The sequence below is a fragment of the Anomaloglossus baeobatrachus genome, chromosome 5, assembly GCF_048569485.1.
Source record: "Anomaloglossus baeobatrachus isolate aAnoBae1 chromosome 5, aAnoBae1.hap1, whole genome shotgun sequence".
Taxonomy (NCBI): Eukaryota; Metazoa; Chordata; class Amphibia; order Anura; family Aromobatidae; genus Anomaloglossus; species Anomaloglossus baeobatrachus.
Genome location: NC_134357.1, coordinates 532,934,238 through 533,203,356, shown reverse-complemented (window position 1 = coordinate 533,203,356; position 269,119 = coordinate 532,934,238). Strand labels below are relative to the sequence as shown.

The 269,119-nt window shown below is 45.6% G+C and overlaps 4 protein-coding genes across 4 annotated transcripts in view; 3 read left to right on the top strand and 1 right to left on the bottom strand.

Annotated features, from left to right (window-relative positions):
• The first annotated feature begins 7,698 nt into the window (after positions 1 to 7,698).
• LOC142312919 (uncharacterized) lies at positions 7,699 to 15,234 on the top strand. The gene is made up of 6 exons (XM_075351908.1): positions 7,699 to 7,720; positions 9,192 to 9,317; positions 9,432 to 9,644; positions 10,559 to 11,070; positions 11,112 to 11,310; positions 15,218 to 15,234. Exons 1-6 carry the CDS (start codon positions 7,699 to 7,701, stop codon positions 15,232 to 15,234), a joined length of 1,089 nt encoding a protein of 362 aa, XP_075208023.1.
• A 51,923-nt stretch (positions 15,235 to 67,157) lies between these two features.
• Positions 67,158 to 68,774, top strand: LOC142312155 (oocyte zinc finger protein XlCOF29-like). The gene is made up of 3 exons (XM_075351057.1): positions 67,158 to 67,393; positions 68,228 to 68,377; positions 68,507 to 68,774. Exons 2-3 carry the CDS (start codon positions 68,300 to 68,302, stop codon positions 68,720 to 68,722), a joined length of 294 nt encoding a protein of 97 aa, XP_075207172.1. The 5' UTR covers positions 67,158 to 67,393; positions 68,228 to 68,299; the 3' UTR covers positions 68,723 to 68,774.
• On the top strand, positions 68,674 to 231,841 carry LOC142312173 (uncharacterized). Its single transcript, XM_075351076.1, is given in 9 exon segments — positions 68,674 to 68,883; positions 68,967 to 69,064; positions 69,262 to 69,352; positions 106,134 to 106,279; positions 106,749 to 106,898; positions 107,028 to 107,207; positions 107,290 to 107,413; positions 123,975 to 125,894; positions 228,487 to 231,841. Coding segments are annotated over 9 exon segments (4,041 nt in total). The 5' UTR covers positions 68,674 to 68,750; the 3' UTR covers positions 229,686 to 231,841.
• Positions 231,842 to 246,437: 14,596 nt separating this feature from the next.
• The window catches only part of LOC142312918 (uncharacterized), a 268,596-nt gene continuing 245,914 nt past the window's right edge, over positions 246,438 to 269,119 (bottom strand). The window contains 7 exon segments of the mRNA XM_075351907.1: positions 246,438 to 248,608; positions 258,630 to 258,720; positions 258,918 to 259,015; positions 259,099 to 259,222; positions 259,306 to 259,485; positions 259,615 to 259,764; positions 259,848 to 259,866. Coding sequence (XP_075208022.1) covers positions 247,338 to 248,608; positions 258,630 to 258,720; positions 258,918 to 259,015; positions 259,099 to 259,222; positions 259,306 to 259,485; positions 259,615 to 259,764; positions 259,848 to 259,866 — 1,933 coding nt within the window. The 3' untranslated portion in view covers positions 246,438 to 247,337.

Below are 269,119 nucleotides of genomic sequence, written 5' to 3'. Positions count from 1 at the left end.
CCACAAAGTAAGTCCTGATCACGTTAGCACTGGCCAGCGGGAGAACCAATCGGAGCGCACAAGCAGCGCATGTGGGGATTTTAAGGGCCGGCGACCTGCAAGACCACGGTGACTGCACGAGCACTGCTGCCCCCGGGAATCTTCCCGAGGGTCGCAGAAAAGGTGATGGCAGGCCACATGTGACCCGCAGGTTGGAGGTTCCCCACTCCTGTCCTAGTTGGTGAAGTACATGCCAGTGTTTGGTCAGAGATGAGTTATACATTCAGACGGAGACATAACAATTCCTAGATCCGTGCAGCATTTCAGTTATTCCTACCATGGATTAAAATAAGCCAATTCTGAATCTAAGCAAATCCCTGGATGCCAGACCAGAGTCGTCTATCCACGGGGCCCAGATCTTTTCGAATTTGACCATGCAGTTCCTTTTCAAATAAATTTTCTTTTCCAGATTTACCAGCTAGTTAATCTAGTGGACAAACTCTGAGATAGTTGGAACTTGGTCTGAGATCCAGTATTGTGCTAATAATTTTCTGGCCATGAATAGCATACGGGCAACTGCCAGCTTTCCCTCCTCTTCCACCTTCAGATCTTCAATATATCTCAGTATGCATGCAAAGGGGATGAGATTCAAATCTATGTTATACACTCTATTAATGATTGCGGCTAGACCTTTTCAAAACACCTCCAGGTTGGGGCAAGACCACAACATGTGAAGCATGGATGCGAAGTCTGCCCCACATTATGGACAGGTAGAGTCCGGTCTGGCACCTATAGTACAGACCAAAAGTTTGGACACATCTCATTAAAAGAGTTTTCTTTATTTTAAGGACTCTGAAAATTGTAGATTCACATTGAAGGCATCAAAACTATGCATTAAAACATGTGGAATGAAATACTTAAAAAAGTGTGAAACAACTGAAAATATGTCTTATATTCTAGGTTCTTCAAAGTAGCCAACTTTTGCTTTCATTACTACTTTGCACACTCTTGGCATTCTCTTGATGAGCTTCAAGAGGTAGTCACCATAAATGGTTTTCCAAAAGTCTTGAAGGAGTTCCCAGAGATGCTTAGCACTTGTTGGCCCTTTTGTTTTCACTCTGTCGTCCAGCTCACACCAAACCACCTCGATCGGGTTCAGGTCTGGTGACTGTGGAGACCAGGTCATCTGGCGTAGCACCCCATCACTCTCCTTCTTAGTCAAATAGCCCTTACACAGCCTGGAGGTGTGTTTGGGGTCATTGTCCTGTTGAAAAATAAATGATGGTCCAACTAAACGCAAACCGGATGGAATAGCACACCGCTGCAAGATGCTGTGGTAGGCATACTGGTTCTGTATGCCTTCAATATTGAATAAATCCCCAACAGTGTCACCAGCAAAGCACCCCCACACCATCACACCTCCTCCTCCATGCTTCACGGTGGGAACCAGGCATGTAGAGTCCATCAGTTCACATTTTCTACAAAGACACGGTGGTTGGATCCAAAGATCTCAAATTTGGACTCATCAGACCAAAGCACAGATTTCCACTAGTCTAATGTCCATTCCTTGTGTTCTTTAGCCCAAACAAGTCTCTTCTGCTTGTTGCCTGTCCTTAGCAGTGGTTTCTTAGCAGCTATTTTACCATGAAGGCCTGCTGCACAAAGTCTCTCCTTAACAGTTGTTCTAGAGATGAGAAGGTGTGTCCAAACTTTTGGTCTGTACTGTATGTCAAAAACTTGAGGAATCACATACAGCTGAGAAAATCTGTGGGCTTCCCCAAGAGACAGGTCAGTTACTCTTTTCAAAATTTCCACCCACTGATTATCCTCAATAGGACCGAGCTCCTGTTCCCATCTCCCTTTAGAGTTCGGCAAATGGTGTACTAATAATCCATCTAATATTTCATTATACAGTTAGGTCCACAAATATTTGGACAGTGACACAATTTTCGCGAGTTGGGCTCTGCATGCCACCACATTTGGATTTGAAATGAAACCGCTACAACAGAATTCAAGTGCAGATTGTAACGTTTAATTTGAAGGTTTGAACAAAAATATCTGATAGAAATTGTAGGAATTGTACACATTTCTTTACAAACACTCCACATTTTAGGAGGTCAAAAGTAATTGGACAAATAAACCAAACCCAAACAAAATATTTTTATTTTCAATATTTTGTTGCGAATCCTTTGGAGGCAATCACTGCCTTAAGTCTGGAACCCATGGACATCACCAAACGCTGGGTTTCCTCCTTCTTAATGCTTTGCCAGGCCTTTACAGCCGCAGCCTTCAGGTCTTGCTTGTTTGTGGGTCTTTCCGTCTTAAGTCTGGATTTGAGCAAGTGAAATGCATGCTCAATTGGGTTAAGATCTGGTGATTGACTTGGCCATTGCAGAATGTTCCACTTTTTTGCACTCATGAACTCCTGGGTAGCTTTGGCTGTATGCTTGGGGTCATTGTCCATCTGTACTATGAAGCGCCGTCCGATCAACTTTGCGGCATTTGGCTGAATCTGGGCTGAAAGTATATCCCTGTACACTTCAGAATTCATCCGGCTAGTCTTGTCTGCTGTTATGTCATCAATAAACACAAGTGACCCAGTGCCATTGAAAGCCATGCATGCCCATGCCATCACGTTGCCTCCACCATGTTTTACAGAGGATGTGGTGTGCCTTGGATCATGTGCCGTTCCCTTTCTTCTCCAATTATTTTTCTTCCCATCATTCTGGTACAGGTTGATCTTGGTCTCATCTGTCCATAGAATACTTTTCCAGAACTGAGCTGGCTTCATGAGGTGTTTTTCAGCAAATTTAACTCTGGCCTGTCTATTTTTGGAATTGATGAATGGTTTGCATCTAGATGTGAACCCTTCTCTTTACTGTTGACTTAGAGACAGATACACCTACTTCACTGAGAGTGTTCTGGACTTTAGTTGATGTTGTGAACGGGTTCTTCTTCACCAAAGAAAGTATGCGGCGATCATCCACCACTGTTGTCATCCGTGGACGCCCAGGCCTTTTTGAGTTCCCAAGCTCACCAGTCAATTCCTTTTTTCTCAGAATGTAACCGACTGTTGATTTTGCTACTCCAAGCATGTCTGCTATCTCTCTGATGGATTTTTTCTTTTTTTTCAGCCTCAGGATGTTCTGCTTCACCTCAATTGAGAGTTGCTTAGACCGCATGTTGTCTGGTCACAGCAACAGCTTCCAAATGCAAAACCACACACCTGTAATCAACCCCAGACCTTTTAACTACTTCATTGATTACAGGTTAACGAGGGAGACGCCTTCAGAGTTAATTGCAGCCCTTAGAGTCCCTTGTCCAATTACTTTTGGTCCCTTGAAAAAGAGGAGGCTATGCATTACAGAGCTATGATTCCTAAACCCTTTCTCCGATTTGGATGTGAAAACTCTCATATTGCAGCTGGGAGTGTGCACTTTCAGCCCATATTATATATATAATTGTATTTCTGAACATGTTTTTGTAAACAGCTAAAATAACAAAATTTGTGTCACTGTCCAAATATTTCTGGACCTAACTGTACGTTACAGATATTAAACCAGAGAAACCACTCGAAAAAGCTATTCTCTGTATTATTCTGTGGTGTTAAATTGCCTGACCGGCAATATTGCCTTCCGCTAAATATGCATGCCTTAACTGAAGTTATTTGTAGAATTCGCTATTCAAAACCTCAGACTCTTCTACTTCTAATAAAAAATTAGTTTTATTGAAGATCAAAATTTGCATACATACATATAACCAACACTAAAAGCAATAGTAGGAAAGGAAAGGGATAGAGGGGCCACAGCCCTAACCTTTCCCTTCCTCGAGTACGGGGGTCGGCGTCCTGATTTGTAGTGACGCCCCCGTTCCGCGGTGACTGGACCCTAGGCAATCCCTTCCTAGTTCTAGGATAAGTGCACTGACTCAAAGGAGTGTATTAATCCAAAGCAGTAAAACCACAGAGAGAAAAGAGTGCACAGTCCAGGGTAACTAATTTGTATCATCATCCGGGGCTGACAGCGATAGGGGGCCTAAGGTTGGTCGCGTATATCAAACAGTCTGTGTGTTCAGTAGCAGGTAATAACGGAATAGAAGGTAAATACAAGATTATACTATCCAAGAATCGACCAACGCGTTTCGCCCTGATAATAGTAGTCTCACCGCCAACTGCAGTTCCTCCAGTTGCAGCCTCTGAGAGCCTGGGGAGGGATATATCTGCAAGATAAGAGTCAATCTGGTCCTCATTGAAACTTAATTTGGATCTATATAAATGTTGATAAAAGTCAGCAAAAACCTGTAAGATCCGCTCTGATTCATGGACCACCGAGCCCGTACTCTCTCTTTTGGCTCCCACAAAGGAATTTCCCTACTGCGCCCTGGCTATTATAAATGCCCCGCTTTCTCACCCTCCTCAAAAAAATTGTGTTTTGAAAACATCCGCCTATTCTTAGCCTTTTCCCTAAGATGTGTATCATATGACTTCTGAGCCTCTTTCCATTCCAGCAGGTTCTGAGTAGTTGCAGATTCTATGTACATGCATTCCGTTGTCTGAACCCTATCCCGAAGAAATATCCCAAATTGATGCGACTTAGGGGTACTTTACACGTTGCGACATCGCTACCGTTATATCGTCGGGGTCACATCGTTAGTGACGCACATCCGGCGCTGGTAGCGACATCGCAACGTATAAATCCTATGTGCGACGATGAACGAGCACAGAAGCGTCAAAAATCGCTGGTCTGTGTCACGTCGTTCAGTTCCATAATGTCGCACCAATAGGAGATACAATGTTGTTTGTCGCTCCTGCGGCGTCACACATCACTGTGTGTGAAGCCTCAGGAACGACAAACATCTCCTTACCTGCTGCCGGCGGCAATGAGGAAGCAAGAAGGTGGGTGGGATGTTATGTCCCGCTCATCTCCACCCCTCCGCTTCTATTGGCCGGCCGCTTAGTGACGTCGCTGTGACACCGAATGGACCTCCCCCTTGAAGGAGGGATTGTTCTGCAGACAGAGCGACGTCGCCATCCAGGTATGTGCGTGTGAAGCTGCCGTAGCGATTATGTTCGGCAATCACAAGATATCGCATGTGCGACAGTGGTGGGTACTAGCACGCTGGACATCGCTAGCCGATGCTAGCGATGTCGCAACGTGTAAAGTACCCCTTAGTCTTAGACCTACTAACTCCTTGTGTTAGTGCCCCTCGTAAGCAGGCTTTCATGGCATCCCATATAGTATTTTGAGATACACACTCTCTGTTGTTTACTCTAAAGTAGTGATTTAGGGTGGAAATAATGGATTCAGCCTCAATAATTTGCAGCCAGAAAGGTCAGGCCCAGGAAGGAACCGGAGGCAGGTCAACATGGAGGAATGATCTGAGATGGCTCTAGGCAGGTATGCCATCGATTCCACCAGCTGCAGTGTGCCCACAGACCCCAGTGTCGTGTAAGTTCTAGATAGGGTTTCATTTGACGTTGAGTAACAGGAAAACTGGCGAACTCCCGGGTATCTAACCTTTGAAACGTCTGTCAGTGCCAGATCCTTTATTATCTCGCCAAACTTTGAAATAAGCAGTTTCGCCGTGGACCGGTCATTGTTAAATTTGTCCCAATATGGTTGGATAGTGTTATTGAAATTTCCCATACATATCACCTGTACATCTGGATTATCCTGGATAGCTTCCGCCACCAAATTCATGACACTATTGTTATAAGGTGGAGGAATATACACCCCTATTAGTAACAATTCTTTACTCAGAATTTTGCACCGGATATGCACTGTTATGGGGCGAGGTTCTGCTGCTGTCACTGTTATGGGGGTAATGTCCCAAAATTCTCTACTAAGGTACCCCATCCTGGTAATGATTCTCCCGCCTTGTATATTATCCCCATCCTTGTATATATGTCCCCATCACATAAAAACATAAACGTTTAGGCTATATGCGCACGCTGCGTTTTTTTACGCTTTTTTGCATGCTTTTTGGGTGCAGTTTTGGTCTCAAAACTGCATGAATTTCCGTCCCCAGCAAAGTCTGAGTTTTCTTTTTTGCTGTCCGCACATTAGTCTCATAACATATTCACTCTTTCCCTGATCACCGGTGGCAGTGATTGGTTGCAGGCAGACCCGACCACACGCTAAGTGACAGCTGTCTGACTACAGCCAATTACAGACCTCGATGGGAGGGTCTATATTGTACAGTAAATTAAATAATTTAAAAAAGAAACGACGTGCGGTCCCTCCCAATTTTGATAACCAGTCAAGATAATGTCTCACAGCTGGAGGCTGTTTTATTATATTAAAAATATCAGCCAGCAGCCAACCGGAATTGCTGCATCCATTAGATGCGACAGTCCCGGGAAGTTTCCCAGCTCATCCCGATTGCCCTGATGCGGTGGCAATCGGGGTAATAATGAGTTAATGTCAGCAGCCCATAGTTGCCACTAAGTCCTAGCTTAGTGATGGCAGGCGTCTATGGGACACCCCCTCATCACTAAACTGTAAGTGAAAGTAAATAAACACAATCACCCAAAAAATCCTTTATTTGAAATAAAACACAAAAAAACCCCGTCTTTCACCACTTCATTAATCCCTAAAACACCCCTCCAGGTTCGACGTAATCCACACGAGGTCCCACGACGCATCCAGCTTTGCTACATCTGATAATTACAGAGAGCGGCCATAGAGAACAACCGCTCTCTGTGTGGGTCAGGCCGCAAGTGAAGTGAGCCGCGCGGGATCAGCAGTGACTTCAGCTGTCACCACATCACCTGACTGAAGTCACCGCTGATCCCGCATTCACATCAGCCGCGGACTGATATGCGGTTACAAGCAGGGCTGTGGAGTCGGTAAGCCAAACCTTCGACTCCGACTCCGACTCCGACTCCTCAAATTCTCTTGCACCGACTCCGACTCCGACTCCGGCTCCGACTCCGACTCCGGCTCCTACATATATTGCTTATAGTTAGGTGAAAAATTTATTGTAGTACATGAATATGTGTGTGTGAACATCAGACATTTAATAATTTTTATGATACAATAATCAAGATATTTGGATAGAACATAAAATATATTTATTGGATACAACTTTAGAACACAAAAAACTGTAATAAATTGTAAATATGTAATACACTATGTAATATACAGTAGATTACATATATATCTTGTGTGTGTATATACACTGTGTATATATATATAATATTACATATTTACAATTTATTAGTTTTTTGTGTTCTAAAGTTGTATCCAATAAATATTTTATGTTCTATCCAAATATCTTGATTATTGTATCATAAAAACAATTAAATGTCTGATGTTCACATTATACTACAATAAATTTTTCACTTAAATATAAGCATTATACTAAATGTTATTATTTAGTAAAATATTCAGCACATTCTGCATTGCACTCCTGTCCCCAATTTATTATATATTTTAGGAGTCGGAGTCGGTGCATTTTATACCGACTCCAACTCCGACTCCGACTCCACCAAAATGAGCTCCGACTCCGACTCCGACTCCACGACTCCGACTCCGACTCCACAGCCCTGGTTACAAGTGGAGGACTCCCGCTGTATACTCACCTTTCCTCACTCCACGCAGCCTCGCTCGTCTTCCTGTCTGTGCCAGCAGCAGCGCCGCTGACCTGTGAGGAGACGTAATCGCTGTGCGCACCGCTCTCCACACACATCAGCGGGCCGGCAGACAGGAGGACAACACGATGCTACAGGGAACAGGGACCGGTGAGTATACTTATTCACTGCCCCCTGTGTTGATAATGATACGCGGGGGGCAGTGAATATAGCCACACATGATCACTCAAGGCTGTAGGAGCCAGGAATGATCACGCTGGCTGGCTGTTTAGCATGCGCGCACCCTCCGCCCATCATCCCGGCCACCTTTCAGTAGCTTCAGGGCTGAGAGATGATATGAGTTGGGATGCAGTGCATATGAAATAAGGCTAATGAGCGGGCCCACATGGTCACGGTAGGTGCTGCTACAGTTTGCTCCTGCCTCTGATGACCCGCTCCACCACCACCGCACCCCCCTTCACCCGCTCCACCACCACCGCACTGCAGCTATCGGACTATAAGACGCACCCCCCACTTTCCCTCAAAATTTTGTGGAAAAAAGTGCGTCTTATAGTTAGAAAAAATACGGTATATCAGTCTTGTACACATACTGGCTGGTGGCGGGTTCATGCAGCATTATTTGAATCCACTATTTATTATATTGATGGCCGGACCATACAATACCAACACTTTCTACAATTCACCCTTTGTGCCTCCCCTATTTCCTCATAGATTGGAGCTTATGAGCAGGGCCCTCACTCCTCTTCGTATGAGTTGAATTGTGTTATTCTGTAATGTCTGATATTGTCTGTACATGTCCCCTCTAAATTGTAAAGTGCTGCGGAATACATTGGCGCTGTATAAATATAAATAATTGTTTTTTATTGAAATTAGCACGCAGTGGATGTTGCAGAGAGAAATTACAAATATGCCATTTTAGTGCCCAGCTTGTGCTATTGGATTCATGCACACATCTGCTGGATACGTATTTTTAACATGGGAGTCTATAGAGAATGGATCCATTAACAGATGGCTATTTAGCCATCCTTATTTCTTACATTTGTTACAGATCCGTTCGCCGTAGACTCTAAGGTTAAAAAAACGGATCCAGCAGAACTAATTTTGCCAGTGGGTTTTTTCATGATCCAGTATAATGGATGATTACAGGACATTGGAACTCAGTCTTACAATGTTTGAGCACACTGCAAGGCTCAGAAGCGAGGAGAACAGCTAAATAGCTGTGGGAGCACAGATTTTGGTGGTTTATGGAAGCCATATTGCTTTTCTACAGCCTTTCAGCCACTAGTAATGTGATATTCTTTGTTTTTCCATTGATAATTGACAGACTCCATTTGGATCTTGGTTATTTTTGCAGGCGGACTTGAAGTATTTATTGGTATCATTTTGGTCTCCACATTTTTGGGTGGCTTATTATTTCAATGTTTTAAGGGAGTATGAACAAAGAGGGTTGAACATCATGCTCTATTAGTTCCAATGTTAAGATTGTGGAATATTTTTTTCTTGGTAAATAACTGAATTTTGCTACATAACTTACAATTTCTATGTATAGTTTAAAAATGTTATAAGAACATAATTTTTAAGGATATTTTAGTGAAAAATAATACATTTTTATTTTTGGCAGATGACTGTACTAGGAAATCAGAGGCTCTACTGATGTCTGCCATTTTTAACTCTGATGACCTTGAGATCACACAAGATATAACTGAAGTAAATGCTATTGTTCCAGATATCCCATCATCCCTTCACAGTAAAAATCTATCAGCTGATCCTGTTAAAAAGGTTCTATCTTCTGATTCATCACAGACTGTTAAGAAAAATAAAAGTAAAAAGAAAAGCATTAATAATCAAACCTCTCTTACAGCAAAGAAGCCATTTTCAAGTGCAGAATATGGAAAACGTTTTTCCTTCAAAATGTCTTTTGTTACACGTAAAAAAATTCACACAGAGGAGAAAACATTTTCTTGTGCAGAGTGTGGGAAATATTTTAACCAGAAAGCCTCGCTTGTTAGACATGAGAGAGTCGACTCCGGGGAGAAGCCATATTCATGTTCAGAATGTAGAAAATGTGTTGTAAGTAAATCAAATCTGGTTATCCATCAGAGAATACACACAGGAAATAAGCCCTTTTCATGTTCATAATGTGGAAAATGTTTTACACATAAATCAAATTTTAATAGGCATCAAAGAATTCACACAGGGGATAAGCCCTTTTCATGTTCAGAATGTAGAAAATGTTTTGCAAGTAAATCAAATCTGGTTATCCATCAGAGAATACACACAGGAGAGAAGCCCTTTTCATGTTCAGAATGTGGGAAATGTTATCCTGATAAATCAAGTCTTCTTAGACATCGGAGCATACATACAGGGGAGAAGCCATAATCATGTTCAGAATGTGGTAAATTTCTTACAGATAAATCACAATTTGGTAGGCAGCAAAGAATTCACACAGGGGATAAGCCCTTTTCTTGTTCAGAATGTGGGACATGTTTTGCAACTAAATCAAATTTTAGTAGACACCAGAGAACTCACACTGGAGAGAAGCCCTTTTCATGTTCAGAATGTGGGAAATCTTATGCTGATAAATCAAGTCTTTTTCCACATCAAAGGATACACACAGGGGAAAAGCCATATTCATGTTCAGAAAGTGATAAAATAGAAGAAAAAAAACAGAAGTTGTTCCCTGCACTGCTTACCACTCTGTGGAAAATGCTGCAATAAAGTCCTTTGGCTCAATTCGATGTAGAGCCCGCCTTGTGGGTGCTTGAAGTGCAGATCAGCTGCTGTATCCTCACATTGGACTTGGCTGAAAAATCCCGTGACCCATGAAAGCACCCCTAGAGGTGCGAAACGGTACCGTCGTCCTTATGCTCCGCTCCCCCTGCTCCCTCATGTCTGTATCACCTGTCTGCAAAAAAGAAAAATAAAATAGATTTCTTGACACCGCAGAGTGCTGCCAAAACTTCTCTTTTTTATGATATTCATGTTCAGAATGTGGTAAATGTTTTGCAAGTAAATCAAATTTCATTAACCATCAGAATATGCACTTAGGGAAGAGGCCTTTTTCATGTTCAGAATGTGGAAAATGTTTTAGAGGTAAATCACATTTTGATAGGCACCAAAGAATTCACACAGGGGACAAGCCCTTTTCTTGTTCAGAATGTGGGAAATGTTTTATAACTAAATCACAGTTTGAATGGCACCAAAGAATTCACACAGGGGACAAGCCCTTTTCTTGTTCAGAATGTGGGAAATGTTTTGCAGATAAATCACATTTAGTTACGCACCTGAGAATTCACACAAGCGAGAAGCCATATTTATGTTCAGAATGTGGGAAATGTTTTCATCAAAGTTCACAATTAGACTACCACCTGAGAACTCACACAGGAGAGAAGCCCTTTTCATGTTCAGAATGTGGGAAATCTTATGCTGATAAATCAGGTCTTTATACACATCAGAGGATACACACACAGGGGAGAAGCCATATTCATGTTCAGAATGTGGTAAATGTTTTGCAAGTAAATCAAATTTGATTAACCATCAGAATATGCACTCAGGGAAGAGGCCTTTTTCATGTTCAGAATGTGGAAAATGTTTTACAAATAAATCATATTTAAGTAGGCACCAGAGAATTCACACAAGCGAGAAGCAATATTTATGTCCAGAATGTGGGAAATGTTTTCATCAAAGTTCACAATTAGACTGCCACCTGAGAACTCACACAGTGGAGAAGCCACATTCATGTACAGAATGTGGAAAATGTTTTGTAGAAAAATCAAGTCTTGTTAAACATCAGAGAGTTCATTTGGGGAAGAAGTCTTTTTAATGTTCAGAATACAAAAAATATTTTACCAGCAAATAAACATATTTTTGAACATCAAAAATCTCACATGGGGAGATTTCATATCTAGAAGTTGAGAAATGTTTTACTTGTAAATCACATTTTATTGACCACTAAGAAAATTTCACACGGAAAAACCATAATTTCACAAACTGTACAAAAAATACACAAGACAGTTAAATAAAAGACTGATAAGAGTAAGCAATTTAGTATTACCATTAGAATTTAAAATGTATGGAGTTACTATTAGATTCCTGTTATATATATACAGTTAGGTCCGGAAATATTTCGACAATGACACAAGTTTTGTTATTTTAGCTGTTTACAAAAACATGTTCAGAAATACAATTATATATATAATATGGGCTAAAAGTGCACACTCCCAGCTGCAATATGAGAGTTTTCACATCCAAATCGGAGAAAGGGTTTAGGAATCATAGCTCTGTAATGCATAGCCTCCTCTTTTTAAAGGGACCAAAAGTAATTGGACAAGGGACTCTAAGGGCTGCAATTAACTCTGAAGGCGTCTCCCTCATTAACCTGTAATCAATGAAGTAGTTAAAAGGTCTGGGGTTGATTACAGGTGTGTGGTTTTGCATTTGGAAGCTGTTGCTGTGACCAGACAACATGCGGTCTAAGGAACTCTCAATTGAGGTGAAGCAGAACATCCTGAGGCTGAAAAAAAAGAAAAAATCCATCAGAGAGATAGCAGACATGCTTGGAGTAGAAAAATAAACAGTTGGGTACATTCTGAGAAAAAAGGAATTGACTGGTGAGCTTGGAAACTCAAAAAGGCCTGGGCGTCCACGGATGACAACAGTGGTGGATGATTGCCGCATACTTTCTTTGGTTAAGAAGAACCCATTCACAATATCAACTGAAGTCCAGAACACTCTCAGTGAAGTAGGTGTATCTGTCTCTAAGTCACCAGTAAAGAGAAGACTCCATGAAAGTAAATACAAAGGGTTCACATCTAGATGCAAACCATTCATCAATTTCAAAAATAGATAGGCCAGAGTTAAATTTGCTGAAAAACACCTCATGAAGCCAGCTCAGTTCTGGAAAAGTATTCTATGGACAGATGAGACAAAGATCAACCTGTACCAGAATGATGGGAAGAAAAAAGTTTGGAGAAGAAAGGGAACGGCACATGATCTAAGGCACACCACATCCTCTGTAAAACATGGTGGAGGCAACGTGATGGCATGGGCATGCATGGCTTTCAATGGCACTGGGTCACTTGTGTTTATTGATGACTTAACAGCAGACAAGAGTAGCCGGATAAATTCTGAAGTGTACCGAGATATACTTTCAGCCCAGATTCAGCCAAATGCCGCAAAGTTGATCGGACGGCGCTTCATAGTACAGATGGACAATGACCCCAAGCATACAGCCAAAGCTACCCAGGAGTTCATGAGTGCAAAAAAGTGGAACATTCTGCAATGGCCAAGTCAATCACCAGATCCTAACCCAATTGAGCATGCATTTCACTTGCTCAAATCCAGACTTAAGACGGAAAGACCCACAAACAAGCAAGACCTGAAGGCTGCGGCTGTAAAGGCCTGACAAAGCATTAAGAAGGAGGAAACCCAGCGTTTGGTGATGTCCATGGGTTCCAGACTTAAGGCAGTGATTGCCTCCAAAGGATTCGCAACAAAATATTGAAAATAAAAATATTTTGTTTGGGTTTGGTTTATTTGTCCAATTACTTTTGACCTCCTAAAATGTGGAGTGTTTGTAAAGAAATGTGTACAATTCCTACAATTTCTATCAGATAATTTTGTGCAAACCTTCAAATTAAACGTTACAATCTGCACTTGAATTCTGTTGTAGAGGTTTCATTTCAAATCCAATGTGGTGGCATGCAGAGCCCAACTCGCGAAAATTGTGTCACTGTCCAAATATTTCTGGACCTAACTGTATATATATATATATATATATATATATATATATATAAATATATATATATATATATATACAGTGCCTACAAGTAGTATTCAACCCCCTGCAGATTTAGCAGGTTTGATAAGATGCAAATAAGTTAGAGCCTGCAAACTTCAAACAAGAGCAGGATTTATTAACAGATGCATAAATCTTACAAACCAACAAGTTATGTTGCTCAATTAAATTTTAATAAATGTTCAACATAAAAGTGTGGGTCAATTATTATTCAACCCCTAGGTTTAATATTTTGTGGAATAACCCTTGTTTGCAATTACAGCTAATAATCGTCTTTTATAAGACCTGATCAGGCCGGCACAGGTCTCTGGAGTTATCTTGGCCCACTCCTCCATGCAGATCTTCTCCAAGTTATCTAGGTTCTTTGGGTGTCTCATGTGGACTTTAATCTTGAGCTCCTTCCACAAGTTTTCAATTGGGTTAAGGTCAGGAGACTGACTAGGTCACTGCAACACCTTGATTTTTTCCCTCTTGAACCAGGCCTTGGTGTTCTTGGCTGTGTGCATAGGGTCGTTGTCTTGTTGGAAGATGAAACGACGACCCATCTTAACATCCTTGATGGAGGAGCGGAGGTTCTTGGCCAAAATCTCCAGGTAGGCCGTGCTATCCATCTTCCCATGGATGCGGACCAGATGGCTAGGCCCCTTGGCTGAGAAACAGCCCCACAGCATGATGCTGCCACCACCATGCTTGACTGTAGGGATGGTATTCTTGGGGTCGTATGCAGTGCCATCCAGTCTCCAAACGTCACGTGTGTGGTTGGCACCAAAGATCTCGATCTTGGTCTCATCAGACCAGAGAACCTTGAACCAGTCTGTCTCAGAGTCCTCCAAGTGATCATGACCAAACTGTAGACGAGCCTTGCCATGACGCTTTGAAAGTAAAGGTACCCTACGGGCTCGTCTGAAACGGAGACCATTGCGGTTGAGTACGTTACTTATGGTATTGACTGAAACCAATGTCCCCACTGCCATGAGATCTTCCTGGAGCTCCTTGTTTGTTGTCCTTGGGTTAGCCTTGACTCTTCGGACAAGCCTGGCCTCGGCACGGGTGGAAACTTTCAAAGGCTTTCCAGGCCGTGGAAGGCTAACAGTAGTTCCATAAGCCTTCCACTTCCGGATGATGCTCCCAACAGTGGAGACAGGTAGGCCCAACTCCTTGGAAAGGGTTTTGTACCCCTTGCCAGCCTTGTGACCCTCCACGATCTTGTCTCTGATGGCCTTGGAATGCTCCTTTGTCTTTCCCATGTTGACCAAGTATGAGTGCTGTTCACAAGTTTGGGGAGGGTCTTAATTAGTCAGAAAAGGCTGGAAAAAGAGATAAGTAATCCAAACATGTGAAGCTCGTTGTTATTTGTGCCTGAAATACTTCTTAATACTTTAGGGGAACCAAACAGAATTCTGGTGGTTTGAGGGGTTGAATAATAAATGACCCTCTGAATAAACTTTTCACAATTTAAAAAAAAAAAAAAAAAAGAAATAACATTTTTTTTGCTGCAGTGCATTTCACACTTCCAGGCTGATCTACAGTCTAAATGTCACAATGCCAAGTTAATTCCGAATGTGTAAACCTGCTAAATCTGCAGGGGGTTGAATACTACTTGTAGGCACTGTATATAAAAGTAAAATAAAAAGCAATATTCCATGTACACTGAATACTTCACATTGCTAAATATATATTCACTATCTGGACAAATGTATTAGAAATCCTCCCATACCCCTAAAAAAAATATCCAACATTTCCTCCTCCCTCCTTCTCCCAGCTCTCAATCTCAGCAATCTGCCATTTATTACAGTTTTTTTTCAATCCATATTTTCCATTTTTGAACAAACTACTTTCTTTTTTCCTAGATTACAATATTAAATAAGTTCATATTGCAAATTACTACTTGCATAAACGATCCATTCCTACTTTGTCGGAACATCTGGTATGATCTTTTTTTTAAAAACCCACTTTTCACACTAAGTATTGCAGTTTTTTTCTACACCAATGGAAACTGATTTCTTTTTCTATACCCCAATATTAGGCTATTGAGATAATTGAGTGAAAGTTTAAAATAAATCCTCTAAACTTTTGCATTTTAAGCCATAACATAAAATAGGTGCTTCCCATTGTAATTTGTCACTTCTGATACTCAGGTTTCCTGTTATTATCCATTTTTGACAATATCTCTGGTGTTAAATTAAATTCTATGTAGAAAGAACAAGTAAGAAATGTCATACCCTGGATTTCTAGAAAGAAAAGTCTTAGTATTCTAGACAATTATGTCTCTCATCTTCCTCTTGACAATAACCCATAGATTCTCTATGGGGTTTAGATCAGGCGAGTTTGCTGGCCAATCAAGCACAGTGATACTGTGGTTATTAAGCCAGGTATTGGTACTTTTGACAGTGTGAACAGGAGCCAAGTCCTGCTGTAAAATGAAATTTCCATCTCTAAAAAGCTTATCGGCAGAGGGAAGCATGAAGTGCTCTAAAATTTCCTGGTAGACGGTTGCGCTAAAGTTGGTCTTGATAAAACAGTGGTTCTACACCAGCAGATAACATGGCTCCCCAAACCATTACTGATTGTGGAAACTTCACACTAGACCTCAAGCAGCTTGGCTTTTGTGCCTCTACACTCTTCCTCCAGACTCTGGGACCTTGACTTCCAAATGAAATGCAAAATTTACTTTCATCTGTAAACAACACCTTGAATTACTGAGTAACAGTTCAGTTCTTTTTCTCTTTGGCCCAGGTAAGACATTTCTGGCGTTGTCTATTGGTCATGGTGGCTTGACACAAGGAGTGCTACACTCACCTGGTCTTATAGGCCCAGCACTGCTGCAACAGGAAATGACCTGAGGCTGTGCTGGGTATATAAGACTGGCCTTTCCATGTGGGCGGGGCCTGATCATCGCTTGTGTTTCTATGCCTTGTCTTGTGAGCTAGGTGCTCAGGTCTTTGTTCCTGTTTCCTATTACTGCCTTAAAGCACGCTGTGACCTTAGTGACCTGGTCCTGTCTTTGCTTCCTGATACCTGCACCCGTTCCTGCCACGTTAGTGCTCCAGCTACCGTGTACCCTGCCCTCCAGGTAGGGTGCTCGGTCCAGTGGATCCACCTCCTGGGCCTACCAGTCCTCCCCGGCCCTCACAGTATGATCAGGCCATGGATCCCGCTGAGACACAGAAATCAGAGCTGGTTGAGCTGCGCCAGGAGCTGGCACAACAGCGTGAAACCCTGAACCGGATGCTGAAATTCCTGGCGTCCGTGGACCACTGGTTATATACGCTGCAGACCGCCGCCTCGTCTGAGTCCACGCAGCAACCAGTCTCCAGGTCTGAACCAGGTTCCTCCACAGCCTCGCAACTTCGCCTTGCTGCTCCGCCTCGCTACGCAGGGGATCCCAAGTCCTGCCGAGGCTTCCTAAACCAGTGCTCCTTGCACTTCCAGTTGCTCCCGCACTTGTTCACCTCAGACCAGGCTAAAGTGGCGTTCCTTATGTCACATCTGGAAGGCGAAGCCCTGGCCTGGATTAACCCCCTGTGGGAAAATGAGGACCCGATGATCACCGACATCCAGGAGTTCCGTCAAGCTTTCTGAAGTACCTTCGATGAGCCCGGACGAACTACCGCAGTGACCTCTTCGCTTCTCCGGCTACGCCAAGGGACCCTGACCGTCGGCCGATACGCTATCCAGTTCCGCACGCTCGCCTCTGAGCTGGGCTGGAACAATGAGGCCTTGACAGCGGCCTTTTGGGAAGGTCTCTCTGGCCACATCAAAGACGAACTAGCCGGCCGTGACGTTCCACGAACCTTGGACGCTTTGATTTCCCTGGCCACCCGGATTGACCTCCGTTTTCAGGAGCGTACCAAAGAGATAGTCCGGGAGAAGCGACCACCTTGCCACGCCTTGCCCCCGCAGAGACCTACCGCACCCTCGTCCCTGCCTTTCCGCGAATCGTCACCAGAACCCATGCAAGTGGACCGTCTGACCCAAGCCAAGCAACGCCGTGCAGAACGGCTCGCCTGGGGCCTGTGCTTCTATTGTGGAGACGGTTCACATATGCTTCGAACATGCCCTAAGAAACCTGGTAGACTCCAGGTCCAAGGGATGGTGGGAATCGCCACCCTTGCCATCGAAATCCCTTGGTTACAGTTAAACAGACTGTCCGGGTGACGACAGAGGGGACCCGGTTTTCAGCTGAGGCCCACATCGATTCCGGGGCAGCAGGCAACTTTATTCATCAGGCCACGGTAGACAAATGCCAGGTCCCTGTCACCCCGCTGAAAAAGCCTCTCTGGTTCACCTCAGTGGACGGCAAACCGCTCTATGAACCTGTCCGGTATACCACCAAGCCCGTGAACCTCCAGGTTGGCACTTCGCATACAGAGACCATCGCCTTCTATGTGATCCCGAGGATGGCTCCTGAGCTCCTGTTGGGCCTCCCCTGGCTGAAACTCCATGACCCTGTTATTGGTTGGCACTCTGGCACGATTACCTGCTGGAGTCCCTTGTGCCACGAAACCTGCTTGCAGCCTGTTCCTCAGCCCCTGGCACTTGACTCAGTCAAGCTGCAGGATCCTGAAGAAGAGACTGCGCTATCCAGTGATGTTCCACCGCCCTAGGCATCCGAGATCTTGATTCCACCATCTTCTGGAGATGAGACTTTGATTTCACCGCCTTCTAGAGATGAGACTTTGGGTCCAGCGGCTACTGAGGATGAGACTATGACCGATACCCGGTCCGAGACGCCCGATCCGGTCGTCCAGGATTCCAGTCCTGCTTCTGACTGTCCTTCCCTTTCCGTTGCTTCCATTGCCACTGCTCGAAAATCTTCGGTTAAGCGTGTTGCGGTCCGGAAGGGTGCATGGGGTCAGCCGTCCCTCCTTTCCTTTGCGCTGGGTTACGGTCTGGGGGCTCTGTCCCAGGTGCCCCGGGGGTCCTTTGCTCGGAGAGGGGGGCTTCAAGGGGGGGTACTGTCACGCTCCCGGTGTCCCAGCAGCGCTCCTTACCTACTGAGCCGGTCTCACCATCCAGGCACCGCTCCATAACCACTGAGCCAGTCACACCTGCGTCACGCCACTGCTCTGTACCCACTGATCCAGCCTCGCCAGCGTACCACCGCTCCTTCCTCACTGGTCCAGTCCATGCATCCACCGGTCACACCTGCTGCTCCCGCTCTTGCTTCCCCTGAGTCCTGTTCCAGGTCTCAGGAGTCTGACTCTGACTGATGCCTCTGTATAGGACCGGGCTGCTCCCACTCACCTGGTCTTATAGGCTGCACTGCTGCAACAGGAAATGACCTGAGGCTGTGCTGGGTATATAAGACTGGCCTTTCCATGTTGGCGGGGCCTGATCATCGCTTGTGTTTCTATGCCTTGTCTTGTGAGCTAGGTGCTCAGGTCTTTGTTCCTGTTTCCTATTACTGCCTTAAAGTACGCTGTGACCTTAGTGACCTGGTCCTGTCTTTGCTTCCTGATACCTGCACCCGTTCCTGCCATGTTAGTGCTCCAGCTACCGTGTACCCTGCCCTCCAGGTAGGGTGCTCGGTCCAGTGGATCCACCTCCTGGGCCTACCAGTCCTCCCCGGCCCTCACACCATCCCTGTGGAGTTTGTCAATGACTACCTTCTGGACATCTGTCAAGTCAGCAGTCTTCCCTATGATTGTGTAACCTACTGAACCAGACTAAGGGACCATTACATACATTGACAATGTATGTAAAGCGCTGTGGAATTAATAGCGCTATATAAAATAATACAATTATTATTTTATTTTAAATGCTTAAGAAGTTTTTGCAGGTGTTTTGTGGTAATTAGTCTAATATTCTGAGATAATGACTTGGGTTTTCATTGGCTGTAAGCCATATTCATCAACATAAACAGAAATAGGACTTCCGGGTTCTGCGCTGGCATGGAAGGCAGCGTGAAGAGAGCTCCTGCTTCTTTATCAATACCCCTGCAGTCCTAGCACACAAACCAGCTGATCAGAGGTTTGGAAAGAGGAGATAAGATAGTGTGCATGCCCCTCAGACATAATGGAGAGGTATGTGCACAAGAACGGGACTGCAGGACAGAGCCCCCTAACCCAGAGGAATAGACTGCTAAAATGGCTCGGAGGTGACCAAGCCCAGGAAAAGCAATAAACCTGGTAATCAGCTTACCCAGCAGGAGGGAGGGGGTGAGCAGGAGATAACCACTGCAGGTCTCAGCATTTCTTATAAGTCCCTAGCAGATGAGGTGGTAAAGATGTTAACCCCCAAGCTTCAGGAAATGCTGGAGCAGACAGTGTCTGACGCCCTGAAGCAAATGCAGGAAGCCATCTCACAGCAATCAGACTGGCTACAGTGGAGAACAGACTCAGCACTGCGGAGGATGAGTTGGGAGAGGTGCAGGCCAAGCTGCAAAAAGTCACCAGGCTGAACCAGCAACTTGCAGATAAAACTGATGATCTCGAGAATCGCTCCAGACGAAATAACTTAAGAATCATTGGGCTCCCAGAAACTATCACCCCTCACCAGCTAATGGGGATATGCATGGAGGACATACCTCACGCTCCGGGGATTGCTGATACACTCAAGGCTGAAAGGGCACACAGAGTGGGACCCCCAGCCCAGCACACAAGTGCAAACACACCTCCAAGACCCAGGCCAGTGATTGTCAGATATTTGAACTTTGTGGATAAAACTAACATCTTACAAGCATTTTGGAAGAAGACATCCCCCACGGTGGTAAGGGGACATAAGATTCTGATATTCAGTGACTATTCGGCAGAGGTCACAAAGAAAAGAAGAGCCTTCAGTGATGTCTGCACAGAGCTTTTCAGAAAGAAGATAAAATTTGCTTTGCAATTCCCGGCCATCCTTAAAATCTTTGCCCCAGGAGGAGGTACAGAGACATTCACAGCCACTGATCAGGCAAGACGCTATGTGGACAAGACTTTTGCAAAATCGTTACCCCTGGCAAAGAGTGGGGATGCTACTCCCCAGAGGGGGTGAGGACATAAAATACCCATACAGGGGCAAAATTGCTAATGTTCAATGTGGAGTATTGATGCTGTTTGTAAAGGAGCAATGGGGGAGGGGGATTTGTATGGGGGTCTGGAGTTCATGATGTGGGCCTGAAAGCATTAACTCTACCATAACCCAGACACCCCCAGTCCCTGTCCATACCCCCGCTTCTCCCTTTTCTTTTTTCTTTTTTCTTCTTCTTCTTTCTTCCTCTTTCCTTCTTCTTTCCCTGTGTTGCCCAACCCCTTTATTGTCCCATCACCCAAACACACCCCCCTCCCACACATAACTGCCTCCCTCTACCCCATACCCACACTCACCTCCCACTCCCTCCAACACTACACTCCCCCACCCACAAACTACTTTCCACCCCCTCCCACCCACACCCCTTTTGCCACCCACAAACAAACCCTCTCCTGCCCCCCCCCGACTACACACTTTCTCCCACCCACAAACTACCTCCCACCCAATCCGTCCCAATCAACTCCCCCATCCCATTCACACCTCCCCCATTCACAACCCTTCTCCTTCCCATAACCATCCTCTGGACCCCTCCTCCATTCTTCCCTCCTTTCTTTCTCTTGTTTCCTTTTTCTTTCTTTTCTTTTCCTTCATCTCTCCTGGGAATGAGCCTCTATATACTGGGTCGAGGTTCAACCTACTTTCAGTCCTCAGGGCTTGGGGATACTTGTATATATTTCTGAAGCTATGTTTAGCACGCCTTTAAGTGAAGTGTGGAAGCTCAAGAAAGCGAAAATATTTTGAGGCGCGAAAGAGGGATCAGTAGGAGTCCCTACATACATGCGGGAAAAAAGTGAAGTCCGCAACTGTATTTTCCTACAAAGGATATAGGATAGCGGTGTTATTTTCTTGGTTTAATTGACTTTTTTTTTTTTTGCACCACCAGAGAGAGACGCGGTGGACAGGTTTTCAGAAGATTTTAGTTAAGATAGGATAAGAAGTAAGATTTCAAGTAATATATAAGGATGCGAATTGTGTCATGGAACGTTAAAGGCCTGCAGTCGCCACACAAAAGACGAATGATATTGAGGCACTTAAAGAAGCTTAAAGTAGACATTGCCCTACTTCAGGAGACCCATTTGAAAAATCAGGATTTCACTAGAATGTGCAAAATGTGGGTGGGAGAAGTGATAGGATCCTCAGCCCAAAATAATAAAGCAGGTGTGTTAATACTACTCCATAACAGGCAAATTGTAAGGTAATAACACAGGAAAATGATGGAGATGGGAGAATACAAAAAGCTTTACTTGATACCCCATGTGGACGACTCAAAATCTATAATGTATATGCACCAAATGAGAGTAATAAGATTTTCTTCCAGGAGTTGGAGAGGCAGGTTTTGGAGGACCCTGAGAGGAACATAATAATAGGAGGGGATCTTAATACGGTAATGAACGTCAGAGAAGATAGGTCGGGCACAGGAGACAAACGCATGGTAGCCAGGACACATGACAGGGTGCTGAATCTATTCACAGAACATACTAGCGTAATAGATGCTTGGCAAAACTGACACCCGGCAGACCGAGAGTACACTCATTTCTCCTACGTCCATAGCACATGGTCCAGAATAGACTATTTTCTACTAACACAGGGTCTACTCAACAAAATGAGGATCGAGATCTGGTGATATCAGATCACGCCCCATTACTCCTAGACCTAGAAGAAACCTACCCCAAGGGAACAGACATACTGTGGAGATTCCCTTCACACTTAGCCCAGGACGAGAACTTCCAAAAACTGGTGAAAATGTGGTGGCAGGAATATACATGGGATAATAAGGCGCATGAGGAGAACTCCCATTTATACTGGGACGCAGCTAAGGCAGTACTAAGGGGAAGAATAATGGGATATGTGAAAGCATTGCGAAACAAAACAACTAAAGCATACACTGAAGCCAGCAGAAGGACCAGAGAAGCATACACAAACTACATTAATAATCCATCTATTGGTAATAGGAACAAGTGGATAAAAGAGAAAGCAGAATTTGACTTGTGGGTGGACAGGGCAGAGAGGATGAGGGGCCAGAGAATTGCATCACATTATTTTAGATTCGGGAACAAGGCAGGTTCGCTTCTGGCACGAATGGCAAAGGGAATAACTCCTTTAACATCCATAACTCATTTGAGGGACCCATCTGGGGCTAGCCACAATGACCCAAAGAAAGTCAATGACATATTTGGAGAATTCTACAAAAAAATTGTATGAACAAGGGCCAGCAAATGACACAGAAGGAGGCATCTTCCTAAACACTCTGTCATTACCCACAATTACGGAATCGGACATGGAAATGTTAAATGCCCCAATAAAAGAGGAGGAAGTGAGAACAGTTGTGAAAAACCTTAAAAATAACAAGGCCCCAGGCCCCGATGGAATGATGGTGGAATTTTATAAAATACTACAGGAAGATGTTATGCCCACTTTAGTAAAAGTTTTCAACTACACTCTCCAAAATAAAATTCTACTATAGTCTGGCCATATGGCGTATATAAAGGTAATACACAAACAAGGAAAAGACCCCTCGGACCCTTCATCATACAGGCCCATATCGCTGATAAATCAAGACATTAAAATAATCTCTAAAATCCTGGCAGACCAGCTAGCATTGATCCTCCCATCGATAGTAGGACCACATCAAGTGGGATTCGTTAGAAATAGGTCAGCAGTATTCAACATTCGCACAGTGTTGGCGGTACTAGATGGAACAAAAAGACCGGGCCTGATAAAGGGGAACCCTGCGTTATTGGCCTTAGACGCAGAAAAGGCCTTTGACAATTTAAATTGGCATTGGTTAGGGCTAGTATTAGATAAATTTGGCATAATGGGTACTTTTCGGAACTATATGGAGGCACTTTACGCTACGCCTGAAACTAGAATTTCCACAATGGGCTTTCTGTCAAAATCTTTTCAGCTACAGAAGGGGACTAGGCAGGGGTGCCCCCTGTCCCCTCTTCTGTTTGACTTGGCCCTTGAACCACTAGCCGAATACTTAATAAAATCAGAAGATTTCTCAGGAATCAAGGTGGGGAATAGAGAGATAAAACTAACCTACTTTGCAGACAATATGCTTTTATTTATGTCAGACCCAGACAACCATCTGAAGAAGGTAATAGACAAACTGGCGTACTTTGGCTCCTTTTCAGGCTACAGGATAAATATCAGTAAAAGTCAGATTCTATATTTGACACCCCTGGAAAATAGGCAAGGTGAGGGAATAGAAGTAGCCATAGCCCCGCACTACATCACTTATTTAGGAATTAAAATAGGCAGAGACTCAATGTCATTATATAGACTTAACTATCCACACCTAATTGAAAAAATAACTAAAGAGCTAGACAGGTGGAAAAATCTTTCCCTGTCCCTGTTTGGCAGAGCACATCTGATAAAGATGATCAGCTTCTCCCGTTTGCTCTATCCTCTACAAACTATTCCCTTACTGCTGAAACACACCGATATCAACAAGTTGCAAAAAGCGTTTGTAAAATTTTTATGGCAGGGAAAGAGACCAAGAGTATCCTACTCAAAGCTGTGTCTACAGAAAAAAGATGGAGGGGTACAAATGCCCATGGTTAGATTGTACAACTTAGCGGCGCTTGCCAGACATATAAAAGACTGGATCAATGGGACAACCTTCTTTTGTAACGTTCAGCTGGAGAGGGAGCTAACAAGCCCTTTTAACTTGGTAGCGGTATTACATATGAAGCTAGATAAAATACCAACGTACGTGAAACAGAGCTGTTTAATAAAGGACACGGTGGGGGCCTGGAGAGCACTGAGAAAACTGTATAGACTCCCTTATTGTCTTTCAAAATTTACCCCGTTGTGGGAGGATCCAAATTTTATTCAAGGGTCTCAAAACAAATTATTTCAAGGATGGAAGCAGAGGGGGATACGGAGGTTGGGTGATTTACTGAAAACTGAGGAGGGGAGAGTTCTGAGCTGGGCGGAGGTATCGGAAAAAATTAACATGGAAAATCACCATTACCTACAATATTTACAAATAACAACACATTACACATCAATGGTAAAAGAGGTCGGGAAGGCTGAAAAGAAGGGGAGTTTTGATGTATTGATTGGTCAGGGAGCGGAATATGAATCCCTTTCGATCATATACCAACGATTGAGAGATCAAGTACAGGGCCCCTGGAAAGAGCAAATATTTAAAACCTGGGAGACTGCTCTGGGCGATCCGGACATCTATGATAAAATTCTAAGGGGGTTGGAATCTGTTAAGAAAGTAATGATAAATGAACAATGGAGGGAGATGCAATTTAAGCTAGTACACAACGCAACATATGCCTTTAATATATCACATAGCAGCTCACCAGTACATTTCTTGGACCATTGCCCTAAATGTGGACTCCATAAAGCACAACTGTTTCACTGCATATGGGAATGCCCACGAGTGAGGGGGGTATGGGAGGAAGCGGTGGCGTACATATTGAGGATTTGGAAAGTAGTTATACCCGTCACCCCTCAGGCCTGTTTGTTTCACTGTATAGAAGCCCCTACAGAAACTGACAGCAAGTGCTCACATTCCAGGTGTAATACACGTAGTATTGCTTGTAGTCAAGAAATGCCTACTTAGGAATTGGCTGATAAGACAGACTCCGAGAAATACAGAAATAGTTGATACCCTAAAACCAATAATGATGTACGACAAACTGGACTCGGAGAAACATAAGGAGAAGTCCACTAAAAGATTCTTCAAAAAGTGGAGAACATTTATTGAGCAAAGCTTCACACAAACGGAAATCACCCGGTTAATTAAAGCATTTGAACACACGTCTTGGTATTGTGTGGAAGACACTGCAGGGACACTAGGGACACTGAAGATGGGGAGCATCCAAAGGACCAACTGAATTGAACAAATAGGTTAGGTTGTTAAGTTAAACGAAATTATTGTTAAGATAATTCTATGGAGATGAAATTGTTGTGACAATGAAAAAGAAAATGATGTAACAGAAGCATTTTACGATCCGGAGAAATTTTATGGAATGTAACAACATGTTCTCTTGTTGATGATATGTGCTTGCTGACATCACATAAAATATGTTTAAAAAAAAATAAAAATAATAAACACTTGAATTAGATCATTCTGTGTGTAATGACTCTAATGTATTTCCCTTTTTGTATTGAATTACGAAATTAATTAACTTTTTTATTATATTGTAATTTATTGATATAAATTTGTAGATTAAGGCTACTTTACACACTGCGATATCGGTCCCGATATCGCTAGTGTGGGTACCCGCCCCCATCTGTTGCGCGACACGGGCATATCGCTGCCCGTGCCGCACAACATCGCCCACAGCCGTCACACATACTTACCTGTCCGGCGACGTCGCTGTGACCGGCGAACCGCCTCCTTTCTAAGGGGGCGGTCCGTGCGGCGTCACAGCGACGTCACTGAAACGTCACTGAACCGCCGCCCAATAGCAGCGGAGGGGCGGAGATGAGCGGGACGTAACATCCCGCCCACCTCCTTTCTTCCGCATAGCAGCCGGGAGGCAGGTAAGGGGAGCTTCCTCGTTCCTGCGGCGTCACACGCAGCGATGTGTGCTGCCGCAGGAACGAGGAACAACCTCGTTACTGCTGATGTAACGAGATTTGAGAATGGACCCCCGTGTCGCCGATTAGCGATTTTGCACGTTTTTGCAACGATGCAAAATCGCTTATCGATGTCACACGCAACGGCATCGCTAATGCGGCCGGATGTGCGTCACGAATTCCGTGACCCCAACGACTCCGCATTAGCGATGTCGTAGCGTGTAAAGCCCGCTTTAGACGAGCACCTCATATTTAGACAGTTTCAATTTTACTCCATTGCTCTTTTTATGAACAAGATCAGTGAGTCTCATTATACTGAGTAGAGAACCTCCAGGACAAAGATCCTGTCTCTTACTAACATACTGGAGGACTGAAGTCTCCAGCTATGGAGTCCAGATTCTCTTATTTATGGCTCTAGCATTTCTTTTAGAATAAGTCTCTTTCTCATACAGTCCTGTAGTAATAACTTTGTTAATCACATTTTGAAGGACTGTTCATGTGAATCCATATAAATGTTATCAATTTATGTGCAAGAAACTGTAGAAGTTCTACCGCAGTTTTATCACTTGTCCAGTGTCACGTCTTCTATATTCTTTGATAAAAAGAAAACTTGGTGTCTTCAACCAAACTTATGATTATACAATTGTAATAACTTAACTCTAAAAAAGTATGTATAATCCTGCAGCATATGTATAGGGTCAACACATTCAGATAGAGGGCATACGTGTGACTGCTACCAGGCCCAGTCTCCACTAAGCACTTAGCAGATAGTGTAATCACAATCAGGCTCATGGAGGAAGAGAGCCCAACATCGTCAGCGCCATTTTCAGTTGATTGGGTGTCCTTGGTATAGGACAGTAGCTACAAGCACAGCAAAAGCTATGCAGACCAACAGCCATTCACAAGCCTGCAGATGACGTTGGTGTGCGTGTTGGATATGACATAACTACCATGTGCCATCCTGCTATGCTGCACCAAGTATAGAGGAGGACAGTTGAGAAGACTCTCTTATTTTTTAGATATGTGTTGTGGAAGAGTGCCAGGTTGGGTGACATTATAACAGGATCGTGACCAGGACCAAGGACATTATAACAGGATGGGGTTCAGGATATTGACATTATTAAAGAAAGGGATATTTTTACAGGATAGAGGCCGTAATGAGGAACATACATAATCCATTTATGGTAGTGTGATGCCCCTGCGGTAACCAGGTGTCCCAAAACAAAGTAACACCACAGCAACAGCTCGAGTCCTGCATAACTGTGTAAGTCAATACACACACTAGCTCACCAGGAAACATACACTCCAAAAACCGGACGGGAGACTCCCATAGAACCAGGTGACAGGGTTGGGCACTGTGAGCTAACAGGCAGCCAACTGGGGAGGGAGAGATCAGACCTGGAGGAGGAGCGGGTGGCCTGGGAGATGTGGGTAGACAGCGGAACAGTGAGTTTAGAAAAAGTCAGTGAAGTTGGAGGATGAGAGTGAGGAGGAAGTGAAGTAGGTGAAAGTGAGCAGTCGTAACAAAGGTGTCAAGACAGACAAAGGACTCTTGAAACACAGGGAAAGAGGAGTAGAAAGACACCACAAGGACCTGAGGAGAAACAACAGCCACTCAGGGAATAAAGTAGCTGGAGAGCGATAGAGCAAGCTCCAAGGACAGAGGGATCCTGTGGGGTGGACATCCACGGCTCCCAGTACTTTGCACGCAAGGGGTGCAGATCCCAGAACAAACCGGGACTTCAAGCCATCTGTTAACTCTGCCAGGCGGGTGTGTTTCCAGGACTCATCTGCCACCACTAACGTCCGAGGCATGAGCAGCAAAGGGAGGACCAGGACATATTCCCTTAAATAGTCCAAGCTACCTGCGGCAGGCCCAGACACCAGACGGACCTCCAAGAGCTCCACGCCAGGGAGGACTGACAACACACCAGAGTGCATCGGTGGGAGAGTGGCACCAGGTTGGCTGGCACAGCTATAGTGGACTTGGGCGCATCTGGGATCCAGGACGTCTCCAGGGTGCGAACCCAGCTGTAAGTAAAAGCAACCAAACTGCACTCCCCTGTCTGCACTGATTTATTGCCCTACGCCTCCACGTTAACTCTTACCTACTCCTGGGGAAAAAGCCCTGCTTGTGGAGGGCTACACCATCCACGCTGCCCCATCCATCACCCCCAGGGAAGACTGGCAGCGGCGGCCCTACTATCCCTGGCCGCTCACCGTGAGTGGCGTAATCAGACTATTTTTTATTATTTTTTCCTTTTCATTTAAAAACTGTTCGACGGTGCCCCCGAGTCCGGGACCCTTCAAGCCACGTACCGCCCAAATCCGAGCAGCTCGGGTGCCCCGGGGAGCGACAGCTTTTAAAAACTGGCGTAGTTCGCAGGATTCAGACTAGACCTGCCAAAATTGGTGACAAGCGCGCCTTTTTGGACTTTATTGCCAAATTTGAACTTGCCGCCATTTTCTGGACTGTAAAACTGCTGCACCATCAGTAAAGGGCGAAGCCTGAACTCGCCACCACTAAGGTGTGTCCAAGATGTAAGAGGACGGCCCAAGGCAGAGACACCGTAACTCTGCAAAAACAGGTTTCTGGATGCTGGGGAGAAAGGATTGTCTGCCCCAGGGGAGCAGGAGTCCAGGGACTTGGAGCCAGGCACTGGGAGCTCACCCAGTCCTGCGTCCGGGCGTGGGCGCAGTCACTCCAGCAAATGATGGAGTGGCGTGCGGAGCTGCAGGACTTAGCTGTGGCGGTGCGGGCCCATGAGAGCCAGGCCACACGACCAGTGCTGGGCCAGGAGGTGGCCACCCACACCCCCTTGCTGATGCCGCTTGGGGTGGAGGTGGAACGAGAGTACTGTACCACTGGAGAGCACCAGTTGGAGCCGACCACCAGCAGTGTCCTGATACCGACCCCAGCTGTGGAGCAGGCTGCAACCCCAGTCCCAATGACCAGACCAGGCCGCACCGCTGCCGTCACCAGCCGAAGACACAGCAGCGACACCTGACACCCCGCTAGTGATGACCTCGCCTACCACCATGGAGGAGAGGAGCACCGCCGATCCAGCCCTGGAATCCCTGCCAGCTGCCGTTGCCGGAGCCCTGGCAATGGAACTTCTGGAGGTGAGCCAACCTGCCCTGCCCAGGATCCCAACTCGCGCCGCCGACTTGGGTGATGCCCTGTCACAGGAGGTTGAGGAGGCGTGCCAGGCCATGGCCTTAAAGCTGTCCCGGGAGCGAGAGGAAAGGGAGACCTGGAAGGCCCAAGCGGAGGCTCGTGACCTGCAAGAAAAGCAGACCCTCCGGTTAGCCACTTGGGGAGCCCGTGGGGCCCGCTACATGGGAGTGGTGGACCGGTTCCACCAGAAAAAGTGATGGAGGTTTATCTCCGAACCGGGCCTGAGTGTGGGCGTGTTTGTATCCCGGTGGGACGTGAGGACCCACCTCCCCAGGGGCCACCCTGGTCAAGACCTGAAAGTGGGCGACGTGGTGTCCTATGCCAGGCACCAGGGGGAGCAAGGCCGGTACGCTCTAGATGTAGAGCCACAACCAGCTAGGGTTGTTGAAGAAACACCCAGCCCCGCACACCCTTCAGCAACACCACAATAAGGTAACTGTGCCCAGTTATTTCAGTGACTGCCAACCTGTTCCAGTTATCCAGTTAAAGTTTTCAGTAAAATGTTTTAATGCCTTGAACGTTTTGACAGTTTCAAAAGTTAACCAGTAACCATGGACCTGAGTCACAGGACTGGAAGTGACATAAACTTTCAATGTACTGTATAGACAAAAAGGATCTACTTCAAAGCTGTAGCCAGACACCAGAGCTGCAGGCAACAGGACCCCAGCAGCTACAAAACGCTACCTTCAGTTCAGAATGAATCTCTATAACTGGCATCATGTGATGGAACATGAGACTATTTAAGGTGTAGGGGAGTGGTCACAAACAAACAAAATGTTTTGGTGCCTCAGGAATTAAGGTTAACTTTAGGTATAATCAGTCCTATGAATCAGAATGTCATTCAATTTTTTGTAGCAGCTCTACTTGTTGAGATAATTTGGAATTTTTAATTTGACAGCGGTATTAATTACACAGGGGATTAGTAAAATAAATAAAAAATGTAAAAAAAAAGTCTTCAAAAATATGAAAAAATAAAACAAATCTAAAAGTTCAAATCACCCCCCTTTTGCCTCATTGAAAAGAAAACAATTAAAAAATACACATATTTGGTTCCTCTGAGTTGAGAAATGCCCAATCTATTAAAATATAAAATCAATTAATTTGATCAGTACACGCTGTAGCGAGGAGAAAAAAAAACACCAAATTATATTTTTTTGGTTGCTGCAACATTGCATTAAAATGCAATAACAAGTGATCAAAATATCACATCTACCTATAAAACTATATAATTAAAAGCTTAAGCTCAAGACGTAAAAAATAAGCCATCACTGAGCCTCAGATACCGAAAAGTGACAACGTTACAGGTCTTGGAAAATGACGACAAAAGCGCAATTCTGTTTTTGGACAAAGTTCTGAATTTTTTTCACCACTTAGATAACAGTAATGCGCGCGTCACACGATACGATCTATCGTGCGATCGCACGAGCGATCGTACCCGCCCCCGTCGTTTGTGCGTCACGGGCAATTAGTTGCCCATGGTGCACAAAGTCGTCAAACCGCCGTCACACGTACTTACCTGCTGAGCGACGTTGCTGTGGGCGGCGAACATCCACTTCCTGAAGGGGGTGGGATGTTCGGCGTCACAGCGACGTCACACAGCGGCCGGCCAATAGAAGCGGAGGGGCGGAGATGTGCGGGACGTAAACATCCCGCCCACCTCCTTCCTTCCGCATAACCGGCGGGAGCCGCGGGACGCAGGTAAGGTGTGTTCATCGTTCCCAGGGTGTCACACGGAGCCATGTGTGCTGCCCCGGGTACGATGAACAACCAGCGCAAAGAAAAATAAACGACTTTTTAAAAATGAGCGACGTGTCAACGATACACGATTTGCGAATGTTCTGCGTCGCTCGTAGGTGTTACACAGGACGTCGTTAACGATGCCGGATGTGCATCACGAAACCGTGACCCCAACGACATATCGCACGATAGATCGTCTCGTGTGACGCCCGCATAAAAATATACATGTTTAGTATCTATAAACTCATACCGAAGAGAGGCATCACATCGACACATCAGTTTTACCATATAGTGAACATGGTGAATAAAAAAACCCAAAACCATTGTGGAATTTAACTTTTTTCACAATTTCTCCACATTTGGATTTTTTTTTCCTATTTTCCAGTATACTATATGGTAAAATGAATGGTGTCATTCAAAGGTAGAAATAGTCCCACAAAAAATAAGCTCTCGTATGGAAATATTGACGGAAAATGAAAAAGTTATGGCTATCGGAAGAAAAGGAGGGAAAAGCAAAAATGAAAAACGAAAATTCGTGAATACCATGAACAGCTGCCATTCCCTTGATCGATATAGGATCAAAGATGGTCTGTAAGGTAAGTGACAAAAGCTTGGATATTTATTAAATGCAATGCACATTTTTTGTACAAACGTCTCCATCTGTCATGTCGGCATTGGGCTCTGTTCAGATTCTGACACTCTGCTCGATGGTTTCTCTGGTGTCTGGGATCAACACAGGCAGACTTGGGCGTTGACTGCTGTGCACTGATTCATAAGTTTAATCTTTGCTAGAGTGCTTGCTCCTTTAATCACATGTTGTGGGGAGACCTATCACATCTGCTCTCCTCCTATTTATCCTGGTTGAATCCTTCTACCCATGCCAGCTATAGTTTACACTATGTTGGTCTGTGAGGTGTGGTGTCCCAGACTCTGGTGAAAGTTGTGCTTATTGCTTGGAGTGGTTGTGGAGTTTACCCCTGTAGTTTTGTAGCTTCCTTCCTGCTCGTTTTTCCTCCTGAATCTCTTATTGTCTTTACCTTTTGTATGTGAGTGCTGTGTGACAATTTTGGTTTCCCCTTGTCTGTCTTAATCTGTGGGTTTCAACACTCTCCTGTCCCTCTCTGGTCTGGTCTAGTCAGGAGCAGGGCCAGAAAGGAGACTCAGGCCTCTCCACCATCAGGAGTATCTCTGAAGTTAGGGCTAGCATAGAGCCGCCTAGCTTGAGGGTCACTTTAGGATTTCCGGTTTCCTGCTATCCCATATTCTTCTTGATAAGTGACTGAAGAGTAAAACACTATTCCTCTGGCCCTATAGAAAATATCATACCACAATTACCAGTGGTCATTTGGACTGTGAATATTCTCTTGGGACAGCAGAGTGGATACAGTAAAGCGGGCTTTACACGCTACGACATCGCTAATGCGGAGTCGTTGGGGTCACGGAATTCGTGACGCACATCCGGCCGCATTAGCGATGCCGTTGCGTGTGACATCGATAAGCGATTTTGCATCGTTGCAAAAACGTGCAAAATCGCTAATCGGCGACACGGGGGTCCATTCTCAAATCTCGTTACTGCAGCAGTAACGAGATTGTTCCTCGTTCCTGCGGCAGCACACATCGCGCCGTGTGACGCCGCAGGAACGAGGAAGCTCCCCTTACCTGCCTCCCGGCCGCTATGCGGAAGGAAGGAGGTGGGCGGGATGTTACGTCCCGCTCATCTCCGCCCCTCCGCTGCTATTGGGCGGCGGTTCAGTGACGTTTCAGTGACGTCGCTGTGACGCCGCACGGACCGCCCCCTTAGAAAGGAGGCGGTTCGCCGGTCACAGCGACGTCGCCGGACAGGTAAGTATGTGTGACGGTGTGGCGCCCCTGACCTGGTCAGGCACCACTGAGTACTGCACCCATGCTGGGGACAGTACAATACAGGTAATCCAGAAGGCTGACCGAGGTGTGACTACACAGGCGCATAGTGATCAGGTCTCACACATGTACCTTTGGGAGGACCCCTGGGGATCCCAGGAGGGGGCAAAGCCTTCACCTCCACTGGAATAGTGGAGGGGGTAAAAAGCCTCCATCTCCACTCAAGGGGTGTGGTGGAGAGCCTGGTTGCTAGGTGGCGTAGGCAAGAACAGGAGAGGAGGAGCAGTGAGCCGGTTCAGTGTGCAGTTCAGGGGGAGCAGACGTCAGGAGCAGACCCCTGGGGCTGTTGCAGTCTGACAGCGCCCGCGCAGTGGCTACCGACGGGGGAGAACGGTCACCTAGTAGTGCTACCCGAAATCCATCTTCAGCTAAAGAGAGAGCAACGGAGTGGGAAGTAAGGAGACTGCTAGGGAGTTACCAGGCCCAAACGGGTAGTAGGTCCCAGTGCAGGGATAGATCCACCTTTCCTTGCCAAACCTGCTTGAGGGGGCACTTCACACCCCCAAGATCACACTACAACGTCCGCAGCCACGTCGCCACAGTTAGGGCCCATAGTTCACAGGAGGCAAGCAGCCGGAGTGTCCTGGTCCAGGCTACAAGCAAACGGACAAAACGAAGGGGAGAGAGGCTTCAGCAACTTCCCTGGGTGACCCCCATAGGGACTAAAAGTCGGGGTTACCCCAAAACGCAAAGGGCTAAGGAAGGCGAGTCGGTAGTCACCCTCATCAGTCAGCCCGAAGGACACCTGGTTCCAGCCTGGTTCATCCCAGCTACGCCCGGGTTACTCACTCTGCCACCTTCTGTGAGTAAAACCCCTGAAAGACATTTAGCTTGTGTGGAGTTATTCTGCGCCTTGTGGTTCTACACACCTACACAGGGCCCTGGGGCTTGCCTCACTCTCAGGAGGCTATTACAACTGACTGCACCCACCATCAGCCCCAGGCATCCCTTAACCTGCAGTGGCGGTCCCCACTGACCGCAATTCTGAGAGTGGCGTCACGACAATCCTAAAAGAAGATCTCCTACCTGTGACCAGACTGTTCCATCCAAGTGGAGTCCCTGAAGGTAATGCACCGACACTGCACATGCGGGGCTTCACATCTGGCGTCACGAACAGGATAAGGACTAGACCTGTCCAGACAGGTGACCATGTGCCTGGGCGGTCCGCTTGAAAAATTGGAAGCGCCGCCATATTGCCACCATGAAAAGCGCGCTGAAAAACAACAGCAGCCCGCGCTGGGAGAAGTTACCGCCCACGAAGAGGTGTGGCTACCCAGAGATCCCCTGCAGAGTCCTGACCTCGCAAGTGAAGAGAGCGGAGGCGTTCAGAGACGTCGGGACAGAAAGGGAGCCAGAAGCCTGCTGTTAGAGGAAATGGCGTCTGGATGCAGAGATCCCGAGCCAGGCTCCGCTGCCTGGTGGGCCCGAGAGCTTGCTCAGTGCTGCAACCAACTAGAAACCAGGGTTCTACGGCAGCTCAGCGAGGGACGCAAGGAGCTCCTGGGGATGGCTACGGCGGTACAGGCCTACGAGGAGAGGGCCACGCGACGAGTGCCAGACCGAGCGGCGACGACTCAGACCCCGATGCTGCTGCCGATGGGTGAGTCCAGTGTTGCCCCTGCCAGCACGAGTGCCCCGACCCCTGCTGCCACGCCCGTAGTCCCCGAAGAGGCGCCCGCTGCGGCGACGCTGAACCAGGCCGCAGCCACGCCAGGTGCGGCCCGCCAAGCCCAGGCCGCCGCAGAGATGCCCTGCCCGGCCCGCAAAGATCCGGCTGCCACCGCGACCCTCATCCACGCCGCAGGTGTGACGCTGACCCAGGCCGCCGCCTTGCTAGGCCCGGCCCGCCAAGACCCCACCGCAGCAGCGACGCTCATCCACGCCGCAGGCGAGGTGCTGAACCAGGCCGCAGCCACGCCAGGTGCGGCCCGCCAAGCTCCGATCGCTGCAGCGACGCCCAGCCCAGCCTGCACAGATCCCATCGCAGCTGCGACGCCAATCCAGGCCGCCGCAGCGATGCCCTGCCTGGCCCGCCAAGAACCGGCCACAGTAGCGATGCCCGCTAAGGCTCCAGCCGCGACGGCGACGCTGATCCAGGCCGCCGCCATGTCAGGCGCGGCCCGCCAAGACCAGGCCGCCGCCATGTCAGGCGCGGCCCGCCAAGACCAGGCCGCCGCCATGTCAGGCGCGGCCCGCCAAGACCAGGCCGCCGCCATGTCAGGCGCGGCCCGCCAAGACAAGAATGTACCTTTGTTTACCCCGGCCTGCAAGGCCAGAGCAGACACCACTCCCCAGTCCAAGGAGGTCCCTGCTAGGAAGTCTACGCTGGGGGAGGACCCCGAATACCAGAAGCTGAAGGCTGACCTAGAGGCCCAGTTCCCAAAGGAGATGGTGGACCGGTATCTGCTCCCTCCACATACCCCTCAGAAGACTCTAGAGATGTCCACGCCAAAAAGTCCACCGCCCGGGCCAGCTGATGAACACTCATCCCCAGCGCTGCCACCAAAAGGGTGCTCAGAAGAACTAAGGGGGAGAGGAGGCCAGGAAGCTGAGGAGCTGACCCCGGAGCCATCAGCAGTGGATCCATGCCCAGAGCCAGAGATGTTGCCATATTCTCGCTGGGATGAAGAGGAAGATTGGTCCAGCAACCTCACCTGGGAGCCTGCCAGCAGTGAAGCAGCCACCCAGCAGAATCAAGCCCGCAAAACACGGCGCCGCAGTAGAACCAAGTTTTCCCCTGCACCGCAGTCTCCAGAGAATAAAGATGAAGTCACGGCCAGAGACCTGGAGGAGAAACGGTTTCTGAGGAGAGCCAAATCCCAGGTTAGAGGTCCACTTTGTCGTGGGGTAGTCGAAGACTTCAGTTTGAAGGCGCGGATCCACCAGGCCAGGTATACCCTGAAAACCACCAGACCCTGGAAGCCGCCTCTACATCCTGCCAGAAGTGGCTGAAGGCGCGGCCAACGGGAGAGGCAGATTGGAGGAAAGGTCTGGGGAAGTAGATGGCCCAGATCTGGTTACCAAAAGGACCGGTGACCTGCCTCCTGAAAGGGTTTGGGTGGGTTAACGGACTTGTGGGTGGAGGGTGGTGATGTATGGTACCTGGTGGTTTTAAAAGTTTTACCATGTTTTAATGTTTTATGCATTTTAAAATGTTGTCTTGCAGCCCGAGGACGTGCTGGTGATAACTAAGGGGGAATGTGGCGCCCCTGACCTGGTCAGGCACCACTGAGTACTGCACCCATGCTGGGGACAGTACAATACAGGTAATCCAGAAGGCTGACCGAGGTGTGACTACACAGGCGCATAGTGATCAGGTCTCACACATGTACCTTTGGGAGGACCCCTGGGGATCCCAGGAGGGGGCAAAGCCTTCACCTCCACTGGAATAGTGGAGGGGGTAAAAAGCCTCCATCTCCACTCAAGGGGTGTGGTGGAGAGCCTGGTTGCTAGGTGGCGTAGGCAAGAACAGGAGAGGAGGAGCAGTGAGCCGGTTCAGTGTGCAGTTCAGGGGGAGCAGACGTCAGGAGCAGACCCCTGGGGCTGTTGCAGTCTGACAGCGCCCGCGCAGTGGCTACCGACGGGGGAGAACGGTCACCTAGTAGTGCTACCCGAAATCCATCTTCAGCTAAAGAGAGAGCAACGGAGTGGGAAGTAAGGAGACTGCTAGGGAGTTACCAGGCCCAAACGGGTAGTAGGTCCCAGTGCAGGGATAGATCCACCTTTCCTTGCCAAACCTGCTTGAGGGGGCACTTCACACCCCCAAGATCACACTACAACGTCCGCAGCCACGTCGCCACAGTTAGGGCCCATAGTTCACAGGAGGCAAGCAGCCGGAGTGTCCTGGTCCAGGCTACAAGCAAACGGACAAAACGAAGGGGAGAGAGGCTTCAGCAACTTCCCTGGGTGACCCCCATAGGGACTAAAAGTCGGGGTTACCCCAAAACGCAAAGGGCTAAGGAAGGCGAGTCGGTAGTCACCCTCATCAGTCAGCCCGAAGGACACCTGGTTCCAGCCTGGTTCATCCCAGCTACGCCCGGGTTACTCACTCTGCCACCTTCTGTGAGTAAAACCCCTGAAAGACATTTAGCTTGTGTGGAGTTATTCTGCGCCTTGTGGTTCTACACACCTACACAGGGCCCTGGGGCTTGCCTCACTCTCAGGAGGCTATTACAACTGACTGCACCCACCATCAGCCCCAGGCATCCCTTAACCTGCAGTGGCGGTCCCCACTGACCGCAATTCTGAGAGTGGCGTCACGACAATCCTAAAAGAAGATCTCCTACCTGTGACCAGACTGTTCCATCCAAGTGGAGTCCCTGAAGGTAATGCACCGACACTGCACATGCGGGGCTTCACAACGGCTGTGGGCGATGTTGTGCGGCACGGGCAGCGATATGCCCGTGTCGCGCAACAGATGGGGGCGGGTACCCACACTAGCGATATCGGGACCGATATCGCAGTGTGTAAAGTAGCCTTTAGTGTCCCTGTTTTATCTGTCTCTGGGATAGTAGAATGAGAGAACCGAGGCCTCTGCGAGAACACATGGTGGTAGGGAAAATGGAATTGCAGAACTTATTGCAGCACCATTTTTTGTGTAAGTGACCCGATTCTATCACATGAGAATATCTACGGTTAAAGTAAGAGAACGGGAGAAACGTCTGTGAAGACCCAAAATTTATGGCCACAACAGTTTGCCCCCCTGCCATAGAGATGGTTCTGTTTTATATAACTTGTTTTTTTTTTTTTTTTTACTGCACTATTCTAAGTCCTGTTGTGTATAAATATGTGACTCTTCAGATTTTGTGTTATACCATGCCTGATGAAGAGACCTGAGTAGTCTCGAAAGCTTGCAATTATTACCATCTTTTCAGTTAGCCATTAAAAGGTATCAACCACTGAGGACTCTCAGTTCTTTTAAACAATTTTTTTATCTCTACTGGCTAAGGCCTCTGCCACACTCACGTGAATTTCACGCACGTGCCGAGAGACACGTATTTTCCCTGCGTGTTGTGTGCAGGTAAGTACGTGTCTCTGGTACGTGCGTGACACGTGTGTTCTACGTGTGCTATCCGCGATAGCACACGTAGAATCAGTAATTATTATACTCACCTGGTCCTTCCTGATGTCCGCGCTGCTGTCCGTGGTGCTGATCCTCGGTCTCCAGCCCTCCCGTCTCCCCGCTGCTGCTGCTGCCAGGCTGTGAAGTGAATATTCAATGAGAATAATGAGCGGCGGTCGGCAGCAAGAGGCAGCAGCGGCAGAGACAGGAGGGCTGGAGAAGGTGAGTTAATGTTTTTTTTTTTTTTTAACTGACATGTGTGTTTTCTCCGGCGCGTGTCACACGGGACCGCATCCACACTACACCCGTGTGGTGCGGGTGCGGGCCGTGTGACACCCGTGCTGCCGGCGAAAAACCGGACATGTCAGCGCTTTGAAAATCGCACACACGTACAAACGCACACGGACACACGTTCCGTGTGGTTTTACGTGTGTGTGCCTGCTACAATAGGGTAGCATTGGTTAAAGTGTCTCCGTGCCGCCGGTACGTGTAAAAAATGACAAACACGTGCCGGAGGCACGGATGTGTGGCACAGGCCTAACACGGTACAAAGATATATTTTACTTGTGAAGACCCAGGAACTCTATAACACAGGGAGACCCCGGGACTGAGCTCAGGGCAGAGAAATGGGGGAGGGAGGGGAAAACTGGGAGGGACAAGGGGGAAACACACAATAAAAAATACACAGCTCCGCTACATAAACGTACTACACACACATGCCCCTCACTTACACACAGCACCACACACGGCTGCGCTCCATACAGCTCGTACACACACACACACGACTCCACTCCATACACCTCGTACGCACGCGGCTCCACTCCATACATCTCGTACACACGCGCCTCCGCTCCGTACACGTCGTACGCACACGGCTCCGCTCCGTACACCTCGTACACACGCGGCTCCGCTCCGTACACCTCGTACACACGCGGCTCCGCTCCATACACCTTGTACACACGCGGTGCCACTCCGTACCTCGTACACACGCGGCTCCGCTCCATACAGCTTGTACACACACACGACTCCACTCCATACACCTCGTACACACGCGGCTCCACTCCGTACACGTCGTACGCACATGGCTCTGCTCCGTACACCTCGTACACACGCGGCTCCGCTCCGTACACCTCGTACACACGCGGCTCCGCTCCGTACACCTCGTACACACACGGCTCCGCTCCGTACACCTCGTACACACGCGGCTCCGCTCCGTACACCTCTTACACACGCGGCACCACTCCGTACACCTCTTACACACGCGGCGCCACTCCGTACCTCGAACACACGCAGCTTCGCTCCGTACCTGTACACACGCGGCTCCGCTCCGTACCTCGTACACACACGGCTCCGCTCCGTACACCTCGTACACACGCGGCTTCGCTCCGTACACCTCGTACACACGCGGCTCCGCTCACCTCGTACACACGCGGCTCCGCTCCGTTCACCTCGTACACACACGGCTCCCCTCCGTACACCTCGTACACACACGGGTCCGCTCCGTACACCTCTTACACACGCGGCACCACTCCGTACACCTCTTACACACGCGGCTCCGCTCCATTCACCTCGTACACACGCGGCTCCGCTCCGTTCACCTCGTACACACGCGGCTCCGCTCCGTTCACCTCGTACACACGCGGCTCCGCTCCGTACACCTCGTACACACGCGGCTCCACTCCGTACCTCGTACACACGCGGCCCCGCTCCGTACCTGTACACACGCAGCTCCGCTTCGTACCTCGTACACACGCGGCTCCGCTCCGTACACCTCGTACACACGCGGCTCCGCTCCGTACACCTCGTACACATGCGGCTCCGCTCTGTTCACCTCGTACACACGCGGCTCCGCTCCGTTCACCTCGTACACACGCGGCTCCGCTCCGTTCACCTCGTACACACGCGGCTCCGCTCCGTTCACCTCGTACACACACGGCCCCGCTCTATGCAGGGCACTGCGGCCGATGCCGCTGCCCCTGACTGCTGAGCCCCTCGCTACGTCCCCCCCTTGGTCACCTCTCCCTCCTCCCCACTGTGCAATGCCCCCCCGCAGCCCCACTCTCCTGCTGGGACCTCCTCCAGGGCATATAAGCAGCTTCAGAAAGCCACGGACCCACTTGGGGGGAGGGGCGACATGACAAAGGGGGAGGTAGGGAGTGATGGGGTTAATAGGGACAGTTGGAGGTATGCCTAATATGGCATTTGGGGATGGTCTTAGCCTGGGAGGAAGAGGAGGAGTAGGGAAAGGGTTAGTCCGGGAGAGGGAAGAGTTACCTCCTCTTCTGTTTCCGGACGCCGAACGATCTGCACGTGGACCTCCATGGCGGACCTTCAGGAACTCCAGCGTCTGATCCGGGCAGCGGTCGCAGCGCACGGGCCCCTGGCAGTGCAGACCCACATCAGGGCTGCCGGGATTAACCCGTCGGCGCTTGCCCCTCGACCCCCCAGCAGCGGCGGGCGCCAGTCGCGGCCCCCCTGCAGGTATTCCCCAGGCGCGGGGGGGGCGAGGAGGAGATGCAAGAGCCCCTCCAGGGACCCTCCGCAGAGTGCAGAGCAGCAGCGGCGTCTGACTGCTGCAGAAGCCGGCGGGAGGAATCTTCGTTCCAGCCGCGGCGGTCGGGAGGTGGGAGTGGCCAGCACAGGGCCTACTTCCAGTCCCGGCCTCCGGGCTGGATTTCCTGTGAATGCAGCGGCTCCAGTTCGAGAGCGCGCTCGGCGCAGGAGAGAGGCCAGCAGATCCCCTTGCAGTCGGCGGGGGGACCACGGGGCTGCAGGTGGCGGAAGGTCCTGCGCCGGGGGGAGGTCTGCGGTGCCTGACCCCGGTGCGGCTGAGGGAAGGAGTGACGGCGTGAGCCCTGCGGCGACCGCCGGGTCACTCAGTACCGCTGTGCAGCCCCCGGATGTGGCAGTCTCCCGTGGGAGCGAGAGGACTCGGCGGACGGAGGCCTGCAATAGCCCAGGAGGGCCAAAGGCGACGACGGGTGGGATCCGGAGCCGGGCGTCTGTCCGTCCGCGTCCAGAGGCCCCTTGCAGTCGGCGAGGGGGCGGGTGCAAGAGATCGAGGCCCGGGTTGCCGGCGCGGGGGACAGGACGGTCTCCTGGGTTGTCACCCCGGGGCAAGAGACGGAGCGGGGATGACTCTGCCCACGCGGCGGCCCGGTCTGGCGGCCGTGGTGGGGGGGGTGCTGCGGCGGCGCCCCCCGGATGTCGGATGGAAGATGAGGCCAGCGGCGAGGAGGAGGAAGAGGCTTTCGTTTCGGAGGAGTCGGATGGACGACAGACGGAGGACAGCGAGGCGGCGGTCTCGGGGGACGCCGAGCTGCGGTCGGGTGAGATGGCCGCGGAGGTGGCAGGGGCTGCGCTGGCGGGGGGCTTCGGGATACGGGGGGCGGCTACGGCAGCGCCCGTTGGTTTAGCTGTGTGGAGCCAATTGTTGGGGCTGTTGCAGGGGCTGGCGGCGGCTTCGGGGGCAGCGGGGGAGGGGGCTCAGGCGCCGGTGGCGGCGTGGGTGGGAACGGCCGGTTTGGGGGCCACGTCGGTGACGGAGGGTGATGGAGCGGGCGCGAGTAAGGGGGGGGGCGAGGGGGGGAGTGAGACGGGGGGAGAAAAGGAGAAGGAAAGGAGAAGGAGGACGAGGTAGTGCGCTTGGATGATAGGGCTAGAAGCGAGGTTTATGTTTGCTTTGAGGGCCCGCTGGGGGCCCATTTAAAGAAGGAGGTGCGGGAAAAAATTTGGAAAGGGGAATATGAAGAGATATTTTCTCTGCTTTCCCTGGAGAAATTTAATCTGGATAGGGTTAAGCCGAGCGACTCCAAAAAGGAGAAGGACGAGGAGGAAAAGCGCCGTTATAGGCTTATTCCTCGGACTTTTGCCAACTGGTTACAGGCATTTGCGATTTTGGCGAGCGTGGTCGGGGAGAAGGAGCCGGAGTATTGTTCGGCTTTGTTCGGTTACATGGATGCGACAGGGGAGGCTTATCGGGTTTACGGCGGGCTGGCGTTGTTGCATTACGACGAGCAATTCAGGCAGCGGAAGGCGCTGCGGCCAGGTATGCGATGGGACCATAAGGATATTTCCTTATGGATGCGACTGATGTCGGCACCGACTCAGCCCTTTCGGGGGGGCGTCGGGGGTCCGGGGGCCGGGTCCCCGGCAAGTTTCAAGAAAGGTTTCTGTTGGCAGTACAATGAAGGGCAGTGCAGGTTTGGAGCGGCGTGCCGTTTTAAACATGAATGCTCCTGATGTGGGGGAGGACATAGCCTGTCCAAATGTTTTAAAAAAGGAAAAGGAAAGGCTGGTGACGGGGCTGGTAAGAGGGACGACGCCGGTGAAGGTAGAAGTGATGGTTCCGTTTTTCAATAGGTATCCGGACGGGGAGGCTGCGGCATTGTTATGTTCTGGTTTTTCTGATGGTTTTCGTATCCCGTCGGTTGTTAGTGCATCGGTTCCGCCGTATCGTAATTTGCGTTCCGCTCGGGATCATCCGGAAGTGGTGGATGAGAAGCTGAAAAAGGAGGTGGCTTTGGGCAGGATGGGCGGTCCTTATGTCCCCCCGCCGTGTTGGAATTTGGTGGTTTCGCCGTTGGGGGTGGTACCGAAGAAAGAGCGGAATAAATTTTGGCTGATTCATCATTTGTCTTACCCGGAAGGGTTATCGGTGAATGATGGCATTGCACCGGAGTTATCGGTGGTATATTATGTGTCGTTCGATAAGGCGTTGGACCTGGTCAGGGCGGCGGGGCGGGGTGCATTGATGGCAAAGGCGGATGTAGAAGCGGCGTTTCGGTTGTTACCGGTTCATCCAGATAGTCAGCATTTGTTGGGTTGCTGGTGGGATAGCAGTTATTATGTTGATCGTTGTTTGCCAATGGGCTGTTCCATTTCGTGTTCGTACTTCGAGGCATTTAGTTCGTTTGTTGAGTGGGTGGTTCGGGATGTGTCCGGGCTTACGTCCATCATTCATTACTTGGACGATTTCCTTTGTGCCGGCGGGTTCGATGGTTTGTGCGGGTTTGCTATTTGCGTTGCAAAAAGTTGCGGCCAGCTTCGGGATTCCTTTGGCGCCGGATAAGACGGAAGGCCCGGCGCCGGTGATGTGTTTTCTGGGAATTGAGATTGACTCCATTGCTATGGAATGCAGGTTGCCGGCGGAGAAGGTCCGTGATTTGAGGACCGCAGTGACGGGGGTGAAAGCGGCGAAGAAGGTGCGGCTTAAGGCGGTGCAGTCCTTGCTTGGAAAATTGAATTTTGCTTGCAGAATTGTGCCAATGGGGAGAGGATTTGCGAGGCATTTGGCGACGGCGACGGCCGGTGTAAGGTCTCCGGCGCATTTTGTGCGGATCACGAAGGCGATCAGGGACGATCTGGAAGTATGGGATCAATTTTTGCAGCATTTTAACGGCCGGGCGCTGGTGATGGAGAGGGTGGCGTCTAACGGGGCGTTGCAGCTGTTCAAGGATGCGGCTGGGTCGGCCGGGTTTGGGGCCGTCTTCCGAGGTCATTGGTGTGTCGGGCAGTGGCCACAGGCGTGGCGGGAGAGCGGATTGGTTAGGAATTTGGCTCTGTTAGAGCTATTCCCCATTGTAGTGGCAGTGGAGCTATGGGGGTCGCACTTTGCCGGAAGGAAAGTGTGTTTTCATTGTGATAACCAGGCGGTGGTGCACGCGATTAACAACTTGTCTTCTAAGTCAGAGCCGGTGGTGGTGTATTTGCGGCATTTAGTGTTGAGATGTCTGCAGTTGAATGTGCAGGTAGTGGCAAAGCACGTTCCGGGTGTTGACAACGAGGTGGCTGATGCTTTGTCTCGTTTTCAGTTCGGCAGGTTTCGGGCGCTGTTGCCGTGGGCGGACGAAGTCGGAGTGGAGAGTCCCGAGGATTTGTGGCATCTGGTGAGGCGGTGATCTCAGACTTGATTCGGAACTCGGTGACCGAGGTGACTTGGTGCCGGTATGCTAAGGTGTGGGCTGAATGGGAGGAGTTGTTGTGTCTGATGTTTGGTGGGGAGAGCGTGGATTACTTGGTGGCTTTGTTGTCGTTGGTGAGTACGGATTTCTCAGCCGGGCGATCGGCATCGGCTGTGGCACACCGGGTGTCGGCGGTGGCGTTTTGGTTGAAAATGAGAGGGGGTGTGATGTTTCGCAGGATTTTCGGGTTCGTCAGGCTTTGCGGGGTTTTCGCCGCGGCGTACGGGAGAGGAACAAGAGGCGTCCTGTATCGTTCGATTTGTTGAGACGGATGGTGGGTGGCCTGAGTGGCATTTGTGAGTCGGCGTACGAGACGGTTCTGTTTACAACAGCTTTCGGTCTGGCTTTTTATGGGGCTTTCCGGATCGGCGAGCTGGTAAGCCCGTCCAGGGTGACGGGTGGTGGTTTGATGCTTGTGGATGTGCGAATGAGCGGTAGTCAGGTGGAGTGCCGGATTCGCCGGTCAAAGATGGATTGGTGCAGCGACGGAGGCAGCTCGTTGGGGGCTTGGAGATAAGGTGGTAAAGCATATTGGTAGATGGGAATCTTCTTGTTTTCGGCGGTATGTGAGACCGCAGTTGTTGTAGCATCATGGTAATTTGGTTACGTGCGGGAGGTTTGTGAAAAGGGGTGTTTCTAGACGCCATTGCAGGTCCATTAGAGGACATAATCGCAGAAGATCACCTTCCACTTCCCGCAGCAGGAGCCGGGATAGCCACGAGCGTCACTCCCGGCGCTCACGGCACAATCACCATTCCCGCTCGTCCAACCGCAGCAAGAGGTCATCCCGCAGGAGACACCACACACCATCCAGCACTGCGTCATCTGACTCTCGCCGCAGCCGCTCACTAAGCGGCCCTCCAGGTGAAAGGTTTGCTAACCAGCGCAACCACGGCGAACCACTACCCGAAGAACTACCCCAGATGGCGGCGCAAGAGGACCAACCTACCACATCGGCCGGTGAGTACAGCTTTACCAGCGCTTGGGCAGGGATGACCCATCCAGGGGTAGCAAAGAAAACAGTTCGTTCACCACCGCGTTTGTAAAACGCCAAGAAGTAGTGCAGCAGCGCCCCGACCTACACAGAGACATGTTCTATTGCGGAGTATCACCGCTAGGAACACACCTAACCCCAGAAACAGTACAAAAAATTTGGGCTAATGAATATGTGGATATCTGGTCCCTAATTTCTGTTGACCAAAACACCGTTGACAAAGAAAGGCGTGGAAATGAACGCCAATTCGCAAAGAAACCAACTGTAGCTAAAACCATAAAACCATAAATAATTGGTTGCAGGCTTTCTGCGTTCTAGGTTGCGTGATGGGTCAGAAGCACCCCGAACGCTGCACAGAACTCTTCACGTACTGTGACACCATTTACAACTCCTATAAAACCCATGGGGGTTCTGCTTGGTGGAAGTACGATGAAGAATTCAGGAGACGCCTAGCACTCCAACCCCAACTGGGTTGGGGCGTTAAGGCGACCGATTCATGGCTCAGGCTTATGATGGCGCAAAAGTCCTATCAGTCCTTTCCAGGCCCCCAATACTTTACATCCCACCACCCTACACCGGGAGCTGCAAACGTCCGCAGACCAGGTTGCTGCTGGCTCTTCAACGAAGGTCATTGCAGGTATCAAGGACTCTGCAAATACAAGCACGAGTGCTCATCGTGCGGAGGCAATCACACCTCCTCCAAATGCGACAAGCAATCAGCCAGGCATCACACAAAAAATGCACCACCAGGTCCCAAGGACTCCAGTCAACGTGCACGAGATGGAGCCATGGCTAGAACGTTACCCCAATAAGGCTGCAGCAAACACCATCAGAGACGGATTCTCCCACGGTTTCTTTATCCCCTTTATTTTCTCCTCAAAACCAACCTTTGCCCCCAACCTTAAATCTGCCCGGGACCTCCCACAGGTCCTGGAAAACAAACTACTCAAGGAAGTGGCACTAGGCCGCATTGCAGGACCATTCACTGATTCACCATTCCAAAACCTTCGCGTTTCACCCCTAGGGGTAGTGCCTAAGAAAGAAAAGGGCGAATTTCGCCTCATACACCACTTGTCCTTCCCGGCTGGAAGGTCAGTGAATGACGGCATCCCCACAGAGGACTTAGCAGTGTCCTATGTGTCTTTTGACAAAGCAGTCGCACTAGTGAGAAAAGCGGGGCAAGGAGCATTAATGGCAAAATCGGACATAGTGTCCGCCTTTCGCCTGCTCCCGGTGCACCCTGATTGTCACCACCTCCTGGAGTGCTTTTTCAACAACGAATTCTTCTATGACATGTGTCTTCCCATGGGTTGCTCCATATCCTGCTCACACTTCGAGCTCTTCAGCACCTTCTTGGAATGGGTGGTTAAGGACGTAGCAAAAATTAAATCCATTACCCATTACCTGGATGATTTCCTGTTCGTTGGCCCCGCCAACTCTGAGGCATGCTGAACAGCATTAACCTCCTTTCAGGTCATAGCGGACAAGTTTGGTGTACCGCTGTCGGCCGAAAAAACTGTCGGACCTGTGACCTGCCTTTCCTTTTTGGGAATCGAAATAGACTCAACAAACATGATGTTTCGGTTACCACTGGAAAAGGTCCAAAAAACCACATCGCTTATTGACAGGTTCTGCGCTGTTCGCAAGGTAACCCTTGCTCAAATGCAATCTCTATTAGGCCTGCTTGCCTTCGCCTGTAGAGTTATGCCCATGGGAAGGGTCTTTTCTAGGAGGCTTTGCCTGGCCACTAGGGGCATAGCTGCCCCCCATCACAGGATTCGCATCACCAGCGCTCTACGTGAGGACCTGGGTGTATGGAGGTCTTTTCTAGCTACTTACAATGGTCGCACGTGTTTCCAGGAAACGGAGGTTTCCAGCTCAGACATATCTCTATTTTCGGATGCTGCTGGGTCCACAGGATTTGGAGTCTTCCTCGGTCCCAATTGGTGCGCTAGTCGCTTGCCCAACACATGGCACTTGTCAGGCTGGACAAAAAATCTCACTTTACTTGAGCTGTTCCCTATAATAGTAGCTACGACTCTTTGGGCAGAACAGCTGGCGAACAAACGAGTCTGCTTCTGGACGGACAACATAAGTGTCGTCCATGACATTAACCACCTGGCATCTTCCTCCCCGCCAGTGATCAGGTTACTGCGTTATTTAGTTCTCAAGTGCCTCGAGCATAACATCTGGTTCAGGGCTCGTCACGTGCCAGGGATCGATAACACTATTGCTGATGCATTGTCACGTTTTGAATTTCAGAAATTTCGGTTATTACACCCAGAAGCGGACAGCATTGGCCAGAAGTGTTCACACTTCCTCTTGACGGTCCCCGAGAACAGCTGATGCCTTTGGTCCAGGCATCCCTAGCCCCATCTACGTGGCGTTCGTACGGTAAGGCTTGGAATGAATGGTTAAATATAGCACAACCGCTGCCTAGCCAGGTGTCTGCTTATTTTCTCAACAATTCCGTTGCTCAGTATATAGCGCATTTGCATACTATTGGCGTTTCGGGTACGGTAGCGCAGCAGCGGCTCGCAGGCATAGCATTTCACTTCCGGGTTCGCGGTTGGCCAGATGTTACCAAGACCTTCCTGTTCACGCAGGCCGTTAAAGGCTGGAAGCGGAAGCGTCAGTGCACTGAGAGCAAGAGGCCCATTTCATTTGCCATCCTGTCAGGTATAATAAACCAGCTCGGCGACGTATGCGACAATAACAGCGAGGTCCTCTTCTTCTCGGCCGCCTTCTCGCTTGCATTTTTCGGGGCTTTGCGAATCAGCGAATTAGTCTGCAGATCGTTAGTTCGTCCAGGTGGTCTGCTACGCGACGACGTTATAATTTACAATGGTGGAGTACGGGTCCGCATAAGGCGCTCCAAAACAGATCAGCTCGGACGAGGAGTTTGGTTCCCCATTTTCCCGTTTCCTGGCCCCCTCTGTCCCATCCTTATCTTGCAGCGTTACTTGGAGTCTCGGGTTCCCAACAAATTCTTTTTAGAGCACGCGGATGGATCCCCGCTCACGGCAACGCAGTTTTCAGCATTGCTAAAAATGTCTCTCTCCAGCCTAGGCTTACAGCCTAGGGATTATAGCACACACTCCTTCCGCATAGGTGCAGCAACCGAGGCAGCAAGGGCCGGCTTCTCGAATGAGGAGATACAGCGGATAGGGCGGTGGAAATCAGACTGTTTCTTCTGCTATATCAGGCCAGACCTAATTTAACCCCTGACCCCTTCTGCCGCAAAGCTTCACCACAAACTTTAACCTCAAACCAGCCTCTATAGTGATACACCTTTTCCATCCCTCAGATAACTAATCATCTGTAACCAATTGAGCCCGTAAGTCCCCGCCACCAGGTGGGCACTGTTTGTAACGTCATAATACAAAAAAAAAACAAAAAAAAAACCCACACTCATTCCAGTTATCCAAGATCAACAAAGGGAGAAAATCACGAATACAATGATGGTCGCTGACACTATGATAACTATGCTGTGTACAGTTGCTAACAGCTTTTCTTCCTAGATCCTGCGAGACCTAGCATTTGGATCCTAGGTCACTCACACGTATTCTGGGTAGCACGGCGGGCCGAGTCAAGACCGGGTGGAAGCGTCCTGGGATTTCGTCATCTCAAATTCCATTGGAGAGGAGTTCGGAGCATGGCCTGGACACAGGTCCTGCCCGAGGTAGTCAACTTAGCAAGAATAGCCACGGGCCCAGTAGTACTAGTCATCCACGCGGGTGGAAACGACCTTGTAAATGTGAGGATCCAAGATCTGCTTGCGGTAATGCAAGCAGACCTGGATAGGTTCAGCAGCTTCTTTAGCAATGTGGTGGTGGTATGGTCCTGCATATTACCTAGATTGAGCTGGACCGGGGCAAGGAACATAGCGGCCGTGGAGAGGTCTAGGCGGCACGTCAATATGCGGATCGCCAAATTTTTAGCGGCAGGAAGAGGGATAGTGTTGGGACACGAGTTGCTTGAATCAGAGATCAGCCATCTGGTGCTAGAGGATGGTTTTAGCCTTAATGACATAGGTCTGGATATTTTCCTGTCGGACATCCAGGACGGGGTTGAGCGGGCCATGAGGGCCCTGTGTGGGGGTCGCAGCTCAGGCATGGGCCTTCGCCACTCCATGGCCGGTGGAAGAGGGATTTGGTGAGAGCCAACCTGCCACGGACGGCCGTAGGCATCGGGCCTCCTCCCTCAGCTTTAAGGCGGATTTGTGCCTGTGGTTAAAGCTGTGGCCAAAACATCAAGCAACCCCCTTTTTATATCAAAATTGAATGGTGTTACGTGGATACCTTCAATAAAGTACAAAAGAAAGATATTCCATGTGTGGTCTCATTCATTGCGCGGTGGGGAGGGGGAACCGGTGGGTGGGTCTCGGCAGTCTACACCTCGTACACTTTCGGCTCAGCTCCGTACACCTCGTACACACACGGCTCCGCTCCGTACACCTCGTACACACACACGACTCTGCTTCGTACACCTCGTACACACACGACTCTGCTCCGTACACCTCGTACACACACGGCTCTGCTCCGTACACCTCGTACACACACGGCTCTGCTCCGTACACCTCGTACACACACGGCTCTGCTCCGTACACCTCGTACACACACAGCTCTGCTCTGTACACCTCGTACACATACGGCTCGGCTCTGTACATCTCGTACACACACACGGCTCTGCTACATCCACAGTGTGACAACACAGTGTGTGGATTCCACACTGTAAACCCCTGACTCCTCCCCTCCATGTGACATCACACATGTCCTGGAAGTACAGAGCAGACAAAAATAATGTTTATTAGAATGACTAGCGGCTAAATAATCATGGTGATCAGGGGTCGCAAATGAGCATCGCTTACTGCGCTACCGCCTCCTCCTCTCCTGTTGATCTGCCCGCCTGCTCCTGGCCGCGTTCCCGAGCTACGTGCACCCGCCGCCTGTCATGCACCCGCCGGGAAACCCGCCAATTTTCAAGACTGCAGTGGAGTGTTACAGAGATTAACCCTTACACCGCCAGATTAACCCTTTCATGGATGAGGAGAGCTATATACTGTTGGGGGTGAGGAGAGCTATATACTGTTGGGGGTGAGGAGAGCTATATACTGTTGGGGGTGAGGAGAGCTCTATACTGTTGGGGGTGAGGAGAGCTATATACTGTTGGGGGTGAGGAGAGCTATATACTGTTGGGGGTGAGGAGCGCTATATACTATTGTAGAGGAGGAGAGCTACAGTGCCTACAAGTAGTATTCAGCCCCCTGCAGATTTAGCAGGTTTACACATTCGGAATTAACTTGGCATTGTGACATTTGGACTGTAGATCAGCCTGGAAGTGTGAAATGCATTGCAGCAAAAAAAAAATGTTATTTCTTTTTTTTTTTTTTTTAAATTGTGAAAAGAAAATTTATTCAGAGGGTCATTTATTATTCAACCCCTCAAACCACCAGAATTCTGTTTGGTTCCCCTAAAGTATTAGGGTATGTGCGCATGTTGCTTTTTACCTGCTTTTTACCTGCTTTTTTGCTGCTTTTTCTTCTGCGCTGTTTAATGCCAAAATGGATGTGTTCTTCTATTCAAGCAAAGTCTATGGGAATTTGGGTTTCTTGTTCACACTATGTTGTTCAAAATGCTGCCTTTTTGAGGCAGAACTTTGGTCAAAAACTCAGCTTTTCAAAGAAGCAACATGTCAATTGTTTTTGCCATTTGGGTTTTGCACTGCAAAGCTGAGTTTTTGACCAAAGTTCTGCCACAAAAAGGCAGCATTTTGAACAACATAGTGTGAACAAGAAACCCAAATTCCCATAGACTTTGCTTGAATAGAAGAACACATCCATTTTGGCATTAAACAGCGCAGAAGAAAAAGCAGCAAAAAAGCAGGTAAAAAGCAACGTGCGCACATACCCTCAAGAAGTATTTCAGGCACAAAGAACAATGAGCTTCACATGTTTGGATTAATTATCTCTTTTTCCAGCCTTTTCTGACTAATTAAGACTCTCCCCAAACTTGTGAACAGCACTCATACTTGGTCAACATGGGAAAGACAAAGGAGCATTCCAAGGCCATCAGAGACAAGATCGTGGAGGGTCACAAGGCTGGCAAGGGGTACAAAACCCTTTCCAAGGAGTTGGGCCTACCTGTCTCCACTGTTGGGAGCATCATCCGGAAGTGGAAGGCTTATGGAACTACTGTTAGCCTTCCACGGCCTGGACAGCCTTTGAAAGTTTCCACCCGTGCCGAGGCCAGGCTTGTCCGAAGAGTCAAGGCTAACCCAAGGACAACAAGGAAGGAGCTCCGGGAAGATCTCATGGCAGTGGGGACATTGGTTTCAGTCAATACCATAAGTAACGTACTCCACCGCAATGGTCTCCGTTCCAGACGAGCCCGTAAGGTACCTTTACTTTCAAAGCGTCATGTCAAGGCTCGTCTACAGTTTGCTCATGATCACTTGGAGGACTCTGAGACAGACTGGTTCAAGGTTCTCTGGTCTGATGAGACCAAGATTGAGATCTTTGGTGCCAACCACACACGTGACGTTTGGAGACTGGATGGCACTGCATACGACCCCAAGAATACCATCCCTACAGTCAAGCATGGTGGTGGCAGCATCATGCTGTGGGGCTGTTTCTCAGCCAAGGGGCCTGGACATCTGGTCCGCATCCATGGGAAGATGGATAGCACGGCCTACCTGGAGATTTTGGCCAAGAACCTCCGCTCCTCCATCAAGGATCTTAAGATGGGTCGTCATTTCATCTTCCAACAAGACAACGACCCAAAGCACACAGCCAAGAAAACCAAGGCCTGGTTCAAGAGGGAAAAAATCGAGGTGTTGCAGTGGCCTAGTCAGTCTCCTGACCTTAACCCAATTGAAAACTTGTGGAAGGAGCTCAAGATTAAAGTCCACATGAGACACCCAAAGAACCTAGATAACTTGGAGAAGATCTGCATGGAGGAGTGGGCCAAGATAATTCCAGAGACCTGTGCCGGCCTGATCAGGTCTTATAAAAGACGATTATTAGCTGTAATTGCAAACAAGGGTTATTCCACAAAATATTAAACCTAGGGGTTGAATAATAATTGACCCACACTTTTATGTTGAAAATTTATTAAAATTTAACTGAGCAACATAACTTGTTGGTTTGTAAGATTTATGCATCTGTTAATAAATCCTGCTCTTGTTTGAAGTTTGCAGGCTCTAACTTATTTGCATCTTATCAAACATGCTAAATCTGCAGGGGGTTGAATACTACTTGTAGGCACTGTATGCAGCCACACCACGTATTCAACCACACCACGTATGCAACCCCCCCCACGTATGCAGCCACACCACGTATGCAACCCCCCATGTATGCAGCCACACCACGTATGCAACCCCCGCCATGTATGCAGCCACACCACGTATGCAACCCCCCCATGTATGCAGCCACACCACGTATGCAACCCCCCCATGTATGCAGCCACACCACGTATGCAACCCCCCATGTATGCAGCCACACCACGTATGCAACCCCCCCATGTATGCAGCCACACCACGTATGCAACCCCCCATGTATGCAGCCATACCACGTATGCAACCCCCCATGTATGCAGCCACACCACGTATGCAACCCCCCGCTGTATGCAGCCACACCACGTATGCAACCCCCCCATGTATGCAGCCACACCACGTATGCAACCCCCCCATGTATGCAGCCGCACCACGTATGCAACCCCCCATGTATGCAGCCACACCACGTATGCAACCCCCCCATGTATGCAGCCACACTATGTATGCAACCCCCCCCATGTATGCAGCCACACCACGTATGTAACCCCCCATGTATGCAGCCCTTATGTGTCGGTATATAGGTCCTCCCATTTCTCCATATGAAGCTCCCCCAATACACACAGTTCCCCTTCCCCCCACGGGAAGAGAACCTTGAACCAGTCTGTCTCAGAGTCCTCCAAGTGATCATGAGCAAACTGTAGACGAGCCTTGACATGACGCTTTGAAAGTAAAGGTACCTTACGGGCTCGTCTGGAACGGAGACCATTGCGGTGGAGTACGTTACTTATGGTATTGACTGAAACCAATGTCCCCACTGCCATGAGATCTTCCCGGAGCTCCTTCCTTGTTGTCCTTGGGTTAGCCTTGACTCTTCGGACAAGCCTGGCCTCGGCACGGGTGGAAACTTTCAAAGGCTGTCCAGGCCGTGGAAGGCTAACAGTAGTTCCATAAGCCTTCCACTTCCGGATGATGCTCCCAACAGTGGAGACAGGTAGGCCCAACTCCTTGGAAAGGGTTTTGTACCCCTTGCCAGCCTTGTGACCCTCCACGATCTTGTCTCTGATGGCCTTGGAATGCTCTTTTGTCTTTCCCATGTTGACCAAGTATGAGTGCTGTTCACAAGTTTGGAGAGGGTCTTAATTAGTCAGAAAAGGCTGGAAAAAGAGATAATTAATCCAAACATGTGAAGCTCATTGTTCTTTGTGCCTGAAATACTTCTTAATACTTTAGGGGAACCAAACAGAATTCTTGTGGTTTGAGGGGTTGAATAATAAATGACCCTCTGAATAAACTTTTCACAATTTAAAAAAAAAATAAAAAAAGAAATAACATTCTTTTTTGCTGCAGTGCATTTCACACTTCCAGGCTGATCTACAATCCAAATGTCACAATGCCAAGTTAATTCCGAATGTGTAAATCTGCTAAATCTGCAGGGGGTTGAATACTATTTGCTGCATACATGAGGGGCTTGTGACGTTGTTTGTTCATGAGTGGTATAACACAGGAAATGCGACACTTGTAGCCCATGTCTGGAAAAGCGCTATGAAAAGCGTCCATGTTGCACCTTGCAAAGCGCTTGCAAAAAGTGTTCAAAAAAGTGCCGGTGAGCTTAAAGAACATGGACTTTTTTCCAGCACTTGGCAGTAGAATAGTGTCATGGCACAAAGATATTTAAGTGCTAGGGCTTAAAAAGCCATAGGAAGCAATATTAAAAAAAAAAACCATTCACCAAGCGCTTTTGCATAAAATCGCAGCAATTAGTGCTCTCAAAAGTGCTGATGTGAAAGAGGCCTTAGGCTAATGTCACATGAGCGCTTTTCCCATCGCTAATTGCTGCACTTTGTCTGGAAAATAGAACCCAGGAAAAGATTTTAAATTGCCGCCATGAAAAGCGGGCATTTTTACCAGCATTGAACAGTGCGGGGGCGCTCCGTGTGGAGAAGTGCGGCGCTCGTAGAAAAGCGCTAGTGTGGAAGCCCTCTAAGGTGGCATTCACAGTACCGCTTCTTCATGGCGCTTAGTGCTCGGGAGAAGCACTTCTTTTGCCCGCTGGAGCTGTACCGCCATGGGGGCTCAGCTACTCTTCGCCGAGCTGCTTGGGTCCGGGCTCGGTTTGTGTCGGTGGCTCGAGCGCCTCTGGACCGGGGGCCACGTCGCTCTGGAAAGGGTAAGCTCTTGCTGGTGCTGTGGTGAGGTGTTCACGGCTTAGGGCTGCGTTGGGGTGGTGAAGATACGTGACGCCACCCACGGGTTGTGGTGAAGGTAGTCACCACCACTGCGGTATAGGTGCGGGACTCCCGGGAGCGGTGTGGGGGCGCAGCTGTAGATGTTAACCCCCCCCGTGGGTTCGGGCAGTTGGTCCCGGGGCCCGGTCGGGTGTTTGGGGTAATGGTGAGGTGCAGGATGCTGTGCCGCGGTGCAGTGTCGTGCCCGGATGGCACTGGTGTACTCAGGAATTACACACGGAGTCACTGGTAAACCAAAGTTCAAGGATGGTCGGGTCCCGCAGCCGGCTGCTTTGTCCCTGATGAGGTTGGTGGTGGTCTCTTTTCCCTTGCGTCTGTGTTCTGTGGCTCCCCTGCCTAAGCAGGATGAGCCCGCTCCTCCGCGTTTGAATGCCGGAGGAGCCCTCAGTTGCCCGCAGGCGCTGGCCCGTCGGGTGTTTGGCCCTTGGCTGTGGCGCTCACCCGGAATCGTTGGGCTTTTGTTTTCTTTCGGGACTTGGTTGGGAATGAACCCGTGAGGTCCAGACCGCAATCAGCTAATTCGCCTATACTCGGTAGTTTCCCATCTAGGACGGGGTCTGAGTACCCGGTTTCTGGTGCTCCAATCGATGTTTGGCTCCCCGATTCAGGGCCGGTGGGCTCCAACCCTGACCCGGTCCCTACGGTTCCTGACCGGTACTCCTGCAGCGGCCCCCACCGTCTGCCTGCCTGACGTAACGGGGTCCCAGGCTCCAACCCGGTCCCCAGCAGAACTTTACTCCTCTCGCTTTGACCTCTACTACTGAACTCCCTAACTGATCTGCCTTGAACTTCCTGCCTCAGGGCAGTAGACTCCTCGGTGGGCGTGTCTAACTTCCTGACTCCGCCCACCTGGTGTGCCTGACTGACCCTGATTGAGGCATCAGGTCTCCATTTCGGGTGACTGTGTGTGTCCTCACCGGGATGGAGGGTGTTGTGTGTGGTGTTTTTGTGACCCCTGGGGTCCAGGGCGTCACAGAGCGTGCTTGCTTAAGGCTACTTTCACATTTGCGTTATGAGGCATCCGTCACAGTGCGTTATGTGATGCATGTGACGGATGCGTTGTAAATAGTGTGATAATAAAGGCAACGGATTCCTTCAGTGACCCCGCTGCCCCACCACCATGCGGAGCTGCCGCCCGACCCCCACCCCCACCCCACCTACTGTCTCCTCCCCAAAATCCTATAGAATGTAAGCCCGCAAGGGCAGGGCCCTCTTCCCTCTGTACTAGTCTGTCTACTGTAACTTGTATATGTATTCTGTATGTACCCCCTTCTCATGTACAGCACCATGGAATCAATGGTGCTCTATAAATAAATAATAATAATAATAATTCCTGTGAAATAACACGTTGCGTTAGTTTTCTTTAGCCGAGAGAGACCATCATCACCGCACACACCGGCACTACCGCCCCCATCATCACCGTACACATATTTATTGTCTTTTATTCCAAATAAAGTATTTTTTTGGGTGTATGTGTTTATTTACTTTCACTTACAGGTTAATCTTGGGGGGTGTCTCATAGACTCTCATAGACGCCTGCCATGATTAACCTAGGACTTAGGGGTGCTTCACACATAGCGAGATCGCTACCGAAATCGCTGCTGCGGCACGGTTTTGGTGACGCAACAGTGACCTCATTAGCGATCTCGCTGTGTGTGACACTGAGCAGCGATCTGGCCCCTGCTGCGAGATCACTGCTCGTTACACACAGCCCTGGTTTGTTTTCTTCAAAGGCGCTCTCCCGCTGTGACACACAGATCGCTGTGTGTGACAGCGAGAGAGCGACGAATTGAAGCGAGCAGGGAGCAGGAGCCGGCATCTGGCAGCTGTGGTAAGCTGTAACCAGGGTAAACATCGGGTAACCAAGGTGGTTACCCGATATTTACCTTAGTTACCAGCCTCCGCAGCTCTCACGCTGCCTGTGCTGCCAGCTCCGGCTCTCCGGTTAATTAACCCGATGTGTACTGTAGCTAGGAGAGCAAGGAGCCAGCGCTAAGCAGTGTGCGCGGCTCCCTGCTCTCGCGGTTATGATCGCTGCTTCGGCTGCTGTGTTTGACAGCTAAGCAGCGATCATAACCGCGACTTACAAGGTCGCTGTTACGTCACAGAAAATGGTGACGTAACAGCGACCTCGTTGTCGCTTAGTGTGAACCAGCCCTTAGAATCCAATTCAGACAAAGGTCGTCACTCACCGGAATCCAGCATAAATCTTTATTGACTATAGGTGCAGTAAAACAGCAGTAGAGCTGACAGCAGGTCTCCCTCACAAACGACGGCCGTTTCGCGTATGAATGCGCTTCTTCGGGTCCATGTGGACAGGCATAGATCATCGCCTTATGAGAGGGCTGTGTCAGGTCTACGTCACTGCCAAATTAAAAACATGTGAGGAGTGCAAAAAAAAACAACAAAATAGTGCACAATGTCATACAAGATAACACTACAATCAATATGGTACAAAACAATAAACAAACATATATTAAAATATGCGGACACAATGAGGTGTACAAAACATCATCACAAGAAAGCAGAGAGGTCATTTTTGTCATTTAATCCTAAATTCCCTTGGGCTCTATATTTAATAATAAGCCTCGCCTCCGTTTGTAGGAGCAATTTGTGTAAATCACCTCCTTGAGGAGGCAGAGAACCTCTCTCTAGACCTGCAAACCACAGGACATTCGGATCCCCATTGTGTGAATTACACACATGCTCAATTAATCGAGGAGAGCCTTTTCCAGACCTCACAGAATTGAAGTGTTCTCCAAACCTGACATACATCGGTCTGATGGTCTTGCCGTTGTATGAAGTGAAGTGGCGGGGTGGCTCAAGAAATTGCAATTTTTTGCCAAAAATCTCATTTATAATATGTACAGTTGGAATTTTTGTGCTGAAGTGCACATTTAGTGCTGGCTTTTTGTTTTTTCTTCATTGAATTGGTTGGTGGCTGACCCCCACCATGCTATGCACCCCAATTTGGGATGTATTCCACCTGTCTAGATTTTGGCGGTTGGTGACTGTTCACAGTCATCAGGCCCTGTCCACAGGCTATTTACTTCATGCAGCATTTGCTTGGACCTGTCCCGCCCACAGCCATGACTCAGTCATGGGTACGAGATTGAAATAGACCAGGTGAGTGCTGCTAAGAGCAGTTCTACTATTTCATATGTGAGGCCGCATGGCACATTTTATAAAAATATTTTACTGTAGGACTGCCCCAAAGAGATTTGCCGTGACGTGGCGGGGTGGCTCAAGAAATTGCAATTTTTTGCCAAAAATTTCATATTTATAATAAGTATAGTTGGAATTTTTAGTGCTGTAGTGCACATTTAGTGCTGGCTTTTTTTGTTTTTTCTTCGATGTAAAAATGACCACAACTGCAGAATACAATGTAAACCACAAATTTTGTTTTGCATGATATAAACCGTCTGACATGATGTCCAAAAGTCCCAATTTTTATAGGATTGCCTGTTAGATGTAGTTGGGATAATCTGCAATAACCACACCTGTAATTTACGACTGGACTGCCGCTCTCAAGCCAAGTGGGTGACTGCGTTAATCTATTTTTAACCAGGACATCTTTTAAATTACTACCCCTCCGATATGTAATCAAAGGTTTAGCAGCAGTCATTTCGCTGAGGTCACTGTCCTGCTCCAAAATGTGCCAGTTTCTGTACAGGGAGTTTTTAATAGCAGATTCTAACGGGCCAAATTTAAAATTAAAAATAAACCTACGGGGCTGTACCCTCTTAGAGGACCGATCAAAGGAGCCAGAATACCTTTTCCTAGTATGATTTAATATGCATTTATCAAAAGAAGCCTCTATTACCTGTTCTGGATATCCTCTCTCCCTTAATCTTAATTTCAAGTCGGCCGATTGTTGCAAAAAAACCGCATCATCACTATTGATGCGTCTCAGGCGATCCGAATGTCCTGCGGTTTGCAGGTCTAGAGAGAGGTTCTCTGCCTCCTCAAGGAGGTGACTTACACAAACTGCTCCTACAAACGGAGGCGAGGCTTATTATTAAATATAGAGCCCAAGGGAATTTAGGATTAAATGACAAAAATTACTTCTCTGTTTTCTTGTGATGATGTTTTGTACACCTCATTGTGTCCGCATATTTTAATACCGTATTTTTCGGACTATAAGACGCACCGGACTATAAGACGCACCCTGGTTTTAGAGGAGGAAAATAAAATTTTAAGCAAAAAAATGTGGTCATGACACACTGTTATGGGACAACGATCTGCTGCTGATACTGTTATGGGGTAATGTCCCCAAATTCTCTACTAAGGTACTCCATCCTGGTAATGATCCTCCTGCCTTGTATATGATCCTGCTCATATACCCCCATCCTGCTCATGATATACCCCCATCCATCCTGCTCATATACTCCCATCCTGCTATATGCCCCCATCGTGCTCATATACCATCCTGGTATATGGCCTGTATTCTATGGCACAGAGAAAAAAAATAAACGTTTATACTCACCTTTTCCTCACTCCCTGCAGCACCGATCTTCCTCTCTGCGCCGCTGACCTGTGTGTGTGGAGCCATTCCCCTGCAGCTTCGCGATGTCTTCCTGCCTGTGCCGATCAGCTGATTCTTGTGGACACTAGCGGCGCGCACAGCGATGACGTCATCGCTGTGCTCGCCGACTCCACAAATCAGCTGACCGGCACAGACAGGAGCACATCGCGAAGCTGCAGGGGAACGGTGACGGGTGAGTACAGTGATTCACTGCACCCCGCGCTGATGATGATGCACGGAGGGCAGTGAATACAGCCGCATATGATCACTCCAGGCTGTAATTGCCAGGGGTGATCACGGCCGGCTGTTTACTATGCGCGCGTCCCTGCTCGTCACCCCGCCCACCTGTCAGCACCGAGTTCTGCGCTGAGAGATGGGCGGGAGGATAGGCGTGCATATGTAATGAGCGGGTCCTTGTGGTCACAGCAGGCGCTGCTACAGCCTGCTCGTGCCCCCGATGACCCGCTCCACCGCAGCATACACCCTCCACCCTCATTCCCGGCCGCAGCCCTATAGTCAGACCATAAGATGCACCCCCCACTTTCCCCCAAAATTTGGCGGAAAAAAAGTGCGTCTTATGGTCCGAAAAATACGGTATATATTGGTTTGTTATTGTTTTGTACTATATTGATTGTAGTGTCATCTTGTATGACATTGTGAACGTTATGCACTATTTTGTTGTTTTTTGTTGCACTCCTCACATGTTTTTAATTTGGCAGTGACGTAGACCTGACACAGCCCTCTCATAAGGCGATGATCTATGCCTGTCCACATGGACCCGAAGAAGCGTATTGATACGCGAAACGGCCGTCGTTTGTGAGGGAGACGTGCTGTCAGCTCTGCTCCTGCTGTTTTACTGCATCTATATTCAATAAAGATTTATGCTGGATTCCGGTGAGTGATGACCTTTGTCTGAATTGGATTCTGCTCAGGAACATTTACCTTACGGGAAGTGCACCTCATTACCAGCCCACGTGGAGGATCCCTATCCACTTTCCGTTGAGAGCTTCTAAGGATCATGCCTGTGGGTGGGTAGTTGCGGCAATTTTTTTAGTTTTGGGGTGCAATGTTAGTCCGCCTCCACGTGGTGCACCCTGGGTAACGCTAAAGGACTAACAATCTTGATGACCAAACAATCAAATTATATCTAGATTTCCTGGTCAGTATATCTTACCTCATACCTGATAATCAACAGAGGAACAAAGGAACAACTTTGACAATGCCTAAAAAATATAATGGTATTGTCACAAATGTCACTCCTCAAATGAAAGATCTTGGACCCATGGTGAATATCTGCCAAATTAATATTGAAGGTATCAGCCGCCTAAAATGTGTTTTCCTCCACAAGTTCCTCACTGATAACAAAATAGATGTACTTGTTCTTCAGGAAATGCATGTTGAAAATGAAGATCAACTCCTAGTTCGTGGCTCCATCTATGGCTTTGGTGCTACATATGACTCTCATTACGGTGTAGCCACATATGTGAAAAGTAACATTGAAAACGCAATGCTTGTATCTACATCTGTTGAAAATGACATCCATGAAGTTGTGAGCAAAGTTGGCGATATCACAATTGTTAATATTTACAAGCCTCCTGCAGTACAATGGCCCACAGAAGTCATTCATGTTCACCCACACCCTACTGTATACATAGGAGATTTTAATAGCCACCACGAGCTTTTGCAATATGGTAGCAACGATGACAATGGCGAGTATCTGGTAAACTGGTCTGAAGCGCATAATATATTCCTCGTTTTTGATGCAAAGGACTTTCCAACTTTCCAGTCAGCAGCCTGGCAGAGAGGATACAATCCTGACTTATGTTTTGTCTCACGCAATAGAAACAATCAACCTTTGTCTACATCTCGATGTGTTGTCAAACATTTCCCTCGTAGCCAGCATCGCCCTGTCATCATCACCATTGGAGTATCTATTCCTCTTGTAACGTCGTATCCGCGTCCTCGATGGAACCTTGCCAAAGCCAACTGGAAGAAGTTTGCAGATCACCTTGATAAGTGTATCGGCTGGATACCACCAATCAGTAAAAACTATGAACGGTTTTGTAAAGCAGTTATTACAGCTGCAAAGAAATCAATACCACGTGGCTTTCGCAAAGAATATATCCCAGGATGGTCTGATGAATGTGAACAACTGTACAGACAATTTCTTGAGAGTGAAGATGGGGAAATTGGTGAGGAATTGTTGAACAAACTGAATGCAGCACGTTGTATTAAATGGATGGAAACAGTTGAGAATTTGGACTTTAAAAGATCCAGCAGAAAAGCATGGTCTCTTTTAAGAAAACTAGAAGGAAATCGTAAAGTAAAGCAGAAAACGAATGCTATAACTCCAAATCAAATTGCAGCACACATTGTGAACATCTCAAGAAGCCCAAAAGACCGAGCTCACACCATAGAAGTTAAAAGTAAGTTTAAGCTACTAAAATCATCAGTGGCACCATCTGAAGAATACTCACGTGCTTTTACAACCTGTGACATTAAAATTGCCCTTGCTGAAACTAAAATTAACAAAGCTCCCGGCTCTGATGGGATCCATCCTGAATTTCTCAAAAACTGTGGACCTTATGCGAAAAAATGGATGGCAAAGTTCTTCTCAGATATTATGGAGAATGCTCAAGTCCCTACCTAGTAAATTAAAACATGCCAAAATAATTGCATTGTTAAAACCTGGGAAGCCTGAAGATAATCCATCAAGCTATAGACCCATTGCCTTGTTGAGTTGCTTATATAAGCTCTTAGAACGCTTAATATATAACAAGATCAGTCTAAAGATTTTCGACTCAATACCTATAGAGCAAGCCGGCTTCAGACCTGCTCGAAACTGTAGTGACCAAGTCTTAGCTTTGACAACTCTCATTGAAGCTGAATTCCAGAAGAACAAGAAAGTTTCAGTGGCGTTTATCGATCTCTCTGCTGCATATGATACTGTGTGGAGGGAAGGACTTTTATATAAATTTCTGAAGGTGATTCCATGTAAGAAAATGATGTACCTCTTGAACAATATGATTGCAAATCGAACTTTTCATCTTATTATGGGCGATTCAACCAGTTGTAAGAAATCTTTAAACAACGGACTGGCCCAGGGATCAGTGCTGGCACCTCTCCTGTTTGCCCTGTACCTAGCTGATATTCCTAAAACAGTGTCACGGAAATTTGGATATGCCGATGACTGGGCACTTGCTATGGTAAGCAAAACAATGGAGGAAGCAGAGGACGTTCTTACAAAAGATCTTAGTGTAATGGGAAAGTACTTCCGACAATGGAGATTAAAACCTAACCCATCAAAAACGGAAGTTTGTTGCTTTCATTTACACAATGCAAGTGCCAAGACTGAACTTAAAGTACAATTTGAAGGCCAATCTGTTAAACACAATTTCAATCCTAAGTATTTAGGTGAAACCCTTGATAGAAGTCTAACTTTTAAATCCCATCTGGATAAATTGGCACAGAAACTGAAAGCACGTAATAATATTATTCAGAAACTTTGTGGATCCTCATGGGGCTCGGCAACATCTGTTTTGAGAACATCTACTCTTGCCCTGGTGTACTCTGCTGCAGAATACTGTGCTCCAGCATGGTTAAATAGCTGTCATGTAAACTTAATTGACACTCAGCTGAACAACTCTTTGCGTATAATATCTGGTGCTATTAGACCTACACCTATTCACTGGTTACCTGTGATGGGTCATATCGCACCCGCAAATCTAAGAAGACAAAAGCTCCTACTTAAAGAGTACACTAAAGTAGTGAATAATGAAAAACTTCCAATACACCAAAATATCAGAGATGTTACAATACAACGATTGAAATCAAGACATCCACCCATCCGAACTGCAATCACCTTGCATAAACAAGACTTCAATTTAGAGGAGAAATGGCGAGAACTTTGGGTCAATGTAGTAGAAGGTGATCCCCAAATGTTCCCTAATTTACAAAACCCTCCACCAGGCTTCAATCTACCAAGGAAAACATGGGTTACTCTAAATCGTATCAGAACAAACTTTGGCGTCTGTGCAGATTTTATGTATAAGTGGGGAAAATATGACTCTCCGACCTGTGACTGTGGAGCAGATCGTCAAACTATCCAGCACATTGTTGAGGAGTGCCCCCTGAGATCCTAACATGGTGACAAGAAGGATTTCTATATTGTAAATGATAACGCTATTGCATATATAGAAAATCTTGATATTCAAATTTGATTTTTATCCTGTTGATATTTTTCAATCACTGTCTATTGTCTGGTGTTTATTTTTATATGATGGTAAGATATACGTTCATACGATTAAATAAAATGCGGCAATTTTCCTGTTCCAGTTTTGTCTGAATTAACCTAGGACTTAGTGGCAGCTTTGGGCTGCCATTAACTCCTTATTTCCACGATTGCCACATCACCAGGGCAATTCGGGATGAGCCGGGTAGAGTCTCGGGACTGTCGCATCTAATGGATGCGACAATTCCGGGTGGCTGCTGGCTGATATTGTTAGGCTGGGGGGCTCCCCATAACGTGGAGCTTCCCAACCTGAGAATACCAGCCTTCAACCGTGTGGCTTTACCTTGGCTGGTATCAAAATTGGGAGGGGGAACGCGCGTTGTTATTTTTATATATTTTACTACACGATATAGACCCGCCCAATGGCGGCTGTGATTGGTTGCAGTGAGACAGCTGTCACTCAGCGTGGGGTAATGTCTGACTGCAACCAATCATAGGCGCCGTTGGGCGGGAAAAGCAGTGAATACGGGATGGAATAATGAGCGGCCGGCTTTATCAAAAGAGGAAAAGCCGCCAGAGCAGTGTGACAGCTGTGCAGCGCCGCGCCCGTGATCGGTGAGTGGGGGTGAGAGGGAGAGACCGAGAGAGAGGCAGAGAGATAGAGAGAGACCGATCAATAGACTGACCGACAGAGAGACAGAGATAGACCAGGAGTAATTGTAAACGATTTAGAACGTTCTGCTGGACATACTGAGCATGCTCAGTAGAACTTGACGGAATCCTGCACTGGAATCCGTCGCCAAATGCATGGAAACGGAATCCAGCACCGTAGACATTCATTATGCCTCTTAATGGATCCTTACGGAATCCTGCGGAGTGCGTTTTTTTTTACAGCAACAAAAAACGCTACATTCAGCGTTCCCTCCGCCCGAAGGTCACTGACAATCCCTGACCAAACAACTGATGCAGGGCGGATGCAACGCAAGACCATCTGTTGCAATTCGCCCTTAATAGATGCCTATGATGAATAAACGGCTTCCTGCAACAGTATATAGCTCTCCTCACCCCCAACAGTATATAGCTCTCCTCCTCTCCAACAGTATATAGCTCTCCTCACCCCCAACAGTATATAGCTCTCCTCACCCCCAACAGTATATAGCTCTCCTCACCCCCAACAGTATATAGCTCTCCTCACCCCCAACAGTATATAGCTCTCCTCACCCCCAACAGTATATAGCTCTCCTCACCCCCAACAGTATATAGCTCTCCTCACCCCCAACAGTATATAGCTCTCCTCACCCCCAACAGTATATAGCTCTCCTCCTCCCCAACAGTATATAGCTCTCCTCACCCCCAACAGTATATAGCTCTCCTCACCCCCAACAGTATATAGCTCTCCTCCTCCCCAACAGTATATAGCTCTCCTCACCCCCAACAGTATATAGCTCTCCTCACCCCCAACAGTATATAGCTCTCCTCACCCCCCAACAGTATATAGCTCTCCTCACCCCCAACAGTATATAGCTCTCCTCATCCCCAACAGTATATAGCTCTCCTCACCCCCAACAGTATATAGCTCTCCTCACCCCTAACGGTATAGAGCCCCCCCGATCTGTATACAGCTGTGGGTGTAAGGGTTAATCACCGTGGAACTACACTGCAAAGTTGAATTTGGCGGCTTTTCCGGCAGGCTGGCGGTGTAAGGGTTAATCACTGTGGCACTTCACTGCAGCCTTGAATATTGGGCTTCCCGGCGATCTGGCGGTGTAAGGGTTAATCTCTGTAAGGCTATGTGCACACTGGGAAATGGAATTTTCTTGAGAAAATTCCGCATGCTCTCAAAGATTACCGCACCCGCGGTAAAAAACCGCGGGAAACCGCACCCGAAAACCGCATGCGTTTTGCCGCGGTTTGCTGCGGTTTTACCGCGGTATTGTTCGTGGTATTGCTGCGGTTTTGCCGCGTGCGGGTTGGGATGTGCTTTATTGCATTCAATGCAATAAAGCACATTGAAAAAAAAAAAAAAAATACATTTAATTCTGATAGTAGATAGACAGAAGAATAGATAGAGGGATAGATAGATAGATAGACAGATAGAGGGATAGATAGATAGAGGACAGATCGCTGCATTTCCCACGGTCGGCAGTGAGTTCACATTACCGGCCGTGGGAAATGACCGGTAATTACCTCTGCTGTCTGCTGCATTCATTCAGCGCTGTGTCTGTGACACATCGCGGCTGGATGTCAGCAGTGCAGGACCCTGTGGATTATGCCGGAGCTGTGTAGATTACGCCGGAGCTTTGGTGCGGGAGGGGTTAATAAAATGGTGAACGAGGCTTGTTTGTTTTATTTAAAATAAAGGATTTTTCGGTGTGTGTTTTTTCACTTTACTTACGGGTTGATCATGTCAGCTGTCACATAGACGCTGCCATGATCAAGCCTGGAGTTAATGGCGGTGATCCACCACCATTAACCCCTTGTATTACCTTGCTGCCACAGCTACACGGCGGCAAGAAGAGCCGAGGACACGCCGGTGCTGCCGCATAATGCATGCGACAGTGCCGGGGCAGCTGCGGCTGATATTCTTGGCTGCGGGAGGGGGAGTGAGACGGGGGACATTAACCCTGCCCCTCTCCCTCCCCAGCCTGAGAATACCGGGCCGCCGCTGTGTGCTTACCTCGGCTGGACGGTAAATATACAGCGGAGCCCACGTTCTTTGTTTTCTATATTTCCGTTTTCTTTCTATGTGTCTGTGATGTGTTCTATGTCTGTGATGTGTCTGTGTGTCTCTGATGTGTTTGTGTTTACTCTGCACGGCTTCCTCTTCCTGTAATGACATCACTTCCCTGCAAAACCGCAGACAGGCGATGCACATTACCGGAGGTAAACCGCGAAATACCGCAGGGAATAACGCAGGAAAACGCAGTGAACCGCACAGAATTTGCTGCCTGCGTTATTCCCTGCGGGATTTCATGATTAACATTGGAGTCAATGGAGTGAAATCCCGCAGCGACGTGCGGAAAAGAAGTGACATGCAATTGTTTTTGCTGCGGGAATCCCGCAGCAAAACATGCAGCTGTCAAATTCCGCCCAGTGCGTCTATGTGACAGCTGACATGATCAACCCGTAAGTAAAGTGAAAAAAACACAGACACCGAAAAATCCTTTATTTTAAATAAAACCAACAAGCCTCGTTCACCATTTTATTAACCCCCCCCCCCAAACAAAGCTCCGGCGTAATCCACAGGTCCGACGTCCTGCGCTGCTTACATCCAGCCGCGACTGTCACAGACACAGCGCTGAATGAAAGCAGCAGACAGCAGAGGTAATTACCGGTCATTTCCCACGGCCGGTAATGTGAACTCACTGCCGACCGTGGGAAATGCAGCGATCTGTCATCTATCTATCTATCCCTCTATCTATCTATCTATCCCTCTATCTATTCTTCTGTCTATCTACTATCAGAATTAAATGTATTTTTTTTTTTCTTCAATGTGCTTTATTGCATTGAATGCAATAAAGCACATCCCAACCCGCACGCGGCAAAACCGCGGCAATACCGCGGTAAAACCGCAGCAAACCGCGGCAAACCGCATGCGGTTTTCGGGTGCGGTTTCCCGCGGTTTTTTACCGCGGGTGCGGTAATCTTTGAGAGCATGCGGAATTTTCTCAAGGAAATTTCATTTCCCAGTGCGCACATAGCCTAACACTCCACTGCAGTCTTGAAAATTGGCGGGTTTCCCGGCGGGTGCATGACAGGCGGCGGGTGCGCGTAGCTCGGGAACGCGGCCAGGGGCAGGCGGGCGGATCAACAGGAGAGGAAGGGTGGCAGGAGAGGAGGCGGCGGTAGCGGCGCATGCGCAGTAAGCGATGCTCATTTGCGACCCCTGATCACCATGATTATTTAGCCGCTAGTATTAGAATGTACGGGCTCCTGACAGGTTAGTGGGCGTGGCCGGTTTGGTTGGTGGGCGTGGCAATGTTTCCATCCGTCCACTATAATCATGCAGGCTCCGTCCCCTGTCCCCGTCCCCACCCCCCCCCTCTGGAGCTCTCACCCCCAGACCCCGCTTTTATTATAATCACCTCTGTGCCCAGTGGACTTAGAACAAGAATATATATTCTGTCTGGAAACCTCTCTCTGCACACGCTCCCTCACATGACAAGTTACGTCATACCTGTCAGGAGCCTGTACATTTTAGCATCTACCATACTGTCTGGAAACATCCGGCTGCATTTTGAACACGCCCCTATCACGTGACAGAAATGACGTTCTACCTGGAAGGAGCCCATACAGTCTAGCATCTCCCATATCTCTAGTGTGCGGCTCTGCAGGAGGAGGTATGTGGAGATTCCCCATTACTGGGGGTAATAATAATAATAATAATAATAATAAATCCTCGCTTCCTATTCCACTTTATGTAGACCCCGGGACATGAGATAATCCCCGCACAGCAGATGTAGAGGATAATAGAGGATAATGAGGCCGTTATGGGGGGATTTCACCAACATTGTGCAGGGAGTTTGTCCTCCCTATAATGAGGGCTATTTCTCATTCCTAAACCTGATATTTGCCTTTAGGCTATGTGTGCACGTTGCGTACAGTCACTGCAGAATTTTCTGCAGCGATCTGAAGAGCACATGTGCGCTTCAAATCGCTGCAGAAAATGTCCGTAGAGAAAAAAAAAAAAGCCGGTTCCATGCGCTCTGCCTGCAGCTCCTGCCATAGACAGAGCAGGAGCTGCCGGCAAAGCGCAGGAAAGAAGTGACATGTCACTTCTTAGAACGCAGCGCTTCGGGCAGCAGCCGAAGCGCTGCGCTCTAAGACGCCACGTGCGCACGGCCCCTGCACAATCTCCATAGACTGTGCAGGGGACGCAGGACGCATGCAGTTACGCTGCGCTACAAAGCGCAGCGTAACTGCATGAATTACGCACACGTGCGCACTTAGCCGCGCTCATTAGTGCGATCATACAACATGGCGGTATTATTATATCTCTGTACAATGACAACACTCGATGCCAGATAGCGAGATACCTGCTCTGTGTAACCGGCTACATGTGAGAATCACTAATGATTGCAGCATATAAGGAGTTAAAAATCCAGATTTTGAATCTTTCAATCATCATGTAATAATAGATCATGGAGAACATCGGTTTATATCTTCTCATTCAGGTCCCTACAATATCGGATCCGGTCAGTGGAGATCTTCTATATCAGAGAATTGTCCTGATTGCCCCATCAAGAATGGATAGGGACAGGGACAAGATGGTGGAGAGGATATTACACCTCACCCTAGAGATACTCTTCCGGCTTACTGGAGAGGTGAGAGATTCTGATGACGTCACATTACATCATTCTTATCTATGGGAATAACAGATGGACAGAACTGGAGAGGTGAGGACTCTGGAAATGTCTGGAGTGAGATTTATTACTGTGTCTCTCCATAACCAGGATTACACAGTAGTGAAGAAGACCTCTAGTGAGCGCTGTCAGGACCCTGTGTCTGAGGGATGGGGAAGACCCCTGAGCCCAATCACAGGCCCTCCACCTCACCCCCTGATACATGAGGACATCAATGACCAGAAGATCCTAGAACTCACCTACAAGATGATTGAGCTGCTGACTGGAGAGGTGACACTGCTGGGACATTATACAGTAACGCTCTGAAGGGTTCGGGGGATGACGGTATTATTGTATGTGTCAGGTTTCTATAAGGTGTCAGGATGTCGCCGTCTATTTCTCCATGGAGGAGTGGGAGTATTTAGAAGGACACAAAGATCTGTACAAGGACGTCATGATGGATGTTCCCCAGCCCCTCACATCACCAGGTAATACACAGGACTAAATACACACGGACTATAATTATCTGTATGTAAAGAATTAATTCAGTCCCTGTATGTGTTTCCTCCAGTTCTATCCAGTGAGAGGACAACACCAGAGAGATGTCCCCGTCCTCTTCTCCCACAGGATTGTAAACAAGAAGATCCCGATGTTCCTCAGGATCATCAGGTAGATGGAGAGAAGGTGCCATGAAATCGTCCTATGATGTGTAGACGGCTGTGAAGGTCTTGTGCTCAGTCTTGTTTTATCCTCCAGTATTATATGTGTTATACTTGTGTAATGAGAACGGTGGAGATGGCAGGATTAGAGCTGATCATAGATGGGACTTCTCCATTTGTCTGTCACTTTTACAATATTTGTTTCAGGGTGAAGATCTGACCCATATTAATACTACAGAGACATATGTGAGGGGTGATGAGCGGAGTAAAGAGGAGATTCCTACAGATAACCTCCCAGGTGAGTAGAAACCACTAAATGTAGAGAAGTCACAGATTCTTAAGTTTTAAGTTAAGTTTTGGTGTTTTTTTTTAAATCATAATTGTTATTGATTTTCAAAAGCAAACAAATCATTACATAGAAACAAATAATATTAATGTTAATAATATCAACAATATTGTCAGCAAAAGGACAAGAACATATTATATCACTCCTTTTACAATTCAGTACTACAAAATCTAATCAATGTTCACAGTATTCACAGTAAGGGGCCCTTTGCACACTACGATATCGCAGGTGCGATGTCGGTGGGGTCAAATCGAAAGTGACGCACATCCGGCATCGCTGTCGACATCGGAGTGTGTAAATCGTTTTTGATACGATTAACGAGCGCAAAAGCGTCGGTATCGTATGATCGGTATAGTGTCGGTCATTTCCATTATTTCACTGCAGCGACAGGTGCGATGTTGTTCCCCGTTCCTGCGGTAGCACACATCGCTGTGTATGAAGCCGCAGGAGCGAGGAACATCTGCTTACCTGCATCCAGCAGCTATGCGGAAGGAAGGAGGTGGGCGGGATGTTTACGTCCCGCTCATCTCCGCTCCCCCGCTTCTATTGGCCGCCTGCCATGTGACGTCGCTGTGACGCCGCACGACCCGCCCCCTTAGGAAGGAGGCGGGTCGCCGGCCAGAGCGACGTCGCAGGGCAGGTAGCGTATTTTTCGGACTATAAGACGCACCGGACCATAAGACACACCCTGGTTTTAGAGGAGGAAAATAGGAAAATAAAATTTTAAGCAAAAAATGTGGTCATGACACACTTATGGGGCGTGGATCTGCTGCTGACACTGTTATGGGGTAATGTCCTGCTCATATACTCCCCATCCTGCTCATATACTCCCCAGCCTGCTCATATACTCCCCAGCCTGCTCATATACCCCCATCCTGCTATATACCCTCATCCTGCTCATATACTCCCCATGCTGCTTATAATATACCCTAATCCTGCTATATACCCTCATGCTGCTCATATACTCCCCCTGCTGCTCATATACTCCCCCTGCTGCTCATATACTCCCTCTGCTGCTCATATACTCCCCCTGCTGCTCATATACTCCCCCTGCTGCTCATATACTCCCCCTGCTGCTCATATACTCCCCCTGCTGCTCATATACTCCCCCTGCTGCTCGTATACTCCCCCTGCTGCTCATATACTCCCCCTGCTGCTCGTATACTCCCCCTGCTGCTCATATACTCCCCCTGCTGCTCATATACTCCCCCTGCTGCTCATATACTCCCCCTGCTGCTCATATACTCCCCCTGCTGCTCATATACTCCCCCTGCTGCTCATATACTCCCCCTGCTGCTCATATACTCCCCCTGCTGCTCATATACTCCCCCTGCTGCTCATATACTCCCCCTGCTGCTCATATACTCCCCCTGCTGCTCATATACTCCCCCTGCTGCTCATATACTCCCCCTGCTGCTCATATACTCCCCCTGCTGCTCATATACTCCCCCTGCTGCTCATATACTCCCCCTGCTGCTCATATACTCCCCCTGCTGCTCATATACTCCCCCTGCTGCTCATATACTCCCCCTGCTGCTCATATACTCCCCCTGCTGCTCATATACTCCCCCTGCTGCTCATATACTCCCCCTGCTGCTCATATACTCCCCCTGCTGCTCATATACTTCCCATGCTGCTCATATACTTCCCATGCTGCTCATATACTCCCCATGCTGCTCATATACTCCCCATGCTGCTCATAATATACCCTAATCCTGCTATATACCCCCATGCTGCTCATATACTCCCCATGCTGCTCATAATATACCCTAGTCCTGCTATATACCCTCATACTGCTCATATACTCCCCAGCTTGCTCATATACTCACCATACTGCTCATAATATACCCCTATCCTGCTATATGCCCTCTTCCTGGTGTATGGCCGCATCCTGATGCACATAAAAATAAACGTTCATACTCACCTCACTCCCTGCAGCACTGCTCCTCTTACCGTCTGTGTCAGCGGCAGCGCCGTTGAGTGGAGCCGTCCCCGTTCCCCTGCAGCATCGCGATGTCCTCCGGTGGTCTGTGCCGGCAGCGTGGACACGTGCGCACAGCGATGACGTCATCGCTGTGCGCGCCGCTAGTCTCCACGCAAGTCAGCTGACCGGCACAGACAGGAGATCGTGATGCTGCAGGGGAACGGTGAGTAATGTGTACTGATTCACTGCCCCCCACACTGATGATGATGCGCGGGAGGCAGTGAATACAGCCGCACATGATCACTCCAGGCTGCAGTTGCCAGGGGTGATCATGCGGGCCGACTGTTTATCCCTGCCCATCACCCCGCCCACCTGTCAGCGCCGGGTTCAACGCTGAGAGATGGGCGGGAGGATGGGCGTGCATATTAAATGAGTGGGCCCACGTGGTCACGGCAGGCTGCTACAGCCTGCTCGTGCACCCGATGACGCTCATTCCCCGCAGCCACAGTCAGACCATAAGACGCAACCCCCACTTTTCCCCAACATTTGGAGGAAAAAAAGTGCGTCTTATGGTCCGAAAAATACGGTAAGTGCATGTGAAGCTGCCGTAGCGTTAATGTTCGCTACGGCAACTATCACAAGATATCGCAGCTGCGATGGGGGCGGGGCATATTGCGCTCGGAATTGCTACATCGGCATGCGATGTCGAAGTGTGCAAAGGGCCCCTAAGACTCAGAATCTTTAATATCTCACGGAAACCCTTATAACTTGCTATATGAATGAATGAATTTGCAACCATCCTGTTAAACTCTCCTACTCCCCCCCCACCCGAACCTCCCTCTGCTCAAACCCACTTCCACCTAGTCACCTTCAACCCCCACCTCCAATCCTCCAAGTGTACCACCAAATTTCTCAGAGTGATACCACGCCGTCTCCTTAAAGGATGACATTAAGCGTTCTATTTCCTCCGAATTGTAGTAGGTTATAATAAACTCCCTCCACGTTTTGAAGTGACTACCCAATCGTCCCGACTTCCTTCCAGCATCAAGGCCCTCTAACTCCATCAGCCGTTTTATGTGGATTATTATATCTTCGAACGAGGGTACTTTTGACTCCAACCAATATTTCAGTATCATCCTTTTTGATGCAAGTATGATTACATGTAATAGTGAAGGGGGATGTTTACTCCTCCTCCCCTCGACGTTCACCTTTTTCCATGCATGGAACAGAACCAGAGTAGGGGAGAGAAGGAGTTTGATGTCCCAGAGTTTAGCAACACACTTTGATACTTGGGCCCACAGTGGCTCAAGGTGGGGACATAGCCACAATCCATGATAGAGATCCGTAAGTTTTTATTTTTTAAGTTGATCTTTACTAGGACAATCCATTTTCACTCCTATAGAATAAATAAATTAACAAGAATGAAATTACAAAGCAATATACTATTCAGTCTGGTGACCTGTTGTTGCATGGTCGGTTCCTCTGTCTGTTGGGCTATAGCCTTTTCTCCCTTGTCCTCATGCTGATGGTTCTTATTGTCTTTGTTGTTCCTTTTTGATTCTCTGTTGTCCAGGTGTTTCTCATTTTCCCATTTTGGTCTGTCCTATCACATTCTGGGTTGGGTTATATATGTTCACCTTTCTCTGAAATTCCTTGCTGGCTATATCTCTAGATGGACTTGTTTCTAGGAATTAAAGCCCTTCAGCTCAGGGGGTTCACCTTTGGGTAAACACTAGTTTTTGCTGTGTGTTTCTTTGTTTTACTTTCCAGCTGTTATGCTTGTCGTGTGAGCAGGGATTTAGTAAACTCACTGGGACACAACACACAAAAACCCGGACGGGCTTGTCTATGAATTTTAGCTTAGTTTTCTCCAGAGCCCCTAATGCTGGAGGTGTTACGCTGCAGGGATAGGTCCGGGTGCTACTCGGGAGACTGGTATTGCATCGGCTGGCTCGAGGGGTACGAGTGCAACAGTCATTGGCAGTGGATGAAAACGCCAGCAGGTATAGAGGCTCTGTCCGGGATGGATGGACAAACGGATGGATGGCAGCAACTAGTGACGATACATTTTTTTTAACCAGAATATGTTTATTAAAGATTTTCCGTAAAACATACAGCAAACAAAATCGGGGTTAACATAACCCTTGAACCCAGTTTCCTCCCTCCCCCCCAAAAAGCTGGTTAGCTTGTTCATCACCCATAGTGATTAGATGTCGCAGCTCTCTTTAAAATTTGCAATATCTGGGAATAGTCGAGGGTGCAGTAATCAGTGAGAGTCTTGTCCTAGTTCAGGGGTGGGGAACCTTTTTTCTGCCGGGGGCCATTTGGAAATTTCTACCACCCTTCGGGGGCCACACAAAATCATCAATCTTTAAATTACATTGCTATATTTAGTGAAACAATTAACTCACCCCACTGTGGCGGCCGGAGCTGCTTCTCTTTGGTGCGGCTGTGATGTTTGGTGATACTAATCATGTTTCTTCTCACAACTGCTTTTTCAGGTTTGTCTCGGTCTGGAGCACAGTCAACTCTTTGTGATAATATGATTGGTAAATCACATACATCACATAACATGCTGTATATTATTCACAGGAGATGCTGCAGGCACATATATCACATAGGAGACACTAGGACTGCTGTATATACATCACAGGAGACACTGGAGGCACATACATCACTGGAGGGGTTGGGGGCACATACATCACATGTAAATGTCTCCAGCTCCTACTGTGATGTGTATGTCCTAGCCCCGCCTGTGAGGTATATGCTCCCAGCATCTCCAATGTAATGTATAAGAGACACCACAAGAGGGGCTGGGTGCAGAGACACCACAAGAGGGGCTGGGGGCAGAGACACCACAAGAGGGGCTGGGGGCAGAGACACCACAAGAGGGGCTGGGGGCAGAGACACCACAAGAGGGGCTGGGGGCAGAGACACCACAAGAGGGGCTGGGGGCAGAGACACCACAAGAGGGGCTGGGGGCAGAGACACCACAAGAGGGGCTGGGGGCAGAGACACCACAAGAGGGGCTGGGGGCAGAGACACCACAAGAGGGGCTGGGGGCAGAGACACCACAAGAGGGGCTGGGGGCAGAGACACCACAAGAGGGGCTGGGGGCAGAGACACCACAAGAGGGGCTGGGGGCAGAGACACCACAAGAGGGGCTGGGGGCAGAGACACCACAAGAGGGGCTGGGGGCAGAGACACCACAAGAGGGGCTGGGGGCAGAGACACCACAAGAGGGGCTGGGGGCAGAGACACCACAAGAGGGGCTGGGGGCAGAGACACCACAAGAGGGGCTGGGGGCAGAGACACCACAAGAGGGGCTGGGGGCAGAGACACCACAAGAGGGGCTGGGGGCAGAGACCCCACAAGAGGGGCTGGGGGCAGAGACACCACAAGAGGGGCTGGGGGCAGAGACACCACAAGAGGGGCTGGGGGCAGAGACACCACAAGAGGGGCTGGGGGCAGAGACACCACAAGAGGGGCTGGGGGCAGAGACACCACAAGAGGGGCTGGGGGCAGAGACACCACAAGAGGGGCTGGGGGCAGAGACACCACAAGAGGGGCTGGGGGCAGAGACACCACAAGAGGGGCTGGGGGCAGAGACACCACAAGAGGGGCTGGGGGCAGAGACACCACAAGAGGGGCTGGGGGCAGAGACCCCACAAGAGGGGCTGGGTTCAGAGACCCCACAAGAGGGGCTGGGTTCAGAGACCCCACAAGAGGGGCTGGGTTCAGAGACCCCACAAGAGGGGCTGGGGGCAGAGACCCCACAAGAGGGGCTGGGGGCAGAGACCCCACAAGAGGGGCTGGGGGCACAAATATCACTGGGGGGAGGCACAGATATCACTGGGGGGGGCTGCACACAGGACGGGGGGGCTGCACACAGCACTAGGGGAGTCCTGACATTACTCGGGGAGGGGGGCGCAAACCTAGAGTGATACACAGCATTCAGGGGCACACAACGCTTAGGGTTGCATGCAGAGCGCTAAACCCACCCACAAAATAAGTCCTGATCACGTTGGTACTGGCCAGTGGGAGGAGCCATCAGTGCGCACAAGCAGCAGATGTAGGGATTTAAAGGGCCGGCGACCTGCAAGACCGTGGTGATGGCCGTCACCGGGAATCTGCCCGGGGGTCGCAGAAAATGTCATGGCGGGCCGTATGCAGCCCACAGGCCGGAGATTCTCCATCCCTGTCCTAGTTGGTGAAGTACATGCCAGTGTTTGGTCAGAGATGATTTATACATTCAGAGGGAGACATGACAGTTCATAGATCCGTGCAGCATTTCAATTATTCCTACCATGGATTAAAACAAGACAATTCTGAACCTAAATAAATCCTTAGATGCCAGATCAGAGTCGTCTATCCACGGGGCCCAGATCCTTTCGAATTTGACCGTACAGTTCCTTTTCAAATAAATTTCCTTTTTCAGATTTACCAGCCAGTTAATCTTGTTGACAAAGTCTGAGATAGTTGGAACTTGGTCTGAGATCTAGAATTGTGCTATTAATTTTTTGGCCATGAATAGCAGACGGGCAACTGCCAGCTTTCCCTCCTCTTCCACTTTCAGATGTTCAATATATCCTAGTATGAATTCAAAGGGGGTGAGGTTCAGATATATGTTATACACTCTAATAATGATTGCAGCTAGACCTTTCCAAAACACCTTCAGGTTGGGGCAGGACCACAACATGTGAACCATGGACGTGAAGTCTGCTCCACATCGTGGGCAGGCGGAGTCCGGTCTGGCACCTATGTCAAATAGAATTTTAGGAGTACGGTAAACTCGATGATTCACATACAGCTGAGACAATCTGTGGGTTTCCCCCAGAGACAGGTCAGGTACTCTTTCCAAAATTTACGCCCATTGATTATCCTCAATAGGACCAAGCTCCTGTTCCCATCTCCCTTTAGAGTTCGGCAAATGGTGTACTAATCCATCTAATATTTTATTATACATTACAGATATTAAACCAGAGGAACCACTCAAAAAAGCTATTCTCTGTATTATTCTGTTGTGTTGAATCGCCTGACCAGTATAATTGCCTTCCGCTAAATATGCATGCCTTAACTGAAGGTATTTGTAGAATTCGCCATTCAAAAGACCAAACTCAGATTGCAATTTAGAGAATTCCTTAACATTGTCTCCGTCTAGCAGTTGTACAAGTCTGGTTAATCCTCTCCTTCTCCAGTCTCCAAACCCCTCCAATTTATTTAGGGTGGACAACCATGGGGTCTCACAGATAGAGGTAAACTGTGAGGGCCCATGAATATCTTGCATGCCTTTTAATATTTTCCAGCTTATGTATCAATAGAAGGATGGGTGCAGTTTCCGGTGACAAATGGAATCTGCCTGATTCTAGGACGTCAGAGAGACTAGATGATTTAAAATATTGCTGCAATAAGACTCTTTATGGGCCTCCTCCCCCATCGGGTCATCCCATCCTCGGATATGTTGCATTTGAGTGGCTGAAAAATACGCCCATGAATTCAGCACTGAGAGTCCCCCAGTCCGTTTATTTCTTTGTAATGTTTAAATTGTCTCTCCAGGAAAGGAAACAAACTCTGACGCAGCGCCACCTATTGGAAGTAGCGATCCTAAAAGTCAGAAGTATTTATAACAATCCTTTGCATATGACTTAGGGGCACTTTGCACACTACGACATCGCAGGTGAGGGTCATGTCGAAAGTGACACACTTCCGGCGTCGCTCTCGACATCGTAGTGTGTAAATCCTAGATGATACGATTAACGAGCGCAAAATTATCGTAATCGTATCATCAGTGTAGTGTCGGGGAATTCCATAATTACGCTGCTGCGATGGTACGATGTTGTTCCTCGTTCCTGCGGCAGCACACATCGCTGTGTGTGAAGCCGCAGGAGCGAGGAACATCTCCTACCTGCGTCCTGCGGCTCACATTGGCTATGCGGAAGGACAGAGGTGGGCGGGATGTTTACGTCCCGCTCATCTCCGCCCCTCCGCTTCTATTGGCCGCCTGCCGTGTGACGTCGCTATGACGCCGCATGACCCGCCCCCTTAATAAGGAGGCGGGTCGCCGGCCAGATCGACGTCGCAGGGCAGGCGAGTGCATGTGAAGCTGCCGTAGCGATAATGTTCGCTACGGCAGCTATCACAAGATATCGCAGCTGCGACGGGGGCGGGGACTATCGTGCTCGGCATCGCAAGCATCTGCTTGCGATGTCGTAGTGTGCAAAGTGCCCTTTAGGATTTATGCCAGATCAGAATCCCAATTTGAAGACACGGTGTTTCAGGGTGCTTGCCCCTCGTCAGTGCAAAGTATGGGGTGTCTGATCTGGCTCATGAGAAGCTATGTGGGGACCACGGGGCAACACTATTCTCCTTAAGGACACTTTGCAAGCCAGTCTGGCTGCCAGTAAGGGGACTTATAGCTACATAGGAGTTGTAGAGAAAAATCATCAGGCACTCACCAGAGTTTGCTTGTGCAGGTTTCCGATTTATTCAATCGTATAGGTTACATATGCATGAGGGTCGGTGGGGAGGGAGAGGACGCTAGACACGACGGCCGTTTCGCACCTGTCTGGTGCTTCAGCTGGTCTCAGCAGCACCAGACAGGTGCGAAACGGCCTTCGTCGTTGGACGTGTCTAGCGTCCTCTCCCTCCCCACCGACCCTCGTGCATATGTAACCTATACGATTGAATAAATCGGAAACCTGCACAAGCCAACTCTGGTGAGTGCCTGATGATTTTTCTCTACCACTCCTATGTTTTCAAAAGTCTGCTACATCAGTGGCACCGCAGAGTATGAGTTTTTTTAGCCTGTTTGTATGCATGTATGCTGATATATGGTGTGGAACAGTGCCCTGATCATCCTCTTTACACACAAGGACTTATAGCTACAATACCCCTCTGGGAAATATTCAAATTGTCTCTCCTGGAAAGAGAGAAACTCCGGCGCAGCGCCACCTATTGGAAGTAGCGATCCTAAAAGTCAAAAGTAAATTTATAACAATCCTTTGCATATGACTTAGGATTTATGCCAGATCAGAATCCCAATTTGTAGACACGGTGTTTCGGGGTGCTTGTTCCTCATCAATGTAATGTTTCTAATTTAACTTTTTGACTGCGCCGTGCCCAGATCAATTCTCTGAAAAGTGAGTTGACCTTATAGAAGTATCGTTGGGGTATCCAATGTGGAGAGTTATGAAGGACAAAAAGAAGCTGGGCCATCTAGATCATCTTGACCAGGTTCATCCATCACACCACCGACAGAGGTAGCCGGGTCCATATATCAATTTTATCTTTACATTTTTTAAGGATCGGGGTGAGGTTAAGATTTTCATAATCGTTCACTCTAGCGGTGACATTGATTCCCAAGTATAGTGGAACCTTTGTTAATGAGAACAATCCGTTCTGGGAGTGTGCTTGTTAACCAAGTTACTCGTTCAGCAAAGCAAGATTTCCCATAGGAAATCATTGCAATGCAGACAGTTCGTTCCACAACTTGTTAAATGTCCCATCCTGGTCCCCTGTTGTGCCATTCCACACATGCACAAACACACACAAACTCACACAAACGCACACGCACGCACACATATTATGCTCACCTTACCTTCCGTTCCATCACCGGTCTCCTGGGACTTGCTGTTTGCTAGCACGGGCTGTGTATCGGGTAACCATGACGGCGAGGGAGGAACTTCCGCACCCTAGCCCTGACGTCAAAGGCAGGAGCCGATTGCCTCTGATTGGTCAGCGTGCTGCCTTTGAATAGCGTCTGACAGCGGAAGTTCCTGCCTCGTCGCCGATGGTTACCGATACACAGCCTGGAGCGGCGAACTACAGGACCAGGAGGCCGGCGATGGAACGGAAGGTACACATATTATGTTCAACTTACCTTCCGTTCCATCGCCGGCCTCCTGGGTCTTGTAGTTCGTCGCGAGGATTCGTCCCTCGTCGCGATGCACCGGCGGACTACAAGAACCATGAGGCCGGCGATGGAACGGAAGGTAAGGTGAGCATAATACTGTATGTGCGTGCGTGTTTGTTTGTGTGTGTTTTGTACGTGCTTGTGTGTGTTTGTGTGGACTGCAAGTTCGGGTTAGAGCGCGGTGGATGTACGGAACCGGAAGTGTGTGCGGTGAGTATTTTGCTCGTACAGCAAAGCCTTCTTGTAAACCGAGCTACAAGTTTACAGAAAGCTTTGCTTGTTAAGCGAAATTCTCGTTAACTGGGTTACTCGTTAAGCGAGGTTTCACTGTATTTAAATTGCGAGGAAATTTGTAATCCTGAGAAGGCATATCTAGGGATATTATCCATGTGATCTACAGGGAGTAAGACAGACTTCCCCCAATTTATCAGCAATCCGGAGTATCTCCCAAAATCTTGAATTGTTTCCATAGTGAAGGGTATTGAGACGGACGTATCCGCCATAAAAAGTAGAGCATCATCTGCGTTTAGAGCCACCTTTTCCTCCCGGTCCCCTCTTTTGAAACCTATAATGTTTGGGTGTCGACGCAAGACCTCTGCCATGGGTTTTATAGCCATTGCGAATAGTGGAGGTAAAAGAGGGCACCCCTGTAGAATACCCCTAGCTAAACTGAATGTTGGAGTAAGACGCCCGTTAATCCTAATCCTGGCTGTGGGCCTGCCGTATAGTAATTTTACCCACAAGATAAAGTTCGTGCCCAACCCAAATTTGCTAAGAACTGCCCATAGAAAGTTCCATTCGATAGAGTCGAACGCTTTAGCTGTGACTATGGAACAGATAACCCTATCTCCTGGATTATCCACTGGAAGATGCAAATTGAGGTGAAGGTGTCTAATATTAATCTAGAGGGCATAAAGCCGGACTGGTCGGAATGAATCAGAGAGGAGATCACCTTGTTCAATCTAGTTGCCAATACCTTGGCTATGATTTTGATGTCTGTGGTGAGGAGAGAAATTGGTCTATATGAATCGGGGAGTAGGGGATCTTTACCTGGTTTAGGTATTACCACAACAATTGCCTCCTGCATTGATGGAGGGAGGCAACCCGCCTCAGCCACCCCTCGGAATGTGTCCAGAAGCGGCGGCAGTAGGATGTCCCCAAATTTTTTGTTTATCTCTATGGGGAGACCATCTGATCCCGGGGACTTGCCATTAGACATGAAAGTCACCGCCAACTGCATTTCCTCCAGTTGCAGTTGGCCGTTAAGATTGACCCGATCAGTCTCTGAGAGCCTGGGGAGCTGTACAGTCATGGCCAAAAGTTTTGAGAATGCTACAAATATTAATTTTTACAAAGTCTACTGCTTATGTTTTTCTAATGGCAATTTGCATATACTACAGAATGTCATAAAGAGTGATCAGCTTAACAGCAATTACTTGCAATATTGGCTAAGAAAATGAACTTTAACCCCCAAAACACATTTCAACATCATTGCATTCCTGCCTTAAAAGGAGCAGCTAACATTGTTTTAGTGATTGTTCCATTAACACAGGTGTGGGTGTTGATGAGGACAGGGCTGGCGATCAATCAGTCATGATTAAGTAAGAATGACACCACTGGACACTTTAAAAGGAGGATGGTGCTTGGTCTCATTGTTTCTCTTCAGTTAACCATGGTTATCTCTTAAGAAACACGTGCAGCCATCATTGCTCTGCACAAAAATGGCCTAACAGGGAAGAGTATCGCAGCTACAAAGATTGCACCTCAGTCAACAATCTATCGCATCATCAAGAACTTCAAAGAGCGAGCTTCCATTGTTGCCAAAAAGGCTCCAAGGCTCCCAAGAAGGACCAGCAAACGCCAGGACCGTATCTTAAAACTGTTTCAGCTGCGGGATCAGACTACCAGCAGTGCCGAGCTAGCTCAGCAATGGCAGCAGGCTGGTGTGAGTGCTTCTGCACGCACTGTGAGGCGGAGACTGCTTGAGCAAGGCCTAGTTTCAAGGAGGGCAGCAAAGAAGCCACTTCTCTCCAGAAAAAACATCAGGGACCGACTGATATTCTGCAAAAGGTACAGGGAGTGGACTGCTGAGGACTGGGGTAAAGTAATTTTCTCAGATGAATCCCCTTTTCAATTGTTTGGGACATCTGGAAAACAGCTTATTAGGAGAAGAAGAGGTGAGCGCTACCACCAGTCTTGTCTCATGCCAACTGTTAAGCATCCTGAAACGATTCATGTGTGGGGTTGCTTCTCAGCCAAGGGAATCGGCTCACTCACAGTCTTGCCTAAAAACACAGCCATGAATAAAGAATGGTACCAGAATGTCCTCCAAGAGCAACTTCTCCCAACTGTCCAAGAGCAGTTTGGCGCCCAACAATGCCTTTTCCAGCATGATGGAGCACCTTGCCATAAAGCAAAGGTGATCACTAAATGGCTCATGGAACAAAACTTAGAAATTTTGGGTCCATGACCAGGAAACTCCCCAGATCTTAATCCCATTGAGAACTTGTGGGCAATCATCAAGAGACGGGTGGACAAACAAAAAACAACAAATTCTGGCAAAATGCAAGCATTGCTTATGCAAGAATGGACAGCTATCAGTCAGGATTTGATCCAGAAGTTGATTGAGAGCATGCCAGGGAGAAGTGCAGAGGTCCTGAAGAAGAAGGGTCAACACTGCAAATATTGACTTGCTGCATTAACTCATTCTGTCAATATAACCTTTTGGTACTCATAATATGATTGCAATTATATTTCTGTATGGGATGTAAACATCAGACAAACACAATTAAAAACCAGAGGGCAACAGATCATGTGAAAATATAATTTTGGTGTCATTCTCAAAACTTTTGGCCATGACTGTATATCTTCAATATAAGAGTCAATTTGGTCCTCATTGAAACTTAATTTGGATCTATATAAATGTTGATAAAAGTCAGCAAAAACCTGTAAGATCCGTTCCGATTCATTGACCACTGAGCCCGTACTATCTCTTTTGGCTCCCACAAAGGAATTTCCCTGCTGCGCCCTGGCTATGACAGCTAATAAATGCCACGCTTTCTCACCCGCCTCAAAAAAATTCTGTTGTGAAAACATCTGTATATTCTTACCCTTTTCCCTAAGGTGTGTATCGTACGACTTCTGAGCCTCTTTCCATTCCAGCAAGTTCTGAGTAGTTACAGATTCTATGTACATGCGTTCCGTGGTCTGAACCCTATCCCGGGGAAATATCCCAAATTGAGGAGACTAAGGGGTACTGTGCACACTACGACATCGCAAGCCGATGGTAGCGATGCCGAGCGCGATAGTCTCGCCCCCGTCGCATCTGCGATAGCTTGTGATAGCTGCCGTAGCGAACATTATCGCTATGGCAGCTTCACATGCACTTACCTGTCCTGCAACGTCGCTCTGGCCGGCGAACCGCCTCCTTCCTAAGGGGGCGGGTCATGCGGCATCACAGCGACGTCACACGGCAGGCGGCCAATAGATGCAGAGGGGCGGAGATGAGCAGGACGTAAACATCCTGCCCACCTCCGTCCTTCCGCATAGCTGGCGTGAGCCGCGGGACGCAGGTAAACAGATGTTCCTCGCTCCTGCGGCTTCTCACACAGCGATGTGTGCTGCCGCAGGAACGAGGAACAACATTGTACCTGTCGCTGCCGCGACATTATGGAAATGACCGACACTACACCGATGATATGATTTCGACGCTTTTGCGCTCGTTAATCGTATCAAAAACGATTTACACACTCCGATGTCGACAGCGACGCCGGATGTGCGGCACTTTTGATTTGACCCCACCGACATCGCAGCTGCGATGTCGTAGTGTGCAAAGTACCCCTTAGGGTGACACCTCAGGAAGTGGACAATCGTCGCCCACACCGAGGTCGTCTGGAAGGTAAGTGCGTGTGACGGGGGTTAAACGAGTTTGTGCGACACGGGCAGCGATTTGCCCGTGACGCAAAAACGACGGGGGCGGGTACGATCGCTTGTGCTATCGCACGATAGATCGACTCGTGTAAACCAGGCTTTAGTCTTGGACCTACTAACCCCTTGTGTTAATGCCCCTCGTAAGCAGGCTTTCATGGCATCCCATATAGTATTTTGAGAAACACTCTCTCTGTTATTTTCTCTAAAGTGATTTAGGGTGGAAATAATGGGTTCAGCCTCAATAATTTGCAGCCAGAAAAGATTGAGGGACCATGTAACAAGAGCAGGGTAAGGCATAAGAAGGAATTGGAGGAAGGTCAACATGGGGGAATGATGGCTCTAGGCAGGTATGCCACCGATTTCACTAGCGGCAGTGTGCCCGCAGACCCCAGTGTCATGTCAATTCTAGATGGTGTTTCATTTGACTTTGAGTAAGAGGAAAATTGGCGAACTCCCAGGTATCTAACCCTCCATTGTCTGTCAGTGCCAGATCCTTTATTATCTCGCCAAACCCTGATATAGGCAGTGGCGCCATGGACTGGCCATTGTTAAATTTGTCCCGGTATGGGTGGATAGTGTTATTGAAATCCCCCATATAATCTCACCTGTACATCTGGATTATCCTGGATAGCTTCCGCCACCATTTTCATGACACTATTGTTATAAGGTGGAGGAATATACATCCCTATTAGTAGCAATTCGTTATTCAGAATTTTAACCGAATACATAGGAACCTCCCCTCTTTATCTACTTTGGAAGAAAGATTCAAACGGGATGACTTTATGTACTAATAGGCTGACCCCCCCTGTGGTGTAAGATTAAAAAGTAGAGTGATAGCTATGGCTGACCCATGAACGGTTCAAATATGTCATTTTCTCCCCATCCAAGTGTGTTTCCTGTAGACATATTATGGCAGGGAAATAATCCTTGACATAATCCATAACCGCTGCCCTCTTTGTGGGATCACCCAGGCCACAGACATTCCAAGTTAGGATGTTAATTTTTCCCTGCCATAACAGTAGAGTAGTTATAATGTGCATGTAATAATATAAGACCTGCTCTTACCCTCCTGGCAACCCCTGAGTGGTATTACACGTCTCCGCACCCAGACCTGTAAGACCTCAAAAGGCAAAAACATATATAGAGTTACAACATCTTTAGTATCATACATTCTTAAGTTCTTAAAACAACGATGAAAAAAACACTTAAAAAAAACAAATAAGCCGAACAGAGGACACCAGTTTATCCTGTAACCTAGCATAAAATGAAGAGAGTGATGAGAAGGGATTTTCCCCGAGGATGCTGCCTTCTCAGGATAGTCACAGCAGGATTATTTTACCTCTGGGTCTAAGTGGTTCTTGAAAAGAATAGAGAGTAATCATGCAAGTAGAACAGTCTACCGATTATACATCGGTGGCACTTGACTTTCAGAAAAGGGAAAAAGAACAAAAAAAAATCATTGATACAGGGATTGTGTGATTCGTTGCTCATTCATATCCAGCCACCGGAGGGCATCCTCTGGGTTTTTGAAGCAGACGGTCTCTTTTAAAAGGGTTGTTCACCCATATTTATTATTTGGTAGATCGATATTTTGTTGAGAAACAATGTTTCTCTCAAATACCTTAAGTTGGCAATAGTGCCTGTGAGAGGCGCTATTGCGGACCGCTGTTCCCCATGCCTGACCCCCGGGCCCTGTGACCTTGGGGATCCGATGATGTTATGTCAAGTTCTGGTTTACCCGACCTCACCGCGGCCGGCCGCAGTGTCCGTGAGTGATTGGCTGTGGGCGGTGTTTCACTGCTCAGCACAGCCCATTATCTCCTTCCTCCCTCCTCCCTCACAGCAGAGTGCTGCAAGCAGGAGACATGCTGAGCTGTGACAAGCAGTGAATCACCGCCCACAGCTCAGTAAGTCAGGAAGACTGCGGCCTTCCGCAGTGATGTCAGGTCAAAAGGAACTTGACGTGACATCTAAGGATTCCCGAGGTCATGGACCCCGGGGGTCAGGTGATGGGGAACAGCGGTGCACAATAGCGCCTCTCACAGGCAGTATTGCTAACATAAGGTATTTGAGAGAAACATGGTCTCTCAACATATCGAATCACCAAATAATAAATATGGGTGAACCACCCCTTTATTGCTGCCTCTCTAAGCTTTGCCGGGTATAGCATGGCATAAGGGACTTGCAGAGTCCTTAAGCCTCGTTTTACATCAATGAAATACGCCCTCCATTTCGATATTTTGATGAAGAAGTCTGGAAAGAATGAGACTCTGTGACCACTGACAGTGACCTCCCCTTTGTTGCGGGCTGCCCGGAGGATGGCGTCCCTGTCTCTGTAGTGAAGCAGTTTAATCAGCACTGGTCTTGGAGGGGCACCTGGGGGACCCTGTGTCAACTGCATAAAATTGTGAAAGGACCTCATCTCCGAACATTTTGTGCAGCCATTTTTCAAAAAAATTCAGATGGATTTGTTTACTCTTTTTTTCCGGCATTCCAATCACTCTCACATTGTTCCTCCTCAGTCTATTCTCAAAGTCCTCTGTTTTGTTCATCAAGGCAGCTAGTTTTTGTTCATGGCTGCCAACCTTTCTGTACACTTGCGGCAGCTTATCTTCTAAGTCACTTCTCCCTTCTGAGGCACCCATGCGCTCAGATTCTCTTTCCAGGCCTTGGCTTATGTGGTAAATTTCGTCCCTGATATGCCCCATCTGTGTACTTAATGAATTCATAGTAGTGCCAAATTGCTTGATAGCAGAGATATCTTTTAATGTTGACTCCTTCACCCTTGTGGCCTACTTCACCTGGTGCTGGCTGAGCCTCCTCTGCAACAAGGGCCTGGCCATTTTGCTCTGTGGGGACATCTCTCCCTCCATAGCTAACATTGTTTTTCTCCCCCTCCTCCTGCATAAGTGGAGCGTACCTGCCAGAAGTTATTGGGCTCTTCGATGCCCCACCAGCTGAAGGGGGGCTTCCCTTGCCAGGAGCTCTCAAAAACCCCACCAGCTTTATTGCCGCATGTGCAGCCGCTGTCTTTCCTGCCTTTGTACCTGCCTGCTGCCGGCCGGCGCCAATCTAGGACTTCCCGCGCTCCATGACTGCTGCTTCCCGCTGCCGCCTGCTGACTCCTCCGGTCATGGTTCTGAGGCGCAGGGTGTGCGAAGGGTGCAGGGAGGTTTCCGGTGATGGAATGTGGGGTGAGTGCTGTCTCGGCGGCCCAGTAGAGCAGTTTGTTGGCAGCCTTCCCCGGAGCTCTCCCACTACACGTCCTTTCTCATGCCAGGTCAGGCCCCGCCCCCTGGTGACGATACTTAGTGGCAGCAGGTATGGAAGGTGGCCGAGGTGGCAGCTCACAGCAGCAGCAGGTAGATATAATAGCAGCAGCACACTAATACAGACAGGAATAAGCAACATAACTAGCACAACTTAAACAGCAGCAGTACAGTGCTAGTGAACCTAATAACAGCAATGAGTCTAGGTGTAACTCATTGCCCAGGCAATTTCACAAACACCAGAGTTGCCTTAAATACCTATGGTCTTCCTGCTGACCTGGGAGGTACTTCTGGGTTAGGAGGACGCTGACCCTTTAAGAAAGAATGCATGGCCGCGGGCCTGCCGTACGGTAGCCTGTTACCTGTGTGTAAGAGTGTTTACGTTCATAACACTCAGCAACAAAATCAAAAGAAATCTGAATCCTTCTTGTATGACGAGTCCCTCTTTAATATCTGGGACAGTAATAATTTTTTTTGTTTTGTAACAAATGTTTTAGTGGTATTTCTTATACAGAGAAAAGTACATGTTCTATCATCTCTTATTACCAAACAGTTATTGACACATTTTTAAAGAATGTAGAAATCAAAATCATTAGCAAACACTAGCATGTGATTATAGCAATGAATAAAAATAGACACACTTTAAAGTAAACTTGGATAGTTGGATGGACGTGTGTACTCAGAACCCACGAACCCCATCAACAAGGGCCATTCATACTCATGATCGTAATAATTGTGGGTATTTCCTCCACACTCCTGGGTGTTACCATTCCCCCTTATAGCTAGGCCTCTTCCCTCCTGCAGCCTTTCTTCCGAACCTTCTTACATTCTACAAAACGTTAATCCATTTATTATTTTACACCAGGGCTGTGGAGTCGGTAAGCCAAACCTTCGACTCCGACTCCTCAATTTCCCTTGCACTGACTCCGACTCCCACATATATTGCTTATAGTTAAGTGAAAAATGAATTGTAGTACAATATGAACATCAGACATTTAATCATTTTTATGATGCAATAATCAAGATATTTAGATAGAACATAAAATATATTTATTGGAATACAACTTTAGAACACAAAAAACTGTAGAATTGTAAATATGTTATACAATATGTAATATACAGTAGATTACATATATATCTTGTGTGTGCATGTATATTATATAAAATTACATATTGTATTACATATTTACAATTTATTACAGTTTTTTGTGTTCTAAAGTTGTATTCCAATAAATATATTTTATGTTCTATCTAAATATCTTGATTATTGTATCATAAAAATGATTAAATGTCTGATGTTTACATTGTACTATAATACATTTTTCACTTAAATATAAGCTATATACTAAATGTTATTATTTAGTATGTTTTTGTTGAAAACTGTTTTTTTGCCAGTTACATAGTGTATTACATAGTGTTATATATATAACACTATGTAATATACTATGTAAGTGGCAGAAAACAGTTTTCAACAAAAACATACTAAATAACATTTGTGCAGTCTATGAATTTGTTGTAAGAAATAGAATTGCTTCCACCAGATCCTCCTTCATAGATGACCTCAAATCTGACCTAATAATTTTAAGGCTAGAGAACAACCTCTCTACACTAACTTGGGTTGGAGGCAAAGCCGTAGCCACATGAGCAACATCTCTAACAATTTCCAGGTATAAAGGAATTGCCTCATGCACAGTCAGTTTTGATGAACGGTTGAATTTTTCTATTTCTTTGAGAGCAAGTGAAAAATTTTACTGAAATCTGGTCAATCTGCTGCTATAGGAGACGGAGTGAAATCTTTTTCCTTGCGGCAACACTTTGCTGCTCCATGTCATCCAAATACTTGTCAAAGTTAAACTCCTTATCTGATGAGGATGAAGATATGGCAGCAGTAGCACTGTCAGGCCCCAAGTCCCCTTGCGCCTGGCAGTCCTGTAGCTGCTCATCCTAACTGCTACCTCACTCAAAGCTTCTTTTCCTTTAGTAAGCTGTTGATCATCAAGCAGTATATGATGACTTGGGTCCACATAAACAGCTGCCAGAAGAATTTTATTTTCCAATAGCTGTATCTCTCTCCGTTTCATTGAAGCAGAAATGCCATCTGCGATTAAACCTTTTTGGGACAGGCAAAATAGCAAGTTTTTCCACTCCCTTATGAATATGCCAGGAGTTAAATCCTCAGCTTGTAATTTTTTAGTCACGGTAAATGGGTAATTAAGCAATTCCTTCAATTTAGCCACCTGTGTCCATTGACCTTCATTTAAGGTTACTTGAGGGTTCACCATATCTATAAGAAACGATTTTAGTTCAAGCAATCGCTCAGTCATTAAATAAGTGCTGCCTCACTGAGTGGCTTGATCAACAATTGCCCCTTTCCCAGCATGTCTCTTCAAGATGGAATCAATTTTAGGGGTTCTGGCGGCAATATCCAACTTCCTCACTTTTCCAATCAGATTTCCAGCCTGTCCGCCCAGATTCACACATCCGGCTTTTCGCCGGTTGGGCGGATATGGCGTTCGCCAGTACAGTACGATACAGTACTGTGGCAGCGCCACAACTTCTGGGTCACATGCTCCGGTCACATGACAGCATGTGACCGTCGTTTGTCGCGCTGCCACTGTACTGTATATACTGTACTGGAGTGCGCCGCATCCGCCAAACCGGCGAAAAGACGGATCTGTGAAACCGGGGTCCCTCTTGCAGACTATCTCTTATTGCCAGCTGCAGCTTGTGCACAACACAGCGCATGTGATGAATATGAAAGTGTTTTGAAGCAGCTTCAACAACATCATCTAATCCTAAAGTATCATTTTTCTGTTCTTCTGTTTTAATATCCGTTTGTTCCTCAGTTACATGAACAGCGCTGTGGCTCCATCTCACACATACTGAATCCTACATTTTCTTCTAGCTGTTGTTCATTACTCTCATTCATCAGTTTAATTGTACTTATGTTTGAAGCATTGTTCATTACAATGGCAAGAACCTGTTCTTTTTTGCGTTCCTAATCTTGCAGAATTTTTTCCACTAAGGCCTGGAGAAACTGGTGATGAATTTATTATATATTTTAGGAGTCGGAGTCGGTGCATTTTATACCGACTCCGACTCCACCAAAATGAGCTCCGACTCCACAGCCCTGTTTTATAGGATGTCTATATCGTCGATCACTCATTAACATGAAAGAGTGCAAAAGGCCAGCCACTTCCCCCAATTAATTTCATACTGAAAGCCTTTATTCATTCTACTTGCGACCATGTGTTCCATAGTACAATTATGTTCCATTTTCATAATGATTTCTTGGATGGTCGGTACTAGTGTTTGTTTCCACTTATTTGCAATGATTGGTCTCACGACCATCAGCAAATGAGCTGTGATGATTGCATCATCATGAGTCATTGTTTCTAGCCCTAAAGACAATATAGCTACTCCCGATCCCAAGACCCACTCATACCCCAGAATTTTGCTCAACAATTGTTGCACCTCTTTCCAAACCATTTCCAGCCTGGAAATCTATTGCACCTCCAGTACATGATTGAGGAGTGTGGAAAAACTTTATTGAGTCTTACTGGCGTATAGTACCACCTGTAAAGGATTTTCCTAGAAATCTCTAAATGGTTAATGCAATACGACATTTTCTTATGTAGTTGGAAAGCATGTACCCTTTGCTCCTCCGTGTAACGGATATCTAAGTATTTTTCCCAATTTTTCACATATGTTAGGAAATGCGGACTCTGCACTGTATTAACCCCTTAGTGACGGAGCTAATTTTCACCTTAATGACCAGACCAAATTTTGCAATTCTGACCAGTGTCACTTCATGAGGTTATAACTCTGGAACGTTTCAACGGATCCTGGTAATTTTGAGATTGTTTTTTCGTCACATATTGGACTTCATGTTAGTACCAAATTTAGGACAATATATTTTGCGTTTATTTATGAAAAAAATTGAATTTTGGCAAAAATGTTGAAAATTTAGCAATTTTCAACTTTTGAATTTTTATACCGTTAAACCAGAGATTTCTGTGACACAAAATAGTTAATAAATAACATTTCCCACATGTCTACTTTACATCAGCACAATTTTGGAAACAAATTTTTTTTTTGTTAGGAAGTTAGAGGGGTTCAAAGTTTATCAGCGATTTCTCATTTTTACATCAAAATTTACAAAACCATTTTTTTAGGGACCACATCACATTTGAAGTGACTTTGAGAGGCCTAGATGACAGAAAATACCCAAAAGTGACACCATTATAAAAACTGCACCCCCCAAAGTACTCAAAACCACATTCAAGAAGTTTATTAACCCTTCAGGTGCTTCACATGAACAAAAGCAGTGTGGAATGAAAAAAAGCAAAAATTAAATTTTACCTAAAAATGTTGCTCTAACCCAAATTTATTCACTTTTAGAGGAAATAACATAACAAAATGGACCCCAAAACTTGTTCCCCACTTTCTTATGAGCGCGCCGGTACCCCACATGTGGTCAGAAACCTCTGTTTGGATAAATGGGAGGGCTCGGAACAGAAGGAGCAATATTTGAATTTTGGAAAGCAAATTTGGCTGAAATAGATTGCGGGCACCATGTTGCATTTACAGGTCCGCTAAGGTACCTAAACAGAAGAAACCCCTCACAAGTGACACCATTTTGGAAACTAGACCCCTCAAGGCTTCTATCTAGGGGTATAGTGAGCATTTTAGATCCACAGGTACTTCACAGATTTTGTTAACGTTACGTTGTCATATTGAAAATTTTAATAAATTTTGTCAAAAATGTTGCTTTAGCATCAATTTTCTCACTTTTTCAAGAGGTAATTCCAAAAATTTGACCTCAAGGTTTGTTAACCACTTTTTTATGAGCGCGGTGATACCTCACATGTGGTCTGAAACCTTTGTTTGGACAAATGGGAGGGCTTGGAACGAAAGGAGCAATATTTGAATTTTGGAAAGGAAATTTGGCTGAAAAAGATTGCGGGCACCATGTCACATTTGGAGGTCCCCTAAGGTACCTAAACAGCAGAAACCCCGCACAAGTGACCCCATTTTGGAAACTAGGCCCCTCAAGGAATTTATCTAGATGTTTGGTGAGTAGCCTGAACCCCCAGGTGCTTCACAGAATTTTATAACGTTGAGCCATGAAAATAAAAAAATAAAATTTTACCACAAAATTGTTATTTCAACCAGGTAGCTTTTTTTTCACAAGGGTAACAGGAAAAAAATCACCATGAAATTTATTGTGCAATTTCACCTGAGTTTGGCGATACCTTATATGTGGTGGAAATCAACTGTTTGCGCGCATGACAGGGCTCGGAAGGGAAGGAGTGCCATTTGACTGCAAAATTGTCTGGAATCAATAGCGTACGCTATGTTGCATTAGGAGAGCCCCTGAGGTGCCTAAACAGTGGAGGTCCCCCACAAGTGGCCCCATTTTGGAAAATAGACCCCTGAAGGAATTTATCTAGATGTTTGGTGAGTACCCTGAACCCTCAGGTGCTTCACAGAAGTTTATAATGTTGAGCTGTGAAAATAAAATAATACATTTTTACCACAAAATTGTTACTTCAACCAGGTAGCTTTTTTTTTTCACAAGTGTAAAAGGAAAAAATTCAGCATAAAAGTTATTGTGCCATTTCTCCTGAGTATGCTGATACCTTATGTGTGATGAAAATCAACTGTTTGGGTGCACAGCAGGGCTCGGGAGGGAAGGAGCGCCATTTGACTGCACAATTGGCTGGAATCATTGGCGGACGCTATGTTGCATTTGGAAAGCCCCTAAGGTGCCTAAACAGTGGCGGTCCCCCACATGTGACTCCATTCTGGAAACAAGACACCTCAAGGCTTTTATCTAGGTGTATAGTGAGCAGTTTGAATCCAAGAGTACCTCACAGAATTTGATAAGCTTAGGTTGCCATATTGAAACTTTTCATTTTTTTCACAAAAATGTTGCTTTAGCATCATATTTGTTACCTTTTCAAGAGGCAACAACAAACCGTGGACCCCACAGCTTGTTATCCAATGTCGTATGAGCACAGGGATACCCCACATGTGGCCAAAAACCTCTGTTTGGATAAATGGGAGGGCTTGGAATGGAAGGAGCACCATTTGAATTCTGGAAAAGTTGAAATAAATTGCGGGCACCATGTCACATTAGCAGGGCCCCTTGGGTACCTATACAGCAGAAACCCCCCACAAGTGACCCCATTTTGGAAACTGGATTTTATTGAGGAGTATAGTAAGCATTTTGAATCCACAGGTACTTCACAAAAATGTTGCTGTAGCAACAAATTTCTCACTTTTAGGCTATGTGGCCATGATCCAGCGACACGGCGTCTAGTACAGAGTGTCAGCCTTCCTGCAGAGATGTGAGTGTTGTCCACGGGAGAACGCAGCTGCCCATGCCCACGATTTGGTTTCAGGCCGCTGTGGAGCTCTATGCTACCTGCAGAGAACACTCTTGTCTCCGCAGCATAAATTGACATGCTGAGGCTCAGGAAGCTGCGCCACAGGTCGGTTTATGCTGCGGAGAAAAGAAGCCCAGTGGGCATGAGATTTCTAAAAATCCTTCCACTGTGCTTCTACTGCACAATGCAGCGCTATGGATGCAGGGAAAACACTCTGCGCCCAAAACGTTGCAAACCCTGATTGTGGGCACATAGCCTAAAATGCTACAATGGATGAATGGATAGATGTCAAACATATATAACGTCCCACCCCCCTGCATATTCTAAGCTGGCGCCCTTTAGTGCCTTTCATGTGGCACTAAAGGGTGCCTAGCCTTGCATTTAGCCCCCCAAAAAATTAATAATTAAAATAAACGACGTGGGGTCCCCCCTATTTTTGATAGCCAGCTAGGGTAAAGCAGACAGCTGTAGCCTGCAAACTACAGCTGACAGCTTCACCTTAGCTGGTGATCAATTTGGAGGGCTCCCCAGGCGTTTTTTAAAAAAAACAAAACAAAAAAACAAAAACGTGGGGTCCCCCCCAAATTAGATCACCAGCCAAGGTGAAGCGGACAGCTGTGGTCTGGTATTCTCAGGGTGGGAAGAGCCATGGTTATTGGACTCTTCCCAGCCTAAAAATAGCAGGCCGCAGCCGCCCCAGAAGTGGCGCATCCATTAGATGCGCCAATCCTGGCGCTTCGCTCCAGCTCATCCCGCGCCCTGGTGCGGTGGCAAACGGGGTAATATATGGGGTTGATACCAGCTGTAATGTCACCTGGCATCAAGCCCTGGGGTTAGTGATGTCACGGCATCTAAACAGATACCCGACATCACTAACCCAGTTAAGTAATAGAAAAAAATAAAGACGAAAAAAAAAATTTATTTGAAAAAAAAAAACTCCCCGAAACATTCCTCTTTAGCCAATTTATTGAAAATAAATAAATTTCAGTCGCTGTAATCCATTTTGGAGGTCCCTCGGCGACTCTGGACCTTCTAGAATATGGGGGGCACGTTCAGGGAACGTATCCCCCATTTTCTGGAAGCGCAAGCTCACAGAACGTACCCCCCATTTTCTGGAACAGCAGTCTCTCCATGTGAGGAGTGTGGCTGCAGATCACTGCACTCACTCTCCCCCGGTCCACAGTGGAGCAGCCTGTGCAGCAGCAACGTCAGCGTCCCTCGGCGACTCTGGACCTTCTAGAATATGGGGGGCACGTTCAGGGAACGTATCCCCCATTTTCTGGAAGCGCAAGCTCTCCATGAGCAGTGTGAGTGCAGTAATCCGAGAATACTGCACTCACACTGCCCCGGTCCAACTTAGGGCAGAGTGACCTGCAGTAACCTCATTCCAGAATATGAGGGGCACGCTCACAGAACGTACCCCCCATTTTCTGGAACAGCAGCCTCTCCATGTGAGGAGTGTGGCTGCAGATCACTATACTCACCCTCCCCAAGTCCACAGTGCAGCAGCCTGTGCAGCAGCGACGTCAGCGTCCCTGCTTGCAGGGATCCAGCTGACAGCCGCTGTCTGCGCATGCGCCGCCAGCTTTCAAGAAGGAGGCGGCGTGATCGCGGGGACGGAGCACCAGCAGCCAGGTAACGTAAAACCGGGGGCTGGGCGGGGTGACGGCGGGACCTGGGGACAACTTTCTGCCGCATGTGACGTGTCACATGCGGCAGAAAGAGCAGGATGAATGCGGCCGCGCGCTGTGCGCCGCAATCTTGCATGCTCCGGATGGGGGGGGAGGGGGAGCGCTCTAGAGAACCGGAGGGTGCTCCGGTAAACCAGAGGGCTCCGGTGGACCGGAGGAGGGGTCAGGGGTAGGACATTTCCCTCCAATCTGAAATGTTTCATCATTTCAGATCAGAGGGAAATGAATGCACTGGCAGCGGCAGCAGCAGTTTTCAGCGCGCGTCGGCGCCATCTTGCAAGCTCTGGAGAACCGGAGGGTGCTCCGGGGGACCAGAGATCTCCGGTGTACCGGAGGAGGGATCAGGGGGAGGACATTTCCCTCCGATCTGAAATGTTTGATCATTTCAGATCGGAGGGAAATGAATGCAGAGTCGGCGGCGGCGGCAGTTTTCGCCGCGCGTCGGCGCCATTTTGGATGTCCTGTGGGGGTGGGGGTTGATTTCTCCGGTACCGGGGGCTTTGGGGGCACTAGGGGCTTATATTTCTTTATCATCTGACATGTTTGATCATGTCAGATGAAAAAGAAATCAGTATTATTTGCCATTTTTTTTTTTTAATGTGACCGGCGGTATACGGTGTATACCGGCGATCACATTATCGGGGTCCAAAAAAAACACCCCGATTCATAATCTTGGGGGTCTCAGCTACCTACCTCCTTATCAAGTATATCCGAAAAGCTCATTAGCTCTAAACCCCTCATAACGCAACCCGTGAAGAGTATGCCTTTTGCCATCCATTCATCTAAATTAACAAAGGGAATTACTCTATTAATTACCGACAATGGTTTATTCTCGTAGGGATCAACCTATGGCCCGTCTTTCTCGATAACCACATACCTGTGGCTGCCCGGATTGTTGCATAGTCTGGAATTTTCATTTTTTTCGAGAGGCAGAGGTGCCACATAAACGAGGCCAAGCCTTGGATGAATCCTCCATCCACCAGTATCAAAGCTGGTCCATCAGTTTGGCTAGGTAATATGACCATACATTCGGGCACCCCAAACCTCCCGCATCTATTGGCATGTACAAAAGCTTTGTTGAAACTCTTGCTTTTTGACGGCTCCATATAAAGCTTGTTAGGGTCGACTGGATTTTATTTAGGGTCTTTATTGATACTTTAATAGGTAAATATTCGAAAGTAATATAAGACCCGGGGCAAGATCATCATTTTAACTATAAAAACACGACCTATCCAGTATGCTAGTGCTTTGGTATATGCTTGCATCTCTTTTGTTATAGTTTGCAGTAAATTAGAGTAGTTAACTTTGCCCAAGTTGTTGATTAGAAATATTAAGTGAATGCCCAGGTAAGGAATTGTGTCTGTTGCCCAAATCAGTGGGAATTCCGATTCTATACTTTTTTTGACACCCTTTGAAATACCCATATTTAATATCAGAGATTTACACACATTGACTTTATAATAACTAACTTGGCTTAACTGGGCAATAGAATGAAAAATATGACGTAGAGATACCTTTAGCGTTTGTAACACACAAAATGACATCGTCCGCAAAGAGACCTATCTTGTTCTCCACCTTACCTACCATAATTCCTCAGATTCATCTCCCCTCCCTAATTGTTTGGGCAAATGGTTCCATCAGTAAAACAAAAATAAGTGGAGGGAGAGGGCATCCCTGCCTTGTTCCATTGGTTATACACAATTTCTGAGACAATAACCCAGATGAATACACCTGGGCTGAGGGACAGGAATAAGGTGCTAAAATAGATGAAAGAATTGCCCCCCCCCAAATCCAAAGCACTTAAATACCTTCTCCATATAGCCCCAATGTACCCTGTCGAACGCCTTCTCCGCATTCAAAGATAGAAGCAGAGAAGGCGTCCGACCGGCCTCCACTCCCGCGATAAGATCAATAAGGCGAAGAGTTCTATCACTAGTTTGTCAGTTTTTTACAAATCCGACCTGATCGTTATGAATAAGTTCTGGGAGGATATTTAGAAGCCATAGGAATATTACTTTAGCATACAGCTTGATATCTGTGTTAAGTAAAAAAATTGGCCGGAAGTTTGCACGAGTGTCCGGGCTTTTCCCCAGCTTGGGCACAGTGATTATATGGGCGTTTAGCATCTCCGTCGGGAACGAGCTTTTCTGTGATGCCTCATTAAAAACTCTTACAAGGTAAGGGGATACCAAATTTTTGTACTTTTTAGAAAAGTCATTTGAAATGCCGTCCGGACCCGGGGCTTTATGAAGCTTCAAAATGTCTATAGCTTTGCTTATTTCCGTCACTGTAAACCTTTGGGAAAGGCTCGTGCTAAGCGTCTCGGACAATCTTGGAAGCTTCACTGCTGTTAGGAAGGCTAGTATCTCGTCCTGAACTGGTTGAGGGGTTTGGTTGTCCTCTTAAGTTATACAGAGTGGCATAATATTTAGCGAATTCGATCTTTGACAATTTGCTGAGGGTCCATTATTTTCTCATTATTTGAGGTTGTCAGGTATGGTATGCGAAATTTTGCTGCTTCTACCTTGACTTTTCTTGCAAATAAGGCCCCAGGCCTATTATCTTGCCAGTAGTATGACATTTTGAGCTTTTTAAGGGCATGGTCGTATTTTTGTAAATTCAGCTCATGTAGCTGATTATGCAGGGCAGATATCTCCGATGCTGCTGAGTATGACTTTTTATTTAGTCTGTGTAAGCTCGCCAATTTGCATTGAAGGTTAGTAGTCATCGTTTGGGTTATTTTTTTTTATAATGCGAGGCCTGATTTATAAAATGGCCTCTCATAGTGGCTTTATGTTCACACCTCAATGTCGTGTCTGAGACTTCCCCATTATCATTGATTGCAAAGTTGTCTTGAATGGCTTGTTTTTGAGAAATATATGATGGATGATTTAGAATACATGTGTTTAGGCGCCATATCGGGGATGGAGTCGTCGTGTATCTTTCCTCTATGCCTAATGTGATAGGGGCATGGTTGCTCCAAGTTATGTTTGCTATTTTTGTATTAAGCACTTTCGGTATTACTGCTTTTTCTACCAAAAAGTAATCTATTCTTGTGTATATGTTATGGATGTGAGATAGGAACGTGTAATCTCTTGCTGACAGATTCCGCAGCCTCCATATGTCATAAATCTCATTTAGGTGAAGAAATTTTGTTAGTGGGCTGGGATTGAGATTTTTTGACTTGGATGTGGTGTCCATATTCGGCCATAACGCTAAATTGAAATCTCCCATGATGATAAAGGAACCTATTTTAACCTTACATGCCTTGGTAATAATGTTCTTAATATACTTGTCCTGTCGCTTATTTGGAGCATATATATTCACCACTCTATATGGGATATTATTGACCTGGCATTTTAAAATTATGAATCTGCCTTATGGATCTACAATTTGTTCAACCTGGTTAAAAGCCACCGTATCCTTTACCGCTATTGCCACCCCCCCTCTTTCCGCTTGTGGGTGCCCCAATAATATGTGGGAATTTCTTATATCTGAGCCTGAAACTGTTAGCACTGTTTAAGTGGGTCTCCTGGATGCATAACACATTTGTGTTCATTTGGAGGGCCTCCTTCCACAGTTCTGATCTCTTGAATGGTGAAGTTAACTCTTTAGCATTAACCCCTTCACCCCCAAGCCTATTTGGACCTTAAAGACAAGGACATTTTTTGCAATTTTGACCAGTGTCACTTTATGAGGTTATAACTCTGGAACGCTTCAACGGATCCCGGTGATTCTGAGACTTTTTTTTCGTGACATATTGGGCTTCAAGTTAGTGGTAAATTTAGGCCGATATTTTTTGCGTTTCTTTGTGAAAAAAACTGAAATTTCGCGAAAATTTTGTAATTTTCCAACTTTTAATTTTTATGCTCTATAACCAACGAGACATATGACACAAAATAATTAATAAATAACATTTCCCACTTGTCTACTTTACATCAGAACAATTTTGGGGAAAAAAAAAATTTAAGGAAGTTATAGGGGTTCAAAGTTTGAGCAATTTCTCATTTTTACAACAAAATTTACAAAGCCACTTTTTTAGGGACCACAACACATTTGAAGCGATTTTGAAAGGTCTACATGACACAAAACACCCAAAAGTGACACCATTCCAAAAACTGCACCCCTCAGGCTACTCAAAACCACATTCAAGAAGGTTATTAGCCCTTCAGGTGCTTTACAGTAACTAAAGCCATGTGGAAGAAAAAAAATGAACATTTTACTTTTTTCAACAAAAATGTTAATTTAGCCTCAAATATTGCATATTCACAAGGGTAGCAGGATGAAATGAACCCCCAAAATTTGTTGGGCAATTTCTTCTGAGCACGCAAATACCTCATATGTGGCGAAAAACCACTGTTTGGGCGCACGGCAGGACTCGCAAGGGAAGGAGCGTCATTTGACTTTTTGAACAGAAAATTAGCTGGAATCGTTAGCCGCACCATGTTTGGAGAGCCCCTGAGGTGCCGAAACAGTGGAGCTCCCCCACATGTGACCCCATTTTGGAAACTAGACCCCTCATGGAATTTATCTAGATGTTTATTGAGCACTTTGAATCTCTGGGGGCTTCACAAAAGTTAATAGAGTTGAGCCGTGAAAATAAAAAAAATATTTTTTCCACAAAATTGTTACTTCAACAAGGTAGCTTTTTTTCACAAGGGTATCAGGAAAAATTGCACCATAAAATGTTTTGTGCAATTTCTCCTGAGTACACAGACACCTCATATGTGGTGGAAATCAAATGTTTGGGTGCACAGCAGGGCTCAGAATGCAAGGAGCGTCATTTGACGTTTCAAACGCAAAATTGTCTGGGATAATTAGCGTATTCTATGTTGTGTTTGGAGACCCCCTGAGGTGCCGAAACAGTGGAGCTCTCCCACATGTGACCCCATTTTGGAAACTAGACCCCCCATGGCATAGAAAAAAGAAAACAGAGCGCACGCACGAATGTTCTGCAAAAAAGGGGGGAGACTAGGTGGGATGGAAAAAAGAAGTCCTGTCCAAAGTCGAGTACGACTGCAGGACAATTGCTGATCAGGTACCTAATTGTTCATGTTTTGTTTTGGTTTTTTTTTTTTTTTATTTGGGGTGCACAAAAAAAGCAAAAACTAGACCAACAATTACGTACCTGATCAGCCAATCACGTAGCTGATCAGCACTTGGCGGCAAGCAGGTGGGGGAGGAGGGGGGAGAGGGAGTGGGAGATGCGATTGGGGATAGTTAGAAAAGAGCCACGATCAATACTTACAGGATGGATCAGAACAGCGGCAGATGGGGGGGCAGCGGCATATAAAGGTAGCATCTGTGAATGTGAGACGGCGGCGGCTGGGATAGGGTGGGGGCAGATGGGAGAGGGCACAGTGGATGCAGGAGCGGCAGAGGATGGGGGGGAAGGGGGGAAAGGGAGATGGGGGGGTATAGGAGGGAAGGGGAGTGGGAGGTGAGATTAGGGATAGTTACCCTACAGGATGGATCTAGGCAGCAGGATCACAGGAGATGGAGGCAGCAGATCGGGGAGGGTGAGAGATGGGAGAGGGAGCGCAGCGCAGATCACGGGGGAGACAGGTGAGCAGAGCACAGATTACGGGGGTGACAGGTGAGAGAGCACAGATCACGGGGGTGACAGGTGAGAGAGCACAGATCACGGGGGTGACAGGTGAGAGAGCACAGATCACGGGGGTGACAGGTGAGGGAGCACAGATCACGGGGGTGACAGGTGAGGGAGCACAGATCACGGGGGTGACAGGTGAGGGAGCGCACATCACGGGGGTGACGGGAGGGAGCGCACATCACGGGGGTGACGGGAGGGAGCGCACATCACGGGGGTGACAGGGGAGGGAGCACACATCACGGGGGTGGGGGGGTGACAGGGCAGGGAGTGCACATCACGGGGGGGACAGGGGAGGGAGCGCACATCACAGGGGTGACAGGGGAGGGAGCGCACATCACGGAGGTGACGGGAGGGGGCGGGTAGCCGATCACGGGGGAGAGAGGTGGGGGTAAGCGGGCAGCACATAACGGAGGGGAGGGGGCGAGCAGCACATAATGGAGGGGAGGGGGCGGGCAGCACATAACAGAGGAGAGGGGGCGCGCAGCACATGACGGAGGAGAGGGGGCAGGGCCGGGCAGCACATAACGGAGGAGAGGGGGCGCGCAGCACATAACGGAGGAGAGGGGGCGGGGCCGGGCAGCACATAACGGAGGAGAGGGGGCGGGCCGGGCAGCACAAAACGGAGGAGGGGGCGCGCAGCACATAACGGAGAAGAGGGGGCGGGGCCGGGCGGAACATAACGGAGGAGAGGGGGCGGGGCCGGGCAGCATATAAGGGAGGAGAGGGGGCGGGCAGCCGATCATGAGTGGAGGGGGCTGGCAGCACATCACGGAGGTGAGGGGCTGGGCAGCAGATCGTGGGGAGCCGTGGCACTGTGGCAGATGGAGGGCGGCAGCGGAGGATCAGGAGGCTTTTCGCCGGTTTCATACAGTGCAATGGCGGCGCGGCAAGTTCCGGGTCCCATGCTCCGGTCACATAACAGCATGGGACCGGAGCTTGTCGCCCTGCCATTGCACTGTATACACTCACTGTGCTGCCGTGCTGCAGGGACCGACAAGTGAAGCTGATGGGGGCGGTTCACTGTGATTGGAGAGATCGGTCACAAGGCCGATCTCTCAAATCGGAGCTACTGGAGCTGGGGGAGGGTGATCCAGTGAGGTCACCCAGCTCCAGCCAATGCCCAGTGCTATAGCTGCACTGGTCAGGACTGGATTTCAATGTTTCAGTCACTTTAAATGGCTGGAACATTACAGTGGCTGTGATTGGTTGAGCGGCGTTCGTCAGCCAATCACAGCCTCCGTAGGTCCGGGGAGGAGGCACCACCCCTCCTGAGGTCAGGTACAGGTCCCCTCCTCCCCGAATCTGCGGTTTGTGTTAACCGAACGCAGTCACCGGAGGCTCCGGTGCTGCGATTACGTCATGACGGAAAGATCCGTCCTTGGTCGTTAAGGCCCAGGGCACCATGACGGATCTGTCCGTCCATGGTCGTGAAGGGGTTAATGGACATGAATCTAACCACCATCGAGGAAATTTACAGAGTTGGGCTGCATTGAGTACCTTATCCCAACCTTTGGGAAGGGAAGCCAAAAAGAGATTAATTACAGAAAAAAATCTTAGTTTACATACTCTACATACATACGTCCATCCTCTGAGAATATTGCTGCTTGCTACATAGATCATGCTGCGTCAACCAGACTTAGTTTCTCAATCTGAAAAAAAAAGAATCAAGTAAACCTAGAACAAACAACATAGCTCAATTGAGCTACAATACAGGGCACTAACTGGGGCTGCCTGAGCCCTTCACCAAATTTAACTATGATGCTAAGAAAAAAAAACCTGACAAAAGTGTGACGCCCTGGACTAGCCAGGTAGTCATAGACAGGCCCTTGCACAAACACCCGTCCCCCTAAAAAGGTAACAGCAGCCAACCTTTTAAAACCTAGTCACCTCCCTCAGGGCTTGATGGACACACCAGGGGGCGGAGCCAGGTGGTTGGCCACGCCCACCGAGGAGTCCAGAGGGCCTGAGGCAGGAGAACAGTGGTCAGTTCCCTGTGGGGAGCACAGTGTTTAGTAGTCAGTCTGAGGAGAGAGAAGTAAAAGTGAGAGGAGGACAGGCCTGAGGCACAGGCCGGTGACAGTCTGACAGGTGTGAGGGTCGCAGCCCGCACACCTTGGCTAGGAGGCAGGTGGTGGCCTGGCCTGCAGGAGCCAGGAAGATGGCCAGGTGGAACCGTAAGGGACCGGGACAGGGTAGTGGAAGGTCGGTACCGAACCGGGGAACCGACTGTAAACCGGAGCACCAGGGGGGTATTCAGACCCAGAACGAGGCCCAGAAGACACTGGACCACGACGAATTCGCTGATTGAGGTCTGGACCTTAGGTTCTTTCCCATCCCAAGTCCCGACTGACGGCAACAGCCCACTGAGGGGGATAGAAAGCCACCGCACAGGCAGCGAGATCTCACGGGCCAGCGCCTGCGGGCAAACGGACTCCGACACATATATAGCCGGGGAGCGGACTCCCGTTGCTGAGGCATAGGCAGTCAACACGAACATAAAGAGGTGCAGGAGAAAGACCAGGACCACCAACCCGGGTGGGGGACAAGACGCAGCCGGCTGCGGGCACCGACCACCATCAACTTGGTTTACCAGAGACTTGCGTGTATCAATAATCGTGAGTACAACTGTGCCATCCGGCCGCGCACCACCCTGCACCGCCCAGCCACTACACACTTCCCAAACAAGTCCCGGGGCCACCAACCCTGCCCACGGAGGGGTTAACATCTTGCTGCACGACCATCTCCCCGGGTGCCCCGTAATTGCAGCGGTGGTGTCTACACCTTCACCACGTCCCGTGGGTGGCGTCACATACTCAAAACACGGCTCCTGCTGTACACCTACCTAACCACCCCCATCAAGATCGCCAGCAACCCCTTGCAGAGCGACGTGACCGTGAAAAAAGAAAATAAAAGTTCAAGGGGGTTCTGAGGGGCAAGATGAAGAGGTCTATATTCAGTCCCTGGAGGGATTGGGATCCGTGCCAGGGTCAGCTCCTAGCTCCAAATGTCCAAAAATGAAGACTGATTTAGATAGGGCATGCAGGGGCAGATGCCGAGGTTAACCAAAGACAGTCACTGCATCTTATCTGGAATCTTGAGCAGTCTTTTTACTTAATGAGCCACACAATAGCCCTATTGTGACTAGTTCTCATCAGACTTAGGGTCCCGTTACACGTAGCAACGGTCCAGCGATCCCGACAATGGTACCAACTGGTCAGGTTTGCTGGTATATCGCTAAATGGTCACTAGTGAGCTGTCAAACAGGCAGAACTAATTAGCGACGCAGCAACGATACGGCGATCCGTATAACAACCTCGGCAGTCGTTGGGACCCTGCCACCAAGGCATGCCAATGAGGTCATTCGTCGTTGTTATGGCTTCAAACACAGCGATGCATGCTACCCAGCGGGACACCAGCGAACAAAAAATGAACCAGGACATTCAGGTACGATCGACGATATTGCAGCAGGGGGCCGGTCTCTATGTGTCACACGTAGCGAGATCGCTAGCGAGGTCGCTGTTGCGTCACAAAACCTGTGACGTGTCAGTGATCTCGCTAACGACATCGCTATGTGTGATGGGGCCTTTAGCCTTTAGACCATTCTTCTGGAATATGATATGGTGGTGAGGATCCATCTTGGTGTTCCTTGGTGGAGGTGAGTAGGTTCCATTCCTTCCATAATTGAAGGGCTTGTTCCGGGTTGCCTGCCACGTGCTTATGCCCTGCTTTGGATATGATTAATTTCACTGGAAAGCCCCACTTGTATGGGATATTTTTCTCTCTGAGAATTTTTGTGCTCAGTTGTTAGTTCTGTCATCTTGTCCTCTATATGGGATGTGCAGTCCCCTATTGCTGTGATATCTCTTTGCATAGACTTGAGTACACTTTGCATGTCCCTCTTAAAGGAAGCCATTAGTTCTGTCATGAGTTTCCTCATAGTATTGTTAGGGTGAACTCTTAACCAGAGATCACTAGTTGCCTACTGCCTGGCCGAATTGGTATATACCAAGTGCATGCATAAAAGAATTCACACCAGACACAGTCGGATATGAAGTCTCTTCTTGGTCACAGTAAAGATGGCACCAAACAGACAGAGAAGGAACATGCGTCCTCTTGATATAGGCTAGGGGCGTACACAAGTTCAGATATGCCCATTTAGTGGGACAGTTCATGGGCTAGCCAATGGGGAGTTGCTGTTGATGGGTGCGTCTGACTTCAGTGGATGAAACCATGATGATGGGAGGGACGTCATCTGGTGCATCCATGCTGATGGTTTGGTCTGTGATGTCTTCTAGCTTGACCAGGGGTCTTCCCTTATATGGTATCTTCTTTCATTCCCTGCATTCCAAGCAAGGTGTGGTGAACAGGAAATGGCAGCCATCTTTATATCTGTGTCATGTGTATGATCTGAGAGCTGAATTATGTAAGGCAAATCGACATATTTCCCACAATGCTCTATGTCCAGAGGTTAATTAAGTATTTCATTTTATGGCTCTCCTCAACAGTATATTCTGTCAGTGGCTCTGAGAAATGTTCACCAGGATCCTGGTTATCTCAACCTATGCTGCAGCCTAAGGCCTGTAAGCCTGCTGGTTGGGGGGATAAAGCCTGGGGCTGGATTTCAAAAGTCACAGCCGGCTCCCCCTCCCCCTGTCCTGGCTGCTCCTGATCTGATTCATCCTTAACTCGCACTGACAGGCCGGCGGCTCCGTACCTCCTTCATACCCCTGCTTTCCTGGGGTTTATAGCCTCCAAATAGGACTGGAGCTAGCTCAAATAAATGCTTTGTGCCGCTGTATAGAGCCGGTAAGCACAGGAGCAGAGTTATTGTGCTTCTGCCTCCATGTGCTGCTGGCCACACCCCTCAATAATTCCCTATTTAATCCAACGTTCGGCACAGGGTAATTGTAAGAAATGCGGGAGATTAGTATTATCCACAGTGAGTACATGGGGGCCGGGCAGCCCACCCACAGGAGCTTTTCTAAATGCCTCTCAAAATGTGGTTATCAAAAAAAAGAACAGTAATTATTCCATAAAGGTCGGATATTTTACCTTCAAGAGCCGGAAAGATATTTTCTCTAAGAATTCTACAAATGTCCATTATATAAGAACTTGCACCACTCATATCTACCGCACTTTCACACACTCTTTACACTCCATCTATATCAGTCTTGTACACATACTGGCTGGTGACTGCATCATGCAGCTTTATTTGAATCCCCTATCTATTATATTGATGGCCGGACCATACAATACCAGCACTTTTTACCATTCACCCTTTGTGCCTCCCCTATTTCCTCATAGGTTGGAGCTTATGAGCAGGGCCCTCACTCCTCTTGGTATGAGTTGAATTGTGTTATTCTGTAATGTCTGATATTGTCTGTACATGTCCTCTCTAAATTGTAAAGTGCTGTGAAATACATTGGCGCTATATAAATAAAAATAATAATTATTATTTATTGAAATTAGCATGCAGTCGATGTTTCACAGAGAAACTACAAATATGCCATTTTAGTGCCCAGCTTGTGCTATTGAAGTCATACACACATCTGCTGGATACGTATTTTTAACATGGGAGTCTATAGAGAACGGATTCATTAATGGATAGCTATTTAGCCATCCTTTTTTCTTGCATTTGTTACAGATCCGTTCGCCGTAGACTCAAGGTTAAAAAAACGGATCCAGCAGAAATAATTTTGCCAGTGGGTCTCTTCAGGATCCAGTCTAATGGATGATTACAGGACATTGGAAGTCAGTCTTACAATGTTTGAGCACACTGCAAGGCTCAGAAGCAGGGGGAACATTTAGCTGTGGGAGGACAGATTTTGCTGGATTGGTTTATGGAAGACATATTGCTTTTCTACAGCCTTTCAGCCCCTAGGAATATGGTAACCTTTGTTTTTTGCTACATAACTTACAAATTCTATGTATATTTTAAAAATGTTATAAGAACATAATTTTTAAGGATATTTTAGTGAAAAATAATAATTTTTATTTTTCGCAGATGACTGTACTAGGAGATCAGAGGCTCCAGTGATGTCTGCCATTTTTAACTCTGATGACCTTGATATCACACAAGATATAACTGAAGTGAATGCTATTATTCCAGATATCCCATCATCCCTTCACAGCAAAAATCTGCAGTTGGAGGTATGTGGAGATTCCCCATTACTGGGGATGATGATAATAATAATAATAATAATAATAATAATAATAAATCCTTGCTTCCTATTACACTTTATGTAGACCCCTGGACATGAGATAATCACCGCACAGCAGATGTATAGGATAATAGAGCATAATGAGGCTGTTATGGAGGGGATTTCACCAACATTGTGCAAGGCTGTTTGTTCTCCCTATAATATTTCTCATTCCTAAAACTGATATTTGTCTTTAGCAACACTTATTAGTGCGATCATACAACATGGAAGTAATATTATTTTTTCTGTGTACAATGACAACACTCAATGTCAGATAGCGAGATACCTGCTCTGTGTAACCGCTACATGTGAGAATCCCTATTATTCGCAGCATATAAGGAATTAAAAATCCAGATTTTGAATCTTTCAATCATCATGTATAGATCATGGTGAACATCGGTTTATATCTTTTCATTCAGGTCCCTACAATATTGGATCCTGTCGGTGGAGATCTTATATATCAGAGAATTTTTCTGATTGACCCGTCAAGGATGGATGTGGACAGGGACAAGATGGTGGAGAGGATATTACACCTCACCCTAGAGATCCTCTTCCGGCTTACTGGAGAGGTGAGAGATTCTGATGACGTCACATTACATCATTCTTATCTATGGGAATAACAGGTGGACAGAACTGGAGAGGTGAAGACTCTGGAAATGTCTGTAGTGAGATTTATTACTGTGTCTCTCCATAACCAGGATTACACAGTAGTGAAGAAGACCTCTAGTGAGCACTGTCTGGACCCTGTGTCTGAGGGATGGGGAAGACCCCTGAGCCCAATCACAGGGCCTCCATCTCACCCCCCGATATATGAGGACATCAATGACCAGAAGATCCTAGAACTCACCTACAAGATGATTGAGCTGCTGACTGGAGAGGTGACACTGCTGGGAATGCTGGGACATTATACAGTAACGCTATGAAGGGATCGGGGGATGACGGTATCATTGTATGTGTTAGGTTCATATGAGGTGTGAGGATGTCACAGTCTATTTTTCCATGGAGGAGTGGGAGTATTTAGAAGAACACAAAGATCTGTACAAGGACGTCGTGATGGATGTTTCCCAGCCCCTCACATCATCAGGTAATAGACAGGACTAAATACACGCGGCCTATAATTATCTGTATGTAACGAATTAATTCAGTCCCTGTATGTGTTTCCTCCAGTTCTGAGTTGGGTTATATATGTTCATCTTTTTCTGAACTTCCTTGCTGGCTATATGTCTAGGTGGACTTGTTTCTAGGAGTTCCAGCCCTTCAGCTTAGGGGTTCACCTTTGGGTAAACACTAGTTTTTGCTGTGTGCATCTTTGTTTTACCTTCCAGCTGTTGTGCTTGCCGGGTGAGCAGGGATTTTAGTAAACCCACTGGGACACATCACACAAAAATTCGGAGGGGCTTGAGCCTACTTTTCTCCAGAGCCCCTAATGCTGGAGGTGTTACGCTGCAGGGATTGGTTCAGGTGCTACTCTGTAGACTGATTTGCGTCGGCTGGCCTGAGGGGGTACAAGAGCAACAGTCACTGACAGTAGATGAAAACAGCAGCAGGTTTAGAGCCTCTGTCCTGGATGGATGAACGGATGTATGGCAGCAGCTGGTGACGATACTTTTTTTTTTTTCTTTCAAAAATCTTTTATTGAAGTGTATCAACGAGACAGAATTCATACAAAGTAAGTGCAATTGCACCATTACAATATAGACAGTAAATCACTCAAAATAGACCGCCCAAGCTCGACAACACGTGTCTTTAAGTATCCTGCAGAACTAAACTCAAGGGCTAACATAGAATCATAATTGTCTCATATAATGTGAACCTAACAATCCCAGTATTTGCTACCGCATGCAGAAACTGTTTTTTATTGTAAATCTAAAATCACAGAATAGTGTAGTAAGAATTATAGAGAAAAGAGAGAGAAGAGAGATGGAAGGACGAAGAAAAGAGAAGAAAAACGACGATACTTTTTTTTTTTTTTAAGAGCTTATTAGCAGTCTGCCTTTATATTTAGGATTTTTTTTTAACATCTTTTTATTGAATTTTAACCGAATTTCTTTTACAATCTGCTCTTATACAAAGAGCATTCCATTGATGACATTATAATCAAAACAGTCCCGCCCACCCCTCCCCCCGCTCTGCGTGCGACCATAAGCAACTTAAAATGGTAACTTATGAAATTGGTATGTGTCCATTGAGCAGTTCAAGAAGGTACCAAGAGGTCTGTCCAAACTGAGATTTAAGTCTATCCTTAAGCACTGTAGCCAAGTTAGGTATAAATAAAGACCATGTTTCAAAGAAACGCTTAGTCAACTTCTCCTTATTCGACAGTGCATCCAGCCAGTCCATTTTGAATATGAACATTAGTTTTGTTTGGATAAACGCTAGAGAGGGTACTTCAGGATTTACCCAGAGATGTAGGATACTTTTCCTAGTGTCCGAGGCCCAAATAGTTAACATTGCCCTGGTACCTCTCGGAAGACTTTGTTGAGCCTCCTCCAACATGTTAAAAATCGCCCACTGTGGTGTCAGAGCAAACTGAATATTGTATGTGTTTGGTAAGACTGAGTGAACGCTTCTCCATACTCCCTGTATCTGAACACAGTCCCATAAGTGGTGAAACATGTCAGTGTCTCTTATGCCACATTTAGAACAAGAGTATAAGGCATTTGTGTCCATTTTTGATTGAATTTTTGGAGTAATGTATGCTCTATGTAGAATCATCAAGGCCATATCTGTGTAGCTACTGGACGAGAGAAATTTACGTTGCAACAGCGTGGCTTGTAAAAAATCCTTTACCTCGAACTCTGGCATGTCTACCTTCCATTTTGCTGGACCTGTTGTTTTCCCCTCCCATGTCCAAACTGTACGCAACATTGAATAAACCTGACTAGTCGAGGACGCCTGGCTTCTTGTCCTCCTAAGAAAGTTATCCACACTTCCTCCAAGATCTCCCTTTGGCTTGTCAACAAGATATTTTTGTGCCAAGCTACGCGCCTGAAGAAAAAGAAAAGGCTGACCCACAAATGCTGGAAATCGGTGTGCCGCCTTCTCGTAAGAAAGCAACGACCAATCAGGCTCCATTAGATCTGCAGCATAAGCACAGCCCTGCATTGACAATGTTTCATAAATCCTCGGAGGGCGACCCTGGAGGAATCTCAGATTTCCAATAAAGGGTTGAAATGGGGAACTTGAAGTGTTAATTTTACCAAGTTTCCTCACCTTCCTCCACGTTTGTATAGTATGCCATAGTGTTGGATAATCCCTAACCTCACTCGGTATTTCCTCGTTCCCTAAATGCAGCAATGCTGTTAACGAGACTTGTGAAAATAGCTGTTGTTCCAATTGTACATTGGCAAAGTGAGATACTCCTCGCACCCAGTCCACCACATATCTCAAATTTGCTGCTAGATTATATCTGCCCAGATCTGGAAGATTTATGCCCCTGCCCCTTTTGGTAATTGAAGCTTGATTAAGCTGATCCTAGTATGCCCCTTGTGCCCCCAAATGAATTTTCCAAAGGATGAATTTAGTAGCTTAATATCTGATTTGCATAGAAGCAGCGGGAGAGTCTGAAATAAGAACATTATTTTGGGGAATGCTACCATTTTAATTAAGTGACATCGGCCCGAAAAGGATATTTTCAGATGTTTCCAAGATTGGAGTAGATGTATTAATGAATTTATAAGAGGCTTATAATTAATTTGATATAGTAACAAGGGGTTTGCTGGGAGCTGAATCCCCAAATATTTAATGGACCTGGTACACCACTGGAAGGGAAATAAGTTGTTATCAATTTTACCCGATTTGTACATTGCCAATGCCTCAGTTTTTTTGTAATTTACCCTGAAGCCTGAGGCCTTTCCAAAATTATTCAATGTGTTCATTATCTCTGGAATCGCTTGAGAGGGATTGGCAATAAACAATAACATATCATCGGCAAAAGCCAAAAGTTTAATTGTTGTCCCACCGACTCTCATGCCCTGAAATATTGCAAAATTATGTAGGGTCCTCAACATTGGGTCCAGAGTCAAATTAAACAATAAAGGTGACAAGGGACACCCCTGCCTCGTTCCCCTCTGTACCTCAAATGGCTCAGAGAATGTATTATTTATAGATAGTCTGGATTTGGGTTCTGTGTATATCATCTTGACTGCCAGGATCCCACCTGGCGACATGCCAAAAGATTATGTAAATAGGCCCAAGAGACCCTGCCAAAGGCCTTGTCCGCATCAAGGCTAACTACTATATGTTTGGTACATCTATGCTTCCTACTATAAGAGATAGCCCCAATAGCCGTCCTGATGTTATAGGTGATGGATTTCCCGTGCACGAATCCCGTTTGGAAGGGCAGAATAAGATCTGGAATCACTTGTTGTAATCTAGTATTTTAGTAAAGATTTTAAAATCAGAGTTGAGTAATGAGATGGGTCTGTATCCCTCCACCTGTAGTGGGTCTTTTCCTGGCTTAGGTAATACTATAATGTTTGCCTCATTGAACCTGTCGGGAATTATTCTATCTGTGACTATCTTATTATACACTGCACATAGATGAGGACCGATAGAGGCTCCCAAGATCTTATAATATTCGTTACTAAATCCGTCAGGCCCTGGGCTTTTGGCTAGTTTAAGAGTGCCAATAGTTTTTACTATTTCTGAAATATTTATAGGGGCGTTTAGTACTACTCTTTGTTCCTCTGTCAAGATGGGCGCTACGGTACCATGGATAAAATCAGCTTCCCCGTCAACCTCCCTCGGTTCCGCCTCATACAGCGAGCCAAAGAATGCCCTGAACTCCTCCACTATTTCCTCATCTTTTGTTACCATGGTACCATCTTTCTTTTTAATTTTGTGGATTCTAGTGGTGGTTCTAAAGGGTTTGGTTAAAGAAGCTAGTAATTTCCCAGGTTTGTTGCCCCATTTAAGTATTTATGTTTCTGGTAGTCCAGGTTACTAAGTGCCATCTCATGGGCCAAGGTGTTCGCCGCCTCCTTGGCCTCCAAGAAATGTTGTTTTGTCGTATCCGTGTTGTTATTTTTAAAATCTTTATATGCCTGCGTGAGAAGTTTTTGTGCTGATATAGTTTGTTCCAGGAGCTTTTTTCTCTTATGGCTGACATATGATATTATCTGACCTCTTACTACTGCCTTGGAGGCAGCCCAATACAAACCAGCGTCCCCACTATGCTCGTGATTATCATTCTCATAAAAGCTCCAGTAGTTTTGTAAAGAAGCTTTGAAATCCTCAGATTGATATAAATATGAAGGAAACCTCCACCTTCTTTCCCGTAGTATTGGGGTAGATAATAACAAATTAAAAGTAACCGGGGCATGATCCGAAATACAGATGTCTAGGATGTTGGAGGAAAGTAAATGTGGCATCAGTGCTGGGCTTAGTAGCCAATAGTCAATCCGTGTATGTAAGTCATGGACATGTGAATAAAATGTATAATCTTTATCTATTGGGTGCTGCATGCGCCATGTGTCTATTAGTCCCAATTGATTGACGAGATATTGCAAACCACTATGGAGCGCCAATAGAGGTGATGGCTGGGGACTTGACCTGTCTAAAATTCCATCATGAGCCTCATTGAAATCTCCGCCTACAATTAAATTAGTCATATCCCAACCTGTGATACTTTCGATCAATCTGGCTCTGAACTGTGGATCAGGAATATTTGGTGCATATATGTTTGCTAAGTTGTAGATAGTGCCCTCTATCTTCACTTTCACCAATAATAATCTCCCCATAGGGTCCTCTGAAACCTCCAGAAATTCATGACTATTATGCTTATTGATCAATATAGCTACCCCTCTTTGTTTTCTCGTAAATGACGCTTCTGCGCATACGGCATATTTTCTGCTGTGAAGAAATGGGTTATTGCCCTTCATCCAGTGTGTTTCCTGTAAGAAGACAATATGGCAATTTAAACGATGTAGATAATTTCAAACTTTTTTCCTCTTAATAGGAGAGTTTAACCCGTTAACATTCCAGGAGCACCAATACAGCGATTTAATCGTGGACACATTTGTGCTCTCTGTGTTAGTCATTTATCCTATTCCAGAAGGAGGAATTAATTGTAAAATTATAAACAACCTATTTGGGTTCCCACGTCCATCCCAGCGAGTAAACGCGACAACCCATATGAGAGCTAAACTAAAGGTACGCACGCAGAGCCCCCTAACCCCTTCCCATCTAAACAAAAACCTTAATCTAATAACAATGTCACCTGCCTCTCTGGCAGTCCTGACACTGAAAAAAAAAAAGGAAAAACAGAATGAACATCAGAACTGTAGCACAGTGACGTCTCCGATTTAAGTGTCTGTGTTGACTGCTGGCGAAGCTCCATTTTCCTGAAGAAGGTAATTTAAAGCCAACTTAGGATCTTCAAAAGTCCAATTCTTTTCCCCTGTAGTGAAGCGTAGAACAGCAGGATACAGTAGACTGAAGCGAATATTTTTTTCCGCCAATAGTTTGCATACTGGATTGAAGGCTTTGCGTCTTGTTGTCAACATGATATTCACCATCGAGGTCCTCCATCTTGTGGGGGTTCGCTGTGTAGTAGGAATCTACAAACTTGGGTGCAGGTGGCATTGATGGTGTTAGGTGGACAGAATTACCTTCATGCTTAACGTGGGATGTTTGTTGAATGAAGGTTGATGGCTGAATGGCAGGATTCAGTCTCTCTCTTGGAGCTAAATGTTGATTGTCGTCTGATGCGGTATGCTGTAGCACATAGTCCGAAGTGCGTTGTGAGATATCCCGATGACTAAGTTCGGGTCCGAGCCTTAACCTGAAACTTTTACTGACGCTACGTGCTGCTTCTTCTAAAGCATGTACTTCTGCTGCTGCTGCTTCCGTGTGTACGGCAAGTTTTGCAAGGTCGGCTTCTAGACGTGCTTTTTCCGTCTTTAATTTCAACTCCTGTTCAGCGAAGACAGCTCTCACTTTGGCGGCTTTGGCCTTCGCCCTGGTGGTGACAATTGCAGCGCTGCTCACAGACTTCTTTGAAGCTGATGAGCTTACATGGGAACGTGTCACATAAATTTCAGATCCTCTATCTGACATGGTGTCTGTATACGGCAGACTGCTCTCTGATAGAAGTCGGCGTCTATGCTTCAACCCTGTTTATAGTAGTAGTTTTACTGTTCTGGCACCCTCACTCTGTGTGCTTTGGAAGAACGAGTTGACAGACAGCTAAACTCTTTCCCATCGATGCATTGACTCGGACGCTGGGGGTCCTTTACAACTTTTATTGATAGGATCAGTGTAAAACTACAAGAAATAAATGAAAATACTAAGTACAACATACAACATATCTGAGTTACATAGCATTCCTGGGTAAATGCACTACATGACGAATACATATTAGCTATAATGACAGGATTAACGTGCAGAACGGAGCAACTACATTATTCAATTTGATGAGCCCTAGCCAGGAGATCATAACTCACCAACTGTGCTATGTAGAGGCAAACAAAAGAAGCAGAGATCTGGAGAGATGATCAGCATGCACAATGTCTGTGTCCATGTAACTAAATGGCTGCAGAAGAAGAAGGGGGCAGAGCTAGACTAGTGCAAAGTGTGATGGGAACTACATAAGCCTTGGTGGGACAATTTTTATTGCACAGTAACCAATGAAACATTAGATAAACAAGCTGCAGTAAGAAAACATTGTCAACAGATGGCGCTGTTGGATAAGTTATCACTGGACAGTATCAATGTCAATTACTAAACTTTATCAGAAGGCAACTTTATCACATATGCATTTCTATGGAGGAGGCATGACAGCATCTCCAATGTGACGTATAAGTCACAGGAGACGCTGGGGACATGCACATCACAAGAGGGCCTGGGGGCACAGACACTACAAGAGGGGCTGGAGGCACAGACACCACAAGAGGGGCTGGAGGCACAGACACCACAAGAGGGGCTGGAGGCACAGACACCACAAGAGGGGCTGGGGGCACAGACACCACAAGAGGGGCTGGGGGCACAGACACCACAAGAGGGGCTGGGGGCACAGACACCACAAGAGGGGCTGGGGGCACAGACACCACAAGAGGGGCTGGGGGCACAGACACCACAAGAGGGGCTGGGGGCACAGACACCACAAGAGGGGCTGGGGGCACAGACACCACAAGAGGGGCTGGGGGCACAGACACCACAAGAGGGGCTGGGGGCACAGACACCACAAGGGGGGCTGGGGGCACAGACACCACAAGGTGGGTTGGGGGCACAGACACCACAAGAGGGACTGGGGGCACAGACACCACAAGAGGGGCTGGGGGCACAGACACGACAAGGGGGTCTGGGGGCACAGACACCACAAGGGGGTCTGGGGGCACAGACACCACAAGATGGATTGGGGGCACAGACACCACAAGATGGGTTGGGGGCACAGACACCACAAGATGGGTTGGGGGCACAGACACCACAAGATGGGTTGGGGGCACAGACACCACAAGATGGGTTGGGGGCACAGACACCACAAGATGGGTTGGGGGCACAGACACCACAAGATGGGTTGGGGGCACAGACACCACAAGACGGGCTGGGGGCACAGACACCACAAGAGGGGCTGGGGGCACAGACATCACTATGGGGCTGCACACAAGACTGGGAGCGCTGGACGCAGTACTTGCGGAGCCCTGACATCACTGGGGGGGCGCAAACCTGGAGTGATACACAGCATTCGGGGGCACTCAGTGCTGAGGGTTGAACGCAACTACGGGAGGTTAGACAGAACATGGGTGTGGGGCACAAATCACTGGGCACACAGCAGCAGAGGGCGGGCTCTGGACTCAAAGCAATGAAATGCAGCACCGGACTCAAAGCAATGAAATGCAGGCGCCGGACATACAGCATCGAAGGGAGAGAGCGGGCACTCAGCTCCGAAGGGCAGAGGGCGGCCACATACCGCTGGAAGCTGTGAAGCTGCTGTGGGATGGAAGGGCAGAGCACTAATCTCGCCCACAAAGTAAGTCCTGATCACGTTGGCACTGTCCAGTGGGAGAACCCATCGGTGCGCACAAGCAGCTCATTTTGGGGATTTAAAGGGTCGCCGACCTGCAAGACCGCAGTGGCGCACAAGCACTGCTGCCCCCGAGAATCTGCCAGGGGTCGCAGAAAAAGTCATAGCGGGCCACATGTGGCCCGCAGGCCAGAGGTACCCGACCCCTGTCCTAGTTGGTGAAGTACATACCAGTGTTTGGTCAGAGATGAGTTATACATTCAGACGGAGACATAACAATTCCTAGATCCGTGCAGCATTTCAGTTATTCCTACCATGGATTAAAACAAGCCAATTCTGAACCTAAACAAATCCCTAGATGCCAGACCAGAGTCGTCTATCCACAGGGCCCAGATCTTTTCGAATTTGACCAGGCAGTTCCTTTTCAAATAAATTTTCTTTTCCAGATTTACCAGCCAGTTAATTTTGTTGACAAACTCTGAGATAGTTGGAACTTGGTCTGAGATCCAGTATTGTGCTATTAATTTTCTGGCCATGAATAGCATACGGGCAACTGACAGCTTTCCCTCCTCTTCCACCTTCATATCTTCAATATATCCCAGTATGCATACAAAGGGGGTGAGACTAAACGGGGCTTTATACGCTGCGATATCGCTAACGATTTATCGTCGGGGTCACGGTGTTTGTGATGCATATCCGGCGTCATTAGCGACATCGCAGCGTGTAACACATTTGAGCGACCTACAACGATCCCAAAAGTGGTTAAAATCGTTGGTTTTGGAGAGGTCGTTCAAACACCAAATATTGTTGTCTGGTGAGTAACGATGTCGTTTGTCGTTCCTGCGGCAGCACACATCGCTGTGTGTGACACCACAGGAGCAACAAACCTCTCCTTACCTGCCTCAACCAGCAATGCGGAAGGAAGGAGGTGGGCGGTAGGTTACGTCCCGCTCATCTTCTCCCCTCCGCTTCTATTAGACGACTGCCGTGTGACGTCGCTGTGACGCCGCATGACCCGCCCCCTTAGAAAGGAGGCGGATCGATGGCCAGAGCGACGCCGCAGGGCAGGTAAGTCCGTGTGATGGGTGTTAGCGATGTTGTGTGCCACGGGCAGCGATTTGCCCGTGACGCACAACCGACGGGGGCGGGTACGCAGCGTGTAAAGCCCCCTTAAGATCTATGTTGTATACTCTAATAATGATTGCGGCTAGACTTTTCCAAAACACCTTCAGGTTGGGGCAGGACCACAACATGTGGAGCATAGACGCGAAGTCTGCCCCACATCATGGACAGGTGGAGTCCGGTCTGGCACCTGTGTCAAATAGAAATTTAGGAGTATGGTAAACTCGATGAATCACACAGCTGAGACAATCTGTGGGCTTCCCCCAGAGATGGGTCAGGTACGCTTTCCAAAATTTCCGCCCATTGATTATCCTCAATAGGACCGAGCTTGTGTTCCTATCTCCCTTTAGAGTTTGGCAAATGGTGTACTAATAATCGATCTAATACTTTATTATACATTACAGACATTAAACCAGAGGAACCACTTGAAGAAGCTATTCTCTGTATTATTCTGTGGTGTTGAATCGCCTAACCAGCAATATTGCCTTCCGCTAAATATGCATGCCTTAATTGAAGGTATTTGTAGAATTTTCATTCAAAAGACCAAACTCAGATTGTAATTTAGAGAATTCCTGAAAACTGTGTCTGTCTAGCAGTTGTACAAGTCTGGTTAGTCCTCTCCTTCTCCAGTCTCTAAACCCCTCCAATTTATTTAGATTGGACAACCATGGGGTCTCACAGATAGAGGTAAACTGCGAGGGCCCATGAATATCTTGCATGCCTTTAATATTTTCCCATAGCTTATGTACCAGTAAATTGGTGGGTGCGGTTTCCCGTAACAAATGGAATCTGCCTGATTCTAGGACCTCATAGAGACTGGATGATTTAAAATGTTGCTGCAATAAAACTCTTTGTGCCCCCCCCCTCCTTGGATCATCCCATCCTCGGATATATTGCATTTGGGGCGGCTGCAAAATACGCCCATGGATTCGGCACTTAGAGTCCCCCATTCCCATTTATTTCTTTGTAATGTTTCTAATTTAATTCTTGGACTGCGCCGTCCACAGATCAATTCTCTGAAAAGTGAGTTGACCTTATAGAAGTATCGTTGGTGTATCCAATGTGGAAAGTTATGTAGGACATAAAGAAGCTGAGGCATCCAGATCATCTTGACCAGGTTCGTCCGTCCCACCACCGACAGAGGTAGCCGGGTCCATATATCAGTTTTATCATTACATTTTTTAAGGATTGGGGTCAGGTTAAGTTTTTCATAATCGTTCACTCTAGCGGTGACATTGATTCCCAAATATTTAAATTGCGAAGAAATTTGTAATCCTGAGGAGGCATATCTAGGGATATTATCCATGTGATCTACAGGGAGTAAGACAGAGTTCCCCCAATTTATCATCAATCCAGAGTATCTCCCAAAATCCTGAATCGTTTCCATAGCCAAGGGTAGTGAGACGGACACATCTGCCAGAAAAAGTAGAGTATCATCTGCGTATAGAGCCACTTTTTCCTCCCGGTCCCCTCTTTTGAAATCTATAATGTTTGGGTGTCGACGGAAGGTCTCTGGTATGGGCTCTATAGCCATTGTGAATAGTAGAGGTGAAAGAGGGCACCCCTGTTGAGTACCCCTAGCTAAACTGAATGTTGGAGTAAGCTGCCCGTTAATCCTAATCCTGGCTGTCGGCCTGCCATATAGTAATTTTACCCACAAGATAAAGTTCGTGCCCAACCCAAATTTGCGAAGAACTGCCCATAGAAAGTTCTATTCGATAGAGTCGAAAGCTTTAGCTGTGTCTAGGAAACATAACCATATCTCCCGGATTATCCACTGGAAGCTGCAAATTGAGATGAAGGCGTCTAATATTAACCGCCGTAGATCTAGAGGGCATAAAGCCAGACTGGTCGGAATGAATCAGAGAGGAGAACACCTTGTTCAATCTAGTTGCCAATACCTTGGCTATGATTTTGATGTCTGTGGTGAGGAGAGAAATTGGTCTATATGAATCGGGGAGTAGGGGATCTTTACCTGGTTTAAGTATGACCACAACAATTGCCTCCTGCATTGATGGAGGGAGGCAACCCGCCTCAGCCACTCCTCGGAACGTATCCAGAAGCTGCGGCAGTAGGATGACCCCAAATTTTTTATATATCTCTATGGGGTGACCATCTGATCCCGGGGACTTGCCATTAGACATGGAAGTCACCGCCAACTGCAGTTCTTCCATTTGCAGTGGGCCGTTCAGATAGACCCGATCAGTCTCTGAGGGCCTGGGGAGGGATATATCTGCAAGATAAGAGTCAATCTGGTCCTCATTGAAACTTAATTTGGATCTAGAAATGTTGATAAAAGTCAGCAAAAACCTGTAATATCCGCTCCGATTCATTGACCACCGAGCCCGTACTCTCTCTTTTGACTCCCACAAAGGAATTTCCCTACTGCGCCCTGGCTATGACAGCTAATAAATGCCCCGCTTTCTCACCCTCCTCAAAAAATTTGTGTTGTGAAAACATCCGCCTATTCTTAGCCTTTTCCCTAAGGCTAAGGTGAGTATCGTATGACTTCTGAGCCTCTTTCCATTCCAGCAGGTTCTGAGTAGTTGCACATTCTCTGTACATGCGTTCCATGGTCTGAGCCCTATCCTGGAGAAATATCCCAAATTGACGCGACTTAAGTGGGCTTTACACGCTGCGACATCGCTAGCGATGTCGAGTGCGATAACACCCGCCCCCGTCGTATGTGCGATATGTTGTGATCGCTGCCGTAGCGAACATTATCGCTACGGAAGCGTCACACGGACTTACCTGCTGTGCGACGTAGCTCTTGCCGGTGAACCGCCTCCTTTCTAAGGGGGCGGTTCGTGCGGCGTCACAGCGACATCACACGGCAGCCATCCAATAGAAGCGGAGGGGCGGAGATGAGCGGGACATAACATCCCGCCCACCTTCTTCCTTCCGCATTGCCGGTGGGGGCAGGTAAGGAGATATTCCTCGCTCCTGTGGTGTCACACATAGCAATGTGTGCTGCCGCAGGAACGAAGAACAACATCGCTAATAAAACGAAAACGATTTTTTGTTTCAGGACGACCTCTCCGCGGCAAACAATTTTGGCCGCTTTTGCGATCGTTTAAGGTCGCACATAAGTTCCACACACTGCGATATCGTTAATGACGCCGGATGTGCGTCACAAACAACGTGACCCCGACGATAATTCATTAACGATATTGTAGCGTGTAAAACCCCCTTCAGTCTTTGACCTACTAACTCCTTGTGTTAGTGCCCCTCGTAAGCAGGCTTTCATGGCATCCCATATAGTATTTTGAGAAACACACACTCTGTTGTTTACTCTAAAGTAGTGATTTAGGGTGGAAATAATGGGTTCAGCCTCAATAATTTGCAGCCAGAAAGGATTGAGGGACCATGTAACAAGAGCAGGGTCAGGCCCAGGAAGGAACCGGAGGCAGGTCAACATGGGGGGAATGGTCTGAGATGGCTCTAGGCAGGTATGCCATCAATTCCACCAGCTGCAGTGTGCCCGCAGACCCCAGTGTCATGTCAATTCTAGATAGGGTTTCATTTGACTTTGAGTAACAGGAAAACTGGCGAACTCCCTGGTATCTAACCCCCCTAAAGTCAGTGCCAGATCCTTTATTATGTCGCCAAACCCTGAAATAGGCAGTGTCGCCGTGGACGGGTCATTGTTAAATTTGTCCCAATATGGGTGGATAATGTTATTGAAATTTCCCATACATATCACCTGTACATCTGGATTATTCTGGATAGCTTCCGCTTCCGCCACCATATTCATGACACTATTGTTATAAGGTGGAGGAATTTACACCCCTATTAGTAGCAATTCATTATTCAGAATTTTGCACCGGATACCGTATTTTTTGGACTATAAGACACACCCTAGTTTTAGAGGAGGAAAATAAAATATTAAGCAAAAACTGTGGTCATGACACACTGTTATGGGACGAGGATCTGCTGCTGACACTGTTATGGGGGTAATGTCCCCAAAGTCTCTACTAAGGTACCCCATCCTGGTAATGATTCTCCTGCCTTGTATAATATCCCCATCCTTGTATACAGTATATGTCCCCATCACATAAAAACATAAACGTTTAGGCTATATGCGCACGCTGCGTTTTTTTTGCCGCGTTTTTGCTCGTTTTTTGGGTGCAGTTTTGGTCTCAAAACTGCATGAATTTCCTTCCCCAGCAAAGTCTATGAGTTTTCTTTTTTGCTGTCCACACATTAGTCTCATAACATATTCACTGTTTTCCTGCTCACCGGTGGCTGTGATTGGTTGCAGGCAGACCCGCCCCCACGCTGATTGACAGCTGTCTGACTACAGCCAATCACAGACACTAGTGGGCGTGTCTATATTGTACAGTAAATTAAATCATTTAAAAAAGAAACGACGTGCGGTCCCCCCCCCAATTTTGATAACCAGCCAAGATAATGTCTCACAGCTGGGGGCTGGTATTCTCAGGCTGGGGAGACCCACGTTATTGGGAGTCCCCCAAGCATAAAAATATCAGCCAGCAGCCAACCAGAATTGCCGCATCCATTAGATGCGACAGTCCCGGGACTTTTCCCGGCTCATCCGGATTGCCATGATGCGGTGGCAATCGGGATAATAAGGAGTTAATGTAAGCAGCCCATAGTTGCCACTAAGTCCTAGCTTAGTGATAACAGGCGTCTATGAGACACCACTTCATCACTAAGCTGTAAGTGAAAGTAAATAAACACAATCACCCAAAAAATCCTTTATTTGAAATAAAACACAAAAAAAGCCCCGTCTTTCACGACTTCATTAATCTCTAAAACACCCCTCCAGGTCCGACGTAATCCACACGAGGTCCCACGACGCATCCAGCTTTGCTACATCTGACAATCACAGAGTCCAGCCATGGAGCACAACCGCTCTCTGTGTGGGTCAGGCCGCAAGTGAAGTGAGCCGCACGGGACTTCAGCTGTCACCACATCACCTGACTGAAGTCACCGCTGATCCCGCATTCATGTCAGCAGCGGACTGATATGCGGTTACAAGTGGAGGACTCCCGCTGTATACTCACCTTTCCTTACTCCACGCAGCCTTGCTCGTCTTCATGTCTGTGCCAGCAGCAGCGCCGCTGACCTGTGTGGAGCCGTCATCGCTGTGCGCACCGCTCTCCACACACATCAGCGGGCCGGCAGACAAGAGGACAACACGATGGTGCAGGGAACGGTGACCGGTGAGTATACTTATTCACTGCCCCCTGTGCTGATGATGATACGTGGGGTGTAGTGAATATAGCCACACATGGTTCATGCAGCGTTATTTGAATCCCTTATTTATTATATTGATGGCCAGACCATACAATACCAGCACTTTTTACCATTCACCCTTTGTGCCTCCACTATTTCCTCATAGATTGGAGCTTATGAGCAGGGCCCTCAGTCCTCTTGGTAGGAGTTGAATTGTTACACGCAACGACATCGCTAACGAGATATCGCGGCAATCACGGATTCCGTGACGCACATCTGGCCTGGTTAGCGACGTCGTTGCGTGTGACAGCAACGAACGAGCGTTAACGATGGAAAATACTCACCTTATCGTCCATCGTTAACACGTCGTTCATTTTCAAAAAATCGTTGATTGTGGAGGTCTCAGGTTGTTCGTCGTTCCCGAGGCAGCACACATCGCTACGTGTGACACCCCGGGAACGACAAACAACAGCTTACCTGCAGCTGCCGGCAATGCATAAGGAAGGAGGTGGGCGGGATGTTACGTTCCGCTCCGCTCATCTCCGCCCCTTCGCTTCTATTGGGCGGCCGCTTAGTGACGCCGCACGAACCGCCCCCTTAGAAAGGAGGCGGTTCGTCGGACACAGCGACATCCCTATGCAGGTAAGTCCCGTGTGACGGCTCCTAGCGATATTGTGCGCCACGGGTAGCGATTTGCCCGTGACGCACTACCGACGGGGGCGGGTACTTTTACCAGCGATATTGCTGCGTGTAAAGCCCCCTTTATTCTGTAATGTCTGATATTGTCTGTACATGTCCCCTCTAAATTGTAAAGTGTTGTGGAATACATTGGCGCTGTATAAATAAAAATAATTGTTTTTTAGTGAAATTAGCACACAGTGGATGTTGCAGAGAGAAACTACAAATATGCCATTTTCGTGCCCAGCTTGTGCTATTTGAGTCATGCACACATCTGCTGGAAACGTTTTTTTAACTTGAGAGTCTATGGAGAACAGATCCATTAACGGATGGCTATTTAGCCATCCTTTTGTCTTGCGTTTGTAACGGAACCATTTGCCATAGAGTCCAAGATTAAAAAAACGGATCCAGAAGAAATAATTTTGCCAGTGGTTCTTTTCAGGATCCATTCTAATGGATGATTACAGGACATTGGAACTCAGTCTTACAATGTTTGAGCACACTGCAAGGCTCAGAAGCGAGGGGAACATTTAGCTGTGGGAGGACAGATTTTGCTGGATTGGTTTATGGAAGCCATATTGCTTTTCTACAGCCTTTCAGCCACTAGTAATGTGGTAACCTTTGTTTTCCCATTGACAGACTCCATTGGGATCTTGTTTTTTTTGCAGGCGGAGTTGAAGTATTTATTGGTATCATTTTGGTCTCCACATTTTTGGGTGGCTTATTATTTCAATGTTTTAAGGGAGTATGAATAAAGAGAGTTGAACATCATGCTCTATTAGTTCCAATGTTAAGAGTGTGGAATATTTTTTTCTTCGTAAATAACAAAATTTTGCTACATAAGTAACATTTTTAAAATACACATAGAAATTGTAGCTAATATATAAAGCTGTGTGTGTGTGTGTGTGTGCGTGTGTGTGTGTCCGTGTCCGTCCGGGATTGGCATCTGCACCGTCGCAGCTAGAGCCACAAAATTTTGCACACTCACACTTCTGGACCCCGAGAGCGTCATAGGCTATGTTTTGAGGGGAAATTTTAACCCTGCGCTTTACAGTTTTTCACCAAAAAACCTGCCTCCATTAAAGCAAATTGAGCTCGGAGCCACAGTGCAGCCAGAACTTAAGAAGAATGCGCAGCCACGCCCTTAAATGGAATGTTGGCGTGTCACAATGCAGCCAGGGAAAGAGGCAGACACAGACAGGGTAAGAGACAGACACAGACAAAGAGACACTGACAGGGAAAGAGACAGACAGGGAAAGAGAGAGACAGGTTAAGAGACAGACACAGACAGGTAAAGAGACAGAGACAGACACAGGGAAACAGACAGACAGGGAAAGAGAGGGTAAGAGATGGACAGAGAAAGAGACAGACATAGGGAAAGAGAGGTAAAGAGACTGACAGGGAAAGTGACAGATATAGATAGACAGACAGACAGGGAAAGAGACAGACAGACAAAGAGATAGAGAGAGACAGAGAGATATATACAGAGGGGGAGACAGACATTATAATTACATTTATATCTACTTGTTTTGTGGTTTTTGTGTGCAGAATACATTTTTGTTAATACATTCTATTTTGTTAACAGCAGTTATTAACCCGGGCGAAGCCGGGTAGTACAGCTAGTAAGAACATAATTTTTAAGGATATTTTATTGAAAAATAATAATTTTTATTTTTGGCAGATGACTGTACTAGGAGATCAGAGGCTCAAGTGATGTCTGCCATTTTTAACTCTGATGACCTTGATATCACACAAGATATAACTGACGTGAATACTATTGTTCCAGATATCCCATCAACCCTTCACAGTAAAAATCTATCAGCTGATCCTGTTAAACAGGTCCTATCTTCTGATTCATCACAGACTGTTAAGAAAAATAAAAGTAAAAAGAAAAGCATTAATAATCAAACCTCTCTTACAGCAAAGAAGCCATTTTCAAGTGCAGAATATGGAAAAAGATTTTCCTTCAAAATGTCTTTTGTTACACGTAAAAAAAATCACACAGAGGAGAAAAGATTTTCTTGTGCAGAGTGTGGGAAATATTTTAACCAGAAAGCCTGGCTTGTTACACATGAGAGAGTTCACTCAGGGGAGAAGCCATATTCATGTTCAGAATGTAGAAAATGTTTTGCAAGTAAATCAAATCTGGTTATCCATCAGAGAATACACACAGGAGAGAAGCCCTTTTCATGTTCAGAATGTGGGAAATGTTATGCTGATAAATCAAGTCTTTTTAGACATCAGAGCATACACACAGGGGAGACGCCATATTCATGTTCAGAATGTAGAAAATGTTTTGCAAGTAAATCAAATCTGGTTATCCATCAGAGAATACACACAGGAGAGAAGCCCTTTTCGTGTTCAGAATGTGGGAAATGTTATGCTGATAAATCAAGTCTTTTTAGACATCAGAGCATACACACAGGGGAGAAGCCATATTCATGTTCAGAATGTAGAAAATGTTTTGCAAGTAAATCAAATCTGGTTATCCATCAGAGAATACACACAGGAGAGAAGCCCTTTTCATGTTCAGAATGTGGGAAATGTTATGCTAATAAATCAAGTCTTCTTAGACATCAGAGCATACACACAGGGGAAACGCCATATTCATGTTCAGAATGTGGTAAATATTTTACAGATAAATCACATTTTGATAGGCACCAAAGATTTCACACAGGGGATAAGCCCTTTTCTTGTTCAGAGTGTGGGACATGTTTTGCAAGTAAATCAAATTTTATTAGACACCAGAGAATTCACACAGGCGAGAAGCCATATTTTTGTTCAGAATGTGGGAAATGTTTTACAGATAAATCACGTTTTGATAGGCACCAAAGATTTCACACAGGGGATAAGCCCTTTTCTTGTTCAGAATGTGGGAAATGTTTTGCAGATAAATCATGTTTTGGTAGGCACCAGAGAACTCACACAGGAGAGAAGCCCTTTTCATGTTCAGAATGTGAGAAATGTTATGCTGATAAATCAAGTCTTCTTAGACATCAGAGGATACACACAGGGGAGAAGCCCTTTACATGTTCAGAATGTGGGAAAGGTTTTGCTGATGAATCAAGTTTTCTTAGACATCAGAACATACACACAGGGGAGAAGCCATATTCATGTTCAGAATGTGGTAAATGTTTTGCAAGTAAATCAAATTTGAGTACCCATCAGAATATGCACTCAGGGAAGAGGCCTTTTTCATGTTCAGAATGTGGAAAATGTTTTACAGGTAAATCACATTTTGATAGGCACCAAAGAATTCACACAGGGGACAAGCCCTTTTCTTGTTCAGAATGTGGGAAATGTTTTATAAATAAATCACATTTTGAAAGGCACCAAAGAATTCACACAGGGGACAAGCCCTTTTCTTGTTCAGAATGTGGGAAATGTTTTGCAGATAAATCACATTTAGTTACGCACCTGAGAATTCACACAGGCGAGAAGCCATATTTATGTTCAGAATGTGGGAAATGTTTTAATCAGAGTTCACAATTAGACTGCCATCTGAGAACTCACACAGGGGAGAAGCGTTATTCATGTACAGAATGTGGGAAATGTTTTGTAGAAAAATCAAGTATTGTTTACCATCAGAGAATTCACTCAGGTGAGGAGCCTTTTTCATGTTGAGAATGTGGAAAATGTTTTGCTGAAAAATCAAGTCTTGTTAAACATCAGAGAGTTCACTCTGGGAAGAAGCCTTTTTCATGTTCAGAATACAAAAATATTTTACCAGCAAATGACATCTTTTTGAACATCAAAAATCTCACATGGGGAGATTTCATATCTAGAAGTTGAGAAATGTTTTACTTGTAAATCACATTTTATTGACCACTTAGAAAATTTCACACAGGGAAAAACAACATTTCACAAACTGTACAAAAAATACACAAGACAGTTAAATAAAAGACCTATAAGAGAAAGCAATTTAGTATTACCATTATAATTTAAAATGTATGGAGTTACTATTCGATTCCTGTTATATAAACATAAAATAAAAAGCAATATTCCATGTGCACTGAATACTTCACATTGCTAAATACATATTCACTATGTGGACAAATGTATTAGAATTCCTCCCATGCTCCTAAAAAAATATCCAACATTTCCTTCTCCCTCCTTCTCCCAGCTCTCAATCTCAGCAATCTGCCATTTATTACCGTTTTTTTCAATCCATATTTTCCTTTTTTGAACAAACTACAGTAGAACATTGGTTAACGAGAACAATCCGTTCTGGGTGTGTGCTTGTTAACCAAGTTATTCGTTCAGCAAAGCAAAATTTCTCATAGGAAATCATTGCAATGCAGACAATTCGTTTCACAACATGTTAAATGTCCCATCCTGGTCCCCTATTGTTTCATTTCACACATGCACAAACACGTACAAACACACACCAACTCACACAAACACACATAAACACACAAGCACGCACGCACATGCACATATTATGCTCACCTTACCTTCCGTTCCATCGCTGGTCTCCTTGGACTTGCTGTTCTCTGTTACGGGCTGTGTATCAGGTTACCATAACGACGAGGGAGAAATTTCTGCTGCCAGAGCGCTGATGTCAAAAGCAGAGCCGCTTGCCTCTGATTGGCCAGCCTTTGAGTAGCGGTGACAGTGCGTGTGTGTGTGTGTGTGTGTGTGTGTGTGTGTGTGTGCGTGTGTGTGTGCATGTGTGTGTTTGTGCGTGCTTGTGTGTGTGTGGACTGCAAGTGTGGGTCAGAGCGCGGTGGATATACGAAACCGGAAGTGTGTGCGGTAAGAATTTTGTTCGTACAGCAAAGCTTTCTCGTAAATCAAGTTACAAATTTACAGAAAGCTTTGCTTGTTAAGCGAAATTCTTGTTAAGTGGGTTACTCGTTAAGCGAGGTTCCACTGTACTTTCACTTTCCTATATTACAATGATAAATAAGTTCATATTGCAAATTACTACTTGCGTATAGGATCCATTCCTACTTTGTCAGAACATCTGGTGTGATCTTTTTTTTTTAAAAACAACCTCACTTTTCACACCAAGTATTGCAGTTTTTTCTACACCAATGGAAACTGATTTTTTTTCTATACCCTAATATTAGGCTATTTAGATAATTGAGTGAAAGTTTAAAATAAAATCTCTAAACTTTTGCATTTTAAACCATAACATAAAATAGGTGTTTCTCATTGTAATCTGTCACTTCTGATACTCAGATTTCCTATTATTATCCATTTTTTACAATATCTCTGGTGTTAAATTAAATTCTATGTAGAATGAACAAGTAAGAAATTTTATACCCTGGATTTTTAGAAAGGGAAGTCTTAAAGGAGTTGTCCGACATTAGCTTACCAAATATTTTTGAGTTCATCTGTGCTGTATTGTCATATAAAGCACCCCTTGTTATTTTTGGTTTTCTAACTTTTGTTCCTCTTGAATTATCCCTTTATTCTCTGCAGCTCCTTGTTTACATTCAGCTCCAGCAAACATGATAATTTCCTGTGCTAAACCTCCCAGTCAGAGCTGGCACCGCCCGGCCTCAGTGTCCAGGCTTGCCCCCTGCCCGCCCCCTGCACACACATTCCCTGTCAGTATTCTGCCCCAGCACCTGACCTGTTATCACTCTAGCATTGGAAATAGCAGCCCCACACTGGGATCTGCGCCCGACAGACACATCAGGCTCTGCGCCCCCCACACACATCGGGCTCTGCAACCCCCTCACACACACACAAACTGCGCTCTGTACCGACCCCCCCCCCACCACCACCATCGTTCTGTACCGACCCCTACCCCCATAGGGAACACATGTAGGCTACATTCACATGACCGTTCCGTTTTTGCGGTCTGCAAAAAAAGGTCCGTTTTTTTCACGGATGCATCCGTGTCATCTGTGTGCCTTCCATTTTTTTGCGGACCGCAAAAAACGTAAGCAGCAAGAAAGATAAATAGATGAGTAGATATAGAGATGGATAGATAGATATAGAGACAGAGAGATAGATGGATGGATGAATGAATGGGATAGATAGATGAGAAAGACCTATATAATGTCCCACTTCCCTGCATATTCTAAGCTGGCCTTTTGTGACTTTCATGTGGCACTAAAGGGTGCTTAGCCTTGTATTTAGCCAAAAAATAAATTATATTAAAAAAAAAAAACAACGTGGGGTCCCTCCTATCTTTTGTAGCCAGCTAGGGTAAATAAGACGGCTGCAGCATACAACCCACAGCTGGCAGCTTTACCTTGAATGGTAATCCAAAACAGAGGGCACCTCACGCTGTTATTTTAAATTATATAAATAATTTAAAACAAAAAACGTGGGGTCCCCCCAAATTGGATCACCAGCCAAGGTAAAGCGGACAGCTGTGGTCTGGTATTCTTAGACTTGGGAGGTCCACTGTTATTGGACACTCCCCAGCCTAAAAATAGCAGGCTACAGCCGCCCCAGAAGTGGCGCATCCATTAGATGTGCCAATCCTGGCGCTTCGCCCCAACTCATCCCATTGCCCTGGTGCGGTGGCAAACGGGGTAATGTACAGGGTTGATGCCAGATGTGTAATGTCACCTGGCATCAAGCCCAGCAGTTGGTGATGTCACGCGTCTATCAGATACCCGACATCACCAACCCAGTCAGTAATTAAAAAAAAAAAAAAATAGACAACAAAAAAAGTTTTATTTGAAAAAACACTCCCCAAAACAATTCTCTCTTTCACCAATTTATTGGAAAGAACAATAAAATCAGGGTCCGGCGTAATCCAATAAGGGGGTCCCACGATAATCCATACCATAGTCAATGTCCCAGTCAATGAAGAACAGAATGTTCCCCATTGTCTGGGAGACCAGTGCAGTGACCTGAGCTAACATGAATAGCCCAGGTCACTTTAGGGGATGACGAGTGCTGCTGTCAGGAGGTTAGATGAGATCATTACCTGCAGTGACAATCTCTTGCTCTACTGACGTCAGCGCTGTCACTGACTTCTATGTCCGCCGCGTTCTCAGCAGTATCGCGAGAGCCTGTGACATCACCGCTAGTGACAATCTCGGGCCGCCCGCGAGACGTGACGTGAGAACGCAGCGGGCATAGAAGGCAGTGACAGCGCTGACGTCAGGAGAGCAGGAAATCGTCACAGCAGGTAATGATCTCATCTAACCTCCTGACAGCAGCACTCGTCATCCTCGCGGCTGCACGCACTGTGAGAAGCTGCTGATACACTGCAGTGCGAGCAGCCGCGGGGCTGGCAGGGAGTGGGACACAGACTGCACCGGCACTCCTGCTATCCTAAGCACTGTAAGCAGGGGGCCCGGTGCTGGCGGTGACACCGTGGGCGGGGAGAGTACGGGGTGCGAGAGAATGTGTGGGAGGGTGCAGGGAAGAGGGCAGAGACTCACGCACTACCCACCCAGCAGGGCGGCAACAAGCTGTTCCCAGATTTGCATTCTGCCCATGTTGACATGAAATGACTGGAAGCAGCAAAATCGCGGCAGGAGCGGTCACGTGATCACTCTGTGCCGGGGGAGAGGGGCTGACAGCAGGGCAGGTAAGTGGTCACTATCTACTTACCTGCCCCAATGTAGCCCAAGAGGGTAATAATAAAAAAAAGTCAAAATAAGCCGGATAACCCCTTTAAGCGGGCTTTACACGCAACGACATCACTAAGGAGATGTCGTTGGGGTCACGGAATTCGTGACACACATCCAGCGACGCCGTTGCGTGTGACACCGCAGGAACGACCGGTAACAATCAAAAATACTCTCCATATCATTGATCGTTGTCCAGTCGTTCCTATCCCGATTATCATTGCTGTTGCAGGTATGATGTTGTTCATCGTTCCTGCGGTAGCACACATCGCTACGTGTGACACTGCAGGAACGAGGAACAACATCGTACCTGCGGCCGTACGCAATGAGGAAGGAAGGAGGTGGGCGGGATGTTCGTCCCGCTCATCTGCGCCCCTCCGCTTCTATTGGGCGGCCACTTAGTGACACCGCACGACCCGCCCCCTTAGAAAGGAGGCGGTTCGCCGGCCACAGCGACGTCGCTAGGCAGGTAAGTATGTGTGACGGGTGTAAGCGATGTTGTGCGCCACGGGCAGCGATTTGCCCATGACGCGCAACCGACGGGGGCGGGTATGCTCGCTAGCGATGTCACAGCGTGTAAAGCACGCTTTAGTATTCTAGACAATCTGTGTCTTGTCTTCCTCTTGACAATACCCCACAGATTCTCTATGGGATTTAGATCAGGCTAGTTTTCTGGCCAATGAAGCACAGTTATACTGTGGTTATTAAGCCAGGTATTGGTACTTTTGGTAGTGTGAACAGGTACCAAGTCCTGCTGGAAAATGAAATTTCCATCTCCAAAAAGCTTGTCGGCAGAGGGAAGTATGAAGTGCTCTAAAATTTCCTGGTAGACAGCTGCGCTAACGTTGCTCTTGATAAAGCACAGTGGATCTACCCCAGCAGATGACATGGCTCCAAAACCATTACAGATTGTGGAAACTTCACACTAGCGCTCAAGCATCTTCGATTGTGGCCTCTCAACTCTTCCTCCAGACTCTGAGACCTTGACTTCCAAATGAAATGCAAAATTTACTTTCATCTAAAAACAACACCTTGGACCACTGAGCAACAGTCCAGTTCTTTTTCTCTTTGGCCCAGGTAAGACGCTTCTGGTGTTGTCTATTGGTCATGAGTGGCTTGACACAAGGAGTGCTAGCTACACTTGTAACTCATTTCCTGGATACGTCTGTGTGTGGTGGCTTTTCAAGCACTGACTTCATCACCAGTCCACTCCTTGTGAATCTCCCCCACATTTTTGAATGGCCTTTTCTTAACAATCCTATCAAGGTTGCGGTTATCCCGGTTGCTTGTGCACCTTTTTCTACCACACTTTTTCCTTCCACTCTATTAATATGCTTGGATACTCTGTGAACAGCCAGCTTTTCTTTAGCAATGACCTTTTTGGGCTTACCCTCCTTGTGGAGTGTGTCAATGACTGCCTTCTGGACATCTGTCATGTCAGCAGTCTTCCCCATGATTGTGTAACCTACTGAACCAGACTAAGGGACCATTTTAAATGCTTAGGAAGTCTTTGCAGGTGTTTTGTGGTAATTATTCTAATTTTCTGAGATAATGGCTTTTGGGTTTTCATTGGCTGTAAGCAATAATTATCAACATGAACAGAAATAAACACTTGAAATAGATCATTCTGTGTAATGACTCTAATATATGTGTTTCCCTTTTTGTATTGAAGTACGAAATGAACTTTTTAATTATATTCTAACTTATTGAGATGCATTTATAGATTAGACGAGTACCTCCTATTTAGACAGTTTCAATTTTACTCCGTTGCTCTTTATATGAACAAGATCAGTGAGTCTCATTATACTGAGTAGAGAACCTCCAGGAAAAAGATCCCGTCTCTTACGAACATACTGGAGTTCCGAAGTCTCCAGCCATGGAGTCCAGATTCTCTTATTTTTGGCTCTAGCATTTCTTTTAGAAAAAGTCTCTTTCTCATACAGTCCTGTAGTAATGACTTTGTTAATCACATTTTGTAGGACTGTTCATGTGAATCCATCTAAATGTTATCAATTTATGTGCAAGAAACTGTAGAAGTTCTACCGCAGTTTTAACACTTGTCCAGTGTCAGGTATTCTGTATTCTTTAAAATAACAAAAAACATGGTGTCTTGAACCAAACTTGCTGATTATGATTATACAATTGTAATAACTTAACTTCAAAACTGTATGCATGTAATGCAGCATATGTATAGGGTCAGACAAAAAAAGAACAAATCTGTACAACGACTTGGATATAAAACACTTGAATTTTATTAGTATAGAAAAAGTTAATAATAAGTAGACAATATAAAAAGTAGAGACAAATGGTGTATGCCAACAGGTGGCGCTCTCACCATATACACGGTAGATAGGAGCACATGTTCAATAAATATATCCAGGTGTGCACAGCCAGGGCTTACTCATAGATCACGTAGCTCAAGGCTGGACACATTACAAACAAACACACAGTGCTCATTGCAGCTAGTCCAGGACATAATAACGACAGCATGTACAGTAAATAGAGACGTATCCCTGAATCGACTGCAGTACTTAAATCATACCTGTAAATGTGGTGAGAGCCCAGAACCCCGACCTATAGGTTTCGATGTCAGTCCTTCCGGGGGTGGTCTCTGAGTAAAACAATGGCCCTTTTAAATGGTGACTGCCCAATCACGTCCCCTTAAACCTCCACCACTTATATTCTAGGATACATAGAACTTCCCCCTAATGACATATAACAGGCATCCTAATTGGAAAGTATTTGCCAAGTGCCGTCCCCATCCACGTGTCCTATCAAAAAACGCTATACCGGAAGTGGAAGTGATGCACCCATCACGTCACTCCCACCAGGACGTTCCCAAAAGACGCTGCACCGGAAGTGGAAGTGACGCGACCATCACGTCACTCCCACCAGGACGTTCCCATCAGCGCGTCATCCCAAAGACTGCCGTATTGCCATATATCAGTGCCAATATATATATATCCATGTATATAAGACAAAGAACACAGACATGCTCTCTTTTCAGCCAGCATCACCCACTGAGCTCGTATATTACGATAGATCCAATTATACAGTAAGTAAGCATAAATAACCTTGAAACTAATGAAGGAGTGTGTTCACTCCCCAATTTCTCTCATCCCTCCTGCCCTCCCGTACATTCCTTTTGTGTGAACATTACTGATAAGAGTTTATAGCTTCACATTCTGGTTTCATCATCTTTAGTTAACTCCTTCATAATTATACAACTTTGAATTATACTATAGGTCTGTGCAATTGCTACACAGACAGACAGATAATTTTGCATCTACATCTACATTTTGATTTAGTTATATACACAGATATTCTTATTACGTTTGAACAAACAAGCTATAGCTCAGTGCCACCTCCACAATAGCAGCATAAATGATGACAGACAGAGGTAGGAAAAATTACTGCTGGCGCACGGCAAGACGCGTTTCGGCTAAACCTTTATCATTGCCATGGTGTACTTTACTAACTATGTGGGATATAAAAAGGAAAAGACCCCCTAAGGTGGGTGGTGCTATAGTTAAATAATTTGTAATCAATAACACTTGTGAGCAACCACCTACGACCTAGGCCAGTTAAAAAAAAAAAAAAGGTGTATTAACCCCTTAAGAAAGAGTCAATACGCCAGTAGTAATTTTTCCTGTGTTATACAAAAAATATTTTTTACAGAACATGATAAGACAAAATGTATATACAGTTTCATTAATGCTAGTCATTGCTATATGCAGGGAAAATGGAGGACCCACACCAACTATATGAATAAAAAAAAAAAATTAAATCATCTTACATTTAGAATAGGAAAGCTGTATACTTTATGAAACAAATCCAAAGCCTCCATACAGACATAAATAAAAGATCTTAAAACCAATTTGGCCAAGTATTCACAACATGTGGACTTTGAAAAATTACAAGAAAAGATGAAATCCAAGCTGGCTAAGTTGGAAAATACTGTGACAGACATTAAAAGAAGAAAATTCGAAAGAGACTTAAGACTATAAAGACAATAAAGTCTATGATTGGCAATCTTATCCACGTCCTATACTAAAGAAAAATTTGTATGCACAGAACAGAAACAAAGTAACTTTCTCAGAAGGGAATAAAAGCTCAGATTCTTCTACATTTAATCTAACAGAGGATACTATGGATTCTTCAACTTTATCCACATCTATGGATGAAAGCGACGGTTTGTACAACTCTGGACTGCAACATAAGACTTTTTATTCCAGAAATGTGTCAAAAAACGGAGGAAGAGAGGCGGGCGGAAGCATCATGGTGCCAGTAAGAAAAAATCCGCAAAGGAACAAGAATCAGAGGTATTAGAGGTCCCTATATGGAACCTCTCAAGTTATATTCTAACAGAGGACCAAATCTCTCTATTATCTAGAGGACTGGGTTATTGTCCAACATATAGTTTTGACCTGTACAAAACCTTGTTAGATGTCAACAAATTGGCACGTAATCTTACTGTCAAATGTCATTTTTCTGATGATGATACAATAAGGACTGACTATGATATACCAGTGATTAATAATGATGTCATGTTGTCTTATGAAGAACAACAAGTACTTTTGACGGCAAAAAAGTTACAATGTGAAAGTGTTGCAGGCAGTATGGATCTTAATTCTACTTTTCATACAAAAAAATCCGTTTTTTTATCCGTTGAGGTCACGTCCACTGGTTTTGGATTCTTTCCAAGAGCTGGTGGAAAGTGAACTAATAGAGCTTGACAAAGAAATTAAAAAGAACCCTCTGAATAAAAATAATTTATCAGCAAAAGAAAAAATAGCCTTAAAAGATTTAATAAATTAAGATCTGCTAGTACGTGAAGCTGATAAAGGGGAGGGGTTGTTATCCTTAATGCAGGATTGTATGAAAAGCTGAATTTATTAGATCTAGAGAATTCCAATGCATATGAGGAAATATTCCATGATCCTACCATAGAATTCAATGGAGAGCTAAAAGCATTATTAGAGGAAGGCTTATTCAATGGGGCTCTCACACAGAGGCTGTTTGACTATTTGTATACCACCTGTCCGATTGTTCCTATTTACCATTCACTCCCAAAGGTCCATAAGAATGTATTCCCACCTCCACTACGTCCTATAGTGGCAGGTATTGGATCTTTGGGAGAGAGACTGGGAGAATGGGTGGATCATTACTTACAGCCTCTGGTGAAAGAAATCCCCAGTTACATTAGAGACACTAAAGCCCTAGTCACTATGATAGAAAATTTTGTATGGGAAGATCACTTTTCTTGGATTACAAGTGATGTTGTCCCATTGTATCCATCGATTCCCCATAGGGTAGCTATAGACTCTCTAATTTACCACCTAGAAACTTTCAGTAATTATACCACAGAAATCAAAGATTTTTTTGTAATGGCAGTCAGGTTTTTACTAAGCCATAACTATTTTCTCTTTCAACAGCAGGTTTTTCCTGCAGAGGACTGGAGTTAGCATGGGCGCCAAGTTCTCCCCTTCTCTGGCTAATTTGGTTATGGCCAGATGGGAGGAATTGGTGTTATATGCTGACTCCAGTCTTTTTTCCACCAGGCTAGTGTGGATAGGGCGTTATATAGATGATTTGATCATCATATGGAAAGGAACACAGCAAGAAGCCTCCACTTTCATTAATGACATCAATGTGAATGAATTCAATCTAACCTTTACTCATTTTTGGAACAAAAATACAGTGAATTTTCTTGATGTAACGTTAACAGCAGGTTTAATTGAAAACGATAAAAAATATATATTAGTCCCTATCGCAAAGACACAGCCAAAAACACATTGCTGGCAGCGGACTCTTGCCATCCCCAACATGTGATAAAAAAATATCCCCATAGGAGAGCTTATTAGGTATAAACACAATTCTACTGATCCTAATACGTACAAAAAAGCACAGGAGCAAGTTAATATGAGGCTGAAATGTAGAGGATACCCAGATTGGATGTTACAGAGAGCAACCAAAATAGTCAATGATATTGACAGAAAGGATTTGATAACAAATAATAAGGCAACAAAAAAACACCAACCCTCAAAGAGAAAAATCTTTCTTTCCACCCCATTTAGTTTGCAATATAACAACATAGTCTCTATAATAAAGAAATACATCCCAATATTGAGTCAGGATCCAAAACTGAAAAAAATCATAGCAGAAAACCAAATCTCCTATGTAGCAAAAAAGGCACCTACTTTACAGGATAAATTATCACCGGGTCTGTACCTGAATCCTTCGCTGAAAACCGCTGATACTTGGTTGAAATTGAAAGGTTTCTACAAATGTGGCAGTAATAGATGTACCTGTTGCCAGTATGCACATAAAAGTAATACATTTTCCTCATCATATAACAACAAAAAAATTTTCATCAATAGTTTTTTGAACTGTAACTCTACTTATGTAGTATATTTGATTGATTGTACAACATGCTGTAAACAGTATATAGGTTGTACAACTGGAAAATTAAGGAAAAGAACTAGGAGGCATATTTCAGACGCCACAAATACCTCCACTTTTAACCCTTCAGCGGTTTCGAGACACTTTTCACAATGCCATTCTGGTAATTTTGATAGTTTTAGTTTCAAGGCTATTGAACAGGTAACACGATCCACCAGAGGGGGTGATAGCGCAAATTACTAAATAGAGAATCTGCTTGGATTTTTACTTTGGAAAGTAGGATGCCGATAGGTCTGAATTATAGGCAAGACCTAATAAGAATTTATTGAAACTCTTTTGGATTTGTTTCATAAAGGATACAGCTTTCCTATTCTAAATGTAAGATGATTTAATTATTTATTTATTATTTTTATTTATTCATATAGTTGGTGTGGGCCCTCCATTTTCCCTGCATATAGCAATGACTAGCATTAATGAAACAACTTTGTATATACATTTTGTCTTATCATGTTCTGTAAAAAATATTTTTTGTATAACACAGGAAAAATTACTACTGGCGTATTGACTCTTTCTTAAGGGGTTAATACACCTTTTTTTTTTAACCGGCCTAGGTCGTAGGTGGTTGCTCACAAGTGTTATTGATTACAAATTAATTAACTATAGCACCACCCACCTTAGGGGGTCTTTTCCTTTTTATATCCCACATAGTAAAGTACACCATGGCAATGATAAAGGTTTAGCCGAAACGCGTCTTGCCGTGCGCCAGCAGTAATTTTTCCTACCTCTGTCTGTCATCATTTATGCTGCTATGGACAAAGAATTTTTTTAATATGATTGAAATAAAGACTAAAGAAACTTTTTATCTACTACAACTTTGGCTCGCTGGATTCATCTCTACGATTAAAGAAAGGGGCCAGGAGAGAGACATTGTTACAGGCTGAGGAACATTTTTAATATAAGGGGCCAGGATGAAGGACAGTATTACAGGATAGAGACCAAGACAGTGAACATTATTAAAGGAAGGGGCCATAATAGAGGACCTTGTTAAAGGAAAGGTGAGGCTGGGGGATATAATTAAAAGAAGAGGCCAAGACGGGGGAGCACTATTAAAGAAATTTGCCAGGATGGAGACATTGTTAAAGAAAGTGGGCAGGACAGAGACATTGTTACAAGATTGGAACATTATTAAAGAAAGAGGCCAGGATGGGGGATATTATTACAGGATAGAGGCCATAATGAGGAACAAACATTATCCATTTATGGTAGCAGATGTGATGTTTATGGTAGCAAGTGGGGAACATTATTACTGTGTAAGGTCAATTGGGGGACAATATTACTGTATGGGGGTCAGAATAAGGGACACTATTACTCCACAATGTGGGATATTAATATTGCCTATTCTGACCCATACATAATTTATTGATCCAACTGTATTGAGGCATAAAAGGTGGAAGCTATTACTGCACTAGGTAAGGGCTAATATTTTTCCTTGTGGAGAATGACATGACTTTAATGTCACTCTACAAAGGCTTACACGCCATGCAATGCTCCTCTGGGAAATTAAATATGCAAATTGCCACTTCATAGAGTAAGAAATCTTTGACTATAGTACCACCTATTGGAATTAGACATTCTAAAAGTCAATATCCGGGGACACAAAGTCTGTCTGCAAATTCTTATTCTGGTTTGGCTTTTATCAGAAGTCATATGAAAAGGCTTGTTAAAGGGTCAATAATGTAAGAATGTATGATACATCAAAACACAACTCAATACATATATCAATATTCAGTTGTAAGTGGACTCATTGCAAATCATATCTAATAGGATATGAACCATACAGTAAAGCATCGATTACATCACATAAAACACGATCCTTATGTTATATTGTTAATCCCATAACAAAATCCTTGAACCAAGAATTTATCATAGGAAAAAGGAAGACTGAGATAGAGACATTAACAAAAAGGGGAAAAGAAAAGACGAAACAGAGATGAGTTAAGGGAAGGCTTGCAGAGGGAGTGGGGGGTGGGGGAGTTTATATGTCTCATAGTATGTGATTTAGTCCAATCTAAGGTGTCTGATCTCTTTATGAGGAGTGACTTGAAACAAACTGAAAAATCAGGTGAATCTCGGAACATAATCCAGCTTTGCCATACCAAATAGTATATGTCCAAGTGCAGTTTACTGTAGGTAAGCCACTCCATTCTACTCAAAACGTCCATTTCTGCTACCCAATCCTTCAAAGTGGGGCCATTAGATAATTGCCACTTCCTAGGGATAATAGTGTGGGCTCCTGTCACACAATATTTCAATAGACCTTGCTTAACTGCCTTAATTGATCCTGGGATCATAGACACATTTGGGGGGTTTTGTGCACAATTACTCCCGTGACTCAAGCAAAGACCTCCAAACTCTTGGTACACCGAAGTTGGATAGGTGGCAATCCCACCAGATATGTAGCATACTGCCAGAGGCAGCACCACATCTCCAACATGCTTCTGAAATGGAAGGATACATTTTGTGTAGGTCCTCTGGACATTTATACCATCTGGTAATAAGTTTATAATTTTGTTCTTGTGCTTTACACGCCATCGGAAGTTTGTGTGCGCAAAGAAAAGCCCTCTCCCACTGATCCCTTGATAGTTCCTCCCCCAGTTCCCGTTCCCATTCTTTTTGAAACCAAGGCTCACTAAAATCCTGGTGCTGAGTAAGAATTAAGTACACTTGAGATATGGTATGCTTTGGAGGTCTGTCCTGGAGCAGAAGAGAGTCAAATGGGGTCAAGTCAGAGTTCTGCATCCACGTCAACCGAAGGGCAGCCACAAAGGACTGAAGCTGAAAGTAAGCAAACCAGAGTATAGACTGATCCGGAAAGTCATCCCTTAAGGTAGAGAGGGTAGGAAAAGGCTGAGAAGCCGATACAACCCGACCAAGTCTAAAACCATGGCTATATGGTCACACCAAAAAAATTTTCACGTTCATCCCTGGCAGAAAGTCAAGATTGTCAAATATTGGTGTCATGGGCCCCGGTACATAAGATAAGACCTGTTTTTTGTTCACAGCATCCCAAATCCTAATTACATCCCTAGTGAAGGAAACTGTAAGTGAGATATTTTGACAAGTTTGGTTTTTTTTTAGATCCAGGGTAGTGAAGTTAATGAAACTGTTGACAGGTTGTTCTCAATGGAGACTCACCTCTTTCCTACTCCCCCATGAAACCAGTCTATAATCCTTATAAGTACGGCTGCCCTATAACTTTTAAAGTCTGGGAGGCCTGCACCCCCTTTACTTTTATGTCTACATAAAAATCTACGGGCCAAACGTGGTCTTTTTTGTCCCCAGACCAGGCTGGAACATGCTGTATTGAGTTGTTTGAAGAAGTTATTTGATATCACTATCGGGACCGCCTGGAAAATATAAAGCAGCTTAGGGAGGATATCCATCTTGACGGCATTCATTTTCTCAAACAAAGATAGTTTCGCCCCTTTGTGTGGATGTCAGTCATGATTTTATCAAGAATCCGTTTATAGTTCAGTCGGAAGAGTTGTGTGGGATCTGCTGTTAATCGTACCCCCAGATACTGCATGGAAGAAGAGCACCACTTAAAAGGAAACATATTCTTAAAGGCTACTTGTTCTGAATATGGTAAATTAATACTTATGATTTCGGATTTTGAAAGGTTAATTTTAAAATTACTCACGTCACTGTACATATCGAACTCCCTCAAGATCACAGGCAAGGACACTCTTGGATTTGTGACATACAATAACAAGTCATCTGCATATAAAGACAACTTATAATTGTTTTGGCCGACAGAGATGCCCTTAACACTAGGATTGTTCCTCAGAGCCACCGCCAAATGCTCCATCACTATGGCATACAGCAATGGGAATAATAGGAATTAGAACTTACTGGTAAAAAAAGTTTGTTTAAAACAACAGAGTCCTCAGTGGTTGATACCTTTTAATGGCTAACTGAAAAGATGGTATTAATAGCAAGCTTTCGAGACTACTCAGGTCTCTTCATCAGGCATGGTATAACATAAAATCTGAAGAGTCACATACCATGCTATACCATGCTTGATGAAGAGACCTGAGTAGTCTCAAAAGCTTGCTATTATTACCATCTTTTCAGTTAGCCATTAAAAAGTATCAACCACTGAGGACTCTCAGTTCTTTTAAACAAACTTTTTTTTATCTCTACTGGCTAACACGGTACAAAGATATATTTTACCTGTAACTTACCGGTAATAATGTTTCCAGGAGCCATCATGACAGCATGGTAGGAGTTGCTCCTTTGATTTCTACAGGGACAGGAAACGCAAAAGGTTAAACGCCCCTCCCCATCCCCACCTCTTCAGGGACTTTTTCAAGTACCACACCAGGATGGGTATAACACCATTTTATTAATGCTTAATTCACACAAGATAATACGGAGAAAACAAGCGTGCAAGGGAGGGAAATAATAGTGAGTAGTAGTGTGCATTAAACATGATCCATCAAAAGTAATTTGACAGGTGCCCCGCCTCTATCAAAATGTGTCGAGTTGTCCTGTAGCACGCCCCTTATCAAAGTATCAAAATGTGTTCTCTTTTATCGGTTCGTGATATATTTATTGGATTTTGATATCAAAACCATGCTGTTGTAATTCACAATCTATAATATTAGTTCATAGGAATAATATTATAGAATGTGAATTACACTACAACTTACAATTAACATTTGATTGGGCATATTATGTATATGGCCAATTATACTATTACCCGACCTGTGCTATTAATCATCTTTTATAACTCCCCGAGTATAAAGTGATACTGTTTGTATAAAAGACAGACAATAATATTATCTACTATTATTCACACTGTGTATTTGGTTTTGATTGGGCATATTATGTATATGGCCAATTATACTATTACCCGTCCGGTGCTATTAATTAGCTTTTATAAATCACCGAGTATAAAGTTATACTGTTTGCATAAAAGACAGACACATTACAAGTTTAAATTCTTTATTGATCAAATGTCATTTGCATTCAGTAAAATGTCAGAGCATTACAATTAAAACTGTATTAAAACAGAACAAAATAAAAGTATTACAAGCAATGGCATAATACACTATTTAATGATATACAAATATATATTAATTCTCTTACATAATAATTTACTGCATTACAATTCAGCAGTCTGGCTGTTGCATTGTGAGCCACATTGATTGTAGTATCGGGAGAGTCCTTTTTTTAGGCATCAAACTTGCTTGTGTGATACCTAATGGAGAATGTAAAGATTGAATTGGTCGGCGGGGTGTAGATAGAGTCTGAGGTTTAGATACACCACTAGCTTAATTGATAGGCAGTTTTAATCCGTCTAAAACCGCTCTAGTAGTGGGATTACCCACAATGGTAGATGGTATATTTAATTCGTCCATTGCCTGCATAAACGTATTCCATCCCTGTGGTAAATTCCTGTTAGTCAAGGCATGACTCTATGTTGTATTACGTACTAAATCCAGCATGTTAGATCCAGGTATTACAGATCCTTCGAAAATAAACTCGCAGTCTGTTTAGTAAAAATTCAGCATTCTTTTTATAGCGTTGGTTTACATGACTTACAATTTGAATGACAGTTTTGTTTTCATCAGGGTCTGGATTTGACATTTGCCGATGATCAGATTCAGGAGTGTTAATGATCTTTAAAGTTGATAGTTCCATCGCATAATGTTTAGCATGAACCAAGTATCTCTGTAGTACCTCACTATATTTTTTAATTTTCACGTCGTCAGGTATATCACGGCGCTGTATAATTTCACTAATTTCATCATCAAGGCGGCGAATGACATTCTGCCGTATGTTGCCTGTAATAGGGGGGCTTAGTTTGATTAGTTCTTGTTTGGGGACTAGATACATTTTCTCTCTATGTTGCATTATTTGCCCATGAGTAGACTTGTTATTATTGGGATTGCAAAGTCTAAAAGAGGACCTATAAACCCGCCGGTCTGGTTTAGTAGATGTTTCTTTTTCTTTATGGGCTGTGATTTATCACTCAGGGTTCTTATAGCTTGACGCCACTTTTTTAGTATATTTTTTTGACGCTCTTTCAGAGGAATTCGGCCTGATGTTTAATGCAATCTCTCCAATGGCTGTAATTAAATCACGCTTTTCATTGCATAAAATAGATTTTCTCACAGCAGGAGTTGCCTTCACTAGCGTTTTTAAGAGAGCCCAGTTACGGCGGATTCTCTCAGACATCTTTACAACACTGCGTACACAGCATAGAATGTCTGATTTATTGTAAAATTCACTTTTTAGAAGTATTTTTCTTTTGAACATACACAGCTGGCAAAGCTGGTGGAAACAAGCCTGTCTTTAAGCGCAGATCCTCAGGGGTATTGGCTCTCAAGTCTAACAGCAAACACCCATAAGGCTCCCGTGTGGCGTCCTCAAAAGCTTCTAAGAAGAAGCGTGTTTTTCCGGGGTACATTTGGCGAGCTAAAGTTACAATTTGTAATTTATCTCGAGGGTTATTAAAAAGTACCATGTACTTTGTGTTAAAATTTATCATCCGACTTTTCTTACCCTGACAAAATATGTTTTGTACCAGGTAGAAAATGCTGAGGTTTCTGTGGTGTACATACTTGGTAAATGCTTTTCCTATCTCACAGTTATCACTATCACTCTCCATGAGGTCATCAACAATAGTCAAATTTACCTTGTCAGGCGGCAATAAATTATCATCTACGAATGTATGCGGCAGACCCTCCACAAATCTGATGTTGGGAAAAGAGAGAGAAATTTCGTCATATAGTTTTTGCCAGCACGAATAAAACCAAACAATATTATCTGGTTTGTGTTACAAATGAGAATCAATATTGTGTAACAACTGTTTAACAAAATAACTTTTTCCAGAATTAGACGGCCCTGCTAGAATACAGGAGAATGGGTGCTGCAGTTTTGGGTCCATCACAATCCACAACTAATAGCCAAAGGGTAGGGTGGTAAAATTGTCTAACAGATGGCGCTTTGTGTAAACACACTTTTGTGTTTTGCGCAATGGCCTTGTCTCAATGTCCCAGTACTTTTTTATTTCTCACAATACCCGATTGTTCAATGATAATTCGTCTCTGTGTTTCTGAGTCAGAATTATGCGGGTAGTCCAGAACTAGATCTTTTAGCCTTGAAATTAATAGATTGTGTGTTAGCAACATTTAGTGTTTTACCCTTCACTTTTAAGACAGTTTTACCAGTGTTGAGTTTGTAGCCGTATGTTTTTGGTCCCGCAGATACAAATTCAGTGATGTACGTGTCATCAGGTATCTCACTGGCCAATTCCCCCAGGTAATCACCTAAAGTCGGGTTCCACTCACCAGCTTTCTGCACAAAAATTACTGAATCTGTGTCATGATAAAGACACCTTTCCTGCAACCTGTCCAGTAGAGAATACAGCTCTAGTCGGGCATATGCCGTTGTAAAACAGGCGATAAAAATGTTTGTGTTTTTGTTGAAGGTGTGATGTCCTTTTACATATTTCCAATTGATGGTGGCTGTTTCATCATCAATAAACTGAAGCGTTGAGATGTCATAGTACGGTAGAAACACACGCTTAAAAAGCTCATCAGGGTCGCTAACAATGCTGGTACATGGTAAATTAGATCTCTGTGCAAACTTGCCCCATAAAGAATTTAAGAACAATTTAGAGATTTGTCTCTTAGCTGGATTCACCCCTATATTTTCAGGGCGTAATTGCACACCTTCTCTCTCTAGAAAGGAGTCAATGTATTTCTGTTTCTTTGCATCATCAGTGCACCAGCTGGGATAGCCGGAAGCCTCCTGCCTATCCCTAAGATGTAATTTAATGTATAGGGCAAATAAATCATCACTGGTTTCAGGAAAATGCCAGATTTCATAGATGTGCGCTATCCTATACCCTTTTTCTATGGCCATTTCAAGTTCTATAGTGCCTCATGTACCTGTCAGAGAACGCTCTTCATCACTATGGCCGGAAACCTCTGTCTGTGAATTTACAGCGCATGTGTGGCAAAGAATAAACATTAATTTTTTATTGAGTTTTATCGGCAAAACAGGAAAAAATAAATCTTTCGGAGGGTAGACCTTGACTTTGGCAATACCAAAGTTTTTTTAATGAACCCAAAATTCTCGTAGATAATGTGCGGATGACCTACAGTGTATATTTTAGTTTTGTTTACAAAAGGGTACAGACTTGTGAAATCATAGTAATGTAATGTCTCCCCATCTTTCAGACTGTGATAGAGTTTAATGGCATTAGTCCGACCCCCATAAAGCGCATCGCGGGGGTCTAGAGGTGTAGGGAAATCCATTTGGTGAAGAAATGTTTGAAGGTTAGAATCTTTTTCAACCATTTCATTCCACTCATGTTCCCACATCAATCTCACTGTGTACCCATAGCACTGCAAGTAACGCTTTTTAGCTAGAAAGGCGTAATATAATTGACCGTAGGATGTGTTTGTTACCTTGTTTGTATCATTTTCATTATAACAAACAGGGCAGCCGTGGTAAAAACATCCCTGAAATTCAAAGGCTATGTGTTGATTGTTATCATAGCCGTCTAAAAAATATTTTCTGACTTGTTTTTCACCACCTCTCAAAGCATGCTGAATGGTAATGTTCTCTGTGCGTGCTACAAACATGAACCACTGTATAGCGGGGGACGAGAAGCGCTTTTTTGTTTTGTGATATTTATCACCAGTAAAATGGCGATGGTATGTTTTGGAAGAAAAACCTGTACATTGACATGCATACAGATGCCAGGGTGATGAGTTGAAAAGGATCAACGCATCTGGACACTTCAATTTTTTTCTTTTCTCGCTTACAGTATATTTTAACATTTTTTCTCGTCATGTCATAGTTTCATAGTTTTTTTTAAGGTTGAAGGGAGACTCTAAGTCCATCTAGTTCAACCCGTAGTCTAACATGTTGATCCAGAGGAAGGCAAAAAAAAAAACAATGTGTCAAACAAGCTCCAATGGGGAAAAAAATTCCTTCCTGACTCCACATACGCAATCAGACTAGTTCCCTGGATCAACACTCTGTCATAAAATCTAATATACATAACTGGTAATATTAAATTTTTCAAGAAAGGCATCCAGGCTCTGCTTAAATGTTAGTAGTGAATCACTCATTACAACATCATGCGGCAGAGAGTTCCATAGTCTCACTGCTCGTACACTAAAGAATCCTCGTCTGTGATTATGATTAAACCTTTCCTCAAGACGTAGCGGATACTCCCGTGTTCCAGTCGCAGGCCTAGGTGTAAAGAGATATTTGGAAAGGTCTCTGTACTGTCCCCTCATATGTTTATACATTGTGATTAGATCCCCCCTAAGCTTTTGTTTTTCCAAACTAAATAACCCCCAAGTTTAATAACCTGTCTTGGTATTGCAGCCCTCTAATAATCTTGGTCGCTCTTCTATCTACTTGTAAGATTATGCTATTTATAACCTTCTATACTTTTGCTATCAAGAAAAGCATCCATTCCTCTCTTAAATTCATTCAGTGAGTTGGCCATCACCACTTCCTCAGGAAGAGAGTTCCAGAGCCTCACTGCTCTTACCGTGAAGAACCCTCTTCTATGCTGATGTAGGACTTTTCTTTCCCCCAATCGAAGAGAATGCACCCTTGTTCTTGTCATAGTCCTTAGTACAAACAGATCATGGGAGAGATCTCTATATGGCTCTCTGATATATTTGTACATATTTATTAGGTCTCCCCTAAGTCTTCTCTTTTCTAGAGTAAATAGACCTAATTTTGATAACCTTTCCGTGAATTGTAATGCACCCACTCCATTTATTATTTTAGTAGCCCGCCTCTGACCCCTTTTAAGTTCAGTAATGTCTTTCTTGAGCACCGGTGCCCAAAATTGCACACAGTACTCCAAGTGTGGTCTGACGAGTGATTTGTACAGAGGGAGAATGATGTTTTCATCTCGTGCCCCCAGACCTCTTCTAATGCATCCCATCACCCTATTTGCTTTGGTGGCGGCTGCCTGACACTGGGCACTCCAAGTTAGCATCTTATTGACTAATATGCCTAAGTCTTTTTCCATGTCTAATTTCCCCAGCAGTTTTCCATTTAGTAAGTAATCGTACCATCTGTTTCTCCTTCCCATGTACATAACCTTACACTTATCTGTTAAACCTCATTTGCCATTTTTCAGACCAATTCTCCAATTTACTCAAATCCATCTGTAGTTGCAAACTGTCCTCCTTTGTGTTAACTACCTTACATCGTTTTGTATCATCTGCAAATACTGATATTTTACTCTGTAAACCATCCACCAGGTCATTAATGAATATATTAAATAGTAGGGGGCCCAATACAGACTCCTGTGGCACCCCACTAGTAACCCTGGCCCAATCTGAGTATGCGCCATTAATAACCACTCTTTGTTTTCTATCACTAAGCCAGCTACCTACCCATCTACACACATTTTCCCCGAGCCCAAGCTTTCTCATTTTACTTATCAGTCTTTTATGTGGGACAGTGTCAAATGCTTTACCGAAGTCGAGATAAATGACATCCAATGATTCTCCTCGGTCCATGTGAGAGCTTATATCCTCATAGAAGCTGATCAGGTTAGTTTGACAGGAGCGATCCTTCATAAATCCATGTTGATATGGAGTTAAACAATTAACATTGAGACATTCCATAATAGTATCCCTTAAAAACCCTTCAAAGATTTTACCCACAACAGATGTTAAGCTTACTGGCCTATAGTTTCCAGGTTCCCTTTTACACCCTTTTTTGAATATTGGTACCACATTTGCTAGCCGCCAATCCAGTGGAACAGACCCAGTTTCTATTGAGTCTTTCAATATAAGGAATAGAGGCCTGTCTATCACATTACTTAACTCCCTTAACCCCTTAACGACCCATGACGTACTAGATACGTCATGGATCGTGTTCCGGTAAGCCCCGCCCCTTGCCGCCGGCGGGCGGCGGCGATCGGCGCACATATCAGCTGTTATCAACAGCTGATATGTGTGCCTGCTAGCCGCGGGTGGAATCGCTTCCACCCGCGGCCATTAACCCCTTACATTTCGCTGCCAAAGTCTTGGCAGCGATATGTATATGGGCGCCGCCATGACAGTGACTTACCCCGCCCCCGCCGGAAGTCACGTGACATGATCACGTGACTTTCGGCGGTTGCCATGGTAGCACAGGGTCATGTGATGACGCCTGTGGCTAACATGAGTCACTTCCTCTCAATGCCGGAATACAGCCGGCATTGAAAGTGAAGCAGCAAATCTGCAGTTCTCAGCTCTGTAGCTGAGATCTGCAGATTGTGCAAAGCGATCGGATTGCTGATCGCAATAGCCCCCTAGGGGGACTAGTAAAATAAAAAAAAAAAGTAAAAAAAAAGTTTTAAAAAATTAAAAAAAAATAAAAAAACCTAAAAGTTCAAATCACCCCCCTTTCACCCCATTGAAAATTAAAGGGTTAAAAAAATAAAAAATACACACATATTTGGTATCGCCGCGTTCAGAAATGCCCGATCTATCAAAATATAAAATCAATGAATCTGATCAGTAAACGGCGTAGCGGCAAAAAAATTCCAAACGCCAAAATTATGTTTTTTGGTCGCCGCAAATTTTGCGCAAAATGCAATAACAGGCGATCAAAACGTAGCATCTGCGCAAAAATGGTACCGTTAAGAACGTCAGGTCAAGACGCAAAAAATAAGCCATCACTGAGCCTCAGATCCTGAAAAATGAGAACGCTACGGGTTTTGGAAAATGGCGCAAAACGTGCGCCACGTTTTTCGGACAAGCTTGTGAATTTTTTTTAACCCCTTAGATACAAGTAAACCTATACATGTTTGGTGTCTATAAACTCGCACCGACCTGAGGCATCATACCCACACATCAGTTTTACCATATAGTGAACACGGTGAATAAAATATCCCAAAAACTATTGTACAATCCCACTTTTTTTGCAATTTTTCCGCACTTGGAATTTTTTTGCCATTTTCCAGTACACTATATGGTAAAACTTATGGTTTCATTTAAAAGTACAACTCGTCCCGCAAAAAACAAGCCCTCATATGGCAAGATTGATGGAAAAATAAAAAAGTTACGCCTCTCGGAAGAAGGGGAGCAAAAAACAAAAACGCAAAAACGGAAAGTGCCCGGGGGCTGAAGGGGTTAATACCCGAGGGTCAATGCCATCGGGGCCTGGTGATTTGTCAATTTTAAGTTACTAAGTCGGTTCTGCACTTCTTCCTGGGTTAGGCAGGTCATAATTAATGAAGCGTTAACATGATCACTCTGCATGTCCCGTGGCATATGCTTTTCCTGTGTGAACACAGTTGAGAAAAAAGTATTTAAAACATTTGCTTTTCCCACATCGCTTTCTATGATTTTACCCTCATTGTTCTTTAAAGGGCAACACCATCAATTTTAATCTTTTTTCTGTTTATGGTTAGGTCCATAACACGTTCCCTATAGAGTTCACACGAGCGCCTCAGAATCTCAACATCTTGCTTGCAATAAGATTTTAGTTTCGCCTTAAAGTCAAAAGTGGTGTTTGTGTGGCCCTCATACCATTCTATAAATTCAGTTTACTCACTAGGTGTCATATACTCCACACCGTAATATTTTACAGGTGGTAGTTGACCCACATAGTTTTGATTTTATTCTGTGTTAAAAAAGTGTGGAAAATGTCCTTTAGAGCCTGAAAACCCCATAGCCTGCGGTAGTTTACTAAGCTTAATGGGAATGAAATTGAGCGAGTCTATGAATCTTATACCCAAATCAGGCAGCGTCACACACAAGAGACGACCACCTTGGGCTATCAGCTTCACTTGTAGTTTTTCAGAGATCAGCTCCTTAACAATAAAGTAAGCGTCATATCTGCCGACATTGTGCGCTATACACGTATAGCCTGAAAATTTACCGCTGGTTAGAAACTGAACAAAGTCATGAGTGCATGTTGTACCTTCAAACTCCCAGGAAGGGTGACCATACAGCGTTGTTGCATAAATGTAATTTGGGATGTGCGTACCTGTCTCCTGCATGCATTCAAAGTCATAAAACATATATCGATCTGTCTCTTCCTTTGGTACATACGGCCGCATGTAGCAAAGATGAGCATCAAATTTATTTAGACGAATGCCACAAACACTGCAGCGCAATCCTCTACATTTATGCTCGGTCTCACTATTTCTGGGCACAAAATGGTGACATTCATCACAGAATGTTTTAATTTTGCAAAAAGTTGGATTAACTGCAGCTAGTTGTGTGTGGTGCTCTAAGCACTCGCTTGAGCGACAATACACCCAACAGCTAGGACACCGGGGTTGTTGTACACCAGGAATCTCCACACAACCCTCTCTTTGACAAGCTTTACAAAAATACTGACAAGAATGATTATACTTGTGGTGATACATTGAGTTGCACCTCTCACAAAAGTAAGATTCACCGATAAAGCCCTTCATATTCTTTATACCATAGTAGTTATTATCATGATGCAGTATGAAAACAGTTTTGGAACCAGATGAATTACCTGTGTTAAAGTAACGCCAACCACCATGGCTATAGTACAGCACTTTTATGTTGACGTTCAGATGTTTTTCAAAACTAGCAATATCACTAAAGCTTACTAGGTGATTCTCAGGGATACTTAGTGCTGCTGGTACGGCTTTAGCACGAATCAGTAAAATTGCATCACCAACATCACTGTCAGCAATCAATGTTCACACACTAGCGGCAAAGCACAGATTTGTGTTGTAATTGTTATAGTCGTACAGCCAGCGTCTCTTTTGTTTAAGTATTTGGGTACTTGCTATGGATTTTAAACGGCGGTTCATGCCACCCCTTCTGTTTTGTTTTTTTTCCAAACAATTTTTATTGATTTTACAGATTCTATTCAATATCGTATCAAAAGTAGTATGATTTGCGAAAGACAAGAATTCAGCTGCCAATATGTACCAAAGAAAAGGGTAGAACCCCCTCTCTATCTCAAATCACATTTCAGGTTACATTGACATATAATAAATCAGAGTTAGAAGATCCGAATGCAACATACATGAAACAAACCCTTGAGCCCCTGTGCCATTCTTTAATATTTCTAATGTTGATGCCGTGCCTTGATGATGCCATAACATCTCACCTTTGTCCTTCACCTGGATCCCCGCTAAGTAATCCTCAGCTTTCCCAAGCTATCCTGAATTTCATTTAGAAGGTACCACTCCGTATGCCTAAAAGGAGTCACTAAATAGTTTATGTCTTCCTGTTTGAAATAAACTTCTATAAAAGCTTTCCACCTCCCAAAAAACTTGCTTGTCATATTATCCTTGTCCCTTTCTGCTTCTAATTTCTCCAGCCTCAAAAGATTATGTAGTTCGCCAATGACTTCCCCTGTTGATGGAGCCTCCTCCTGTATCCAGTGCCTTAGGATGCATCTTTTAGCTATCATGGCTATGTCATGTATGATTGCAAATGTCTTTTTGTCCTGAGTGTTCAGTCCCCCTCTGACTCCACCCTCCAAAAAGTGGAAGATCCACACCATTAACTCTTGTTTGCAGGAAATTCTCCATGTTGTCTGAACTAATGCTCCTAATGCAACTAATGCAACAAAAATGTCTACAATCTGGGAATATGGCCTACATCAAAGTCATTCACAAATAAAGGAAAAGATGAAATTGATCCGGTTTCCTATAGACCCATATCCCTGATTAACCAGGATATTAAACTATTGTCCAAAATCTTAGTGGACCGATTGGCCCTATTTTTTCCATCGTTGATAGGAAAACATCAGGTGGGATTTATTAAAAAATAGATTGGCGTTTTTTAATATTTATTCTGTCTTAGCGGTACATGATAGTATTTCACGACCGGGCATGGTGGGAGGCAACCCGGCACTTTTGGCACTGGATGCCGAAAAAGCTTTCGACACCGTAAACTGGGAATGGTTGGAGTTAGTGTTGGACAAAATGGGAATCATGGGGACCTTCCGAAGCTATATAAAAGCCATATATGCTGACCCACAAGCAAAAATAGCAACTGCAGGATTTCTGTCTAAAGTAATTCACCTGCAAAAAGGAACTAGACAGGGATGTCCACTTTCGCCGCTATTATTTGATATCGCCATTGAACCACTTGCCCAACAATTTCTAAAATGTGAAACTTTTACAGGGATAAGAGTGGGAAACAAAGAAATAAAGCTGACCTGTTTTGCTGATGATATGCTTTTATTTCTAGCAGAACCGGAAAAGCAGTTACAGCACATCTTAAACCTGATTGAATCTTTTGGAACCTACTCGGGCTACAAAATAAATACAAATAAATGCCAGTTGCTATTCTTAAGACCCACAGGGCAGAGATCTAAGACATTTTTGAACATACAAGTGGTGACGCAGTTTATCACATACTTGAGGATTAAACTTGGTACAGACTCCTTGGCCATGTATAGATTTAATTACCCTTCGTTGATAGAAAAAATAATTATGGAACTAGAGAGATGGAAAACCCTGCCGCCATCTCTATTTGGACGTATGCACTTGATAAGTTTTGCGAGACTACTTTACCCAATGCAAACCATTCCAGTCCTTTTAAAACACACAGATGTAAACACAATTCATAAAGCATTCACCAAATTTATTTGGCAGGGCAAAAGACCTAGAATTTCATATCATAAATTGACCCGATTGAAACAGGAAGGAGGGATGCAAATGCCTATGACGAGAGCCTATAATTTAGCTGCCTTGACAAGACTCATCAAAGATTGAATATACAACAGTCAGTACTTTTCCAAAACTCAGTTGGAAAAAGAGCTAGCAAAACCCTGAGATCTAATTACAATATTACATTTGAAAACGAAGAAACTCCCGTCACATATTAAACTCAGCTGCCTGCTAACTGACACTAGAGGAGCCTGGAAAGCACTAAGGAAATTATATAAATTACCATTTAATCTTTCAAAACACATCCCTCTCTGGGAAGACATCAATTTTGAACAGGGACAACAAAACAAGCTTTTTGGAGAATGGAAATAAAAGGGAATTCAAAAGTTAGGAGATTTACTAAATCTAGAAGAGGGCAGGGCCTTTAACCGGCAAGAAATGTTGGCCGTATACTCGCTATCTAACAAACATCACCTTCAGTACAGACAACTGGTGAGCCATTACTCGTCCATAATGAAATGCTGGGGGACACTGGGAATTAGAAACGGATTTGATATCTTGTTGGGTGGAAGAAAGGACCAGATCTCATTGGCGACACTATATGCCCAAATACGGAGTCAATACAATCAAGGTAAAGAGAACGGAGTGGGGGAAAGTGGAACAATAAATTTGAAGTTGAGGGTCTACAAGAAAAAAATACTCAAGGGATGGTTAACTGTGAGAAAAGTGGTGGTTAACGAACAATGCCAAGAGATACAATTCAAACTAAAACACAACGCTATATACGCCTTTGACCTTCCGTACACAAACTACCCAGCACACTATCTAAGTAGCTGCCTCAAATGCCACCTCCACAAAGCAAACTTGATACATTGCCTATGGAAATGTCCAGTGATAGTAAAACTTTGGGGGGATACAATCAAGCAGATAGACAAGACTTTGGGAATCAAAATTCCAAAAGATCCATTTCTCTGTTTATTCCATGCCACAGGTCAAGAGGCGAGAGAGAGGGAAGAGCAGTTTTTCATTCCAAAAGCAGTACACGTGTTAATACTATCGGTTAAAAAGTGCATTTTGCGACACTGGCTTACAAAACAAGCACCAGATATTAAGGAAGTGTTAGATACCATGAAAATGTTGATACTGATGGATTAATTAGAAGCAGAAGATAGCAAAGAGAAGCGCACGTCTAGTTTTTTAAAAAAATGGAAAACATTTATATAAAAAAACCTACTCTCAAAGAGAGATTTCTAATTTAATGCAATGTTTCAAAGATACAGCCTGGTATAGCTGGGGAGAACTAGATGGCTCGTTGGGGAGATTGAGGATAGAAAGTTAAAACAAGGAACCCTTATGTTATGGTTATTTATATGTTAATTTATTGTTTTTGATGTACAACTTGAAAACGTCAACATGTTTAGCGACAGAAAAAAGATTTAAAATGGATGAGAATTGTTAAAAAGCTAACTGAGAATGTTTTAATTTCTGTAACTATTTTATTGCCAAATCATCAAATAAAATATGTTTAAAAAGAAAAACAAAACAGATCCATAGAAGGAATATTTGTTGGCTATAGTGAAAATTGCAAAGGATATAGAATCCTAGATCCCAAAACAGACAGAGTTACAGTGAGTAACAGTGTGACATTTATTGAGGATCTAAATGAAGACACTATGATTTCACTGGAAACAAAAAATGAGAAAAACAGCAGTGATATAACTGAAAGAACATCTGATGAAAAAGAAGTTGAAATTGATGAAAAACAGAACACTGAAAATGAAGAGCTACAACTACAAACAGACACAGAACCAAGACGTTCAATAAGAGAAAACAAAGGAAAACCACCAATACGTCTTTCATACAAGGCAAGTACAAGCAAAATTTATGAACCTAACTCTTGGGAAGACATATCTCGACTTCCTGAAGAAGAAGCTAATAAATGGATAAAGGCAACAGAAATAAAATCCATGCATGACTCAAAGACATGGACACTGACAGAATTACCAGAAGGAAGAAAAGCTATAGGATATAAATGGGTTTTTAAAGTAAAATACCAAACAGCTGGCAAAGCTAAACGAGCAAGACTCGTAGCTAAAGGTTAGTCTCAAAAATATGGAGAAGACTATGATGAAACATGTGCTCCAGTTGTCAAACATACTACAATAAGAACTTTTTTTGCAGTTGCAGCAAAGAAACAAATGGAGTTGAAGCATCTGGACGTAAAAACAGCATTTTTGAATGGAGATTTAACAGAAGATATTTACATGGAACAACCTCCAGGATTCAAAGATAAAAGTAACCCGAACATGGTTTGCAAACTACAGAAAAGCGTGGAATGATAAAATCACGGAAGTGCTCACAAATGAAAAATTTCAAAGAAGCAAAGCTGATCCTTGCCTATACACAAAAAGACTGATGGACAGATGGATCTATGTACTCATATATGCTGATGATATTTTAGTTTGTTTTGAAAAAGAAAGGGATACAGATGACATACTAAGAATTCTGAATCAACATTTCGAGATCAAAGACTTGGGAAATGTGAAACAGTACCTAGGAATACAGATAGAAAGAGAAGAAGATGGAAGTTTCCTACTTAATGAAACTCACATGATTCAAGACATAATCGAAACATTTGGATTGAAGAATGCAAAAACAGTAAAGTCTCCAATGGAAACCAATTATCTTAAAGAGATGAATAGCGAGCAAAATGTGTTACCAAATAATGAAGAATACAGAACGACAATGAGAAAATTACTGTATCTATCTACTGCTACAAGGCAAGACATTGCAGCAGCAGTAGGAATTAGTAGAAAAGTGTTGAAGCCAAATAAAAAGGATTGGAATGCCGTGAAGAGAGTGATAAGTTATTTGAAAGGAACTAGCAATGTTAAACTGAAACTACCTACAAGTGATAAATGCACTTTAACTGGATACGTTGATGCAGATTGGGCTGGAGATCCAACTGACAGGAAATCTTACAGTAACAAAAAGAGAGAAGCTTGGCTCAACTGTGGTTGGTGCTCAGAAGTAAATACTAGTCCAAATTAAAATCAAAATACTATGGCACTCATTATAAGAAAAAATGAAACTTCAGTCTGTCCAAAATTGTGATTTTATTTATGCAGAAAAGTAAAGACAGCATCCAGACATTTCGGCATTTTTTGCCTTTATCAATGCACACTGTGAAAAGATTTCCAAGAAAAATCAGCTGATGGACAGTTTTTGGGAGAAGATCAAAGCCTAATGAAAATGCTGTGTACTTGGTAAGCACTAAAATGGAGTATGGAATCAGGTAGACTATATACCCTTGATAATTGGATTGAAGGCATGAAAGGTGTTTACAAAACTAACCCGCGGAATTGTTCGTGTGTCACCCGGTCTGTTAGGATCTCTAGGGACAGAAAGGTCAGGACTATAGCCTCTCATCAAAAATGTATCGGTCATCTTTTGATGACGAGCTTGGCGGGTCTCTGGATCGGATACAATTCTTTTTATCCTGGTGTGTTGAATGTGGGAGGGACCGCTTAATATGGAGGGGATGACTGCTGGTGAAATGAAGAAGACTATTTTGATCAGTTGGTTGAACAAATAGATCAGTGGGATACTGTGATCATGATTATGAATAACTATAGTGTCCAGAAAATTAATTCTATTGGAGTTGTGATGTATGGTAAATGTTAACCCAGGTAAAAATGTATTCATCTCATTGAAGAGCTCCAAAAGAGTATCCGCTGATCCATTCCAAACAAGAAAAATATCATCAATGAAGCGTTTCCATATTATGCTATGTGACACTATGAGCGGGTGATGACTAATTAATTTTTATTCAAAATGGGCCACAAATATGTTAGTGTAAGGTGGCGCTACATGTGAGGTCATCGCGGTCCCCCTGCGCTGCACATAAAACTGGTCACGAAACAGGAAGAAATTCTCCATGAGAATCACATCCAAAAATTCACTGCATAATTGTTTTTGCATGTATTCCCAGAGGGGCATTGCAGCTATAAGTCCCCTTACCACTGATAGCCAGACTGGTTTGTCAGGTCTCCATAAGGAGAATAGTCTTCCTCCATGGTCTCCCATTAGCTTCTCATAAGCCAGATCAGTTCCCCATATTTTGCACTGACGAGGGGCAATCACCCCGAAACACCGTGTCTGCAAATTGGGATTCTGATCTGGCATATATCCTAAGTCATATGAAAAGGCTTGTTATAAGGCCACTTTTGACTTTTAGGATTGCTACTTCCAATAGGTGGCGCTAGAATTTGTCTCCTTTCCTGGAGAGACAATTTGTAAAGTTGGTGAAATGATCTAGGAACCAGGATACAGCCTCCAAACCAGCATCATGATCGATGCTGGTGTAGAGGCTGTTAAAATCCATGATCACAAGAAGACTAATTACAGGTAAGGTGGGAATCTCGCTCAGTAGAGTCAAGAAATGGCCCATGTCTTTGAAAAAACATGGTATTAGTGGCACTAGAGGGGAAGAGAATCCTGTTGATGAATTTGGCTATAGGTGCTAGAATGGAGTCGGTTGACGCGACTATGGGTCTTCCAGGGGGTCTCTGTAGGTTTTTGTGCAACTTGGGAAGCGTATATAGAACCAGGGTGATGGGGTGTTGGTTGATGAGAAATTCGGCTGACTTACAGTCAATGACTCCCAGTCCTTTGTATTTATCAACTTCATTAATCCTATTTCTAATACGTGGTGTTGAGTCTTGTGAAACGGGTAGTATGTTGATAAATCGCTTAATTGCCCCAGTATTTCCTGCACATAATATGATTTATCCATCACCACAATAGACCCCCCTTGTCGGCTGGTTTTATAATCAGTCGTGGATCCTCCTTTAACCCTTGTATGGCCTGTCTCTCAATAACGGAGATGTTATTTCTGATGCAAAGTTCACCTCTATTGACCCTGTGCATCAAATTCTCCATGTCCCTGGATACCAATGAGATAAACGTCTCTGCGGGGTGGTAGAATTTGGGTGGTTTAAAAGTACTAGGTAATTTGAGGTCTAAGGAATGTAATGAAAATTGTTCCTGATCTGATGGTAAAGCAGTGGCTAAGCTAGATTCACGCTCTTTAAAATGTACTTTTAATCGTAAATTATGAAAGAATCGATTCAATTGTTGCTAGATTTCGAATGAATTGAATCGTGGGTTCGGGCAGAAGGAAAGTCCTTTCTGTAGTATATTAAGCTGCATGGGGGAGAAGTTAACCGAGGAGATGTTATATACGATGGACGATATACCTGGGATCGGGTCTGTATCCATTCTTGTCTGTTTCAGAAGTCTCCTCCCCCTCCTTGTGGGTTTCTTTTTTGGCGCCTCTGCCCTAAAAAACCAAGACTTGAACCAGGGTCGCTCTCCGTGCTGCTTGAAGAGCCAAACTGACTGGATCTTGAGCCATATTGATAAAGAGGAGTTTCGCCACATCGCCATTTATAAACTTGGCCTCTGATATAGTCCTCTTGATCTCTGAGGAATTTATAACACTTACGCTCTTGGAGAGTGTTCTTGAAATTTGTAAGGTTCTCTGATGTCTTATTTTTTTAATTTTAATTAATTCTGCTTGAGGAAGACTATTCGATAATCGTGACTCAATGGATGTAATCTTCTCCTTTAACACTGTCAATTCTTTCTCTAAAAAGTCAATGGTTAGGGTAATCAAGTCCAGAGACCATTTATTCAAAATGCTCTCGAATCTCTCACAATAGTCCTGGTTGTCAGAAAAAAAGGTTGGTCTCAATGGGACATGTAAACCTCTTGGGATTCTTTTGGCTTTGAAATATTCAGCCAATGTTACTGCATGTAATTCAAGCGCCGTTTTTACATTTGACCTCTTTTCGTAGTTTTGATTCTTGACTTCGGAGGAAGAAACAGTCAAAAATTTGTTGGATGTTGTTATTTTCGCAACAATGGCTGAGGATTCCTCCTCGTTATATGAAACGGTAGATATAGACATTTATGAGTCTGTATACAGGAGCCCGGGCACAAAAAAGTAGCTACAAAAAGAGAGAAGCCTGGCTCAACTGTGGTTGGTGCTCATAAGTAAATACTAGTCCAAATTAAAATCAAAATACTTCGGCACTCATTATAAGAAAAAATGAAACTTCAGTCTGTCCAAAATTGTGATTTTATTTATGCAAAAAAGTAAAGACAGCATCCAGACGTTTCGACATTTTTTGCCTTTATCAATGCACACTGTTAAAAGATTTCCAAGAAAAATCAGCTGATGTAATGGACAGTTTTTGGGAGAAGATCAAAGCCTAATGAAAATGCTGTGTACTTGGTAAGCACCAAAATGGAGTATGGAATCCGGTAGAGTATATACCTTTTTTTTTTTTTTTTAATCCAATCAATTTTTATTGTAGGAAGTTACATTACAAAAAGGAGAAATTCAGGTATCATTGGCAATAATACACAAAGAAAACAAGGCTGTAACATGTGGTAGTATCACCTTTGATTATGATTCACATTTCCTGTCACACCACCACCAATCATGTCTGATGCAAGTTGCAACTTTTTTTAGGTTAATCAATACCCAATACGTATAGAGTCAACCTACCAATTTACTCTTTAATCCTCAAAACGAGGGATCCAAACAACCAGAACCAGAGAGTAAGAAAGGAAGATAAGAAAAGGGAGGGGAGAGAGAGGTGGGGGAGAGGGGGAGAACCATGGATGGTTGCAAGGAAGCAACCAGGGAGGGGGAGGGGGGAGTGAGGGAATTGGATGGCGTTTCGGGGTAGCCCGAGCAGTAACAACAACAGAGATTTATACACCTTGACTATTGACATGTGGTATGGGTGAACTCCCTGCGTAACACTCTCTTTGACCCTATTTGACCCATTTTTAATTATCAACAGTTTGCCCTGGAGACAGATGCCTGACAGGGGATGCATATACAGAGTTAAGCCACGTGTCCCAAATCTGAAGTATTTTGTTTTTGGCGCGGATGGAGTGAGCCAGACAGAACTCGTATTGGCATTGGAGATTAATTCGGTTATATAGTTCAACTAATGTAGGCGTCTTTGGGGATTTCCAGTGCAAACTTATGCAATATCTGGCAGCTACTAGAATGTGAATGTGAACTAATAAACCCCTGGATTCCCAAGAGAACTAGAGTATATACCCTTGATAATTGGATTGAAGGGATGTAAGGTGTTTACAAAACTAACCCGCGGAATTGTTCGTGTGTCACACGGTCTGTTAGGATCTCTAGGGACAGAAATGTTAGGAGGATAGCCTCTCATCAAAAATGTATCGGTCATCTCTTGATGACGAACTTGGCGGGTCTCTGGATCGGATACAATTCTTTTTATCCTGGTGTGTTGTGAATGTGGGAGGGACCGCTTAATATGAGGGGAGATGACTGCTGGTGAAATGAAGAAGACTATTTTGATCGGTTGGTTTAACAAATAGATCAGTGGAGATACTGTGATCATGATTACGAATAACTATAGTGTCCAGAAAATTAATTCTATTGGAGTTGTGATGTATGGTAAATGTTAACCCAGGTAAAAATGTATTGATCTCATTGAAGAGCTCCAAAAGAGTATCCGCTGATCCATTCCAAATAAGAAAAATATCATCAATGAAGCGTTTCCATATTATGCTATGTGACACTATGAGCGGGTGATGATTAATTTTTGTTCAAAATGGGCCATAAATATGTTAGCGTAAGGAAATCTACCAGTGGCCATCTTTTGTTTCTCTCAGACGGACCAATTAGTTGGACTATTAAAAAGCAATCTATAGTAACACTGTCGTCAACAGAAGCAGAATATGTTGCAGCAGCACATGTGAGTCAAGAAGTTCTATGGTTAAGACAATTGCTAACAGACCTAGGACAACCACAGTTGGAACCAACAAAAAAATAAGGACAATCAAGGATGTCTTGTTCTTGCTCAGACGGAAAAAGTTAACCCAAGAACAAAGCACATCGATATAAAGTATCATTTCTTTTGGGATCACCAGGAATAAGGAATCCTGAAATTAGAATATTGTCCAACTGAAGATATGACAGTAGATATTTCACAAAGGCATTAAAGAATGAAAGACATCAGAGACTAATATAGAAATTAGGCTTAACTGAATAAGACCTTACTGTTGAGAAAGGGTGTTGGTATATGCAACAGATGAGGACTTCTTTGACTGTGTGAAGGAGGACTTTATACTGATCTTAAAGTAGATGGCGATGTGTAAAGTTTCCTTACTCACTGTAAGGCTCTGTGCCCACGTGTGCGTATTGCATGCAGTTGCAGCATAACTGCATGCGTCCTGCGTCCCCAGCACAATCTATGAAGATTGTGCATAATCCATGTGCACGTTGCGTTTTAGAACGCAGCGATTTGCATGCTGCCAAATCGCTGCATTCTAAAAACCAACATGTCACTTATTCCATGCACTTTGGATGCAGGTCCTGCTCTGTCTATGGTGGGGGCTGCATCCAGAGCGCATGAAATCGGCTTCATTACGCAGTGTTTCTTCAGCGATTTGAAGCGCACATGTGCTGTTCAAATCACTGCAGAAATTTCTGCAGGGACACAACGCAAAGTGGGCACATAGCCTAACTGTAAAAGGCCTCTTGTTTTTCTTTTCAGTTTTGCTTTCTCTTCCTGATGCAATGTTGTAAGACTGTGAATATTTTTACCTCATGTTCCAGAAGTAATGAGCTTGTTACTCCATGTAATCTGCTCTGTGAACTTTCTTCTGCAACTGGAAAGCTAGAAGCTGTGCAACATAATTGCAATCGTTATGTATAACCAGCTGTGGAGACACGGGGCTCAGTGGGTGCTCTTGTCCGCTGGCCCAGCCGCCTTTAGATAGACAGCGTGGCTCAGGGCTCATCCCAACTGAACTCACGACCTCCTTAACCGTGGGCGGAACACTACTCAGACAACACAGGGTGAGGGAATCACAATATTAAGACTTTATTGGATCCCCAAAATATTAACAGCAAAACGCACAAATGTAACAGGCAACAGAGTCTCACCCTTCCGCTGGCTCACCAGGGATTACAATGTCCGTGCCTCAGAGCTTCCAGAGTTATTTACTCCAAACCAGCAACACCCCGCTTTCGGCGGGCACCCACCGAGAAAGGAATAACGCCAGATTTAGGAAGCTGGCTGAGGACTGCAAAGTCTGTAGTCAGATGACTGGATTGTCCCAAGCTGGATTCCTTCCTTATGTAGTCCTTGGTATCACAGCCAACTCCTTGCATTCAATGCTGAAGTCCATATAGTGTTATAATCCAGGTTATGGCTTGCCAATCGGATCCGTAGGTCCTAGATTGGTAAGCATGTAGCAAGAGTCTCTCTGGGCAATGGACAGTCCTCCTCCTATACCCCTGAGCTCATTTGGGGTCTTCATGATTGGTGGATAAGACTGGGCTCTTATTGGCTAAATTTCAAGCCGTATACAGAATATTCCAGTAATAATGGTCAATGGCAGAGATGAGGAAGAGACAGCTAAGTTACATCCCATCCAGCAAACACATCTTAATACAATGAGTGCCTGGCCTTCAGTGGCCAAACAATTACATGAGTCAACAAATACTTCAATACTAAACGCCCAAGAGTCTTGTAGAACAATGAGGGCTTATCCCCCATCTATACACAAACTATCTTCATGTCTGGCTGCATTTTAAGAAAGTTAACCCATGCTAGGCACTGACAGAGTCCAGGTCGTCACACCAGCATCAAGCTTCTTGCAACCCTCAACTGGACCAATGCTATACTATGTGGAAGTGTTGATCAGAATATTTTTTCTCATGCTGATTCAACATGAGAAAAAAAATTTGAAGAATGCTGTGGTTGGCTCTGTAACTTGGGCAGCGTGCACCCATTCAAGTCTGTAGGTGCGTAAAAATCTGACTGCACTCAGATGACATCTTCGTTGTAATGCTCAGATAAGGAAATATCTGCATCACAGAGGTTACAATAAGGATGGAAAGTGAGAGGAAGGCCCCGACGATAGAGAGCAGGGGTTGGGTCCCCTCCTGACACTAACCTGTGTCTGAACCCTGAGTTCACCTAATGTCCCTATACTAGTCATTCCCCTCGTCATCGTCACATGCCTATTCCCTATCTGATCCTCCATTCACCCTGGCTAGTGCAAAGGCCGGTGAGTACACTAGACGTTGCCTCCACAATAGTCTGACACAGAGGAAGGTAGACAGACCATAGAACATAGACAAAAAGGATCTACTTCAAAGCTGTAGCCAGACACCAGAGCTGCAGGCAACAGGACCCCAGCAGCTACGAGACGCTACCTTCAGTTCAGAAGGAATCTCTATAACCGACCTCATGTGAGGGAACATGAGACTATTTAAGGTGTAGGGGAGTGGTCACAAACAAACAAAATGTTTTGGTGCCTCAGGAATTAAGGTTAACTTTAGGTATATTCAGTCCTATAAATCACAATGTCATTAAATTTTTTGTAGCAGCTCTATTTATTGAGATAATTTGGGATTTTTAATTTGACAGCGGCATTAATTACACAGGGGATTAGTAAAATTACTATTAATCAGCTGGATACCTTATCTAAACAGAATAACCCACAATCAAATATAATATATATAGCTCAGCAATATGGGTATAGGAAAAAACATTAACATAGAAAACACTCCTAAAACTTAACTTTTAATATCATGAAACCTAAGGCTATGTTCCCACGGGGAAAGTGTCCTGCGGATATATTCGCAGGACATTCCGCAGGAGCTCCCAGAAATCCACAGCACAACTTTATCTGTTTTCATGCTGCGGGCATTCTGCATTGAGAATACAGTACCATGGCTTCGGTACTGCATCCTCAATGCAGAGCAAGTGCTGTAGTGATCGGGGAGTTCATACTTACCTCTATCACGCAGCACTTCCCTCTCCGGCCGTGTCTGCACTGTGCAGGAGAAGGTGGGCAGGCCTGAACTAGCTCTGGCTGTCACATGACCGGAGCTCGTGCAGGCCCCGCCCACCTCCTCCTTCCAGCTCCTGGCTTCACTGCGCTCCAGTCTGCCCCCGACGAAGTGACTCCAGTGTCTTCTATTAAGTCAGGTAAGTATGGGACCCTGCAGAGAAATCTGCAGGAATAATTCACATGCTGCAGATTTTTCCACAGGGAAATTCGCATTATTTCCGCTGCGGAAAAAAACGCAGCATGGGCACAGCAGTTCCCAAATGCCATAGAAATGGCTGGGGACTCGCTGTACTGCGGATTTTTGAAAAATCCGCGGAATTTCCGCGAAAAAAATCACAGCAAAATTCCGCAAATTCTCCGCAGCATGGGCACATAGCCTAAAAGAGACCACCGGTCACATAAAAAGGTGATCATGAAAACAGTCACATGTCTATTGGGTCACAAAGCCCAATAACATGTGAGGCACAGACAGAACCAATGCCAAGAAGCTACTAAACAATACTCTAATTTTTGTAGCACTCTTATAATATATTCCACGGTATCACACACGGCTCAGCTCCTTACCCCGCCCACACACGCACAACTCTGCACCAAACACATTGTACACACACAATTCTGTAATGACTCTGTTGTACACACCGCTCCGTACACCTCGTACACACACGGCTCTGCTCCATACACCTCGTACACACACGGCTCTGCTCCGTACACCTCGTACACACACGGCTCTGCTCCGTACACCTCGTACACACACGGCTCTGCTCCGTACACCTCGTACACACACTGCTCCACTCCGTACACTTCATACACACACGGCTCTGCTCCGTACACCTCGTACACACACTGCTCTGCTCCGTACACACACGGCTCCGCTCCGCACACCTCGTACACACACGGCTCTGCTCCGTACACCTCGTACACACACAACTCCGCTCCGTACACACACGGCTCCGCTCTGTACACCTCGTACACACACAACTCCGCTCCGTACACACACGGCTCCGCTCTGTACACCTCGTACACACACGGCTCCGCTCTGTACACCTCGTACACACACGGCTCCGCTCTGTACACCTCGTACACACACGGCTCCGCTCCGTACACCTCGTACACACACGGCTCTGCTCCGTACACCTCGTACACACACAACTCCGCTCCGTACACACACGGCTCCGCTCTGTACACCTCGTACACACACGGCTCCGCTCTGTACACCTCGTACACACACGGCTCCGCTCTGTACACCTCGTACACACACAGCTCCGCTCCGTACACCTCGTACACACACGGCTCTTCTCCGTACACCTCGTACACACACGGCTCCGCTCCGTACACCTCGTACACACACGGCTCTGCTCCGTACACCTCATATACACATGGCTCTGCTACATCCACACTGTAAACCCCTCCTGACCCCACACATAACCTTCCCCTCATCCAGCACCATGACAACCAGCACAGCAAAGTCCTGCATACACTGAGGAGCTGATCATGTGACCCCCTGACTCCTCCCCTCCATGTGACATCATCACAGGTCCTGGAAGCACAGAGCAGCCAAAAATGTTCATTAGAATGTACGGGCTCCTTCCAGGTTAGTGGGCGTGGCAATGTTTCCTTCCTTTCACTATAATCATGCAGGCTCCACCCCCTGCACCCCCCTTCTATTATAATCACCTCTGTGCCCACGTGGACTTAGAAGAATAATGTTTATTCCCTCTGTAAACCTCTTTCTGTATTTTGAACACCCCCCATCACATGACAAGTTACGTCATACCTGTCAGGAGCCCGTACATTCTTGCATCCACCATTCTGTCTGGAAACATCCGGCTGCATTTTGAACACGCCCCTATCACGTGACAGAAATGACGTTCTACCTGGAAGGAGCCCATACAGTCTAGCATCTCCCATATCTCTAGTGTGCGGCTCTGCAGATCTTCTATATCAGAGAACTCTCCTGATTGACCCATGAAGGATGGCTATGGACAGGGACAAGATGGCGGAGAGGATATTACACCTCACCCTAGAGATCCTCTTCCGGCTTACTGGAGAGGTGAGAGATTCTGATGACGTCACATTACATCATTCTTATCTATGGGAATAACAGATGGACAGAACTGGAGAGGTGAGGACTCTGGAAATGTCTGTAGTGAGATTTATTACTGTGTCTCTCCATAACCAGGATTACACAGTAGTGAAGAAGACCTCTAGTGACCGCTGTCAGGCCCCTGTGTCTGAGGGATGGAGAAGACCCCTGAGCCCAATCACAGGGCCTCCACCTCACCCCCTGATACATGAGGACATCAATGACCAGAAGATCCTAGAACTCACCTACAAGATGATTGAGCTGCTGACTGGAGAGGTGACACTGCTGGGAATGCTGGGACATTATACAGTAACGCTATGAAGGGATCGGGGGTGACGGTATCATTGTATGTGTCAGGTTCCTATAAGGTGTCAGGATGTTGCTGTCTATTTTTCCATGGAGGAGTGGGAGTATTTAGAAGGACACAAAGATCTGTACAAGGACTTCATGATGGAGGTTCCCCAGCCCCTCACATCACCAGGTAATAGACAGGACTAAATACACACGGCCTATAATTATCTGTATGTAAAGAATGAATTCAGTCCCTGTATGTGTTTCCTCCAGTTCTATCCAGTGAGAGGACAACACCAGAGAGATGTCCCCGTCCTCTTCTTCCACAGGACTGTAAACAAGAAGATCCCGATGTTCCTCAGGACATTAAGGTAGATGGAGAGAAGGTGTCATGAAATCTCCCTATGATGTGAAGACGGCTGTGAAGATCTTGTGTTCAGTCTTGTTTTATCCACCAGTATTATATGTTTTATACTTGTGTAATGAGAGTGGTGGAGATGGCAGGATTAGAGCTGATCATAGATGTGACTTCTCCATCTGTCTGTGACTTTTACAATATTTGTTTCAGGGTGAAGATCTGACCAATATTAATACAACAGAGACATATGTAAAGGGTGATGAGCGGTGTGAAGAGGAGATTCCTACATATGGCTACCCAGGTGAGTAGTAACTAGAGTTGAGATATGTTCGATTCGAATCGTTCGCCAATTTCAAATTCGATTGATTTTGGTCGATCTTCGAGTCGTTCGGCGAACTCGAACGATTTGCTTCAAGTTCGGCAGTTTGAGTTACCGTTTGATAACGGTTCGATCACCAAAAGCGTAGCTAGTTACTAGCTGGCTTTTCACTGTAATAGTGTCAGTCACTGTTAATAATGATATTATAAAAATTCAGCGTATAGTGTGCGGGGAGGACAGGGTTTAGATCAGTGCTGCTGAGTGCTGAAATAATTTTTTTTTCCCCTAACCGCGCATACAGTGGGGCGGGCCAGGCTGTCAGCCAATCACAGAGACACACACAGCAAAGTGGATTTTTTCCAGACAAGCCAGGGCATGTGTCATAGGCTGTGCATGTCACATGTCCTTGCCCTATAAGACCCGGACATTTTCCCCTTCGCAGCCATTATCTCTCTGCTGCGGGTGTGTCACAGTCACCACTCCCTCTGCTGCGTGCACTATAGACTTACACAGTGCAATCTACACAATGGTTTAGGGATTAGGGACTACTTGTAAATTCAGCCCTTTTCAGGGCTACATTACAGCTGTTCATAGCCATTTTTGCTCGGCAGGTCTGTGCCAGCGCTGTGCAGGGGTTTATCACAGCGTCTGGCTAAATCAGCTCAGGCAATTCCTTGGGGCATAGTTTCATTGTCTGGGATAGAAACTGAGGGTTCCTCTGCTGACAATTTTGCTATACCACCTGTGCATTGTACCCCACCTGTCCATTTTTGCTACGCAATTTTAATTGCAAAAAGTGATGTCAGTTTTAGGGCCATAGTTTCATTGTTAGGGATATTACGTGAGGGTTCCCCTGCTGACAATTTTGCTAAACCACCTGTGCATTGTACCCCACCTGTCCATTTCTGGTACGCAATTTTAAACTGCAGGTAGTCCAGCCAATCGGTGAGAAAGGTGCAGGTGTACATATAATGTTGCCTTCATCCAAAGGTGGAGCTCTCGATGTCTGATACAGCTCAACACCAGCAGCTGTTACCACTTCCAAAACAACTGGCGACCTGCCAATCACACTGCATGTTGCGGCTAAAGGAGTGGAAGGTCTGCGTCCAAAAGTATGTGTGACTGCTGTCACCCTATCACTTCATATCCATGTAACGGTTCATGGACGAAGTACTCAAAGTAGTGATTTTTTTTGGCCTCTACTTAGAGATTGGTGACTGACAAATCATACAGATGACATGAGTTGTGTGATCCTTTGCGATGTCAAAAAAGCCCCAGGCTAGGCAAGGCTTACAGCCCATGCGACCTGCAGAGCCAGCAAGACTTCTGCTCAGAGGCAGTGTTGTGGCTGAGGATTTAGTTGTTGACATTCTTCCAGTACTTTGTCTCTGTTCAGGAAGACACAACCTAACCTCGTCGTCAGTAGCATCCTCCTCCACCTCCTCTGCTGACCTCATCGACTGGCTGACTGTGGGTTGACAGTAAGTTGGGTCTCCAACCTTATCATCACCCTGTGTGTTTTCACTCCCCTCGTCCTGACTCCTCAGAGCCAACCTCTTCCTGCCCTGACCGAATAGTAAAGTTGTCGTTCCAATCAGGTATCTGAATCTCATCAGCATGTTCCCCATTGTCTCCACCAAGAGGATTTACAGTTTGGGAATGAGGGTCTACATTATGCTCAGAACCTTCTTCTTCGGGGCCTGGATCCGACTCACTAAGTTTCTGGGCATCAGTGCAGATAATTTCCTTATCTGGACTCACTGCAGCTATTGAGCAGACCTCTGATTCCCAGGCTATAGTGTGACTTAACAGCTCTGCAGACTCAACCATCTCTCTTACCCCATACTCAGCAGGGTGGGTGGAAACTTGAATGCTGGTAGGAAGCAAGTGCGATTGGGTTTACACCACAGAGGAATGGAGTGTTTGGGATATTGAAGTTGAGGTGGAGGAGAGGCCACTTGATGGAGCACTTGAGATCCATTCAAGCACCTGCTGTTTTGCTGCCTCATCTACATTACATAGCGATGGTCGTGTCCATAACAAAGGGATCATATCAGATTATCCACGAGAAGAAAACATTTTATTTTGGCTGGAAGATGGTGTTATGAATTGGTGCCAGCCGAAGCAGCCAGTTGTGCCCAGGTGTCAGCTGCCATTTTTGGCCGTGCCTCGGGTCGTCCAGCTGGCTGCTTCCTCCTCCACGTCTAAGTGTGGAGAGGCGGCTAGTGCGTATGCGTGTGCCGATTTACCCCAGCCACAGCCTAAGTCAAGTGATTCGCCTAGTAAGCATGCTCATCCTGACTGTGCCATTCCTGAGTCTAAGTCCTCAGTTCGGGCTACTGAGCATGCTCCCACACTTAGTGCGAAAAGCCTCTTTGCACAGGTACTTGGACTCCGTCCCGTGTGTAAGTCCTGTGTTGTGCCTACAGAGCATGCTCAAGCTGATAGTCTGTTTTCTGAGACTGTTGTTCAGGTTCAGGCTACTGAGCATGCTCAGGCACTCAGACAGAGCACACCTCCATGTGTTGAACCCATTGTGGCTTTAGGCCAGAGGTAGGCAGGGATAGGGCGTCGGTGCAGGACGCCACCACACTTGGTAACGCAGAACGGTTACGACCAGCTCCTGTCCTACCAGTCCTGATAGTGCAGCCCAGTGGCATTAACTGGGCTGCTGCTGTGCCTGCTGTCCACAGGTGTGCCCCCTACGCACACGGACAGCGTAGCCAATGGCCCCTGTGTTGTTAACAGGGAGTTCCTGGGCTGGGTGTGTGGACCCTGTGACGCTAAGAGGGTTCACAGTCTCCAGATCCGAGTGTCGTCTAACTCGGTTCAGGCTACTATTAGTGTCAGAGCCACCCAGCTCTGTATCCTCCGCCTAACCTTCGGGTTGCCAGCATCTCCTTTTCCATCTGGGAGCACGGTGGACCCCGACTGGGGATTGGGATATATACTACCTTATCCTAATCTGCCAGTCCCCCCATAACAGATGGTGTTTCTTCAGCAGATGTTACTGTTTCTTTACCACCAAACCCACAGACACAAACTTATTTTCCCTTTCCAACACACCTGTTCCACCAGCACCTGGCCTTTTTCAACTCATTTTGTATATGACAAAATTTGCAACTCTGCAGGGACACCCTACTCAACGCCGTCTTAGCACAGCAGCCAGCCCTTGGTCCCTCGGATGTAGACAAGTAAAAGACCATTTCCTCCTAGCCATGACAAAGCGTTGAGATTCACTCTGTGCAGCACTGGTGTTTAGTGTGAAAGCCGATCTAAGATTGCGTACCAGCTTCTGCTGATACTCCTGCATACGTGCGTCCCTTTCTATGGCAGGACTTATTTCGCCAAATTTTGTCTTGTACCAGGGATCTAAGAGTGTGGCAACCCAGTAGTCAGCATTACTTCTAATTCTGAAAATCCGAGGATCATGTTGTAGGTAGTGCAGCACGAAGGCGCTCATATGTCTTGCGCATCCAGGAGGACCTTGCTGTGTTGTTGGCGGCAAGGTGAGAATCATGCTTCCTTCCTCTGCCCTGTCCCCCCCCCCACCTCGCAGAACAGTAATGTGATCAAGGTCTTCCTCATCTGCTGAGTCTTCCATGCCCATCGCCAGTTCGTCATCTGTTTCTTCCTGGGCTCCTGCACCTTCCTCAACAGTTTGGCTGCTACTATGAGCCCTTGTTAATCCCTCTTCCCCACCGTCCCATGCCTGCCGCCTTGGTGCTGCTGACCGTCTGAACCTTGTAGATCTTGTTATCCCTTCTGCATATGACTCCTCCTGTACTTCCTCCCCTTCCTTTTGTCCCACCACTTGACTCCGAATAATGTTTTAGAGTGTGCTCCAGCATGTAGATGACTGGAATTGTCATGCTGATAATGGCATCGTTAGCGATAAACATCTTGTCAATATTTCTAAACTGTGAAGAAGGGTGCATAGGTCCTTGATCTGAGACCACTCCAGCAGCGTGATCTGCCCCACCTCTGGATGTCGTTAGCCCAGGCTGTACGTCATAACGTATTGCAGCAGGGCTCGACGGTGCTGCCACAGACGCTGCACCATGTGCAGATTCAAATTCAAGCAAGTCGTTCAGCTGCGGGGTGTGAACGGTGGAACAGAGCACATAGCGAGCGTGCCCTCTTCAGAAGGCCATGTAGGCCGGGATAGTGGTTTAAAAATTGCTGGACAACCAGGTGGAGCCATACAAGGTACGTGTGTCACATTGCCCTGGTGAAGGGCCGCACCCAGGTTTGCATCATTGTCGCACACGGCTGTTACGTCACCACCGGAGTCCGCTCCAGCAACTTGTACTCTGATCGCCAGGTGATACCTTGTTCCTTTCGTAGATAGTGCTGGTGATGGGAAAGGAGTCGATGCCAGCGCCGCAGGTTCCGCTTATCCACTGGACTGGGTTACCTTGAGATCTACAGCACCACTGGCTGACTAGGTGGTGGGTGTCTCACACCTGAAGTACCATCATTCAGCTACAACCAATGGGAAGACACCACACCCTTTTTTATGCCCCTCCTGTCTGCTGACCACTGCCAGACATAGTTCTGAACTTCTGGTTCCTGTTCCGCCCAGTTCTGTTTTATGATTTTGTGTGCTGACTACCGCTTGTTTCCTGACTACGTCTCCTGCCTGCTGTTTATGTACCTCGTTGCAGAATCCGCATTTGACCTCTGCTTGTTTTTTTTATTACGTCCTTGCCGTCCGATTCTGTTCCTGTTCCTCAATTCATGGTTTGACCCTGCCTGACTACTACTCTCTCGGACTGCAGCCTTCCACAGGTATTGATCACCTTGGGCCCTGTGTAATTTCTAATCCCTGTTTAGGGGTTAAAGGGTTTCACGGTTCTAGGGGTTTTGCTTGGTGAGTGGCTTCCCTCTAGCCTATCCTTTACAGCCCGTCTGAGTGTGTGGATCCAGGCAGGCGTTACACCGTGCCCTCTGCAGAAGGCCATGTAGGCCAGGATATTGTTTTAAAAATTGCTGGACAACCACGTTGAAAACGTTAGCCATGCAAGGCATGTGTGTCACATTGTCCCGGCGAAGGGCCACACCCAGGTTTGCATCATTGTCACACAGGGCCTTCCCTGGCTGCTGGTTGAGTGGAGACAACCATTGATGAAACTCGGTCTCCAGAGCTAACCGTCCACAACTCCTCAGCGGTGTGACTGACATTTCCCATACATTTCAAAGTAAAGAGTCGACCGCCTAGTGGCGTTGAGCTCTGCTGCCAGCATAATAATAAGATGTGCGGGATTCTTTGTGCACAGTTAAGCTATGTGCACACTAGAAAAAGGATTTTTCTTAAGAAATTCCTTAAGAAAATTTCTTGAGTGAAGGATTAGCGCACCTGCGTTAAAAAACGCACCAAAAACGCACCTGAGTTTTTACCGCGATTTGGTTCATTTTTGGTGCGTTTTTACCGCTGGTTGCTCCCTGCGTTATTGTGCCATTATCTATGGTAACTAACGCAGTTAGCTGCAGAAAAGAAGTGACATGCTCATTCTTTTTCGTAAGAAAATCTACTGAAAGAATTTTCTTAAGAAAAAAATGCAGTGTGCGCACAGCTAATTTTTTTTTGCCATAGGTTTGGCTGGGGAATGTCTGCAGAAAGGTTACAAGAATTTCTCAAGAAATTTCTGCAGCAAAAACGCACCAAAAACGCAGGTAAAAAACGCAGTGTGTGAACACAGCCTTACAACGCGGGTGGCCTTACCAGACAGGATTTGAGCGGAGGTGGATGACAGAGACGAGGTTGAGGAGGCAGAAGCAGTGGAGGAACTTCTACATACAGAGGAAGGATTGACACACAACTCGTAGAGACGGCAAGACTTGTACAGCAGACCCTTCTCCGTCTCTCACCATAGTTACCCAGTGCCCAGTTAGCGACATCTAATGCCCCTGTCAATGGTGACTGGGCCAAGTATATGTGGTGAAATGCACCCTGTCACACACAGAGTTTCTCAAGGAAGCGGTGATGTGGTGTGCGACATGATGGTGTAGCGCAGGCACGCCTTTCTTGGAAAAGTAGTGGCGACTGGGCAACTGCTCTTGGGGCAATGCGATGGACATAAGGTCTCGAAAATCGTCTGTGTCCACCAGGTGGAAAGGCAGCATTTCTGTAGCCAACAGCTTTCAGATGCTGAAAGTCAACCTCTTAGGCATGTTATGCCCTTCTAAAATCATGTAAAACGCAGCAAGGGGACTCCAACCAGAGTCTCCCTTTTTTCCAACAATTGGACCCCAGACAACACTTAAGTGGCATCAATTGTCCCATAGATGCAAACTTAAAATGTTGATTTGCATGAAGCACAATCAAAAAGCCACAAGCCTTTACTCTCCCCAGGATAATACAGGGGTAGAAAAGTCCTTGCAGATCCATGATTTGTTCATCTTGATGAACTTTAGTCTGTCCACATTGTCACTGGACAGACGCGTGCGCTTATCTGTCAGCATACACCCAGCAGCTCTGAAGACAAGTTCCAAGAGAACGCTGGCTGCGGGACACGACAAGATCGCCAAGGCGTAAGTGGCGAGCTCAGGCCATGTTTCCAGATTGGAAGCCCAAAATGAGCAAGGCTCAAGTTGCACAGTAATGGCATCGATGTTCACTTGCAGATACTCCTATATCTGTGTCTCCTCCTCCTTTTACTCGTCCAGCTCTTTTGTTTTCGCATGAGTATATGTACTTGTCACTTTCCATGTGTTTGTGGTATCTTGTGAGTTGTTTGTCATCTTTTGGACACCTTAGAAGATGTTTTCTATGTGTTTGTATATGTTTGTGTTTGCCTCTCATTGTTTTTCAATGGGGTTCGAAGGTGTTCGTCGAACGGAGCCGCAGTTCGACGAACCGAACTCGAACACTAGGGGGGTGGCTCAACACTAGTAGTAACCACTGAATGCAAAGAAGTCATAGATTCTTCTCAGTCTGTGTCTGCTTTATCTGCGGTGTAGTCCGGCCATATCCTAATCAAGTGGTCACCATTCTCCTGCTAAATCACTACATGCTCCTCCACCCAAACTGTCCCCTTTACTTTTGGCATTGTAAATGGTTGTAGTGAGACTGGTTTTGGCTAGAGCTTACTGCCCAGAGGATCCATCCAACCCTCTGAAATTAGAATATGATGACCATTACCTGCCCAGGTCTCTAATTTGCAAGGCCAAATTACAGTGTAGATAGAATGTGCTGACAACTTAGAAAATTAATATATAATGCATATGGTAGGTCTTGCTTTTATGATAAATCAATATTCCATGTGCACTAAGAGCACAGTGTGAATTTCTTTTTTTCTTCTTCAATTTTTCCTTTATATTTACATAAATTTAAGCAGTAGACACTTAAACACAATAAAATACAATTATCATTTTTTTTCCTTTCACTTAGTTCTTATCAATAATTCCCCTTGTAAATAATAAGTAAAGTAAGTTGATCTTTTCTAGGACAATCCATCTTCACGCCTATAGAACAAAATAAATAAAAAAGAATGAAATTACAAAACAATATAATATGCAGTCTGGTAACCTGTTGTTACATGGTCGGTTCCTCTGTCTGTTGGGCTATAGCCTTTTCTTCCTTGTCCTCATGCTGATGGTTCTTATTGTCTTTGTTGTTCCTTTTTGATTATCTGTTGTCCAGGTGTTTCTCATTTTCCCATTTTGGTCTGCCCTATCACATTCTGGGTTGGGTTATATATGTTCACCTTTCTCTGAACTTCCTTGCTGGCTATATCTCTAGGTTGACTTGTTTTGTATGAGTTCCAGCCCTTCAGCTTAGGTGTTCACCTTTGGGTAAACACTAGTTTTTGCTGTGTGTTGCTTTGTTTTACTTTCCAGCTGTTATGCTTGCCGGGCGAGCAGTGATTTTAGTAAACCTATTGGGACACAACACACAAAAACCTGGAGGGGCTTGACTACGGATTTCAGCCTAGTTTTCTCCGGAGCCCCTAATACTGGAGGTGTTACGCTGTAGGGAGTAGTCCGCGTGCTACTCGGGACACTGGTGTTGCGTTGGCTGGCCCGAGGGGTACGAGTGCAACAGTCACTGTCAGTAGATAAAAACGGCAGCAGGTATAGCGGCTCTGTCCGGGATGGATGGATGGATGAACGGATGGATGGCAGCAGCTGGTGACAATACATTTTTTTTAACCAGAATATTTTTATTAAAGATTTTCCGTAAAACATACAGCAAACAAAATCGGGATTAACATAAACCCAGAACCCAGTCCCGCCCCTTCCCCCCCAAAGCTCTTGTTAGATTGCTCATCACCTGTAGTGATTACATGTCGCAACGCTCTTTAAAATTTACAATATCCAGGAATAGTTGAGGGTGCAGTAATTAGCGAGAGTCTTTTTATTATTATTATTATTATTATTATTTTATATTATATTATATATTATAGAGTCTCACCCTAGTTCAGGGGTGGGAAACCTTTTTTCTGCCGGGGGCCATTTGCAAATTTCTACCAACCTTCGGGGGCTGCACAAAATTATCAATCTTTAAATGACCTTGCTATATTTGGTGAAATGCTGCAAGTACATATATCACATAGGAGACACTAGGGCTGCTGTATATACATCACAGGAGACACTGGAGGCACATACATCACTGGAGGGGCTGGGGGCCACATACATCACATGTAAATGTCTCCAGCCCCTCCTGTGGTGTGTATGTCCTAGCCCCTCCTTTGACGTAAATGCTCCCAGCATCTCCAATGTGATGTATAAGTCACAGGAGACGCTGGGGGCATGCACATCACAAGAGGGGCTGGGGGCATGCACATCACAAGAGGGGCTGGGGGCATGCACATCACAAGAGGGGCTGGGGGCATGCACATCACAAGAGGGGCTGGGGGCATGCACATCACAAGAGGGGCTGGAGGCATGCACATCACAAGAGGGGCTGGGGGAATGCACATCACAAGAGGGGCTGGGAGCCACAGACACCACAAGAGGGGCTTGGGGGCACAGACACCACAAGAGGGGCTTGGGGGCACAGACACCACAAGAGGGGCTTGGGGGCACAGACCCCACAAGAGGGGCTTGGGGGCACAGACACCACAAGAAGGGCTTGGGGGCACAGACACCACAAGAGGGGCTTGGGGACACAGACATCACTGGGGGGGCTGCACACACCACTTGCAGAGCCCTGACATCACTGGGGGGGGCGCAAACCTGGAGTGATACTCAGCATTCGGGGGCACACAGCGCTGAGGGTTGCACGCAGAGCACTAAACACGCCCACAAAATAAGTCCTGGTTACGTTGGCACTGGCCAGCGGGAGGACTCATCAGTGCGCATAAGCAGCTCATGTGGGGATTTAAAGGGTCGGCGACCTGCAAGACTGTGGTGACGGCACGAGCACTGCTGCACACGAGAATCTGCCCTGGGGTCGTAGAAAAGGTCAATGCGGGCTGTATGCAGGCCGGAGGTTCCCTATCCCTGTCCTAGTTGAAGTACGTGCCAGTGTTTGGTCAGAGATTAGTTATACATTCAGAGGGAGACATAACAATTCCTATATCCGTGCAGCATTTCAATTATTCCTAGCAAGGATTAAAATAAGCCAATTCTGAACCTAAACAAATCCCTAGATGCCAGACCAGAGTCATCTATCCATAGGGCCCAGATCTTTTCGAATTTGACCATACAGTTCCTTTTCAAATAAATTTCCTTTTCCAGATTTACCAGCCAGTTAATCTTGTTGACAAACTCTGAGATAGTTGGAACTTGGTCTGAGATCCAGTTTTGTGCTATTAATTTTCTGGCCATGAATAGCAAACGGGCAACTGCCAGCTTTCCCTCCTCTTCCACCTTCAGATCTTCAATATATCCCAGTATGCATACAAAGGGGGTGAGGGTCATATCTATGTTATACACTCTATTAATGATTGCGGCTAGATCTTTCCAAAACACCTCCAGGTCGGGGCGGGACCACAACATGTGAAGCATAGATGCGAAGTCTGCCCCACATCGTGGACAGATGGAGACCGGTCTGGCACCTACAGTATGTCAAATAGAAATTTACTAGTACGGTAAACTCGATGTCTCAGCTGTATGTGATTCAATCTGTGGGCTTCCCCCAGAGACAGGTCAGGTACTCTTTCCAAAATTTCCGCCCATTGATTACACACAATAGGACCGAGATCCTGTTTCCATCTCCCTTTAGAGTTCGGCAAATGGTGTACTAATAAATCATCTAATATTTCATTATACATTACAGATATTAAACCAGAGGAACCACTCAAAAAAGCTATTCTCTGTATTATTCTGTTGTGTTGAATCGCCTGACCGGCAATATTGCCTTCCGCTAAATATGCATGCCTTAATTGAAGGTATTTATAGAATTCGCCATTCAAAAGACCAAACTCAGATTGTAATTTAGAGAATTCCTTAAAACTTTGTCTGTCTAGCAGTTGTACAAGTCTGCTTAGTCCTGTCCTTCTCCAGTCTCCAAACCTCTCCAATTTATTTAGGTTGGACAACAATGGAGTCTCCCAGATAGAGGTAAACTGCGAGGGCCCATGAATATCCTGCATGCCTTTAATCTTTTCCCATAGGTTATGTATCAGTAAAAGGATGGGTGCAGTTTCCGATGACAAATGGAATCTGCCTGATTCTAGGACCTCATAGGGACTGGAAGATTTAAAATGTTGCTGCAATAAGACTTTGTGCCCCCCCCTTCCCCCTTCGGGTCATCCCATCTTCGGATATGTTGCATTTGCGCAGCTGCAAAATACGCTCATGGATTCGGCACTGAGAGTCCCCCATTCCATTTATTTCTTTGTAATGTTTCTAATTTAATTCTTGGACTGCGCCGTCCCCAAATCAATTCTCTGAAAAGTGAGTTGACCTTAAAGAAGTATCATTGGGGTATCCAATGTGGAGAGTTATGTAGGACATAAAGAAGCTGAGGCATCCAGATCATCTTGACAAGGTTTGTGCGTCCCACCACAGACAGAGGTAGCCGGGCCCATATATCAATTTTAATTTTACATTTTTTTTTTTTTTAATCCAATTAGTTTTTATTGAAAACACGGCAGATACAAAATCATACATGGTAATTTAAGAGAACAATTGTCAACTGCCCGCACATGAGGGCTCCATACATTAATATACTCCGAGACAATCCAGTTACAATTCCTCTGCCTTACACTTTAACCACACAACAACATGGGGAGGGAGGAGAGGGGAGGAAAGATGGGGACTTCATTCAAGTAAGGGGGAACAAGAACAAAGGGGGAGGGGAAGAAGGTAGGGTTGGGGGGGAAGTGGGGGGGGGGGGTTAGTAGGGGTACAGGGTTAGATGCCTGCCTGCATTACCAACCCCAGTCCACCAGCCGGGGCCATCAACTCCTCCTAGATTTCTCTCATAAACTGCTGCCTCAGTCAGGGTCTCAATGCTTTAGCCCCCTGGCTAGCCTAGCCAGGGCTATAATTCCATCGGCTCTATCTCAACTAGGTGCTCTTTGCCCGGGGAATAGTCGTGTAATAGGTGTTGCATGGCTGGATGACAGCCAGGGTTCCCATATTGTAAGAATTCTAGTTTTTTGTTTTAGGGAGTGGGCAAGGCAGTATTCATATTGGCATTGTTGGTCGATCCTACTATATAACTCGGCTCCAGAGGGAGCTTCAATGGCCTTCCACGAATGGCTCAGACACTGTCTGGCAGCTATTAGAATTTGCACAATCAGTCCCCTAAAATTCTGCGGGTACGAGTCTATGCCCAAATTCAGAACTGCCAGCCCTGGGTTGGGGTTGGTGTGCACACCTGTTATTTCACTAATGAGTCTGAAAACTGCTATCCAAAAAGGTTGGACCCTCGGACAGTGCCACCAACAGTGTCCCAGTGATCCCCTCTGGAGGCAGCCCTTCCAACAGAGCGGTGATTAGTTGGGAATGTAATGCACCAATTTTGCCGGCGTATGGTACCAACGTAGATGCACCTTTTTCAGCTGTTCCAAATGGTTAATGCATTTTGAGGATCTTTGCACCCACTGCGTCGCAGTATGCCACGCCGAGGGGGAGGTGTTAATGCCTAAATCTGATTCCCATTTAGTCATGTATGGGAGCTTTTGCTCGTCAGAGGGGTTGTTCAACCATTTGTAGGTTAAAGAGATTCCCGGTTGCCTCATTAGTTTTTTAAACAATAGTGCCTTAACAGTGGGTAAGGTCGGGTTTGATCCCGGGGGGAATTTTGTGCTTAGAAAATGGCGAATCTGCAGGTGTTGATAAAAACACCCCTTTAGGGAGGGGTGCTCCCGAAGTATATCGTTGAAGGGCCTAATCTCTGCACCATCGTAAAAGTCTGCCAAAACTCCAAAACCCGCTGCTTCCCATCTACTCAAATTTGTATATGGAATGTGGGATTCTATTGCTCTGAGCGAAATTTCTGACAGCGGGACCTGGATCTTAGGGATCATCTCACTGCGCCATATGGCTATCGATGCTGTCATAGTAGGGAGACACAGGGTGGACCTAGTACGTTTTAGATATTCCACCTCCATCAGTTTCCTCGTCGAACCCTGGTCTGTCAGAGAGTTCTCAAGTTGAACCCACCTATGGGAGCTCTCCGTGTTCCACCATTCTTTGAGTGATTCTATAAGAGAAGCTTTATAATAGGCCATCACATTAGGCGTACCCAGACCTCCCATTCCATATGGCAGATGCATAATCTTACTAGCAACTCTAGCTCTTTTATTACCCCAAATAAACTTATTGGTCATCGACTGCAGTTTTATCAAATATCTATATGGAATTTTAAGAGGGAGACACCTAAACATATACAGCAGCTTAGGAAGGAACGTCATCTTAAAGGATTGAATTCTCGCCATCCAAGATAGCGACAACTTCTCATACCTGCCTAGAGCCTGACCCAAGTTTTTGAGTAGGTGATCGAGATTGGATCTGATGAGGGAATGGGTTGGTGTCAAACGGATACCTAGATAAGGGATACTGTCTTCGCACCACTGGAAAGGAAAAGCTGCCTCCAAAATCCTTCTGGACCTTGCGGGTACATTAAATGGTAGTACTAAGGACTTAGTGGCATTCAATTTGTAATAAGACACCTCAGAAAAGGTCGACAGGGTGGACATCACTGCTGGAAAGGAATATTCAAGGTTAGTACATGATATTATTACATCATCCGCATATAGACCCAATTTATGTTCATGCTCCCCTACCCTTATACCAGTTATGTTCGGGTTCACCCTAATTGCCTCCGCCAGAGGTTCCACCACCAGAGCAAAAACAATAGGGGACAGCGGGCACCCCTGGCGGGTGCCATTGGTTATAGAAAATTTTAATGAGCGAAAACCCGAGGCTAGAACTGAAGCATTTGGGTGAGAGTACAAGGCCAAAACAGATGACTTAATTCTTCCTTCAAAACCAAATTTCATAAGCACTCTTTCCAGATATCCCCAGTGCACCCTATCAAAGGCCTTTTCGGCGTCGAGTGACAAGAATACACCAGGGACACCCGACTTCTCCATCACCCCAATTAAATCCAGCATCCGCCTGGTGCCATCTTTGGATTGCCTGCCCGCCACAAAACCCACCTGATCCGGGGCTACCAAGGAGGGGATTATTTTATGGAGTCTGGTGGCTACCATTTTTGAGTAAATTTTTAAATCACAGTTGAGCAATGAAATTGGTCTGAAATTCCCAGGGGTATCTGCCGTTTTCCCCGGTTTGGGTAGTGTAGTGATAACTGCTTCTAGGTTCTCTGAGGAAATAGTCCCGGCCATTTGCCACAAATTAAAGGTCTTTAGTAAAAAAGGGGCTAGAATAGAGGCAAATTGCTGATAATATTCATAGGGAAGCCCATCCGGGCCTGGGGCTGAGTTTCGTTTAGAAGCTCTAATGGTGTCCAAAATTTCCTGTATAGTAAAGGGAAGATTTAAAGATTCTAATTGCCGGTCTGAGACCCGAGGCAATTCCAGACCGTCCAAAAACTCCTGAATTTTTTCCGGTGTTGGCTGAGGGGTTTGCGGGTCATCCCTTAAATTGTACAGGGCAGCATAATACTTGGCAAAGGCGTCTGCTATCCCATTAGGGTGCCTTATAAGTGATCCGTCGGGGCCCTTCAAAAATTCAATTTTAGATTTAATTTCCCGTTTTTTTGTTCTTCTAGCTAGTAAGGTGCTGGCTCTATCCCCCATCGCATAAAAAGTTGATTTACTCTTTTTAAGATTATGTTCATATCTATACAACAGGAGGGATCGCAGTTGAAACCTGCAAGTAAGAATTTCCTTGGACAGTGTAGACGACGGGGAGGCCTTGTTAATAGTTTCTAAGTGTTGAATATGGGCTATAATTTCTTTAATTTCTGCTTCTCTTTGCTTTTTCAAGAATGATGCAGTTTTTAAAAACTGCCCTCTAATAACTGATTTGTGTGCAGCCCATAAGGTCTCGTCAGAGACCTCCCCATTGTCATTATGTCCAAAGTATTCCAACAGGCCTGCCACAACCTCCTCCTGAACGTTCTTTTGGTTCAGTAAACTAGTATTAAGTCTCCACTGAGGCACCATAAATCCACTAGCAGAGTCCTGTACAACCAAAGTTATCGGAGCATGATCCGACCATGTTATCAGACCCACTTCAGCACCCGTACACTTGTGAACAGTCTTACTATCCGTCAGGAAGAAGTCGATCCTGCTGTACGACCGATGCCTTGGGGAAAAGAAAGTATAGTCCCTTTCCGATGCATGAAGGTATCTCCATATGTCATGTAGATGAAACTCCGCGACCAACTGTTTCAGTTCCTTTCCTGACTTAGCGGACCCCGCCGAGCAGTCCATAGATCGGAAAACTGGAGTGTTAAAGTCACCGCAGATTATCTCTGACCCCTGTGCGGTGCTCCTAAACATCTGGAAAAATTTCCGGGCAAATGTTAGTTGAGATGAGTTTGGAGCGTAAATCGATGCCAAGGTATACAAAAGCCCATTCAGGAGGCACTTTAGAATAATATTTCTCCCGTCTGCACCATAGGTTACATCAATCATTTTGAAAGCCACAGAGTTTTTAATCAGGATAGCCACTCCTCCTTTTTTTTTTTTAGAGTCATTTGCAAAGAACATATGTGGAAATCTTGGATGTAGTAGCCTTTTATTGTCATCAGTAAGAAGGTGAGTTTCTTGAATACATGCTATATCACATTTGGATGCTATAACTTCTCTCCACAGCATGGATCTTTTTGCAGGAGAATTGAGACCCTTCACATTGAGAGACAGAAACTTAATACTCATGGTGGATCCCAGAAAGGACGATGTTTCCAGGCAGGCCGACTGAGAGGCATAGGGCAGGCAGAGGCAGGCAAGGAGGACCAGTTAGGGACGGTGCACGGGTGGAGGGAAAAAACAACAAAAACAAAAAAACTTGAATACTTCAGCTTCATCCTTACCGGACAGCTGGGAAGTACTTGCTCGCCATAGGCGAGAACAACAGAGGGCTTAAGTGACATCACAGGTCACATGAGAGCTACACACGCCTGCGGCTGGCGAGACTCCCTCAAGCTGGTTCCCACTCAGGATTGATCTTTTTCTTCTGAGCATCCCCCTGCTCCCGGCGTGAGTCTGAGTGCATTGTAAGGGGTAATCCCCAGGACTCAAGTAGTTTGCTCAGTTGAGGAGGGGACTGGCATACATGTGTTTTAGAATCCCTGAAGATAATCAGTTTCACCGGGAATCCCCATTTATAGTGTATGTCATGCTCCCTTAGGATTCTGGAGAACTGGGAAAATTCTCTTCTTTTTGCCAGAGTTGCAGCAGACAGGTCCGGGAACACCTTTAAATCATTAAATTCATCTGGGAGGATAGGGTTATCCCTCAGTATCTGGAGCACTGCTTCCTTTGTTTTCTAAAAATGCAGTCGTGCCAGCGTGTCCCTGGGCAGAGTGGGGTCGATACCTTTAGGTTTAGGGATTCTATGTATTCTATCCACTATGAGATCTCTTTCTGTGTGTTCTGGGAGCAGTAGTTGGAGAAACTTGTGAAAGAAATCTGGCAGCTCTTTATCAGCTACTGACACAGGAATGCCCCTAATTTTAAGATTGTTCCTTCTGGATATGTCTTCCAGATCCCCAAGCTTGTTTTTCAGTATTCCCACCTCCTCCTCTAGTGCTGTGTTAGCATCAATCAGATCATTGTGTGACTGAGCAAGTTCGGCCATTTTAGACTCCACATGGTCTGTACGGTCCCCCAGTGATTTGATTTCCTCCTTAACTTCTTTAATCATGTTCTTAAGATCCCTGAAATCCTCCTGCAGTGATGACTTCAGAGAACTGAGTATGGCTTGCAGCCTTTCCTCTGTGAGAGGAGTGCCTGTGACACTGCTTCCCAACCCTGTCTCTTCCTGGTGTAAGGGAGACACTGCAGCAGCAGACATCTTCTGAGGAGAGGGGGATCCCCTATCCCTGGGATAAAAGTCAGTAAGCTTGGCTGGGGGGCCAGATTTCCGGAGTCTACCCTTTGGCATACTGTGCAGGGGGGATTACTCACTGTTTCAGAGGAGAGTTCTCAGCGATTTGAAGCAGCTTTGAGCCAGTTTGTACAGCCACAGCACAGAGCTTCCCTCTTAAGCAGCCATTGCCTTCAGCATGCAGGCCACACCCCCTCAATTTTACATTTTTTAAGGATCTGGGTCAGGTTAAGTTTTTCATAATCGTTCACTCTAGCGGTGACATTGATTCCCAAATATTTAAATTGCAAAGAAATTTGTAATCCTGAGGAGGCATATCTAGGGATATTATCTATGTGATCTACAGGTAGTAAGACAGACTTCCCCCAGTTTATAATCAATCCGGAGTATCTCCCAAAATCCTGAATCGTTTCCATAACCAAGGGTAGTGAAATGGACGAATCCGCTAGAATCCCTGCGTATAGGGCCACATTTTCTTCCTGGTCCCCTCTTTTGAAACCTATAATGTTTGGGTGTGGACACAAGACCTCTGTCATGGGCTCTATAGCCATTGCGAATAGTAGAGGTGAAAGAGGGCACCTCTGTTGAGTACCCCTTGCTAAAATGAATGTTGGAGTAAGCTGACCATTAATCCGTATCCTGGCTGTGGGCCTGCCGTATAGAAATTTTACCCACAAGATAAAGTTCGTGCACAAACCCAAATTTACGAAGAACTGCCCATAGAAAGTTCCATTTAATAGAGTCGAATGCTTTAGCTGTGTCTAGAGAACAGATAACCCTATCTCCCATATTATCCATTGGAAGCTGCAAATTGAGGTGAAGGCATCTAAAATTAACCGCCGTAGATCTAGAGGGCATAAAGCCGGACTGGTCGGAATGAAACCGAGAGAAGACCTCCTTGTTCAATCTAGTTGCTAATACCTTGGCTATAATTTTGATGTCTGTGGTGAGGAGAGAAATTGATATATATGAATCGGGGAGTAGGGGATCTTTATCTGGTTTAGGTATGACCACAACAATTGCCTCCTACATTGATGGAGGAAGGCAACCCGCCTCAGCCACCCCTCGGAACGTGTCCAAAAGCTGCGGCAGTAGAATGTCCCCAAATTTTTTGTATATCTCTATATGGCGACCATCTGCTCCCGGGGACTTGCCATTAGACATGGAAGTCACCACCAACTGCAGTTCCTCCAGTTGCAGTGGGTCGTTCAGATAGACCTGATCAGTCTCTGAGAGCCTGGGGAGGGGTATATCTGCAAAATAAGAGTCAATTTAGTCCTCATTGAAAATGAATTTGAATCTATATAAATGTTGATAAAAGTCAGCAAAAAGCTGTAAGATCCGCTCCAATTCATTGACCACCGAGCCCGTACTATCTCGTATGGCTCCCACAAAGGAATTTCCTTGCTGCGCCCTGTCTATGACAGCTAATAAATGCCCCGCTTTCTCACCCTCCTCAAAAAAATTGTGTTGTGAAAACATCTGCCTATTCTTAACCTTTTCCCTAAGATGTGTATCATATGACTTCTGAGCCTCTTTCCATTCCAGCAGGTTCTGAGTAGTTACAGATTCTATGTACATGCGTTCCGTTGTCTGAACCATACTAGGAGAAATATCCCAAATTGAGGAGACTTAAGCGGGATTTACACGCAACGACATTGCTAACGAGATGTCGTTGGGGTCACGGAATTCGTGACGCACATCCAGCCTAGTTAGTGACGTCGTTGCATGTGAAACACACGACCGACCGTTAACGATTAACCCCTTCACGACCGGCCGATTTTCGCTTTCCGTTTTTTTTTCGCCATTCTTCTTCTGAGAGACGTAACTTTTTTATTTTTTAGTCAATATGGTTATGTGAGGGCTCATTTTTTGCGGAACGAGCTGTACTTTTAAATAAAACCATAAGTTTTACCATATAGGGTACTGGAAAATGGCAAAAAAAATCCAAATGCAGAAAAATTGCAAAAAAAGTGCGATGGCACTATTGTTTCTGAGATTTTATTCACTGTGTTCACTATATGGTAAAACTGATGTGTGGGTGTGATGCCTTAGCTCAGTGCAAGTTCGTAGACACTAAACTTGTATAGGTTTACTTTTATATAAGGGGTTAAAAAAAAATCGGAACTTTGTCCGAAAAAAGTGACGTATGTTTTACTCCATATTCCGTGAGCCGTAGCGTTCTCATTTTTCAGAATCTATGGCTCAGTGATGGCTTATTTTCGGCGTCTTGAGCTGACGTTTTTAACAGTATCATTTTTGCGCAGATGCTACGTTTTGATCGCCTGTTATTGCATTTTGCACAAAAGTTGTGGCGACAAAAACGTCATTTTGGCGTTTGGAATTTTTTTGCCGCTACGCCGTTTACTGATCAGATGAATTGATTTTATATTTTGATAGATTTGGTATCGCCGCGTTCAGAAATGCCCAATGTGTGTGTGTATTTTTTATTTTTTTAACCCTTTAATTTTCAATGGGGCGAATAGGGGGTGATTTGAAGTTTGAGGGTTTTTGGTTTTTTTTAATTTTTTAAAACCTTTTTTTTTTTTTTTTACCTTTTTTACTAGTTCCTCTAGGGGGTTATAGTGCAGAGCGATCGGATTGCTGATCGCTATCTGCTGATCACAGCTATACAACTGTAAACAGCAGATATGTTCACTTTCTGATTCACTGGGCTCCAGGCTCAGTGAAACTGAAAGTGGTTCATGTCTAGCACAGGAGTCATCACATGACCCTTTGCTACCATGACAACCACCGGAAGTCACGTGATCACGTCACGTGACTTCCGGTAGTGGGCGGTAAGTAAAAGTTTACCGCGATAGCGATTATAATGGCTCTGTCACATATTGACAGCGCCATTACAGGGGTTAAACGGCACGAGCAGATAACGATTCTGCTCGTGCCTAGCAGGCACACATCTCAGCTGTCAAAATCAGCTGAGATGTGTGCCGATCGCGGCATGCTGCCGGCGGCAGACCGCGGGCAATAACATTATGACCACTAGGACGTAATATTACTGCCCGCGGTCATTAAGGGGTTAAAAATACTCACCATATCGTTGATCGTTGTCCAGTCGTTGTAATCCCGACTATCGTTGCTGTTACAGGATGCAGGTTGTTCGTCATTCCTGCGGCAGCACACATTGCTATGTGTGACACCGCAGGAACGAGGAACAACCTCGTCCCTGCAGCTGCGCGCAATGAGGAAGGAAGGAGGTGGGCAGGATGTTTGCCCCGCTCATCTCCGCCCCTCTGCTTCTATTGGGCGGCCGCTTAGTGACGTCGCTGTGACGCCGAACAAACCGCCCCTTTAGAAAGGAGGCGGTTAGCCGGCCACAGCGACGTCGCTAGGCAGGTAAGTACATGTGACGGGCATTAGCGATGTTGTGCGCCACGGGCAGCGATTTGCCCGTGACGCACAACTGACGGGGGCGGCTACGTTCGCTAGCGATATCGCTAGCGATATCGCAGCGTGTAAACCCCGCTATAGTCTTGGACCTACTAACCCCTTGTGTTAGTGCCCCTCGTAAGCAGGCTTTCATGGCATCCCATATAGCATTTTGAGAAACATTCTCTGTTGTTTTCACTAAAGTAGTGATATAGGGTGGAAATAATGGGTTCAGCCTCAATAATTTGCAGCCAGAAAGTATTGAGGGACCATGTAACAAGAGCAGGGTTAGGCCTAAGAAGGAATCGGAGGCAGGTCAACATTGGGGAATGGTCTGAGATGGCTCTAGGCAGGTATGCCACTGATTCCACTAGCGGCAGTGTGCACGCATACACCCCAGTGTCATGTCAATTCTAGATAGGGTTTCATTTGACTTTGAGTAACAGGAAAATTGGCGAACTCCCGGGTATCTAACCCTCCAAAAGTCTGTCAGTGCCAGATTCTTTATTATCTTGCCAAACCCTGAAATAGGCAGTGTCGCCGTGGACGGGTCATTGTTAAATTTGTCCCAGTATGGGTGGATAGTGTTATTGAAATCAGGGCTGTGGAGTCAGAGTCGTGAAGTCGGAGTCGGAGCTCATTTTGGTGGAGTCGGAGTCGGTATAAATTGGACCGACTCCGACTCCTAAAATATATAATAAATTGGGTACAGTAGTTCAATGCAGAATGTGCTGAATATTTTTTCATAGGAATTTGGGAAAGTTATGAAATGTCCTATAAATGGTTGTTCTATTTCTGATCTAAGGCTACATTCACACACAGCGTTTTTGCTGCATATTTTGAGGATACGTTTGTCAGCTGCAAAAGCAGATCAGCTTTTTAAAAAACCGCATTACTTAAAAGGTTTTTGAGCGCATAGATAATGTTTTCAATAGCAAAAGCAGATTAGAAAAACTCCACACAAACTGACATGCTCATTCTTTGTGAGGATTTATTTTTGAGCCTAAAAATGGATCCTCACGAATCGATGTGTCTGAATGTCATATCTTGAAACCCATTGCCTTTGCTGGGATGCCCAGAGTCACTGCATTTCACTGAATTATTTTGCCATCAATGTTCGATATGTTTGTGACAAAAAAGAAATTGTTACCAAGACACTGGCAGTAAAAGATACTAAAGCTCATCACACCAGCCAGTTCCTCCAGGCCTTAGTGGAAAAAGTTCTGCAAGATTACGAACTCAAAAAAAGAACAGGTTCTTGCTATTGTATCAGACAATGCTTCAAACATAAGTACAATTAAACTGATGAATGAGAGTAATGAACAACATCTAGAAGAAAATTTAGGATTCAGTATGTTTGAGATGGAAGGCCACAGTGCTGTTCATGTAACTGAGGAACAAACAGATATTACAACAGAAGAACAGCAAAATGATACTTTAGGATTAGATGATCTTGTTGAAGATGCTTCAGAACCCTTTCATATTCATCACATGCGCTGTGTTGTGCACACACTGCAGCTGGCAATAAGAGAGAGTCTGCAAGAGGGACATGCTGGAAATCTGATTGGAAAAGAGAGGAAATTGGTTATTGCCGCCAGAAGCCCTAAAATTGATTCCATCTTGAAGAGACGTGTTGGGAAAGGGGCAATTTTTGATCAAGCCACTCGGTGGGGCAGCACTTATTTAATTAATGATTGAGCGATTGCTTGAACTAAAATTGTTTCTTATAGATATGGTGAACCCTCAGGTAACACTAAATGAAGGTCAATGGACACAGGTGGCTGAATTGAGGAATTGCTTAATCACCCATTTACCGTGACTAAAAAATTACAAGCTGAGGATTTAACTCCTGGCATTTTCATAAGGGAGTGGAAGAACTTGCTATTTTGCCTGTCCCAAAGAGGAGGTTTACTCGCAGATGGCATTTCTGCTTCAATGAAACGGAGAGAGACACAGCTATTGGAAAATAAAATTCTTCTGGCAGCTGTTTATGTGGACCCAAGTCATCGTATACTGCTTAACGACCAACAGCTTACTAAAGGAAAAGAAGTTATGACTGAGGTAGCAGTTAGAATGAGTGGCCTACAGGACTGCCAGGCGAAAGAGGACTTGGGTCCTGACAGTGTTACTGCTGCCATATCTTCATCCTCATCAGATGAGGAGTTTAAACTTTGACAAGTATTTGGATGACATGGAGCAAGCAAAGCGTTGCCGCAAGGAAAAATATTTTACTCCGTCTCCTATAGTAGCAGATTGACCAGATTTCAGCAGAATTTTTCACTTGCTCTCAAAGAAATAGAAAAATTCAACCGTTCATCAAAACTGATTGTGCATGAGGAAATTCCTTTATACCCGGAAATTGTTAGAGATGTTGCCCATGTGGTTATGGCTTTGCCTCCAACCCAAGTTACTGTAAAGAGGTTGTTCTCTAGCCTTAAAATTATTAAGTCAGATTTGAGGTAATCTATGAAGGAGGATCTGGTGGAAGCAATTCTATTTCTTAGAACAAATTCATAGACTCGCTGCACAAATGTTAGTTAGTATGTTTTTGTTGCAAACTGTTTTTTGCCACTTACATAGTCTATTACATGTTGTGTGAGATATTATATATATATCTCACACAACATGTAATAGACTATGTAAGTGGCAAACAACAGTTTTCAACAAAAACATACTAAATAACACTTAGTACCGTATTTTTCGGACCATAAGACACACTTTTTTTCTCCCACCCAAATGTTGGGGGAAAGTGGGGGGTGCGTCTTATGGTCTGAATGTGGCTGCGGGGAATGAGGGTGCTGTGGTGGAGCGGGTCATCGGGGACACGAGCAGGGTGTAGCAGCCTGCCGTGACCACGTGGGCCCGCTCATTAGATATGCACGCCCATCCTCCCGCCCATCTCTCAGCGGTGAAGCCGGCGCTGACAGGTGGGCGGGGTGATGGGCGGAGGGTGCGCGCATATAGCCTGCCCGCATGATCACCCCTGGCAACTACAGCCTGGAGTGATCATGTGCGGCTGTATTCACTGCCCCCCGCGCATCATCATCAGCGCGGGGTGCAGTGATCAGTACACTCACCGTTCCCCCTGCAGCATTGCGATCTTCTCCAGTCTGTGCCGGCAGCGCTGTGTGGAGCCGTCCCCCTGCAGCATCGCAGTGTCTTCTGAAGTTCCTGTCTGTCCCGGTCAGCTGATCTGTGTAGACAGCGGTGAGCACAGCGATGACATCATTGCTGTGCGCGCCGCTAGTGTCCACACAGATCAGCTGACTGGGACAGACAGGAACTTCAGAAGACACCGCGATGCTGCAGGGTGACGGCTCCACTCAGCGGCGCTGCAGCTTTAGACAGAGAGGAAGATGCTCGGTGCTGCATGGAGCGAGGAAAGGTGAGTATAAACGTTTATTTTTTTTTCTGTGCCACAGGATACAGGCCATATACCAGGATGGGGGTATATTATGAGCAGGATGGGGGTATATTATGAGCAGGATGGGGGTATTTTATGAGCAGGATGGATGGGGGTATTTTATGAGCAGGATGGGTGGGGGTATATGAGCAGGATGGGTGGGGGTATATGAGCAGGATGGGTGGGGGTATATGAGCAGGATGGGTGGGGGTATATGAGCAGGATGGATGGGGGTATATGAGCACGATGGATGGGGGTATATGAGCAGGATGGGTGTATATGAGCAGGATCATATACAAGGCAGGAGTATCATTATCAGGATGGGGTACCTTAGTAGAGAATTTGATAACATTACTCCCATAACAGTGTCAGAAGTAGATCCTCGCCCCATAACAGTGTGTCATGACCACATTTTTTGGTTAAAATTTTATTTTCCTATTTTCTTCCTCTAAAACCAGGGTGCGTCTTATGGTCAGGTGCGTCTTATAGTCCGAAATATACGGTATATTGCTTATATTTAAGTGAAAAATGTATTGTAGTACAATGTGAACATCAGACATTTAATCATTTTTATGATACAATAATCAAGATATTTAGAAAGAACATAAAATATATTCATTGGAATACAACTTTAGAACACAAAAAACTGTAATAAATTGTAAATATGTAATACAATATGTAATATACAGAATATATATATATATATATATACACACAAAATATACAGTATATGTAATCTATATTACATATTGTATTACATATTACATATTTACAATTTATTACAGTTTTTTGTGTTCTAAAGTTGTATCATAATAATGATTCAATGTCTGATGTTCACATTTCACTACAATAAATTTTTCACTTAAATATAAGCAATATATGTTGGAGTCGGAGTCAGAGTCGTGGAGCCTGAGTCGGTGCAAAGGAAATTGAGGCGTCTGAGTCGAAGGTTTGGCTTACCGACTCCACAGCCCTGATTGAAATCCCCCCATACGTATCACCTGTACATCTGGATTATCCTGGATAGCTTCTGCCACCATTTTCATGAGACTAATGTTATAAGGTAGTAGCAATTCTTTATTCAGAATTTTGCACCGGATATATAGGAATCTCCCCTTTTTATCTACTTTGGAAGAAACAGGTTCAAACGGGCTGGCTTTATGTACTAATAGGCTGACCCGCTTTGGTGTAAGATTAAAAAGAGGAGTGATAGCTATGGCTGACCCATGAACGGTTCAAATATGTCATTTTCTCCCCATCCAAGTGTGTTTCCTGTAGACAGATTATGGCAGGGAAATAATCCTTGACATAATCCATAACCGCCACCCTCTTTGTAGGATCACCCAGGCCACAGACATTCCAAGTTAGGATGTTAATTTTCCTTGCCATAACAGTAGAGTAGATATAATGTGCACGTCATAATATAAGACAGGCTCTTACCCTCCTGGCAACCCCTGAGTAGTATTACATGTCTCCGCACCCAGACCTGTAGGACCTCAAAAGGCAAAAACATATATAGAGTTACAACATCATTAGTATCATACATTCTTAAGTTCTTAAAACAACGATGAAAAAAATACTGAAAAAACAAATAAGCCAAACAGAGGACACCAGTTCATCCTGTAACCTAGCGTAAAACGAAGAGAGTGATGAGAAGGGATCGCCTCCTAGGGTGCTGCCTCCTCAGGATAGTCAGAGCAGGATTATTTTACCTCTGGGCCTAAGTGGTTCTTGAAAAGAATAGAGAGTAATCATGCAAGTAGAACAGTCTACCGATTTTACATCGGTGGCATTTGACTTTCAGAAAAGGGAAAAGAACAAAAAGAAAAATCATTGATACAGGGATTGTTTGATTCGTTGCTCAGTCATATCCAGCCACTGGTGGGCATCCTCTAGGTTTTTGAAGAAGACTGTCTCCTTTGAAGGGGTGGTTCACCCATATTTATTATTTGGTAGATCGATATTTTGTTGAGAAACAATGTTTCTCTCAAATACCTTAAGTTGGCAATAGTGCCTGTGAGAGGCGCTATTGCGGAAAGCTGTTCCCCATGCCTGACCCCCGGGCCCTGTGACCTCGGGGATCCGATGATGTTATGTCAAGTTCCGGTTTACCTGACCTCACCGCGACTAGCCGCAGTGTCCGTGAGTGATTGGCTCTGGGCGGTGTTTCACCGCTCAGCACAGCCCATTAGCTCCTTCCTCCCTCACAGCAGAGCGCTGCAAGCAAGAGACACGCTGAGCAGTGACAAGCGGTGTATCACCTCCCACAGCTCAGTGAGTCAGGAAGACTGCGGCCATCCGCGGTGATGTCAGGTGAACAGGAACTTGACGTGACATCTAAGGATCCCCGAGGTCACAGACCCCGGGGGTCAGGTGATGGAGAACAGCGGTCCACAATAGCGCCTCTCACAGGCAGTATTGCCAACCTAAAGTATTTGAGAGAAACATTGTCTCTCAACATAATATCGATCTACCAAATAATAAATATGGGTGAACCACCCCTTTATTGCTGCCTCTCTAAGCTTTGCCGGGTATAGCATGGCATAAGGGACTTGCAGAGTCCTTAAGCCTCGTTTTACATCAATGAAATACGCCCTCCATTTCGATATTTTGACGAAGAAGTCTGGAAAGAATGAGACTCTGTGACCACTGACTGTGACATCTCCTTTGTTGCGGGCTGCCCAGAGGATGGCGTCCCTGTCTCTGTAGTGAAGCAGTTTAATCAGCACTGGCCTTGGAGGGGCACCTGGTGATAGTGGTCTCGTGGGGAGTGGGACCCTGTGTCAACTGCATAAAATTGTGAAAGGACCTCATCTCCAAACATCTCGTTCAGCCATTTTTCAAAAAAAATTCAGATAGATTTCTTCCCTCTGTTTTTTCCGGCATTCCAATCACTCTCACATTGTTCCTCCTCAGTCTATTCTCCAACTCTCCACAAGACAGACCTTTTAGGTCTGTTTCTGAACTCTTGTTCCCAGCCTTGCCTCAGGGTGTCTTTGGTCAGGACATGAGTCTCCTCAGTCTTCTCTGCCCAAGTCCTCACACTGTGACGCCATGTCCCTGTTGGGGTCTTTGGTGGCAGGCATCCTGCGGTTCCCTGGGTACCTTTCCATACCGGTGCTCTTCTAGGGGAGAGGTTGAGGGCACAAAGACTATTACTATTACTATTTGGACAGCCACATCTCTCTTCTTCCCAAGTTCTTCTTTCCTACGCTGGTGGTACAGGTTTGCAATTGGTTAGCTGGGGTCCCTTGGTCACTCCCAGTTTTTGAGGAATCCTCACAACAGATGCCAGCACACACTGGATTGGGGGGCCCTTTGAAGGATCAGGTAGTTCTGGGAGCCTGGAGTCCTCAGGAAGGTGGGAACCACTCAGCTTCAGGGAGCTATGCGCGATAGCTCTGCACTCCTTCCCCATTTCATGGGCAGGCATGTGAGGGTGCTCTCGGACGATGGTGAGGTAATTTTTATACGTCAATCACCAAGGAAGCACAAGTCTCCCTTATGGGGATGTTCACGAGTTTTCCCTGGCACAAGTTCACTTTTTCCCTCACAATACTTCTCATCAGGGGGGTGGACAATGTCACAACTGACTTCCTGGCCGGAGTTATGTGCATCAGGGAAAATGGTGTCTTAACAAGTAAGTATTCAACCAGATAGTGCGTCCTTGAGGGTCCCCGATTATAGGCCTCTTACCATCAGGTCCAACAGGAAAGTGGACCGGGTTGTTCTCTTAACTCTCACGACCGTGGGTAGTGGATGCTGCTAGATTATGGGAAGCAGGTCTCCTTTACGCTTTTCCGTTCTTTTTTAAATCAGATCTTTTTTATTAAACAACTAAGAATCAATACAGAGAAAATATATTGCATCTTATAGAACTAGTAAAAGCGTACTTTGAAAAAACATATGTTGTCTATAAATCAGGTTCTTCTACTGTATATAAAAAAAAAAGAAAAAAGGATTCTTAGATCAGTTATATAAATTGAGCCTACAAACAACATGGCTCCACAGATAAACAAAAGTTTAAATTATGCAATAATACCTGAGTCTAATAGAAAAGCCTCCTCCATCAGCCGTGTCGCTCCGCATCATATTTCCATACCCGCTTGCCTCTCTCTCCCCGTTTAGTCATCAATCACACCCTTCCGGCCCCTCCCACAGCGCCGCTCAAAGTCCACTCTGCCACGTAAAACACTAGTTTTAACTTTTACTCCCCAAACGTTCCATTCACTGCAAGCACAACAGTAACTGGTCCAACATTGCATCCTGCACTAGTGCCCCAGAGGGTAGACCCGGCGACTCCATCCATGGCTGCCAGATTTTGTAAAACTTTCACAGTGTTTTTCTCTTTAAATAAACTCCCCTTTCCAATCTAGTGACGTTATTTAATTTATTTTTAAGCTCTGGTAATGTTGGTGGTAGAGGATATAACCAATGGTATGCCAGTATCTTCCTTGCTTGATACAGGATACGGGCTATTCCCAGGGCTGTTGGGGAGTCCGGGTCTACTCCTTCCTCCCACAGACTCAACAAACATAAACGAGGTGACGGCTGTATTGTGATATGATATATTTGGTCTATGAGTCCCAGGGTTTGTTTCCACAAATCACCAATGTGTCCACACTCCCACATAACATGCATCAAATGGGCATCATCCTATCCACACCTAACACATTGTGCATTTGGTCTAAGTCCCATCCTGAATAATAGGCTGGGAGTTTTATATACCCTGTGGATGAGATATATTTAAGAAAGCCTTTGGCACTCAGAGACCGCCAGTTTAGGGACCTGTTCTAGAATGTCAGACCACTGGTCTTCTGTCAGGGGACCAACGTCCCGTTCCCATTTACTTTTAACAGACAGTGAGTATGCCTCCAGATGGGCAGGTAGTAATCTTTTGTATAGTTCAGAAATAAGGCCTTTAGAGGACTCAGATGTAAGTAGCATATGTAATGTTTGATTATGTGTCACTGTCACCGGATTTGTCCTCCCCTGTTTTTCCAGTGCGTGCCTCAGCTGTAAATACTGATAAAAGAAGGCATGCGGAAGGTGAAACTCCGTTCTCAATTGCTCAAAACTCTTAAGAATATTATTTTGTAGTACTTGTGACACTAAATGGATCCCTTTATCTTCCCATCCTCTGAACCCCACTAATTTTTTAATTTCTGGCAAATCCGGGTTCCGCCACAGTGGCCAGAACTCCGTAGGCCCATTTATCTTCAAAAGAAACTTACCTCTGTCCCATACCCGAAATATCATAGCCAACATGGGATATCGTGCCCCATTTATCTGTCTTTGTTTCACATCCAACTGGCAACCCGGATATTTCCATACCGATCCCTCTCTCACTATATCACCACTATTATCATACGCTCCTTCTTTGCCCCAACCCCTAAGATGTTGCATCTGGGAGGCTATATAATATATATATGGGTTTGGTACCGCCAGTCCTCCCTCCTCCTTTCCCCGCTGTAGCACTTCCAGTCGAATCCTAGCCTGTTTTTTCTTCAAGATCAGTTCCCGGAATAATGTATTAATTTTTGCAAAAAATTCCCTACGTATCCACACTGGAGAATTATGTATAAGATATAGTAATTGTGGCATCATTACCATTTTGATTAAGTTGGATCTACCGATATTTGATAGCGGCAAGCGACACCAGGTGTGTACCTTTGCTCTGAACCGCTGCAACAGGGGTTCCAGATTTAGGGCCTGGAAGTCCTTCGGATTTGGGCTAACAGTTACTCCCAGATACTTAAACTCTCGGACCATAGGAACCGGTATCTGCAAGTCCGAGAAATCCACCGGGAGAGGGTCTATCGGCATTAAAGCCGATTTGGACCAATTAATCCGAAGGCCAGACCTCCGCCCAAATTCTTGAATGATATCCATTGCCGGCAAAATCGAGGAATGTACCTTGTCTAAATATAAAAGTAGGTCATCCGCATATAATGATATTTTCTGCTCCACTGGTCCACACCTAAATCCCGTTATCTCCCTGGACTTCCGTATTGCAACTGCCAATGGCTCCACTGCAGTAGCAAATAGCAAGGGTGAAAGCGGGCACCCCTGTGTAGTACCTCTTCCAAGAGGAAAAGACTCAGAGACCCTGCCATTAGCCCTAACCTTTGCCACCGGTGAGTCATATAGCAGCTTCACCCAATTTATAAATCTGTGTCCAAAACCCATTTTCCGAAATACTGCCCACAAATACCCCCATTCTAAGCTATCGAACGCCTTAGCGGCGTCTAACGATAAAATTGCCCTTTCCCCTGGCTTCTCAGAACTATGCTGAATCCCTAAGTATAATTTTCTAAGATTCATAGATGTGGCTCTACATGGAATAAATCCTGTTTGATCATTCTGTATAATAGATGAGATGACTCGGGACATCCTATTGGCGAGCACCTTGGACAGTAATTTAACATCTGTTGGTAGTAGAGAGATTGGGCGGTACGAATCCGGGATCTCTGGATCTTTTCCGGGTTTTAATATTAAGACTATTAAAGCTTCCCTCATAGAAGGCGGGAGGACCCTCTGCCTTTCAGCCTCTTCAAATACTTTAAGTAGTTTAGGTAGTAGTAAGGGTGCATACGTTTTATAAAACTCGCCAGGCAGGCCATCCGTTCCCGGAGCTTTTTCATTTTGCGTCTGGCCAAGCGCTTCCTCTAATTCTTCCAACAGGATGTCTCGTTCCAACAAATCCCTTTCTTCGTCCGCCAGTGTGGGGAGAGAGAGAGCATCCAAATATTGCTCAATCTCAGTCTCCATGAGGTCACAGTCTGTTGTGTATAGTCGCATATAATACCTCTTTATCTCCCTCACTATATCCTCACTTTCTGTTACAAGATCACCCGACTCCGTCTTCAGCCTATTTATATATGAAGATCCTTCCTGCGCCCTAATGACCGTGGCTAGTAGGTGCACTACTCCCTCTCCCTCTATGAAATATTTCTGCTTGAGGAAGTAACGTTTATTTGCTGCCGCCGACATGAGATTTTCCCTGAGTGACATTTGTGCCTTCTCTAAAGTGATTTTAGTTTCCTCTGTCGGGTTGAGCACCACCGCAGCCTTCGCAACAGATACTTCCTGAATCAGACTTTGGGTGTAGCGTCTGTTTTGGTTTTTACGTATGCATATTTCTCTGATATAGATGCCCCTCACCACGGCTTTCATAGAGTCCCAGACTATATGTGATGGTGCAGAGCACTCATTAAGTTGGAAATATTCTAAAATAGTATCATGTAAAGATCCCCCTATAAGCTGGATCCAGAAGGGATTAAGTTTCCAGATAGGCCTAGACAGGGTGAGGGGGTTTGAAAGTGTAACATGGAGTGGTGAGTGATCAGATACACTTCTAGGTAGATAAGCCACCGTTTGTACATATGAGGTCATAAGTGTGTTCCCAATAGCCAGGTCTATCCGTGACATAGTGTGATGGGAGCTAGAGTAGCAGGAAAACTGTTTGGATGTAGGGTTTTGGACGCGCCAAAGGTCTACCAAACCCAGCTCTGTCAGTATTCTAGCAAATGAAGTTGAGGCTGCGTCCTCTGATATGTTCCCCGAATGTAGCTTATCTAGATAAGGATGTAAATATGTGTTAAAATCTCCTATCAAAAGAGTCAGTGCAGGGGGGAAGGAGTCTAAAACAGACAAGATTCTTTTTACTGGTTCGACTGAGTATTTCGTGGAAGGATGTATACCGCAACCAGAATAAATTGTATACCATACAGCGTGCAAAGTAAACAAACAAATCTGCCCCCAGGGTCAACCACTGATTTGGTACATGAGAATGGGATGGATTTGTGCGCCAACACACTGACACCCCGTGCATGGGTCGAGTATGTGGAATGATATTCATGTGTCATCCATCCCTTCCTCAGCCAATGAACATTATCTTTTACCATGTGGGTCTCAGATAAACATAGAATAGCCGGGAGAAACTTTTGCAAATGAGTAAATATAGCACACCTCTTATTCGCATCCCTGAGCCCCCTAATATTCCACGCTACAATATTAAGTGATGTCGCTATAAGAGGAGGTTAATAAATAATAAACCGGAGCATACTCTATTCCTGGGGGAGAGAAGCAATCTCCACCAATTCCTGTTAGCATTAGGTTGAGCGACACGACTGAGGTACACCACACCCCACATATTAATTGCAAAATACAACAGTAAAACGAAAAAAAACAAGGAGGGAAATAGAGCCCTGCACACCAGTGTACAGCGCCCCCGCCCTCAAAAACAAGTGTAACTTGCACATTTCTCTCAGATAGAGAGAATCAGGGCTAGAAAACTCGCCCAGAGTCCATGCAGGGAGAAGGGTCCACAGCTTTTTCCCGTAACGAGTGTCCACAGTGAACCAGTCATCTCCAGCCCTGGATCCAAAATTAAATGATCAGTAGTAATTATACCAGCATAGCATCTCAGACAATAAGAAACAGCAGCACCTGGTGGTAGAAAGGGTGATCTTCAAGTATACTTCCTCCTCATGGACCTCTCATTAATATCCAGCCAAGACAGCGCCGCTCCCGCCGTATCAAAAAAGTGAGTTTCTCCCATTCACCGCAATTCGCAGTCTAGCAGGATACATCATGGAGTATGGCACTTGTAATCCGCGCAGGCGTTGTTTAATCTCAATAAATTGCGCCCTTTTACGTTGTACCTCCATGGAAAAATCAGGGAAAATAGAGATCTTCCTCCCATTAATAGCAAGCTCCCTAATATCTCTGGATCTGCACATAATAGCATCCTTGTCTTTAAAATGCAGAAGTTTGAGCAAGATAGGACGTGGGGGTGCTCTTGGCGGGGGGGGGGGGGGGGGGGGGGGTGGGTGGGTACGTGTAGGGACCCTGTGCGCTCTCTCAATAGTAAAGAATGGGGATAAAACATCTTTGCCAAAGGTGTCCATTAGCCATTTTTCAAAAAAGCCCAGGGAGTCATTCCCTTCTGCCCTCTCCGGGACCCCCACCAGGCGCAGATTACTTCTACGGGAGTGGTTCTCCAAATCGTCCACCTTGTTCAGCAGTGTTGTGATATTTTGCGTCGCTTTTCCCAGCTCCCGTGTCATTGGTGGCAATTTATCTTCTGCTGCACTCACACGTTCTTCCAGCTCCCCCACTCTGGTAGTCACCCCCTGCAGCTCATGTTTGATACAGGCTATATCCCGAGTGACAGTTCCCATTTGGTTACTTAAAGTGGCCAGTGTGGTATTGCAAGCGTTAACTGCTGCCAGGATTTCTCCCAGTGTGGGGTCAGCTTCAGCAGGCTGCTCCATATCACTTCCTCCCTCACCTTCAATCACAGGCCCCAGCCTCTGTATTTGCTGAGCTACTGAACAAACAGGGCTTAAATTACTCACTGGATCCTCCACATTATGTTCAGTGTCTCTCACAGACTTTTCACAGATCAGGAACCACTCTGGCATATCTCTCCAGTCTGCTGGCAGCCCCCCACTGCTGCACTACAAGACGGCCTGGTTTTTGTTGGTGCCATCTTGGCCACTGTAGGGACACATTCCTGTGCGTCTTTATCCTTATCTTTCTTGTTGATACGGATTGGCATGCTGCTAGTATCCTCCTCTCTAGATGCCTGGGTGAATATTGCAGCCTTCCAGGTTATTTATGCCTATTAACAGGGCCGGTATTCAGGATTTTGAGCGGATCCAGGCAGGAGCTCTCTTGTGCTGCTTCCTCCCTACATGAGGTCCAGGCCACGCGCCACGCTTTTCCGTTCTTGATTGCTCCGGCGTTCTTAAAGTAAAATAAAAAAAAACAAAAGTGACCAAGGAAGGCTAGCAAGTCTGTTTCTGATGGATTCCCTTTTTTTTTTTACCCAGGAGGCCTTGGGGTTTTCTGGCCCCAAAAGAGGTCAGTGTCAGATCCTTGGGTCCTCCCAAGGGGTCCAGATCTTCTATCCCAGGGGGCCCCCCCCATCTTTCTTCACTCTCAAATTTGGGGCCTTCATTGCTGGCCTGGGAATTTGAGAGGCAGCGGTCAGATGGTCTAGGATTCTTCTTCACTCTCTTATGTAGTAGGACACCGGCAACCACCTGGAGTTATGGTAAAGTATGGAAGAAATTCCTGTCCTCAGATAGGGGTCCAGTGGAGGGCCCCCGATGGCGGCCATTCTAGAATTCCACGGACGGGGTCCTAACGCAGGAGTGTTCAGCTTCCAAGGGAACTATAGCTAGATGGGTCTAGGGAGCAATTACAGTAGCTTATTTGGCCTAGGACAGACCTATACTGCAGGGTATTGCAGCTCCTTCTGCCGGAGCAGTAGCATCTGTCGCAGGCGGAGGAGGGGACGCCGCGCTCTCCCACTGCTACTCGGGTCCGGCTGGCGCGTCGGCCTGCTGCCGCTGCTCGGTGGCTCGCGCGACGGGCCGGATCCCGGGGACTCGAGCGGCGCTCCTCGCCCGTGAGTGAAAAGGGGGTTGTTTGGGTGTGGGGATTGTTTATTGTCCGTGACGCCACCCACGGTTGTGGTGATTGAACGTACACCACCGCTGCTTTGGCTGGGGATCCCGGGAGTGATGGTGTGGAGCAGCCAGTTGTTGTGTTGCCCCTCCGTGGGTAGGGGTTGGTGATCCCGGGGCCCAGGGAGGAGGTGGGAGATGCAGGGCCTGGTGGGCGCAGGGCTGTGCCTTGCGGCACTGTGGTACTCACTCAGCCTGAGACGGTGACACAGTTCTTGGTAAACACACGGCTGGAAAGACTGTTCCCACGGACGGCTGCACTTGCTCTCCCAGTAGGTAACGGTGATGTCCCTTTGACCTGCACCTATTGTCTCTATGTTGGTAGCGATGGGTTCCCACCAGTAACCCGCTCCCCAACTTGGATATGGGCTGGAGGAGCCCTGCTTTGCCCGCAGACGCTGGCCCCGAGGAACTGGTGCCCTGGCGGTGGCGGTGTTCCTCCTTAATGGTTGGACTTTTGTCTTCAATCGGGACTTAGTTGTTTGGAGACAGACGTCCCCTTCACTGACGGATTCGGCAAATTATGGCGACTCCTAGCCTTGCCGGGGTCCGAGAGGCCCCTGCCCTGGTGCTGACTGTCCTTCGTATACTGCTCCAGACCGCCGGGCCACTACCCGTCCGCGGTCCTTCCAGCAACCTCCGAGCAGTCCCCCTCCAGACAATCACCGCTGTTGGTGACCTTGCTGACACTGTCCTGCACTTAGCCGGACTAACTTCAGGCCTTTCTACTCTCACTTTTACTCTTTTCTTCGTTGCTCCACTACTACTTCAATTTCACTTCACTTAGCTTCTCTCGTTGTTTACTCCTTCACTCCCCTAGCTTAACTCTTACTGTTTACTCCTCTCACTTCCTCCTCCAAACTCTATCTGCCTGGTTCTTCCCGCCTCCAGGGCTGTGTACTCCTCGGTGGGCGGAGCCAACCGCCTGGCCCACCCCCTGGTGTGAACATCAGCCCCTGGAGGAAGGCAACAAGGATTTTGGTAGCTTTGGTGTTCCTAACTGGGATGTAGGGTGTGGTGGTGTGATGACCTGTGACCCCTGGCTTGCCCAGGGCGTCACATTCCCCCTTATCAAAATGCAGACCGTCCGCGGGCTGCCCGTCCAACACCGGTTTTATTTTCTGCAAATATATAAAAAGAAAACGGTAACATATATATAAATTATGGCATCATCCCACAGCGGGAGGTTCATTTCTTAAACGTTACTAAACGGTTTTACAGGTACGGTTTCCGCTCTCTCCCACCCAAGCAACCTGGCCCTGATGCTGCCCCTAAAACCCAGGCAGCACCCCTTGACCCAAGTCCTGCACCAGTTACCCGAGCGGGATCTGTCCTTCCCCTCCAGAGGGTAGCCACCGGTTCCTGTGGTGGCTGGGCCCCAGCCTGCTCTGCTGGGGGCCCTTCCTCCAACCTGCCTCTCCGGAGGCGGCAATGCGGAAACGGTACGGTAAAACAACTTATTTACAAGCCACCTAATGTTTGTGGTTGCCCTGCAAGTTCACGGGCTTGTCCATGGATAGTTCCCATGCTAACTTTTAAACGGTCCCCACGGGGACAACGGTGCCGGCTCCGGCCGGTTCAATCACAGTTAATCAGGTGAGTTACACGGTAATCATTTTTCATTTTCATCATCTGTAAACTTTTTCAACTTTTTCAAACATAGGGTCCCAACGGGGACTGGACAACGGTGCTCCGCTGCCCTACTCCGGCTCGGGAAACTTCTCAAGGGCTGCCTCCGGTGCAGACTTCGGGGACTTCCACGGCAACACCTCCGGCTTGCTACGGGCTCCGGCTACAGGTCGACCCGCCGGGGCGGGCGTGCTGGGTATCGCTACCGGTTGCGGTGGCAGCGGGCCTAGTGGCGGGGTCACGGCCTCCGAGACGGGTGGCGAAGGAGGCAGCGGAGGGAGAGGGCTTGGACCGGGTCCCTCAGCCGCAGCGACCAGTCCCTCGGGGACATAGGGGCATGGGTCACTCACCCTCCCTTCCTCCGCCTCCTCCTCGCGTCTCCGCACGGTGGCTATAACGTCCGCCATGTCGGTCTCCCACTCCTGCAAGAGGAGCTGCATCTTGACCTGCAGCCTTAGGTGGAGCTGCGCGGTCCGGATTTCCACCCACGCTGCGGTTCCCGGCGCGGGGGCCACGGTGTTTCGGGACGGCATCCACATGGTGACTTCTTCCAGGAACGGGGTGACTGCAGAGTCCTGGCGTCCCTGCTTTTATAGCTGCTCTCACATGCAGCCAGCCGCCATCGCGTCCCCCTTAGCTTCTTTCCGGCCCCTCCTTTATTGGGGCGGAGTTTTGGCCTTCGCGCCTCTGCACTCGAGAAGACGCTCGAGCGGGAACTTTTCGCGCCAAAGATGGCGACTTCTGGAATTTTTCAGCCCGATACCTCCGGCGGTCACAAGGCCCACCTCTACCCGACGGCAGAGCGGTAAGATCCTGTTCGTGACGCCAAGTTGTCGCGGGCGGAGGAGGGGACGCCGCGCTCTCCCACTGCTACTCAAGTCCGGCTGACACTGCGGCCTGCTGCCGCTGCTCGGTGCCTCGAGCGACGGGCCGGATCCCGGGGACTCGAGCGGCGCTCCTCGCCCGTGAGTGAAAAGGGGGTTGTTTGGGTGTGGGGATTGTTTATTGTCCGTGACGCCACCCACAGTTGTGGTGATTGAACGTACACCACCGCTGCTCTGGCTGGGGATCCCGGGAGTGATGGTGTGGAGCAGCCAGTTGTTGTGTTGCCCCTCCGTGGGTAGGGGTTGGTGATCCCGGGGCCCAGGGAGGAGGTGGGAGATGCAGGGCCTGGTGGGCGCAGGGACGCGGGGGCAGCGCTGTGCCTTGCGGCACTGTGGTACTCACTCAGCCTGAGATGGTGACACAGTTCTCGGTAAACACACGGCTGGAAAGACGGTTCCCACGGACGGCTGCACTTGCTCTCCCAGTAGGTAACGGTGATGTCCCTTTGACCTGCACCTATTGTCTCTATGTTGGTAGCGATGGGTTCCCACCGGTAACCCGCTCCCCGACTTGGATATGGGCTGGAGGAGCCCTGCTTTGCCCGCAGACGCTGGCCCCGAGGAACTGGTGCCCTGGCGGTGGCGGTGTTCCTCCTTAATGGTTGGACTTTTGTCTTCAATCGGGACTTAGTTGTTTGGAGACAGACGTCCCCTTCACTGACGGATTCGGCAAATTATGGCGACTCCTAGCCTTGCCGGGGTCCGAGAGGCCCCTGCCCTGGTGCTGACTGTCCTTCGTATACTGCTCCAGACCGCCGGGCCACTACCCGTCCGCGGTCCTTCCAGCAACCTCCGAGCAGTCCCCCTCCAGACAATCACCGCTGTTGCTGACCTTGCTGACACTGTCCTGCACTTAGCCGGACTAACTTCAGGCCTTTCTACTCTCACTTTTACTCTTTTCTTCGTTGCTCCACTACTACTTCACTTTCACTTCACTTAGCTTCTCTCGTTGTTTACTCCTTCACTCCCCTAGCTTAACTCTTACTGTTTACTTCTCTCACTTCCTCCTCCAAACTCTATCTGCCTGGTTCTTCCCGCCTCCAGGGCTGTGTACTCCTCGGTGGGCGGAGCCAACCGCCTGGCCCACCCCCTGGTGTGAACATCAGCCCCTGGAGGAAGGCAACAAGGATTTTGGTAGCTTTGGTGTTCCTAACTGGCATGTAGGGTGTGGTGGTGTGATGACCTGTGACCCCTGGCTTGCCCAGGACGTCACACATCCTCCTAGGTCGAGAGGGCAGATGTGCCTTTGGAGCTAATCTATAGGGCAGCGAACTGGTCCTCTCCTTCAATCCCTTATTTTTTATTCACTATTGATTTAATCTTGTCGGCCACCGTGGATTTGACTTTTGGTAGACGGGTGCTACAGGTTGTGGTTCCTCCCTATTATTGTTTGTCTTCAGAATCTCTCTGGTGGCTCTGTCGTGGTGAAGGGAAAAATCTTAAATTACTTACCGGTAATGATTTTTTCCAGAAGCCACAACAGCGCCACTGCTTCCCACTGCTTTTCCATCTTTCACCCTTCAGGGCTTTTGGTATCCACAGCCCGACAGGTATTGTTTTCCAATTTGTGGGGAAGGTGATGGTTTGTTAGTGTATTATCATGTTTCTGGTATTCCTCTCTGTGCTCTGTAACCAAACAGAGGCAGGAGAGCGTAGACGCCCTTTTTATTTCAGTAGGTTTCCTGTCCTGAGATGGGTGGACCTATCTCTCTGGTGGCGCTGTCGTGGCTTCTGGGAAAAATCATTACCGGTAAGTAATTTAAGATTTTGAAATTTTGGTCTGCCCTATCACATTCTGGGTTGGGTTATATATGTTCACCTTTCTCTGAACTTCCTTGCTGGCTATATCTCTAGGTGGACTTGTTTCTAGGAGTTCCAGCCCTTCAGCTTAGGGGTTCACCTTTGGGTAAACACTAGTTTTTGCTGTGTGTTGCTTTGTTTTACTTTCCAGCTGTTATGCTTGCCGGGCGAGCAGGGATTTTAGTATACCCACTGGGACACATCGTACAACAATCCGGAGGGGCTTGACTACGGACTTTAGCCTAGTTTTCTCCAGAGCCCCTAATGCTGGAGGTGTTATGCTGCAGGGATTGGTTCAGGTGATACTCGGGACACTGGTTTTGCGTCGGCTGGCCCGAGGGGTACGAGATCAACAGTCACTGACAGTAGATGAAAATGGCAGCAGGTATAGAGGCTCTGTCCTGGATGGATGAACGGATGGATGGCAGCAGCTGGTGACGATACCTTTTTTTTAAACATTTTTCATAAAACATACAGCAAACAAAATCAGGGTTAACATAACCCCAGAACCCAGCTCCCTCCCTCCCCCCCCAAAAAAAGCTTTTGTTAGATTCACCCATAGTAATTAGATGTCGCATCTCTCTTTAAAATTTACAATATCCAGGGATAGTCGAGGGTGCAGTAATCAGCGAAAGTCTCATCCTAGTTTAGGGGTGGGGAACCTTTTTTCTGCCGGGGGCCATTTGGAAATTTCTACCAACCTTTGGGGGCCGCAGAAAATTATCAATCTTTTAATGACCCTGCTATATTTGGTGAAACAATTAACTCACCCCTACTGTGGCGGCTGGAGCTGCTTCTCGTTGGTGCGGCTGTGATGTTTGGTGATACTAATCATGTTTCTTCTCACAGTTGCTTTTTCAGGTTTGTTTCAGTCTGGAGCACAGTCAACTCTTTGTGATAATATGATTTGTAAATCATATACATCACATAACAGATGCTGTATATTATTCACAGGAGACGCTGGAAGCACATATATCACATAGGAGACACTAGGACTGCTGTATATACATCACAGGAGACACTGGGGGCATTTACATCACACAAGGGGCTGGAGACATGTAAATGCCCCCATCCTCTCCTGTGATGTATATGTCCCAGCCCCTCCTGTGATGTATATGCCCTCAGCATCTGTTCTGTGCAATCACTCTGTGCTTTGGAAGAACGTGTTGACAGACAGCTAAACTCTTTCCCATCGATGCATTGATTCGGATGCTGCGGGTCCTTTACAACTTTTAATGATAGGATCAGTGTAAAACTACAAGAAATAAATGAAAATACTAAGTACAATATACAACATATCTGAGTTACATAGCATTCCATTTGGTATAGGACATGCAGGGTAAATGCACTACATAGCGAATACATATTAGCTATAATATATAACATGCAGAACAGAGCAACTACATTATACAATTTGATGAGCCCTAGCCAGCGGATCATAACTCACCAACTGTGCTATGTAGAGGCAAACAGAAGGAGCAGAGATCTGGAGAGATGATCAGCATACACAATGTCTGTGTCCATGTAACTAAAATGGCTGCAGAAGAAGGGGGCAGAGCTAGACTAGTACAAAGTCTGATGGGAACTACATAAGCCTTGGTGGGACAATTTTCATTGCACAGTAACCAATGAAACATTAGATAAACAAGCTGCAGTAAGAAAACATTGTCAACAGTTGGCGCTGTTGGATAAGTTCTCACTAGACCGTATCAATGTCAATTACAGAAGTCAACTTTATCACATATGCATTTCTTTGGAGGCATGACACTCCCTGTCTAGCATCCTGGGGAATGCCACATGAACTTCAACTAGAGCAATAGAATAAGTTCAGAAACAGGTCTAAGAAACAGCTTTCCACTTTGCTTGTGAATCTTGATTTCCAATTTCCTGACCTGTCCATCTTGACTTGGGAAGATTTTGGTTACCAATCCTAGAGGCCACTCGTTCCTTTAAGACTTGAATGTTCTTCACTAGGACGACATTTCCAGGTTTCATGCTGGGTCTACTAGCTTGCCATTTGTCTCTTGTCTGTATATAGAGAAATATTGTTTTCTCCACTTGGTCCAGAAAAGGTCTGCTAGCATTTGAACCCTTTTCCATTGGGATTTGTACAAGTCTTTCGTAGTAAACTCTCTGGAAGTCAGCATGCTCACATTAAACTTCTGGGTGAGGAGAGTTGAAGAGGTGAGTAGAAATAGGTCATCAATATCTTTGGATATGGGAACCAGTGGTCTGGCGTTCATAATGGCTACTTCCTCGGTCATGAAGGTTGTGAGAGTCTCATATATACAGTACAGACCAAAAGTTTGGACACACCTTCTCATCTCTAGAACAACTGTTAAGAGGAGACTTCAGGCCTTCATGGTAAAATAGCTGCTAGGAAACCACTGCTAAAGACAGGCAACAAGCAGAAGAGACTTGTTTGGGCTAAAGAACACAAGGAATGCACATTAGATCAGTAGAAATATGTGCTTTGGTCTGATGAGTCCAAATTTGAGATCTTTGGATCCAACCACCGTGTCTTTGTAGAAAAGGTGAACGGATGGACTCTACATGGCTGGTTCCCACCGTGAAGCATGGAGGAGGAGGTGTGTTGGTGTGGGGGTGCTTTGCTGGTGACACTGTTGGGGATTTACTCAAAATTGAAGGCATACAGAACCAGCATGCCTACCACAGCATCTTGCAGCGGCATGCTATTCCATCCGGTTTGCGTTTAGTTGGACCATCATTTATTTTTCACCAGGACAATGACCCCAAACACACCTCCAGGCTGTGTAAGGCCTATTTGACTAAGAAGGAGAGTGATGGGGTGCTACGCCAGATGACCTTGTCTCCACAGTCACCAGACCGGAACCCAATCGAGATGGTTTGGGGTGAGCTGGACCGCAGAGTGAAGGCAAAAGGGCCAACAAGTGCTGAGCATCTCTGGGAACTCCTTCAAGACTGTTGAAAAACCATTTCTGGTGACTACCTCTTGAAGCTCATCAAGAGAATGCCAAGAGTGTACAAAATAGTAATGAAAGCAAAAGGTGGCTACTTTGAAGAACCTAGAATATAAGACATATTTTCAGGTGTTTCAAACTTTTTTAAGTATTTCATTCCACATCTTTTAATTCATAGTTTTGATGCCTTCAATGTGAATCTACAATTTTCAGAGTCCTGAAAATAAAGAAAAGTCTTTGAATGAGAAGGTGTGTCCAAACTTTTGGTCTGTACTGTATGTGTCTTGTGAGCAGTAGGTACTGGTTGATACAGAAGTGCAGGCCCGACTAGCCAGTTAGTGTCTTTGAGGCGGGATGCCGGTACCGCTCTGGTCGCATGGTCTGCTTGATTATGGTCGGTTGGCATATACAGTTAGGTCCAGAAATATTTGGACAGTGACACAAGTTTTGTTATTTTAGCTGTTTACAAAAACATGTTCAGAAATACAATTATATATATAATATGGGCTGAAAGTGCACACTCCCAGCTGCAATATGAGAGTTTTCACATCCAAATCGGAGAAAGGGTTTAGGAATCATAGCTCTGTAATGCATAGCCTCCTCTTTTTCAAGGGACCAAAAGTAATTGGACAAGGGACTCTAAGGGCTGCAATTAACTCTGAAGGCGTCTCCCTCGTTAACCTGTAATCAATGAAGTAGTTAAAAGGTCTGGGGTTGATTACAGGTGTGTGGTTTTGCATTTGGAAGCTGTTGCTGTGACCAGACAACATGCGGTCTAAGGAACTCTCAATTGAGGTGAACAGAACATCCTGAGGCTGAAAAAAAAGAAAAAATCCATCAGAGAGATAGCAGACATGCTTGAAGTAGCAAAATCAACAGTCGGGTACATTCTGAGAAAAAAGGAATTGACTGGTGAGCTTGGGAACTCAAAAAGGCCTGGGCGTCCACGGATGACAACAGTGGTGGATGATCGCCACATACTTTCGTTGGTGAAGAAGAACCCATTCACAACATCAACTGAAGTCCAGAACACTCTCAGTGAAGTAGGTGTATCTGTCTCTAAGTCAACAGTAAAGAGAAGACTCCATGAAAGTAAATACAAAGGGTTCACATCTAGATGCAAACCATTCATCAATTCCAAAAATAGACAGGCCAGAGTTAAATTTGCTGATAAACACCTCATGAAGCCAGCTCAGTTCTGGAAAAGTATTCTATGGACAGATGAGACAAAGATCAACCTGTACCAGAATGATGGGAAGAAAAAAGTTTGGAGAAGAAAGGGAACACCACATCCTCTGTAAAACATGGTGGAGGCAACATGATGGCATGGGCATGCATGACTTTCAATGGCACTGGGTCACTTGTGTTTATTGATGACATAACAGCAGACAAGAGTAGCCGGATGAATTCTGAAGTGTACCGGGATATACTTTCAGCCCAGATTCAGCCAAATGCCGCAAAGTTGATCGGACGGCGCTTCATAGTACAGATGGACAATGACCCCAAGCATACAGCCAAAGCTACCCAGGAGTTTGAGTGCAAAAAAGTGGAAAATTCTGCAATGGCCAAGTCAATCACCAGATTTTAACCCAATTGAGCATGCATTTCACTTGCTCAAATCCAGACTTAAGACGGAAAGACCCACAAACAAGCAAGACCTGAAGGCTGCGGCTGTAAAGGCCTGGCAAAGCATTAAGAAGGAGGAAACCCAGCGTTTGGTGATGTCCATGGGTTCCAGACTTAAGGCAGTGATTGCCTCCAAAGGATTCGCAACAAAATATTGAAAATAAAAATATTTTGTTTGGGTTTGGTTTATTTGTCCAATTACTTTTGACCTCCTAAAATGTGGAGTGTTTGTAAAGAAATGTGTACAATTCCTACAATTTCTATCAGATATTTTTGTTCAAACCTTCAAATTAAACGTTACAATCTGCACTTGAATTCTGTTGTAGAGGTTTCATTTCAAATCCAATGTGGTGGCATGCAGAGCCCCACTCGCGAAAATTGTGTCACTGTCCAAATATTTCTGGACCTAACTCTGTATCTCCACTGAGAAGGCTGTGAAGACTTCCTAATACTAAGTACTCGGTTATTTACGTATACATAAAATCTCTTAGTCTCGTTATGAATGTAACCTAACACTACTTTGCTATGGATGAAGAATTCTGCATCTTCAAGCTGTAGGTCGAGTTCTGATGTGATTAGTTCCGCCAGTTCTGTGGCAAGAACAGCAGCACAGAGTTCTAGTCTGGGTATGGTGGATTCTGGACATGGAGTCAACTTGGCCTTTCCCATGACGAACCCTATGTGGACATTACCCGTGACATCTATCGTTTTCAAGTAGGTGACTGCGGCTATGGCTTTAACTGAGGCGTCGCTGAATATGCACAGCTTCCTAGAGAGAACTTTCTCTGAGGGAATACACATGTATGGCCTTTGTATATGCAGGTCAGATAATGTCTTTAGAGAGTCCATCCAGGTTACCCATGGAATTTCTTTCCTAAAAGAAAGTGGGGTGTCCCAATCAACAGAGTCTACCATTAATTCTCTTAGCAAGGTCTTACCTTGGATGATCACCGGTGCAGTGAATCCGTGGGGGTCATATAGACTGTTGATTGTAAAGAAGACTCCTCGTCGTGTGAAGGGTTTTTGCTCTAGGTCGACCTGAAATGTTAAGGTATCAGACTTTAAGTCCCAATTGAGCCCTAGACTGCGTTGTACAGGAAGAGAGTCTGTGGATAAGTCTAGGTGTTTCAGATCGGTGGCATAGTTTTCGGCAGAAAAGGCTTCCATCACTGTTTTGCTATTAGAAGCTATCTTATGCAATCTGAGATTAGAACAAGCAAGTGCATTCTGAGTTCTCTTGAGTAGGCTGATTGCAGCCTGAGGCGATGGGAGAGACTTTAAGCCGTCATCTACGTAGAAGTTTCTTTCAATGAACTGTTTAACATCTTCATCAAAGTCTTTTTCACTTTCTCGCACAGATCGCTTAAGACCATAGATTGCTATCGCAGGGGATGGGCTATTGCCAAAAACATGCACCTTCATACGGTACTCTACAATGTCATTTAGTAGGTTCGTTATCTCTGAACCGTAGGAAGTCTCTGTTCCTCATCCACTAGAAAGCAATGAAACATTTGTTGTATATCTGCAGTGATGGCAACTGCTTCTTTCCGAAATCTGATGAGCACACCAATGAGCGAATTGTTGAGGTTGGGACCTGTCAAAAGGACATCATTCAAGGAGAGTCCTTGGTATCTTGAGCTAGAGTCGAACACTACGTGTATCTGTCCAGGCTTTATGGGGTGATATACACCAAACATCAGGAGATACCAGCATTCATTGTTCTCTTTCAGAGGTGGAGTTACCTCTGCATGATCATTTTTGAATATTTTCTCCATGAAAGCAAAGAAATGTACCTCCATTCCCGGCTTCCTTGAGAAATTGCGCTTTAAGTAGGTAAGGCGCTTTAGTGCCAGCTCTTTGTTGTTAGGAAGACGTGATCTCTGTGGCTTGAATGGTAGTGGAGCCACCCAGCTGTCTTTTTTATCCTTGTGAAATTCTTGATCCATTATCTCCAGGAAGGAGTAGGTATTTCTTCTCTATTGTTCGGGATGGAATTGCACTCGATTAATTTAGGAAGGGGTAAGGATGTCTTCCTATCCAGGGATTCGATTTGATAACCTGTTGCCCTCCTCCCAGATTCCTCACTCACTCCTGTACATGTTTTCAGTGAGTAGGAGCAGCTAAGTCCCTTGATTTTAAAGATGTCAAAGAAAGCTGAGCTGGCGGGTGATCTATTACTCTGGTCATCGAATATAGCATAGAGTTTAACCGCTTTTTCTCTGTGGCCTATAGGGTAAACCGTAACCAGACACATCTTTGAGCAGGATTTGTTATAGTAAGACCTTCTCCACAAACTTGAGTGCACTGGGGTGACACTTCAGGAGGTGTACTGTCTTTCTCATCCCCGCCGTGCTCTGTAAGTCGGTCTATGTGCGTGGGGTAGTGTGGGGCTGGCTCTGGGTGTAGAGCTGTGCTGTGCTCTTGACTGTTAAGCTGGTGTCACACACAGCGACAACGACAACGACGTCGCTGCTACGTCACCATTTTCTGTGACGTTGCAGCGACGTCCCGTCGCTGTCGCTGTGTGTGACATCCAGCAACGACCTGGCCCCTGCTGTGAGGTCGCCGGTCGTTGCTGAATGTCCAGCTTCATTTTTTGGTCGTCACTCTCCCGCTGTGACACACACATCGCTGTGTGTGACAGCGAGAGAGCGACGAAATGAAGCGAGCAGGAGCCGGCACTGGCAGCTGCGGTAAGCTGTAACCAGCGTAAACATCGGGTAACCAAGGGAAGACCTTTCCCTAGTTACCCGATGTTTACGCTGGTTACCAGCCTCCGCTCTTGCTGCCAGCGCCGGCTCCTGCACTGTGACATGTGGCTGCAGTATGCATCGGGTAATTAACCCGATGTATACTGTAGCAAGGAGAGCAAGGAGCCAGCGCTAAGCAGTGCGCTGCTCCCTGCTCTCTGCACTGTGACATGTAGCTGCAGCACACATCGGGTTAATTAACCCGATGTGTGCTGCAGGAGAGCAAGGAGCCAGCGCTAAGCGCGGCTCCCTGCTCTCTGCACATGTAGCACAGCGACCTTATGATCGCTGCTTCTGCTGTGTTTGACAGCTAAGCAGCAATCATAACAGCGACTTACAAGGTCGCTGTTACGTCACCGAAAATGGTGACGTAACAGCGACGTCGTTGTCGCTGTCGTTTAGTGTGAACCCAGCTTTACACTCCAAACAAGTGATACTGGCTTTGCAGTCTCTAGCTAAGTGAGATGTAGATGCACAACATCTGTAACATATGATGTTTTCTCTGAGGAAGATTCTACGGTCTTTAAGAGATTTTCCTCTAAAAGTCTTGCACTTTTACAGTGGGTGAGGCTTTTTGTGTAGGGGGCACTCTTTATCTGGGTCAATTGTTAGTGACCCTTCGGGTTCTGTTGTACTGTGGGTCTTGTGTGATGAATCTGTAGCAGACACATTAGTTTTGTGTACGGTGAGAGGTGAGCCTCTGGGGTTGCGTACTAGAGCAGGCTTACCTGTTCGTGGGTTGACAGGATCTGCGATGGAAAGGTCAAAGCTGGGATCATTCCTGATCTTGGCTTTCTGGCGCACAAAATCTACAAAGACATGGAATGGAGGAAACGGAACGTTGTGGCACTGGTTATAATCTGAACCCCGGTTCAACCATTTCTCTTGCAGACTGTAAGGTAGCTTCTTCACTATGGGTTTAAAGCCTCTGGCGGTATCTAGGAACGCGATGCCTGGCAGGTCTCCTTCAATCTTGTCGACTTGGAGTTCTACCAAGAGGTCGCTCAATTCTCTTAGCATGTGAAAGCCCTTATTAACGATTTTGGAAAGTCCTCCAACCTGTTGAAGAGGGATTCTTCTATCCTCTCTGAAGAGCCATAGCACTCGTCAAGTCTCTCCCATAACAGGCACAAACCTTTGCTCGGGTGGTTGATGCTGATATCTCTGATGAGTTTTGCATGTTCTATTGATTCGTTTCCTAGCCACTTGACCGAGAGAGATCGATCTCTTCGTTGCCAGAGATATCTAGGCCAGGCGTGGCGTTTCTGAAGGAAGTTCTCCATGCTCTGTAACTTTCGGGACGGTCATTAAACTTTAAGAGACCCTTGGTGAGTAACTCTTGACATGCGAAGAACTTGAGGAAAGCTGCTAGCTCTTCATTTCTGAAAGGGTGGTCCGTATACGTGTCGCTATGCTGAGGTCCCAGTGAGTTATTGATGCAGTAAAAAGTAACCACGATATTCATCATCGAGGTCCTCCATCTTGTGGGGGTTCGCTGTGTAGTAGGAATCTACAAACTTGGGTGCAGGTAGCACTGATGGTGTTAGGTGGACGAAATTACCTTCATGCTTAATGTGGGATGTTTGTTGAATTAAGGTTGATGGCTGAATGGCAGGATTCAGTCTCTCTCTTGGAGCTAAATGTAGATGGTCGTCTGATGCGGTATGCTGTAGCACATAGTCCGAAGTGCTTTGTGAGATATCCCGATGACTAAGTTTGGGTCCGAGCCTTAACCTGAAGCTTTTACTGTTGCTGCGTGCTGCTTCTTCTAAAGCATGTACTTCAACTTCTGCTGCTGCTGCTTCCGTGTCTACGGCACGTTTTGTAAGGTCGGCTTCTAGACGTGATTTTTCCGTCTTTAATTTCAACTCCTGTTCAGCGAAGACAGCTCTCACTTTGGTGGCTTCCGCCTTCGCCCTGGCGGGGGCAATTGCAGAGCTGCTTACAGACTTCTTTGAAGCTGACGAGCTTACATGGGAGCGTGTCACATAAACTTCAGATCCTGTATTTGACATGGTGTCTGTATGCGGCTTGACTGATCTCTGACAGAAGTCGGCGTCCATGCTTCAACCCCGTTTATAGTAGTCATTTTACTGTTCTGGCATCCTCACTCTGTGTGCTTTGGAAGAACGAGTTGACAGACAGCTAAACTCTTTCCCATCGATGTATTGACTCGGACGCTGGGGGTCCTTTACAACGTTTATTGATAGGATCAGTGTAAAACTACAAGAAATAAATGAAAATACTAAGTACAATATATCTGAGTTACATAGCATTTCAGGGTAAATGCACTACATGGTGAATACATATTAGCTATAATGACTGGATTAACATGCAGAACGGAGCAACTACATTATATAATTTGATGAGCCCTAGCCAAGGGATCATAACTCACCAACTGTGCTATGTAGAGGCAAACAAAAGGAGCAGAGATCTGGAGAGATGATCAGCATGCACAATGTCTGTGTCCATGTAACTAAAATGGCTGCAGAAGAAAAAGGGTGCAGAGCTAGACTAGTGCAAAGTCTGAATGGGAACTACATAAGCCTTGGTGGGACAATTTTCATTGCACAGTAACCAATGAAATACTAGATAAACAAGCTGCAGTAAGAAAACATTGTCAACAGATGGTGCTGTTGGATAAGTTATCACTGTACAATATCAATGTCAATTACTAAACTTTATCAGAAGGAAACTTTATCACATATGCATTTCTGTGGAGGCATGACAGCATCTCCAATGTGACATATAAGTCACAGGAGACGCTGCACATCACAAAAGGTCCTGGGGGCACAGACACTATAAGAGGGGCTGGGGGCACAGATCCCACATGAGGAGGGGCTGGGGGCACAGACACCCCAAGAGGAGGGGCTGGGGGCACAGACACCACAAGAGGAGGGGCTGGAGGCACAGACACCACAAGAGGAGGGGCTGGGGGCACAGACACCACAAGAGTGACTGGGGCACAGACATCACTGGGGGGCCGCACACAAGACTGGGAGCGCTGGACACAGGACTTGGGGGGGCTGGACACAGTACTTGTGGGGCCCTAACATCACTGGGGGGGCACGGAAAACCTGGAGTGATACACAGCATTCAGGAGCACACAGTGCTGAGGGCTGAACGCAACTATGGGATATTAGAGAAAACATGGGTGGGGGGCACAAAGCACTGGACGAGGCACACAGCAGCAGAGGGCGGGCGCTGAACAAACAGCAGCACCGGACTCACAGCACTGAAATGCAAGCGCCGGACATACAGCATCGGAGGGAGATAGCGGGCACTCAGCTCCGGAGGGCAGAGGGCGGCCACACACCGCTGGAAGCTGTAAATCTGCTGTGGGGCGGAACCGCAGAGCCCTAATCTCGCCCACAAAGTAAGTCCTGATCACGTTGGCACTGGCCAGTGGGAGAACCCATCGGTGCGAACAAGCAGCTTATGTTGGGATTTAAAGGGTCGGCGACCTGCAAGACTGCTGTGGCGCACAAGCACTGCCGCCCCTGGGAATCTGCCAGGGGGTCACAGAAAAGGTCATAGCAGGCCACATGTGGCCCGCAGGCCGGAGGTACCCAATCCCTGTCCTAGTTGGTGAAGTACATGCCAGTGTTTGGTCAGAGATGAGTTATACATTCAGAGGGAGACATAACAATTCCTAGATCCATGCAGCAATCCAATTACAGTGGAACCTCGCTTAACGAGTAACCCAGTTAGCGAGTATTTCGCCTAACGAGCAAATCTCTGTAAATTTCTGTTTACGAGAAAGCCTTGCTGTACGAGCAAAATACTCACCGCACACACTTCCGGTTCCTTACATCCACCGCGCTCTAATCCGCTCTTGCAGTCCACACAAACACACACAAGCACACACACACACAAGCACACACACACACACACACACATATACACACACACACACACATATTATGCTCACCTTACCTTCCGTTCCCTCGCTGGCTTCCTGGAACTTGCATGTATCGGGTAACCAAGGCGACCGATGCCGGACCTTCCGCACTCAGCGCGCTGACGTCAAAGGCAGGAGCCGCTTGCCTCTGATTGGCCAGTGCGCTGCCTTTGAGTAGCGGCTGACAGGGGAAGGTCCTCCCTCCACAGGATGTGTATCTGGTAACCATCGCCACAAGGGAGGAACTTTCCCTGTCAGGCGCTACTCAAAAGCAGCGCGCTGGCCAATCAGAGGCAAGCGGCTCCTGACTTTGACGTCAGCGCACTGAGTGCGGAAGGTCCGGCATCGGTCGCCTTGGTTACCCGATACACGTCTTGTACGGGCGCACTGCAAGTTCCATGAGACCGGCGAGGGAACGGAAGGTAAGGTTAGCATAATCTGTGTTTGTGCGTGTGTGTTTGTGTGTGTTTGTACGTGTGTGGAATGGCACAATAGGGCACCAGGATGGGAAATTTAACAAGTTGTGGAACAAATTGTCTGCATTGCAATGATTTCCTATGGGAAATCTTGCTTTGCTGAACGAGTAACTTGGTTAACAAGCACACTCCCAGAACGGATTGTTCTCGTTAACCAAGGTTCCACTGTATTCCTACCATGGATTAAAACAAGCCAATTCTGAACCTAAACAAATCCCTAGATGCCAGACCAGAGTCGTCTATCCACAGGGCCCAGATCTTTTCAAATTTGACCATGCAGTTCCTTTTCAAATAAATTACCTTTTCTAGATTTATCAGTCAGTTAATCTTGTTGACAAGGTCTGAGATAGTTGGAACTTGGTCTGAGATCCAGTATTGTGCTAATAATTTTCTGGCCATGAATAGTAATACGGGCAACTGCCAGCTTTCCCTCCTCTTCCACCTTCAGATCTTCAATATATCCCAGTATGCATACAAAGGGGGTGAGGCTCAGATCTATGTCATATACTCTATTTATGATTGCGGCTAGACCTTTCCAAAACACCTCCAGGTTGGAGCAGGACCACAACATGTGGAGCATAGACGCAAAGTCTGCCCCACATCGTGGACAAGTGGAGTCCGGTCTGGCACCTATGTCAAATAGAATTTTAGGAGTACGGTAAACTCGATGAATCACATACAGCTGAGACAATCTGTGGGCTTCCACGAGAGACAGGTCAGGTACTTTTTCCAAAATTTCCGCCCATTGATTATCCTCAATAGGACCGAGCTCCTGTTCCCATCTCCCTTTAGAGTTCGGAAAATGGTGTACTAATAATCCATCTAATACTTCATTATACATTACAGATATTAAACCAGAGGAACCACTCGAAAAAGCTATTCTCTGTATTATTCTGTTGTGTTGAATCGCCTGACAAGGCAATATTGCCTTCCGCTAAATATGCATGCCTTAACTGAAGGTATTTGTAGAATTCGCCATTCAAAAGACCAAACTCAGATTGTAATTTAGAGAATTCCTTAAAACTGTCTTCGTCTAGCAGTTGTACAAGTCTGGTTAGTCCTCTCCTTCTCCAGTCTCCAAACCTCTCCAATTTATTTAGATTGGACAACCATGGGGACTCCCAGATAGAGGTAAACTGCGAGGGCCCATGAATATCCTGCATGCCTTTAATCTTTTCCTATAGCTTATGTATCAGTAAAAGGGTGGGTGCGGTTTCCGGTGATGAATGGAATCTGCCTGATTCTAGGACATCATAGAGACTGGATGTTTTAAAATGTTGCTGCAATAAGACTCTTTGTGGCCCCCCCCCTTGGGTCATCCCATCCTCGGATATGTTGCAGGTGCTGCAAAATACGCCCATGGATTCGGCACTGAGAGTCCCCCATTCCATTTATGTCTTTGTAACGTGTCTAATTTAATTCTTGGACTGCGCCGTCCTCAAATCAATTTTCTGAAAAGTGAGTTGACCTTATAGAAGTATCGTTGGAGTATCCAATGTGGAGAGTTATGTAGGACATAGAGAAGCTGTGGCATCCAGATCACCTTGACCAGGTTCGTCCGTCCCACCACCGACAGAGGTAGCCGGGTCCATATATCAATTTTATCATTAAATTATTTAAGGATCAGGGTTAGGTTAAGTTTTTCATAATCGTTCACTCTAGTGGTGACATTGATTCCCAAATATTTAAATTGCGAGAAAATTTGTAATCCTGAGGAAGCAGGGACGGATTAAGGGTAACCAGGGCCCCGGGCTGTTCAGGATCTGTGGGCCCCCGCCATCCCTACACACTGCTCATGTGACTGGTCCATCATCATACACCTGAAACAGATAATTTCTGAAAAATAGTTGACGAAACTATAACCTTAAAAACATCCACTAATCTAATAAATATACCCTTCAGTTTATAAAAAAAAAACCCAATAAGGCAGAGTATTGAACAGTCCAACTGTAAACAAGACTACTGCCCAAAAAAAAAAAAAAAATAAAAAAAAATAAAATAAAACTGAGCAAAAACACCCTGTGTGAACATAGTTTAAGGGTTCATGTGCACGTAACTGCTGAATATTCTGCAGCGATTTGACAGCACATGTGCGCTTCAAATCGCTGCAGAAACACTGCATAATGAATGCAGTATTTTTGTTAAAAAAAGCCGCTTTCATGCGCTCTGGCTGCTGCCCCCACCATAGACAGAGCGGGATCTGCATCCAGAACGCACAAATAATTGACATCCTGCTTTTATGAACGCACGGATTTGGGTCAAAATTTTAGCACCCAAATTGCTGCGTTCAAAAAAGCAACGTGCCCACGTCTCATGCACAATCTTCATAGACTGTGCAAGGGACGCAGGACGCATGCAATGTAATACACAGCGTAAATGCATGTAAGTATGCAACGTGCGCATGAGCCCTAATAAATACTGAAGTAAAATACTCACCAAATACTCGTGTGCACGAGGCCTCACAGATACTGAGGTAAAAACTCTCCAATACTGAACGCGGGGTGTTTTTTTTCTGCAGCAAAATCTGAGCAAAAGCTACAGCTTGTTTTGGCATGTATTTACATTACACCAATGGAAAAAAAAACTGCAAAACTGCCCTATGTGAACATAGCTTAACAAATACGGTAACAAAAACTCTAATGCTGAACATGTGCATGAGGCCTTCGGGCATGTGCACACGCTGAGTATTTGGTGAGTTCATTACCTCATTATTTCTAAGGCCGTATGTGTACGTTCAGCATTTAGTGACTTTTATACCTCCGTATTTGTAAACAATACTGAGGTAAAAAACTCACCAAATACTCAATGTGTACACAAGGCCTTATTGTAGTAGTGAAAATATATATGGGGTAAGAGATTGGTGTGGGCAGTTGTCCCCGGCCTGCACTCTGTGTGTGCCCCTCCATTATATCCACTACATACATCATGATACGTGCAGAATATCCTGATAGAGGGGCACACACAGTATGTGGAGTCAGAGATGGGAAATATCCAAGATGGAGGGAGGGCCAGTGGGGCACAGTGTGCTAGGGTGTGTCACCCATGCAGTTTCAATCCTCCATTCCCAATCTATACATACACAGTGGATGTATTGGAAATGGAGACTTGAAACTACATAGATCAGATACCCCAGAACACTTTCATAGAAGACACCCTCGTCCCCCCTCCATTCACATAGTGTGCTGCCATTGCCCCCCCTTTCACATAGTGTGCCGCCATTGCCCCCTTTTCACATAGTGAGCCGCCGTTGCCTGCTGCTATTGAACAGGTCGTCGGGCACCTCCACAGAATAGGTCACCGGTCCATCTCCACTCTTCAGGCTGCTGGACTTCAGCCTGCAACAACGCCATCTGCTGTCACCATTACAGAGGATGCTCATCTTCGGCAGACAGGTGGCCGGGACTCCCTCAGCTGCGTCGCACTCTGTATGTTGCTCATACATCCTGCCCAAGGCCGCCACCAGGAATTTCAGGGCCCCATGCTGCCAACATTTTCGGGGCCCCTTCACATTCCGCCTCCACCACAGCTCCGCCTCTACCCCTCGAAACTTCGGCAATAGAAAAAAGTTGTTTCCAGCGTCACGTCCAAGAAATAAGGTTAAAAACCAAAGTTTATTTCATAAGGGTAAAACCAGCACTAGGCTGGATGGACGCCCACGAAGTATAAAACAATGTATTGCACGTTTCACACCTAAAAGAGGTTCTTAGTCATATCCTGCTAGATTTGCAAAAGTAAGTTATGGAATAAAATTGTTTTTTACCCTTATTTATTGGACGTGATGCTGGAAACAACTTTTTTCTATTGGCGGACTTTGCCGAACATGGAGCTGATTCTTCCCTGCACCGCCCCCCAGAGAAAGGACCCAGGTGATGCATTTACAGGGTGAGCTGAGATCCTCCTCTGCATACTTACCTCCAATCTTTCACAGTCCCACCATCACTGGAAAATCTCCAATTCTGCAAACAGTCCTCTTCAAACATTAACCGCTAGTCATTATTCTGACAGCCCAGAAAGAGCTGCATGCACCGTTTTTCAGGACATCAAAATGACAAGTCCAAGACAGATCGTCAGCCATATGCGTTCTAATATATAAAGCTGTGTATATATATATGTTTGTGTGTGTGTGTCCGCTAAAGGAATCCGCAACATCATATTTACAATCACGATATTTTGCACAGACACCCCATTTGTCTCAGGGAATGTCATAGACTACGTTTTGAGGGGAAAATGTAACCCCGTGCTTTACAGTTATATGCCAAAAAAAACCTGCTTACATTAAAGTCAATGGAGCTGTGATTGGTTGCTACAGGCAACGAAAGACATTCTTAGTATAACAAGCTTATGTGTGAGGTAATATGATTTCTGTGGAGAGACAGAGACTGACAAAGAGAGACAGAGAAAGAGACAGCCAGGGAGAGAAAGAGAAAGAGACAGCCAGTCAGCCAGGGAGAGAAAGAGATAGACAGCCAGGGAGAGAAAGACAGCCAGCCAGAGAGGGAAAGACAGCCAGCCAGGGAGAGAAAGACAGCCAGCCAGGGAGGGAAAGACAGCCAGCCAGGGAAGGAAAGAAAAAGACAGCCAGCCAGGGAGAGAAAGACAGCCAGGGAGGAAGAGAAAGACAGCCAGGGAGGGAGAGAAAGAGACATCCAGCCAGAGAGAGAAAGAGACAACCAGCCAGGGAGAGAAAGAAAGAGACAGCCAGGGAGAGACAGAGACAGACAGACTACCTGCACATAGCTCTACAACAAGCACATTTCCTTACACACTATACATTGCCACATCTTGCAGCTCAGCTGATCGGTGCAGGCAGGGGAGAAGACACTAGGAGCTGCACAGAGGCTGCAGCAGCTACAGTACCTGCCACATCATGTGATCAGGCAAGGTTCTTCACCTTCTCAGCCTCTGTTCTGCTCCAGTACATTTCCTCCCCTGCTCTGCCCCGATCACAATTACATAGATCAGAGCAGAAAAAGAGGACAGCTCTCTATGAGCGACCCAGGCCCCCCTCATTACCCTGATGGCAGCCCCCGTCCTGACGATGTGCTGCAGGGCGGGCAAATGACTCAGCATCTTTTAAATGTTTCATGCGGATTATAATGGGGCAGTTTACTTTTTGGAGCATGGGCCCCCTGGAGCCTCAGGTCCCAGGGGGGTGCCCAGATTGCCCTCATTATAATCCGCCTATGTGAGGAAGCATATCTAGAGATATTATCCATGTGATCTACAGGGAGTAAGATACAGTTCCGCCAATTTATCATCAATTCGGAGTATCTTCCAAAATCCTAGATCGTTTCCATAGCCAAGGGTAGTGAGACGGACGCATCTACCAGAAAAAGTAGAGTATCATCTTCATATAGAGCCACCTTTTCCTCCCGGTCCCCTCTTTTGAAACCTGTAATGTTTGGGTGTCGACGCAAGACCTCTGCCATGGGCTCTATAGCCATTGTGAATAATAGAGGTGAAAAAAGTCACCCCTGTTGAGTACCCCTAGCTAAACTGAATGTTGAAGTAAGCTGCCCGTTAATCCTAATCCTGGCAGTGGGCCTTCTATATAGTAATTTTACTCACAAGATAAAGTTCGTGCCCAACCCAAATTTGCGAAGAACTGCCCATAGAAAGTTCCATTTGATAGTCGAATGCTTTAGCTGTGTCTAGGGAACAGATAACCCTATCTCCCTGATTATCCACTGGAAGCTGCAAATTGAGATGAAGGCGTCTAATATTAACCGCCATAGATCTAGAGGGCATAAAGCCGGACTGGTCGGAATGAATCGGAGAGGAGATCACCTTGTTCAATCTAGTTGCCAATACCATGGCTATGATTTTGATGTCTATGGTGAGGAGAGAAATTGGTCTATATGAATCGGGTAGTAGGGGATCTTTACCAGGTTTAGGTATGACCACAACAATTGCCTCCTGCATTGATGGAGGGAGGAAACCCGCCTCAGCCACCCCTCGGAATGTGTCCAGAAGCTGCGGCAGTAGGATGTCCCCAAATTTTTTGTATATCTCTATGGGGAGACCATCTGATCCCGGGGACGTGCCATTAGACATGGAATTCACCGTCAACTGCGGTTCCTCCAGTTGCAGTGGGCTGTTCAGATAGACCTGATCAGTCTCTGAGAGCCTGGGGAGGGGTATATCTGCAAGATAAGAGTCAATCTGGTCCTCATTGAAACTTAATTTGGATCTATATCAATGTTGATAAAAGTCAGCAAAAACCTGTAAGATCCGCTCCCATTCATTGACCACCGAGCCCGTACTATCTCTTATGGCTCCCACAAAGGAATTTCCCTGCTGCGCCCTGGCTATGACAGCTAATAAATGCCTCGCTTTCTCGCACTCCTTAAAAAATTTGTGTTGTGAAAATATCCACCTATTCTTAGCCTTTTCTTAACCTTTTTCGTACGACTTCTGAGCCTCTTTCCATTCCAGCAGGTTCTGAGTAGTTGCAGATTCTATGTACATGCATTCCGTGGTCTGAACCCTATCCCAGAGAAATATCCCAAATTGACGCGACTTAGGCGGGCTTTGCACACTACGACATCGCAGGTGCGATGTCGGTGGGGTCAGATTGAAAATGACGCACTTCCGGCATCGCATGCGACATCGTAGTGTGTAAAGGCTCGATGATATGATTAACGAGCGCAAAAGCGTCGTAATCGTATCATCAGTGCAGCGTCGGCGTAATCCATAATTACGCTGACGCGACAGTCCGATGTTGTGTGTGAAGCCGCAGGAGCGAGGAACATCTCCTACCGGCGTCACTGCGGCTTCCGTAGGATATGCGGAAGGAAGGAGGTGGGCGGGATGTTTACATCCTGCTCATCTCCGCCCCTCCGCTCCTATTGGCCGCCTGCCGTGTGACGCCGCACGACCCGCCCCCTTAACAAGGAGGCGGGTCGCCGGCCAGAGCGACGGTCGCAGGACAGGTGAGTCCATGTGAAGCTGCCGTAGCGATAATGTTCGCTACGGCAGCTATCACAAGGATATCGCTGCTGCGACGGGGGCGGGGACTATCGCGCTCGGCATCGCAGCATCGGCCTGCGATGTCGCAGCGTGCAACGTACCCCTTAGTCTTGGACCTACTAACCCCTTGTGTTAGTGCACTTCGTAAGCGGGCTTTCGTGGCATCTCATATAATATTTTGAGAAACACTCTATCTGTTGTTTTCTCTAAAGTAGTGATTTAGGGTGGAAATAATGGGTTCAGCCTCAATAATTTGCAGCCAGAAAGGATTGAGGCACCATGTAACAAAAGCAGGGTCAGGCTCAGGAAGGAATCGGAGGCAGGTCAACATGGGGGAATAGTCTGAGATGGCTCTAGGCAGGTATACCACCGATTCCACTAGTGGCAGTGTGCCCGCAGACCCCAGTGTCATGTCAATTCTAGATAGGGTTTCATTTGACTTTGAGTAACAGGAAAACTGGCGAACTCCCGGGTATTTAACCCTCCAAAAGTCTGTCAGTGCCAGATCCTTTTTTATCTTGCCAAACCCTGAAATAAGCAGTGTCGCCGTGCACGGGTCATTGTTAAATTTGTCCCAGTATGGGTGGATAGTGTTATTGAAATCCCCCATATAATCTCACCTGTACATCTGGATTATCCTGGATAGCTTCCACCACCATTTTCATAACACTATTGTTATAAGGTGGAGGAATATACATCCCTATTAGTAGCAATTCGTTATTCAGAATTTTGCACCGGATAAATAGGAACCTCCTCTCTTTATCTACTTTGGAAGAAAGATTCAAACGGGATGACTTTATGTACTAATAGGCTGACCCCCCTGGCGTAAAATGAAAAAGTGGAGTGATAGCTATGGCTGATCCATGAACGGTTCAAATATTTCATTTTTCTCCCCATCCAAGTGTGTTTCCTGTAGACAGATTATGGCAGGGAAATAATCCCTGACCTAATCCATAACCGCCGCCCTCTTTGTAGGATCACCCAGGCCACAGACATTCCAAGTAAGGATGTTAATTTTCCCTGCCATAACAGTAGAGTAGATACAATGTGCAGATAATAATATAAGACATGCTCTTACCCTCCTGGCAACCCCTGAGTGGTATTACTCGTCTCCAAACCCAGACCCAGGGTCGGTCTGGCCAGCCCGGGTACCGGGAAATCCCCCGGTAGGCCTCGGGCCCTCAGTGGGCCCCTGTGCCTTAATTAGTGCGGAGCTGTGTACAGCGCCGCGGGGCCGCCGGGTTTACAGGGCTGGCGTTATGTGCGGCAGACTGGGCAGGGCCCCCACGCTCCGATGCCCCCCCTCCCTATGCTCTGAGGGCCCCCCAGCCTTTCAATCACAAACTGCAGCGATAGCACAAGTTCTGTACTACCGCTGCAGTTTTTGCGGGTGCTGAAGGACCTGCGGTGACATTACAGACAATCATGTGACTCACCGTAGGTCCTGCACTGCGGAAGTCCCAGGCCAGTACATATCCGGTGTACAGGTCTGGAGACCGCGCGCTATTCAAATGTACGTGCATCCTTCAGACACACGTACATGTGAACAGTGCGGCCGGTGTCAGGGCTGAGGCGGAGGAGCTGCTCAGCCCCGCACCGACACAGTGGCCATCATCACACTGCCGCCGGAGCAGCAGAGAAGAGGACGCGCAGGGCTGCAGGTAAGCGCTCAGGAGCAGAAGAAAAAAAAAATCATTCTCACCTGTTCTCCTCTGTTCCCGCAGTGCTCCAGACCGCAAGACACAGACCCCCTCAGTGACCCGTCCGATGCACGGAGCCGCCGCTGCAGGCTGACTTCATTGCTTTACTGCAGTTAAATGCTTTACGGCACCGCAAAGCATGGAACTGCAGTAAAGCCATGATGGCATCCTGCGGCGGCGGCTCCGTGCATCGGACGAGATCATGGAGGTGTCCATGAGCCTGTGGACTGGTAAGGTAAGGACAGCGCAGGAAGGGGGACAGGTGAGAATAACGTGTGTGTGTGTGTGTGTGTGTGTGTGTGTGTGTGTGTGTGTGTGTGTGTGTGTGTGTGTGTGTGTGTGTGTGTGTAAACAACGACATAGTAGGGGACAAGAAGGGAGGCCCATTGCTACAGTACACAAGGGTGGGGGACCATTGCTACAGTACAGAAGGCTGGGGGGACCATTGCTACAGTACACAAGGCTGGGGGGCCTATTGCTACAGTACACAAGGCTGGGGGGCCCATTGCTACAGTACACAAGGCTGGGGGGCCCATTGCTACAGTACACAAGGCTGGGGGGCCCATTGCTACAGTACACAAGGCTGGGGGGCCCATTGCTACCCCCAGTGTCAGTGTCATTATCCTGTATCCCCCCAGTGTCAGTGTCATTATCCTGTATCCCCCCAGTGTCAGTGTCATTATCCTGTATCCCCAGTGTCAGTGTCATTATCCTGTACCCCCCAGTGTCAGTGTCATTATCCTGTATCCCCCCAGTGTCAGTGTCATTATCCTGTACCCCCAGTGTCAGTGTCATTATCCTGTATCCCCCCAGTGTTAGTGTCATTATCCTGTACCCCAAGTGTCATTATCCTGTATCCCGAGTGTCAGTGTCATTATTCTGTACCCCCAGTGTCAGTGTTATTATCCTGTACCCCCAGTGTCATTATCATTATCCTGTACCCCCAGTGTCAGTGTTATTATCTTAGGCTATATGTAATTACTCTTCAGGGGGCCTCTATATGTGATGATAGTACAGGAGGAGCTTCAGTATAAATACTGTATATGTAAAAAAAAAAAAAAAAGCCTGATCTGCCTACATACTGACTCTTAGGCCGGCTTTGCACAGGTGCGATGTCGGTGGGGTCAAATCGAAAGTGACGCACATCCGGCGTCGCAGTCGATATCGTAGTGTGCAAATCCTTTTTGATACGATTAACGAGCGCAAAAGCGTCGTTATCGTATCATCGGTGTAGGGTCTGACATTTCCACAATGCCGGTGCAGCGACAGGTACGATGTTGTTCCTCGTTCCTGCGGCAGCACACATCGCTTATTTAATCATGAAATAATTAAAAATAAAAAGGGCTTCCCTATATTTTTGGTTCCAACCGGGTACAAATAGGCAGCTGGGGGTTGGGGGCAGCCCGTTCCTGCCTGCTGTACCTGGCAAGCATACAAAAATATGGCGAAGCCCACATCATTATTTCTTAGTTTTTTGGCAAAAAAAATTAATAATAAAAAAAGGGCTTCCCTGGATTTTCCATTGCCAGTGGGGGTTGGCAGCCAGTAGCTGCTTGGATTACCCTTAGCTAGCAATAGAATATGCAGATGCAGCGGGCGCCCACGCATTCTCTGTATCGGGTCTGTGATTGCCTGACAGCACGGTACTGTAAAAAGAAATAAATCATTAAAATGACGTCACGCTCCGCAGTATGTTTGAATCTCAGCGCAGATAAAGCAGACAACTAAGGGCTGCCATTCCCCGCTGCCTGATTTACCTTGGCTGGCAATCAAAATACAGGGAAGCCTATTTTTTTTATTTATTTAAAAAACATAATTAAAAAAAAAATGCTTGGGCTCTCACTGTATTTTTATTGAAGCCAGGCAGCTAGGGGCTGGGATTCTCCGCAGTCCGCAGCCGCCCCTGGAAATGGCGCATTGTTTCTTCGCGCCATTTCCAGGCGCTTTACCCCGCTTGTCCAGTGGCCCTGGTGTCGGGTGGCTCGCTGGGTAATAAAGGGGTTAACACCAGATTTGTATTCTCAGATGATACTAAGCCCTAAATTCATACTGTCACGACAAGTTAGACATGGCCACCATGAATTTCTAGGAAACAGTAAAAAAAAAAAAGCACAACACAGTGAAAAAAATTTTTTATTAGAAATAAAACAAAAAAAAGTTTAGAGACTCATCTTTATTATAAAAAAAATCCTTAGTTCGACATAATCCACTGGGACAGCAAAGTCAATTCTGCTTCATCACTCTGTACAGACACAGTCTCTACACAGTGAGAAGCAAAGACCAATGTCATCTCTTCTACATCACTGTGCACAGACAGTGTCTATACATAGTGAGAAGCAAAGAAACCCATGTCAGCCTGCTACATGACTCTCCAAACAGAGATTAGGCAGGCTGACAGAGAGGGGATGATTGCACTTGCGTCTCACATTGCATCACCCCACTCTCCCAACAGCAGCGCCTCAGCTGCATGGAAATAAATGCAGCTGACCCGCTGTTGTCAGGAGATTGTGCACCGTGATGCGATGCAATAATCGCATCACGGCGCATCAGGACATTTGATGACGTCATATTCACGTGACCAGTCTGTAGCCAATGAAGTAATACAACATTCACACGTGACTGGTCACATGGGTATGTTGTAACGGAAGGTCCTGGAACTCCGTGCTGGTTACCGGGCGGCAGAGCAATAATCAGACGGACGCAGAAGCGGCGGGAGACAGAGTCTGCAGGATGCGTCGTGGGACCTGTAAGTGTAATCATAATATTTTTTAATAATGTGCTTTTTTTTTTCCTTTTACAGTCCCTGGACCCGAACTGTAATGCAAGCTTCCTAGGAAAGCTTGTATTCAGGTTCATGTGCACGAATACGATGTGTTCGGTACGGACCCTGAACTTTCGGGTTCGCCCATCCCTAAATACCAGCACTTTTTACCATTCACCCTTTGTGCCTCCCCTATTTCCTCATAGATTGGAGCTTATGAGCAGGGCCCTCACTCCTCTTGGTATGAGTTGAATTGTGTTATTCTGTAATGTCTGATATTGTCTGTACATGTCCTCTCTAAATTGTAAAGGGCTGTGTTATACATTGGCGCTATATAAATAAAAATAATAAATATTTATTGAAATTAGCACGCAGTGGATGTTGCAGAGAGAAACTACAAAGATGCCATTCTCGTGCCCAGCTTGTGTTATTGGAGTCATGCACACATCTGCTGAACATGGGAGTCTATAGATAACGGATTAATTAAAAGATGGCTATTTAGCCATTCTTTTTTCTTGCATTTGTTACAGATCCGTTTGCCGTAGACTCCAAGGTTAAAAAAAAGATCCAGCAGAAATAATTTTACAAGTGGGTCTCTTCAGGATCTATTCTAATGGATGATTACAGGACATATGAACTCAGTCTTACAAAGTTTGAGCACACAGCAAGGCTCGGAAGCGAGGGGAACATTTAGCTGTGGGAGCACAGATTTTGGTGGATTGGTTTATGGAAGCAATATTGATTTTCTACAGCCTTTCAGCCACTAGTAATGTGGTAACATTTGTTTTCCCATTGATAACTGACAGACTCCATTGGGATCTTGTTTTTTTGCAGGCGGAGTTGAAGTATTTATTGGTATCATTTTGGCCTCCACATTTTTGGGTGGCTTATTATTTCAATGTTTTAAGGGAGTGTGAAGAAAGAGGGTTGAACATCATGCTCTATTAGTTTCAATGTTAAGATTGTGGAATATTTTTTTCTTGGTAAATAACTGAATTTTGCTACATAACTTACAATTTCTATGTATATTTTAAAAATATTATAAGAACATAATTTTTAAGGATATTTTAGTGAAAAATAATAATTTTTATTTTTGGCAGATGACTGTACTAGGAGATCAGATGCTCAACTGATGTCTGCCATTTTTAACTCTGATGACCTTGATATGACTCAAGATATAACTGAAGTGAATGCAATTATTCCAGATATCCCATCATCCCTTCACAGCAAAAATCTATCAGCTGAACAGGTCCTATCTTCTGATTCATCACAGACTGTTAAGAAAAATAAAAGTAAAAAGAGAAGCATTAATAATCAAACCTCTCTTAAAGCAAAGAAGCCATTTTCAAGTGCAGAATATGGAAAAAGATTTTCCTTCAAAATGTCTTTTGCTACACCTAAAAAAATTCACACAGAGAAAAGATATTCTTGTGCAGAGTGTGGAAAATATTTTAACCGGAAATCATGGCTTGTTAGACATGAGAGAGTTCACTCAGGGGAGAAGCCATATTCATGTTCAGAATGTACAAAATGTTTCGCAAGTAAATCAAATCTGATTATCCATCAGAGAATACACACAGGAGAGAAACCCTTTTCATGTTCAGAATGTGGGAAATGTTTTGCTGATAAATCAAGTCTTCTTAGACATCAGAGCATACACACAGGGGAGAAGCCATATTCATGTTCAGAATGTGGTAAATGTTTTGCAAGTAAATCAAATTTGATTAACCATCAGAAAATGCACTCAGGGAAGAAGCATTTTTCATGTTCAGAATGTGGAAAATGTTTTACAGATAAATCAAATTTTGATAGGCACCAAAAAATTCACACAAGGGATAAGCCCTTTTTTTGTTCAGAATGTGGGAAATGTTTTGCTGATAAAACACATTTTGATAGGCACCAGAGAACTCACACAGGAGAGAAGCCCTTTTCATGTTCAGAATGTGGGAAATGTTTTGCTGATAAATCAAATCTTCTTACACATCAGAGCATACACACAGGGGAGAAGCCATATTCATGTTCAGAATGTGGGAAATGTTTTGCAAGTAAATCAAATTTGATTAACCATCAGAAAATGCACTCAGGGAAGAAGCCTTTTTCATGTTCAGAATGTGGAAAATGTTTTACAGGTAAATCACATTTTGATAGGCACCAAAGAATTCACACGGGGGACAAGCCCTTTTCTTGTTTAGAATGTGGGAAATGTTTTATAAATAAATCACATTTTGATAGGCACCAAAGAATTCACACAGGGGACAAGCCCTTTTCTTGTTCAGAATGTGGGAAATGTTTTGCAGATAAATCACATTTTGGTAGGCACCAGAGAATTCACACAGGTGAGAAGCCATATTTATGTTCAGAATGTGGGAGATGTTTTAATCAAAGTTCACAATTAGAATGCCACCTGAGAACTCACACAGGGGAGAAGCCATATTCATGTACAGAATGTGGGAAATGTTTTGCACAGAAATACAATCTTGTTTACCATCAGAGAATTCACTCAGGAGAGAAGCCTTTTTCATGTTGAGAATGTGGAAAATGTTTTGCAGAAAAATCAAGTCTTGCTAAACATCAGAGAGTTCACTCGGGGAAGAAGCCTTTTTCATTTTCAGAATACAAAAATATTTTACCAGCAAATGACATCTTTTTGAACATCAAAAATCTCACATGGGGATATTTCATATCTAGAAGTTGAGAAATGTTTTACTTGTAAATCACATTTTATTAACCACTAAGAAAATTTCACACTAGGAAAAACACTATCATTTCACAAACTGTACAAAAAATACACAAGATAGTTATATAAAAGACTGATAAGAGAAAGATAAAGCAATTTAGTATTACAATTAGAATTTAAAATGTATGCAGTTACTATTAGATTCCTGTTATCATAAAAAAGCAATATTCCATGTTGACTGAATACTTCACATTGCTGAATATATATTCACTATGTGGACAAATCCGTTATAAATCCTCCCATATTCAAAATGTCCTCCTCCCTCTTCTCTCAGCTCTCAATCTCAGCAATCTGCCATTTATTACAGTTTTTTCCATCCATAATTTCCATTTTTTAACACACTACTTTCACTTTACTATATTACAATAAAAATAAGTTTATATTGCAAATCACTACTTGCATATATGATCCATTCCTACTTTGTCGGAACATCTGGTGTGATCAATTTTTAAGAAAATCACTTTTCACACTAAATATTGCAGGATTTTTTCTACAGCATTGGGAACTGATTTCTTTTTTTAGGCTATTGAGATAATTGAGTAAAATTTTAAAATATAACCTCTAAACTTTTGCATTTTAAACCATAACATGAAATAGGTGTTTCTTATTGTAATCTTTCACTTCTGATACTCGGGTTTCCTTTTATTATTCATTTTTGACAATATCTCTGGTGTTAAATTAAATTCTATGCAGAATGAACAAATAAGAAATTTTATACTCTGGATTTTTAGAAAGGAAAGTCTTAGTATTCTAGACAATTATGTCTCTCATCTTCCTCTTGACAATACCCCATAGATTCTCTATGAGGTTTAGGTCAGGCAAGTTTGCTGGTCAATCAAGCACAGTGATACTGTGGCTATTAAGCCAGGTATTGTTACTTTTGGCAGTGTGAACAGGTGCCAAATCCTGCTGGAAAATGAAATTTCCATCTCCAAACAGCTTTTCGGCAGAGAGAAGCATGAAGTGCTCTAAAATTTCCTGGTAGACGGCTGTGGTAACGTTGGTCTTGATAAAACAGAGTGGATCTACACCAGCAGATGACATGGCTCCCCAAACCATTACTGATTGTAGGAACTTCACACTAGACCTCAAGCAGCTTGGCTTTTGTGCCTCTCCACTCTTCCTCCAGACTCTAGGACCTTGACTTCCAAATGAAATGCAAATTTTACTTTCATCTGAAAAGAACACTTTGGACCACTGAGTAACAGTCCAATTCTTTTTCTCCTTGGTCCAGGTAAGACGCTTCTGGTGTTGGCTTGACACAAGGAGCGCTACAGTTGTAGCCCATGTCCTGGATACGTCTGTGTGTGGTGGCTCTTGAAGCACTGACTTCAGCACCAGTCCACTCCTTGTGAATGTCCCCTAAATATTTGAATGGCCTTTTTTTAACAATCCTGTCAAAGTTGCGGTTATCCTGGTTGCTTGTGCACCTTTCTACCACACTTTTTCCTTGCATTCTACTTTCCATTAATGTGCTTGGATACAGCACTGTGTGAACACCCAGCTTCTTTAGCAATGACCTTTTGTGGCTTACCATCCTTGTGGAGTGTGTCAATGACTGCTTTCTGGACATCTGTCAAGTCAGAGGTCTTCCCTATGATTGTGTAACCTACTGAACTAGACTAAAGGACCATTTTAAATGCTTAGGAAGTCTTTGCAGGTATTTTGTGGTAATTATTCTAATTTTGTGATATAATGACTTTTGGGTTTTCATTGGCTGCAAGCCATAATCCTCAACATTAGCAGAAATAAACACTTGAAATAGATCATTCTGTGTTCAATGACTCTACACTGTGTGCAGAATTATTAGGCAAGTTGTATTTTAGAGGATTTTTTTATTATTGATCAATAACTATGTGCTCAATCAACCTAAAAGACTCATAAATATCAAAGCTTAATATTTTTGGAAGTTGGAGTGGTTTTTTTTAGATTTGGCTCTCTTAGGAGGATATCTGTTTGTGCAGGTAACTATTACTGTGTAGAATTATTAGGCAACTTAGTAAAAAACAAATATATTTCAATCTCACATGTTTATTTTAACCAGGTAAATCAATATAACTGCACAAAATTTAGAAATATACATTTCTGACATGCAAAAACAAAATCCAAAACAATTTGTGACCAATAGCCAAAGCCTTTCAGACACTGTTCCGAGAGGTGTACTGTTTTCCCTCCCTGTAGATCTCACATTTTATGAGGGACCACAGGTTCCCTATGGGGTTCAGATCAGGTTAACAAGGGGGCCATGTCATTATTTTTTCATCTTTTAGACATTTACTGGCCAGCCACGCTGTGGAGTAGTTGGATGCATGTGATGGAGCATTGTCCTGTATGAAAATCATGTTTTCCTTGAATGATACTGACTTCTTCCTGTACCACTGCTTGAAAAAGTTGTCTTCCAGAAACTGGCAGTAGGTCTGGGAGTTGAGCTTCACTCCATCTTCAACCTGAAAAGGTCCCACAAGTTCATCTTTGATGATACCAGCCCATACCAGTACCCCACTTCCACCTTGCTGGCGTCTGAGTCGGAGCGGAGTGGAGCTCTCTGCCCTTTACTGATCCAGCCTCTGGCCCATCCATCTGGCCCATCAAGAGTCACTCTCATTTCATCAGTCCATAAAACCTGTAAAAAATCAGTATTAAGATATTTCTTGGCCCAGTCTTGACGTTTTATCTTATGTTTCTTGTTCAAAGGTGGTCGTTTTTCAGCCTTCCTTACCTTGGCCATGTCCCTGAGTATGGCACACCTTGTGCTTTTGATACTCCAGTAACGTTGCAGCTCTGAAATATGGCCAAACTGGTGGCAAATGTCATCTTGGCAGCTTCACGCTTGTTTTTCCTCAATTCATGGGCAGTTATTTGCGCTTTTTTTGCCCAACACGCTTCTTGTGACCCTATTAGCTATTTGCCATGAAACGCTTGATTGTTCGGTGATCATGCTTCAAAAGTTTGGCAATTTCAAGACTGCTGCATCCCTCTGCAAGACATCTCACAATTTTGGACTTTTCAGAGCCCGTCAAATCTCTCTTCTGACCCATTTTGTCAAAGGAAAGGAAGTTGCCTAATAATTAAGCACAGCTTATATAGGGTGTTGATGTCATTACACCACACCCCTCCTTATTACAAAGATGCACATTACCTGATTTACTTAATTGGTAGTTGGCTCTCAAGCCTATACAGCTTGGAATAGAATATGATCAAAATACTTATTTGCCTAATAATTCTGCACACAGTGTATATAATATGTGTTTCCCTTTTTGTATTGAATTATGAAATTCATTAACTTTTTAATTATATTCTAATTTATTGAGGTGCATTTATAAGTTAGACAAGGACCTTATATTTAGACAGTTTCAATTTTACTCCATTGATTTTTCTATGAACAAGATCAGTGAGTCTCATTATACTGAGTAGAGAACCTCCAGGACAAAGATCCCGTCTCTTACTAATATGCTGGAGGCCCGAAGTCTCCAGCCATGTGAGGCTTCAGGCACCACAGGGTACTACACCTCCATTAGGGTGTAGTACTTATCTCGGGTATAAGAAAGGTTGGTACCATTCTACACGCACCTACACACAGTTACAGTGGTTTGCCCACCCCAATGGGGACCGGGCCAGGGTCGGGTCACAGTAGGGGGTCACTACAGCGGTTGTGTTTACAGGATGCCACCGCACCAGGGGCTCCTTGATCCACTGCAGCTGGGACTCAGGGTCAGGGAGAAGCAACCACAAGGGGGAGTGAGGAGCATACAGGGGGAAGAGCAGGTTGACCAAGTGAGAGTAGTGAACCAGCTGGTGACAGCTGGGGGCAACAGCTTGTAAAACACAACTACCACAGGAGAGAACAGCTACAGAGCAGAGCGGAGGCGCCGCAATGCAGCTCTGTGGGCCAAGGTTTTCAACACAGTCGCTGGGGAGAAACAGGTGGCTGCTTCCACGGGACCGGTGCTGTCTGGGTACAGAACCCTAGGGCAGGCATACTTCACGTTGTCTACCAAATCTGCAAGGGTCGCAGGAACTACTAGAATAGTCACCGGACCTGGCCCACCGAGTCTGGAGCCAAATAGCATATAGGATCCAGGGCTGAGGTCTTGGACCAGCCCCACACCGGAACTGCGCTATCAGCATACAGAACGGGACACTTTACTGACACCGGAATCCATAAGTGCTTCACGCCACGGGGATCCGATACTTAGCGCATCAAAGGAGGAAGGGCCCATAGACTGACACACTGGATCTGACCTTCCACAGATTCGGGATCGGCTGGAGCCCATCATGGCGGAGAACGGTACTCTGGGGCAGCGCCTGAACTACCAGTGAGTAAAAGACCTGGAACCGCAGCCCCTGTCTCTGCCTCTCCTTTACTGGCGCCATCTCCCAGCTCTGCGGCACCAATGGGGACTACCAACACCCACGTCATTTCTCAATCATTCTCCCCAGGGTAACCCTGTTCCACCTGTGGGGAGCGACACCATCCTGGCTGCTACCTTCACCATCAGCCCCAGGGAGCAGCACCCGCAGTGGCGGCCCATCTCTGGCCGCGGACCACAGGCAGCGTCACGATCTAAAAAGACTCTCCTCACCATCACTACCACCCCTGTAATCTGGCCTTCCTCCCGTCCACTGCCTTTCCATCCCCTCCTGTACGTTTCGGAGTCACAAAACTGGGTCAGGCCAGCCCGTGATGATGCAGAAGATCTGCACCCCCGACCCGGCGATGTGTCGAGTGAAAACCCCTTTGACCCCGGGGTGTTACACATGGAGTCCAGATTTTCTTCTCTTTAGCTCTAGCATTTCTTTTAGAATATGTCTCTTTCTAATACAGTCCTGTAGTAATAACTTTGTTAATCACATTTTGTAGGACAGTTCATGTGAATCCATCTAAATATTATCAATTTATGTGCAAGAAACTGTAGAAGTCCTATCGCAGTTTTAACACTTGTCCAGTGTCAGGTCTTCTATATTCATTAATAAAAAAAAACAAAACTTGGTGTCTTCAACCAAACTTGCTGACTATGATTATACAATTGTAATAACTTAACTCCAAAAAAGTATGTATAATCCCGCAGCATATGTATAGGGTCAGCAGATTCAGATAAATGGCATAAGTGTGACCGCTACCAGGCCCAGTTTCCACTACGCACTTTGCAGATAGTGTAATCACAATCAGGCCCATGGAGGAAGAGATCCCACCATCCTCCGTGCCATTTTCAGCTGAACGGGTGTAGGACACTAGCTACAAGCACAACAAAAGCTAAGCAGACCACCAGCCGTTCACAAGCCAGCAGATGACGATGGTGTGTGTGTTGGGTGTGACATAACTACCATGTGCCATCCTGCTATGCTGCACTAAGTATAGAGGAGGACAGTTGAGAATACTCTTATTTCTTAGGTATGTGTTGCAGAAGAGTGCTAGGTTGAGTGACATTATTACAGGATGGTGACCAGAACCAAGGACATTAAAACAGGATTCAGGACATTGACATTATTAAAGGAAGACAAAACCAAAAAAAGTATTAAGCCTACCGTTGTATGCCTTGAATATCAAACGATCTCTGATGCACGGAGGATCACCAGGTTGGAGGCCCAGGGGATCAGACTTCAAAGTATGTAGAAAAATATCGAGCACCATAACAGGAATCCAACCAGGAAGATGGATAAAAAGGATTTTTCGTTTATTTAGATCATAATGTTAAAAAATACATACAAAATTAAAAAAAACATGACCAAAACCTGACATGTTTCGGACCCTAGAACATGGTCCTTACTCATAGGACCATGTTCTAGGGTCCGAAACATGTCAGGTTTTGGTCATGTCTTTTAATTTTATATGTATTTTTTAACATTATAATCTAAATAAACGAAAAAAACTTTTATCCATCTTCCTGGTTGAATTCCTGTTATGGTGCTGGATGTTTTTCTATATATTATTAAAGAAATGGGACAGGATGAAGGATAGTATTACAGGATAGAGACCAAGACAGTGGACATTATTAAAGGAAGGGGCCATAACAGAAGACCTTGTTAAAGGAAAGGTGAGGCTGGGGGACATTATTAAAAGAAGAAGCCAAGACGGGGGAGCACTATTAAAGAAATGGGCCAGGATGGAGACATTGTTACAAGATGGGGAACATTATTAAAGCAAGAGGCCAGGATGGGGGATATTATTACAGGATAGAGGCCATAATGAGGAACATATATTATTAATTTATAGTAGCAAGTGGGCAACATTATTACTGTGTAAGGTCAATTGGGGGACAATATTACTGTACGGGGGTCAAAATAATGGACACAATTACTCCACAATGTGGGATATCAATATTGCCTATTCTGACCCATACATAATTTATTGATCCAACTGTATTGAGGCATAAAAGGTGGAAGCTATTACTGTCACTAGGTAAGACTAATATTTCTCCTTGTGGAGTGACATGACTTTCATGTCACTCTACAAAGGCTTATACACCATGCAATGCTCTTCTGGGAAATTAAATAGGCAAATTGCCACTTCATAGAGTAAGAAATCTTTGACTATAGTACCACCTATTGGAATTAGTAATTCTAAAAGTCAATATCCTGGGACACAATGTCTGCAAATTTTGATTCTGGTTTGGCTTTTATCATAAGTAGAGATGAGCGGTGTTCGAATCGAACTGTTCGCCAATCTCAAATTCGACCTGTTTTAGGCGATGTTCGAGTCGTTCGACGAACACGAACAATTAGCTTCTTGTTCGAGAGTTCGAGGTTATGTTCGATAACGGTTTGGTCACCAAAAGCGTAACTGGCTTTTCACAGTAAGTGTAATGCGATCATTGTTTCTCTCGCACCCATTCAAGTCCATGGGGCGAGAGAAAAATCGCACTGCACTCGCGGTACACCGGTATACCGTGAGTGCAGGGCGAGAATGCTAATAAACTGCTACGGAAGAGAGAGGGAGAGTAATCCCTCCCTCCCCTCCTCCGTGCCGGCTCACCCCTCCGCAGCACCGGCCCACCCCTTGCAGCTGAGGTCTGCTCGTACGAACGGACCTCAGTCACAGGGACACTCACATGACACTCGGGTCTGCTGTACAGCCAGCATGAGCCCAGTGTTATGCAAGGGGATCGCAGCAGATCCCCGTGTGGCCACAGCCTAATATCCAACTTCAGTGTATAGTGTGCAGGGTTTAGATCAGTGCTGCTGAAATAATGGCGATCTCCTTTCCCCCCACAACCGCATGTACAGTGGGGCGGTGCAGGCTGTCACCCAATCACATACACACACACACACACACAGCTAAGCGCATTTTTTGCACACAAGCAAGTGCATGTGTCATTGGCTGTGTATGTCACATGTCCTTGCCCTATAAGACCCTGACATTTTCCCCATCGCCGCCATTACCTCAGTGCTGCAGTTGTGTGTCAGTCACCTCACCGCTACTGCTGCTGTGGGCGCTATAAAGTTTAATAGAGAGATAGGTTTAGGGCGTAGGGACTAGTTGTAATTTTAGCCCTTTTGAGAGCTAGGTTAGAGCAGTTCCTAGCAATTTTTCCCAGGCAGGTCTGTTACAGTGCTGTGCAAGTGTTTTTCACAGCATCTGGCCAAATCTAGCTCAGGCAATCCTTTTGGGGAGGTAGTGTAGCACTGCTGTGTAGAAAGCTACACCGCCTGTCTATCCGGTAGCCAATTTTTTACTGTCTATCCAGTAGCCAATTTTTTTACTGTCTATCCAGCAGCCAATTTTTTACTGTCTATCCAGTAGCCAATTTTTAACTGCAGCTAGCCCAGGTAATCCCTTGGTCATAGTATCAGCGTCTGATAGTCAGCGGTGTAGCACTCTTGTAAAGTAAGATACACCACCTGTCTTCAGTTGCCAATTTTTAACTTCAGCTAGCCCAGGCAATCCCTTGGTCATAGTATCAGTGTCTGATAGTCAGCAGTGTAGCATTCTTGTAAAGTAAGATACACCACCTGTCTCCAGTTGCCAATTTTTAATTGCACCTAGCCCAGGCAATCTGTGGGGAAGGTGCAGGCAGAGATATATTGTTGCCTTCATCCAAAGGTGGTACTCTCGATGTCTGAGAGAGCTTAACACCAGCAGCTGTTTCCACTTCCAAAACAACTGATGACCTGCCAATCACACTGCCTGTTGTGGGTAATGAGGTGGAAGGTCTGCATCCAAAAGCATGTGTGACTGCTGTCCCCACAGTCGCAGAGGATGAAGAGCACGTGGATGCACTTGTTGGGGCAGACAGTGGTTGGCCCGCCCCGCTAGGCCGCATTGTAGCACAGTGAGCTTCCCACTGTGACTTACTGCGGCACGGTGGCTCAGTGGTTAGCAGTGCAGCCTTGCAGCGCTGGAGTCCTGGGTTCAAATCCCACCAAGGACAACATCTGTAAGGAGTTTGTATGTTCTCCCTGTGTTTCCGTGGGTTTCCTCCGGGTACTCTGGTTTCCTCCCACACTCCAGACATACAGAAAGGGGATTTTTGATTGTGATCCCCAATGGGACAATGTTGCTGATGTATGTAAAGCGCTGCAGAATATGTTAGCGCTATATAAAAATAAAGATTATTGTTATTATCATCCATGTGACGGTTCATGGACGAAGTTTTTGGCCTCTATTTAGAGATTGGTGACAAATCTTACAGATGACATGAGATGGGTGATCCTTTGTCAAAAAAGGCCCAGGCTAGGCAAGGCTTAGAGCCCATGCGACCTGCAGAGCCACCACGACTTCTGCTCAGAGGCAGAGTTGTGGCTGAGGATGCAGTTGTTGACGTGCTTCCAGTACTCCGTCTCTGTCCAGGAAGGCGCAACCTAACCTCGTCATCATTAGCGTCCTCCTCCACCTCCTCTGCTGACCACATCGATTTGCTGACTGTGGGTTGACAGTAAGTGGGATCTCCAACCTCATCATCACCCTGTGTGTTCTCACTGCCCTCGTCCTCAGAGCCAATCTCTTCCTGCCCTGACCGAATAGCAAAGTTGGGAATGAGGGTCTACATTATGCTCAGAACCTTCTTCATCTGGGCCTTGATCCGACTCACAAAGCTTCTGGGCATCAGTGCAGATCATTTCCCTGTCTGGACCCACTGCACCTTTGGAGCAGACTTCTGATTCCTAGGCTATAGTGGGACTGAACAGCTCGGCAGGTGAAGACTTGAGAGCTAGTAGGAAGCAAGTGCGATTGGGGTGACACCACAGAGGAATGGAGTATTTGGGATATTGAAGTTGAGGTGGAGGAGAGGCCATTTGATGGAGCATTTGAGATCCATTCAAGCACCTGCTCTTTGGGTGCCTCATCTACATTTGGTAGCGATGGTCGTGTCCGTAAGAAAGGGATCATATCAGATTTTCTACAGAAAGAAGTAGACAAGACATCTTACTTTGGCTGGAAGATGGTCTTTCTTCAGCCGATGTTACTGTTGCTTTACCACCTAGCCCACAGACACAAACTTTTTTTCCCTTTCCAACACGCCTGTTCCTCTTTCCACCAGTATCTGGCCTTTTTCCACTCAAATTTGCAACTCTGCAGGGACACCCTACTCAACAGTGTCTCAGCACAGCAGCCAGCCCTTGGTCCCTTAGATGTGGACAAGTAAAAGCCATGACAAAGCTGTGAGATTCATTCTGTGCACCACTGGTGTTTAGTGGAAAAGCCGATCTAAGATTGTGTAACAGCTTCTGCTGATACTCCTGCATACGTGCGTCCCTTTCTATGGCAGGAATTATTTCGCCACATTTTTTCTTGTACTGGGGATCTAAGAGTGTGGCAACCCAGAAGCCAGCATTACTTCAAATTCTGACAATCCGAGGCTCATGTTGTAGGTAGTGCAGCAAGAAGGCGCTCATGTGTCTTGCGCATCCAGGAGGACCAAGTCCTTGCTGTGTTGTTGGCGGCGAGGTGAGAATCATGCTTCCTTCTTCTGCCCTCTCCCGCCAACCTCACACAACAGAAATGTGATCAAGGCGTCCCTCATCTGCTGAGTCTTCCATGCCCATCACCAGTTCGTCCTTCATTTCTTACTGGGCTCCTGAACCTTCCTCAACAGTTTGGCTGCTACCATGCACCCTTGTTAATCCCTCACCGTCCCATGCCTAGCGCCTTGGTGCTGCTGACCGTCTGGACCTTGGAGATCTTGTTATCCCTTCCGCATATGACTCATCCTGTATTTCCTCCTCTTCCTCTTGTTCCACCACCTGACTCCAAATACTGTCTAGAGTGTGCTCCAGTATGTAAATGACCGGAATTGTCATGCTGATAATGGCATAGTCAGCGCTAAACCTCTTCGTCACCATTTCGAAACTGTGCAGAAGGGTGCATAGGTCCTTGATCTGAGACCACACCAGCAGCGTGATCTGCTACATCTCTGGATCTCGTTGGCCCAGGCTATACGTCACAACGTATTGCACCAGGGCTCGGCGGTAATCCCACAGTCGCTGCAACATGTGCAGACTGCAGAGTCGAATTCTTCAGCGTGTCGGCACATCGCATTTCAGCCAGTGAACCGGCAGGCCGAAAGACTTCTGGAGCGATGCAAGTCGTTGAGCTGCGGGGTGTGAATGGCGGAAGTGAGCACATAGCGACCATGTGTTACGTCGCTACCGGAGTCCGCTCCAGCGACTTTTACTCCTATATCCAGGTGACGCCGTGTTCCTTCCGTGGATAGTGCTGGTGATGGGAGAGGAGTCGATGCCAGTGGACGCAGGCTCCGCTCATCTACTGGGCTGGGTTTCCTTGGGATCTGCAGTACCACTGGCTGACTGTAGGTGGCAGGTGTCTCCCAGCTGAAGTATCATAATCCAGCTACAACCTATGGGAAGACACCACACCCTTTTTAATTCCTCTCCTGTCTGCTGACCACTGCCAAGACACATTACATTTATTAAGCATTTCAGAGGATCAGCAGATCGATGAGATTTCAATTGCCAACAAGAGACCAGAGTTTACAGGACATGTAAAATCTTAATTTTTCCCACCCACAACACCGGGTAATAATATCGATTTATTTCAGGAGACAGTCTTACGAGAAATACGTGCTTTAAATTACCCTACTCTACCAGACAATTTGTCAAGAGTTGAAAAAGAGGCATTATTCAGAATTAAATCTTTGGGGGATGTGACAATAAGGAGAGCAGACAAGGGCGGTGGTACAGTTTTATTAAAAACTCAATATTATGTAGAGGGAGCTCTCAGACAGTTAAATAACGCAGAGGTTTATGAAATGTTAAAAGGAGATCCCACCACGTCATACAAGGAAAAGTTACGTAGCTTTTTTAAACAAACTGGTGATAATGGGAGAATTATCAAAAAATAAAGCTGAGAAATTGTTACCACTATGTCCAAAGAAGACACACTGGTATTTCGTCCCCAAGGTGCACAAGTCACTTGAGAACCCGCCCGGCTGCCCGATCGTCTCAGGAGTGGGCTCCTTGACCAAGCCCCTCTTGAGATATCTGGACTGGATCCTGCACCCTATTCTGAAAACAATTCCATCATATGCCCAGGATACAGGGGATCTAGTTAAACATCCAGAAGGCTTCAATTGGCAGACGGGATTCCACTTGGCTTCTTTGGACATAGAAAGCCTGCATACCAGGATACCACAGAACCTGGGAGTAAAGTTTGTGGTAGATACTCTGGAAAGGTTAGGAGAAACTAAAATGGTGATCGATTTTGTGCACAACGCTTTATCCTTCGTGCAGATGCATAATGCTTTTAAATTTGGACATACCGTATTTTTCGCTTTATAAGACGCACTTTTGTTCCCCCAAATTTTGGGGGAAAGTAGGGGGTGCGTCTTATAATCCGAATATACGGGGGTATATATATATATATATATATATTTATATATACACATACTATACTACAGCGTCCAGGGGAGGTGGGGGCAGCTCTGGAGTGCTGCTGGGGGCTGGTGAAAGCTGCAGGATGCAGCGTTAGATCTCCTGCTCCCACTCATATAATATGCACTGCCGCTGTCTATCACCGTGGTGCTGAAACCGCACCGCGGTGATAGGCTGGGGCAGCGGCGCATATTATATCTGCCTGCGCCCCCTTTGATGGCACATGCCCCCCTTGTGTTAGATATGGCCCCCATGCTGCTGCCCATAGTAAAATATAAAACTCTTTATTTACCTCCTCCAGCGTGTCTCCCCAGTCTCCCTGCTGCCGCTGTGATCAGGCACGCAGAGATGATATCACTCTGCTGTGCCAATCACATGACCGGCACCGAGAACCAGGAAGTGCAGGAGCTCAGCAGCACGGAGGGAGACACGAGGGAGGACAGCACTGGAGAAGGTAAGGAAAGAGTGCAGCAGCATGGGGCGATATCTAACACAGGGGGAGGTGTGCCATCCATAGGGGGCCATATCTAACACAGGGGGACATGTGCCATCCATAGGGGGCCATATGTAACACAGTGGGAGGTGTGCCATCCATAGGGGGCCATATCAAACACAGTGGGAGGTGTGCCATACATAGGGGGCCATATCTAACACAGTGGGAGGTGTGCCATCCATAGGGGGCCATATCAAACACAGGGGGAGGTGTGCCATCCATAGGGGGCCATATCTAACACAGGGGGAGGTGTGCCATCCATAGGGGGCCATATCTAACACAGGGGGAAGTGTGCCATCCATAGGGGGCCATATCTAACACAGGGGGACGTGTGCCATCCATAGGGGGCCATATCAAACACAGGGGGATGTGTGTCATTCATAGGGGGCCATGAGCAGCACAGAGGGACGTGTGCCATCCATAGGGGGCAATGGGCAGCACAGGGGGACGTGTGCCATCTATAAGAGACCTGTGCCAGCTGTAGGAGATATGTGCCAGCAATAGGGGACGTGTTCCAGCACAGGGAGACGTGTGCCATAAATAGGGGACGTGTGCCAGCAATAGAGGACGTGTGCCATCAATGGGGACATGTGGCATCACTGGGGGACGTGTGCCAGCACAAGAGGGCTATATTCAATATAAGGGGGCCATATCCAGATTAAGGGGGCTAATTTTAGGATGGGGGGCTATGAGGGACATATACCCTATATGATTTGTTAGATGGACACTGGCATTATAAGATGGACCCCATTTAACATTAAAAAAAAAATTCTCTTTTCCGTCACCAAATTTGGGGGTGCGTCTTATAATCAGGTGCGTCTTATAAAGCGAAAAATACGGTAAATGGTACAGACAGTGCAGCAGAGTTGCCATGGGCACTCTAGTGGCTTGCACGCTAGCCAATATTTTCCTAACACGTATGGAGAATGAGTGTATAGTATCGATAATCCTTTTGTGAAGTACCATATTTTTCGCTTTATAAGACGCACCGGATTATAAGACGCACCCCAAATTTAGACATAAAAAAAGGTAAAGAAAAAGAAAAATGGGGTCCGTCTTATACTCTGGTGTTCTCTTACCTTAGAGTGGCAGCAGTGGTGGTGAAGCGGGGTCACAGGAGGCACAGGTTGTGCTGGCAGGCGCGGCGGGTCAGTGGCAGCGGGTCCGTGGTGGCAGGAGCCGCGGGGTCCGTGGTGGCAGCAGCAGCAGTGGTGGGTGAGTCGTGCAGCAGGCCGGTGCAGTGAGTGTCCCAGTGTCCGCGGTCCCGGTTCAAATGATGGCTCAGTGGTAGCAGTGGCGGTGACAGCTCAGTGGTGGCAGTGGCGGTGATAGCTCAGTGGTGGCAGTGGCGGTGACGGCTCAGTGGTGGCAGCGGCGGTGACGGCTCAGTGGTGGCAGCGGCGGTGACTGCTCAGTGGTGGCAGCGGCGGTGACTGCTCAGTGGTGGCAGCGGCGGTGACAGCGGCGACTGATCAGTGGTGGAGCAGACCGATGCCGTGTTTTCCCAGTGTGTCCTCGGTCCCGATTCAAGTGATGGCGCCCGGAGCGGCGCATGCGCACATGGATTTCTCATCCAAGAGCTCCATCTGCGCACGCACCCGCTCCCGGCGCCATCATTTGAAAGTGGGACCAAGGACAAACTGGGAAACTTGCTGCACAGCCGCCCGCCCTGCACGCACAGAGTGGCAGCCAGCAGGCTGCCCGCCCACCCTGCATGCAAGCGGCCGGGTACCTGTGCTTGCGTGCGGGCGGCAGCCAGGTGCCTGTGTGAGGGCGGCAGCCGTCTGCCGCCCGCACGGGCACCCGACCGCCGGCCGCACACAGCCACGGGTACCCGGCTGCACTCATCGCCCGGCTGCCGGCCGCACACAGCAACGGGTACCCGACTGCACACAAGCACAGGTACCCGGCCGCCCGATGCCGCACAGACAGGACCCCCAGGTACCGCTATATTCGGATTATAAGACGTACCCCCCATTTCCTCCCAAATTTTTGGGAGGAAAAGTGCGTCTTATAAAGCGAAAAATACGGTATATCAAAATGTTGTTGCGTTATGTGGACAATGTCCTAATAATTTGGGACGGTATTGAAAGGAAGTTTGAGGCCTTTATGTCCTATTTGAATACAACCAACAGATTCAATATTCTCTTTACCCATGTTTTTGATACTGAATCAATCGAGTTTTTAGATGTAAAATTGTCTGCTAGTGAGGGTAAGATCGTACATGAATTGTATAGAAAACCAACGGCAGTTAATATGCTCCTTCATCATGACAGGATCCATGGCATATAAAGAAATCTATTCCATACAGTCAAATCATGCGATTAAATAGAATAACAAATGATGCGATCAAATTACCAAAGCAAACAGCTGATTTAAAAAAAAGGTTTAAAGAACGCGGCTACCCTGATAAGAGTATAGAGGAGGCACATAAAAATGCATTAATGGTATGCCCCCCTAGTGGTCAAACGAGGAGAGAAAGAAAAAAAGAAAAACCAAATAGGTTTGGATTTAATTTTGGATTCGGCCCATTAGAGAATACAATTCGGACGGTTATCAATGAGAATTGGTTCTTGATTGAAAAAGACAAAGATTTAATGGAATGGGGAAAATATAAACCTATTATAGCTTGCAGAAGATGTAAAAATTTGGGAGACATACTGGTCAAAAAACGATATACACCACCTCAGATATGGTGGCATAGGTCAAGTCCCAAGGGAAATTACAGGTGTGGCAATTGCTGATTTTGTAATTTTCATTATATTGAGAAATCAATAAAGATTGGAGACAATTGGCATATAACTAAACAACTAATTACTTGTAAAACAAATATGGTGGTGTATGTCGTTTTTTGCCCGTGCGGTATGTTTTATATAGGAAAGACTATTTGCCCACTTTTTAATAGATTTATGGAGCATCACAACTCCATTGAAACCGGCATGCATAGGAGCTACTAAAATGATTACTCATGTTAAAGAAATTCATAAGTCAGATAAGAAAGTTTTAAAATTTGCCGGATTAGAACGAGTGGAATCCAGGGCAGAAGGAGGAGATCTCCATAAAATTTTACTACAGAAGGAATCGCAGTATAGAATTAAATATAATGTCATGGGTCCCCTAGGTTTCAACGAGAAAAATGATCTCATAGTGTTCTTGTAGAAAATATAATTGTTGATTGTTGCGAATACATCGTGTTCAATATAATGCTGAATGTTGAAGTCCTTATTTTGTTTTTAATAGTTTTTAACATGATTGACGTCTATTAACCAAGTGTAATGCCTATAAAAAATAGGAACTGACGTCATGAGTTGTGGACCTGTCGAAGTGCCGTATAGGCACAAAACCGCCATCGTCTTGCATACTCCATGCACCCCCTCCCCCACAGCCTTTTATATCACCTGTAACTTCATGTCGGATTAAATAAGATTTTTCACAGCAGCCCGGTGAGTGTCTTTCTTTTTTTCTTTTTCACAATGGCGTTTTCTCAACTGTCTTCCTCTATACTTGGTGTACCATAGCAGGCTGGCACATGGTAGTTATGTCCCACCGAACATGCACACCAACGTCATTTGCCGACTTGTGAACGTCTGGTGGTCTGCATAGCATTTGTTGTGCTTATAGCTAGTGTCCTATAGCAAGGACACCCATTCAGCTGAAAATGGCGCTGGCGGGCTCTCTTCCTCCATGGGCTTGATTGTGACTACACCATCTGCGAAGTGCTTAGTGGAAACTGGGCCTGGTAGCGGTCACACTTATGCCCTTTATCTGAATCTGCTGACCCTATACATATGCTGCGGGATTATACATACTTTTTTGGAGTTACGTTATTACAATTGTATAATCATAATCAGCAAGTTTGGTTGAAGACACCAAGGTTTTTTTTTTATTAAAGAATATAGAAGACCTGACACTGGACAAGTGATAAAACTGCAGTAGGACTTATATTGTTTCTTGCACATAAATTGATAACATTTAGATGAATTCAAATGAACTGTCCTACAAAACGTGATTAACAAAATCATTACTACAGGACTGTATGAGAAAGAGACTTATACTAAAAGAAATACCAGAGCCAAAAATGAAAGTATCTGGGCTCCAGGGCCTGGATACTTTGGGCCTCCAGTGTGTTAGTAAGAGACGGAGTCCTTGTCCCTGGAGCTTATCTACTCGGTATAATGAGATTCTCTTCTCATGTTCATATAAAGAGCATTGGAGTAAAATAGAAACTGTCTAAATAAGAGGACCTCATCTAATCTACAAATGCATCTCAATAAATTGAAATATCCTTAAAAAGTTAATTTATTACAGTAATTCAATACAAAAAGGGAAACACATTATATAGAGTCAGTACAAACAAAGTGATCTATTTCAAGTGTTTATTTCTGTTAATGTTCATGATTATGTCTTACAGGCAATGAAAACCCAAAAGTCATTATCTAAGAAAATTAGAATAATTACCACAAAACACCTGCAAAGAGTTCCTAAGCATTTAAAATGGTCCCTTAGTCTGGTTCAGTAGGCTACACAATCATGGGGAAGACTGCTGACTTGACAGATGTCCAGAAAGCAGTCATTGACACACTGCACAAGGAGGGTAAGCCAAAAAAGGTCATTGCTAAAGAAGCTGGCTGTTCACAGAGTGCTGTATCCAAGCATATTAATGGAAAGTTGAGTGGAAGGAAAAAGTGTGGTAGAAAGAGGTGCACAAGCAACTGGGATAACTGCAGCCTTGACAGGATTGTTAACAAAAGGCCGTTCAACAATTTGGGGGAGATCCACAAGTAGTGGACTGCTGATGGAGTCAGTGCTTCAAGAGCCACCACACACAGACGTATCCAGGACATGGGCTACAAGTGTAGCATTCATTGTGTCAAGCCACTCATGACCAATAGACAACGCCAGAAACGTCTTACCTGTCCCAAAAAGAAAAAGAACTGGACTGTTCTCAGTGGTCCAAGGTGTTGTTTTCAGATGAAAGTAAATTTTGCATTTCATTTGGAAGTCAAGGTCCCAGAGTCTGGAAGAAGAGTGGAGAGGCCACAATTGAAGCTGCTTGAGGTCTAGTGTGAAGTTTCCACAATCAGTGATGGTTTGGGGAGCCATGTCATCTGCTGGTGTAGGTCCACTGTGCTTTATCAAGACCAAAGTTAACACACCCATCTACCAGGAAATTTTAGAGCACTTCATGTTTTCCTCGACAGTTTGTCAAATGATATGGTTTTTCCCAGTCTGAAATTTTCTCAGTCGTCAATAAAATGTTAAAATGTGATTTACAAGTAAAACATTTCTCAACTTCTAGATATGAAATTTTCCCATGTGAGATTTTTGATGTTCAAAAAGATGTCATTTGCTGGTAAAATATTTTTGTATTCTGAACATGAAAAAGGCTTCTTCCCCGAATGAACTCTCTGATGTTTAACAAGACTTGACTTTTCTGCAAAACATTTTCCACATTCTGAACATGAAAATGGCTTCTCCCCCGAATGAATTCTATGATGGTTAACAAGATTGTATTTCTTTGCAAAACATTTCCCACATTCTGAACATGAATATGGCTTCTCCCCTGTGTGAGTTCTTAGGTGGTCATCTAATTGTGAACTCTGATTAAAACATTTCCCACATTCTGAACATGAAAAGGGCTTCTCCCCTGTGTGAGTTCTCAGATGGACAACTAATCGTGAACTCTGATTAAAACATTTCCCACATTCTGAACATGAATATGGCTTCTCCCCTGTGTGAATTCTCTGGTGCCTATCAAAATGTGATTTATCTGCAAAACATTTCCCACATTCTGAACAAGAAAAGGGCTTCTCCCCTGTGTGAATTCTTTGGTGCCTATCAAAATGTGATTTATCTGTAAAACATTTTCCACATTCTGAACATGAAAAAGGTTTCTTCCCTGAGTGCATTTTCTGATGGTTAATCAAATTTGATTTACTTGCAAAACATTTACCACATTCTGAACATGAATATGGCTTCTCCCCTGTGTGTATGCTCTGATGTGTAAGAAGACTTGATTTATCGGCAAAACATTTCCCACACTCTGAACATGAAAAGGGCTTCTCTCCTGTGTGTATTCTCTGATGGATAACCAGATTTGATTTACTTGCAAAACATTTTCTACATTCTGAACATGAATATGGCTTTTCCCCTGAGTGAACTCTTTCATGTCTAACAAGGCCTGATTTCCGGTTAAAATATTTCCCACACTCTAAACATGAAAAATGTTTCTCCTCTATGTGAATTTTTTTACGTGTAACAAAAGACATTTTGAGGGAAAAACGTTTTCCATATTCTGCACTTGACAATGACTTTTTTGCTGTAAGAGAGATTTGATTATTAATGCTTCTCTTTTTACTTTTATTTTTCTTAACAGTCTGTGATGAATCAGAAGATAGGACCTGTTTAACAGGATCAGATGATAGATCTTTGCTGTGAAGGGATGATGGGATATCTGGAATAATTGCATTCACTTCAGTTATATCTTGAGTCATATCAAGGTCATCAGAGTTAAAAATGGCAGACATCAGTTGAGCATCTGATCTCCTAGTACAGTCATCTGCCAAAAATAAAAATTATTATTTTTCACTAAAATATCCTTAAAAATTATGTTCTTATAATATTTTTAAAATATACATAGAAATTGTAAGTTATGTAGCAAAATTCAGTTATTTACCAAGAAAAAAATATTCCACAATCTTAACATTGAAACTAATAGAGCATGATGTTCAACCCTCTTTCTTCACACTCCCTTAAAACATTGAAATAATAAGCCACCCAAAAATGTGGAGGCCAAAATGATACCAATAAATACTTCAACTCCGCCTGCAAAAAAACAAGATCCCAATGGAGTCTGTCAGTTATTAATGGGAAAACAAAGGTTACCACTTTACTAGTGGCTGAAAGGCTGTAGAAAAGCAATATGGCTTCCATAAACCAATCCAGCAAAATCTGTGCTCCCACAGCTAAATGTTCCCCTCACTTCTGAGCCTTGCAGTGTGCTCAAACTTTGTAAGACTGAGTTCTAATGTCCTGTAATCATTCATTAGACTGGATCCTGAAGAGACCCACTGGCAAAATTATTTCTGCTGGATACATTTTTTTAACCTTGGAGCATACGGCGAACGGATCTGTAACAAATGCAAGACAAAAGGATGGCTAAATAGCCATCTATTAATGGATCCATTCTCTATAGACTCCCATGTAAAAAAAAACGTATCCAGAAGATGTGTGCATGACTCCAATAGCACAAACTGGGCACGAAAATGGCATATTTGTAGTTTCTCTCTGCAACATCCACTGCGTGCTAATTTTTTTTTTTTTTCTGTAAATAATTTTATTGGGTTTAAGAAAAAGTGAACAAAGCATTGCTTATAACACGAATAAGATGTAATCAAACAAAAGTCAAGGTTGATCCAAACATGTGGATCAAGCATGTAGCACTATTGTAAGAGAACTTTTATCAGGATAAGAATGGTCACATAAGAGACCATAACAGATAATGCAGTTAAAACAAGACAATTCAGGTTATACCGTATCATGGTATGTCAACTCAAAGCAGTATTACGGAAACTATTTTAACTATAAAGACTGAGTGAAGGTTAGAAAGAGAATCGAAGGAGGAAAAAGATAGGTATAGGAAAGAGAGGAGGGTATGAGAGGAGGGGGGGGGGGGAGATATGGATAGATAGGTAGCAGAAGGTTGGGTGTCCAAAGAATTCCGGCGTCAGGTAAACGAATCCTCTTAGAGATTGCAAATATCAACTAAAGGAACCCAAGGAAGGAAAGACCCGTGTAAAGCCCCTTATTTGAGCCAAGACGTAAATCTCGGAGTCTCCCGGAAAAGGAGCCAGGAAGACCACGTGCCAGCATGTTTATCCCATTTGTCCTCATCATCTGCCATCAGGGACTCCATACTCTCCAATCTATTCATCTCCTCCAAAAATTCCCTTACAGAGGGGGTTGAAGTTGTCTTCCAATGTCTTGAAATAATCATACGAGCAGCAATGAGAAGAAAGCGTAGGACACCTCTTTTGGTCACAGAGACAGATCCAGGGATTAGGGACAGTAAAGCTATTTGAGGAGTAGGAATTACCCGAATACCCGACAGTTGAAAGTATATTTCAAAAATGGAATCCCAGAATGAACTTATCAAGGAGCAATCCCACCATATATGTTTCATAGTACCAATTTCGTCTCCGCATCTCCAGCAGGTATCTGGTACTGTGAGGTAGATCTTATGCAATACGTCAGGGCATCTGTACCAGCGTGTAAGAATTTTAAAATTTTTCTCCTGTGCAGGAAATGGACATTTTATGAGAGAGTGTAAAGATTTTGAGATGATCTTGTTCTGACAACGTGATCTGGAGCTCTCTTTGCCAGGCCTCCAAATACGTTGGGGCACCTTTATATTGGGCTGTACATAAGAGATTGTAGATCAATGCGATGGCATGTTGCGGCGCGGCATTTAATGAAATTAGGGTCTCAAAGTGTGTAGATTTGGATAATAGTGCATTTCCCGGGATTTTCCTTTTTATAAATGTGGTCAGTTGAGTGTATTCCAACCAGGATAGTCTCCTCCCCGGGCATGACTCCTGCAAAGCTTCAAAAGACGCCGTTCCAGATAGCTTCCTAGCAACCTGTCCCAGGGTAACTCCGTCTGCTGAGTCCCAACATAAGAAGGTAGATCTCTCCGATGCAGGGGGGAAGTCGAGATTATTAAAGAGTGAGCTCATACTCCCCGGTCTATGGGATAAGTTTAACGTTTCCAGATGCCTGTCCCAAAAAAGCATGAGCGCCTGAGTCAGAGGTTGAAATCCCGAAACCGCCGGTCTCTGTTAAAGGAGGGCCCATAGAAGCCGTGCCAGAGGGAACGGGGAGAGATGGGACTCAACGCCCACCCACTGTTTATTGAGATCGTTAAATCTCCAATCCAAGACCCTCGTGAGGAGGACACTCTGGTAAAACTTTTCAAAATCAGGTAAACCAGCGCCTCCCCTGGATTTGGGTCTCACCAGTGTGGCGTATCGAATCCGAGGTCTCCCCGTCCCCCAGACGAATCTGCTACATGCCCTCTGGAGTTGTCTGAAATATTGTTTAGTAACTTTGATCGGGACTGTTTGGAATAAGTAAAGGAACCTCGGGAGTATGTCCATCTTGAGGGCATTGATCCGGCCAAACCAGGAAAGTCGTCCCCGATTATATCTATTTAGATCAGCAAGAGTTCTAGTAAGTAATGGGGAGTAATTAGCCATAAACAACTCATCTGGATTGGCCGAAACAGATATCCCAAGATACTTGATAGATTGGATCTCCCACTTAAATGGGAAGGCGGATTTCAGTCTATTGACTTGTGTGGTAGGGAGAGTAATATTAAGGGCCTCTGTCTTTGAGTAGTTTACTTTGAAGTTAGAAACTATGCCAAAACGTTGGAATTCCTGGATGAGAATTGGAAAGGCGATTTCCGGATTTGTTAGATATAGAAGGAGGTCATCAGCGTATAAGGCAAGTTTATAATCTTTCTGACCTACATCAAAGCCCTTTATATCGGGGGAGTTTCGAAGGGATATAGCCAAATGCTCCATGGCTATTACATATAGAAGGGGTGAAAGGGGGCACCCCTGTCTAGTGCCATTAGGTATTTGCAGGGGAGAAGATAGAGTATTGTTGGCTTGAACTCGTGCTGAGGGCTTATGATACATGGCAAAAATTCTCTCTAACATAGTTTGGCCGATTCCCAGCTGCCTCAGGGAGGAGCGTAGAAAGGTCCAATTGAGACGATCAAATGCCTTCTCGGCATCGATCGATAGAAGGCAGGCTGGAGTACCTTGTCTGTACATATGTGAGGTCAAAAGTAGAGTTTTAATAGTATTATCGCGCGCCTCTCTACCTCGGACAAATCCAGTTTGGTCAGTATGGATTGAGGCAGGCAACAGCGGGGACAACCGGTTAGCTATTAATTTGGCGAATATCTTGACATCTACTCCTATAAGAGAGATAGGGCGGTAGTTGGAGCATAAAGACGGGTCCTTCCCAGGCTTGGGAATCACCATTATGGTAGCCGCAAGGGTTTGCGCGGCGAAGGGGCAAGCTGAGGATATGGAGTTAAAGGTCTTAGTCAGGAAGGGCGTCAGTTCCAAAGCAAATTGCTTATAGAAGTTGGCCAGGAATCCATCCCGACCGGGGCTCTTACCATTGGCCAGACTCTTAACCACAGTGACCTCTTGTTCGCTAAAAGGGTCATCTAGCATGAGAGAGTCCACATGGTTCAATGGGGGGAGAGGGGTGCCATCAACATAGTTGTCCACTTTCGCTTGGAAATTTGTTGGGGACATGTCCGCCACTGGGCCACCTAGGTTGTATAACCCGTCATAATAATCTCGGAATACATCCGCTATTTCATGAGGTTTGTGTGCTGAATGTCCAGATGGTGATTTAATGGTAGGGATAAATGTAGAGGGAGGTTGAGGATTAAGAAATCTAGCCAGAGCTCTGCCTGGCTTGTTAGAGAATTCGTACATAAATCTCCTACCTCTATCTCGATGACGGGCAGACGCTGCATCTAAGAGGGCTCCCAAGTCTAGTCTAGCCTTGAGCAAGTCTGTTAAAATCTGAGGGTCATGAGTCCATTTATGTGTCTGTTCTAGGTGTTGAATGGAAGTCAGTAATCTGTCTATTGCGCAGGCTCTATCTCTTTTAAGTCTGGTTCCCTGTTGAATAAAGGTCCCCCGAATCATCCCCTTCAGGGTCTCCCATTGGAGAGGTAAGGGTGTTACGTCATTGGCATGAAATTCGAAGAAGTCTGTGATGGTCTTCCTGATGGCTAACTGACACGTCTGATCTTTTAATAAGTGTGGATTTAAAGACCATAACCATTCCCCGGGGCGTAGGTCTGTCAAAAGGAGAGAAAGTGACACCGAGGCATGATCGGACCATACCATAGGGTCTATAGTACAGGCCGGGTCATGTGAGAGTAGGTGGTGACTAATAAAAAAAGGTCTATTCTACTGTACATATCATGGACAGGAGAATAGAAAGTGTAGTCCCGTGTTTTAGGGTGTAGGGTACGCCAGACGTCGATGAGCCTCAAGTCTAGTAATTTACTCCTGAGACCTCGCAGTTTCACTGCAGAAACAGAAGACCTACCCAAGGAGGAGTCAACAGCCCGATCAAAGATGAGATTGAAATCTCCTCCAAGAATCAGGGAGCCTTCAGCGAATTCAGAGAGAGTGTTCAGGTATTTTTGGCAAATCCTGGCCGGGTCCTGGTTGGGGAGATAAAGATTAGCAATGGTAAATAACTTGGTACAGATCTTAAGTTTGATAAAAATGAATCGCCCCTCTGGGTCAGGCTTAACTGATAAAACCTGAGCTGGGAGAGATTTATGTAGAGCGATGCTAACTCCCTTGGATTTTGCGACTGAATTGGTACTATGAAACCAGGAAGTATAATATCTATGCTTAAATGCGGGAATGTGGTCTGTTTTAAAATGGGTCTCCTGAAGCAGTAGAATATGGATTATTTTTTTATGCATGTTATAGAGGATCTTGGATCTCTTCTCTGGTACATTAAATCCTCTAACATTTAGAGAGCATAAGTTGAGGTTCGACATCGTAGAAGCACTATCCTCTGGGCACCCAAGGGAAAAGTGAGAAGATGGGGAGGGAGAAGAAAGAAACTAAGATTAAATTAAAAAAGAAAGCAGAGAAAGTAGTAGAACGGAAAAAGAGATCAGAATAATAAAGACTAATATCAAAACTTGTCTTTACTTAGCCTCTTGAGTCCTAGCTCAAAAGGCAATCAAAACCGAGAGAATTCTCGTAACCAGTCTTCTAGGAACACACCCTAATGTGGGAGGTGACTGAAAACTATGTCACCTGAGAAACGGCTGCTACACCACCTAACTAGATAATACCAAAAAAGGGCAGAAAAAAAAAAAAAAAAAAAAATCACATATGGTCATTCACCCGACCAAATTAGAAGTAGCATATATAACAGCTAACAACTCAGGCTCAGTAAATAAATCACATCAACAAAGTAAAGAATGTGGCAAGAGAGGTAAAGATAAACTCCCGCCTCTAACTCACATCCCGTGAGATTTTTAGGAGAGGTACATATACCCAGGGGGGTTCAAGTACACCAACCCAGCATTAGAGCATGCCGAGAGGGGGGGACAGAGAATCCCAACATTATTAGAATTGGTGATGCCCGGGGGGGGGGGGGGGGGAGGGGGGAGAGAGAGAAAAAAAAAAAAAAGGGGGGGGGCAGATATTGGGCAATATTGGTTAGGTATCAGAGTAGGCCATGATAACCCTAACTCCTTTCTCGAACAACACTTATCACCCAGAAGTCCCGAGAGTTCAAGTCTCCGCCGATGAGGTTCTCGGCGACTTCTGAGGTCTTTGTCACTGAGTACGGTGTTGATCAAAGGGGAAGGAACCGCCACGACGGGCCACTCTCTGGGGTGGAGGTGTAGTATATGGCCAGTCCAGTAACTTTATCCCAGGGAGATCCAGAGCCGACAGAAAATCTGGCAGGTCAGCCGGAGATCTCAAGATTTTCAGATTGGGACCCTTCCTGACTTGTAGTTGAAAAGGATAGCCCCAGGAATAAGCAATATTGTTGTTGCGTAGAACCTCCAGCAGGGGTCTCAGGGCTCTTCTTTTTGCAAGTGTGGATCGGGAAAGATCCGCTAGAAGTTGGATGGGAGTTCCTTTAAAATCAAGGGTACCTTTATCTCTTGCTTTTCTCATAATATGCTCCTTGATCTGGAAGAAGTGTACCCTGCAAATAATGTCCCTTGGCCTCTCTGGATCCGGGTTTCTGGGCCCCAGTGCCCGGTGTGCTCTGTCCATTTCAATGCGTGTTTCAAGGGGACGTTCCAACAAGGAGTTAAACATCCTCTGCAGTGTAGAGATCAGATCCTGAGGCCCAACTGACTCTGGTAAACCACGAATTCGTATATTATTTCGTCTGTTGCGGTTTTCAGCATCTTCCATCATGTCAAACAAGAGGTGGATCTGTTGAGCCTGCTGATCTATAAGCTGCTGTTGTGAACTTTGCTGAGAGTATAAATCCTGGGTTGACGATTCAAGGGCCCGCACGGAGTTAGTCAGTGATGACATATCCTCCTTCAAGGAGCGAATTTCCGTTTTACAAACAGCCTCCAGGCGGGCAATGTATCCCTCCATATCCATTTTGGTTGGCATAGCATTGATTTGGTCTCTTAGAGCTGACATTTCTGAGCCTTGTTCATCCCCATAATGTTGCAGGGGAGTAGCTGTATTCTCCCTTCCACGGCAGGGGAGGGTAAGCAAGCTCTGCTCAATGGCCTCTCCTGAGCCAGCTGCTGGGGCCTGTGAGTGTTGTGGGGCAGGGAACGACCGCGGGGTGCTTGGTGTGCTGGAGCAGTCAGGGAGGGAGGCAGAAGATCCCCTGCCCTGTGAGGACCCAGAGGGAGAAGCGCGCCCTGCAGTCATATTCCCACTGCTCACCCCTCCCCCATCATCCACCACAGGCCGGTCTCCGGCGTCTCTCCCAGAAGTCATCCCTCCAGAGGTCTGCGGTGTCGGGTCAGTCAGTAACTTTCCACCCGGCTGTTGTGCAGAGCGGGCGGGGGAAGCAGGAGAGCGCTCAGGCTGTGTCAGCCGGGTCGCAGCAGCACGTGTCCCGGTCGCCATTACAGGCCTGGGAGGACGCTGGGACTCGGTCAGGAATGGCACGATACCTTGCCGCCCGCGGCTGGAAGTCCCTCTGGCAGGTGTCTGCGACCTGAGACCCACTTTCCCTCTCATCTGGTTCCGGTAAGCTTCTTTAATCGCTGGTGGATGGTGGTGTTTGCAGCCGTTGGTGAGGAGCTCTTACAGTGTGCTTCCTGTCGGCTCCATGTCCAGGCCACGCCCCCCCACTGCGTGCTAATTTCAATAAATATTATTATTTATATAGCGCCAATGTATTCCACAGCACTTTACAATTTAGAGGGGACATGTACAAACAAATTCAGACATTACAGAATAACACAACCAAGATGAGAAAGGCGCTGCTCAGAAGCTCCAATCTATGAGGAAATAGGGGAGGCACAAAGGGCGAATGGTAAAAAGTGCTGGTTTTGTATGGTCCGGCCATCAATATAATAGATAGGGGATTCAAATAACGCTGTATGAACCGGTCTCCAGCCAGTATGTGTACAAGACTGATATAGATGGAGTGTAAAGAGTGTGTGAAAGGGCGGTAGATATGAGTGGTACAAGTTTTTATATAATGGACATTTGTAGAATTCTTAGAGAAAATATCTTTCAGGCTCTTGAAGGTAAAATATCCGACGTTTATATAATATTTACTGTTCTTTTTTTTTGATAACCACATTTTGAGGCATTTAGAAAAGCTCCTGTGGGTGGGCTCCCTACCCCCCATGTACTCACTGTGGATAATACTAATCTCCCGCTTTTCTTACAATTACCCTGTGCTAAACATTAAATTAAAAAGTGAATTATTACTGTCACAGATATTAAAGAGGGACTCGTCATACAAAGAGGATTCAGATTTCTATTGTTATTTGTTGCTGAGTGTTATGAACGTAAACACTCTTACACACAGGTAACGGAAAATGGGAGAACCTCCTACAGATAGAACTCGCGCCCGCACCGATCTGGTCCTTGTACAGACTGGAAAGACACTAGCCGCACAAGTAAAAACACCACCTTTCACCTAACTCCCTAAAAAGCCATTGAGGAGTTTCTTATACCTCCTGTAGGATCAGAGTGGAGGCCGCAAAATGCTACCTACAACAGAAGAGGAAGAAGTGCAGGATGACACAAAAACTCAGAGTGAGAAAATAAAAGCATGTTCATATAAAGAATAAGTGCTGGTCTAAAACCCATGCCGGCGACCTCACATTCTCCTGCTTCCCTTCCCCAGTGTGGTTGTTGGTTCCTTCACCTGTCCAGGCATCCTGCTGCTGTGGCCCCTTCTCTGCCCCATGCTGCAGCTCCACAGAGTATCTGCACTCCTACCAGGATCCTGGCCCCAGAACGTAGGGCAGGCTGGCGGCCACAACCCCTTTCTTAAAGGGCCAGTGTCCTCCTAACATAGAAGTCCCTCCCAGGTCAGCTGGAAGGCCGTAGGTATTAAAGGCAACTCTGGCATTTCAGAAGTTGCCTGGGCAATGAGTTACACATAGACTCATTGCTGTTGCCAGGTTCACTAGCACTGTGCTGCTGCTGTTTAAATTGTGGTAGTTCTGTTGCTTGTTCCTGTCTCTATTACAGAGTGTCGCTACCATTATATCTACCTGCTGCCGCTTTGAGCCACCACCTCGGCCGCCTTCCACGATACCTGCTGCCAATAAGTATCACCACCATCTGCTGCCATTCATCCCGGACAGAGCCTCTATACCTGCTGCCGTTTTCATCTATCACCAATGACTGTTGCTTTCGTACCCCTCGGGCCAGCTAACGCAACACCAGTCTCCCAAGTAGCACCCGGACCAATCCCTGCAGCGTAACACCTCAAGCATTAGGAGCTCTGGAGAAAACTAGGCTTAAGTCCGTAATCAAGCCTCTCCGGGTTTTTGTGTGTTGTGTCCCAGTGGGTTTACTAAAATCCCTGCTCGCCCGGCGAGCATAATAGCTGGAAAGTAAAATAAACCACCACACAGCAGAAACTAGTGTTTACCCACAAGGTGAACCCCTAAACTGAAGGGCTGGAACTTATAGAAACAAGTCCACCTAGAGATGTATCCAGCAAGCAAGTTCAGAGAAAGGTAAACATATATAACCCAACCCAGAATGTGATAGGGCAGACCAAAATGGGAAAATGAGAAACACCTGGAGAACAGATAATCAAAAAGGAACAACAAAGACAATAAGAACCATCAGCATGAGAACAAGGAAGAAAAGGCTATAGCCCAACAGACAGAAGAACCGACCATGCAACAACAAGTCACCAGATTGAATAGTATATTGTTTTATCCTTTCATTCTTTTTTGTTTATTTATTCTATAGGAGTGAAGATGGATTGTCCTAGTAAAGATCAACTTACTTTACTTATTATTTACAAGGGAAATTATTGATAAGAACTAGCTGAAAGGAAAAAATTAATTGTATTTTATCGTGTTTAAGTGTCTATTGCTTAAATTTAAGTATGTAAATATAAAGGAAAAATTGAAGAAAAAAGAAATTCACACTTTGCTCTTAGTGCACATGGAATATTGATTTATCATAAAAGCAAGACCTACCATATGGATTATATATTGATTTTCTCTGTTGTCTGCACATTCTATCTACACTGTAATTTGGCCTTGCAAATTAGAGACCTGGGCAGGTAATGTTCATCAAATTCTAATTCCAGAGGGTTGGATGGATCCTCTGGGCAGTAAGCTCTAGCCAAAACCAGTCTCACTACAACCATTTACAATGCCTACAGTACAGGGGACAGTTTGGGTGGAGGAGCATGTAGTGATTTAGCAGGAGAATTCTGACCACTTGCTTGTGACATGGCCGGACTACACCGCAGATAAAACAGCCACAGACTGAGACTGAGAAGAATCTGTGGCTTCTCTGCATTCAGTGGTTACTACTCACCTGGGCGGTTATCTGTAGAAATCTCCTCTTTATACCGCTCATCTTCCCTCACATATGTCTCTGTAGTATTAATATGGGTCAGATCTTTACCCTGAAACAAATAATGTAAAAGTCACAGACAGATGGAGAAGTCACATCTATGATCAGCTCTAATCCTGCCATCTCCACCAATCTCATTACACAAGTATAAAACATATAATACTGGAAGATAAAACAAGACTGAACACAAGACCTTCACAGCCGTCTACACATCATAGGGAGATTTCATGGCACCTTCTCTCCATCTACCTGATGATCCTGAGGAACATTGGGATCTTCTTGTTTACAGTCCTGTGGAAGAAGAGGATGGGGACATCTCTCTGATATTTTCCTCTCACTGGATAGAACTGGAGGAGACACATACAGGGACTGAATTAATTCTTTACATACAGATAATTATAGGCCGTGTGTATTTAGTCCTGTCTATTACCTGGTGATGTGAGGGGCTGGGGAACCTCCATCATGACGTCCTTGTACAGATCTTTGTGTCCTTCTAAATACTCCCACTCCTCCATGGAGAAATAGACTGTGACATCCTGACACCTTATAGAAACCTGACACATACAATGATACCGTCATCACCCCGATCCCTTCATAGCGTTACTGTATAATGTCCCAGCATTCCCAGCAGTGTCACCTCTCCAGTCAGCAGCTCAATCATCTTGTAGGTGAGTTCTAGGATCTTCTGATCATTGATGTCCTCATGTTTCTGGGGGTGAGGTGGAGGCCCTGTGATTGGGCTCAGGGGTCTTCCCCCTCCCTCAGACACAGGGTCCTGACAGCGATCACTAGAGGTCTTCTTCACTACTGTGTAATCCTGGTTATGGAGAGACACATTAATAAATCTCACTACAGACATTTCCAGAGTCCTCACCTCTCCAGTTCTGTCCATCTGTTATTCCCATAGATAAGAATGATGTAATGTGACGTCATCAGAAGCTCTCACCTCTCCAGTAAGCCGGAAGAGGATCTCTAGAGTGAGGTGTAATATCCTCTCCGCCATCTTCTCCCTGTCCATATCCATCCTTGATGGGTCAATCAGGACAATTCTCTTATATAGAAGATCTCCACTGACAGGATCCGAAATTGTAGGGACCTGAATGAGAAGATATAAACCGATGTTCTCCATGATCTATTATTACATGATGGTGATTGGAGAGCAAAAAAAGGGGAAAATACCACGGTATCGGCCGCGCTACTGAGAAGAAGGTAGTGATAAGATTATTGATGAAGATTTATTAAGGATTAATATGCCACTATGCGTTACGGGGGTACATCCTCCCCCTTCCTCAGGTAGCCGGTTACACAGAGCAGGTATCTCGCTATCTGGCATCGAGTGTTGTCATTGTATTCAATTTGTGTGAATCAGCTCACCATGCAAAAGGCTCAATCTCGATTCCGTCCTGGAGCACGGACAGGCACTGCCACGGCCCGGTAAATGTAAGAAGAAAGGATGTCCAGCTCTTCAGACAAAGAATCACGTCTTTATTTCATCATGCAGATACAGAGAATGACATGACCATCACTACGCGTTTCAGGTGAAAACACTCACCCTTAATCATGATGCTGGGAAGACGGCGCTACAGAGTTTATATGCAAATGCTGATTAGTGGAACAGATGTTTAAATCACTTGAGCACCTTACATACTTGAGAATAAAGTTACCATGAAAATTATTACATACATATAAGATAAAATACAATACAAATATCAATGGTTTTCTGGACTAGATTAAGAATGTGTATAAATTCTGATACATTAATTATAGTGGATCAATGTGAATGTGCAGGTATAACATTTACAAGTGAATGAGCATAAGATATGCGCAAATACATTACTTTACAAGTATAAATGAATCTGCACATATATGAAGATGCACACAAGAAATTTTTTTATATATTATTTTTTTTAAATATTCTTTATTTTATTATTATATTTTTTATTATTTTTTTTATATTATTATTGTATGCATACATGCACATATGTGTGTGCATAAATGCATACATTTACTTTCTTCATTAATGCTCGATTGTAACACAACATGCAATCTTTCCAATTAAACATGAAAGTTTACTTAGAATTGTATCTTCATGTTCCCCCCATGTGCTATTAAAAAATTCATGCTACCTTTGAGCAAAATTTTGGGTGCAAATGACCAAAATTGCCTAAAATAACCCACATTTTATGCCAATACTATACTCTCATGAATTAATATTCCAAATAGAAAGACTAATTTTTAATTTTATAGGAAATGATTTCTTTGTTTGTTTAATGAAACTTTAATTTAAGGTGGATTTTCAACAATGCACTGTGAATTTTCTGGATTTGCGAATGACGGGCCTTAGCACTGGGCAAATTGAAACATGTACTCACAGAAAAAAAGTATCGGGAAATACGATTTTGCATGCAGCAAGCCATCATCCGTCACACACTATTAAGGCCATACCAGTAGGGGAAACGCAACGTGCATATAGAAATTGTAACTCTCAAAAAACTCTACAAACTGAAGTAAACACCATTAATTCTAGACTTAAAAAAAGAGGTTATAAAAACTGGATGCTTAGTAGAGCACAAAAAATTGTAAAATCCAAAAACACCTCAATAAAAACTGCCACCCAGATTTTACCTAAAGACCATTCCACTGCCAACCCAATCATCACTTTAGCATTACAATACAGTAATCAGTTTGTGGATATACGAAAAATCTTTTTCCGCAATCTGAGTATTTTAAAAACAGATACAACTTTAAAAAAAATTCTTAACAACAATTGCAGAGTAGTTGCCAAAAGAGCAAAATCACTGGGTGACAAATTATCCCCGAGTGACATTAAGGCTATGTGCGCACAGTGCGTTTTTCGCTGCGTTTTTGCGCGTTTTTCGGGTGCGTTTTTGGCCTCAAAACTGCAGGACTTTGCTTCCCCAGCAAAGTCTATGAGTTTTCATTTTTGCTGTCCACACACATCTGTTTTTTTTACCTGCGCTTTTGAGTCAGTTCTTTCCTGCGTTTTTCTGCGTTTTCCGCCCATGCAATGCATTTGAAAAATGCAGCAAAACGCAGAGATCAAAAACGCAGCAAAACGCAGCCAAAAACGCACCAAATCGCGGCAAAAACGCATGCGTTTTTTTATGCGTTTTTTCGACGCAGGTGCGTTTTTGTGCGTTTTTAGCGGCCAAAAACGCAGCGTCAAAAAGACGCAGTGTGCGCACATAGCCTTACAATAAAAAACCAAATCTCCCAGGCACCAATTGGTTGTCTTTAAAGGGTTCTTACCAATGTGCGAGAAAACAGTGTAAACTATGTCCATTGACTCCTAGAAAAACCACATCCTTTGTTAACAGCAATGCTAATAGCAGCTATGTAATAAAAACTTTCATTAACTGCAGAAGCACATACATAGTTTACCTGGCAGAATGCACAACTTGCAAATTAAAATATATTGGAAGCACAAAACGGGAACTTCACATACGCATAAAAGAACATTTATATGATATAACACACAAAAAAACTTCTAGAGGCACATCCCAGTTATCTAAACACTTCATCAATAAACATCAGGGCACGATTGACACCCTGCAGGTATATGGTATAGAGAGGGTACATAGGTCGCATAGAGGGGGTAACATGGAAAAACTTTTGCGTAAAAGAGAGGCCTGGTGGATATTCAAACTGGGAACCACTTTTCCCCATGGTTTGAATCTCCGCAGAGATCTCATGATTTTTTATTAATAATAAACAGTGAAGGTCTGTTTTGGTACTACACTGTGACGAAAAATCTTTGCACCTCATAATATTCACTGGTAATTACAAATTTATCAATACTGATTTGATGCATGCGCATTAAATCTGAAAAATACCTATTGATAATTAACTATCTGCAACATAAGAACTCATCCCCAAACATTGTGACCCATAACTTTAGCTCACATTATGTGCGGCCCATGTGATTTCTATTTGCTTTTTTCGTTCAGCCATGATGCGATTTTCTTTGCTTTGTCTGTGGCGCATGGATTCTCTCATATTGACTTGAACACATGTTAGCCGCAGAATGCGTTCAAGTTCCCTTTTGAAATTACTTGTATTTAATTCTAAAATGCCGAAATTAGAAATGAATGTATTGCAGATTTAACTGTGGCTTTTTTAGAGTTTGGTCCTTCTGTTAGTATTAATAAGCAGACAGCTATAACTCACAATATGATTTGGTGGCCTCCGCCTCAATATAACATACATCTCAATTTGTTCACTTGAGTATAGCCTAATTAATAAACCGGGGGGAGAGGGAAAAAAAGTTTCATTAACCCTTTCACGACCGGCCGATTTTTCGCTTTCCGTTTTTTTTTTTCGCCATTCTTTTTCTGAGAGATGTAACTTTTTTATTTTTCAGTCAATATGGTCATGTGAGGGCTCATTTTTTGCGGAACGAGCTGTACTTTTAAATGAAATCATCAGTTTTACCATATTGTGTACTAGAAAATGGCAAAAAAATTCCAAATGCTGAAAAATTGCAAAAAAAGTGCGATAGCACTATAGTTTTTGAGATATTTTATTCACTGTGTTCACTATATGGTAAAACTGATGTGTGGGTGTGATGCCTCAGGTCAGTGCGAGTTCGTAGACACCAAACATGTATAGGTTTACTTTTATATAAGGGGTTAAAAAAAAATCGGAAGTTTGTCCGAAAAAAGTGGCGCACGTTTTACGCCATATTCCGTGACCCGTAGCGTTCTCATTTTTCGGGATCTTGGGCTCAATGACGGCTTATTTTTTGCGTCTCGAGCTGACGTTTTTAACGGTACCATTTTTGCGCAGATGCTACGTTTTGATCGCCTCTTATTGCATTTTGCGCAAAAGTTGTGGCGACAAAAAAACGTCGTTTTGGCGTTTGGAATTTTTTTGCCGCTACGCCGTTTACTGATCAGATTAATTGATTTTATATTTTGATAGATCGGGCGTTTCTGAACGCGGCGATACCAAATGTGTGTATATTTTTTATTTTTTTAACCCTTTAATTTTCAATGGGGCGAATGGGGGGTGATTTGAACTTTTAGGTTTTTTTGTTTTTTTTTAATTTTTTAAAACTTATTTTTTTACTTTTTTTTTTTATTTTACTAGTCCCCCTAGGGGGCTATTGCGATCAGCATTCCGATCGCTCTGCAGTATCTGCTGATCACAGCTGGAAGGCTGTAAACAGCAGATACGCTGTCTTTCTCTTTTGCTGTGCCCCGGGCACAGCGAAAGTGAAACCAATTCATGTGTAGTACAGGAGTCATCACATGACCCTGTACTACCATGACAACTATCGGGAGTCACGTGATCGCGTCACGTGACTTCCGGTTTCGGCGGTAAGTAAAACTTTACCGCGATTGCGCTTATAATGGCGCTGTCATGTATTGACAGCGCCATTATAAGGGGTTAATCGGCACGAGCAGATAACGATTCTGCTCGTGCCTAGCAGGCACACATCTCAGCTGTGAAAATCAGCTGAGATGTGTGCCGATCGCGGCATGCTGCCGCCGGAGGACCGCGGGCAGTAAGATTATGTCATTTAGGACGTAATTTTACGGCCCGCGGTCGTTAAGGGGTTAAACAAACAAAGAAATCCTTTCCTATAAAATTAAAAATTAGTCTTTCTATTTGGAATATTAATTCATGAGAGTATAGTATTGGCATAAAATGCGGGTTATTTTAGGCAATTTTGGTCATTTGCACCCAAAATTTTGTTCAAAGGTAGCATGAATTTTTTAATAGCACATGGGGGGGAACATGAAGATACAATTCTAAGTAAACTTTCATGTTTAATTGGAAAGATTGCATGTTGTGTTACAATCGAGCATTAATGAAGAAAGTAAATGTATGCATTTATGCACACACATATGTGCATGTATGCATACAATAATAATATAAAAAAATAATAAAAAAATATAATAATAAAATATTTAAAAAAAATAATATATAAAAAAATTTCTTGTGTGCATCTTCATATATGTGCAGATTCATTTATACTTGTAAAGTAATGTATTTGCGCATATCTTATGCTTATTCACTTGTAAATGTTATACCTGCACATTCACATTGATGCACTATAATTAATGTATCAGAATTTATACACATTCTTAATCTAGTCCAGAAAACCATTGATATTTGTATTGTATTTTATCTTATATGTATGTAATAATTTTCATGGTAACTTTATTCTCAAGTATGTAAGGTGCTCAAGTGATTTAAACATCTGTTCCACTAATCAGCATTTGCATATAAACTCTGTAGCGCCGTCTTCCCAGCATCATGATTAAGGGTGAGTGTTTTCACCTGATGGTCATGTCATTCACTGTGTCTGCATGATGAAATAAAGACGTTGTCATTGTACACAGAGATATAATAATACCGCCATGTTGTATGATGGCACTAATGAGCGCTGCTAAAGGCAAATCTCAGGTTTAGGAATGAGAAATACCCCTCATTATACGGAGGACAAACTCCCTGCACAATGTTGGTGAAATCCCCCCATAACGGCCTCATTATCCTCTATTATCCTCTACATCTGCTGTGCGGGGATTATCTCATGTCCCGGGTTCTACATAAAGTGTAATAGGAAGCGAGGATTTATTATTATTATTATTATTATTATTATCATCCCCAGTAATGGGGAATCTCCACATACCTCCTCCTGCAGAGCCGCACACTAGAGATATGGCTGCTCTGTGCTTACAGGACCTGTGATGATGTCACATGGAGGGGAGGAGTCAGGGGTCACATGATCAGCTCCTCAGTGTATGCAGGACTCTGCTGTGCTGGGTGTCATGGTGCTGGATGAGGGGAGGGTTATGTGTGGGGTCAGGAGGGGTTTACCGTGTGGATGTAGCAGAGCCGTGTGTGTACGAGGTGTACGGAGCGGAGCCGTGTGTGTACAAGGTGTACGGAGCAGAGCTGTGTGTGTACGAGGTGTAGGGAGCGGAGCCGTGTGTGTGTACGAGGTGTACGGAGCGGAGCCGTGTGTGTACGAGGTGTACGGAGCAGAGCCGTGTGTGTACGAGGTGTACGGAGCGGAGCCGTGTGTGTACAAGGTGTACGGAGCAGAGCTGTGTGTGTACGAGGTGTACGGAGCGGAGCCGTGGGTGTACGGAGCGGAGCCGTGTGTGTACGAGGTGTACGGAGCGGAGCCGTGTGTGTATGAGGTGTACGGAGCGGAGCCGTGTGTGTACGAGGTGTACGGAGCGGAGCCGTGTGTGTACGAGGTGTACGGAGCAGAGCCGTGTGTGTACGAGGTGTACGGAGCGGAGCCGTGTGTGTACAAGTGTTGAGGAGAGCCATAAGATGAAATACTTAATTAACCTCTGGACATAGAGCACTGTGAGAAGTGTGTTCAATGAAATTAATTTTCTATACATAAGCCAGTCAGTTTTCAGAGGAACCCAAAATGGCCTCCGATGATATCACAGACCAAACCATCAGCATGGATCCACCAGATGACGTCCCTCCCATCACCATCACCATGGATTCATTCACTGAAGTCAGACCCGCCCATGAATAGTAACACAGATCTCCCCATTGGCTAGCCCATGAACTGTCCCACTAAATGGGCATATCTGAACTCGTGTACGCCCCTAGCCTATATAAAGAGGACGCATCCTCTGTACTCTCTCTGTTTGGTGACGCAGTAGCGATGTCTTATGTGTGACACCCACCAGTGATCAGGCCCCTGCTGTGAGATCTCTAGTCGTTACAGAATGGACCAGGCCATTTTCTTCAAAGGTGATGTCCTCCTGGGCAGGACGCATCGCTATGTTTGACACTGTGTGACAGGGTCACAGTGACTGCTGAGATCGTTATACTACTGCGACCTGTATTGTTCCTGAGTCGTTGGTAAGATCTGACTGTGTGACATCTCACCTGCGACCTCCCAGCGACTTACCTGCGATCCCTATCAGGTCACATCGTTTTCAGGATCGCTGTGTGTGACTGGGCCTTTAGTCCTATCTATTGTTTTATTATCAAAAGGCCAAGAGAAGGAAGAGTGGAAAAAAAAGGGCTTTCTGCATTTAATTCATTGTAAATTATATTGGAAAAAGGTCATTGACAATAGTTTTTTTATTTTACTAATTTAATCCAAAATGAATAAAAGTTAACTGTGGATATGTTTAGATTTATTGATAGATATTCGAGCATATTAGTCTGTTATCCAGAGGTTGTATTACGTTATTATTGTTGTTAATAATAATAATAATAATAATATAATTTTTATTAATAATTTATTTATTAATAATTACAATAATTTGGTTTAAGGTATGTGGATGATTTATGGAATTCTGTGTTTGATATTTAATGTATTGAATAATCTGCTTTCTTTTTATAGAATGAAAGATTGTAATGCAGATTTCTGTGGTTCAAGCGAAGGTTGAAAAGTCAATGAAATGGATTTCCATTATAAGATTATACATAGCATAATATTTCTGGTGTTCCCGGTTAGGTACAATCTACACATTGTGACTTTTATGCCTAAATGTAGAGCTCCGGGGCCACACATTTTTTTTAATCTAATTATGTTTTGGATAATAGATTCAAAAAGGGGGGGGGGAAGATGATGTGGAAAGTCACACCTATTTTTAAGGTTTTAATTTGTTCATTGATTACCGTATTTTTCGCTTTATAAGACGCACTTTTGTTCCCCCAAATTTTGGGGGAAAGTAGGGGGTGCGTCTTATAAACCGAATATATGGATTATATACTGCAGGGTCCAGGGGAGGTGGGGGCCGCTTTGGAGCGGTGCTGGGGGCTGCTGGGGGGGCTGGTGAAGTTGAGGGAGGGAATCTTTTTTCTCCTGCTCCCACTCATATAATATGCAAAGCCGCTGTCCATAGCTGTGGTGCTGAAACCGCACCGTGGCGATGGGCTGGGGGAGCGGCGCATATTATATGTGCCTGTGCTTCCCTTTGATCGCACATGCACCCCTGTGTTAGCTATGGCCCCCATGCTCCTGCCCATAGTAAAATAAAAAACTCTTTACCCCCTCCAGCGTGTCTCCCTCCTGGTGCTGTGATCAGGCACGCAGAGATTTCACTCTGCTGTGCCGATCACATGACCAGACCGTGAACCAGGAAATGCAGGCAGGAGGCTGGAGATCAACCCTGAGGAGGGGGACACGAGGGAGCACAGTGCTGGAGAAGGTAAGGAAAGAGTTTATTTTACTAAAAGCAGCAGCCTGGGGGCCGTGTGTGTCAGCCGCAGGGGGGCCGTGTGTGTCAGCCACAGGTGGGCCGTGTGTGGCGGCCACAGGGGGGGGCATGTGTGGCAGCCACAGGGGGGCCGTGTGTGGCAGCAACACTGGGGCCGTGTGTGGCAGCCACAGGGGGGGCCGTGTGTGGCAGCCACAGGGGGGCCGAGTGTGGCAGCCACAGGGGAAGCCGTGTGTGGCAGCCACAGGGGGGGCCGTGTGTGGCAGCCACAGGGGGGGCCGTGTGTGGCAGCCACAGGGGGGCCGTGTGTGGCAGCCACAGGGGGGCAGTGTGTGGCAGCCACAGGGGGGCAGTGTGTGGCAGCCACAGGGTGGGCAGTGTGTGGCAGCCACAGGGGGCGTGTGCCAGCACAAGGGGGCTATATTCAATATAAGGTGGCCATATCCAGATTAAGGGGGGGGCTAATTTTAGGATGGGGGGGCTATGAGGGACATATACCCTATATGATTTGTTAGACAGACACTGGCATTATAAGACGGACGCCATTTATTAAAAAAAAAATCTCTATTCCTTCACCAAATTTGGGGGTGCATCTTATAATCCGGTGCGTCTTATAAAGCGGAAAAATACGGTAAGTTTTTCTATTAAGTTGTCTTTATATTTTTATCTGTGAGGAGGATACAGCAGACATACATATATCTCATGATTGCTCTGCTGTAACAAGAATTGTCAGGTTTTGAACATGTCTCAGATGAGCCCATTGCTAATGCAGATTTTGAGTTTTTCCATAGATGGATCCAGATACCAAGATGCTGGTTGATTCTACGCTGGATATGCTGAGGTTACGCAACATGAGGTAATAAAAATCGAACCACTCACTCCTCTCCCATCGGAATAGGAGAACGAGATGAAGATTTGCGATCGCTGCGGTTCGTAGAGCGGAGGGGGGTAAGATAGTCAAATGTGGATTGTGACGTGATAAACCTATAAAGACCGTAGAGTGGGTGTGAGTCCAGACGGAGGCTCTCCTGTTATCAAAGGAGTCGGTGACTGATGGAGCTGGATGAGATGCTCGCACAGGTGCAGACAACAAAGAAGCAGTGAACGGGCCTAGAGTTGAGAGTCCTTTACCAATGCAGACCAGTACCAGTACCTCGGTGGCTCCTGTCACGTCTGTGACATTGGTCACTACTTGTGTTTTTAAATCCCTACAGAAACAAGTGATTCAGCAAGGAACGGAGTGTGAGACGCAGGGAGCCAGCAGACTGAGGAAGGTCTGTG

What these genes read in the sequence shown, in the direction of transcription:
- LOC142312155 (XM_075351057.1), top strand. Translation starts at nt 68,300, where the DNA reads ATGGATAGGGACAGGGACAAGATGGTGGAGAGGATATTACACCTCACC. An exon ending in TCTTCCGGCTTACTGGAGAG is followed by an intron (nt 68,378 to 68,506) that starts GTGAGAGATTCT and finishes CTCCATAACCAG; the next exon opens with GATTACACAGTAGTGAAGAA.
- LOC142312919 (XM_075351908.1), top strand. Translation starts at nt 7,699, where the DNA reads ATGCTACAGGGAACAGGGACCG. An exon ending in TATCCCATCATCCCTTCACA is followed by an intron (nt 9,318 to 9,431) that starts GTAAAAATCTAT and finishes CCTCTCTTACAG; the next exon opens with CAAAGAAGCCATTTTCAAGT. An exon ending in ATGTAGAAAATGTGTTGTAA is followed by an intron (nt 9,645 to 10,558) that starts GTAAATCAAATC and finishes ATTCATGTTCAG; the next exon opens with AATGTGGTAAATGTTTTGCA.